A 216,273-nucleotide genomic window follows, 5' to 3' on the forward strand; every position below is an offset into this window, starting at 1 on the left:
CCAGCCAGGACTCCACAGTGCTTGCCTCTCTCCCTTTTCATTCGTGCAGCTTTCATCAGGAAGATGTTGCCTTGCTAAAATCAGCCCCAGATCTCTCAACAGCCACTGCCTGGGAACCCACTGTTAAGTCTCTACCCAAAACTGAGGTCTTCTTTCTTTCATCACAAGTGGTCAGTCCAAGCTAAGAACTTACCTTCTGGACTGATCTCTCTTTGTTTCCTTCTCATTCCTGTCTCTTTTGGAGCCTGAAGGTGCTTGGGAGGTGTTAACAGTCTGCTAGCGTTGCTGATTGTCCAATCTCGGCTGCTGGGCTTTTGGGAATCAGGAATGTTTTCCCTTGGGCTCTTTGAAGTCTTGTTCCTGGCAAGGTGCAACAGTGGTTGCAAAGTTGAGTGACTGGCCCTCCATTCCAGTTTGCCCGAGATATCTTCAGTACACTTTGTCTCTTGGGTACAGCGCCGAGCAGGCTGCTAACAGGACTGCATAGGCAGCTGTGGGATGCTCTTGAGGAGGAGCATGAGCCTAGGTCCAGCCAGGAGGCAGGGCGAGCAAGCGTTGGCAGTGGGCACTGGGCTGTCTGCATGAGGGAGTCTGAGCAGGGGATGGCAGGTGGGCTGAGTCCTTGGTGTGCACATGTAGCCTGGAAGAGCAGCTGCCAGTGACACTGCTGCATGGAGCGGGTGTACCAGCAAGATCCAAGTGGCTGGGGATCAGCGGGGCTTCGTGCAAAGCAGCCTGTGAAGGGCAGCCTCTTCTCAGCTTTGTTAACAGTGAAGTGCCTGTGCAGTTTGTGATAATTGCATTGATAACTGATGAGCTCCAAGGCAGGGGGGAGGAGGAGGATGGCTGAGGAAGGCTGCTGGTGTGAGTGCAGATACCGCAGCCCTGGCAGGGCTGTTTGGGTGGGTTGTCAGTTTGATGGACTGAAAAGGCTGATGGGGAGGCACCGTGGCCTTTCAGTGTGCTAATTAATCCTCAGTTTGGGAAACATTTTCTACAGTGGCAATCAGTTTCTCTGTCTCTCTTCTTCTCAGTCCGTGACACAGTGAATTTAAATTAAAGGCAGCACGGTCTGTTAGACAAAGCTTGTGTCTGAGGGCATTGGGTGGGTGACCTGGTGTCTCTGAGAGCCACGCATCTCCCAGTGAGGACACAGAGTGGGTGGCTGTGATGCTGGACATCAGCTGTGCCACAGGTAAGGATGACATAGTTGCGGGTACCCGACTGGCTGTTCTACAGGTATGGTGGGACAAACTGGGCAAGCAGGAAATTTGTAGCCAAATGGGGTGTCCAGCCAAATGCACAGCTCGGTGTTGGCTCTGAGGTCTCTGCTTTAGCCGGATCTGTGGATAGAAGAGCTGCCCACAGACTTGGCTTGTGCTTCAGCTTCACTCACAGGCCTGGCTCTAACTCTGACCCCCACTCTACCATTCTTTGCTCCTGGGGTTGCTACTCACAGGCATGGTGCGCTGACTGGGAGATGCTGCTCGGCAGAAGCTTAGTCTAGGCCAACGTTATGAGTGGCTCAGCAGTGCAGAGATCCTAACCAATGTCCCTTTTGAAATAGAGGTCTTTAATGGTTATTTCTGGTCAAGCATCTACCCAAGAGCCTGGATGCTCCCCGCATCTTCCAGGTTAGTTCTCCTTGGGGTGGAGGCAAGAGAGGCAGCCACAAGCAACCTTAGGTCCTAGTGAGGCTTCCAGGAGCTCTTGGAGCACAGACAGAGTTTTCTGCAGTGCCTCTGATGTCAGTGGGATTTCTGGAGGTCCTTGAAGCACAAGCAGCATTCAGCTCTTTCTCCTCTCATCCAAGACCGGTAGACTTTGGACTGGGCTCTTACAAATATTTTATGTGCAACTTTTGGAGTTAGATTAATTTGCTGGTAATTATCAGACTGTGGATGGGGATGGGGTTTGATTTGTATCCCTGCATTTCTAAAATAAACAGACGGATTCTTTTCAGAAATAAAGGAGAAGAAAAGCAGCAGAAGTGCCCTCTGGCCCTGCACTCTCGGTGCTGGGTGACCTGAATGTAGAGGTGGGTTGTGCCACTGCTGTGCAACCTGAGCCCCATGCGATGGCACAGCTGCAAGGACAACTTTGCTGCAGCAATAATCCTCTCCTGACTTGGCACAAGACACATAGCTCGCCTCCTTTTTCCTATGGATGCCCAGTTAGGGATTTCTTGATAGCACAAGCCAGAATTTGTTGTAGGCGACACGCAACCCTTCCAGCATTCACAGCCCCATCTCCGATGGGAGGAAGCAGCCTGCTCGACACACAGCCCTTGCCCTGATGAAATTTTCCTGCATTCCACAGCTGCTGATTTTTAATGGTGTCTCTAATGCCAGGTGTTCACCCTAGATGAGGTTCCTTTGGACTGCACTGCTTCCATAGAGGGATATTAGCAGTCCTCGTGCTTTCTTGTGGTTTTCCATTTTGGACGAGACCAACTCCTCATACTGTAACTATGGAATGTAGCACTTTGTTAAAACATTGGAAAATAAAAAGCTGGCCATCATAGCTGACTTTAAGCGCCTTGTCTCCCTGATCTGTGGTTCATCGCGTGCTCTCTCTCTCAGGTAAAGCTGCAAAGTGACTGCTTGCAGATTCAAATGTTGCATTTCTTCTGTGTTTGGTGCAAGGACAAAAGCTGGGCTTGCAGTGGGATGCACTGAGGAGTTTCAGCCTGGGATGTTTTGGGTCGGATTCACCTGGAGGTAGGTGTTGGCTTTGGGCTATACTGAATAACACCTGGATTCTCCTGGCTAGACTTCCAGGAACTTTAAGGGGACCCAACGCTGACATGCTTATGATGTAGAACTTACTGCCTGAAGCTTCTTTGTCCACACCAGGACATTTTTTTCCCATCTGGTGTGACCCGTGAGCCAGGGCCTGTGCACAAACCTTTCAAGACCTCAGTGATACACCACAGGTGAGCCTGGAGTCTCAGATGTAGCTACTGCAAATGTCTCCTGGCAACAAGGCTGACTGCATGTGAACGCTATCTCATGGACTTCCATGGACTTGTGATCTAAGCAGAAGAACCAGAATGCCCAGAGAAGTCGTGGATGCCCCATCCCTGGAGGTTCTCCAGGCCAGGTTGGATGGGACCATGGGCAGCCTGATCTGGTGCCAATTTAGTGGTTGGCAACCCTTCCTGAGACAGAGGGGTTGGAACTGGATGATCTTTGTGGTCCCTTCCAACCCAAGCCATTCTGTGGTTCTGTGAATGGGCTGAGTGGAGGCATATGGGCTGGGTTTATAGTGACGTCCCCAGCCCTGTCTTCAGGCATCCTTGCACAGCTTGCATCACTGCATTGTACAGGTACGTGTCCTGTAGACACAGTGGGGCACCCGTCCCTTCCTGGGCTCCATCTCATTAAGAGAACCAGCAAGAACTGTTTGTCCACATGTGCATATCTTCTCTAATGAAAAGCGGTTCGTTCAAAACAAGCAGCTCCCAGGGAAATGGCCACTGAAAGAAGATAAACAATGACATTCCCCCCCCACACACACCTAGAGTTGTATTTCCTAAGGAAGTCACTCTCTGAGCTCACACTGCCTTGCTGTGAGTGTCTGTGAGCCTCTGTCTTCCATTCATTAGGTCTCATCCCAAAGTCCCTGGCTGCTGGCTGAGTCATGGGTCTGAGGAGAGAGATCATATTAAAACTCCCCACAATAAAAGGTATTTAAAGGGGGGCTATAAGAATCAGAGAACCATGGAATCATAGAATGCCTTGGGTTGGAAGGGACCTCAAAGATCATCTTGTTCCAAACCCCATGAAAGAAGTGAACAGACTCTCTAGCAGAGTCTGCTGTGATAGGACAAAGGGAAATGGTTTCGAACTAGGAGAGGGATGTAGATTAGATTTAAGGAAAAGGTTTTTTATGCTAAGGGTGGTGAAGCACTGGCACTGGCTGCCCAGAGAAGTAGTGGGTGCCCTGTCCCTGCAGGCACCCAAGCTCGGGCTGGATGGGGCTCTGAGCACCTGATGGAGCTGTGGGTTTCCCTGCTCATTGCAGGGGGGTTGGACCAGATGGCCCTTAAATGTTCCTTCCAACTCTTAACGATTTGATGATTCTATGAAAACCACATGCAGATCCATTCTGGGGCCACAGGGGCAAGGCTATGCGTGCCCTGATGGAGGGGATGAGCTGGAGCTCCCCAGCATCACTGGGGGACCTGGCTGGTGTGGACTCCCTGGCTGAGCAAAGCCTAAGGTCATGCTGATGTGGGGCTCAGACTGTCATTCACACACTTGTGGTCAGCCATGAGGCTCCAATCCACACAGAGCAGCATGGGCAGCCCAGCTGGGTTTGTTTTAATAAATGGATTTCAGAAGAACAAGCCAAAAAACACTGAGTGCACTGCAGTGAAGCCTCCTGTGTGCTCTGGAGCTGTGTGGTGCTCTCCCAAGGAGCAGGACAGCCCCTGTCTGCAAGGAGAGGGTACAGGTATGAGCTGGCAGCAGGCAGCCAGCAGGGGTGGTGATGGCATTGCATTCAAGAAACATGCAGGTGTTGTGCTGAGGGACGTGGTTTAGTGGGAAATATTGGTGATAGGAGGATGGTTGGACTGGATGATCTTGGGGATCTTTTCCAACCTTGGGGATTCTATGATTCTATGATTTATTGCCCAGCAGAACGGCCAGGACTGCATGCATTTAAAACAACTGGAACTGCAGGGATGGAGCCATTGATGGTCGCTAATGAATTCATTTTCACCTGAAGAAGAGGAAATGGAATTGGGCAACGAGGAAAAGGCTGATATTACCAGAGCTTCAACGCACTTCAGTTTTAATCTTTTTTTCTTTAAGGGAAAACAAATTGGAAATATGGCAGAAAAGAGGAAAGAAAAAAACCTGCAAGAGTGGCCGTGTTCATATAAAAGGGTATTCAGGAATAAGCCAAGAATTTCTGCAGGACAATTCAACTAGCTGCTGTGACTCTAGCAAAGTCTCCATAACAAAATCATTTGTAATTTAGACCAGGGGTTTTGCCGTCAGAGCAGTCAGATCGGGGGCTTTAATCATAACTGAAGCACGGAAGCTGAAAATCCTGACTTTGAATGATTGATTGAGGAGCGATTTTTCCATGTTGAGTTATTTTGGTGGGGCTCCTTCCTGCCGGTCAGCGTGCCCTTCAGAACTCATTGATTTGCCTTTGAAGGTGTCTGCCATGGAGCTGTGCTTTTCGTACTAGAACTTACCCCATGCTTATGTGCACTTAAACAATCTCAGGGCTCCCAGTGTGGTTTTTTTAGATTATTTACATTCTGCATTTTTAATATTTAAAAACAGCAAATAACACCATTCCAACCCATGGGCTGATTGTTTTTCCACTTTGCTCCACTCGGATACAGCCTGAAACTCACCCGAGCTGCCCAGAAATCGGATTTTTGCAGAAGTGGGAGGGAGCTGGACTGCCTGCAGACATCTGGGGACGGCTCACTGTGACAAATCCGTGTTTAGAGGCGCGAGGGGTTGTGGTTTGTGAGGTTATTAACAGCTGAGCAACCTCAGTCCTTGCATCCCATGGAGACTGGCGGTGCCACTGCTGTAGCGTGGTTGGGCAGGGAGAGATGGAGAGAAGCAGATCGATATCAAATTCGAGGCACAGCTGTGGCCAAGGAGAACTAGATGAAAAATACTCTGTTCTAGGGTTTAAAATGAAAAGGAGGGAGGTAGTAAAATGCATCATTGAGGCAGGGCTCCAAAGAGAGAAAGCTGTGCTGGGTACATTAAAGCTTATTTATGGCACGCGGGTCTCTGGGTCCTTCTTGGCACCTCCAGCCAAATCTTTGGGAAATGGCTTTATGGAAGCCAATCCTGTCTATAGGAGGCCAGAGAGGCATGTAGTCAGTGCAGAGCAAAAGCACTTTTAATCTGTGTTGCCAAGAGTAATTGTTTTTGATGTCAAACTTAATCTGAAGGATGATATTTAATCTCCTCCATAGAGGGTGATACACTTTGGTGCTAAATGAGTTTCTGGTTGTGGCTACTTCTCAGCTCCAGGGTGCTGTTAGGGAGCAAAAATTACAGGGATGATGCATCTGTATGCTTTCATGTCTTCTCAACCTGGAGAAGAGAAGGCTCCGGGGAGACCTGAGAGTGGCCTTTCAGTATCTAAAAGATGGGCTGTAAGAAGCAAGGGGACAGACTCTTCTGCAGGGTCTGCTGTGATAGGACAAGGGGAAATGGTTTCTACGTAAGAGAGGGGAGATTTAGATGGGATATAAGGAAAAAGTTTTTTACAATAAGGTTGGTAAAGCACTGGAGCTAGTTGCCTGGAGAAGTGTTGGGTGCTCCATCCCTGGAGACACTCAAGGTCGTCCCTGTTCTGTTCAGTGGAGTTGGACCAGATGGTCTTTAAAGGACCTTTCCAACTCAAATGATTCTACAGCTCTCTGGTTCTATGGAGAGTCTTGGGCTATGTCAGAGGAGAAGGGATGGAGACAGGAGAACCAGCAACACAGGAGACCAGAGAGAACTTCAAGAACAGACCAGGAAGCTGAGGGCACACAGCATCCCAGCACTGACCAAAATGGTTCAAAAATAGTGAACTCAAATAAATACTGTGTCTGGGAGGCAAGTGCTCTGTCCACAGGCAGTTGAACAGGAGGAAGAAGCTGATTACAACCCAGTGCCTCGCTTCACCTGTGCAGAAGCAGAAAGCTGGATCTATCTGTAGCAACGCCCTGGGTTGTGCCATCACACAAGTGTCGCTGTAACGGTCCCTGTAGCCTTGGGGAATCCAGCAGTGATGGGTTGCTGAGGTTTTCCTGTGGGGTAAGGACAAGGGGAAGCGGTGGCCCTGATGCCACGTAGATGGACTCCAGCTCATGTGTGGAGGTAGCATCCTTTGAGCAGCACAGAGCCTGCTACGCTGCGAACTTCTGCTGGTGGTTCAACAAAAGAACAGCTCTTTGCATGTCTAGCTCCAAGTCAAAGGCTGGCAGAAGTAACCCAATGCACCCGTATATCCAGGATAGGGCAGTGAATTGCTAAAGTCTCAACAGGGGTGGATGAGCTGGTAGACACATCCTAGAGAAGAAATTCCTCTAAAACTGAAAGTGAAGAATGTGGTTTAATAGCGTTAAAAACAGAAGGCTAGTAAAGGGATTTGGCTGCACACAAGCAGCACAGCATCTATTAAAAATGAGCATTTAATTAGATATTTGTTTTGCAGCCAGCTTACTTGGCTTAAAAATATATGCTATTGCCCTGAAACACTGACATGATCCCAGTTGGGTGTAGGAAGGAGATGAGGCAGTGGAAGCACTAAGCTAGAAGTAACACATATTTTGGGGTAGCAGAGTGTGGACTTTCAGGAGACAGGAAACAAGCATCTCAATAGTCACCATTTTCACTGCAATAAAGCAGAGTTCTTTGAGCCACACTGGGGTTTATGGATAATGTCCACACATCTGCACATGTTGATGGTTGGACTCGATCTTGCAGGTCTTTTCTGGCTTCATTGATTCTATGATCGTAAATGTGTCAGGGTTTGGGAAATTCATATGGGTTAAGTGCTATTGGAACCTGAGAGTCTGCATAGCAACTCTTTTCTAGCTACCCCAGAGCAAGAGAAAGTTTGAGCTAAAACCTTGGAGAAGATCAGAGTGAGCTGCTTGTGAGCTCCACCGCCACAGCCAATCTCTGCCCAATAGCACTAATGAATTGAAGTTTGGTCCACCAACCATAGGACACTGGAGTGGAGCAGCAGCGTTTTAGGCGGTGATAGATACCTTAGTGTGATCATGAATACATAAGAGCACTGCTGGTGCAGGATGCCTGGAGCCCCAAGCAGTGCAGCCCACTGGCATTGTATGGTCATGTAGGTGTGGTTTAAGCGTGGGAGCTAGCATGGAGGCTGGTGGGAAGTCAAGCCAGCTTGCGCCCGAATTCATTGTATGTTGTTTTAGCAGACTGGAATGATGTGCCTTGGTAGTACAAGTGCCTGACAGCAGTTTGCTCCTTGGCTGAGCATCCTGGCACGTCTTGTTCTGCAACTGGAAGAAGGAACCCCATTGGGAATGGTGAGACGGCAAGGGGATGTCTGCCCTTGGAGGGCAGCAAGGTGTGGAGGACCCAGGCCTGGCTCACTGCAGGCCGCTGCTCACACACTGTGAGACTGCTGGGTGATCCCCTAGCAAATTAATTTCACCAGCCCTGTGCCTCAATTTCCCCCTTTTTAAAAGGGACAGCGGCTCCATTGGAGATCTGCTGCAGGGGAAGGCGCTGTTGCCAAGTGGGAGCAGAGTACCGAAAGACAAAAAGGGTTTTCTCCAAAGTTTGCTTCTTCCTTTCTGAAATATGGAAGAGTCCAACGAACACGCTGAACAGAGATTAATTTTCTTTTTGCCTAAAGCTCAGAACCAGCTTATCAGGAGAGCACGAGGTGCAGAAAGCAGCACGTCCCGCCCCACACCTCCCGCGCAGCCTTTCCTCCTGAGCAGAGCTGGAGAAATAGATGAGACTCGGGCACAGCCAAGCCCGCAATCATTTCTCCAAGTTCCTTTGCCCATCTGGCTCCACTCTGTGGATCATTTAGTGCGAAGAAAGCAATTTTTTTTTCTTGCCTTTGATACTGAAAGCAGCCAGGAGGATAATTGGAGTCTGGAAGGTGCAGCAGCTATCGAGCAATCTCAGCCCTTGCAGACTCTGATGCACTGTACAACTCAAAGGAGAGTTACAATTACTTCCCGGTGACCAGGACAATGATTTATCTTGTAGCCACATGGAAGAAAATCTCTCTGATCTGTTTTGTTGTGATTTTGATCCTTTTTTTGTGGTTTTTTTTTTTTTTTTTTTTTTGGCTTTTTTCCCCCTTCCGCTCCTGATCAGAAAATGCCATATCTCAGATTAAAGGGAGACTTTCTTTTCAGACGCTGTGAGGAAAAGCTGTGATTGACTTTTGGTTATTCCGACCTTTAAAACAATATCCCTGATGAGAAAGAAGGTGTTGGTGTGCTGGGGTCCCCAGCAGCTGGATGCTGAGCGCAGAGTGTCTAATACAACAAAGCCACTCATTTAGTGGATCTTTTTAAGCTCCTTTCACAGGGGGATGATGATTTAGTAGCTGGGGACTGTCCTGGGCCAAACAAACAGGAGCAGACTGCCCAGGGAAACGGTGGAGTCACCGTCACTGCAGGTGTTTAAGGGAAGAGGAGATGGAGTACTTAGAGGCATGGTTTAGTGGGCACTATTGGTGGTAGGTGATGGTTGGACTAGATGATCTTTGAGGTCTTTTCCAGCCTTAGTGATTCTATGGTACTATGAAACCACAGGACCTTAGCTGCTCCTCACACACCTTGCCCTCCAGACCCTTCTGTATCTCTGCAGCCCTCCTTTGGATGCTCTCTAATAGCTTGATGTCCTTCAGATACTGTGGTACCCAAACAAGATGGACTACCTGAGCCAAATGGGGAGGCTTCTTCCTTCCTCAGCCTGGGATCAGCTTTATTTTGGCTCAGATGCCACCTCAAAGAGCTGGCTCCCAAATTCCTGCCTGGGAGCGTGGCAGTAGGCTCCAGAGCATTTCTTCACAGTGTTGAAATGGTATAAATTCACTAGAAAGAGCCAAGGTGTTCTAAAGGACATTTTCTGTTCTTCAGTTGACATTTTCTGTTCTTTTAATAAAATATAACAGCACATCACAGGCTGCATGAGAAAACCTCCTGGCAAGTGGCAGTTCCAGTGATGGGGAGGATCGTGCTTGTGATGTCTCTTTGATGCTCCCCTCTATTAACAGAAGCTTTTCAGGGGAAAAGGGGAGGCTGTACAAAACCCAATCTCCCACTGCTTCAAGGCAAGCCAGGCCCTTTCCTTTACTCAGTGGTGCGTCGGAAGCGAGAGTCAAAGACTTTCTGGGTCTTGTGTGGGGAGCACAGCCCTGCCCTCACTTCCCCACCTTACCACTGGTAGCTCCCAGCAAGGGATCCTATCCCTGCTGGGGAAGTGGCTGCTGTGGGATCCACCACGGTTTTGGGGACATGAAGGAGAGAGCTTAAGAGTCTGGTGGGGGTGGGAAAGAAAAACTGGAGAAATCTTGCCTGAATGATGGGGAAAACCCTTCTGATCTGGCTGCATACATTGGCAGGTAAATCCATCAGACTGGGTGGCTAAATTGAGCCTTGGTTGGCTCAGCTCCTCTATTGAACTGTGCCCCATTTTGGACCCTTTTTCTCCCCCATTTGGAATGGGGAGGATGTCAGCAAACTGCTGTCACAGCTCAGAGCATCCACAAGTGTTGTTCACACTGTCCTTGCAGCACATCTATTCACTGGTCGTGGCTCTTGGTAATGCTGGAGCCTGATTCATTAATTTAATGGTTTATTTAAAAGCACAGTCCTTAAAGAAAAAAAAAAATAATGGCTGCAAGTTGAAAGATCTGCCTGATACTTACAAAAAGCTGCATATGACTGCCCGTAAAGGACACGATGTCCACTAGTAGCTATAGAGTCCATAGATCAAATACTACTGCGACCAGCTCTGCTCTGACAGCTGATCGTTTCCCTAAGACCATGCATGTTAATTTTTTTCAATAAATACACTTGTGCCTTCTCTGAAGGCAATTGGATTTCTGCCATAGACTTTAGCAGAATTAAGACGTGCTCTGCCTGCACCTCCTTGCAGCAAGCTGCCTGGACGGTAGGGGTGATGCTCCTGTGCAAAATGAGCTGTAGCACTGATGCTCTCAGCTAGTTTCCAGGTTTCTGGCATCCTGCAGAACACAAGTCCACCAGCAGCTCAGACCCAACACTTCTGATATCTCTCTTTAGAAAAAAATACAACGTTCACCGTAATTAAGTCTCCTCGACTACCTTCACACTTTGTTAACAAGCACAGCTTCATCAGCTGGAATGGAGCTGATGCAATTCACACCAGCAGAGATCCAGCTGGGTGTAATTGTCCCATGTGCTTTACGGGCAGGTTGTTCTGCCCTCAGCAGTGGCTGGGTGAGCAAGAAGGTGCTTTAAGGAGTGTAGGGCCTCCTGATATACAGCCAGTTCTTGTCCTTTACCAAGAAGAGCTACAGCTGATCTCTTGGTTTCCAGGTGGAATGGTGGATTTTACAAGTTCCCTTTTCTAAACCTGTGGTAAGCTCTTAGAAACCAATCTCTTAAGCTCAATCTGACAAAGAATAAATGTAGCTCTTCTCTGTCTTGTTTGCAGAGCTGGTCTGTGATTGAAAGTGAAAAAATGAGAAAGGAGCAAGGGCAGCTGTGCCCTGTGAAAAGCTGACCTAGAGGTGACTGCTGCACTCTGCCTGCAGGATGGGCTGTAATGGGAGCTTGCATTTGTACTGCCTCATGTAAATCCTGTGTTTTCAGATAACTTCTGGTGCTGGGATCCCACACTGGCTCAAAGCATGTGGCTATTGCTTTGCAATGAGGCAGGCGCTTGCCAACACGAGGTCCAGTTCCTTATCTGAGGGGCTCCTGGAGGTCACTGGCAAGGTGTTACTGGTGTGGTTGTGGCATGGCAGCACTGCTAAGTATCACAGATAGCTCTCTGCTGTCAAAACTATGACTCCTTGTCAAAATTTAATATCCTCCGACTTGTCAAGATCCGTGTATGCATGCACTGGCACAGAGATTTGAATAAAATAACTAGCTTAACTGACTGCATTAGGGGATGATCCAAAGCCAGATTCAGGCAGTGCAATGCCCTCTCCTGTGTGTATGCAAATTGTCTCTGCTGGCACTTTCAGGTGGTCTTTGGCTCAAGCTTTTATGACCAGCAGCAAAAGGAAGGGCATCTTTAAATCTCTGTATCTCAGCTCATGCCATTCACATCAGAATGCCTCACGTGCGAGGCCCAGGGGCTCCTCAGTGGTTAACCTTCTGTTTCTATTACACATGAGAGGCTGTTCTGCTCGAATACCTCACCTGAGCCCCCCTCTAAAGATCAGTCCCAGCTTATGAACTTCTCTGTTGCAGAGTCTAAGTAGGCTCGGCGTTGTTAGTCAGCCTCTTGCCTTTATTGTAATGAGGAAAACTAATCCCTGTTTTCTGATGGTAGCAGTGTATTTCATACAGGCTTCCCTTGGCGGTGATTAACCCACAGTGAACACCTCCAGCCCATCAGTGGCCAAAGGGGTCAAGGAGGATCTGTTGTGCTTGGGGATTTTCAGTCCTCTTTAATCCAGGGAAGGGACCGGGGCATGAGCAGCCCCTGGGCCCTGTGGTATAATGGTAGCTCTCTATTTTGCACTGAGAGCTGATTCAATGTGTATATTTTCAAAGTTTTCCATACCCTGTGTAACATTTGGATTGTCTCTCTGGAAGAATAACCGGTGCAGGCTTTTTATTTCTTTTTCCTCTGAATGAAGTGTTATGATACCTATGGCTGCTGGGCTCAGGTGGTTTTTGTCTGGGTGATTGCTGAATAGTTCTAGAGGTGAAAACATGGGGAGTTTGGGGAGGTGCACCTACAGGCAATATTTCTGAAGGAAAAGCAGTCCTGGAATCAAGATGTTTGGAGCAAATGCTTTCACTTCAGCTCCTCAAATTCTCAACATGTGGTTCTCAAAGGTTACCCTGTCCTGCGCAGTGATTAGCAGCTCCTCTTGCAATTGCCTTGTGTGGAGACTGAGTTTTAAATGTTCCCACAGTGGGAATATCAGCATTAGTCCTTTACCTGAGTTATGAATGGGGGTGAGCGTGACAGGAGCCTGAACCCACAAGCCTTGCTGGGCAGGTTGTGTGGCTGGGCTCACCCTGGCCTCCGTATCTTTGGCCTCAGTGTCCTCATCTTCCTCATCCTCTCTTTCCCTGAGGGGCAGCCAGAGGCAACTTTTACAGCAGGGCTGGCTCCATGCATTTCACTGGCAGTGTTCCTGTGTTTTCGAGTGTGTGCTCTTTCCTTCTCCCTCTCTCTGCAAGTCTGAAGGTCCTAGGTCCTTCCAAGTCCTCCCCCAGTGAAGTGAGCTCCTCAGAGCTATGGTTTCTCTGAGTTTCCTCTGGTAGCCAGCATGCACCAGGGCTGTCCACTTCAGAAATACAAGATGGTCTTATGAGTGTCTTGAAATTTCCACTTAAAGACACTTTTGACTAACTGGGGTAATGTGATCTTGAGCAGAGAAAGAAAGGATTATATTTCCCATGGAAAATCTGTGTGTCTTCAGAAGACAGTTGTGGTGTGCACAGCCTCTACACAGGAGCTCTACCCCTTGGTTAAAAGCCTTACAGAAGAGGAGACTGGTTGGCTTAAGGGTCCTTTCTGTGGCAGTGTTTTTTCTATCTCTGATGGAGAAGGGAGGCTGAAAATAATGACATTTTGTTGAGTGGATGCATGGGAATTTCAAATCACCGCTGCAGAGCCTATGCACGATCCTCATAGCAATACAGGGTAGGCAGCAATTTGTTACACTGGATTGTTTCCTCTAAGCCACAACAATATTCCTGGTGTTTTTCTCTTTAGAATGATTGGAGTCGCTCATGCTGGGGTTTTACCACAATGACTTCAATGAGTTCATGGCATTACTCACGATTGCTTTAGGTTAAGTGAAAGGAAACTTGGCTGCAGCACTACCAAGGTGTTTCTATTAAGCAGCCTTAAGGCTCCACTCCATTCTTAATGGAAAGGAATGGCATTATCCACATCTCATAGATGGAGAAAACGAGTCATGTTTGGGTGGGAATCTGATTACAAATCACTTGGCAGAGGCAGTAACAGTTCAGTGCTCTAGCTGTAGACTGCAATAGTTAACGTGAGTATAAAGATAGAGAAAATGAAAATGGTAGACGTGAAGTAGCATTTCTGTACTGAAGTCCAAGCAGCCATAGCAGTTAAAATCAGGCAAAGATTGCCTTTATTCAAATGTAGAGTAACCGGGACAGACATAAAATTGCAAACGGGTTTTCAGAAATGGTGTCCAGAGGTGGTTACGTGCTGTGATGATTGATGGATTGAATTCTTAATGCTCCCTTTGGGTTTACTATAAGCTGCTCACACTTATTATAGATCTCCTATATTTAATTTTGTTATCAAGTTAATTGTATTTTCCCTAAGAGCTGTAGCAGCCTGCTGTGTATTACTATGTCTTTGCCAATGAACTGCTCCACTTATTGGCTAATAACTGGCTGTACGAATTTTTCTTTACAAATGCAATCTCCCTAAATGTTTCAGATAACATGGTCTGCATAAGTATTCTTTTGGCTTCTTATTCAGCTTACCTTACTCTGAGCACTGCGATATTTTGAGTTACCTAAAGGTTTAGTGCCCCTTTTTCACACTTACTATCAGTGTCTAAACTCTAAATATAAAAACTTCTGGTTTGTGGAAGTCAGTGTAATTGCTCCCATTTGTTCACCATTTGTGTGAACAAATCTTGAACCCAAGGCTGAGGAAGATGGGCTTGGTCAAGCTGTGCCATGCAGGTAGAGAAGAAGTGTGAAACTTTTTTTTTTTTTTGGCTTCTGATGGAGTTCTGGTAATGTTTTTTTGGGCACTTCCAAATGTTTGACCTTATTATTCACACGTCAGTGATTATACCAGCTGCTCCTGATGCAGACAACAGCACTCGTGCTGTGAGTGGCCAGTCTGGAGTGATGCGCACACACAGCACTCGCTTGCCTAGAAAAATGTGCGTGGTTGCTGGGTAGGAAGAGCACAACAGGCTCCCGTTTGAGGTGCCCAGCCTGCTGCCTTAAACATCTCAGCTGTGACTAATTTGTTCAGTCGAATTTCATTTTCCTGTGCTAGTAAAAATTCTGATGCTGATTGGAGAGATACCATAAACTCCCTCTGCGTGTATTGCTATAATACAGCTCTTTCCTTTCTTATTACTTATGTGTTCCATCATTCCCCAGCCAGTGCTGGGATGTGCTAAATGCTTTAAATCTGCACAGACGGTCTCTGTGGAGGATTTCATTTGGCGGAGTCACTGCTGGAGAGGCAAAAGGAGCAATAAGCCGGTGATGGCCAACGTCTGTGTGGGATTATTTTTCCCTTCCTTTAAAAGAAGTAGTTGTCATTTTTATGTCTATCCACAGATAATCTGTAGACAAAGCCATTCAGTTCACATCTGACACAATCAATTCGGAGCGTAGCTATCGCAAATCACTCTGACTTCAACTGAAGCTACTGAGATTTGCAGAAGACTTTCAGAGTCTCCACCTGAATTTGTTTATCTATCTTCTTACATTTTGACTTCAAATATCAGCTGAGGTAAAGAGCTAATTGTTCTGATCAACCGATACATTCCCCATGGAAAGGAAAGAGCCCAGTTTGCCACTGGTGTACTTTCTTTTCCTGGGTGGATGAAGGTCTGAACCCACACTGCTGCTGAATGTCCAATCTTCTGTTAGAGAGCATACTTCTCTCTTTTTTTTCTTTCTTTTCTATGATCCAGTGAATGTTTTCTTATTAGTACAGAGCAGCTCCCAGAGAGGGGACCAGCCATGCTTTGTATCACTGTCCTTGTGGCTGTGAGGATCTGATTTGGACATGGGTTGTGGGTGTACAAATCCCCACACTACACCAAGAAGATTATTTATGTGTCCAAGCCCAGCTAACTAGCCTGTTGTCCACTCTTGGTATGGAGTTTATTGTATGTTAAGAGCAATAGATTAATCCTAGACAGAAAAAAAGGCCATGCCCTAATACCCTACATGGAGCTTTTCTGTGTGAGCAGCATGCATAGAAGTCAGGTGCTGGTGTATTTTTGAGGATTCAGCCCGGAGTCCATGGAGATCCTGGGTTTCATTTCTGCTACAGCAACAGGTGGTAGCAAAGAAAACCATCTCCTGGTGGTGTCCCATCTTTCTGGGTGCCAGTTTTTGGCATGATGCTGTGATCTCCCCTATTCTTGACTTTCCACGTTGCCAAGGAGGTTGTGGATGCCCCGTCCCTGGAAGCATTCAAGGCCAGGCTGGACGTGGCTCTGGGCAGCCTGGTCTAGTGGTTGGCAACACTGCACCCAGCAGAGGGGTTGAAAATCGATGATCTTTGAGGTCCTTTTCAACCCAAGCCATTCCATGATTCTATGATAAACTAAAAACGTTAACAAGTTTTAAGGAACCAGAATTCTTCTTAAAACCACAAATAATGCAAACCAAAGGAAAACACCCCAAAAGCTCTTGCCGAAGAGCCTTCTGACGACTCTCATTTATTCATGATACTGTTGCATCATATGCCAGGAGGACTGGTGACTGTGAGTCAAGGACACACAATAACAGCCACAGCTTCAAGATCACAGTGCGTGCTTGGAAGATCTTGATGGATGTCCTTGAAGGCTCCTGGCAGTCTGTGCCTTCTGGCAGACAGAAGTAAAATGCTTCTGAATGCAGTGGGATTGAGAGTTTGCCTCCCTTTGTTATAGGGCTAAGCTGTGATCTGAGAGCTTGCATACTCAGATGATGGGATAACTCCTGATAAGGCTATGGATAAGAAATATTGGAGATGTTTAAAGAGGAAATATGGGTTTTATTTTAAAGGTAGCTAGCAGTGATGCTTTGCACCTGTCATATGCTGGTGATCAGACTGGAGGGGTATTTGCCTTCAGGGAAAGCTGATTAACTTGATGTGCAGAATCTACAGATCTACAACCTACCTACGAAGGGAAATAAACTTTTAAGGCAGTTTAATAAGCTGAGGCTTATTTCTCCATCAGGAGAAATCTTAGGGAGACAGGGCTGATGGTGCACATGGCTGGGGGAAGCTTCCTGACCTCTGCGGTGCTTTATGGATGCATCTTTGTTTTCCAGCCATGGAAGCCTGAAGCAAGAGGAGTTGAAATTTGGCCTGAAGTGTCAGCCAGGCGTTTCCTCTGAAACAAGTCATGGAAACTGTTGTGTTTATTTCAGAGACTTTTGGAAAGGTTTTTGTCTGATCTTCTTTCAAGTGCCTATTGGGCTCTGATCCTAAAAGGTAGGGATGTGTTTATGGCTGTGTCACTGAAGCGCCTTTTCAGAGTGAGAAAAACGCAAAGCAAGCACAAATGATAGATAAAGGGTCTTCAGACACTGAGTTGGTAAAACGTTAGATGACATTCAAAGATGGTAAATACAGAGCAATATGTTGTTACAAAACATTCACAAGGTTAGCTGCAACCATGCAGAAGGAGATCTTCAAACAGTGGCAACACCTTTGAAACACTTCCAGCCTCAGCAGCACTCAACAAGGAGAGCAGCATGGGAATGATCATTAGGAATAAGTAAATCAGAAAATATCTGGTGGCTTTTCTGCAATGCACAATATGTTTGCTTTTTGCGTTGTGTGCAGCGTTGCTCCCCTGCCTTGGAAAAGACAGGCAGAGCTTGGGAAAGACAGAGTGAAGGACAGCAGAGGTGAATGAATATACAGGACAAGATATGTACTAGGAAAAATGGCAAGAGAAAAAGAGAGGTTATGACTATGATGGCAGTTTCTAAAAGCATCAGTAGTGTGGGCATGAGCAGTTAAAGCCTTTCTTGTGACATAGGCTTGTGGGAAGAGAAATTCTTTCGGGTACAAGGCAATGAGCCCAGCTATAATCAAACAAATAAGCAAGAAGCCATTTTCTCTGGCTTAACGGTGGAACAGCACAGGGACAGCAGCTGGTGCCCTGAAGAGATGCAGAGCAGCCCCAGGGATGGCTCCAGTGCCGGAGGGAGGTGGCCCAGAGCTTTGGTGCACAATGGGCAAAGCCTCAGTGTCAATCAGTATTTTTGTTAGCATTTCATTGCAAGGTGTGCCACGGCAAGGCAAGCAGAGCAGAAGGAATGATGGAGAAATCTCTTATGGGATAGTCTAGGCTGGAAGGGACCTGAAAGCACATCCAATCCAATACCTTTGGTGGGCAGGGACACCTCCCACTAGACCAGGCTGCCCAGGGCCCCATCCAGCCTGGTCATGAGCACCTCCAGGGATGGGGCATGCACAGCTTCTCTGGGCAACCTTTCAACAGCTGGACCCTGGCCTCTGCACCTGCTTCCCTGAGTGTAAAAGGAGGGCAGCAATGCCTTTTGACGTCAGCAGTGTGTTGCGAAGATCAAGTGGAAGAAGCGAAGATCAAGAAGAAGTGACTTTTGCACTTTATGGAATTCCCAGTTTCTCCTGTGATAAGTGTCCTAGGAAAGTCCTGCAAGGAATTATTCACATTCTGTTCAGTGCAGAGGTTTGATGCTGTGCAGAAAATAGGGTCGCAGCTCTTATACAGACTGTGTGGAAAAAGACTTGCTCCTGCTAATATCAGCACCTCCAGGAGGTAAGAGACTTGCAAGAGAGGTGCAGTACAGTTCTGCCATGGGATATGAACATGGAGCCAGGGGGATAATTAAAGGCTGGCTCTGAGACAGTGCTTTTTGCCAAGTTCTGAGAATGTGTACGGTAGGACCAGGAATGGGGACAACTCTGAGTCCATGTCAAGGCACATGGTGAGGATGAAGAGGAAGAACAAATAATACAGCCTCTCTACAACTCCCTGAAAGGAGGGAATTGGCCTCTTCTGCCAGGTAACAGCGATAGCATGAGAGGGAATGGCCTCAAGTTGCACCAGGGGAGGTTCAGGTTGGATATTAGGAAACATTTCTTCTCCAAAAGAGTGGCCATGCACTGGCACAGGCTGCCAAGGGAGTGGTGGAGTCACTGTCCCTGGAGGTGTTCCAGAACCATGGAGATATGGCACTGAAGGACGAGGTCAGTGGGCACAGAGGGGGTAGGTTGTTGGTTGGACTAGATGACCGTAGTGGTCTTTTCTAAATGTAATGATTCTAATGCTTAGCATAAATAACATAGGTTTTGGAAGTAGGGCAACTGCACAGGGGATTTGCCAGAGCCATTTTTTAACAGCTGGTTTGGGGTGTGTTTTGAATAGGTGGATAAAATACAAACCTGATGGCACCGACAACACCTAGTCTGGCATTTCTGAACTTTTCCAGTGCTTCACTTTGTGACCTCAACAGTAATGAACTGGATTCTCAATGTAATAAATTGAAAGGTAGCAACAGAAGTTTCAGAGACACAAAACATCCCCTTGAAATGGAAACGTTTGATTTATACCGCAATGAAATAGCTAGCAGGGAGGTAATTTATTACAAACAAAGCAAAGTGACTGGAAGGCCTTATCCTTCCAGCAGAATGCTGGGAAATACTTATTACTGTTCTAGCTTTCAATACCGTGATAGTCAAAGCCCTGGGATTAGCAAGCTTATTTCTTTTTGGAGATTAGGTTAACAAATGTGTCAGTTCCACATTACGCTTCAAGCAGAAAGCCAGCACAGCACTGACTGCAACAGGAGAAGTTTTCCTGCCCTGCGGTGTGACCTCTGCCCAACACCATAGCTCTATCAGACAACAGAAGCCCTTCTGTGGGGCTGGGAACTCTTTCAAGGAGATCTCAGTGCCGTACCAAGAACTTTTTTTTTTTTGTCTTAAAATACTGATGCTTTTTTTTTTTTTTTAAGTAAATAAACATACTGGGATCTCATAAAGAAAAAGACTCAAATACTGTGAGAGGGAGCAGAAGAAAATTAATCACCAGCAGGCACTCAAAAATGTTCATGGCAAGTTGCAGTGCTTTAGGAAACAGGAAAAAGCACTACAATTTAAAAACAATTTATTTAGCTAAAGACAGGAACAGCTGGCTCTGTTCCTGATGGAAGATTTAGTCATTTCTGTGATGAACAGCAAATATTTTTGATGTTATCCAGGTCAGTATTTCAGTATGATAGCTTGTTCTGGCTGCAGAGTATGTTGGTTGATGCTGAGATTTGACAAGCCCTGTTAGTTATACATGCCAGACTGATCATGTCAACATCAAAGACCATATTTAAAAGGCTCCAATACTGTATGTAGGATTGTTAAGGGAATAAACAGACTGCTGCTTTCCTTCTGGTCCTGTGGGTCACATTTGATTATAGCTCATACAATAAAACAGAACTAGCTGGAGCTAGGGTTGACTATTGTGAAATAAGTGAAAGTAAATGATTTTCTTTTTATCATCACAGCATTTAGGACCATTTCCCTGTTGTTTTGGGGTTGGATGGACTCTATTGTGGGAGTCTTTAGGTACAGAATGACTACAGACAGCTGATTGCCCAACCTGTGTGGGAGACTTGATGCAATGACCTTGATGCTGATTCAGGTGCAGCTTTCAGTGGCTTTAGGATATGGGAGCTGGGGACCCTTGGAGTTCTTGAGGACTGGGGCCCTGGATCAGGTCAGTCCTGAATTCATTGGCACTGCCTCTAGGCAGAAAGTACCCAGGGCTCTCAGATATCTCTGCCTCTGCTTGTTGGTACTGGGAAACTTAGTTCAATTTCTACTGTATTCTGTGCAGATATGTACTGTTTGACCAACACAGGCTGAGGGGCTTTGTTATAAATAAGGATATTTAAGGAGGTGTTCAAGAAACATTTAGATATAGTGTTGAGAGACATGGTTTAGTGGGGTTATCGGTGGTAGGTGGATGGTTGGACTGGATGATCTGGTAGGTCTTTTCCAACCTAGATAATTCTATGATTCTATATCAGGCTGAAAGGATTCCCAGTTCTTGTTACCAGTCTGAAAAGTTCTTTAAATGCAGTGTCACTGAGAAGAGAATGAGGCATGTACACTAGGGTCCTAACTCTAACAACTGAAGCGCTCAAATGAAGAAAGCTGCAGGTTATGTGACCTTGAAGGAAGAAATATGAACATTGAAATGCTCATGGAAGCAGGAAAAAATACCTGCAGAACAGTTAGGGCAGCAACGGGTGTCTCTTTGGACAGAAATAAATCTCCAAATAGCAGAGCTCAAGAAGAAAGTAGAAAGGCAGCCATAAAACATGCAGTGCCAAGTGCGACAGCCTGGATGCAATTAGAAAACTCTTGGCAGAAGAGATCTGCTGTTTCTCCCAAGTTTTCTCCTTGCATGAGGTGACAGATCTCCAAACAGCAGAGCCATGGTTGGTGTTGGAAAACAGAGCCCTGGGCCAGCTTCCTTTTTGGTATGAAGGAATGGCTGAAAAATTGTACCACCAGAGGGAGTGGGACACCAGATTTCTTCCTTACAGATGCATCCAACCCAAGGAGTTACCAGAGGGAAAGCAAACGTGAAAAGCCATACCTTAACCTCTGATCATTCAGAGAAACCATTACTTGGTGTAACTTTTCTCCCACAGCTGTGAAGCAGCTGCAAAGTGTGAAACTGAAGTCTGAAAATCTGTATTGCAGTGACTACTGTGGGGGGGAAAAAAAAACCCTCAATATTTTTAGGGTACTGGTCAGCCCCTTCCAGGTGTCATTTCAATCTCTTTTCATGAGTGATTTTAGATTTGGGGTACAGGAGAGAAATGCCGTGGAATACTCTGGGAAGGGGCTGCACTGTGGGACAGGAGTTGGGAAGGGGGCTGAGCAAAGCTGGTCACACACTGGGGAGTGTGTTGGGCTCCTCTGCAGGTTCTTTCGCTGTGATACAGCAGATGAAATCCTGCACTTCTGCTTATGGGGCACAAGAGAGGTCATGGGGTTGGGCTGCAAATGCAGCAGGTATGAGCCAGAAGAGGGGTGTGGAGCTTCTATCAGATCTGGCACATGTTAAAGGTGACAAAAACCATGACAGCCCCAACTGGAGGAAAGGCAGGGGGTAAGAATCTGTTCTTCTGGAGAAGGGTCAGGGATGATTGTTAATATGCCAAAGTGTGCTGATGCTGGGCAGCGAAGACCAATTGCAATCTGCTCAACTTAGCATGGTATGGTGAACAGATGGAAAGAATAGCATAAAAATCAGTTCACCTTCACAGGCAGTTCACAGTAACAACAACAACAAAAACCCACGAAAAACCCAAACCTCTCATTTTAAAAAGTGTAAAGGTTAGCTTGCAACTGAACCCCTCCAAGAGTGATGTATCCAGCCGCCTGAGGCCAGCAGGGAAAGCAGAGAAAAGCTGAGGGGACTGTCCCAAGCCTGGGACAGCTTGCTTTCTCCATGTGATTTATCGTTAAGTGGCAAGCATATTTTCAAGGGGGATATGCACGCTCACTCAGCTAATCTGAGTGCTCACCATTGGCCTCTGAGTAGTGCTGCTCTGTAGACTCCCAGGTGCAATTCAGATAATTCAAGGCATGCAGTCAGCAAATCCGTCAAACGTGGGACAATGCAACAGGCTGTTCTTCTGGCTCCTGGAAGTACATATGACTTGGGATGATGTATCCTTGCCTTTAGAGGCATCAGGATGGCTCTTAATTTTTTTCACATTAAATTGTACGTGGACCGGTTACACGATGGTGTAATTGAGGGCTTGATTCATGCAAGACTTCAGAGATATTTGGGTTGTGCTAGGGTACACAGTGTGGTCTCCAGCTGCCAGCATAGGAATGTATCTATCTGTCAAACCTGCCAGCAATCTGCAGTTTTCACAGACAGCACCAGATTATGATGTTCAGGACAATGGATTGAGCCCTGATTCGTATTAAGTAAGGGCTTTTGCCTTCTGGAGAGAAAGTGCAAGTGATGGGGGACTGATCATGAAAGCCCCTTGGGGAGAAGCTGCAAGCTCTTGTCTGAGCACTGGGACTGCAGAGCCTTGCGGACATGCACAGATGTGTTACCCAGCTGCTCACTGCAGAGCAGGACATGATCAGTAAGGCAGCTTCTCTCTTTAAGCACCAGGCACAGATTAAGTCTTGGACATCCAGAGGAGATGAGGCTCTATTATTCTATAGGGTGCTGATTTAAAGGACTTCAGAAACCCAAGGGACAGGACTAACGTTACAGCTGGGACAAAGTAACATTGCTTGTTTTAATCTCTGTGCCTTTGGGAGAGAGTCTGGATAGACCGAAAGGAAAGAGGTAGAGGACGAGATCTTTGTTTCTGGCTCCGGTGAGCAGAGCAAGGAGCCTAAAGGAATGGACTTGGCATAGTCAGGGAGAGGTGTGGGAAGGAAGAGCCGAGGACAGGCTGACAGCTGCTGCTCAGGTACTGCATTGTGTATCATTGGGAGTTTTTAGGGGTTATTGAGCTGATCTGAAGACACTGAAGTCTGTACAGCTATGCCATGTGAATAGCTCATTCCATTAGCTTCTTTGCTGTGCATACAGAGAACAAATCTCTGCCACCAGGAGGTAGTAGAGATTTTTAAGTTTTCACAAGTACCTTTTCATGAACTCTCCTATCTCCTCAAAACAGTATCTAGGAGACTTTATGGGTGCAGGTGTATTGAAAGGACCAGGACTTCATCTGCAAAAAAGCTCTCTTGTAAGACAACCCAGTGTTGCAGATTTCTTTTGTGCATTACACAGACTGTTGCTCATTGTGGGTCCTGCTGTGCTTCCTGCTGGTGTCAAAAGCAATTGAAAAACTGGCACAAAAGATCACAGGAGAGAGATTTCTGACAGAGAGGTATGAAGTCAGTATTGTCCTGGCTGCCAGCCCTCAGGACTCTCCATGTCATCGCATCAGTGTGCTCACTTCCCAATGGCACCAGCCACCAATTCAAGGGAAAGGGAGAGGTACCCAAATCTTACCAGATGCTCAATAAATCAGAGCATGTCTTATCACAGCTGATTTCTGAGTCATACTGTAGAATTCAAATTCCTTCGTGCATCCCAAATGCTGCAGATTGTTCAGAGACTGAATCATAGAATCATTAAGGTTGGAAAAGACCACTAAGATCATCAAGTCCAACCACCAGCCCATCACTACCGTGCTCCCTAAACCATGTCCTTGATTGCCACATCTACCCTTTTCTTGCAAGCCTCCAGGTGCAGTGACTCCACTACCTCCCTGGGCAGCTGCAGTTGACCTGGAATCTGAAAGTCCAGCTGTACATTACCCACCTACCTCCCACTGTCCTCAGCGAAGTTCTTCCGTGGGTCTAAATGTTAATAGCTCCGTTATGAACAGTAGAAGCACCTGGTTGTGGCCACTGGTAAGAGACACTGATCGCTCTCAGACCTTGCAGCAATGGGATTTGAAAATGTAGAGCAATGGGTATAAATCAATCCATTGGCTCCTGTTAAATGAGCTGTAATGTTCTATGATGAGCTGAGCTATCAGAGAAGGAAGGCAGAAGTCATGATGAGTGTTAGGTCAAAATGCCAAAAAAGGATTCATTTTTGCATACATGCCATGATGTAGAACACAGGACTCGTGCTATTGGTATGGAATTCTGTAATGTTTGTGTGTATGGGTATATCTATATACATATATGTATGTACACTTATATTTATCATTAAGAATGAACAGAGATGACTTGGATGATCCTCAGGCAGTAAATACCTGCAATAACCAGCACAGTTTGGACAGCTGCCCCATGCTGTGGGTCACCCACCAGGAAAGCAGCTCTGCTGAAAGGAGCTGGGGGTCCTGTTGGACCCTGCATTGAACGGGAGCCAGCAGTGTGCCTTTGCTGCTAAGTATACGGCATTAGACAAAGTATTGCCAGCAGATCAAGGGAGGTAGCCTTCCCCTCTGCTCAGTGCTGGTGAAGCCACACCTGGAGTGCTGTGTCCAGTTCTGACCCCCACCCCAGAACAAGAGAGACCTGGGCATGCTGGAAATAATCCAATGTAGGGCCATGAGCAGCTCTGCTATGAGGAGAGGCTGAGAGAGCTGGGGCTATTCAGCCTGGAGCAGGGGAGATCTCATCCATGTCCACAAATACCTGAAGGGAGATGTAGAGAAGATGGAGAGATTCTCGTTAGTGGTGCCCAGTGCCAGGACAAGAGGCAATGGGCACAAAGTGAAACTCAGGAGGTTCCCTCTGACCATCAGGAAACACTTCTTTACTTTTATTGAACAACTGCTGGCACAGGCTGCCCAGGGGCTGCGGAGTCTCTTCCTTGGAGATCTCCAACAACTACCGGGACGTGGGCCTGAGCATCTTGCCCTTGACGTCCCTGCTGGAGCAGGGGTTGGACCACATGGCCCCAAAGATGCTGCCAACCTCACTGAGAGGCTCTTCCCTGTTTCCCCTCTCCTTGAAACAGACATCAATACATTGGCAGTGTTACTGCTAAATAAATGCTTCCAGGAAATGATTGATAACATGGGTCAGAAGAGTAATTACCTCCCTTCGTTATTTGGAAACAAAAGCAATGAGCAGTGTGAAAGCTCATTTCTTGCTAGCTCTACTTATAATAATTGGCCAGAGCTGAGGACTTGCATTTTTATACATCTTGGGAGCAAATGCCAACTATCCCTCTGTCTCTTAGTGCCCCAAGTGGATCACAGCATGCACATTCATACAAATTGCTTTGGAGCACAGGGATGGGAAGCTAACCACAGAATGAGAGCGCTCAGCCTCATGGTGCATTTTCTGCCCCTGCTCTGCTCTAAGGGCTGGGTGTAAGCTTGTCACCCTCCAGGAGTGGAAACCACAGCTAAGTTCGGGACCAGGAAGGCATTCTTTTCTATTGTCACTGTTTCAATGCTTGCACAGACACATCTCACTTGCTGGCCTCAAAAAATTCCTGTTTCTTTCAGTTCTTTTATTTCCCACACGCTTCCACTTCTCTTCCTTGTTCTTCTGCTTTCCTTTCGTTATTTTTCCTGCAGCTTTCTCCTCCATCCCTAATGCCATCTTGGTGTCTTATTTTCACAAAGGGTTGATTGTTTCTTGTTCTGCTTCCCTTCAATAAAATCAACTGGCATTAAAAAAAAAAAACCAAAACTGCCTCACTCATGGTCAAATCAAAACCTTTTAATATTTGGTGGTGCTCTGAAATATTTTGGAACTGGCCCACAAATTTAGTTCCAAGATGGAAGGTCCCCAGCTTTCAATCAGAGGGGAAGAGCTCTTAAAACCAAGCTGCCAGCTTGAAGCGTATTTACACTAAATGGTTTCATATTGTCAGTGAGTCCTTTTTGACCTTGATGTCAGCACAGAGACCAGTCCATTCTTCATCCCTTGTGGGTGTGAGGCAGAGTGAGAAAGAGCTGGATATGCTCCAGTGACAATTAGAGGACCTGTGTTGTAGACTTTCTGTTCCCGACATGCGGGTCCACCTTGTTCCCATTTTTTCTAGTTTTACACAAGCACAACTTCAAGACTTGTTGAAGAGGAGCACAGGGCTTGTAACTTGCAAAGTAATTTTATTGCAATGACATGGAGTGACGTTATATTTGCCGTGACTTTTTGAAGATATGTGTCGAGTTGCAGTCCAAGCTGAACTGACGAGTCCTTTTGGAAGAGCCGGTGGAATACTGGAAAGAAAACAGTTAATTTGGAACAATTAACTTGTCATTACTTTTTCATTTGAAAGAGTCATTTTCCTTCAAGCATTCCTCACTGTGTTGCAGTTTTTTTTTTTCTTTTTATTTTCCAAGTGTTCTCAGGTTTGTAGGTAAGCTTCCCTTAGAAAGTAATGGGCACTAATAGACCAAGGCTGCCTCTGTATTTTAGAGCTCGCTGCTGAGAAGACCTTTGGTCAGAACCTCCTCAAACAGATAATACAGCAGGATTGATACTAACCCCTATTCATGGATAGAGATTGCCCCTATTTCTTGCTTCATGTGGACTGGGGAGATACGTGGAGAAAGAAGAAGTGGTGAAGGACGGGGATTTGGCTTGGGAAGCAGCAGAGCTGGATAGTAATCCCCTAAGCCTGTTGTTGATCTTCTTTAGGCAGATCACTTCAGCTGTAAGCATAATTGCTGCCCCTCTTGCACCTTGTCTTTCTCTAAATTCATTGGGCTGTGCCCAGTGTGAGGACATACTAAATTTGGTCATTGTTTGGTCTTTAGAGCATCTTGCAACATAAGTAAGGATCTGAAAAGTAGGCAGTGATGGTTCTCCTCTCATGGAGAAAAAAATAAAACCCAAAAGGTCCAAAAAAAGGTAGATAAGGGAAGGTCTGCTTCTTCAGACTGTACTTGTGTGAGGATACTCGCTCTTTCAAGAGTCTTTACAGTTCCAGCATCATCCCGTGGGATTTGAAAGACAGCTGTGAAATATACCCAGAACCTTGTTCCTTTCTATTTGAAGCTGTCTGGGAAAGCTGCGAGCAGCAAAAAAGACACCAGAACTGTCTGTCTGCAGAATCAGCAAGATGGTCAGGAGATATCTACATTGTTCTCTGACTTGAGAGGTTATTTTTGCAAACATATGGCCTGGAGTTAAACATGTTTTTTTTTTTTTTTTTTGGAAAAACTATGGTTGAATTCTGTGTCCATCAATGGTGTCTCTTTTTTTCTTTAGAGAAATATTTCTATCTGTACAGAAAGGGGGATGTTCAAACTGCACAACGACAAACTTCACATTAAATTGCTGCTTTTAAAGTTCTTTTTCAGGACGAACCCTCAGATTTTAGTCTCAAAGTGGTAAAAATACAGACCTCCCTGCAAAATCACTTCAGCATATTTCTGCAGCTAGCAACTTTGATGGGCCTGTTAATGTGGAAAGATGAAACAAATAAGTCCCCATGTGCCCTTCATCATTTTAGTGTCTTTTTTCTTGGTAATAAATGGTAGTTCATACATCTTACTCAGCTGGGCTTCTCTGCACTCCTTTAACTGTAACTCGAAAAAAGCCTAATTGCAAAAAAAAGCAATCTGCTTCATTTTTCTTAAAAGAAAAATTGTCAGCGTAGTAGGAATTCAGAAACAATACAAAGCTGCAATTCATTGTAAGCTTTCAAAAAGACAGAGGGTACTGCTGTGCATCCATCGCACATAGTGATTTTGGAAAGGAACCGCTCATGAGTAATTTCAAGAATGGCTTTTCTTATATTATCATCTAGTGATGTTTAGGCATGCAGAGTGTGTCCTTGAAAGACTAAGGATAAGAGGAAGGGAGGAGATGAAAAATTAAGCCAGAACTAAGGGATTTGGAAAGAATTTGAAGCTTAGAGTAGTATCCAGGCGTATTCATTTAACCTTCAAATGAACCAGTCATATTTTTCCTTCTCAGCAAAGCAACACTTTTAAGTCCCGAAATATGACTTTGAGGCTGAGATCAATGCTGGTAATGTTCTCATCACACCAACTCCCACTGGAGGTGAAACAGGGAAGGAGGGGACTTGCGGTTTATTCAGAGATTCCACACAACACACCAGGCAAGTGATTTTGCATGAACTGTGCTTCCCTATCTAGGACAGAGAATTTTGTGGAAGGCGTTAGAGGCTTACCAGCTCCTACAGACCCTGCACCTCCCAAAGCCAGCATAGGGCTCTCAGCCATTTCTGTCCCACGGTCTGTGAAATTCTGGAGAGGCGCAAGCTACTTCTAACAATTTACAGATCAGAAGTAAAAGGAAAATGCCTGTTGTCAGTAGGTGTAAATTTGCCAAGCGGGAGTCTGTGCTCATGTTGGACAAATAAGAAAAAAAAATCCATAAACTGAAAATCATTAAAAGTCATTAATCTTGATTCATGTAACTAGCCTGAAAGGGCGTGAAAGAACTGTGAAATGAGCTATGTCTTGAAGCCCTGAGTTATAGGTGTTTGATTTTTCACTGATTTGTAACTGCCCTTAGTATTATATAGCAGCGCAGCAGGAGACGAGAAATCATGATCAAAAGACTGTTTAATACCTTAAGTGCGTTTATTATATCTGCATTCATACACATGAAAATGTTGGTCTTCAAAGCATTGTATGAACAGTAACCAGCTAACGACTCCCCATGCAAAGTCACCATGACGGCTATTTTTAATACATTTATTATTTGTTTGTGCTCATGAAGGGCTGTTTTGTGCTATGAGCTTATTTAGCCAAGCACGGAAGGGAGAATAATTAATGTGAAGAGAGAAGGAAGCAGCGGGTGTGAAATGGCTTGACCAGGTTCCCTGTACAGCAGTTAATAGAAATGGCTGGACAGAAAAGGAGCAGGTGAAGATGAAGTTTGAGAGCCACAAAACAATGCAAGGGATGGAAAATACTGAGTTGATTATGAGATATATTTATATCTTGTGGGGGAAAAGAGCTGGGTACTAATGGTCTTCTCAGTCTAGCAGAGAAAAGCGTAACAAGGACCAGTAGCAGGTAAAGTCAAATAATTAAAAGCCTGATTTTTACCAATGAGAGGATTAACATTTGGAATGAGTCACAAAACCAAATGACAAACTTCTCAGTTTTTTTTTTTTTTTTTTTTTTTTTTCCAAATGCAGGAAAAGATTTAGAGGATGTGCTATGAAAGGAACCTACTGCAGGTGTACAACCTGCTTGAGTGGCCTCCTGCTCTTCATGGGCATGGGGCAGATACCCACCCTCTGAACCTTCCTGGAGCACTGCAGAGCACAGCTGCTGCTTCTGCTTTAATAGGATGAGAGGGGATTGTTTTCAGTTGCGCCAGGAGAGGTTCAGGTTGGATATTAGGAAACATTTCATCTCTGAAAGGGTGGTGATGGGGTTACCATCCCTGGAGGTGTTCATGAACTGTGGAGATGTGGCACTGAGGGACATGGTCATTGGGCAATATCGGTGGTAGGTGGTCAGTTGGACTAGATCTCACAGGACTTTTCCAACCTTAATAATTCTTTGATTCTGAGGCGGTGTGGCTCTGAGTGAACGCCTGTGGGCAGAAGAAAAGGTTGAGACAACCTGCAGATGGTATTCATCCCTCTGCAGCTGGAGAGACCCATGGTTTTGTGGTTTGCAGACACCAGTTCAGGTTGTCTTTCTCAGTGACATTAAGGCTGGAGCTACCAGCACACGGGGCCTTCCTGGAGTAATCCCTCAGCCCTGCGCACAGCGGTGGCCTTTGTTTCCCGAGCTTTGCAGGTGGGCCCTTTCCAGGACACAGGCTGTGGTGGCTCTCCATCCCAAATGGAGAGACATGGAGTGTATGCAGAGGAGGGTCACAAAAACGGTCCCAGGGCTGGAACACCTCCCTGGATGGGAATGGGCTGAGCTTGGGCTGTGCAGCCTGGGGAAGAGAAGGCTGCAGGGAGAGCTGAGAGCGGCCCTTTAGTATCTAACGGGGGGGGGGCTGTAAGTAAAAAGGGGACAGATTCTTTATCGGGGGCTGTCGTGATAGCACAAGGGGAAACAGGACTGTGTTGAGACCCCTCAGTGTGCCGGGGACGCCGTCACTTTTTGCTCCCCACCATTTCACCGCCACGACGCGGCCCACCCCACCGCAAGCTCCCTTCAGCACAGCGCCGCGCGCCGGGGCTGGGCGGGTACGGGCTGAGCTTGTTGGGGGGGGGGGGAGCGGCCGCGCTGGGCGCTGCGGAGCCCGTCCTGCACCAGGCGGCGGAGTCAGGCAGCCCCGCCACGAGCTGCGGCGGCCGCGCCTCCTCCTCCTCTTCATCCTCCTCCTCCTCCTCCTTCCTCCTCCTCAGCGCCCGGCTCGGCTCCGCGTCCCGCCCGGCCGCCCCGCGCGCGGCTCCCGCCCTCTATGGATGGGAAAGCAGCACCCAACGGCGTGGCCACCATCGAGGACAGGATCTTACGGATCACGGGCTACTATGGATATTACCCGGGCTACTCCAGCCAGAAAAGTAAGGCTCCCCACCGTGCCTCTGCCTTCGGGGTGGGCTTCGCCCCGTCAGGTGCCGAGCCGGGGATGGAGGGGGGGGGGAGCACAGCCATCCTGCAGCGGTGCTCGGGTGGGGTGCGGGGATTTGGTCCTTTTTTTGGTGGTTTTATTTTTTTATTTAAATTCCCTCCCAGCTCAGCGCTGCTCCGGGAAACTTTGGGTGGCGGTGGGGGTCCTCGGAGCCTCAGCACCCCACGATGATTCCTTTTCCTCGCCAAAGTGATCAGATTTTTCCAGAAAGGTGGGGAGCGATTGGGAGATCCGGCTTCGTGTCGGTTTAACCGGGTGAAGGTTTCTGTGGGGTTGGGGATGTCCCAGCGGTCTGTGGAGCTGTTCCGCGGTGAAAGTTCCTCCAACGAAAGAAATGACTCTTTTTTATGTTACCACGGGGGGAAACTGATAACGTTCTGTGGTCTAATAGTCACTTTGCCGTAGCTTAGGAAAAGGAAATGGAGGCAGAGGGGAGAAAAAAGAGGAGAAGGCAGAATATAAACGCCCCAAGAACTAGAACAGAAAACCCCGAGCAGCCGGTGAGGTGAGGTGAGCGCTGGGGAGCGGACTTGCCTCTGCGTGCGTGAACTCCCCTTGGAATCAAAGGAGGTGAGCTGCTTCCAGAACAGCGCAGTGCTCTCCAGCTGTAGTACAGCAGGAAACAGAAGCACAGCTGAGCTGCTCGTGTCAGATGGGCACCTCGGAGGGCTTGTTATAAAAGGGGGAGGAAAGCCGTGTATTTTTGTCTTTTTTTTTAAATAATAAAATTGCTTTGCGCGTCGGTTAGCTGATAAAGCGGGCGGTGGAGCCAGCGGGTTTTGCTCGGCTGTTCAGCAGCACGGTGGGTGTGAGGGTCCTTTGGTGAGGTCAGTTGTCTGTCTGTAGTTGGGAAGGAGCTGAGAGCAATCTGCAGGAATGGATGCACGGGAGTCTGAGCCAGGTGGGACTGTGTCCTGCATTCTGCAGCAGCCTGACAGATGAACCAGAGGAAGGCGAGGGCACCGGCTTTGTACTTAGTCACAAGTTTGCTTTGGTTGCAGAATGCAGTTCTTCAGCTTGCAGCAACACTCCCACTCTCTGTCAAAATGCAGACCCGAATTCAGTGTTGGCAGTGTGACTGTCTCTGCAAAGGTGCATCAGAAGGCTGACTGCCCAGGTATAGGAGCTTTCTCAGTCCAGGAGCAGGTTCTGCAGATGCTACAAGCTGCATCTACTTGGAATTAAACAGTCTGGAGAGGAAAGCTCACAAAACTGCTGACTCTTGAGATTTCATTGCAAATCTGCTGGCCTTTTGTACCTCTGTGGAAGTCTAGGTGCTGACAGGGGTTTTGCTTGAGGGGAAATATTAGTATCTCAGGTTTTGCTGTTTGAAGAAAACAAGCAGGATTTGTGGTCACCGTGCTTGAAGAGAAAGCCTGCAAGTGTGAAGTGTCCTCAGGCGAATGAAATGTGTTCCTTCTAAACTGGGAGCACTTCTTCAAGAAGTCTCTTAAGTTTTGTAAACATCATTGTAATTCTTTGGAGTGTTGCAGTTGGCAAATGACTTAACTTTTCCTCATGGCTGTAATTTTTTGGGTTTATAAAGTGGTCTAATGTCTTAAGGTTTTCACAAAGATGTTCTGCCTTACCTGGGGCATCTTTTGTGAGCGTCAGGCCTCTTGCAGGCTCTTGGCACTGAAACAGTGAGAGTAGCTTGTCCTCTGGTAGGTCCTGGCTTGGAGATTTTACTTCATTCCTGTGTCTAGGCTGAAGTGTAGCCTTCAGGAGCAGCTGCTTCCAAGTGCTTTTGACAGTTCTCTCAGCTAATTGTTTCGTGCAGCTGCAGCTCTGTCAAAGTGTAAGCATTCAAATGGGAAGTTTGTGCCACTAATTCGTAAGGTGCATGAGCTCTCGTTTTATTTCTGAGGGCATAATTATGTCATTGCTATCCAAATACAGTTTTAGTGCAACTGAACCATGCCCATGCCTTTTGCTGGAGAGCTGCAGTGTGGTGTGCAGTGTGCACCAACTTTCAGGTAGGTTGCATCTAAATCCACTCCCAGTGACAGAAGAACTGTCGTTCTGCCACATGTCCAAATGTGTAGCACATGGAGTTAGTCTCCTTACTCTGTCACCTTGCTCCTGCCCAGGTCTGAAGCGTGCTTGGGAAGAGGACAGCTGAGGATGAGCTGTTGTCCCCAGGAGGGCTTTACTCTGTCTGCTTTTCGTCTGCTTCTCTGATAGCCCTCAGGTCTGATCTGGGAGCTGGCCAGGCACCAGGTGGGGATGTTATTTGGATGATGATGTCCTGCTGCTGCTTACCACCTTCCTTGAGGCTCTCTTTGTCCACAGCCTGCTGTGTCCAGCTAGGGACAGGGAGACTCTTGGTGTAGAGAAAAGGGGAAGGCTGGTGTGGGTAGCAGTTGTCCTGCTGCCTCTTGTGATGTGGATCCTGGAAAAATGACCAAGGAGAGCCCAAGGCTCTACGAATTCTGCAGGTGATTTACATCTCTCCCTTATCGAATTGGCATTTATTGTGTAGTTCAACAGGAGAGCATGCCTAGGGTTCTGTGTGAAAGCTAAGGACTAATCACAAATGGTCAGGAAATCTAACATCAGATGTCAGTAGTGCTGACTGGCTGTTTTTAAGGGGAACTGGAGTATTTCTAGAGACTTTGCTTCTTCTGTATTTTTGTGCACTAACCTACTTTAGAGTGTGCATATGATTCTGTTAATTACAAGTCAAGCACTTTTATCATTTTATTTATCCTTTAAAAAGCTGTTAGAGAAGGGAAGCAGCTTCTTTACTTCAATGAGCCATCTGATTAAGCAGAAAGCATAGGTTTTGATCTGGTGTTTGCATCCATGTATATAGCAAAAAAACATATCCTGCATAAAAAAACATTGGCATCGGAGCAAGACATGATGTTTTGTGCTTTTTTTTTTTTTTTTCTTTTTCCCACCACTTCCACAGATCAAAAGGACTGTTCCTGATCACAGTTACCCTCTGTCTTTGGATACATGGCTTGGTCCCTCGGTTCCTGCATTAATAATATACCAAGTATGTATGTATGCGGTCTCTCGCTTCTGTGGGAAGAGTTTATGGAGTAACTTTGAGGAAGTTCTGTAACAGCTTGTATCTCTTCCACTGAATTTCTTCAAAGTTTTTCCTTAATTTCCCAGGGCATAAATGTCGATTCTGTGCTGGCATAGAACAGAGGCACCATACTTTGTCCCCGTTCCCTCTCCTTTGCCATAATTTCTCATTTTTCTTTTTGCGGGTAATACAACCATATTTAGTGCCTCCATTCTTAAGAGCATATGTTGGCTTTTTTTCCCCCCCTTTGATTCTTTCCAAATGCTACCCCATCTGACTTTCATCTCTGAACGTATTCTCAGTTTTATGACACAAAGTTCCTCTCCTTCCAGTCTATACTAACAGTCTTCCTGTGCCTGCCTCTGAATTAAAATTGCTCCAGCCGAACTTTCTTATCTCTAAACTCCATTAACTTCACTAAGTCCACCTCCAAGTCAAGCAGTTTCTAGCTGTGCAATATCTTATTGATAAAGCTCTTTTTGCCATCCACAACGTTTGGTACTGTCCTGGCTGTTAGCATTGCAGAGCTGGCTTTTTGGAGCACCATTTTCTCTGGCTTAAACAACCACAGCGTAATGGTTCTGAAACTACAGTTGGCTCACTTGTTCTCCTAGTTCTTCAGAGGAGCCATCACCTTATCTTTCTTACCTGGGGAGCTTGTCTCAAAGATTATTTCCACCCTTCTCTCTGCTCTTGTTTGGGTCTGGAGGTCTGCTTATCACCCCAGCAGGCTCTGAATACCAGCCTCCAATGGGGACTTAGTTTTAACATTCCCCCATGCTGCTTCAAGCCCCCTTCTTCTCCAGCCCGGCCTCCATACACTGGACTTGTGCACGCTGCTGGAAGCAGAGGCTGCTGTCAATGACTGGTGATGATGGGACACGCAGCGTGGCCCTGGCTGAGCACCCCTGCTGCAGCCACATCATTACTGCATCTGCTGCAGGGCTGGGGTGCTGTCACAGCTCTGTCCTTAGCAGGGCTTGGTGCTGGGAGAAATGCTGAACCTGCCCCTCACGTTAGCATGCTTGCTGTAGGGGATAAGCTTTTGGTTTCCTTACTCCACTAGAGCAGCTCAAGTGAGGTTTTGTGGTTTCATTTGACAAGTTAAGCCTCAAGTCAGCAATGAACTTAAGCATCTGCTTAAGTCTGAACTTCTGCTAAGCCACTGGGCTTTGACAATGTGTTTAAAGTTAAGTCCATGCTTAATTGCTTTGCTTAATAAAACTGGGATTACAGGCACGATGAGCAAGCATCAGAGGCTTGACAATTCTGCTTTCCTGCTCCCTGAACAAAGCAGAAGGCCGTAGAGGTGAAATCCAACTCCAAAACATCAGAGGGAATTTTTCCTGGTTACTACAGCAGCTGTGCCAGCAGCTCTGCTGCAGTACGAATCACATGGCAAGCCGAGATCATCTCCGTGCTTGCTGAACACTGTGCCCTCCTGGTGGCTTGTCACTTCGGTGACAGGAACAAAGTCTTAGGCTGTTTACTGGAGGCACCCTCCTGCTTCTCCAGCAGCTCACAGAGCCCTCAGTTTCTCCACACAGAGCACACACAATGGGACAGACTGGAAAGTGGCAGTCAAGGAAAGGGGCTTTGAAGTTTTTCGTTTCTTTGAGCTGTGTTTGATGGGGAGTCTGGAAAGGAGACAATGGTGCCTGAACCAGCTTCTGTGTGAGTTAAAGAGGTCTGAGGGCTATTTCAGCTTATACTAGCTGCAACAGCAGCCCCTGTGCCAGCTGATAGTGTTTGGGCTGCGGGAACTTGTGATGCATGCCTAGCTGGATAAAGTTTATTTCAGAGCCCTTTGCTTTCATTCTGGGCAGGGATTTTCCATGTAGGAATGATTCCCAGTTGCAACCTGGAGATTTAGCTCTTTTTTTTTTTTTCTTCTTCCTTCCCTGCTGGTTCTGAGGGCACAAAATGGATGTCATGGTGGAAGATGCAGTCCTATTGTATTCGCTTCTTCCTTGCAGACTTGTCCATGCAAAAAATAAAATAAGGCTGTGTGTCAGCACCAGTAGTAATAACTCATAATTCATTTCAGCAAAAAGGATGTTGAAGAATGTTGTAAATATTTCTTTGCCCACTAATTTTGGCGAGATCAAATATTTCTTTTTGATTGAATTAGAACCAGACTGTGCATGGATTTTTATTTGTGGTGGGATGGATAATATGGCAGCCTTGCTCTAGTGGCTGGAGCATGGTATACCCACTTGAGGGTCTCAGCACGATCTGGAGGAGTGTTTTGGTTTACTCCATCCACTCCTTGCCTTCGCTTACAGATGCAGTTCTGAACAACTGCGGGCAAAAAAGATGAATTTGAATTGGAAAGGACAGTATCATAGAATTTGCATAGAATTGTTTGAGTTGGAAGGGACCCTTAAAGGCCGTCTGGGCCAGCTTCCCTGCAATGAGCAGGGACAAGCACAGCTCCGTCAGGGTCTCAGAGCCCGTCCAGCCTGACCTTGGGTGTCTGCAGGGACAGGGCAGCCACCATCTCTCTGGGCAACCTGTGCCAGTGCTTCACCACCCTTAGTGTAAAACACTTTTTCTGTGTATCCACTTGTCATGGTTTTATGATTTTCGGTTATTGGTACTCCACATCATAACATCATGTAGTGAATGTACCTGGTCCTCAGAAGAGAAGGACTACTACAGTCCCCACGGTACTTTGCTCCTCTGTTACCATTTTCCAGCCGGAGGGAAAAGATAAAAGCTCGCAGTATAAAAACTTGCAGATCACGAGACCTCATCCCTTTTTCCGCCGTCTCTCGTCTTGGCAGCACCTCGCTCCCCAGCCGTCTTATCGTCGGTAGTAGAGTAAGGCCTACCTTGATTTTGGGACATTCTCTCTCTCTGTATTGGATTTATCAGCTTAAATTGTAATTATATTGTATTATACTGTATTGTTTTGCATTCCGATATTTTATTTAGTAAATTAGTTTGGTTTCTCCTCAGATTGTTGCCGCTGTTCTTTGCTCTCAGGGCCATCTCCCTACCCTTTTCCCCTTTCCCCTTTTCCCGGGACGTGGGCCCTTGGGTCCCCCGTCCCCTTCGTCACGGAATCGGGCCTAGCGCCCGTAAACCGTTGACACCACTCTAAATCTCCCCTGTTGTGACTGGGGCTATGAAGAGCATATCTTGCAAGAGGGGACTGATGGAGCTTGGTTTGTTTGGGCCAGCCAAGGTGGGAACGTGGCCACTGCTGCAAATACATCTTGGGAGGATGAACAGGGAGATGTAGGAAAGAAGAGTTATTTAAACTGAAACAGCGTGTTGGCACATGAACAAATGGGTATGAACGGTCCATGAATAAATTAAGGCTGAGAATTAGCAGAAGGCTGGAATTAATGGCCAAAAATGCTCTCCCAGACTTATGTATCTAAACAGGAATTAGTTCCCAAGCTGTAAAGATGTCTCATAAATAAGTTTGCCAGAACTTAGAGAAAAAATACTCCTATTTGGCAGGGGAATCTGAGATGGTTGGGTAAGGGAGAGAGATGTTAATTTGGCAGAGATTGCACAGAACAAGACATAACGTTTGATGGAGCAATCTCTTCCTGTGCTGGTGACTACACAGCAGGCCTTGTGCTGAACCTGGCCTGCCCCTATGGTTGCTTAGAGGTGCTTTTCAGCTTTCCAGTATTCTTTTGGAGTGCACAGAAGATGCAGCCCTTATTTTGACTGGCCTAACTCTCTTTCCCTTAAATTATCTTCCCTTAGGTTGCCTTCTCCATCCACTTAGACAGGTGCAGCTCTGACCTTGGTTAAATGTGGTAAAATAATATTACAGAGTCCAAATAGTTCTGAGCAAGCTGTTGTCTTCCTCAAGCTTACGCTCTTTTTTTATTAGGTATTTTAGAAAGTTTGCAATAAATTCTTCTACGCATTTGGAAGTTGATGGACTTTTGCTCAACTACCTGTGTAGTCATTCATCCATGAAAGTGAATTCGTGGCTTGCTGGTTGTTGAACAACGGGTGGCAGGAATTTTTTCTCACAAACCTGCTGCTGGCTGATCACCATAATGAATACTGAAAATGCCTGGGGGAAAAAAAAAAAAACCACTGTCTCTGTGACACTGTGGCAAATGTGCAAAGAGGGTGGGGAGAAGAAAAGTGAAGTGTTTAACTGGCCGCTTAAATTACTTACAAACAGAAAGTGGACCACCTCTACGAAGTAAGAAGGAAAATCTTGTTTTTTCCTGCAGTAAGGAGCAGTGGGACTCCCTGGTGGCCTGTGTTTTGGGCCTGCCACAGGGCAAGGATGAGATCTGTAATGCTGTGCTTAGCCCATAGCCAGGGTACTGCTTGCACAGCAATGGCAGAGCTCTAAGTGGGAGCATCCCTGGCACTTTGAGTGACAAGAGTGAATTTATTCAAAGGCATGCAGTATGTGTTCAAGCCACAGGCTCTCAGTATATCTGCCATGCAAAGACGACCTTTCTGTTACTACTTTAGAAACACTGATTCTTCGCAGACTTCGCTTGCAAATATTGTTGGTAAAATAGACTTGCCCTTTCCTACTTTCAGTATCTGGATCAGGTGTAGCAGGGTGAGGTAGTGAGAAATGCATCCGTTGTCCCTTTGTAAAGGCACGGAGAAGCTGCTTTGTTCCTTTCTGATTCACTTACGAGCTAAGGTTAGGGAGCAGGGTTCAGCCCTAGGGTGGGAGATGTTTCCTGGTGCTTCTGGTGATCTCAGAGCTCTTCCTTGTCTTGGAGGTGTCCCATCTATTTTGTCTGGTGCAGGCTGCCATGCCTGTTTAAGTTTACTTTAATTTCTAGTTTCACTCTTTGCAGGGGAGAGGGGAGGCAAGCACTGTCACTGCATCTCATGGGTAAGCATGACTCCACCAAACCCACTGCTAGACCAGCCATAAGCCTGGCAATGATCTCTCCATCCACAATGAGAAGGAAGGTGTAGGATGAGGCCAACCTCATGACTCCTCCAGGTTTTATTCTATTTCTTCCCGTTTCACGTGCTTTGTGCTGGTGTTACGACTACCTTTGTGCCTGGGAAGCGGCTGTTTATGGGACTGAAGCAGGGTTGCTTGAGCAGCTGCCTGCTGAAGCAAGATACAGCAAAGCTATCTCTCTTCCTGCAGAGACCCAGTCTTCTGAGGGACGTTTTTGGTAAGGACTAACACACACCTTTATTATTAATGGGTTACTTGGAGATGCTGTGCACCTCACTGAGAAACAGTTTCCTACTGGGGACTGATTTTTCACATGATTCACAGGGACATGACTATGCAGGTCCACTACTGCTAGTGGGCATCATATACCTGGGTGTCTGAGGACAATACTGAAATCCTGTGCTGTGTAAGATAAGCAAGAAACAGGGCTAGAACACATGTTCTCTGTCAGTGTGTTCGGAGACAGAAAAGCGATTGCATTAGTTTACATGGTGTGATTTATGTTCAGCATCTTGAAGTAAAAGGGCATCTTCTAGTGCAGTTGTTGTGTCCCTTTTCCTTCATATGTCTAAAACCTGAGGCTTTATAATTTCTTACACAAAGCTTACCGTGTGGAATCTGCAGCCCTGGAGCTGTGTGGGTGCAGATTGGGGTTTTTCTTTGCAGTGCCAGAAATAACTTGTTGTATGGTTTGTTACAGGGGCTAGAATTTGTAGCAGCTTGCGTGCAAGTGGGATGCATCCCAGTGGAAATTCTTCAGTGCAAACAGCATGGATGGTAGGAAGGTGAACTCTGTGTGGTGTTTCTGTAGCATGGCTTGCACTTCTAATTGAGGAGGATTGGTTCTGCATATGGCAAAACACTTACTCAGTTCTCCATACCAGATGAAGCTGGTAACATAAAGACTAGGTTGAACATGATTGAAATCAGTGTTTACTGGGAAGATGGAAAAGAAGAACCAGTTTCCTGGTTCTCTATCACTTCTTACTACTTTCCAGAGCAGGATGTGCTGGAGAAAAAGCTGTGTGTCCTGTCGAGGTGACTTGTCCAGTACCAGGCCTACCTTCTGCCACTCCTCTTGGGGGGACCCTTGGACAGTGGGCATGGGTTTGTCTGGAGTCGGGTTTTCCAGCGCAGCCTGTTTATTTCCACACGTTCAGCGTTGGAAAGGAGGTTAATTTGATGAAATTAGGACAACTTTATTTGTAGGTAGAGTCTGTGCGGCGCCTTTGTGCACATCTGCTTTGAAGCCAGTTCGGAGCAACTGAATCCTTGTGAAGGCAGGCATCCTCAGCTGTGGGCTCAGAGAATTCAGCTGGAAGAAGAAAGAAGGCTCTAGAGAATGTGCTTAAACTTGGTGATTCACACTGTACACACATGCAGCAGTGGCTGTTGGAGGGCCAAAGTTTGTAAGGCAGGCACCTGGAAATGCTGCTGTGGGGAGTGCTTGCATTTTAGCTGCAGTGCTCTCACGTTTTGTGGATATAACTTTTAGAGTTGCTTCTTTGCAAATGTGCCCCTTGATTATTATGGTTGTAAAATATTTATAGAGCAAAGTGAAGTTTCATAGCGCTTTGCAGAGGTAAGATGTTTGTTGGAGCTTACTGGTTTAAGGTGGTGAGGTAAACAAAATGGGGAGTACAGCTCTCGGATTTATCTAGTGTAAGGGAATGGAGGGTGGAAGAAATCCATCACTATCACTTGGCACACTGCTAACAGCTGTTGGTTTTGGACTCCTACCTGAGCTGTGGTCTCAGGTTTGCCATGCAAGTAATAGTAAAGCACAGACCTCGGTTGTCTGGGTTCATATTTACTTTAATGCAAAAGCTGCTCCCAGAAAGGGGCTGTTCACAACTGAGGATACTCTTGGTTTAGCTGTAGGCTTTTTCGTTTTTTCCTATGTTTTTTTCTTTATTCCTTTCTGTTCTTTTTCTGTCTGTTTCTCTTTCTTTTTGGTATTTTCTAAAGGGTGCAGCTCTGGAGAACAGCATCTGATATTTCCTCTGCTTTTTGTTTTCTGTTTTTTTTTTTTTCCCCTGGGATAAAAGTGATCCTGACGCTGTGTTACTTGGCAAGATAACAGTACAGCAGGAAAATCATCTGGCTGTTTAATGACTGCCCTTCACGTCCTCCCTGCGAGTGGTAGACAGTGTGTGGCTGTGTCAAACAAGTCATTCTGTTTTGTTTGTGCTCCCAAATATTTTTGTATTCCTCTGTGGGAGGAGGGCAGGTACTGTAGTTTAGAGCTAGCAGTGAGTTGTTTGAATTACCAAATATCCTTTATGCTCACGAGGAAGACGTTCGTATGTCTTCATTTGAGGGTCGTAGTCATTATCTCCTGCACCATTCAGGCATTCAGGAACAAGCCTCTGGAAGCCAGAAGGACAAATGCAGTGCAGTTTCAACACAGTACGTACATACTGGGTCTTCTGCAGCATTTACTCTTTGTATTTCAGTGGCTTAAGCTACTCTACTTGGTCCTGACGTTCCCTTTTCATCCTGTCAGCCTCCCTTCTCTCCCTGTGTCTGAGCATCAAATTGGGCTGGTCGAAGAGAAGATCTAAATGAAATATATTTGGTGCCTTTGATGTGCAGAGTTTTTTCTTATAGGCTGTGAACAGAAATTGTCTGTGTATTCCCAAACTGAAGAATACATGATTACTGTTCCCAGCCTCCCTCTGAGAGCAGGCTTTGACATCATTCATACTCTATAATTTATGGTATTTTTGTAGCAGGCTGTTAAGGTCTGGAAGAGAGTAAAAGGGTTGGTTTTAAAAAGGAAAGAATAGCCCTGTGTCTTGTGGTAGTTCTGTGAGAGAGCAGGCTCCTGCTTTTGGAGTTGCTGCTGGGTCTCTTCTTATCATGGAAGCATTTTTTAAAGATGATGCTGTTTTGCCTAATGTAAGCACTTGCTCCTTGTCAAACACATCCGCGTATGCCCTGTTAGGACTTTGCACCTCATTCCAGGGTGTTTTAAAAGCAGATTACAGAACGTCTTGTAACTCTTCATCTGTGGATTTTAACCTGGTTTCTTAAGGAAACAAGGCTTATGTGAACATGATGTCTCTGTCCCTATCCCCTCTCTCTGTCACTTTTGAGTTTATTGACCGAATTTGAGTAACTTCAACAGGAGAGCATGAAAGACAGGGTAGCTTGACGGACCTTGTGAAAATAGGAAACCAGCTGGAGAAAGGTAGGCCTCTTGGTCCTCCCACAGTAGGAAAGCAGTAGGGTTAACTTGCTCTTGAAGAAGAATAACAATTTTGGGGTCTTAATGGAAGTGCATCTAGTTCACATCCAGCTTCAGACAGAGGTCAACTGGAGACGTGCGGAGTAGTGTACAACACTAGAATCATAGAATTGTTTGAGTTGGAAGGGACCCTTAAAGGCCATCTCGTTCCATTCCCCTGCAATGAACAGGGACACCCACAGCTCCATCAGGTGCTCAGGGCCCCATCCAGCCTGACCTTGGGTGTCTGCAGGGATGGGGCATCCACCGCCTCTCTGGGCAACCTGTGCCAGTGCCTCACTGCTCTAATTGTAAATGACTTTTTCCTTATATCCAATCTAAATCTCCCCTCTTTTAGTTTGAAACCATTTCCCCTTGTCCTGTCACAACAGATCCTGCTAAAGTGCCCGTTCCCTTCTTTCTCACAGCCCCCCTTTAGATACTGACAAGTCACTCTCAGGTCTCCCCAGGGCCTTCTCTTCTCCATGCTGCACAGCCCCAGCTCTCAGCCTGTCCTCGTAGGGAGGTGTTCCATCCTCTGGATGTGCTCTAACAGGTCTATGTCTCTCCTGTACTGAGCACTCCCCATAATGCAGTTTCCTGGTATGTTTTCATCTTTCATTGATCTGTGCCTTGGGAAGTTTTTGCTCTGTGTGTATTTTAGTACCCTTTGATGGATATTTCTTCCATGACTTTGTCTAATTGCTTTCAAAGCATCTGGTCAGAAGATCAAAATCTGTAGGAAAGCACCAGTCCATTTCATTGCAGTTTTCTGCTGCTGGTGATTCTTCAACTGAGGGTAACACCCATGACATCTTGGAGCCTTACACTTTCCCCAAATATGTATGGAGACAGAGGGAGAGAAGGAAAAAGGAAGTATTGGCCTGTTAAAGGTAAATAAGCATACTCTGAAGCTAACACATTCTTTACTCCATAATTCATTCCAGCACGTGGATGAGATACTGAGGAGAGACATACAGTCTGTACTGTTTGCCTATTTTTCCTGAATGAACTGGGATGCCAGGAGTCATAGGGCAGCATACCTCCCTTTGTTTGGATCTTTGTGATGATGCAGTAGAAACAATAAAACATTTCTACAGGACACTCTCAGGTTTTCATCTGAAATTCGATGAATAAAATATTAATTTCCAGAGCCACGCTATTGGTAATGGCCTGTAGAGCCTCCTGGATGATGGCTGTGAACGCTTTTCAGTTTTAAAAAATGGAGAGAATGTAGTTGTTTTATTAAGGCTACAGAAAATGTTATAAAATATTCATAATGATCATCTCTTCTTATTTGAAATAATAAATCCAGGGTTAATTTTGTACTTGCAGAAAACTGGTGGCTGACTACTGGGCCTCTATATCTTTGCTGATATAATGTAGAGATAATGCAGAATATTTTATCTGCTTTGCAAGGATGTTATTAGGCTCACAAATATGCCGTGGTGCCTGGAGAATGAAAAGTAGGCTTTCCCCCTCTTTCCTGCAGGTTAGGGAAATAGAGGGCTCTGCAGTCATTTTCAGATATTTTGGTTCTTTAAGAGCCCAGGCATTGCTGTGCAAAAGGAATCATAGCAAGCAAGAAAGCATTCAGTTGGTTATTACAGCACGTTTAATACTCACTGTAACTCTTACATTGAGAAAACAAATTAAACAACCAACCAACCAAAAACAAGGGAGAATTGCCACCAGTTCTGTTTATTTAAAAGCTCAGTTCCTAGAAATTATTTTTGTCACCCACGCCATGCATCCAGTTGCCAGCTACGACGTTTCTGACCTGCGTTGAAAATTAGACTTTGACATTGTGTTGACCGCAGTGAACAAGGAAAAATGCCTCAGGGTTTTCTAAATAGGATTTAAAACAAATTTCCCTTGGTTGCGTTTTATTACTGTGCTCTCTGCTTTTTTTCCCAAAGAAATGAGCGCCGGTTTTTAATATTGCCATGTAGCGACAACATGAAGCCTTTTTAGTTGCTGCTGCACAAAGTATTGGAAAGTCTGACATCCCTTTGAAGAACTGCTCTTAGCCACTGCTGCTATTTTTATTTTTGAGTTGTTCTCTGCTAGAATATTTTTTTTGTCCTCACATGCCCCGAATTTTTGAAACGCTTTCAGGTCAGCTTACAACAAATCAATGAAAATCTTTCTCCTTCTGTTTTTTCCTCGTTCTTATTAACTTTTACTGGACACTGCTTTCAAAAATCCTGTTGAAGAATGCCTTTTTTTTTCCTCCCCTTGAACTTGCAGCATGGTCTTCAGAGAAATATCTGCCAGAAGCACTGACCTACAAAATCTATTAGCTGTCCCCACTGGTGTGAAGCTCATTTATGTAACACTGTTGGACTGGATGACTGCTCTGCTTTGGAGGTAAAATGTGGAGGTCTTGTTTCATAAGCCTAAGTGCAAAGGAGTGGCAGATAATGAGATGATGTTTGCGTATCTATGGCAGGTGGCTCACAAAGTTACCTCCTGATTTTGTGTTACAGGTTTGGAGAGATTCCTGGCGGGCAGAGACCATGTGAGCAGCTTTACAATCAGGTGCTGCCAGCTGGGTTCTCTGGGTTGGCCCTTGACCTCCCTCAGCACAAAGGAAAAACTAGGCAGGGAGTCCTGATAAGAAAGCCCCGAGAAAAGGAGATTGTAAAAGTCATGGCTGATGCTAACTTAGTTATCCTCTGTTATATTCTGTGCTGCTTAAACCCTCCCAGTGTAGCAAGGGCAAGTCAGGGCTGCTGTGTGTAGCTGCGCCGAGCCCTAGCAGTGCGACTTCTCTGCACTGCTTGCATTCTTTGCAGTGCCTGGAAAGGGCTGGGTTAGAGCTGTCTATATCGGCTCTATCAAGTGGTGAAGCAGGGCTGATGGACCCTGGAAAGTAAGTGTTGCAGCTGGTCAACAAATTAGAGCTGGCTTTCTCTGCTTCGACAGAGGGTGCGGAGAGGCCTAAATAGCCTGAGAGCAGCAGTAGTCCGGGGCACTTCTGAATCGCTTTGTCTTCTGTTGTTTTCTGGCCCCAGCATCAGAAACAGATACTGGAGCAGAGTTTGCGGTGGAAGTTTTAGGGGTGGTAATTGATGCACAGGTGCAGCACGAGCAATTAATGAGTTTCCATTGTCGGCAGAGTTCTAGACTGACTTGGCTTTAATTTCTCGCCTGGATGTTTGGTCTTTGGGTAGACGTGAATTTGCTCTGCTCATGCTCTGAGCTTTGTGGATGTAAGACAACTCCCAGTTAGAAAATACGGTGCTTTGGCAGCTCTGTGCAGTGCTAGCCCTCATAAGTCCTGTGGCTTTCACAGTTTCGAATTAGAATGCGGTATGCTGTGAATGAGGCTGCAACTTGCCGATATCTGTCTGCAAAAGGCTGTGGGCAATCATGGAATGGCTCAGGTTGGAAGGGACCTTAAAGCTCCCTCCTGCCACACACCCTGCTCTGAGCTGGTTGCCCCTCCGCCAGATCAGGCTGCCCAGGGCCCATCCAGCCTGGCCTTGGGCACCTCCAGGGTTGGGGCACCCACAGCTCTGGGGGAAGCGTGTTCTTGTTACCAGCAGAAGGAAAAAAAATCATAGGTTAACTGTAATTGTACATAGGTCAGTCTGAAAGCAATGCTTCCTGTTTATTTTTATGGAAACTACAGCAGCTACAAAGAACACAATAACACTTACTTCATGGAACAAATCCTCAGCTACAAAACACTGTTTTTCAGCACAGTTGCCACCACCTGCTGTTTATTTTTGCCAGCAGTGAACAAGAGCCTGCGTGCCGTGCTGGCACACATCTGCAGCAGCGGTGATGACCCACTGTTGCCACTGCTGAAACGCATCACCCACTGCCTCACCGTGTTCACATCCATTGTTTGGTCTTCGTAAATGTCCAGCAAGTGTTGATGAATGTCAAGGGGTACAGTTTTTTCCATATGAGGAATTCAGTGGCACACCTTTGCTTTATACTCATGTCCATGTCAGACACCACTCTGTCAGACTGCCCCTGTGCTGCCAGCTGTCACATGGCAACAAAATATGATGGAATATTGGTGGGAAGGTTCAACCTTTGCTGCCATACCAGCAACCAGGAGGAGGGAAATTCATTGGCAGGGCATGCCCAGAGAGTATTTCTTCCCTGTGTTTCTAAACAGACTAAGAATTCAACGTAAGGGCAATCATGATGATTAGACTTATTGTGAAGACATACAAACAAGTGATTGGAAGCACATCAGCAAGTGACTTGATGGATTTAAAGACATTATTTGGTGATCTTCTGATTTTGCTTGTTAAGAATATAATTAGTAACTTATTCACGGAATATTTTTCATAAACGTGTCCTTAATGTAAAGTGTGGCTCAGCATCAGGTGCTCCTTGTCCTCTGGGCAATCTGCTAGCAGTGGAGATGCAGAGGCATCTATATCTTCTCCATTGGAGCACAGTAGTACAAGAAGCAGGGGAAATAAAATGTTGTGCGTTGAGTGGATCAAACAAAAAGGGGAACCAGCCCATAAATCTGAACCAGCCCTTGCTTGGGATGGGTGCGTGTGATAAGCAGAGAATGAAGTTTTGAATTCCTCTCTCAACCCCTGTTTTGGGGATTTTGGCCCTGGTGTTGGTTCATTCAGGCCTTTGTGCCCTGCTGGATGAGTAGAATTAAAGCACAGCAGCATTTATAATCTTTGCTACATACAGTTAGGAAGTGGCTACTGTGCTATCCAGCTGCTTTGCAGTGTTGATCAAAGTGAGCAAGGAGTTGCTTGGAACTGGCTTAATTGGAGATGCAGTCTTTGGTGCAAATCTGGACAAAGACTTGACTTTGCCTCTCTGGATGGAGGAAAAGATACCTTAATCTTTCTGCCACAGCACTTGTTCTTACAGTGATGTGTGCCCAGAGTTCACTGTGGGGGAAAACGTTTCCAGTTTCCTTTGACTTCTTTGCAAGCCATCATCGTTACCTTTTTGTAGGCAGATCTGACAGCTGTGAGTCCTTTCTGTGCCATCCCCTGAAGAGTACTGGTATTTCTGAAGTGGGCTGGTTGACCTGTCCCAGACACATTAATAAAGCTCCGCATCATGAACTATTAGAAGGAGCTAACAGAACGTGTTATGCCTGCTCTTTCTCTGACCTTCCATAATTGCCTCTGATTATTCCATTACAGCAGAACATTTTAAAGTAATTGTGGAGATCGTATGCAAGTGTAGAACCATAAAGGTAGTCCTAAAACTTGACAAAATCACGGACACGCATCCAAATTATGACTCAGTCTGCTATGGTCTTCTTTTTCAAGTGGGGTGCTACCCAGATTGAATAAGGTTTTGCTCTCCGATGAAGTTACATGATGAAGAGTGGCAGAACTTGATGTGGTCTTTGACATTGTTGTCGTTGATCCAGGTTCCAGGCTCAGGAGAAGTTTTGTCTGACTAAAACCTCAGAACTGGAATAGCTATGGAGAAATAGTTGGTGCATCTGGCCTGATGAGCAGGCTCATCTGTTATTCTTCATGGATACTTATCTAATCCTTTTTAAAAGCGTCAGTGGTGGAGATGGATTGTCCTTCCAGGTAGCCTGTTCTAGTGCTTTGTTTACACTTCATTTCCTCATGGCTAAATGTTGTTTGGTTGTTTTTTTTTTTTCTTTGCATAGTTCTATGGTTTGCATACTTGTCCTTGTTACTTTTTACTTGGAGAACACTGATCTCTTCCTCTGCAGCAATATACAATAGATCTAACTACCTTTGTCTTGTTTTCCTTTGTCTGTACTGCACAAACCCAATTCACAGAATCATAGAATGGCCTTGGTTGAAAAGGATCTCAAAGATCATCCTTCAACTCATTCTGTGTAGAGCCATGCTTTATAGAATTTTGCCTATCTTCTCTTTCTTCTGGACTCTCCCTAGTGAGCATACACTCTTCTTAAAATGGGGTTCTTCAAACTGGACTCGGGTCATCAGTTAAGGTCTCACCAGCACAGCCTTGCAGAGAAGAACGGCTTCGTTTCTGTGGTGTGCTATGGATTATCCATCTAATTTCTACATCTGAATTTTTGGCAACAGTAGGTGGGGCAGCTTTACCTTGGCGATTCCTCTCAACTCCTAGTCCTCTTTTAGAAAACTGTGGCTGTTCCCTGATCTGATTCTCTGGTCCTCTGCTCTAGGTGGGAATAGCCTTTCACTTTCATTAAGAATGTATTGTTTTCCAGGCGATTTCTCTAGGTTATTAACATCACTGCTTTTTGTTTCCAACATACTTCTAGCTTCCCTGTTTCATATAATTTAGACACTGTGATCAATTATTATGAAAATAACAAATGGTGAAAGAACCCTCGCTGGCCATCTTGCTGTTTAACATTGAGTCACTGCTAGCAACTCCAGGTTTGGTTCACGAACGCTTTTCCACTCAGTGAAATACTTCCCCTGTCTTGTCACACTGGGCGGTGTCAGCAGCCTTACTGGCATCAAGATCTGTAATTGTCCTGTCCTTCTCTATTCACAAACCCGTTACTCTGCCATAGAAAGAAACAACATTAGTCTGATGTGATGAACCCTGATGATCATCCTCCTTGTTTTCTTTTGTGTAGCCCTTTTTACTGTTTGGCCTGTTATTTTTATGGGAACTGTGGACAGCCTGCCTGTTATTTCCAGCTGCTCATATGTATTTTTTCAACTCAAATTTGCTTTTCTGCTCTTTCAGAATTTCTTGTACCTTCCTAGAATTGTCAAAAATTCTTGTATCAGTGTTAACTGCCTGCATAACTGACAGCAAACTGACATCAGTGCTTTTTTCCTGGGTATATCAGACCAAATTTCTATACTAAAAGAACTGGGGCTGTTTAGTCTGGGGAAGAGGAGGCTGAGGGGAGACCTTATTACTCTCTTCAAATACCTGAAAGGTGATTGCAGTGAGAGCGGGGCTGGTCTCTTCTCAGTGGTGACAGGTGACAGGACAAGGGGAAATGGCCTCAAGTTGCGCCAGGGGAGGTCTAGCTTGGATATCAGGAAAAACTTCTTTACAGAAAGGGTTGTTAAGCACTGGAACAGGCTCCCCAGGGAGGTGGTGGAGTCACCATCCCTGAATGTGTTTAAAAACCTTCTGGATGTGGTGCTCAGGGACAGGATTTAGCGGTGGGTTGTTAGAGTTTGGGTAGTGTGGTTAGGCTGAGGTTGGACATGATGATTTTGAAGGTCTTTTCCAACCTGAGCAATTCTATGATTCTATACTAAATTGTTGTTATGAAATTTATCCCTCTAGATACAGAAATTCCAAACAAGCCTTTGTTCAGTGGCATCTTGTTATTCATCAGAATATATTGTTCCACAGAGCAGTGGACAAAATACTGTATTTCTTTACTAAGAACATGAAACTTATATTAAGATAAATTTCTAATTTTTGCCTATATGAGAGATTATCAAGGGCAGAACTGAGCAGATAACGAGGAAAAAAGTGTTGGCAAACTTGGCAGTGACTTTGAAATGATCCTTGTAACTTGTTTTGTGATACTTCTCTCCAGTATTTTGCCAGCATTTTGCAAGTGAAGTCATTTCAGCATATTGCTCACAGATGGTGACATTCTTAGATGTGGTGCATGGCAAGCAAAGGCTCAGGTACCATTTGGAGTTAGACTTGAGTGCTCTATAGAGATGGCCCTGATCTTTTACAGATTGAAAAATTAACCTACATAGCAAATTACAGGAGGCCAAATAAATAGTGCAGTGGAAACTGGTTAAATACCACAAGAATAGTATTTCACAGTCTCATTAAGCTAATAAATTAAAGAATACGAAGGCGATTGCATGAAATTCTCCAATCCAGGCCATCTGGACTTCTGCCTTCTGTGCTGTGGCCTTGAGAAGCCAAGAATAGTCTTTAAAACAACAGATGGGTCCACCAGCCAAACATCTCCTTCATTTCACTGCATGTAAATGCTCTCTAGTCGGACCAAGAGTTGCAGCTGTGTCCATGTGGGGCCTGAAGGGTGCTGGGGCTGAGATTCAAAACTGACATCAATTCATGTCTGAAGAAGCGGAATAGCTGTAAGTAGATGCTAAAGGACATGTGAGTGAGGATGAGCGATGGGATAAAGTTGGAGCAGACTGCTGGCTGAAATGGCTTAATGTGTATTAATTAATTACCTTGTGTAAGAGAATCTCCTTTCCAGCACACTAGAAATCTAGAAATGGTAGCAGGAGTGTGGCTTTTATTCTTAGTTATTTTTTCCCCCTCGTTTTTCTCCCTTTAGCCATCTTGGGGAAAGGGTCAAAGAAGCTGAACTCTTCAACACTTGCTTCATACCAAGCCCCATCTTTGTAAGCCACGATCATATTGATTTCTCAACACTTCTGAAAATCACTTTTTGAGCTCATAAACAGCAGTGCGTCTCTTGCTAATATATTAAAGATTTTTCTTCTAGTGCTTTGTACTCATCCCGTGAAGGGTTGTACTCCTAGAGGCCAAACTTTGGTTTAAATGTCAAACTCTTCATAAAACTCCAAAGGGTATAGCAACTTGGTTATCTTAAAACTGCTGTTCCTGTCTCTTCAGAGACTGTAGCAGTGTGTGCTTTATGTGATAACTGTTTGATCAAACTGTTAGCTTTTTTTTTTTTTTTTTTTAATAATTTTAGAAGCTAGAAGTTAATGTTTTGGAGCTAACAGCCTGATGTAGCTGTGGGGCTCCTGGAACTGGTATCGGTACTGACCACAGAATCTTCAGCCAGAAGCCTGTTTAGCACAGGATCCTCATTTAGCAGAGCTGGTAGGAGATGCTGTAAGGAAACAAAACAGGACACGAACCAAGCGGCCTTTTTCTGTCACCCTCTCCCAACGATAGGCTATCAAGCACTTTTGAAACATTGAACTGTTTTAAAAAAACATTTTTAGCCTCTATGAAAACCTCTGGCAATGAGTGCCACAATCCCATTTTGCATAGTGTGGAAATGCTGCTGTAAGTCAACTGTCCGTTGACTGTCTTCTTGAGAACCATCTAGTTTTTGTGTTAGCGTGAGCCCCCCAGGTGCAGTTTTTGATGCTGGTGACAAACACTTTGTGACTTTCCCATCACTTGAAGCTGCTGGGCACAGAGCATTCACTGTGTCATGTGGAATGGAGAAGAAGCTTATGAAAGAAAAAATCTTGCTCTCTGTTACATAGCGAGAGAGAGAGGTACTGATTTGCTGACAGTTGTTTGTGGGTTGATTATTCAGCTGCAATTAAGGTTCCAGAGCTGGAGTCCTGACTCCAGCAAAACCACTGAAATTAATGGGGAGTTTTGCCTTGAGTCAGGTCTACAGAATTGAGCCATTGATCACTTTTTCTTCTCTTTGCATTTTGTCTCACGTGTATCTGCTTGCAGATAGACAGCACTTGCTGGTGCATATAGTGAGTTAATTTTGATCTTGGCTTGTATGTACTTGGGGGCACTTCATCAGCACAGTGCCTGTAGTTGTTGCCTTTGCCTTGTTCAGTGGTGATTTCTGCAGATTCTGGACTTGCAGAGCAGAAAGAGAGAGCAGCAGATCATAGAGATGTGTTCAGGTTTTCTGTGCCCTATTGCAGAGCTTGTCTGCTTGTTTAAGGTTTTCTCTTCTGAGGGAAAAAAAAGCAATCAACTGACTAATAACTTTGAAGTTTATATACTATTTCACAGCGGTAGTAGCACTGTTAATTCAGGGATCACATGCAGACAGCGCTGTTGTGTGAAATTAGAGAAGATTGCTTCTTTGTTATCTTCTTTTGTCTGCAAAAGCAGGATAGCCTGCTCTATTGGTTTTATCTAGAGCAGCAATATGTTCCCATCTTAAACGTGCCATGTAACATTAATTATTAATCACAAGGATTAAAAATAGGCATAACTATAGGGTAGTAATCTTGTGCCTAGATAAATCCCGACTCTCTCCATCAAAAAAAAAAAACCCATGGCTTTCCAGCACTGTGTACCTTGTGTGAGTGAGCTCAAAATCAGATCACTGAATATTTAGGTGCTCTGTCTGTGTTTGACGATTCTTATGTCTGGATGCTTTTCAGAAGACTGCTGGAGTCTATTTATAGTACAGCTTTTGAGCATCTGACCCATAAGCTCCTGTGGACAGTCAGGGTTTTTTTGTTTTTTTTTTTTCTTTTAAAGGCAGAATATAGAGAGTTTGCTCAAGTTGAAAACACTTTCTTTTTAATATTTCCTTGTTACCTGTCACCTTCACCTTCGTGCTTTGAAATGTGGCCCATTTGTGAGCTTGGCTTCAGCCTGAATTGACTGCTTACAAGCAACTCCTTTACAGCATAGGCTTTGATTTCAGGTTTATGCTGATGTAATGAGGATCAAAGTACTGCCCAGGGTCTTGCGTAACGTACTTGAGCATTATGTGTAAGTTAGAATAGCTCTTACCATTCCTCTGGGACATCCAACTCTGTCTGGAAAGCACGGGGGAAGGGAGGGTTTTGATAACCCCGAAATGAACAAGTAGTGGGGCCTCCCAGATATCACTGATCCTCTGGGATCTTGTTGAGATGCGAAATTTTGAAGTGCCTGTGGTGTCAACTCTGCTCAGCCTCTACCACTTCTGGTGCTTGGCATCATGGTACCGTCAGAGAATGCCAATCTTTCTGAGACTGGAAATCTCCCGGTAAAGAAGCTATCCAGCCAGAAACACGGGCTGAGAAGGACTTCTGAAATTGCTGAGTTTCACCTATTAGAATCGCAAGCAATCATGTCCAGAGCTTCCTTTGGAGTCAATCTGGAAGCTGTGAATCGTGATGTCTGCTTGTCTGTGACGCTGGTGGCGTTTGTAGAGTTTGGGGATGCCTGGACCATTGAGCTGCTTGGATGCTTTCCCTTGGCTGAGTTTGCCTGGCAGTGTGATCAACTGGTTCTGTTCATGTGCTCCTGGTGCTTGTGATGCACAGCCATCAATAAGGCCAGAAGGGACATTTAAAATTACCTAATCTGACCTCTGTTATTCCTACATTACATTATGTACAATTGTATGTTGTTGTATATTACAACATTTAATACATAAAAACATGACCCGTGTGGAATATGATTGTAATGTCTGTGTTAAAACCACTGGATAGTAGTCAGCTACTTTCTCTTTAAGCTATGACAAATCCTTGGAGAATCAGAGTAACTTCGACCTGGAGCTGGACTTGGGGTTCCCTGGCTTTTTGGAAGGGAACATGAAGATTTATACTTCAAACTTGAATGTGGACATAGTGCCAAGCTCCTGGAAGCCTGCGTGGGAACATGGAGCCCTGTGGACACAAGTTGGTCAATTCCTGCTTAGGGAAAATCGCTTCAGGCTCAGAGTGGATATCTATAGATATTGATCAAGTAGAAAGGGAATACAATTATTTTTAGTCATGTGAACAATCACAAACCTTTCTTACAGCATACAGACTCATTCTGCTCATTCTACCTCCTTGTCCTTGGTGTATGTCCTAACTCCAGCTTGTGTCAGCTGAGGCTGCCCATATGACATCTGCTTTTAGCGATTAGATGAGAGCATAATTATGTGCTGTAGTTGACAGACTGTGCTTCTGAAAGAAGCTTTTATTTTCATATTCTCAACATGAAAGGCGTCAGCCTTTATGAGAAATTCTGGTTACCTCTACTAGTGTAATGCAAGAATAACAGCGGAAATCAGGAGATTTCCAACTGTTTTACCTCACTGGAAAGCCACAGAGTTTACTGGAATTGTTGGAGATTTATCCTGGTGCATTTAAGAAGAAAATTTGGCCCATGTGTTTTTTTTCCCCTCCTTTTTTCCAAACACATCCTATGTGTTTCAGTCAGTGCATCATAGCCCAGAGCATGAAATCATTAAAACAGAAAGAAATGTGAAATCCTAGAAAACCATGTGGATTGGTTGATCTTCCTTTGCGATTCCGCTGACCTTGACCAATACGTGTTCTGCCATCTCAGTCATTTAGCTTTTCCTACTCTTCATCCCTCTGGTGTTCACAGGAGGGATGCTTGTGTGTGTGCTGGCCATCGTGTCCGGTCACAATGAAAAAAGCCTGAGGAAATCTCTCAAGTTTTTCTCTGACTGTTCTGCCTTTGATCAGTGCAAGTCTAGGCTTGGAAGAGTATTTTATCGTGTTTTACCAGTTTTGCATACTGCATCCCACATCCATCCAGGATAAGAATAACTCACGAATAACTCTAGGCTGTTTGTTTGTAGTAGAAATTGTTGTGCAATACTGAACTGATTTTTAATGCAGAAGAGTCTGTTTTAAGGAAACAGTTGGAACAGAAGGACAGAGTGCTGACAAAGAAGTTAGCTGCTGTGTTGATAAACTACAATAAATTAGAAAAAGACTTAACTATGTTTCAGAGTGTTTTTCAGCTTTTTTCAGCACTGGCAATGTGAATTGTTTAGGAGTTTATAAATAAAGAGAACTGTGCTTAATTCATGCTGTCTGATGAGAAATTTTGGACTTCCATACGTTTCAACTTGGTGCGTTTGCCAAGTGCTCTTATTACTTCAATCAATTTAAATTTGCAAGACTGATGATCCTGACAGAAGCTATTGGCACATCATGTGATGCTGGGAGCTAAAAATACCATTCTCTACGGGGCTTACTTATTTCATGCTTCAAAGCCTAAGAAGTGTTTGCTTAAAAAAATAAAATGAATTTGTGCTTTGTGTGATACCAGTAGCTTACTGAAGGAAAAATCCCTGGTACTTTTCATATAGTCTTCAGGATGTTTTGGTGCCCAGTAATGGATTGTTACTGGTTTTATAGAAGTGTCTCCAGATGCCAGGTGAAATGAGGCCTCATCCTCCTATGTTTTCATATCCATGGTGCAGAACAGCTGCTTTTGATAAATAAATGATCAGTGAGAAGTGTTTAATTAGCGACCACCACTGTGAGTTTCTAGCAGTGCTTTTTGTTGGGAGATCTTGTGTATGGGTGGTGGTGTTTTGCTTTGGGTTTGTTACTAATCCTTTGCTTTCCCCTTTCTGCCTCTTTCAGAAGGAGCTAGGCAGTAAAGCAGAAGAGATGCTACTGTATCAAGAGTATATTCCATATATTCCATGAGTTGTGTAAGATGGGAAAGCCTGCACGATGGAAGAACTGTTTGTTTTGCTAGCATGAGAGTTCCCTTAACAGCACTAAATGCCCCAGCATCTTAACTTAGTGCTCTGTTCTGGTAGAGTCCTGTCACTTCCATCAGCAGCAGCATCCTTCTGGAATCCCTGGGGGAAGGGTTGCCTTCTTGCTGCTATTGCCTCTCTGCAGAGACTGAAGCACTAAGTAAACCTAGTCTCTTTCATCTTCAGTGGCAACAGTAAAGCTTTTTTATGAACAGTTGAAAATATGACAACTTTTTGTCGCTTCTGTGGCCTGATGGGTGTTTTCATTTTGTCTGTTGGGATGATGATGTAATATGTAAGTGCCAATCCCTGATGGAGCTGGGATGGCTTAAGGCTGATGTGATGAAAGTGAGAAATTTGGAGGTGAAGTCTGATGCGAGGAGGTGGAGGGTTAATTAGAGAATTATCTTGTATAGTGAAGCATTTGACTGAGAGTTGTTGTCCTGGCAGGGACATAATAGTATAGTTTGCAAGTGGTAAAGAGTTCTCTAATGGGATGAACAGACACTTGGATGAAGAACTGAGTAACAGCTTATGCTTTGGGCTTGAGCAGGTGTTCTCAGTTCTGCTGTCTTTTCTCATAGAGGATTTTATGTGCAGACAGCATCTCTGGGTTGCTATAAAATCTGGAGATAGCTTGCTTTTTGCATGTAAATGTATTCTCTTACAAACAGCACGGCAGTGAAGAAGGAAAAAGGAATTTTTTAGCTGGCCTAAGGAAAATCTTCCGTGCAGAGTCCAATAAGGATCAAATTAAAGCAAATTAGATTTGATTAGCTCCAGAAAGGCCAGCTTCATAGAAGTAATCTTTGGCTTTTTTTTTTTTTTTTTTTTGTCTCTTCAACTACTTAGTCATCAGCCTAGGGTAGGATTACTTTCGTCTGCCAGAGGCAGGAAACAAATGAACCGATGTATTGAGCAGAATATTGTAATCCTTCCTTCCATATTCAACGTTGGTATGGAGCCAAAGAAGTTAAAACCTGGTAACATTCATTTAGGTATGGTCCTTGATGATGAAGAGTCCCACTATGTGCTAATTAAATCAAATATCCATCCTCCAGTGAAGCTTATTCACTCTCCATTTAACCCCTGGTTACACCTGTACTTTGAGCTAAATACCAGCTTGAGATTGTCTGGAGATCAAGTCTGCTCTCTGTACTGGTAGCGTGCAAGCTCCTTTTCCCATCAGTCTGCATTTTGACTATTTTATCTATAAGAAGTCTTTGGTGAAAGGAGTGTAAGTAATCCATTCATAGTGCTAGCAGCAGAGCCTGCTCCTTCCTTCCTAACCAAGGCACAGGAAATTGATAAGAAAGCCTGATACAAATGTATGGGCTCGTTTAACTTTCTGGCAATTTGAAACAGGTGAAGTTTGTATTAAATTTATATTGTCCCCTGGAAGATAATCTTGGTGAGACATGCCCTTCAGGGGATGTTGCTCTAAGCATGAATAAAACATGCACTTTTCCCAAGGAAGGCAAAGGAAGGAATGAGAATTGAAAGATTCAGCAGTAAATTAAGACTGTTTCTTTGGTTTCCTGTGGTGCTTTGCTCCATAACAGAGCTGCTGTCAGTTTTGGTTGATGTAGGCAAAGGTTCTGGTTTTGAACTCCTCCCAGCTAACTTCTCTGGATTTTGCTTTATATTGTTGTGAAATGGTTTGGGGTGTACTATGTAAATTTTTCTTTCACGTCCTATTATTTAAATAAGATTGTGTGAGGTTTCAAGAAAGAAAGGCTCACATTTAGGATCAGATTGTCAGGTAGTTGTAATAACTTGTGTTGTAATACTGCAGCTGCTAAATTTCTGGCTTTCAAACATCCTGACTGTAGAGGAAAAATATGTAAGGCAGAAATCAGTGCTGCTTTGAAGTCCTTCCTCAGTGAGGTTCTTATGTTTTTGCTGGAACATTAATAAAATGCTTGTTCCCGGGGAAGGTGAATTCTTTCTTTCTTTAGGAAGATTCTTTCACTACTGGATGCAGATAATCTCCTGCAGACTATAAAACAGGTATTAAGACCGACACAAACCTTGGTGATTTGCCCAGCTAAGCCTGTAAAACCAAGCACATTAGCTATAAAGTTAAGTGAATTTGGAGGACTTGTCCTTGCCTTGCAATTAAATGAAAGAAAAAGCATTATAGAAGTATTGCAGGGCTTTAACCTGCTTCTAGTGGTGTCAGTGGGAATTTTATGGTTATCTTCAGAAGAAGCTCACGCTCAGGTCTGCAGTGATGTAAAATGATCCAAGAAGATCACAACCCTCCGAGTGTGTTTTTGTACTGTGCACTTCTTGAGTGGAAAGAAGAGACTATCAGAAGCAAACAGTGATTAAGGTATTCCTACATAGCCTGGGACTGACCTCAGACTTCTTTGCTCAGAACTGTGGCACCATTGTGGTTGACCTGGTGTGGCCAGATGGATCTCTAGGGATCTGCACTCATTTCTGGACAGTGGGAATGGTTGGGAGTGGTCAGGCATCAAAGGTGATGGGAACTTGCCAGCCAGTGCTTCCCAGTTGTTTATAAAGAAATATACAGCAGCATCAAGCCTTTTGCAGAACTGCGTGTCTAAATCATGGGTGCCTTGTGAAATGGGTTGCTTAATGGAACGAGCGCCGCTGTAATACTAAGTAATCACCAATATGTTGGGATCCCAGGGGAGGAGAAAAAAAAAAAAAAAGAATCTGTGAAATCATTTTTTGTTAAAGCAGTAATGGAGTAGATTGCCTGGTGCGTGCTTCCCTGGGTTAGTTGCAGCGGGTGAGAGAAGAAGCCATTATTTTTGACTGAACTGTTTCATTTCAATAAACAGCAAAATTATCTCCGTGTTTGATTTCTTGAAGGTGTAGTAATGGGGCAGGTGAGCGCACAGTCTTCTTTTTACTGGAAATAAGGGTATGTTTTCTGATACTTTCTATCTCCACCTTGTTGACACAACACAACGGCCCAATAATCCAAGGTCTTTATGGAATACATAGTGCTTTTGATCCTTAGATAATTCCACTATGTGTTTCACTGAAGTGTGGATAAATATAGCTGTTGTTCAGTGATCTCTTCAGCACTTTTTGCTCTGGTCCTGTCACTCTGAGTGTGACTTGGCAGTTCCCTGATTTTTGACTGATGATAAGACAAATTCCCATGCCATTCTGCTTGTCCATAGAATCCTGTTGTTATTGCACGATGGTGGAAGGACACAGTGCTGCTACCCGTGGAATGCGGGGTGTGCTGTTATGGAAGGTCTGAAGGAGATGGATGCACTCAGGAATGTCTCAGATGATTTAAGAGCAATTCCCATGCCTGGGAGAACATCTGGGTCTTAGATACCTCTTCCCCTTCAGACCTGACACTTCTGCACCAGCTCTGATCTACTTTCCTGCAGTAGCCTGATCTTGCCTCTCTTGTCTTGACTACTCCCTTTTTAGTGGAAGCTTTCATACACCTGGGAAACCCCAATGAAATAGTGCAAGTGCTAAACACTACTGAAGAGGCAAGTGCAGTTGATTAGGACTCTTCACCCCACAGCTATGGCAATCCAGAACATTGTTTGGTGGTGGTTGTATTCTCCCAAATATTGCAGTTCTGCCATTGCAAGGGGTTTGGCATCTGTCTGCATTTCTTAGTTATCTCAGTGCTCAAACAGAGTCAGCCCAGGGGAATTCAGGAACAGTTGTGCTTTTGCTGTGCTTGTTGTTCTGAAACCACCTAAACACTTCAGATTTCTTCATCTGGTCTTGTAAGTGAAATACTTCACTTCTAGAATGTGGACAATTTGTTATGTTTGGAAAATGCAGGATGCTAGCCACAGAATTACAACTCCTATTTTTGCTGTGCAGCATGAGTATATCCTCACTGTACCATGGCAAAAAGAGGGAGATGGGAGTCAGGGAAGTAAGGCAATCTAAGCCCTGCTTTCCAGTGTGTTTTGTTCTTCTGCCACATTGCTGAGGTATCTTCATTCTGCACACATGGCTGTTGCTTGGTATGACTGGCATGGAAATGGTAAAGATATATTAATGTGCAAAGCAGCATATCCATCAGAGATTTGGATTTGCCATCTTAACTCTAAAGTAAATATGCTTGCTTTGTATCTGGTGCTGTAATAAGGAGGAATATACTGTAAATACTGCCCTGAAGCAGATGGAGGATCATGCTATAGGTTTGTTGTTCATAGTGATCACATGCTTTTAGGTGGCAAAAATATGTTAAAGCTTTACCATCTTCTACTTTAGCCTTAATTGTTGGTGTGCATGCTCCGAGGGGCTTCTGCCTTTATAGCACAAAGCCCAAGGTGGGAGTGGACAGGAGACAGAGCCACAAACAGCATTTGCTGTGGCACTTTGCTATTTCTGTGGGTCTGCTGGTATTTGTATAACAAGGAGGTGAGCTTGGTTGTGAGTCTGTTCTTCCTCCTCACTGAAATGGTGCAGACCAAAGCTGTGTATGGCCTTGTCTCGCCTCTAGCATTGAGGACCACAACTGCACTGTTTGTATCTCTCAGTCTCCAGGTTTGCAGCCATCTAGGTGGAGTTAGCATGGTCCTGCCATCCTCCAGGAAGCCGGTGTTGGGCACGAGGTCATCCGTCACCACGAGACAGCCTGACATCTCCTGAGGCTGCGCAGTTGGGAGAGATGTGGACGGAAGAACAAGTTGTTCTGCTTCAAGTCACTGAAGCAAATTTATAATGCTGGCAGCAAAGCCGGCTCTGTCCTGAAATGATTCTGCTGCTTTGCAAAAAGCAAAGGTGTTGGGGCTGTGCTCTGCCATAGGGAAATCCGGAATGGGTGCATTCATCGTCTGCACTCGGCAGTGCTTTATCCAGGTGACCTCTGCAGCTACGAGGTCCTGTCCCTTTTCCTGCTGATGTACTCCACTTGCAGCAGCACTTCAGTAATTTCAGTATCCTGTCTGAGGAGTTTTCTTGCTGATATTTTCCCTTATTTGCCTTTGTATTGTCTGCCCCCACCTCTCTTCTTGTGGGTGAAGTCAAGAGAAGTTGTTTTTCTCCCTCTCTTGCAGTTGATGCTGATGCTTCTTCAGGAGCCCAAAGGATGCTGAGAAAAATGATTAAAGCTACAAAAAAAAGCACGTTTATGTAATGTATCTCCATGCTGGGTGGAGATCTCTAGTGCCCCTGATCTGAGGGGAAGAGGTTATCCGTGCTCTGCTCAGTGATGCTCTCTTCCCCTTTCCATTGCTCTCTGTTCAGCACGTTCCTGGTGGGGGATGCCGACTTGTCATGAGTCACCATTTTACTACAGGGATCTATGTACATCTCATAAATGAAATGTGTTAGCAGAAAGCAGCCAATACTTTCCATTGAACGTTGTGTGATTTTCTTCTTTTATCTCCAAAGCCTTTAAGTTCGCAAATGCTGGCCCCTGTAGCCGATTTGTAGATAAGCAGCTCCAGGTTTTCTAGGCTGATCTCTTTGAGGTACAGCACTCAGGGAAGAGTATTTGTATGAAAGAGAACCTCTTCTCTGTTGTGCTGCCTGATTTATGGTAGTCTTTGCGAGCCAAATTCTACTTAGGTTAGAGGGGCATGCGGAGAAAATTAATGAAGAAAGCAGCCTTTTGGGACAAGTTAGAAATGAATATTTCTGATAGATGTTAAAGTTTATTCCTACCTTAACTGTGAAACGGGCGTGATTGCCCCATAATTTAGAGAAAATGAAATTAAATAGGTTTATAAAGGGACATATGTGTACCATAGACTTTGCTCGCAGCTGCAGCAGGCAGTGAGGGATCTTTGCAGACCATGGTTCAATCCTTTAGGCCCAACCAGCTCTGTCTGAAAGTGGCTGCGGTCAGATCCATCAAAGCACCTTGCAGGAAACCCCGCAATAATTCCTGCCTCAAAGGAATAATAATTCTCTCAGCCTCCCCTTCTGCTTAGAGGCTGGTTTGCATTATGGGGCATCAGCAGGTACAAGGAACACTGTGTATTTAAACTATCTTTGATCTCTCACATTGATCTCAGTTTAAATCGGTGTAGTGACAGAAAGAAGAGAGACCGTTGTGTGGGTTTTTGGTTTGGGTTTTTTTTTTTAAGGTTTTTTTTTTTAATGCTCTTTGTGAGTTGTTTGGTAATGGGGGCATAGGCCAGTTGGCCAAAAAAAACAGTAGTAGCAGAGCTGACAAATCAATTTATTGCTATTTGGAGTGGCATTATGGCTCTGAATACTGAAAGGCAGCTCTCTGAATCACTGTCAGGTTGCTGCAGTAGAGTAGCTACTTACTAGGGCAAAACAGTAGTTCATTGTAGTGCTTGGAAAGGCTGTAATTTAGAGACCTGAGAGTCTCATTCCATGTACAGCAACATTTCAAGGGGTAAAAAGACTACCTTTATGTTGCTATTTTATTAAAATTTATGCTGGCATTGCAGTGCTGGAGCTCCGGTGGAAGCTGAGTTAGCTCTTTCATTCAAAGTCACGGTTAAGGCCGCTCATAATTTAGTAAAAAATTACCTGCGAAGAAGAGGTTTCTTGTTCTGGATCTCAGCCTGCCAGGGAGTTTGTTCTTTTAAGTGCTTCAGAACTGCTCTGTGCCACCGTGAGTTTTCAGGAGATGAAAGAAAGTGTTTTCCTGGCGAGGCTTTCCTGTATTTAAGGTTTGATCCTATTTTATTTTCATTAGCTATTGCAGAGATTTGGGCTGGGGCTTCTATTCCCCCTGTAGAAAAGAGGGACTCACTACCCAGGAAGGGCAGGGAGGCGGACAGGCATGCTATACTTCTGCTATCCAGCAGCAGGGCTGGAGGACAGATATGCTCCAGGCACTGCTCCATGTCTCAGATCACACTTCAGCCTCAGGTAATTAGTCCCAGCCCCACGGATCTAGTGGGGAAGGGATGAAGTCCTCCCAGATAGTTATAGGCCCAACTTGGCCTCGTGCTTTTGTACTTGCAATATGCAAGGTTCATATCAAAATGGGAGATTGTTTCACTTCTGTCCCACGCTGCTAATAAAAAGTGAAAATAATAATAAAAAAAACACTTAGAGTTGGAAATAAAGATGACCTCCTTTTGTTTAAATGGTATGCAGCCCCGATTGAATTGCGTCTGAAGTGTGCTTGCTTGCCATTAATGATCTGTGTTTTTATAGCCTCTTTGCTCAGGGGACTGTGTGATTTGAATTTATTGTTGCAAGTGCCTCTTTGAGGAACTACTGATACTGTTTTATTGGTTGAGAAGAAGTTAGTTTCTTTTTTCTCCTTCCTTGTTTTGTCATGTTTCCATCTGTTTGGTCAACGTGATCCCCACGCTCCTCACTGAGATGACTTTGCTCATGCTGGGCTGGGTGACACCAAGGGATGGCTGATGGAGATGGCCTCAGAGATGTGAGCCAGCTGCCTTCACTCTGTTCTCTCCGTGCTTGAGTCTGGCAAATCCCTGCCAGGCTGGCTTTGAAATTCTGGCCCACTGCTGCTTTGAAAACCCTGCTGCATGCATTCCCAATTGGAAATGCCATAGCTTGAAGGGCTTCCCAACATCTGATCCCAGACCACAGTCTGGAGGATCTGGGAAAGAAATGGCCCTCATGGATGCTGAAGCTTCAGCAGTTTGCTTTCCTGTCCTATGACTGCCCCATGTGATTTCATTTCCATCTTAATGAATACATAAGTTACCCCTGAAATCCTTATCACATAATATTCCTTGCTAGACAGTTACAAGCTTCCTGCGTGAAGGCCTCCTGTATTTTCATCTGTGTAAGTTGTCCTCTGCTTTGCATCTTAAATTGTCCTTATCTTAGCTGGCCCTAAGCATATGGCTTGCCTCACCTCACAAGCATTGAGGTGTGGGTGAGCAATCCCCTGTTCAGAAGTGCCACAGGAGTTGCTAGGATCACATGCTTTGCTGACACCTGTAGAATGGAAGAGCCAGTCAGTGGGGCAGGAGGTACAATGTGTATGGGGTGGAAGCCTCATGGAGCTCCTGAAGGGTAAGAGCTGCTTTAGTTCTTGCCTTTCTGTGACAGCTACAGTATGGGTGTCCTTATTTTTTTTTACTCATGGCTATGTCATCCAGGATATAGACAGACTGAAATGAGCAAATTACCCTCTCTCTCTGCCCCAGTAAACCACCATCAGAATTACAGCACCAGACTACAGAATGTCTGGCTCCTTCACTTCTACTCTCTTCTTAATGAGCAGAAAGAGGGGCTCTTTTAGAGTGTGTTTAAGGCACTGATGGCTTACGTGGAAGCAGGTTGGCAGGGCTCATGCACCATGCTTTTGTTCCTGTGCTTTTGCCTGCATTGCTATGATGGTATCATTCTCTGCAGTGTTTTTAGGGTTTGAATGTGTCAAGGCAGTTATGTTTGGATTCTGTCTTGTCTGAGTGTGCATGCAAAGACACACTTAGCTTTTCAGGATGCTATGGGAGCTGTAGATGCCGTTCCCTTCCCACCTCCATTATTTAGTGCTTGCTACAGCAAAGCTCTCAAGCCTGTGCTTTATTCTGAGCCTGCAGATGATTTCACCGAAAGCAAGAGTTTAGGTCTCCGTCACGATTTTTGCTGTCATTATTTGAATGATTATCACAGAGACTAATTATGACAGGTAGATACATCTAGAACCACAGACATGAGCCTAGATTTAATTGCTTGCATCTCTGCAGTGGGGAAGCCAATGGAAAGATCCTGTGAGTGATGCAAACACAAAGCAGATGTTCCAGATGGACTGGTTCCAGGTGTCTGTGAGAAATACATGCCTTAGATCTCACTGACGTCTGGAGGGGGGCTGGTCCCACAGAGGGAAGATGTTGCTAATGACAGGCCCCCAAATGGCCCCGCCAAGGAGCAGCTCCTTCTGCCAGTCATCCAGCTCATTCTCTGATGCTAATCAAGACTGTGGCTTTAGGCCAGGCTTGTTGTGATGACTAAGCTGTTAACAAATATGAGGCAGAGAAACACTGAGAAATTTTCTGTTCTGGGAGAAAATACTGTTGCGCAGTTGATTTGAGAGCCAATTTCTGGCACCAGGTCAAAGGCAGTTGCTTTCTCTACTTCCCAGTTAAAGTCTTATTTATGGGTAGATGAGATGAGGAAGTAAAGAATCTCAGCTTGCTTTTCCTCCTGGAAGGGCTGTCTTGTTATCCAAGTGATCATGTCTCTTCCTTCTGATTAGGTCTTCCTTTATCATAGGAGCATGCTCGTACCAGCAATCATCGTGGCTGTTTTGATGCTGCAGAGATGCCATCTATCAAAACTCTGTGGCTTTGGTGACTCATTGTCCTTCTGGGCAGTTCCGGGATATGCTGTGGAGCAACCTCTGATGTTCTGACCTTACAGATGAGGAATTGCACCTTGGATAGATGAAGTAATTTGTCTAAGGTTACGCAGGCAATCTGTGTCAGGGCAAGGATTCAAACTCGTCTATGAGTGCCTGCCTTTCGGATCATTCTTCCTCCCACTGGCGGTACCTCCTATGGCCGAAGTGTAACAATTCATGCAGGAGAAATGTCTCTTCCTTGTACTTTCTGTCTGACTTTGAGGTGGTGCTGTCATGTATAGCGTGTTTTGTTTACATGATGGAGTTTCAGCAGAGCTGGAGGCCATCACAGGATTGCTATGGAAGAACCAGCAGGAACAGGTGGTAGGTAGGGACCTCTCCTGGTAGCAGTCACAGTGCCTAGCTTGGAGAGTTCAAAAATGCACCTGAGTGCACAGGTCAAGCCGGGGATCTCACAAGCGCATTGCACTAGGATGTAAGGCTTCCAGAAAATAGGAGAAGGGCTGGCAGCAGTGCGGGGAGCAGGATTTGCCTTCCTGCCCTTTGGAGAGCTGTTGGGTGAGGGTGGGAGGCGTGATTCATCTTGGAGCTGGCCACCCGCTGCCTTGCCATAAATCCTTTGGAATCAGCAGAGCTGCCAGTCTGGGACAAGGGAGGAACACATCTTTGCTGCACTCAGCTTGGGACAGTGCCATCATCATCTCATTCTCTCTGTGGCTGAGGTTTTACAGCAGAAAAATGAAATAAAAATAAAAATCCCTGACTGTCTGGGAAGAGGTCCTGGGGGAGGGCCGAGCTGTTTCTCTATGCAAATGTGCTGTTAGCCCTTCTGTGCTCACCATCACCTTCCTCTTATTCAGATAGGATAACATTGCCCCATCTCAGCTGAATATTTTTAGTACTTCATGCTTGTACCCTGCCAGGCAAAGGACTTCTGTGGTTAGCTAACAAGATAAAGCTGCCAGCCTCAGTGTTCAGCAGGCGACCTCTGCTCTTAATCTTCTTCACTGAAAAGAGCTGGTTGCTGCATGAAATATTGCGGAGAAAATGCTTCTGAGAAAATGCACGGTGTTTTTGATAATTCCTGGCTTCAGACTGATTAAAAATATTGTGGGAATTTCTTTCCTTGCTATATTTTAACATAGTTTCCCTGGTGATGATTGAGATTGTGTGCAAGTGTAGTTCTTTTTGTTCTTAGTAACTCTTCTACTCTATTGCCTCTTTGCAAGCAAGTTAGATCCAGATCTTGTTACTAGATTGTTATGTTATTAGATCTTCCAAATTAGTATTAAGGTCCTAGAAGTTCCATGAGTAGTTAGTTGTTAAGCAAAGAGAGGAAGCCCTGCTTGATGCCTGTGCTGCAGGAAAGGCCCCGTTCCACGTGGGATGTCAGAGATCTGTTACAAGAGGCCAGCGTGGAGTGGGAACTTCACGTGGGACTTCTGATCAGGTATTGATAATGAAGCTGAGTTGATAGAGCAAGTTCCCAATTTTTATCATGATTAGACGATGAAGACATAGCCAAATTTCCCAAATGTGGCTGGGCCAGCAGAGGCTTCACCTGAATCCCTGTGATTTTTTTGATAATTTTAGTTGCCTTTCCCTAGCAATGGGCCAATTTGGGGTTATAGGCAGGGGCCATCTGCGGATGCAACTTCATCTCATGTGCGCGTGGGGCAGAGACATCATTCAGACAGACACACACAGATGCCTGAACAGCTGGTGTGCAGCAGAATGGAGGTTAGAGGGAGGAAATGGGGGCTCACAGCGAGACCTTTGAAAAGGCTGTGATTAGTTGTGTTGGAGACGCTGACAAGCTCTGAGCCCTTTCCCAGAAGCAGAGGAAGCAGACAGTTGTGGAACACTGTCCCAAGAGAAAAAGAGTTCTTTTTTTTTTTTTTTTTAACAGCTACAGCACCTCCTCAGTTAGGAAAACTATGAAAAGTCAGTGACACTGCTGCAGTAGCAGCCCAGCTTGCTCCACATCCAGGTAATAACTTAAGTTATGCCAGTTTACGGCCTCAGCATTATGTCCTCTATGTTTTACTCACCCACTTCTCCTTCCTACAATCCTTGCCTAAGAGGGACTTGTGACCATGATGGTAATTATATCTGTCTCTATATATGTCTTCACGTTCTCCTCCTTAAAGTGCCTGAAAGCTTCCACTTCAATGTGATTCTGCTCACCAGAATACATTATACTTTCCCAAAGTGTGTACTTGTGCTTGTTATAATTATTGCAGAAGTGCTGAGCGTTTTCAAGTGCATTTCATCATCCCTAAATGTGGAAGTAGATGACTTGGCACTTTCTTTTTACTACCAGCTGCTAAACAGGCCAGTTCTGGATTAGTGGAGCACAGGCAGATCTGTTGCAAAGGAAGAATATGTAGTAGTTGTGCAGGTTTGAGGACCACGGCCATGTAATGCTGGAGCTTGTGGTTCCTCTTCTTCGTTGTGTGCAGGCTGTAAGCCAAATACCTGACATTTCTTAGCAGCCACAGGCAGAATCGGTCCTTTCAAAAGGATTCCTCTCCTTCTTGAGCTGTCAGACTTTTCAGTTACCCAGTCATGGCCACACTGCCTGTAGTGATTAGAATGGCTGCTGAGAAGTCCTGAGTACTTCCAAAAATCTAACCTTTACTTAGCTGGTTAAACGATACTTGGTTTTTGTTTTATTTATGCTCTTGTTCAGCTATGAGTGCAGAAGACTTTGAGTTTGACTTTTTAAGGATTAATATGCTGTCTTGGGCTTTTTCTCTCTAACTTGCAGGGGAGAGCTGCTGGAAGATAATTCAGCTCAGGCAGGCTCCAATGGCTCCGATTAATCTTACTGATAAATTACTCTGCATGGGAAGCAGTTAGGAGCGTGGGGGAACTGCAGTTCTGTTGTTGCCCTGTCAGTGCCACCCTGTGCTCTCCCCTCCTGCCCCAGTGTGTCTGTGAAGATGTCTGAACACCCACAGAAACATGACTGTGCTGGGAACTGCTTCAGACAGCTGAGGAAACTTCAGGGGTCTTGATCTCTTCTCCAGTGGGAGATGTAGATGAAAAACCTCTGAGCTTCAGTTATTCCTTAGGAAAAGGGAGGATGAGAGGTAAAGACCTCAAGTTGCACCAGGGAGGTTCAGGTTGGATTTTAGGAAACATTTCTTCTCAATGAGAGTGGTAATGCATTGGCACAGGCTGCCCAAGGAGTGGTGGGGTCACCATCCATAGAGATGTTCAAGAACGGTGGGGATGTGGCACTGAGGGACATGGTCAGTGGGCATGGTGGGGTGGGATTGGACTTGGGGATCCTAATGATGAGTTTCTGTCCCCAGAATGCAGCTTCTCTCTTCAAGTGCTAACAAAAGCACATTTACTTGCAATAATAATAATAATCTGTGTATTTCACATCCCCAGTGAGAATTCTCAAGAGAATACAGGTCCCCAGGCAGCTTAATTCCATTTGTTGGCCTTACAAAGAAGGCATACAACTTATTAATTTAGGGAATGGGGCGTATACTTCAAGCTGCACAAACGTATTATGAACATGATAAAGGCTGAAAATTCTTTGCATGGAATTAAAAAAAATATATATTGCTAAGCCTTTAGTAAAATAATTCATCACTAAGGTCAATACTTGGAAAGACAGGAACTTCTTCAGTCCAACTTGCTCTTTGCAGTGAGCTGCTTTACCTGAAGACATTAGTGGTTTGCTGGAGAAACTTCTGGTTAATGATACTTTTTAAAAATATCCCTGACCCTCAGTAGCTGCAAGTGCTCAAGTGTCAGATTTAATGACTGTGTATCCATTTGTCTAATGACAGGCAGGACCTCTTCTGGTGTGGTTTATCCCTGGCAGGCAGCTCAGCACCATCCAGCTGCTCCCTCACTCCCCCATGGTGGGATGGGGGTGAGGGCCAGAATAAAGGTAAAAGTAACTCGTGGGCTGAGCTGGAGACAGTTGGCCAGGTAGAGCAGAATCTATGCACTCAAGCAAAGAGAAACAGAATTCATCCACAACTTCCCATTGGCAGGTAGGTGTTCAGCCATTCCCAGGGAAGCTGGGCTCATCGTGTGTAGCAGTTTCTTGGGAAGACAAATGCCATCACTCTTAATGTCCTCCCCTTCATCCATCCTTGCCTCAGCTTTAATTGCTGGTGGTATGAGATATCCCTTTGGGCAGTGTGGGTCAGCTCTCCTGGCTGTGTCCCCTCCCAACTCCCTGTTCAATCCCAGCCTGCTTGCTGGCACTGCAGCACGAGAAGCAGGAAAGTCCTTTAAGCACTCCTCAGCAATAACTGAAAATGTAGGTATGTTATCACCACTATTCTCATCAAAAATCCCAAGCAAAGCAGCATATGAGTTTCTATGAAGAAAATTATCCTAGCCCAAACGAGGACACTCTCCCTAAAAAGTTTGCTTGCAGATGGTTTGTAGCTTACTAAAAAATGAACTTATCTCAAATGAGGAGAGTTGCTGAATGAGTTTGACATTGCTTGATGCTTTGGGATTCTCCAGGGGACAGAAAACCCTGTTTTCCTTGACAGCTTCAACTTGTTTCCCGAGTCTAATGAATACTTTTACTGTAAGACCAGTAATGTTGCATCCATAATGTCTGTCCCTTTCTCTCTGCTTTTTTACTGCTGGTGAGATGATAAGAAAATGGAGGCCAATTTTGACACATCCCTCCAAGGATTATAGATGGTGGAAGCTGCGTGATGCTGGTTCACACAAGCTCGTGCTGTTATTAGCAGGTGCTGTTTTGGCCTTTACTAAACTCCTTTCTACTGGATGCCTTCAGAATCTTGTTCTGTACATTGTTGGCTGCTCGTTTGAGGTCTTCAAACACTTGTTGCAATAGTTCTTTCAAACTCATTTTCCTGGAAGATAAAAAACTCATTTTGCTGTAACTGTGTGTGTATATCACTAGCCTCCTCTCCTGAATTTTGAATGTCTTGAAGCATTCCAGTTGAACTCAGACTGAAATGCAAAGAGATTGTCTTTTTCTCTGCCATCTTGAAAGCCCTGAGAATTATCTGCTCCAATGAAGGGCACGATGCTGTCTTTTATGTTCACTGCACAAGTTGTGATTTCACTGGTAGGTGTGGTTAACAGAGATGATGATTGGTCTTCTGGAAGTGAAATAGGATGCTTGGGGACAGTGGTAGTTCTCTGCAACAAGAACGTAGGTCTAGAAGAAATGGGTTTGATGCCAGAGCTGTAGCTTGGTGTACACTGCTTCGTGTGAGGCTAAGTGAAACTGGAACCTGGGTTTGTTCTAGGTCCTAGGAGCAAGTTAAATGCCACGCCAGAAGAAACCGTCACGGCTATTTATTTTGTGCCTTTGAGTTGCATTCATCTGTGGGGTTTGCTAAGGAAGAATTTGGTGTGTAACAGAGCTCTGAATACACGAAGGAACCATATGCTGTGCTTCTTTTGAATGGTTGACATCAAGCAATTTAAATTATAATTCATGTTACAAAGCTGCATCCCAAAGCTGTGCTCAGCACAACAGCGGTAGGTGATGTTTTCCAGCCTCCCACCTCCCCTGCGTGGGGATCTACTTTGTATCCTACAGGATTCAGCGCGCTCTTTAGAGGACTTGAGATATTCCAGTACTTTGTGCTGCTTAAGGGTTCCCCTTTTCTCCTTGTTCTTGCTGAGAAGGTGGCATGAAGTTCTCTCTGCATTCTTTGTGCAGGATGTAACAACTCCAAACTGCCTGATTAGTTCCATGTCGCACTTTGTTTATAGCACTATGAAGGCTGGGTTGGGATTTTGTCTTTAAAGTAATTGCTGTAAATCCCCAAGCCTCAGAGTGATGATGCTGGAAGGAATTCCACTACACCTGGCTCTGGTCTTGCATTTTCTTCTGGGCATTGCTATTGGCCATTGTTGGAGATGGGTTCCCTACCTCAGTGGATCTCTGGCCCACATGGACCATGATCCACATGGTAGGATTGTTCTTTTATGAATGTTCACTTGCCCCAGGACTATGTTAATTCCTGCTATGAAAAGGGTTTTAAATTTTCTGGAGTTTTACTTGTCACCTTGTTCAAAGATCCCTTCCAATTCAAACAATTCTAAGATTCTGTTTTTTTTTTTTGCTGCATGTGATTAGTGATACTGCCAGAGAACAGGCCAAACAGAAGTGGTTGTTGGTAAAACTGTTTATTTTGTGTTGGAAGGATAACTTTATGGCATTTATTTGAACTCTGAAGATGTTAGGCTCTGGAGATGAAGTGGGGCATGTCCTGGTAGGCTTTTCTGCTTTTGGAAAGGTTTAGCCATGGAAGCAGAAATATTTTATGGGAACAGCTGTTTGACTTTCCACAAGGCTGGTGTTTCCCTGGCCTCATAGTGACTGTCCTTTGCAGGCTTTTTGGGTTTCTGTTTTTTTTTTTTCTTCGTTTCAGTTTTTGGCTGGTCGTTTCTCCATCCTGGTGCAGACTGGGAAAAAGTCCAACAAGCAGGGAATTTGCTTCTCGCACAGCCATTAGCCCATTTCATCAGGTCAGTGTCTATTGCAAGGAATTTCCTCATTCTGTCTGTAGCATAGTTACATTTTCCCTGTAACGTTAGCTTTCCCAGGAATTCTGGTAATGTCTGGTAGTTCAGCCTTTGATTCTCCATCTGCAGTGCTTTCTCATCATAAGGAAAGCCTGTGACTGCAGAGAATTCTCACTTCAGGAGGACTGTGCATCACCAGGGTGCTTTAATGAGTTACGAATGCTTTTCTCTTCAGCTACATTTTACTCTTTCATGATGGCTTATGGCTAACTGGATGCAAGTAGCCTTGTCAAACTGTCCCTAGTGTGGGAGTCAGACCTCTGCAGCCTCATGGGCTTGATGTGGACAAGAGATCCACAGCTGCAATGGCTCGTCCTGACTGTCCCTTGACTGCGTCCCAGTGCAGTCACTGCTGCAGCAAGCCAAGAGCTCAGCTGAGCTAAGCAACCCCAAACTGACTGTGGTAGAGCGAGTTGCAACAGCTTGTGGATGCTCACAGCAGGTAGTTTGGTTTATATATAATTTATTGTTTGTAGACAGGGAGCGGCTCCGTGCTGGGAGCTTGAGCTTAAAAGATGGGTTTTAAATGCTCTAAATGTGCTGCTTGTGCCCTGAATCTGGATGAATTTCCTGAGCCTCTGGGTCTGTTACCCATGGCTTGCAAAATTTGTCATATTTATGTGGGATAAAAGCGCTCTGGTGAATCTGAGAGAAGGTAAATGCTGGTTTGTGAGAGCGTGGGTGACAGTGCTAAATACAAAGCACTGGGGAATCAAATCTGCTTCTTCTCAGAAGATGAACGCACAGGTATGACACACAGGAGTGAGTTCAGTGCATCTGCTCAGCTTTGTCTGCATTTAAGCACACAGTTCAGCTCAGTGCTTGCTCACCTGCTCTGTGCTGGCCTAGTCAGGCTGGGACTCATGATCTGAAGTGCATGGTGTGTCACTTCTAGAAGAGCGATGCAGCTCCCTGGATGCTCAAGGTTTCAGGTTTTACCATGGGATTGGACAAATGAGAATAATGTGTATTAAGAATTGTCTGACCTCTTATTGCTGCCCGATTTCCTTCTGGGCAGTCCAGCTTCAGATGCTCAGATGGTCCCCACTGGTGCTTGCCCAGGGGCATTGGGTACAGCTGTGTCTTTTCAGCATCCTAGGAGCTGGTGGTGCTGGTCTGAGCCAGCTTCTGCAAGGTATCTCTGCTGAACACAGGCTGCTCAGAAGCCCCAGCTTAATCAAATAATCTTCAGAATATCTGGCGTGGTTGTCCGTATCTGACTATTTATAGCCTGATACCGCGTGTGTCAGGCACGTGTCCCAGATTGTGTCTGAGGCTATGACTGGTAATAGATTTACAACTGTGGGAAAGGAGTGTGGCGACAGGTGCAGAATTTAGATAGCTCTCTGCTGTTGCTCTTTCCCAAGTTGTAGCATTTCTTCATATTTCTTGAAGATGTTGCAGAAATGCAGGGGTGCTGCTGCAGCAGGGTGACAGCTGTATCTGGGAACTTTAACATATGTGCTTGTGTGATGGCCCCATCTGTGATCCAGTCCTGGACTGGAACTGTGCAGCAGACAAGCAGATGTTTAAGAGATGCGTGTAATGCAGTGCCTGATTTGGGGGGAAAATCCTCCTCCTCCTCGCAGGCAAATGCCCGAGTGCTCGTTGCATCTGAATTAAGAAAAGGAAGATCAACCTAAAGAGAAAGAACAAACGATACGGAGATGAATTGTTTCCCTCACTGCTTTCTTGTTTTCAGTCACAGGTGGAAAGCTTCAGTTGTAGCTGGTGTATGAACACTTGAAATTCCAGCTTGAAATGGCTGTAAGTGAGTTTTATAAGGTGATTCACAGAAGATAGTTTTTCCAGAATTTCATGGGGAGATAGAACCGTGGCAAAAGCAGAAGCAGGTTCTCTGCACTGGTGTAGAAGAGGGATAAATCTGTAGGAGAACAAGGCATCATGTGTTCTGTTGCTCTGAGAACAGCTTGTTTTCTCAGAGATCTGTTCCTTCATGTGGGAGAGCTTTATAAACACAAAAAAGGGGGAAAAAAAAAATAAATTCCTCCCTAACCTACAATTCCCATTGGTCCTAAATAAAATGAGATGTAAGCACCTCTCTGACTTCAAATAGCACACGGGTAATCAGTCCTCAGAGTCTGGCGATAGCATCAGTACCACTCACTGGACTGAGGGAATTAAACAAAAGGACCAAATCTGTGCTGCCTTCCACTGCATTCCAGTGGCTGAGGAAAAAATCGATACTTGTTAGCTAAACAGGGACAATATTGCCAGCGCTGAAAGTTATTTTCCATTCTTTACACTCTTTCTATTTAAAGCTTGCAAATGATCTTGGACCTGTTCAGATGAGCTTTACAGAGGAGTCAAAGGATCATCTTGGGGCTGAGACTGGATGTGGATCTGTGAGGCTCGGTTTCAGTTCCTTGCTGTTCCACAAGCACCTCTTGTGACCTTGGGAATGTTCTAAAGCTTTCTGGAAAGCTTAGGCAAATTGTCGGTCTTCCATTTGTGGCACCCATTTAGATGGGGAGTGATTGTGGGTAGATAAGTCTCTGTTCATGACCAAGTTCATTAAGTCTATCTCCTTTTATTTCCAGTATCCGTAAAAGGTTTGGATCTTAGACTTGGTTTGGTGATGGTGTTGCATCTTTCAATGCTTGGAACTGCTCTATGGGTTGGCCACTATCTACTCCCATCAGTTAAGATGGGAAATCAGGGGCTTCTAAAGCTCATACTGACTCTGGCTGGTCATGGCCAGGAGACCCTGGCTTTTCCTTTCTGTAAATTTTCAAAGTAAACTCCAAACTTCCCTGCTGGCAGCCAGGAAAAGGCTTTCTGCTGTTAACTGGCTGAACGCTTTCCAGTGATTTATAATTAATGGAGACACTTCCAAGGGTTTGTGGCTTTTTATTCACTTGTTTCCTGCTTATGTTGACAGTGACCTTATCTGCGTTTAACTTTGCCTTCTGGATTCGTGAAGAGAAGCGTGGATTTAAGCAGCCCAGAAGGAAGATTAAAGCCATCCTTCTAGCTAATCTGCATGCAGAGAAGACTGCCTGCTTTCCCTATCTTAGGTTTGAGAAATTCTATTACGCTACAGCATATCTCCAAGGAAGGATTTGAGTGATGTTGTTAGCATACTTCCTTACACTAATTTTTACTGTGAATTGCATGTGGTAAGCCTGCTGTCAGCCCATGTAGCATTTTCTTCTTGAAAAAGGAGTCCTATCATTTGTTGTGCTGCAGCATGAAAGTGTTTTGCAGCTTTGGCTCTGAGGACTTGTAACTATCAGTGTCTACTGATAGTTAGTGATTATTTCCACATTGAACCCAATACACACCTAAGCTATGGTTGTTGTCAGAAGGTTCACAGGAACTTTACAGTTCCAGTCATCCCCAGGGCCTTCTTGCAGTGTATCAGCTAGAGCTGTGGGGGCACTGATCCACCAGTTAGTTCTTCGGGCCATGACTTTGGTTCTGCAATTTGTCCTTTCTTATGAAGCCTCCTGCCAAAATAACTCTCTTAAAAGGCCCCTGAGGTCTCAAAAGCTTTCAAACTGTAGTATTTTGGTTAGCCTGCTACCTGCAAGGTAGCCTTGAGTATTTCCCAAAAGGCAGTCACAGTTGATCTCCTCAGAGACCTCATTAGAGGGAGCAAAGATCTGCTGTGGATGGGGCCCCATACCCTGGGAGCAGGAGTGTCACCATTAGCTGTCATTCCTCCTTCTGCTCTGCCCTGGGGATTTTCTCCCTCTGCTCTGAGAAACCCATGGAGATCTCTGGGGACACCTGAACCAGGGTAACCTGGAGTACAAGATGTTGTCAGAACAGCCTCCTGTGTCAGCACCTCTTCACAGCTTTTTCTCTTGAGAACTGGAGCAATGAGTGTTTCAGCTGTTGTGAAAACAAAAAACCTGGCAGTGAAACATCACCTCCTCTCCGACAGGGAACTTTGGCCTTTGCCTAATGCCAGATGACTGCAAACTGAAAAGAAAAAAGTGTGACATTTCTGAGAATTTGAAGCCAAGAGGCACAAATGTGTCTCTTTAATACTTAATTTCCCAATGGGATAAATATTGAAGGAGCGCTGGGGCTTCACTGCTAAGATACTGCTGTCTCACAGGCTTTTTATGCTTGGGCTATTGCTGAGGTGTGCATGTGATGGGGCAGTCTGCCTTTGAAGTTCTCCATAGATCGAGTGGCATTTAGACTTCACTTTGAGAGTCGTTGTTAGTGTGACCAAAATCAGTGCTTTTGCTCTGTCCTTCTCTGAATACCCCTTAGGAAACTTTCAGCTAGGTATCGAGTAGGAAATGTTTTTGTTCCATCCGTCTGAACACTTATTTTGGTGTGCTGCTAGACAACATGAGAAAACTGGGTGTGGTACTGATGCATTACATTGCACTTGTGAGAGATAGAGGGATGACCATAAGGAGAATGTCTCAAAAGGCCAAGCATAGCTTATGGGGTTTGGAGCCAAACAGGCATCTGCCTGGAAGCTGATGGCTGGGATCCCCATTAGAATCCCCAAATCCACTCTCCAGGACAGTGCAGGGAGCTGCTGGCCTTATGTCTAGTGGTGCTTTGGAGGATTTATGTATAGCCCAGGGCAGGACGTGGCTTTCCCATCTTTGTGAGGACACAACGTCCTTGCATGTTATGCCCAAATAGTCGGAGTGGTGTAAGACATGTTGAGTTCTCCTGTTACATACTAGGAGAGCTAGTTGAACTCTGGGCCAGCTGCTCTGGTGCAAGAAGATTTTGCACTCAGCAAGGGAGGTGATCTTTGGGTGTTGCGTGATGCTTTGCAACGTGAAGTAGTGGCTGGGGACTGAATGCTGCTTTCTCCCTGTGAGCTGAGATTGGGAAGAGGGAGAGCAGAGTGAGAGCCTCAAGAAAAGCTCTTGCTTTTTATCTGAAAGAAGCTGGATCACTGAACTGCTTGCATCTTCTGAGGTGCACCAGGAGCCAGGAAAGCCTTTCCCTGAATTTACTGGCCTTGTGGAGGAAGGAGGCTTAAAAACTTGGCTTTCTTTAGAGGAACGGTGGCCTCAGGACCATTGTGAAATCTATACAGTGCAGTGTGTGGCTGTAGCAAATACTGTTCTTGAAGGAGATCTCTGACAGCATCATCTTGGGGTGTACAATATCTGCCTGCAGCATCACCCTGGAATGAATTTATAGTAGCATATATATGGGGCAGAGACAAGGCAGTGTTTTGAAGCTCTGTGGGACTGCTGCTTGCTGTGCTGTGCTGGGGGACTTGGGAGAGCACCCGCTGTTGTAGCTGGCCCCAGATAACTTCTGCCTTGCTGGTTCCAGTATTCTGTCTCTAATCTTTACAGGCAAAATCACTGCAGATTCTCCTGCTGAAATAGACTCACTCTTGGAGCTCTTGCTTTTCAAGATTATCATTCAGTATTTCTTCTCCTTTCCATTTCCCTCTTCTTCCTTTGAGCTCATCTTTCATGCCAAGTCCCACTATTTCTCAGTTGCCTTTTAGTGAGTTTTTGTGGCATCTCTGCTTTTGTCCTCTTGCATCCTCCTCCATCTCCTTCTGACCTAAGTAATACATGTCCTGTGTGCTAACTTCTGCAGTCACATCCTGAACTATGTTTACAGCCATTTTGGTGGAGTTTGTAGAGCTGTCTTTTGTATTCTTTAATGTTTTATTTTGTTTTCAGAGTTGTTCCTGGACCTATTATCTGTCATAGGGTACATTTAAAACCTCTGGTTTTAAAAATCATTTTAAGAAAGCCAAGGAGCATCTGCTTTGCTTTTACAAACAGGATGTCAGCAAACTGCTCCGTTGGCCAAAGTCATGTGGTCATTGAATCACTGTGATGTTTTCCATTGTCAGGTTGAAACTCTACCACTTGAGCCTAAAAATAAAGTGCTGTCAGTTCTGTTATGTGCAGGCAAACCATCACTTTATGTTAAATGGATTGATTAAATGTTGTGCTTAAGTGTGTTCAGTGAAGAAAGTGCTAGCAAAACTGGATCATCCCTGAAACTGAAGGGTGCTTAAACTTCCTTTTCATTCATAAGACTTATTTTAAGAAAGTTGGAGGGCCTATTTGAGCTCAGTCTTGGGCATTCAAGTTGAAAGAGCCACTGGCTATCCAGTATTGCATAAATTCAGTACTGGCATCAGGTACATGGTAAAGCCTGAGCAGCAAGTCAATGCTCTGCCCTTGACAGCTTGAGATTCCCGCTGATGCCAATAGAGTCTTATTTGTGAGTGAAACAAGAATTCAGCTGTTGTCTCCACGTTGGCTGGAGAGATCACTCACAGTTGCGCGTCATGAGGGTTGACAACTTCCCTGGTAGCCTGCGCTGCCTCAAAGCTTCAATTTTAATTGTCTTCTTAGAAATTGCACTCTTGAATTTAAACCTTTCTTCAGGCAAAGATGGAAGCAGGTGCAGACAATTGCTCCCTGCACTGTTGCTGATGGGATTGGGAGCCACACCAGTGAGTCAAGGTGGGCAATCACACCAATGTCAATGGAGTGCTTTAACCAGGTATTGAAACTGCTGAACCATCCTGGTCAGAAAAATGTGGTTAGAAGACACAGCTCGAGCCTTTACTTCTTTTATCCTTGTCTTGAAGCTCTGACTGGTTTCTTAACACTGCAACAGATGCAGTTTCTAGGAGGTGTGTTACTGCCTTCCTCGTTTTTGCTGCTTTTGGTAAAACAGATGGATTTCAATATCTGCTTGGTATAGCATTTGCTCTAGTTTTTCTCCCTGACCCCCACCCCCACACACTTTCCCAGGTCCTTTTCCATGCAGAGGATCAATGAAAGGTGTCTGGAAGACCCTGGTCATCTTGCACAGCCCCTACAAAGAACTCCTGGGCACTTGGCTTGTCCTCGGGGCAGAGGTTCTGATATGTATGACTTCCAATGAAGGATCCCTATTAACTGTGTATGCACAATCATTTTACAGCCAAATGAGCTGCTCTTTGTTGAAGAGGGACACTTTCTTCTGTTATTCAAGGGTAGATTTTAAAATGAACTTGGTTGACATGTGGGCACCTGAGTGGAAAGGTGCCTCTTTCAAACTGAAGGGCTTTGAAGACATTCTTACTCTGCTATTTTCAGTGGCATGCAGACAATTTAGGCTGTCCTGATGTTGTTGTGCTGTTTTTCCTATTGGTTGAATATGTCTCACACTCTTTATCAATTTAAGTTTAGCAAAAGAATGGAAACACCCAGATGATTCTTTGCCTTGCAAGCTCAGGACCTTCAAGTCCCACTGGACTTTCCTACAATCCTCCTCACTGATATAATGGGAGACCTGGCCAGGACAGTGCTTTGACAACTGAATGGCTCTGGGCACCATCTGGCCAACACTCCTAGGTGTGTTTCTCACAAAGCAGTGACACTGAGGGACGTGGTCAGTGGGCATGGTGGGGATGGGTTCAGGTTGGACTGGGTGATCTTAGAGGTCTTTTCCCATCTAAATGATTCTAAGCTGAATGTCAGCTATGGTGTCACAGCCATAAGCGCTTCAAACTGAGTTCCTGGAATCATTTCTATCTTGTGTACACAGAGGCTTTGTACATCACTGGGCTTTGTGCCTGACAACTGCAAGGATGTTAATTATTATGCTGTAATTAATCACTTGAAGTATCTTGCTGCACTGTTGTGAAGCCAAATTCTGAGGCCTTTGCTGGGTCATTAAGCCATAAGTAAGTAAAGACTAATTTAATCCATTATTAATCAATGACATAAATATATCATGTAGTCCTGGTTTAAGGAGCCATGGGTGAAAAGTGAATAAATTAAGTAAAAATCTCTAAAAAAGAAAAACAAATAGTTTTTAACCATAAATTTAAATAATTTTGGGAAATAATTATTTCTTCAGAGTCCAGACCAGTTCCAAATTTAAGGAGCTGCTCAGCTCACTAGAAGCAGTGAAGAATGTGCTGGAATTTTCCCAAGGGCAGGAAGCCCTGTGGTCCTGCAGTGGGGCTGACCAGGGGCGGGCTGGCTTCAGGCATGACCTCAGCCCACTGCTGTGGCTGCAGCAGTGTCACCCTGGAACCAGTGCCTTCCTGCAGGAAGCATTTCTCAGCATCCAGGTCAGGTCCCAGCCTGCATCCCCAGCTCCTGCACCAAGCCTGGCCCTGGGCTATCGCTGTCAGCAGTGATGTTTTCAGCTGCCAGGGCCGTCCTTAGGTTTTGAGTGCATTTTGGGAGTGCTAACTTGATGGCTTCCCACAGGGACAGGAGATCAGCTATCATCTGGGCGGCCTGTGAGGTTTTCAGTTTTTTGACCTGCTTTTACAGCGATATCTGACAAGCTTAAATCCCATGGTACCGAAAGCTTACAGCAGATATTTGCTTTTCTTTCTACTGCAGTAGCACCTGGAAGGCTGGTTGTGAGGTGTGTTGTGCTGAAACCACGCTCACACGTTTGACTTTTAGGCACGAATCCTTCCCAGGAGCATCCAGCTCAAGTGGACAAGGCAGTTGCAGAGAGGTGAATGTATTATGACAAAGTCAAGAGGGCATTTGTAGCAGAGATAGATATTAAAATCCTTACAAGCTCTCTACCACTGCAGAGCATCTCAGAAGCAAGCTGCCTTCTCATCTGGCTGGGATGAGAGGGAGACATTCTGTTGTACATCTGCCATCGCTCCGTTACATGAAGGAAAGTTGGAGAATGCTTTTGGTGCCTTGTTTCTTTGCATTGCTTAAGTATGTAAGCTGTTTGGATCATTAGAGCAAACTTCTCCCCGTATTTCAAAGCCGGTTGCTTGTTTTGACATTTGCAGTCTCGCTCTTCGCTTGTGTTTTTGTGGTTGTTGTATTGAAACAAGCAGCCTGTATTCTCTCATTCTGTTGATGTGACTTGAAATGAGACATTCAATGGGAATCTAATAGATGCCCGAGAGACAAGTGCTGAAATGTGAGCTGGATACCATTTCGTGCAGCTCTCCTAATATTAATACTTAAGTGATTTAAAGAATATAAAGTAATGAAATTTTTTGAGTGAAAAACACATTCCTGCATGTTCTTATTGCCATGGGACAGCTGAGCAGGGAAGTACCAGTGGAATAATGGAGAGCTGCAGAAGAGATAGAGCAGGGTGCTGAAGGCAGCTGCCTGTTACCAGAGGCAGTTTCTCTTCTGCTGGAGTGTCTATTTCTGGCTCATGCATATTATGGCGCAGATATTTCCCAGAAGATAATGTGGATTTCATCTGAAGCCAGATCTTTCCACTGACGAGGTGAAAAAACTGGATATTTGAGTTATGGGCTTATCTGTGTAATTCACTTTCAGTGTGGCAGGGTAAAGAGGTCCAGTTCTGCTCTGGATTTATGGAAGGCTGAATCCTGCAGTTAGCACGGGCAGCCTGTGGCTTGGAGCCACGTGTGGCTTAAGCAGTGGAGTGGCTGCATGCAGCTGGAGGTGGATGAGAGCTGGAGCAGGTGCTGCAGGATGAAGCAAGGTGCTGGGGTCAGGGTGCTGCTGAGCAGGGTGCCAGCAGCAAGGCCAGCCAGGCAGCGTGGGGAGCACTGACTTTTTTTGGGTTTGCAGACCCCTGCTTAGGGATCCCTTTGTCTTTTGCTTTCTGAAGAACATAACAGCTGTGTCTCAGGTAGGTGGAGGCTTGCAGGATGCTGCCCTCACCACTTGTCCCACTGTGGCAACTCCTTGCTGCTTAATCACAGTGTTGGCTTTAGGAAGCCAGGCGAGCAGGTGCTGTTGGCCAAATCTAGACTTATCCCAGGGATGCTGCTGATCTCTTTTAGCTGTGGGGAGGACGGGAAGGCTGGGGCACTGCTGATTCCTTAGGTGGCGAGCAGGGAGCTGTGTGCTGCAGATACGTCGCTTTGGGGCTGTCAGCTGTCTGGGGGCTGTGCTGATGTGCTCTCAGGATACCACGTCTGCCACTCCGTGGCTGTTCTGTGCCAGCAGAGATGCACAAAGCAGCCGGAGACAGGGTCAGAGGCTGTGCAGGGGCTCTGCACTGCAGTTTAGGAGTTGTCACTATTTATCTCCCCAGATGTGCAGATGGAGACCAGAGCAAGCTCTAGCTGCTGTATGGACAACAAAGCACACTGTAATTGTGATTTTTTTCTTTAGCTGGGTTCAACTTCAGATTAGCCAGAGAAGAAATTGTGGAAACCAGTAGCAAGGTGCCAGGTCTGTTGGTATTTTGATTGACATGAACCAGTAAGCTGAGGGAAACGAGGAAACACAGACGTGAAGGAGCCTGGTTCTGCCAATGCAAGCAGCGCTTTGGAAGAAGAACGAACAGCACGGAACATGGTTAACCTTGGCCGTGAATGAAGTGTCTGGAGCTGAAATCCATCACTGTTAGAGCTCTGTGAGTGGAAAGATACCTGGAGAGATCTGCATGAATAACAAAACTCAGTTGCAGCAGCTGAAATGTATGTGAGCCTTGACAAATCTGTGTGAGTGCCTATCCCCCTTTGCCCCATCTGTGCCCTTCCAAACATTGCTGTAGGTGCATTATCCTGGAATGGTGCAGCCACAGTGTCTTTGTTCTTTGTACCTCCTTTCTTTTCCCCTGCCTCAGACATAAATTATGTGCCTGCCTTTGTAAGGGCTCTGCTGACCTGGCTGCGTCCTGTCTGCGATCTCCTGGCTGTCTTTGCTCTGCAGAGCTGCTCTTTATTACCCTTTTAAAACAACTTCTCACAAAGTAACCTCACCCTTTCACCTCTGCTGCCCTTTGTACAAGGCAGGCATCCTCTAACAGCCCCGTCTCTTCTGCTCATTCTCAGATCTCTGCTTAAAAATCTCATCTCCTGTTGTGCCTGCTCACTTCCAGAGCAGGTCCTGTAGCCCGTCACCTAATAATACTCAAAGGCAAACTCATTGGACTATTTCTCCGGACTGAGCAGATGCTCTGCTTTGTGTCTCTGTTCTTACTGCCTACAGGAGCAGAAGCACTAAGCTGGGTAATTTCCACAGCAAGTGGTTGTGTTTTGTTTTGTTTTTTTAAAAAAAGAAAACCGAAAGGGAAATAGTCACTTTCCCAAAATGTTATCATTTTATTAGCAGAAGTGATCTGAAAATCCTGCTTGGAATCAGAAGAATTGTGGATGCCCCATCCCTGGAGGCATTCAAGGCCAGGCTGGACGTGGCTCTGGGCAGCCTGGTCTAGTGGTTGGCAACCCTGCACTCAGCAGGGGGGTTGAACCTCGATGATCTTTGAGGTCCTTTTCAACCCAAGCCATTCTATGATTCTATGTTTCCAGCTAGGCTTTTTGGACCATGGCTAGCATGATGGAGTCTGCCTTGTAAGACAGGTAAATATAATATACGCTCATGCACTCTGTCTGAGCCTCCCTGTTTTGAGTTTGGAGTTCATCCAGAGCACAACAACAGTCACATCCTGCAATGTTGTTGAACCATACTGTACTTGGAAGGTGTTGAAGCAAAGACCTGGTTGTTCTGGTCAGTTGTAACGGTGCGTACAGACTTGAATGGGATTCTTGGCCATAAGGGAAAAATAATAATAAGATCCTCCAGCAAGAAAGCAACAGTTCTCTATTCTTGAGGTGAAACTGTATTCTTCGCCCACTGGCTGCACAACACCAGTGCTGGTATTATATAATGACACTTGAATAGGACTAAAAAAGTTCTAAGCCTTGCTAAGCACAGACACATCTCTGCAGCTGGATTGCAAGATCCTGTGGTTTGGCAGTGGCACAGGTTGCCCAGAGAGGTGCTGGTGCCCTGTCCCTGCAGATAGGCAAGGTCAGGCTGAATGGGGCTCTGAGCACCTGCTGGAGCTGTGGGTGTCCCTGCTCATTGCAGGGGGTTGGATCAGATGGCCTTGAAGGGTCCCTTCCAACTCAAATAATTCTATGACTCTGTGATCCTGAGTATGCTGGTACCTATCTCCAGCATACTCACCTTAGAGTCTTCTTCCTTCTAACTGCTTAAGTAAACATTACAGTAGGTCACTTGAGTGTCAAATTGCGGTGAGGAGGAAACTTTGACAAAGGCAGCAGAGACAGAGAGGGGAGGAGAAGAGGAAGGCCGAGAAATGAGCTCTGACTGCAAAGCAAAGCGTGGCTCGCATGTGGCTATTGTGGGACTTCTGCAGCACCACTCCTGCCAGTCACATCTCTGGCTCCAGCTGTTTCCTGAGCATTTTCAGATTTCTCCCTGCCCCTCCTCCCTGGGAGCATCAAAACCTCAATTCCTCCTGTGCTTCCCTGTCAGCTGTTGTTCTCGTCAACTTGCAGTAGTGGCGAATAGCAGAAAATGAAGCTCTCCCTTCTGGTGAGCGTCCGCAGTCCCTGCTCCCTGGCATGAAGAGTCAAAACAGTGTGTGTGATGTGCTGCTCAGGCTGTTGGATCAGCTCAGCAGGCACTAGCTATTACCAAGCTAAGCACTGAAATGAATAGACAAGAAAGATTGAAACGACACCCTCCTCACAGTTGCTGTGATTTTTCTCACTGAAGCAGTGATCCATGAGGTTTTGAGCCAAGCATTGGGTAAGCTGATCGAAAAATGCACCCAGCTCTGGCTACAGGCACCTTGCAGGCTGGGGCCTGAGATGAATAGGGAACAGCTCTCAGAGGTTGGTGCTGTTCCTCCTGCTTTGGGCGCTGCTGGTGCTATGCTCGTGAGTGCAAACATCTCTTCCCTATACCCGCTGCTCCAGTAGGTTCCTGGCTGAAAGCTGCTGACCCTAAAGGTGTCATAACTTCTCCCTTGAAGCTGTCGCCCCAACCCCACAGCCCCACTCCTGGATGCCTCCACAGTGCTGCCATGTAGATCTCTGTGGGAAGGGACAGATGCATGGCTGTGCTTAGCAGCTGCTTGCAGTTGGTACCTGGGGCTGGGGCACAGAGGGGTCCCATTTCCCCATGGTCACGGGACTGCAATGTGCTCATATAGTGCTTTGCAGATAGCAGAGGATGTGAATGTGCACAGAAATTTGAACTGCCTGGTGATTTGGGAGTTCTGGTTTTGTCCCGTCTTCATCCTTGTCAGGGGTGCAGGGACTCTGCAAAACTACATGGTATCTCGGCTGATGAGAATGAAGTACGTGGTTATCTCTGGGAGGGCACAATACTTTAATGTCAGACTATGTTCTCTCTGATGTGAAGATAGTTATCCCTCTGTTATCTCCTGCTTTAAGTGTTTCTCTTGTATCTCTTTGCACACAGCTTGTCCGGGCTGGCAACCAGCTCTTCTTGCTATACTTGCAGTGCCAAGTACTGTCATGGTTCAGTACAAGCAGTGACAAAGTGGAGCTTTGTGGATCTTTTGTACAAATAAAAGCTTGGCTTTGACATACCTTGCCTTAAAGCACTTTGCTCTTTGTGATTTCTAAGAAGGTCAGAAAAGAGACGGGTGAGCTCAAGCCCTGTTGGTACTGCCTGTATCGTAGGTGAGTGAGTTGCTGCACTCAGGTGGGCTTGTGGGGCAGAGCTGTGCTACCCTCATGGCCTTGGAGGCGTCTTCAAAGCAAGCACTTCAGGGACAAAGCCCTCACGATGCCCTGGCTCTTGTAGTGAGCACCCTGGGACAGCTTGGCTGTTGTTTTGACTGATGTGTGGGTTGCAGTGCAGCACTTCTGTCCTTCCTCCTCTCAAAGTTTGGTGAAAAACAGAATCAAAGAACAAGTTGTGTTTTGACTGGCAGCATCTTGCTTGCTGCGATACACTAGCTGGCAGAAAAAAAAGATATTGAAAAAAAGATATCTAGGGTCAAAGTCCTAAGTGCAGCAAGGTGAATGCTAGACATTTAGAAATTCCATCAACTCATCAACCTGGGGGGGGCAGAGGCTTTCCTTTTTTCCTTCAATGTTTTGGAGTAGGGAACAAAACCTAAATGACTGAAAATAACCGAGATCGGAGTCTCATTCTCTTTTCCCTGATAGTTGTTATATGTGACACCTGTTCCAGAAACATGTAAAACATTGCACTTTTCTATCCTGGCAACCATTTCATGCACTTCTGATGCATACTTTGCATGAGATGAGTGGAGCGAATGAATCCAGAAGCTGAAGGGCTTTGAACCAGACCCCTGGAGGGGAGAAGGTCAGCAGTGCTGGAGAAGATGGCTTTTAGAGGGCCTGTAAGCACCTGTGCTTCTTGCTTTGGAAAACTGGAAGGAAAACAGTGCAGCTCTTAAAACACCAGCAAAGCCAGCAAGAAATTGCTAAGGTTGTTCAAAGCAATGGTAAATACTGAGACATTACTCACACAGTCAACTGATAAATGTGGATAATATGAGTCATTAGTTGCACATTCAAGGATCACGACTGTGATGCTTTACAACTGTATTAGTACCTTGATCTACGTAAACCTACAGATGTTCCATTCCTTCCAAAACTGTCTGTGCTAATGCTTGACTGTTTTTCTGACTCTCTGCTTGTAGATTTCAATGTGGTTCTTGGGAATTTGTTGGTTTTTCCTACACGCATAGGGGGCAGATAAATAGCATACACCCATCTGTCAGCTGAATTGTCCCAGTTCACGCACACTGACTTGAGGTCTCACATAGGCTGCTTACAACAGATACTGAATTTAGGTGTTGTGACTATCAAGTGTCTGTGGTTGAGATGGTAATGAGTAGCTTGAACCACTTTCTTCCCAGGGATCTGGCTTCCTATCTGGTCAGGTTTCCTACCTAGAAAAGCTGTGGATACCCATCCCTGGAGGTGCTCAAGGCCAGGCTGGATGGGGCTCTGGGCAGCCTGATCTAGTGGGTGGCAACCAGCCCATGGCAGAGGCTTGGAATTAGATGGTCTAAAATCATTCCATGATTCCATGAGGACAGAGAATTGGTCAGGGCCTTCACCAGCCAAGCTTGGTGCAACCCAGCGTGTAATGTTTCTTGCTGGAGCCAGACACCCGTGTCCATGCAGCAGCGACAGCACAGAGGCTGTTCAGACATTAATGATGAGAAGCAAAATGAAGAGCCACCCTCCAGTAACATGCAGAGTGCAGCACTTTGATGCTTTCTTTGAAGTCAGGCGGGAAGTTGTGATGCCTCATGGGATTTATTTGCTAAACTCATGAGCATTAAGCTGGGTAGGAGGTTGGTGGGAAATGTTAGGATGGGCTTACTGCTTTGTGAGAAGCATACTGGTAAGGAAATGGGATGTCCCTGGGGCATGGCAGCTCCCGTGCTCCGCTGTGCCAGCTGTAATCAGATGGCAGAGAGTTGATGGGAAATGCAGCAACCCTTCTTCCTTCAAAAACTAATAGTTCTCCCTGTTAATAACCGTGCAGGCACTTGGATGAAATTTATAAAGCACCTTTTCACTCAGTATGTGGGACATGTATAGAGCTGGTAGAGCAGTGTCTTTAGGAGAATGGCTTGGAGGTTGCGCTGCAGTCATTGCTCTCTTCTCAGAGACTTGCTCTGACTCTTGCATGGGTTTGCAGCAGGGACAAGTTTTAGGGGCAAAGAACTGCATGGTGTGACAGCTGCAGACCCGTTTAGTTTTGTCCTCTCAGCAGTGGTGGCACAGCTTGGGGTATGTCCTAGAAAGCTAGAAGGAGCTGGCAGAGGCAGGGTAAAATGTGTAAGAGACTAGTATGACTCTGAAGCAGAAGACACGAGATCAGTCAAACTAATACTACCGGTATTGAATAACTTCGCGTTAGTGAGATTATACTTTGGAGTTCTAGCCCCAACATCTAGACTCAGCTGCCCAAATTCACCTGCCATATAGACTTGCACGAGCCATCACACTCATTATTTCCTGAAGGCTCCCAGTGAAGCCTGGGCAGAGCTGGTGCTGCTCTGGGTGTATCGTAGTGTTTGTGCTTTGTCCTTGGGGTGCAAATCAGTGCTGCCTTCATGCTCTGGGTCACGCTGTCTGTGTCTGTCCAGCTTTGGTGCCGGGCAATTTCCATGCAGTATTTTTAGTGGATAAATGGCTAATAGGGAGTCCTAAAGCTGAAAGTAACCCACCTTTTATAATTTAGTTTTCAATTTCTGCTAAATACTCAAAGAGGATTTAATGCGGTGTGTGGGTAATTAACACTAGCTATCAGTTTACAGTGGCTCTCTTGCTACGACTCAAAGCACTGTGCAAACAAAGTAAAATAAAGTCACCCTTTACAATTTCCTAAAGGGAAAAGGGAAGGTAAATAATTACCCAATCTCCTGGGATTCTCCTAAAGTTAGAATCTTCCTTTTAAATGACTGAAGAAAAAAAAAAAGAAAAAGCCAACTGTTTCTAAAGTAATTTAAGATTTTTAATTGCAGCAAAGTTGGGGGATTCAGTGAAGATTCCCAGGGCAAACAGTAGCTCTGTCCCTCTGCTTGCACATACCTATAGCTGTTCATTTTAAAGGCAGTGACCCAAAATGCTGTGTGTGTACACAGAAGGTTCAAGGGTAAGTAGAGGTAAAATTGAGTATAAAAGCTAGAAGTCACATGCAGCTTTCCTGGAGGAGTAACCATCTTTTCCCATTCTCCAGTATTTTTCACTGAAAATCCCATCCGGGCATTCAGACATCTGTGACAGGCTTCCTTTAAAGCCAAACACAGAGGTGGTTTCGCATTCAGCGTGTGATCAGAAGTGCTTTGTATGCTGATTATCATAGGGAACGCAGCAAACAGGTTATGCCTACCCCCGTCTCTGTTCTTACAGCTTGTGCTCTTTGTTAGCGGTGTGGGTCTCGCCAGAGGGTCTGTCCCCCACTGCATGAGTCCCTGGGTGGGTACAGTGTCCCTCCCACAGTCCCACTGCCCAGGTGGCATTGTATTGGGACGCAGCAGCGTGGCTCTTCCTGGCTCTGAGGGCACGGTGTCCTAGCAGAGACCAAAGGCAGGAAGCCGCTGCTGGCTTGCCAGCTCTGATTCTTTCAGATGAATTTGGCACCGTGATCCCTGCTTATTCTTGTGGCTCTAATGGGGTCACCTTGAAGAGTAGTTCCTGCTGCAGAGTTCATTACCTGCGTGGCCATGTGATTCCATTAGGTTCATTTGATGGTGACTAATATCTGGTAACATCCATCAGAAGCAAGCTGCTTAGCAGAGAACAGCACAGTGTATAAATCCCTTTTCCTTCTGTCGCTGCCTCTCAACAACAAGCTAATTCCATTTAATACACGGCGGTACTACTTAATTGGTGATATAAACCGAGGGGAAATGGGAAAAAATGGATACAAATGCATCTTGGCTCTGTTTCAGCTGGTCCTTCATTTCCTCCGAATCTGAAGAGGGATGTTAGAAAGGGACAGCGTGTGAAAAGCAGCAAGGGGAGAACGATGGTGAAAATATACTGCATTAAGGTAGCTGCGGTCAGGCCCTCCGACAGCTCTCTGGTGCAAGAAGTGGGATGCTGAACATAAGATAAGCATGTTTTGAGGCATCTTTATTTGATTTCTTTATCTCTGAATTTGTTCCAAACTCAGGAAAAAAAAAAAAAAGGCTCCTTTCTTTGGAATAATGAATGATTTAGGCTCCTAAAATGTCAGAGATGCTGTTCTCTGATTGGCTTAAAATGCTCTTTTTGAAACCTCCAAGCCAGCAGCTTCGTCAGGGGCAGCATTACAGCAGTATGTCACTGCAGACTGCTCTGCTCTTCCTGCATATACACCCAGATACAGCGCCTGCCCCACAGCATGCCGTGGGAAGCTGACTTTATCTGTTCACTCTGCTCTAATCAATGCTGCCTTGAGATACTGATCTTCGACCTTGCAGCCTGGAAAGAGCCATGTGCAGGCAGGAAAAGCTTCGTGGGGGTCACATGAATTTGTGGTGCCAGCAGAGTGAGTTTGTGCTTGAAGGTGAGGTGTCGAGATGCAAAGGTGGATGGAGGTGCTTGATGCAAGTGCCAGCGGTGCTGTGGCGACACAAGAGGGAGCTATGGATTCTCTTGAGATGCTGCAGGGTTCACCCAGGCCAAAATGCACACAGAGTGGATAGAGGAGTAAATTCTGGAGCACAGCAGCCTCTGGAAAGACAGACGAGGAGCTGGTGTGCTTGTACTTTGGGGCTGTTTGGGTGCTAGTTAACTGTGAGTGTGCTGGAGAAGAAGATGGAAAGGAACACTTCTTCCTTAGAGATTACAGGCAGAAAAAAAACAGAGATGGTTGTTCTTTTGTCTGGTGCTATTGTGGGCCTGCAAGTGAAATGCGGGGAATTGCAGTTTTTACCCAAATGTTAAGCTTCTCTGCTTGTAGACTCTCTGTTTTAAATTACACCTGATCCTAATTCCACACAATAAGCGATAAGTTCTTTTAAAATTTGGTTTTGTGTGAAGTAACGGCCTTAAGTTGCACCAGATGAGTTTCACGTTGGATATTAGGAAACATTTCTCCTCAGAAGGAGTCGTAATGCACTGGCACAGGCTGCCCAGGGAGTGGAGGGGTCACCGTCCCTGGAGGTGTTAAGAACTGTGGAGATGTGGCACTGAGGGACGTGGTCAGTGGGGATGGTGGGGGTGGGTTTGGGTTGTACTTGATGATCTTATAGTGGTCCTTTCCAACCTTAATGATGCTGTTATTTTAAGTATTTCTTCCAGCTTGTTTTGCACGGGAACGGGTGGCCCAGAGGGCAACGTGTTGGTCTTGGGAACAGGAATTAACCTGCTCATTCATGTGGGCTGTGTAAGCTTGTGTTCCTCAGGCCTAGACCTAGAATTGAGATTTATGTGAGGAATTTAGGATGTGAGAGTCGTGCAGGGGTTCCCCCAAACCCTTGCTTCGTTCCATAAGGACCAGTTTCACGAGTAGAGATTCCCAGTGGCTTCAGATTGCTGCTGTGCGAGTCCAGGGCCTTTACATTGCTTGGCATTCTGCAGTCTCTTTTCTAGGGCCAGCCGTGGGCAGGGGCACAGCTGCTTATCTCACAGTAGGTGCTTTACACACAGCACAACACTTGGCTACAAAATCATGTCAAGGAGAAGCAGTGCACGCACCTGTATTGTATCCTCACAATTAACACTTACCAGGATGTGAGAGATCCAGCTCAGTGTCTTCCTCCGAGGTGACCGCTGAATACATAAGGCTTCAGTGGGCATTATGAAGGTATTTATATATCTGTATTTATTTCTCCTTCCTTTAAGGCCAAATTTTGGAAAAAAATATATATATTAGTTATTCTGGAATTGCAGGATTTGGGATATTTGTTTATAGATCTGCAAGAAGGCCTCCATTTTTTACATGCACAGCTCAAAATCTGCATTTTGGATAACAGCACTGCTTGGTTACCCGGCGGCCTGTAGCGCTGAGCACTGCCAGCAGCCCCTCTCACTGCTCTGTGGCCCTGCCCTGTGTGATGCACTGTTCCTCTTCTCAAATATCCAGTGTAATTCTGCTTGAAGAAAACGACTGCTTTCCTTCCCCCCCCTCCTTTCAAACCTTTCGCATTCCTCTTGCATTTTTTGTCCTCATTCCTGCCTTTCACCCCAGTTCCTGGGTGGATACTACGTGCTATACTTGATACAGTCTGAGCTATAAATAAGAAGCAGTTTGTTGGAAAGTAAAATTAGCAGGCCAGATTTTCAAACTCGCTTCTAAATGTGTGCCTAGCCACCTCGAAGTGTACATGGCCTCATTCTCAGACTTGCTGAATCTTGTTGTTATCCTTGATTTCAATGGGAATCTGTGGTGCTCAGGACTCCTGGAAATCAGGTCACTTTTCTGTTTGAGACTTGGGCATGGATCGAAGAGCCTGACCTCCAGGGCTGTGTTATGGGTGGAGAGACCAGAACACATAGAAAGGTTGTCAGCTGCTCTGGGTCAGTCATTTGCTCAGGGTGAAATGAGGGTTTGGGGAGGGTCCCTTCTGTTTTTAAGGGACAGGAGATTCTCAGTGGGTGACCACAGACACTCTTATGTGCCCATGGTGAGGCATCTCAAGTCCTTGGCTTTGCATTTTTCGTCTACTTTGTCTTGCATGTGAATCTAGACATTTGTCAAATGCTGGAGCTGTTGACCTGACCATTGCTGAGGGAGTTGGTGTGCACTTCTGTCACGTTGGGGTGAGTTATGGTGAGTTTTGCTCAGAGATGCAGTGGGATGCTCTGTCCTCAGAAACACTCAAGCTCAGGCTGGGCGGGGCTCTGAGCACCTGGTGGAGCTGTGGATGTCCCCATTCATTGCAGGGGAATTGGACTAGATGACCCTTAAAGGTCCCTTCCAACTCAAATGATTCTGTGCAGCTGCTGCATGGCCAAGAGGAAACAGATTGGGACTCTGCCCACTGCTTGCAGCACATGTTGACCTGTAACCAGAGGATATATTGCTTAGCAGCTCTGTACCTGGCTGAGCTTTCATGCTTACAAGCCCTGCTGACCCAGGCAAGTATTGGAAGTTGGCAGAGAAACAATCTTTTCGAGCTTCTGGAGAGCTGTGAGCTCTGTAGGGAAGACCCTAAGGAGGTGAAGCCTGTGGCTACCTTACATGTGCCACAGGAGCTTGTTTCCTTGCTCCTGGCCACGCTGGAAGAGTTGGCCTGGGAAATGGGCTCTGCAAGTGGAAGGAGCAGCCAGATCTCATTGCAGGCATCACTTTTGTCTTCTAATTTGTGTTGTGCTTTAGGAAGAATCTCAACAGTGTTGATTGCCTGCAACTGGAGCAACAAAGGGAAGGAGTGACAGAAGAGGGGACACTTTGGTAGATGCTTCTTGACTCAGAAAAGAGAGAGAGTTGCTTCACCTGCCACCAGGAAAATAGTTTTGGGCTTTTGACTGTGTTTTTGGCATCTGTGCTTAGCACAGCTTTTGTAATTAAATGGAGCCTCTGGTTAGGAAGGCACAGGTAGATGGTGATAAAAGCTGCAGAGCATGTGGTTGCCAGATTTCTCATTTCTACAGCTGTGTAACCCAAGGCTCTGCTCTAGAAAACCGAAACATAGATAGACTATCCGGTAGAAAGGTGTTTGCTTGCAAAGCATTCAAAATAATTTTTCTTTGTTAGCTCCAAAGCCTCCAGCTTCTCTCTCCAAAGCCTGCTGTGTGCTCGCATGCCAAGACAAGGTTTTGGCATCCTGCTCTGCTGCACAGAGCTGTGCTGGGGAGAGAGCAGCTGCTTCACTCTGCGTTTTCCATGTGCTTTTCCCTCTTCGGTGAGAGTGTTTAAATAGCTATCTTAAACCAGCTGGGATTACAGAAGAGGAGATCAAAGCTGAATTTGACTTATTTGACTTCCCAAAGGTTTATCTTGGAGAGCTGCTCTCCTATCTGCGCTGCGTTCCCTGCCATGCTAAGTGTGTAGCAAGCTTCTAGCAGAGGGCTTGGCTCGGGAAGGCATGGCTGAAATGCTGCTTTAAGACCATGCAGCCCCCTCCCACCCTTTTTCATTAGCTAGAGCAGTACTCCACTTTAATGACCAGCTTGGTAACATGCAGAGAACCCCTGTCTCCAGTGGGCTGTTCCGTGCCTCTGTTCTTCCACGTGTTTCTTATTGCTTTGGGCATTCAGGTGAGAATCAGGCTAAACAAAGTCCAACAGCGGAAAGAGCAGAGGGCAGGGGAATGTATGGAAAAGAGAAGGGAGAGATGAAAGAACAATGAATGAAGCCCTCTGCAGTGTCATTTTGAAGGAATTAGTTAGGTTCATGATGAGTTTTTCTTTCTTTACAAACCACAGGAGGTGATAGCTGGCAAAGCTCTGCCGGAGTAGAGTTCCTGAGAGCAGAGAAAGGCATCCTGGGTGATGTACTGCAGTAAAACTGACAGTCTTCTGAAGAGTTCAAAATGCCATTTTGTCTGCCATTTCAAAAAAGTTATGGGACAGCCCCTGAAGGAAGAGCTTCCGTTTAAGTAAGAGCACGGCAGAGGTCAGGGGAGCTCAGATAAGAGCCTCGTGGAAGGGAGCTGGCATGACACAGGAGGGCATGCATTTCCCCAGGGTGAGTGCATGGAGACTGCATCGTTAGAGCAGGCTGTGTGTGCAGTGCGTGCAGATCGCTGGGTGAGCCGCTGTAGTGCAAGCCTGCAGACTGGAAAGGCTTGGGGGCTGAGCACGACACATAGGAGTCTTTTTTCCTTTTTTTTTTTTTTTCTTTTTCTTTTTTTTTCCTTCGGGCACTTGAAGTTTTGATGGAGAGGAGAAGAAAGGTTCTTAGAGTGAGCTCTCCCAGCGAGCTGCATCTGTACTGAGCTCCCGCAGAGTGAAGCCTGCAGGCATTTTGTGTGCATGAAAAACTGATGCAAAAATTCTTGCTGCCAAGATGCATCTGTAAGAGGCAGAGAAGTCTGTGCGCTTGTCAGGGCCTCTGCACCATGGTATTGCATTCCTATTATCCACGGAGCAGTGCTCCCAAAGGGCCCTTCTTGCCATATCCCACACTGCAAAGAGACCCCTGTAGAAAAGCTGGCAGCGTTGTTGCTGCTCTGTGTTATGGATGACTCTGCCAAGTGCCCACTGCTCCTGAGGAAGCCGTACCACACCTAGCAGTGGGGTTTTGCTCTTTCCTAACCACTGCCTGGTTAGGAAAAGTCCTGTTAAGTCCTAACCTGAGGCTTGAAAGCTCACCACAAAGTATGCTGTTGCGTACCCAAATTTTGTGGCTTTTTGATCTCCTGCTGAGGAGAGTGGTTTCTTCTTGAGGTCAGTTTCCTCACCACGTGCAGCTGCCTGGTTTTAACCTCCACATTTTTAACCTCCACATTTTTAACCTCCACATTTATCAGTTTAGTGGCAGACATGCTGGGCCTGCTCTTGCCCAGGGAAGGTTCACGTTGGATATTAGGAAAAATTCCTTCTCCAAAAGAATGGTCAGGGTCACCATCCCTGGAGGTTTTCGAGAACCACGGAGATGTGGCACTGAGGGACATGGTTAATGGGCATGGTGGAGGTAGCCTGGCAGTAGATCTGGATGAACTTGGAGGTCTTTTCCGGCCTCACTGGTTCTATGATCATATGATTCTGTGACCAGACCTGTCAGCTTCTACCCCTTGACAAGCTGGTGAGTAATGCTCACGCATAGTTTGTTGTAAAAGAGATGCTGTCCTCAGCTCGAAGATGTCATTAGCTGGCAGAGGATATACGTGAACACTTGGTGCCAAGTTACTTGTATTGTGAATGTAATGGTGATTGCACAGTGTTTTCCCTAACGAGGAGATGGGTCTTCCAATAACTTAATAGAATCCTGCTGCGGGCCCTGATTTACCTCTGACAAGTTAAACCATTGCCAGATCAATACTGTGCTCTGTTGCAGTAAATAGGCTTGATTTTAAGTATTCAGTAAGAATGTATTTTGGATTAAGGGCCAATTTTTCAAGGAGAGAGCCTGCTGTAGGGCATAGATGCATGTAGCTGCTCTCCCCACAGGCTGCAGATCTCAGCTTCCCATGCTTGGGGAGCTGCTGGAAGCAGCGGCACGTCTTCCCTGGCAGAGATCACAGCAGGGACCTTGATCTGAGCAATTCCACTTCCAACCACTTTGTTTAGTACCAGCAATGAATGCTGTGAGTGGAATGAGATCCTGAGAATAATTCTCATACGAGTGACTGCCAGACAAAATGGGTTTGTGTGGGACTGAACCTCAAAATCTGTCTCTGTGGTTCTGTGTGTGCTTCCCCTGCTGGAGATGTGTGTTGGGAGGGTGAGCTCCAGAAGGACCTCTGGAAGAGGTACACTGTGTGTGGGAAGGAGACCTTTCAGGTAATAGTGCCTCATTACTGAAAGTGTCTCATCATCCTAAAGAAACGCGAAGCTCTGCTGTCTAGAAAGAACCTATTAACTTTTACTATCCGTTTTTTTGGTATACGTGCACTCAGCCTTTCATGTGTGTTAAGAACAGGATCCTTATCCCTCTTCTTACCTTGGAGAACTGGCCCCAAGTCATGAGTTGTTGGCTGGGACCTGCTACCATGGGTCCCCAGAGGACACTCCTGAGGCTTGGGTAACTGAACCAGTGAGAGTGTTAAAAGCAGAGTACTTATGGTGAATACACAGCTTCCACATTTTCATTGTGTCACTACTGTTTAATCCTTCCTTAATCCCCTTATGCTGCTCGGTAGAGGTTTCTTGTGTTATTTTCATTGTCTTGCTAATAAGATGCTGCACATAGTAGAGATTTACACTGAAAGGCATTAGGGAGGATTATATGAAGATTAGACAAGAAGTACTCACAAAAGGTAGGAGATTTTATTACCAATTTTTTAAATTTCTATTGCAAAGGAATTGTACTTTAAAAAAATTGTAGAAAATTTCTACTGTAGAACTGAAAAATTTTCTACTGTTCAAAAGGCTTATCTTGAATTTCTGCACTGGCTACTTTTCAGACCCATACTAATGGAACTGGAACCATCTGATTTTTCTGCGTTTTTTTTTTTTAAGTTATCCCAAATTCTGGGGAAAAAAAAAAGAATTAAGCTCCTTCTTCTGCTGGACCAGGGATACATGAACATCCCTTGTGGTACCCCTCATGAAGAGTATGGATGGACTTTGGCACCCAGCAGAGACCTCTGATTTCAGAAGGGCTCTGCAGGTGGTGGAAAACTTTTTGTGCTGAGTGTTTATGACAGTTAGCTAATTGCAAGTGCTGGCTGCAGTGGACTAAGACTGATATCTTGCAGATGAGATTCTGATCTGTTGTTTCATCATCACTAAATAAGTGTAGCTGGAATTTTGCAGAGACAAAGCAGCAGATCAGCAATGAAAATGGAAAATAAAAATGCTTTTAAATAAAAGAGCGGAAAACAGGAGGTAGCAGATTTTATGTCTAACCATCAGAGCTCCATGAAATTAATATAGTATAGGGCCTAAACTAGAATTGAATTTGAATATATTGCTAATTAAATCAGGACTTGCTTTGTCTCCTTAGAACACTACGACACGGTGCTCAACATCAGCTCCCAAAGCCAAGCCCTGGGGCAGAGCATCTTACTCGGGTCCCTTCCATAAGAAACCCTGACTCTCTGCTGTAGGAATCTTTGCAGGCTTTCACATCTGCCTGGGGAATTTCCTGAAGTTATGTGCCAGGTGCTAGTGAGTGACAAACTGTTTTGATTTTCACATAGCTAAGTTCCTTCCAAAGGTGGCACAGAATCCTAAATAGTAAGTGAGGCTTGCTGGCACAGTGTTTGCTTTTCTTTTTAGCATTTTTGTTTGTCCTTAACAGTGATCCTGAGCTGCCTGTGCTACACAGGTTGGAAAACACCGCTTTAAATGACTTGCACGCAATAAGGGGATGCTTAGCTGGGAATTCTGCAGAGCGTCCTCGTTCTGAGACCCATTCTGAGCAAGCAGTGGATTTCCTTCACCCTAGGTTTTATTATTAGCTCAGCTAATTATAGCTAGTTTTATTATTAGCACCTTTTTGTTATTAACGCAGTGTTGTTTGCTGAATATAAACTCAGTGAATGAATGGGATAAGGAAAATGAAATCCAAGACCTGCACAGCCAAGAGGATATAAGTACCTAAATGTAGCCTCTTTGAAGGACTCCAGTTTCTAAATGCATGTTTAGCTGGAGCTGTGGTCTTCACTGGGGGGTAAAATCGTTTCTCACAATCATCTTATGATAGAAAGTGGACATACTCTGTCCTTGTGCTCGGAGGCAAAGTCAGCTCCACTTGAAACATGCCAGACAGCTTTGAAAACTCTCCTGCAACGGCAATTCTGTACCTAGTGTCATCTCATTTAGTAGTTCACTGTTCTCCTTGTTAAACAGTTCAGCTGCTGACAGAACTTTTCATTAATACAATTAAAGTCTCTCGCTCCTGGCCCTGTCAACACAGTTGTCCATAATTAATCCTTTCTTTTGTGCAGGGACCTCTTACACACGTGAAGACTGCTTTGCTGTTTCCCCTGTCTTTGTTAAGTGCTTGACCTCAGTTCTTTCCATCTTCACACACACACTGTTATTTCAACCTCTGATCCCTCTATCCTTTTTCAGTTCCGAAGCTTCAGATTTTGCTTCAAAATCTCTGTGAATGCTGCTCTCAGCCCTTAAAATTAGAGGGGCTGTGAAATATAAAATTAGAAATGTAGTGCGGCAGCACCACCGAGAAAACAAACGCTATCTCTTTGTGTTATATTTGTTCTAAAAATTGGTTGTTTTTCCTTCCCCTTTGGTGCTGGAACTAGATGATCTTTGAGATCCCTTGTAATCCAAGCTATCCTATGGTTCTAAGTAATACTGAGTTCCTCCACCCAAGGAACTTTTTGCTGTCATCTGGATGGTGGGGATTGCAGTGTTGAGTGGTGCAAGCACCTGCTCCCATAGCAGAACTTGCAGTGCTGGTGGTGGCATCTTGGGACTAGCCAGCCCTGACTTGTTAGCCTGCTGCTCTGTTGTGATAGTGGTATTGCAAAAAGCCTAAAGAAATCTTGTTCACTGCTGGCTACGCAAAATATGGCAAATAGAAGTGATTTACTTTGCCATTGACATGCACCACAGTCATGATGACAAACACAAAATGAAAATTGTCTCAGCTCAAATGCTCTCCTGTGGTACGGAAGAGGCATTTCATAATTGTGGAATTAGGAAATGTAGACAGCTTATTTCATTTGTGGCAGTTTTGTTAATAATGCATGGGAAAGGCAAGTAATAATCTGGCATGCAATTACGTCTAAACTGTTTTCATGGAGTGAAAAGAAACAACACCAACAAACACCAAAAAGCTACAAAAAACCAATAAGTGTTGGGCTTCTGACTTTATTATTCTGTCTGTGTTGGAAATTTGAATTGATACCAGACATACTCTTTGCTATGGCTGCAGGCTGTGAGCTGGAGGTCTCCCCATGCTGTTTTACTCCAGCAGGTTTCAGTGGCCAAGCTGAAGTGGGAGCCTTTCTTCTCATCTCTTAAACTTGCAGAGTTTGAAATTCCGGTGACTTTTGATGAGGGATGCTCAGACTCACTCAGACAATGCTTCAGAAACTCACAGCGTGATCTCGTAGGCTCACAATTTTGCCAGCGCTGCTTCTCAATCAGGGAGGCTGGATTGCAGGGAATGCTGAGATTTCATCCTTCCGATGAGGTCCGTGCATGCAACAAATGAAATCTGTGCGTGTTTCGTAAGATTCTTGCTCTTTTCTGTGCCTGGATCTCAGTAAAGCCTGTGAACTGCAATTTATGATGCAGTGCTAAACGAACTTTGCCTTGCTGATTCAAGATTAGGACGGCAGGATCAATTCAACCTGACGGAGGCTCTGATGCCACTGGCATAGTGTCCACGGTCCCACTGAAGTAAGATTCCTCTCAAATCATTCTCTAGTTTTACATCGAGCACCTTCTTATTGTTCTGCAAATATGAATGAGAGTGAATTCCTAACGTTGGAGGTAACATCTAATAATTTTGTCAGCCTGAAATTTCAGTCCTGTTTCCAGTGATGCCAAAATGCTGAGGGTACATCTAAGCTGATGTATATTCACTGCTCCCAGTAAACACCGAGTGACCCATTTTAAAAAGAAAGGTTACCCATGCTCACAATTGATGTTTCTTCTTAATTACTTTAGCAGATTATTATTTCATGATCTTTTCATCGCACAACAGAACAAAACACCTAAAAAGTCTCCTTGCCCTGCCTGCAGCAGGGAGGTTGGAACTAGATGATCTTTCAGGTCCCTTCCAACCCAAGCCATTCTGTGGTTCTCTGATTGCCAGTTCTGGAGACTTCAATGCCTATCTCATGATCATTATAGAGGAAGGCTTTTCTGTTCTAAAAGTCATGTGGCTAAGGAAAATCTGAAGTTTACTTTATTAAATGAAATTTTCAATTCCTGTTATTCCCAGGGAAAGCTTGGAAACGCTAGTCGTTAGGTCTATGAAATCCTGTAGTGAGTAAAAAGCTTTCCAAAAGCACTGCTACATATGTTAGTACTTCCAAGTCATAGAATCATAGAATGGATTGGGTCGGAAGAGACATTAAAGATCACCTAGTTCCAACCCTGTTGAACCCTGCAGGGTTGCCACTCACTAGATCAGGATGCCCAGGGCCCCCTCCAGCCTGCCATTGAGTGCCTCCAGGGATGGGACAGATCACCTGCTTTGAGAATTGTAGAATCACTGTGTTCTTCTGGTGGGAGGTGCTGGGTTTGGGGCAGCCATCAGATAATTTGGGTTTGGTAATAAGCAGCACAGCACTGTGTGATGTGTAACATCAAATTACAGAAGCTGGCCTCTTGCAGACAGGGCACAGCTGTCCATCCATGATCTGAGCATTTTAACTCCTGGTGTCATGGTGCTGTCAGAGCCAGCAACCCGGGGTCTGGCTGCCATCTGCTTACCTACACCTCTTTGGGATTTGGTAGAAAAGCGGTGGCTTGAGGCCGCAGGGAGAAGCTTTCCTGCTCTGTGTGACAGCAAACTGCAAATCTTCCTATCGTCATCTCTGAGTAGATGCTTAGCCAGTGCCATTAATCTTATTTCTGTAAACTGCCTGCTTGGGAAGCCCAAAAATAGAACATATTCCTTTTTTTTTTTTTTTTTTTTTCCCCCACTAGAAAACAGGGTGGGTAGTAAAGAGTGAATTCCTGGGCTGATTTGTTGAAAATAGCAACCCGTGTTAACACGAGCCTCTGGAGATCAGTGTATAAACACTCAGCCCTCAAGGGAATTAAAATCTCTTCAAATTCTGTAGTATTGCTTGTGGTGATTAGGTGATATTTTAGCAGGAAATGAGTCCTCTGCTTCTAGGTATTTGCAGAACACCAGAAAAGCTGGATAAAGTTGTATGTCTGTGTCAGTGAGCATAATATATGAGACTTCGGTGTGTCTTCGGTATGAATGTTCTCAAATAGAATATGTTGATGCTAGAGAAGTCAGGGGTAAGGCAGTCTTTCTGCCACAAGCCAAGGAATGGCTGGGAGCAGCAGCTCCCAGGCTGGAATGCCATTGCAGAATCACTCATCAGGCTCTGGCCCGAAGGGGGTGGAAGATTTGGAGAAGACAGTCAGGAACTCACCAGTGCTGATTTTTATTCCATTCATCAGGAAGGCACTTGAGAATACAATTGCTTTAAACAAGTGAATAGGACCTTCAAAGCACTTCAGTATTTCTCTGAGTCAGAGCTGCTCTGCTTCTCCTGAGCGCATATGAGGCTGGTATCCACCACGTGAGCATGGGGAACAATGAACTGCCACATCTGTGTTGGAAGAGGCAGGTGTTTGGTCAAGCAGCCACTGGATGTGCGCAGAAGCACTTGTTGCTCCTGCAGCAAGCACAGAGGGAAAAGTTTTGCACTCTCTTGTCCACATATGTTATGTGAACATGCACTGATGGGGGCCAAAGGATCATGTCTTAGGTTTTTATGGGTTCCTGTCAGAATTGGGTTGATATTCTGAGACACAACAGTATTTAAGCCTGTGAGAATTTTGTCTTGGTTAAGACAAAGCAAGGAATTCAGGATATGATTCTTTGTAATCCATGTGATACGACTTGGCACAACAGAGAGATTTACAATTCCTTTTTTCTGCGTGCCTTGGAAGCTGTTTTGGACTGAGTTTGCTGTTTGAATCAAGTAACACTTGCTGCTTGCTTCTGGTAAATGTTCAAACTAAAGCCTTGAATTCTCTTTTACATGGAAATGCTTTTTGTGGGATCTATCCGTTTTTATCTCAGTTTGGCTGTTTATCTCTTCAGTGTCTTGCATCTAATTTATATTCTAGCAAGGTAAAATGAACTTGATAACAGCCCTTTAGCTTGTTGTCTTAAAACACACGCTCAGCCTGCAAGAGCCAATAAAGTCATGTTTATGAGGGTATTATGGTCTAGTAATTAGGAACAGACTGACCTGTTGGCTGCGGGGCCTATGAAAACTGGGTTGCATACAGATCTTGTAACTAGCTTTGTTCAAAACAGTGACTGCAGTTTTGGATCTGAACCCTGTTCTAGAGCCAATTAGAGGCAAAGAAAGTCTTTTCATATCGTTAGCAAGCATTAACAGTGTTTCCCACTGAAAGCATCTGCCCTAACTTAATATCTAAAATGCCCAGGGGCGAGCAAGTCACATCACAGGATGGAAATGTATGCCTTCAGTGTGTTCCTAATTTCAGATTGCAACAGACATGTAAGGGAGACCAGACAAGCTGTCTTCTAGAGATACTAGTTTCTCACCATTCACCTTGAAAATATTTTGGTATAGCTATTTCAGACCTTGATGTTCAAAGCCAGGGGAGATGAATCCCATCATCAGTGTGGAAATTCAGTGCTCTGTGTAACTCTGCAGCTATTTTCCGTTAGCTGAGATAATTCTGTCTCCCTGGGGCAATAGCGTGCTTGTCATCTTCTTTGGGATCAGATATTCCATCACTTCTCATTGGAATTATATTAATACTGCGATTCTGGTTGTCAGTTGTTTCCCAAATGGAGAAAAAGAAGCCCTCCAAACCAAACCTGGCATAGCTTGATTAGTTTATTGGTTATGTTCTCTGTAGTCCTAGTGAACTAGAAACAGGGAGTGGTGGAGTGTCCTTACGGGGACCTTATTACTTGTATCTTACACCAAGATACACCTCAAAATGGTTTATTATCTCTTGCCAACTTTGTCAGCAGAAACCAAGTACATCTGTGGCTGGAGCGCAGCTTGTAAGCAGTCTGTCTGTGTGGGACTGACACCTCAGATAAACCTGGGGTTACCTGAAGTTCCGCTACAGCTTTGAACGTCGGTTGCAATTTTAGTGAAGAAGAGTAATTAGTCTTTATTCTTAGAGTAGGTCCCTTAAATATGCATAACTAGCTACTGTTGCAAGCCAAGAGGATGGTCGATGTTTTGACAGCATCGGTCCCGTTCTGATACGAGTGTGGAACCCTCGCTAGCAAATGTGATTCAGCACTCCCCAGTTCCGACTGCTTGCAGCCCTGGTTTGCTATCAGGTTCATGAGTCAGCAGCCTTGCAGCTTCTCCATGTGCTCGACTGCATTAATATTTACTGAGGGACAGAGACTGTGGTGGGCAGCATGCACTGGGCCTGTGCCGGGCGAGAGGCGGTTCCGAGGCCTCAACAATATCCTTAGGCCGCAGGGCTCTTGGCCGTGGGATTGAGGGAGCTGAACTGAGGCACGCTAATTCAGTGGTTTCCATCTACATTAAAACCACAGAAAGGGTATTTCACCTGGCTTTAGAGCTTCAGTTAGGGTCTTACCAATGTTTGCCTTAAGCAGGAACAGATGTGTAGCTTGCTGGCCTGCAGTTTGGGTTATAATTTATGCTGTGTATACTTAACTACTTTACCCTTGATTTTTGGGAAGACAAGCCATGTTTTTCCCACTGTAGTACCATGCATAAATGTAAGTATCCACAGATTTCATGTTGACTTGCAATCTGTGGAGTAACTGTCATGCCAGCCTGGTAAATTTGGACATGAAATACCACATGTGGATGGATTTGTGTCTGATGTACTACAGGAGAAAGAGTCTGCTTGCTTCTCTCCCTTCTACTCCATATTAATTTATTCCTCTCTTTGGCATGATTAGAGAGGAGATGGGGGGTATACAGGCAGGATCAGAGCACCTGCATCAATAGCATAACCTACATCAATGCAATCAGCTGTTCGTACTAGGAGCTGAAATAGGTGGCCAAAGCACAGACCTGTATAACCAGACAAGCCGATACTTTTCATGCTGCAGTCTTCAGTCGGATGTACAGGTACCAGTCACACATTTCTGAAGCAGTTTTATGTCTGCTTCTTTTCTCTTCTAAATGTTGTACAAAGCAGAGATTGCTGGGGTGGATACTCAAAAGGCTTTTTTCTGGGTTTGAATATGTTTTCTGAGTTACTTCATTAAAACAATGGCTGATCTTCCTTCGAAAAAAAATGCAGCTATTTTTCGATGCAACCACATTCTGCCGGTAACGTTGAAATTATCTGAAAGAAACGTCTCAAATTGCTTGACATCATCTCATGCATTTCACCCTCACCATTGTTAAGGTTTGTTAATGATTCCATTACAAACTCTTATTTGCAGAAATGGTTTTCTAAAAACCATCTGCGTTGGATTGTTTATGTTATATAAACGCTCAAGGACTAGACATGTATTAATAGATAGCCCTGTGATTGTGGAGCCAGCAATTACTTAACTTGTGATTACTTTATCACAAAGTCTGCTGACTCTCAGCACTTTGGAGAGGAGAATAAAATTCCTTCTGCAAATTGGGAAGATAATTTTCTTTGGAATAGCGCTTGTTACATAGAGTGGGAAATCTCCTGAATGCAAATAAGCAGTAAAAGCTGGTTAGCTTTATGTGATGCGTTGTGATGCTTTGGGAAAAACTGTGAGGGTGGTGAGCCTTATCAGTCCCAGGGGATGTAGTAAAGGTCCTAGAGCAGAGCTACAAGCATTCCAGGAGAGGACGTGCTGCGTAGAAAAACAGGTGATTGTAATCTTTATTTTCCCTGGACTTTTTATCTAGCACGTCCCAGTGCTGTTGTTCTCTGCACTGGGACAGAAAGCCTTGAGCTCTCATTCTCTTCCATAGTGTTAGCCACTGATTCTTACTGTGTCACCACTCCCTAATGATAAAGAGTGCAGACCACACACACAGGAGTAACAAATGTGCGGAACAAGATCGTGCATTTAAGATAATATCCTAGACTGCTGGCTTCTTTGCCCTGAAGGCTTTGGAGCCACTTCCTACCTCCTGTGGGTGTGGTGATGTCACGGATTGATACCTTTCAGTACTCAGGAGAGGAATTGCAGTTGCTCATGTCCTCTGCAGTAACCATTTTGTGCCCAGAAAGAGGCTCTTGTTGCAGTGTAAAGCATTTGAGATTCATGCTGACTGCCTTTAGGAAGCCCAGCATGTGATACTCTGGGTTGGAGATTCTTTATCTTTCTCAAATCGCTTTATTGCCTTCCTGCTAGCCTATAACTTCTCCTGTTTGGCTCTGTAGGAAGAGATAGAGGACCAAGCTCCAGTTGCTAGCAAAGGCACAAAGCAAAATTTTTTGACGTTGGAAATACGGAATTATGGAATTGTTTGAGTTGGAAGGGACCCTTAAAGGCCATCTGGTCCAACTCTCTGCAATGAACAGAACACCTACAGCTTGATCAGGAGCTCAGAGCCCCGTCCCCTGACCGTGGGTGTCTGCAGGGATGGGGCACCCACCACCTCTCTGGGCAACCTGTTCCAAATTTGTTTTTCATAAATGCTGTAATAAATAGGTTGAATGTAAATGGAATGGTTTGCTCAATGAAACTTTCTTGTTGCTCTGGGCGAACAACATCTGATAGTAGAAATAAAAATAATAAACAAAGAGGTAGAAGAAAGGATTTAGAAGAAAGAGGGTTAAAATGTCCTGGGTGCCTCAGGGGAAGAATCTAGACCACTGTGGCCTATATATATTTCCTAGTTGTGACAGTTTTTGTACGACGTTGAAAGAGGAGAGACTCTTGCAATACCACTGCTTTGTCATCTGATGAAGAGCTTGATGTTACCGGCTCTTTTGCCCAATGCATTCCTGGTTTAGTGGCTTTACAGGAGTTGCACTATTCAAAGTTTCTTTAAAACAACTACTGTAATCATACATACATTGTCACAGTGTAAGGAACCAGAAAATTACATTGCATAATTCCCTTGCAGTTGTCTGTGAAATCTCCCGTCTGCTCTGCTAACACAGGGCAGAGATCTGATGTGAAATCATTCTTTTCCTACAAAGGGACTGCAGTGCTTTCAAGTTAGAGAAGAGCAAGAGCAAATATGTTTATATTTTATCTGCTATACTTAACAATTGAATGAAAGGAAAGTGTTAGCGGAGGTCAAGCATTGTTTGAGTGTGTTGCAAATGGTTTCCCAGGGAAACAGCAAATCAGTACTCGTAGCCTACTGCAGCATCTCCAGAACAACATCCAGCCACCAGCCCCAGCCGTGTTTACTGTAGTACTCGGGACCAAAAGTGATGCAGACCAAAGGCAAGCGAGTGTGTGAGTAGGAGCATTTCCAAAGGATGAAGAAACATTCGGCAAGAGTGGCACCATTACCGTCCTACAGTGTTTCTGAATTAAATTCGCCTGTGTCAGACGGTAAATGCTTTTTTTCCTTTATATTTAAGGCTAGGCAGGAATTTACTTTGCATGCTGCTCCTGCTCTGTTCCATGCAAAGTGGCGTGAGAGTGTGTGTATAGATGTATTTGTACGTTTTTTAAGTAACTAATGCTTTGATAGCATTTTTGACACTTTAATATCATCTACGATAAGTGCAGTTAAATTTCTCCTTTATGTGTTCAGTTGCTGTGTGAGTGATTTCTGATGAAGAAACTAATGTTGAAAGAAGGACAACCGAAAAAAAAGTTCTTGTACTTCCATTCTGGCTTTTCAAAAAGCTGGGAAATTAGCTCTGTACGATGCTATTGATTTTACGGTAGTATTTTAATAATGTGCCCCAGATCTATCGTTGTTTTAAAGGCAGAGGCACCAACTTTTTGTGCCTGCTGTCCCTCAGCTCGAAATGCCAGTTGTTCCCTTGCACTGCTTTCCCCCCTTATTTTCAGAGGTGTCAGCTCTGAAGCCATTCCTTAATACAGAAACCACAAGACAGAAACTGTGAAGCCCGTGGTGTGCTCTCACTGACATGACAGCCGAGCACAAAGTGCAGAAACGCGGCTCGTTCCCTGCAGAGTGCACGCCAACTTCACAGCACACCTCAGTGTCAGCTGGAAATCTGGTGATGTCCAGCGAGAGAGATCGCCGCACTTAGGATGGTGATGCAGAGGATGTACAGCAGGGATATGTGTAGTATAAATCAAAAGCTGAAAGGAAAACTTTCTAAAAATATTCCTAATGTTCAGGTTCAAGGTGGTGGTGTTTTAGTGTCTGTAGAAATCTCGGGCTTTAACTGTGCTGTTGCAAGTTTATTACATTCAATGTCAGACGTTTCAGAGCACTGAGTGCTGCTTTCTGGAGTTGCTAGTTCTGCCCCAAATGAATTCTTTTCCTGCCAGGTGTGGTGTGTTCTTAAGGAATACTTGAGCTGGAAAACTGCAAGGTGCATGCTGTCTCTGTTTTTGTTATTCCAACCAGCAGCAAAATTGCGATGCCTTTTTCTGTGAATTAAATTCAGCACTACATAAAAGCAAAGCAAGAGGCACTGCACAGCAGAGCAGGACTTTCAGCTCTTCAATCCACCTGGATCACACTGGCTTAAATTACAAACAGGGCTGGGTTTGGGTACAGCAGGCAACTGTCATTTTTCTTGGGAGCATGTGCGCGATATGGAGTCTTCTGCAGTCTGAACGCTTAGCTGGTGTTTCTTTCTTGTGGGAAAAAGGCCCTAAAGAAAGTTGGAGGAGCAGATGGAGCTGACTGCTTATGTTGGTGCATTGCTGTTAGGTTTTAGGAAGTGTGAAATAGTAATGCCTGCCCTCACCGACTTCTCGAGGAGCAGTGTTGTGGTGGGGTGAGCTGGTTAACAAGGTGATTTGCTGCTGCTGAGCCAGTGTCTAGCTACAGCCTAGCCCCATCCAGCTGCTTGGGAGTCTTAACCCACTCCCCATGCTCAAAAATGGCACCATCTGTTTCCTTAGGGAAGGAAATCCAGTCATCAAAGGAAGAAAGGGCAATAGACTGGAAGTGACTGCATGACAGCATGTATAGCCGACAGGCTGAAAATGGAAAGGTCCTTGCTGGGGATGAGGCTGGCCAGGCAGAGCTAATACTAAGCCCCTGCTAACCTAGACATGAAATGTGTGTGCAGCTGGTTTTACAGAGCAGCAAAGATTTTAGTGGGGATTTCCAGTGAATCCCAATGGGATAGGGCAGCTGCCAGCTTCCCAAAAGTGCTGCAGCTGTCCCTGCTTCCTTCTCAGGCATCAGGAGATGCCTCTCAACATGGAGAGGATGCTACTGGGACTCGGGCCCTGAGCCTTTGTGCTGGGACGAGAGCAGGAGCAGTGCGCCATGTTCTTTTACTCCACTCTTCCTCAAAAGTGTTTAAATAGGCTCTAAGGCAGGCAAGGAAACTGAAGCACCTGCTTAATGCATAGCAGGTACCGAAGAGCTGCCACAAGCCCGAGGCAGACAGATTTGGAGTCATCCCGCTGCATCTCAATGTAAGCCTCTGGAAGTACTGAGAAAGTTGTTTGAGCTTCCTGGAGTCAACAGAAGAGATGGATGCCTCTGAAAGGTGATTCATCTCCTCAGATCGGTACGGCTGGGAGCTGGAATGAATCACTCTCTAGAGGCACCCATCAGACAGGAGAGGCAATAGCTGGTGTAGGAGATGAATATAAGCAATTTGATATTGAGTTGTGTGTCAGCGTGCTGACTGCTTTTTCACTCGAATCTTAGGAGACCTGTGAACCAGCCTGGATTTATTGCAGTGTTTCCTGAAAGTAGAAGCTATCTCATAATTAGTTGATAATGAGATGCATACGAGTGATTTCAGGAGTGTCTTGGGTCTGAGCTCCTTGTACAATGACTTTATGTCAAAGCAGCCTCGTGGCTTTTGTTGAAGCTACTGTCGATGTGCTGCAGTGAAAGTAAAATGAGAGTTTAACTCATAATGTCTGTTGCTTTTTGGAAATGTCACTACATTTTAGCAATGACAAGATTCATTGGCATTTCAAAGGATTCTCTTCTTTCTTGGTGAGATTCATAACTTTTTATTTCAGAGTAGAATGTATAAATCTGTGAAAGTAATGGAGGCACATCTAGTGTAATTTATTACAAAGTTTGTAAGAGACATTTTCTGTAATGGAATGATATGCGATTTCAAATGAAATGATTTATGCTTATCTGCTGCTCAGTCAGTGCTGGAGCGACGAAAAATAGGTCTTCTCTCAGGCCCAAGAATCCTTTGACTCATTTTGGTTGGTGCTGGGTCAGGCATATCTGGGGAAAAGCGAGCCTCATAGATGTGTCACAGCAAAGGATGTTCCTTTTGGTTGTGTTAAAGGGACTCTGGCAGAAGCTGCTGTTGAGGTAATCTCATAGAGACTATTTATGTAAGCAAAAGCTTAAAATGAAGTCCTTGCCCTGAAGCTGAACTAGGGGCACCAAGGCTTGCAAGTCCCCATGGGGTGACTCTCTCTGAATGATGCACGTTGGCTTCTGAGTAGCAGTGAGGGACATGGCTTAGTGCGTGGGCATGGTGGTGATGGGTTGATGGTTGGACTACATGATCACTGTGGTCTTTTCCAACCTTAATGATGCTATGACTCAGAGGGAGATCACCAGAACAAAACCCTCTGACCTCCAGCTTCCTGCTCCTCACGCAGCAGCCTTGTGTTTTTAGAGCACGTGGGGGTGCCAGCAATGTTTGCTGACAGCAGAATTAAATCCAAAATATTCCACTCCCAGTAGTTGTTTTATGTTATTTTTTGTAAATGCGTACAGGTAATTTTCTATGGAAGTTGTAGAAGTTTCACTTTCAACATACAGAAGTCACTAGCATCGCTTTTTCTGCCTTCCAAAATTGTTGTCCATCCTTGAGTGAAATGTAACAGTTGAGCTTTAATATCAACTCTTTCCAGCACAAATGCAAATGATAGACCATCTGATTCGGTTTCTACATTTGTATATCCAGAGTAAGCCTAATTCTGGAGTTGCTGTATTGCTCTTTCCAATTTTTGTTCAGTTTAGTGCCCCGTGTCGACGTGAGTTAGAGCCATGGAAGAGTCCTTTAAGCTCTAAATACGCTGTGTTATGACCAGTAACTTTAATATATACGTAGCTGTTACATTTCAGACTGCATCACTGCTCTCCCTAGCTGCCATCTCTGCTTCAGATGCTTTCAAATAAACTTATTTCCAGAATTAGTTCTGACACCCGCACACTGGTGCTGATATATTAATTTTGATGTCAAATCAATGGGATTCATTGTCTGTGCTGAATCAGAGACAGTGATATTTGAGTTATGTTGGAATGAGAATGGGTAAAAAAAAATTATCTGATAAAGTGGGTAAGGAAGGGAAAAAAAAAACAGGAAAGAGCAGAGCAATGCACATAGTGGCTTTTTACTTCAGTAAGGAGCAAATTCTGAAGTCCTCCAGAGATGGCTATCCCTTATGCTCATGCATCAGAGCTCCCCAAAAAGCATTCTGCAGGTTGTTTACATCCAGCAAAGCTTTTATTTGATCCTGCAAAGGCCTCGTTTTTCTTTTTTTATGGTTGCAGCTGTTGAACGTAACGATGTTGCAGCCTGAATCCATTTTGTACTGCAGTCCCCAGTTGGAGGTTTTAGGACACAGCAGATGCAGACCATGCAGGCCGTATTCCCAGGTTTGCCAAAAAGCATGCATCTCAGAGCAGCTTTTCCATGCAGCTGATGTACAGAAGGATGGACGTACAGACCTTGCAGGTGTGTTTATCAGACTGGCATGCAGAAGCCAAGGCAGTTATACAGCTTTTGATATGGGAATGCTAGTCAAAGGGATCAGCAGCCAGCTATGAGGATCTGGGGAGATGAAAATCAAGCACTGCATGAGTAGTTACCTCTGTGCAGCTTGCTTAGTGACTATTTCTAACTTTCAATATTTGCAAAAGATGAGTAACAATATATATCCACTCATATTGCCTGGCTTCATTGAGCTTAAATGGAAGTTCCTGAACTTTGATGCACATCAAGTGCGTTAAGTCTCAACGCTATTCACACTGTTGCTGCTTCTAACAATAGCACGTACATCTGGACATACATTGTGTGCACATCTCATGCCTTTTCCATCCCAAGCGCAGTCAGGGTGTGCAGATGCTACACCTTGCCTTGCTAGGTGGCTTTCACAGACTTTGCCATTTATGTGAGCAGATGTCACAGATGAAATCTGCAGTCCGACCATATCAGGTGCTGGGACAGGAGCATGACATAGCTTCTACACTGGCAGTGCAGCCCCAAACGATCTCTGCAGCAATCAGAAGAGCTGGAAGGAAACGCATACCGCAGGTGCAAGGATGGAGTGGAATCCCAGATTGTTTTCACAACTGGCTTGTGCTATGCGAAGATACTCCTGCCCGGTTCTGATTGTTTGCCTTCCATTCTGGATGCCTCATTTGCTGCATCTCACAGTGGTAGGTGCAGATGCTCTCATTGTACTTTTTGCTCAAAGCGAACCTCCAGTATTGTAGTTGGCAGAGCTAAACACATCTTTTTGGTTTAGAGATGCATCCTCAGTCTGTAGTTATATTATGAGTTAGTATGTTTATATATTGTTTTAGTTTATGCTTTTTTTTTTCGCCGATTTTCCTTGCAAGTCTAATCAAGATCCATGGCCATAGTGTTCAGCAGCCTGTATCTTAAATCAGGAGCATTAGGCATGCTGGGCCTAGCTCCCAACGCTGTTATCATCACAAAGCCAAGGAGATGCAGGGCTGGATGGCGACTTCAAGAAGTTCTTCGTGTCCTCTCTTCTCTAAGGCAGAGCAAGATAGATTTTCATCGTCCCTGATGGGTATCTCTCTCATTTGTCTCCGCTGAGAGCCCATTTTTCAGGCACTTAATGACCGCCATAGTGAGAGTTTTCCCTCTTTTAAGGCTGACACGTCCCTCATCGGGCACTGCGTTATTTATGGGATGATGAAATTGAAGTTATTTGCTCCCTCTTTGTTCTCTTTATAGCAAGGATAGGAGGGCATGTTGAAATTATGGAGATTTCTAATTGCGAGGGAAGTTTCTGTCGATTCAAAATGAACGGCTGTGTGCAGACACTGAAGAGATAATTGGCAGGAATTGCAGATGGATGTCACTGTTAAACTACAACAGAAATGTCGGTTCTTTTGCTTTCTGCTCTTGACAGTAGTTAATCATAGTACAGGAGAAATGCTGTACACCATCACTGAGTCATTTGTTTTTCATTAAGATCTGAAAATCTTGTTTTTCCCAGGGCAAAAAAAAAACTGTCATAACCTTCTCATCGCCTTCAGACATAAAAACTTCCCAAACTAGCAAATAGTGAATAAACAGGGCATTACTCTGCCTGGGCATACGTGTATGACTCTGATACACAGACACTCCGTGTCTCTGAAGGTTGTTGTTAAATGAAGAACATTGCTGAGGTCTGAGACAGGTGAAATAACCTACCTTCGCTGAGCTAACTGAGAGGTGCTTGTTGCTGAAGCCTGCGTAACACACTGTCTGTAAAGATGCTCCTTCTAGAGTTGGTCTGCTTGGTTTTCGTAAGTGTAATGATGGCTTCATGTCCTGAGTTGAACTGCTAGTTCTGAACTCTTTCAAACTGGAGAGAGTTTGCCCTTGGGTTTTAACTTCACATTAATAGATGTGGTATCTTCAGGTGCGTGGCGTATCTCCAGAGCAGCCTTGCTGGTTATACTGAGTTGCTGTGGGTCTATACCAATGTCATGAAGGGCAGGATTTGATTTTACATTGCGTCCCTTTGGCTGAAATAGAACAAACTATGGACCTGACTCCACTAGGTAGCCCTACCCGCAGCTGTGTGATAGCAGTGGCAAACAATCCAATTAAAGCCATAGCTAATGCTCTTTAATGGGGTTTTCTTGTTACAAAATGAACAGAAAAAGCAGTCCTCTATACCAATAGCACTGCAACTCAGTCCCTGTTTCTTTTGAGAAGCGTTCATCCGATGTTTCCCTGGCCACAAATTTTACATCTTCTCCTCACTGCACAACGTTAAGACCAGAATTTCATTGCAAGAATTGCAAGGGCTGTGCACTGACTGTTATCAACATGAGCATGTGCACACGGGCTGCTGGAAGCGGTGGGCTGGCGATGTGTGAGCGCGTCCTTCATGACGGCGGATGCTCACCAGCAGGTAAGGCTGCAGCACAAAGGAAGCATTGTCAATTCCTTCACTGGTGCCCAATTTAGCAGGAACATTCGATTGACGCACTTTCCGCATAACACCAGACTGGCTTCTACCTCCATCCATCTGTCAACACTCAGCGATTGTTTCCGCAGCAGTGGCGTGAAGGCATCATGTTGTCAGTGCAAAAACAATGACATATTAGGAGCTGAGATTTTGGGGACACAGTAGGGTAAACATATTTTAATACTGTTTGAGTAAAAGGAAAACTGTAAATGCCTTGAGTGACTTCTTGGCAAAGCTCATGTGCTGCCTGACTGCAGCGATAGCTATGGATGATCCCTCCCTTCTTTGCAGGGATGTGAAAACAAAATAGAAAGAAACTTTCCAGCTTACACGCATGTCACCTATTTAGCCATCAATTTAGTTGTGTAATCAAAAAAAAAAAACAACGGCAAACCAACAAAGCACATGATTTGGCACACACCAGCAAGGCAGATGTTGCTGTCTCCAAATTAGCAAACGCTTTGTAACGTGGACACGCAGAGGTTATGAAAAGGAATTCAATTTTCTGTTTGAGAGGTTTTTCATTTCCATTGGGGCAGTTGTTTAGGAGAGAAAAGAAAAAAAAAATCACTTCTCTGACGATGAGGCCATTAAAGTTACTCCCAGGGCTACATTTTTATAATGAATTCATTATTTTACTGCTAGTCCATTCCGTTCATTTTTAGCAGGAACGTTGAGACCGTAAAAGATGAAAAGGTGTTCACTGCAGAATGGCATCTTTTTTGGTATTCTGAGCACTCTTGTCACTCGATAAATATGTTCTGCATACACAAAAATAATCTGAAAATCATTGTTCTTGAATCTCAAAGCAAAATCCCTTCTCTCCTAGCCCCCTGCATAATAACAGTGATTTGTCCAGCCTGAAGCCGCAGAGGGGCAAATATTCTCACTGTGTGAACTGCGCGTGGAAGTCTGCATGTAAATGGAAAGCCGCAAGTCTTGCATCTCATGCAGGTTATAGATGGGTGGTGAAAGTGGCACTTGGGACACAAGGCACGTGCTGCTGGCTCCTGGTTGGAGCCAAGACATCCACAGCAGCTCCTGGTGGCTCACCTCCAGCAGCCTGAGCTCAGAGCAGTGTTCAAGAGTGTGAAAAGGCACGGACTTCAGTGATATCTGCTTATGTTTAGGTTAGTCACAAGCATAATTACCTTGCTAAATTGATCTACACAGGAATAAGTATATAGTAATGAACACAAGACATGGACAGACTCTGATAGAAGCATGCAAAAGCCATGGGTTTTCCTTGCTGGTCTTCCTTTGGTCTGCTTTACTTCCTAAACTATGAAGTGTCTGCATTTCTAGGGCAGGGAAGAAAAGTCTTAAGTGAAGTAGAATAAAAATAATAATCTTAAAAAATGGGGTAGAGCAGGGGGTAGCTTTTATCCAGTAATGAAAAGTCACCCAGATGGATTTGATTCATTAAGTGCTTGTTACAATCTTGTGTGGCCCTTTCCTGTTTTCCATCCCCTCCTTTGTCAAGTGTATGGGCTGACTGTTACTTTGACACTCAATTATAAGCTCCAAGCAGTCAAGGAACACTTCTAGCTGCAAGATCCAGCACTCTGACAAGATTTCTTCTTGTTTGCTAGGTTTTTACCAATCTCTTTCAGTAAAAAAAGATCAGATAAATAGTGGAGTAACTAGTCTGACCCAGCGTGAATATTTCTACTGAGGGTAGTTGTTCTTCCTTATATCAGCCACTCAGTGGATCCCTTCTTGAGGCCATTAATTGTTGTGTTTGTCAGAGAGTGGCAATTACACAACATTCAGTTTTCCTTTCCTCTAACGTGGGGTCAGAGGCACACGTGCAAGGTTTTGCTGGAGTGCTGTGTAAGTGGTGATTTGTTGTCCTTGCTGCTGATGCTGAGGTTGGATAAATTAGCCCAGCATATATCTCTTCACCTTCCCTGTCAAAGTGTCTCCTTAAAATACGGTCAGATTCAGTAGCATTAGATGGCCCAAGCTTTCTAGCTGTAACGAGGAAATTTTGATAAATCGCCGTGCTATCTGATTGCTTTCAAATACAAAAGGAGATCTCACTAACTCAAGCAGTGACTTTCGATTAAATGCAATCTCCTGAATTGCAGTTTTGGTCTCAGCTGCTGAGTTTCTCAATGTACGGGAAAAGATTGATGTTCCTTTATTGTACCAGATATAAATAACTCAGAGCTCCATTTGCATATGAGAAAAATAGGCATCCTTGAAATTTTGGCTGCAGATCATCTGCTAGACTTCTGCTGAGTATAATGTGAATCTTCAGCTTGCTCTAAATTACGTGAACGGAGATGCAGCATGTGTCTTTTAACGTCACGAAATCTCTTTAAATGATGCGTATCAAAGTGAGCAGTGATTTGGGTCGATGCACCTTGGTGGTGGAGGACAGGCAGTCAGTGAATGCTTCCTGAAAATAAAGCTCCCTAAAGTTAAGGACTGGAAGATTTGGAAGTGCCTTTTTGGATATTTAGGCCAGAAAGTGCTGATGGTCTTAACCGCGCGGAGATGGGAAGTAACTTTCAGTTGTCAAATAAAGGCGTTATGCTGCTTCTTGTGGGGTGACAAGTGGGAAGAGCAAGGCTTGGACTTGTGAAATGAGTAGAACAAGGTCATGGGAAGAGTTGTGTGGCTATTAGATCAATATTTTCTCCATTAAAAAGTAAACGTATGAAGATGAAAAGCTTTTTAAAGGTTTGAAAATACCTTGTAGGCTCTAAAAAGCTCTGTCGAGATTGATGCTCACCAAAAAAAGAGGAGAAACAGTGTAGTGCCTAGACACCATACAGATGTTCGTCCTTGAAAGTCAGCTTCAGTGCTTACACTATCATAGACTGTATTCTATCCATCTCCTTTGTGGTCTTTGTAGTTAGAGCAGGTGAATCAAACACAGCTCAAAGTTCATGTGTGGTTCTATGAACCGTAGCCTCCTCTAGCAAAAGAGTGTTGACTTGATTCATCTGGTATCCTGACTACAATCCCAGCTTTAGGAAATGCTTTCATGTTGTCATTTGGTGTGGAGTTACTTGCTCCAAGTGCACTGAAGTGGCTCGTGTTGTAACAAAGAACATTGCCTTCCAAGGGGTCGTTGCTGTATTTGTTGCATACTTGGCACCTTACACGTGGGTTTTATGGCAGTTTTTCTATGCTTTTCAAAGTGAGGTAAATGTTTGTCGTATTAAAGCCTCCAAGTCTTGGCAAAGTCAGTGGCTGCTCTGAGTATACGTGACTTCTGTCAGTCTGGGTGAAGTGGTCACCTACTGAAGTTGCAGCTTCAAAAGAAAAGGTGGGTGATCTCAACAGACCATGAACACACGTGCTTATCAAAAACGGCTTGTCATCTTGGCTTTGTGACTCAGAAGAAGACTCTGATGTGCTGCTCACGTGCTGACCCCTTCAACAGATGCCTTCAGTAAGTTTGGGAGTATGTACCAGATGGCCAGGCTCACCCTGCCAGATTCCAGCACTGTTCTCTGTTCCGTTACTTGCTGGTTCTCAGTCCAAGCCTTCAAGCACTTATTTGTAAAATGCTGCGTCCTTCTCACCGGCAAACTTCTCATCTGGTGCTGCTGGTGTTTCTGGCACCTGGGGCTCATCCACTGCTTTGTGCCTTTGTAAATTCTCCCTGCGACACGCAGTGTCTTGGGGGTGGCTGCATCTCGCAGCAGAAGAAAAAGCAACTTCCATGAAGATGTGGAGATTCTGATGCGGTGCACCTTAAGTCTTCAAACTGACCTCTTCTGTGAGTTAGCAAAAGCCTACGACCTAAAGACCCATCAGTGACCAAGGCTTCATCCGATGCAAGAGTCTCAAGTGTGGTTCTGAAGGATGGAAGAGGAAGCCCTCCCCTTGAGAGGCTCTCAGCACCAACCCCAGTCGTTCCTCAGCCCTTCATTCTGTCCCATGGGGAATGGTGACCTCTCTTTTTGCCTGAGTCAGTGTCAGTGCTCAGGAGGGGCCCACGTGAGTACAAATTCCTTTGACTGTTCACACCCTGTGGATGAAGCTGCATGGCTGAGAATATGCTACAATATAGGGCTCTCATTTCTTCAGGGAAAGACTGGTTTTCATACAGCAGCATTTGTCTAAAGGGGGGAGAGAGTTAAGTATTTATTTACTTATTTACTTTATTCTGACCGCAGCTGAAACCTTGATTTTTGCAGTGTGCTTCTTTTCTTCCACTGACTCGTTTATGTGCATTTTGCTGACAGTGTTTGAAAGCCCCGCTTTCCTCCAGGGAGTTTACAGCCAAACTGATGCGAACTCTTTCTTCTCAGGTGCCTCACGATCATCTGTCATCCAATGCAAGCCAGGAGGCAACTGCCCCAGCAGACACAGAGGCATGACTAGGCAGCTCTCCCCTCTATCTGTGGCTGAAGATTCTGCTGCTCCCATTCTTGAGCTGCAGAATCGAAGTCCCTCGGGAATCTGTCGGCACAGCAGAGTCGAGAGGCAGAGCAGATCAGGTAGGCATAACGGCCGCATTGCCGGTGTCGCAGGATGCCTGCGAGAGGCCTCTCCCGTCTGGTTTGCTGAAAGATGGTGCAGAGTCCGAACGTGCTGACGCTGGGTTTCGGTGCTGCAAACTGCATGGCCTTGTGAAAGTCCTTCCTGTACCTGTGCGCAGGCTGGGGTTAGGCAAGAAGGAAGCAAGGATGGGAGAGGAAGTTCTGGGCCTCGGTAGGAACATAGAACATGTTGTCCGAGAATCCTGTTGGCACGGAAGATGTTGAAAGGATGATTAACATTAGCGCACCAGTTAGTCTTACAAGGTGGTTGTGTTTCCTCAGCTTCAGCCTAGCCAAAGACCAGGACCCTTAAAAGCCAGCCATTTACCTTCTCAAAGACAATGACAATCTCAGCTCATGCCACGGACAGTCTGATGAAGAGAAAGAGAAGGAGCGACAGGTGGAAGGATATCTAGGAAAGACCATCACAGTTCAGATCATCGAGCAGCTGCACATCAGGGCGTCCGTCAGGAATGTGTCACACTCCTTACTGCAGAAGTTTAGCTCAAATGAACCCATAGGTATGGTGAATGCTGGCTTCTTCACCATGGTGTCTATCCATCATCAACAGGGGTGGTATGGGAGCAGTTACAGTACGCAGCCAGAGACCTTTGAGTGTGCTGAATTGTACTGTTGACGAAAGAGCAGTTAAATAATTGAACTGTCCCATATACTTTGGAAAACAGTACACGTAGATACTGTAAGAAAAAAGGGGTGGAAGAGCAGGTTGCATCTAACTTGCACGGTGGAACTGTGGGAGATGAACCTTTATCTTGTCACTTCATCACTGATGGCAGCAAGAGTCAGCCGTTTTCTGCCTTGAGTTGGATGGAAAATAGAGGAATCTTGTACTCTGGGAGTACTCTTTTGATGGATGCCCTCAGAAAGACATTAAAGGTGATGACTGCAGCAAGGAGTGGGTGATACAGCATCTTGCAGTAAAGATCATACCCATGATACCAGAAAACCAATCATCTGCTCTCATTTTTTGCAGATATCAGGCTGAGTAACTCCATATTTGCTTGCACAAGGGTACATACATCCAAATCAAAATATGTCTTTTGTTAAGAAAGGACTTTTAGTCCAATTGAGAAAGGAAAAGTACCACGACATCATACTCATCCAAGTGTTTATTTTGCAATTTTTATAGTTCTCTTTTTATCCAGATCTTCCCTTCCTCATCAGTGAGGTCCAAGTATGTCTGACCTGACAGTAGGTGAGCAACTATAAAGAATATTTTCTAGGATGTAGTTAAGAAATAGTTAAGAGTTCAGAAGAAAAGCGGTAGGTTCTCATTTTCTTGATCTCGTTCTTTTGAAAACAAAAGCAAAAGATTTTTCCTCTTGTCATGGAGACATCACATGCAGAAGTTACGTTACTGACAGACAGACTGTGCAGGGATATTTCTGCTCGTTGACTTTCAACACAGTTTGCCATTGACCAGCATCATCTGCATGTGTCACCTGTGGTGTCATCTGCATCCTTTCCCTGTCTTCTCTCAGATTGTTTCCATGCTCTTGACAGGTTAAGTCAGTTGTTCTGTTTCAAACTGAAGTAAGTCACCAAGGATTTATACAACCTTGCTAACTGTAAAATGCTATCTGCCCACCACTTTGGGTCATGAATTTATTTTCTTCTCGTTAGCATATCATTCAGTATCTGGACTCAAATTCTAATTTCTGGCTCAATTCAGACCCAACCTCATGACTTGGAAGTTCTCCAGGCTTTTTAGTGTGAGTTGTGTGTCTGCTTTCCATATGTCCCTACCCTCTTTGAGTTCAAGCCCTGGGATTCTTTCAAAAATATTTCTTATCTCTCCCCTGTGGATCTTTGACCAAGTTTTAGGTATGCACATCTCGTGGATTTCAAAAGCAATTGTCAAGCTACTGTGCCACTTTGCCTGGGGCTTTCACTTTAAATGTAGATATCTAGTCTAGGGGGAGATAAGGGCCTCCATTGGGTCATACATCCCACCTCCCTTAGGTACATGAGGATGAGATCAGCCACCTTCTCAACGTGTCTGTCCATTATCACCAAGTATAGAGGGAGCCTAGACAACACTTTTAGCCTGAAAAACAATTGCTAACTACGTTACACGGGGTGAATCCTGTCAATTAAGTGCTTACAAAAACTCCCCGCTGTACGTTTAATTAGGCTAAATCTCACATAGGTCTTTTAAATCGAGCTAAGACTCGTAAAAAGTGTATATTTCTGTGCCTTTTCCCAACATTCAGTCCTGTAACAACCAAGTCAAATGCTAACGATAATGTCATGCATAGTAATGGCAATTACAGTGTTATTTGGTAATTGGAAAATGTAATGTGTGGATAAAGGTGCGTTAGCGTTCCATCATTGTGTGATTGCTTTAACTGTTAGCTGAAGAAGGACTAATTGCGTGGTAGTTCTGCTTAGCAGGAGAACCTGTAAGAGGATGTTATGAAATATATTCTTTGTAAACCGTTCTAACTTGCAAATAAACTGTAATTTACTTTTTAATAGAAGATAGCAGTCATTATTAGTGCTATAAATACACCTACATTCTCTCAATAGCTGACGATAATGCTACAATGATGCTTTTCTATTCAGAGTTATGCCTGATTATCTTCTGCATGTTTTAAATGAACCTGTAATTTTATTTAAATTCTTGATTCACCACTAAACAATGGAGCAGCTAAATACTTGTTATTTTTAGGGGAAAAAAAATGCACCCGACGTTGGCAATTACAAAAAGCTTCATGTCCCAATTAGGAAAATTCTTGACTGCAAATTTACTCTGTTACGATGAATCAGTTTCAGAATGTAACGTTGGTCTAATTTAATAGCTTGGAACTTCACTTTTACATTTCTGTATGGCTGTAGCAGAACCAGTAGTATAGAAGGAAAGTCAAAACTGAGTTTATGTTGAGCATAGAAGAGTGTGTGGGTGCACTCACTGCATTCAATCTGTAGCTCCTCTTAGCATCAGCAGCTTTGTAGTTTCTTACACCGTATCACATTGCGTTGATGCAGCTAGTAATAGTTGAGAATAGCTGCAGGTCATGGTTTTCAGAAGGAACTCCTGTTCCTTGTATCAAACTGATGTGATCTAACATGGTAGATGCCGGAGCTCACTGATGCCGTGTGAGCTCATGGGCCTAAATAAAGCCAGAGAGTTGCTGCTACAGTCGGATCCATTGTTTTTGGCTGGGATCTGTGAAATCAAAATCAGGTTCGTGGGCTGTCTCTGATCGGTAAATCCGGAGAGCCAGTCATCAGTCAGTGAGATGCAGTGCTCTGCAGTCCTAGTTCCAGTGAGCAGAAGATTAGGTCTGAAAAGTACCGTACACAAATGGAACATGACAACTTTCTGATTCCTTCTTGCTTATCTTTAGAGGTTTATTTCCAGGCATGCCAAGCTTCAGTTTTGTTTGGTTTCCTTTTTTAACTTCAAAAGTGTAAATACACAAACTTGACTGAAAAAATCCATGTCTCTGCTTTGGAATATCGAACCACCAGACTGTTTCTTTCTCACCTCTCAAATAAAACAGTGATTTTTGAGTTAAAATCTTCAATAATAAGAGCTTGTTTCTGGCTCCAGATGTATAGGCTCAGATAGCTTTTATGCTACAAATATGGAGAGTAATTGACTTTATAGTGTAGACAGTTCCAAGAGATGTAGCTGTGTTCTGGAGGTTTGGCTGACAGAAGGAAAGAAGGGCTGATAAAACAAACAGCTTAACCAGAATGCTGTTACCTCGGGCTTCTGTTGTGTTTATCTTTTGTTCCTATTCTCTTGAAGATAGTATTATTGAAGTATTTCTGAGTGGGATTTTGGCGTTTGTGGGACATGGCAGGAATTAAAGAGCAGGGAATGGTCTGTGGCTGGATCACAAAGAGAGATTTTGCTAAGAATTGATTTGAACGCGTTAATGATGCGTGCAACTCTTCTCTTTTTCTGTATTGTTTTTATCCAGGAGAAGAAGGAACACAAACGCACACGGAGAGCAGCAGCCAGGAAGCCGAGGGACAGACACGATGCCAGTCTTGCACATCCACATTTCTTAAGCTTATTTGGAGATTTCTGATCATTTTGTCCGTCTCTTCCTCCTGGGTCGGGACAACGCAGTTTGTCAAAATCACCTATGAGACATTTGACTGTCCTTTTTTCATGACTTGGTTCTCAACAAACTGGAACATTATGGTATTTCCCATTTATTATTCTGGGCACCTTGCAACTGCACAGGAGAAGCAGTCTCCAATCAAAAAATTCAGGTAGGCTTTGTCGTGGCAGTATCACTTTAAGCAGCCTGATTTCTGTGGACTGAAATCACTGCACTTCTCAGTTTGACCCCTGGTGTTGGAAGACAGAACGAAGGTCGTGCTGCAGAGAATCTCATTCATAAATAATTTTTTTAAAGGATAACAGATGAGTGACATGTGCTTGAATGAATGTATAATTGATCATTAGAGGTTTTTTTTTTCACTGAGTTGAAAAGGTCAATAATTTGCTTATATTGTGTGTTCTTGCCTGGATCAGGTTTCCACTGACCATTAATCTGTCCTGACAGAATGGTAGTGTAAGGTGCAATCAAAACAACTAAAAGCTGTAGAGAATAAAAGATGCTTCAGGCTGAGGAGATGGCTTGCTCCCTGTGCTGATTTGCAGCATGAAAATTGTCTTTTCCTCCTCCTGCTGGATCACAGCTGGGAGGATGAGCACTTCTGGAGCCTTCCCTGCTCTTTTGCGTGGGATAGGAATTACAGAAGGTTGCAGGCTCTTGCCTGTAACTCTGAGGAGTAAGTTGGCATAGCTGAGTGGTGATCGTGCTGGAGAAAGAATGTTTGCAGAAGGTTTTATCCTCCTGTAAAGCTCTGTATGGAAATAACTGTTCATCTCTCTTGTAAAAGCGTGGGGAGAATGACTCTTACCTTAGGCTTATGCCATGTGGCTGCAAGTTGCAATTGAGCTCCCAGCCTCAAGTGCAAAGACTGCAGGAATGCATAGTGTTTGCTATAATATTAGTCTGCATTGGTGCGGGTGTAGAAATTCCCATTCTTTTTTGGTAGCCAGTCTGAAAGCACAGGAATTCAAGATTGGAGGGGGACCCAAAGATGTCATCCAGTCCAACCACTAGGACTGCAGAGGGACCAGACTGGCTCAGTTCCAGCCTGGCTGGTACTTAAAGCCACATCTGAGGGCTTGGAATTACTCCCTCTTTCTGGGGCAATTAAATTGGTTGCTCCTCCTCCACTTCCATTATTTTACCCATCCAACAGTGAAGTAGAAGCTGTTTTAAAGGATGGAGGTAAATTCTCATTGCCACAGTATAGCAGACCTTGCCTGTGAAGGGAGGGTATTCACAGGGTAATTTGGAGCTGGGACCCTAGTCTGTTACTCTGGTGTAGAGCTGCATTGAAAACACTGTTACTGACTGCAGCAGAGTGGTCTGTTTGCCAGATATTTACACTGTGTGGCCCATACCTTGTTCCCTCTGATGGAGAGTTCAGCACAGCTGTCACTGAGGAATTCAATTTGTGACTGTCAGGGCTGGAGTGTAGCAGGGCCAGAGTCTTCCCTTGGCTGCTTTTTCCAGGATCTGAGATATAATTTGGCCCTAAGTTTATCATTTCTGTCAAATCAGCGTGACTGAAATCAAATGGTTGCACTTAATTAACTGCTTCTCTGAAAACCTGGTGCTTTGTATGTTAATGATGCCTTCATTCAGATTCTTTTTGGAGTATTGGTGAGAACATCAACAGCGTCAGCTTGGCTTCTGGGTATGGGGTAAAGTAATAATAAATGCAGTGTAAATAAGGAAAGAGGTGAGAATAAATATCCCTGCAGATAGAGCCTCTGCGTTTAGTTGATTGGCATCCACCAGAGCCAAGTTTTGAGCAAAACATTTGTGGCAGTAATAAAAGCATGCTCCAACAGTAGATATATTTCCCAAGCTGCTGATAAAGTTCAGCCTGTAAGGCTGAGGACATGTGTACATGCCCAGGGGAACTTCTACATGCAGATGTGAAGCTAGGTTTGTGAAGTGTGCAAAGAGGACACTGGTGCAAGAGCTGATGGAAAGGCACGTTCCAGAGTGTTTCCTATTCCAGAGGTATTGAGAATTCAGATCCCAGGGAGGAGGTGACTGCTGGCCAACGCTGACTTTGTGGTGGGCACCAGTCTGCTTGGTCTGTGCTGCATAACGACTGGACAAGCTCCTTCTGCTGGGATTTGGGAATGGAAATCTCTTCAGGATGAGCGCTTGGTTTTCTGATGACTTAAAGAATTGAAAAGCACTGTTTGGAGTTTTTAAATACAGAGCTATAGAAAGGTTTAGTTTGGAAGGGATCTTTGGAGGTCATGCAGTCCAGCCTCCTGCCCACAGCAGGGTTAATTTCCAAGCTGCTCAGCTGCTTGCTTAACCACGTTTTGTGTCCTTGATACTGTTCTCATGACTATTTTTTTTTTAATTGCATTTTCTAAGGTTTCTTTTTGCTTCATTGGATGGTTTTATTTCTGTGGAGTAATTCTTGTCAGTAAACTCTGTTGTATAACGGTTCCAGGCCTGCCTGAGCTCCAGAAGAGATTGTGTTTCTGGAGGATGTAGTCCCTCACTTACAGGCTTTAAAGACAAAGGACATTTTGTCCCGCACAGTCCTGGTGGGTCAGAACAAACAGTGTTGATGATATCTTGGCATAGACGAGCGATGGTGCCAGTGACTGGCAGAGTGCTGCCCCAGGCTGGTAAAGCTCTGTAGAGCCACTGTTCCTTCTTACCTCTTAAAAAAATAAATTCCTTCCAAATTGGAAGGATAAAAGTCTCAGTCTTCAACTTGACGCTGACTGTAAATTGTGTATTTCTTACCTTTCACGCTTTACCTTAGGGATTAAATTTTGAGGTCTCAGAGGCTAACTCACGGTTATTAGCTCCCCGCTGGATTTCAGCCAAGCATCTCAGTTGTCTTGAGGTGGAAGGCGCAGCTCTTTGTGTCTTCCCAGTACTGTAGACATCAGGTGTGTTCCACCCGATAAAGACTTTGAAATGTGCGAGTCTTTGCAGTGGCTGTGAACAAAATGTTCTGAAGCTCAGTAAGCTCTGCAAAGGGAAATCTAACCCTGCTGATAGCAGAGAGCACTCCACAGACGTGGCGTAGGATCCTGTTAGGGTTGTGGCTCGGGTTAGGTGGAAGGGAGCTACCAACCTGTCAGACTCTTCAGCAGGGTCTGTTGTGACTGGACAAGGGGAAATGGTTTCCAACTAAAAGAGGGGAGGTTTAGACTGGATGTAAGAAAAAAAGCTTTTTACCATAAGGGTGGTGAGGCACTGGTTGCCCAGAGAGGCAGGTGATGCCCCCATCCCTGCAGACACCCAGAGTCAAGGGACAGGGCTCTGAGCTGATTCTCAAGCTGTGGGTGTCCCTGTGCATTGCAGGGAGTGGGACCAGGTGGCCTTTAAGGGTCCCTTCCAACTCAAATGATTCTATAATTCTGTATTTCCAATGTAAAAAAAAAAAAATTGCTTTCCTGCCTGCTGTCTTGGCTCCTCAAGGACAAGCACTGTAGTGTTCAGCAGCTTTCTGCCAGAATACTCCCATGCTATAACAGCAGGTGCTCTGCAGCCTTAGGGCACTGCTAGGATCAGGGTTGGTAGGTGTGGGCTTAAGGAAAGGTGAACATGTTGTGAAGAGTTAGTTGTCTAGCAAGGACAAGATGCGAGCATCACTTTCAAATAGATAGAGCCCGAAGTAGCTGATATTTGCTGTCTTCTGTCATCAGCAACTTTGTCGCCTACAAGTCTCTCCATCTACGTTGCAGCAGTCACTCATCCCAGCCATTTCTAGAATAGCACTGCAAACCTAGATCTTCATGGCAAAGCTCTTTCCAGAGGAGAAATGGGGATCTGCGTTTCCTGGAGCTGCTCTTACCCAGCATGGTGCAGTGGCAGGGAGGAAGAGCAGCAGCACAAAACCAGGGCTTCCTTCAGTCCATGCTTCTTGGAGACAACATCCCTATGGTTCTGCCCCTGCGCCAGGCACTGCTTATGTGAGAGGCTCACAAAACTCTGGGCTCTTTCTTTATGCTTAGACAGGACACAAAATGAGAACTCGGTCAGTCCTGGGAAACAATTCACTGTTCGCTTAGCTGCCACTGCTACATTTGGTGTCCATCTCCTGAAATGGAGCTAGAAGACATTTTAGTGCAGCAGGTGACAGCGTTTGGGTAGAAGGACCAAGTGACATTAACAGCTTGTGCTGACAAAAGGTCTCATGGTTCTTCGTGCTGCCCTAATGTCACTGGTGGCTTTGCCAAGCATTAATCTGGGCGATGGCATTACAGTCACCGTATTCATGTTACCCCAGGTAGTGTCTGTTAGCTGCTTTTCTGGAAGCTGCTTTAAAACCAACTGCTGCATTACGCTCCAGAGGCTGCTGTGTGTCAGGGGTGAGCAAACCTATTCTTCTGCAGGGAATCAGAATTCTGGCATCCAAATAACCGAGAGGGATGCAGTCTGTTTAGTGTGAGCTGGAGGTAAAGCTCCATAACTGCCCGAGGTGCTGCAATTCCTGAGAGCGTGGCACACTGCCCAGAGCTGAGGGCTACCTGCAAATAAAAAGAGCTATTTGTATTAGAGGGCAGGTTTTAAATAGACTTCTTGTGCATTTGGAAATAGTTTGTGTCGTCGTTTCAGGGTCAGCTGCCCTTAGGTATGTCTCTAAGTCAACAGCCTGCAGATATCTGTATCGGGGAGGATCCACCGGAGCCTCTCCCCTGAGCACGGGGTTTTAATCACTGTCATGTCCTGATGACTTCTGCAGGTTTAATTTTAGTTGCATGCCAAAGAGGCCGAGTTAACCACTGAGCAGCCAGCCCTCACAGAGCCCGAGGCAATTACTCTAGACATGGCTGGAAAGAGAAGGCATTCCTTCTAGCTTCTCACTGAGCATTATTCATCAGGAACACGGGGCTCTCCTAGGCACAGAAGTGAATTCAGCAGGTCTGTGTCTTGCTCAGCACAACCCTGTCACAATTTTTTTTCTTCTTTTTTTTTTTAACGGGGAGATGATGAAGCACTGGCCTCTGTTTCGCCTGGTCCTTGTCTCCTCCTGCGTGTGATGACCGCTCTTCCACGCACTTAAGCAGCCCATTGCCTGGGGCATGTGAAGCCGAATTTTCAGATTTCTTTTGCTGGTTGTGAATCTGTCTACATCCCTCCCACTGTTTCTGGGAACTCTGAGTTTAAGTGACATTTTTGGTGGTCCCTCCGAGACTTTGGCCAGCCCATAGAGCCCATCCCAGAACAACACAAATCTTGCTGAGGCTTCCTCCTTCCATTAACTCCTAGTTGGGCCACTTTGGACCCCATCCTCCTGCCTCTGCTCTGCATTTGTCTGGGTGCAAATATCCTGGAGATCTATAGGACAACAAAACCTGACCCATTCATTTTTCAAGGCCAGACTGGATGGGGCTGTGAGCAACCTGCTCTAGAGGGAGTTATCCCTGCCTATAGCAGGGGGTTGGAACTAGATGATCTTAAAGGTCCCTTCCAACCCAAACCATTCTATGATTCTGTGATTCTGACATTTCCCCTTTTTGGCTTTGGAAGCCCCCTCCCCTCCCTGTGGACAGATGGGCAGAAGTGCTGGGCGTATTCCCAACACCTCCTGCATCTCTCAGGTCCAGCTGTTCTCCAGCTGTGCTGCTGCTCCGTTTTATCTGCCTGCTCTCTGTGCCTTGCCTTGCCAGGCACAGGGGTGATGGGGGTATGATTTTCCATGGCATGTTTGTAGGATTTTTTCCTGCTGCCTTGCCAACTCTGACACGGTGATGCACTTGGATGATTTTGCTGTTTGTATGCTATTGGCATAGCACTGGGATAGTTACCCATGCCCTGCATTATTGTGAGCAGCCCAAGCACCAATCTCTCTCATTTTAATATAGCACAAGCTTGTTCCCTCTAAGACAGATTCTGACAGCGTCTGAGACAGGTTGGATTTAGAACCGTGTAACAATCCAAATTGTGCATCTCAGTGGAGCGCAGAATTCCCACCGGTTTGGACGTCAGGATCCACGCAGGTCTACAGTTCACAGTTCAGATCTGTTCTTGACAAGACAGGGCAGACCGGCTCTGGCACCTCGTAATGCTAACACAGGTTTGGTGCATCCAGGTCAGCGACACCTGCCTGAAGTGAGGCACAGTCTGAGCTTAGAATCATCCCTGCATCCACTGTGTCTCACGGGGAGAAAAACATCTTTTAAGTGTCAACTGCTGGATCTGCAAGCCAACAAGCACTCAGGTTTCTGCTGCCAGCAAGGCCATTCCCAAATAAGGAAATTCATCACATTTAACTCCTGTTTCTTTATTTTACAGTGCCCTCTTTGCAGTTACTAGTTAGTTCCAGGCAATTGGTATTTTAGGAACTGTCCAAAGCTATGAAGGCTCTGGGCACCCTAGACCTCGTGGAATTTAGGTTAGTCCCTTAGTGTTGTCATGCAATGAGGTGTTGCAGTTTGGTGGCACCTTGGTTTGCTCCGTCGCCGTTTTAGTTTTGTGATGCATTCGTGCTTTTCGCTCTCTCCTAAAATACAGCTGCTAAATACCCTGCCCTTTCCTCTCCTTCTCTTGTTGCATTGGCTCAGCTTCACGTGCTGCTGGGTATCTTTCAGGCGATTCCTAAAGCTTCCTTGGCCATACGCTAGACTGTATTTCAGTAGAAATAAAAAGAGGTATCAGAGCAAAGCAAGAGAAAAATTGTCAAGCTACAGGGAGAAACTGCAGCTGTAATCACCTTTTCCGTGGCCTTGAAGGCAGAAGCTGAGAGCTGTCAGTGTTTTGTAGATGACCTTCATTTACGTGTGCACCTCTGGGATTATTGTTGCGTAGAGTGTGATTATTCCAGGTAAGCTGCTGCTTCTCTACTTGTGAAACTGCTGTTTTGAGAAAAATGTTGGTTATTTTCTCTATGTGAATTGAACAATGCTTTCTTATGGGCGTGCAGAGTAGTTAAGAAAAGCACTTAATTGCATGTGATAAAAGTCTAATGAATGTTTGCCGTGCTGGAGTGCATGCTAAGCAGAATCCTAGCTGAGTTTTAAACTCTTTTTTCTTTTCTTAGGGAATGCAGTCGGATTTTTGGTGAAGATGGTCTGACGCTGAAACTCTTTCTTAAAAGGACTGCTCCCTTTTCTATTCTGTGGACTTTGACTAACTACTTGTATTTACTGGCTTTAAAGAAGCTGACAGCCACAGACGTCTCCGCTCTGTTCTGCTGTAACAAAGCTTTTGTCTTCTTGCTTTCTTGGATTGTGCTGAAAGACAGGTTCATGGGAGCAAGGGTAATGGCATGCCTGGTTTTCACCTCTCTTGTTTTCATACTTACCTCAAACCATAAGCTATTACACTGCCATAGTCCTGCTGCATTCTGGTATGTATATACCATGAAACCATTTCTCATTTAGCTTTGTGATGCAAACGTGAGCCTGAAGATAAGTTAGAGGTGTCACACTCCAGAGGTAATACGAACTTAGCTGCTACAGCTAGCTGTAATTTGTTGAATTACAGCAGGACTTCCAATTTTGTATCAACCTTTTCTGTCTGTTGGGTTACAGTGCTACGTACAGTCAGTTAATTTCATTTTAAACCTTGTGATAAATGCTTAGGTTCCAACCAAAGCAATTTTATTCCTTGTTTGAGTAGGCAGCTGTTTTCAATGTGTAAAATACATACATACACCACACATACACGTGCATAAACCACCAGCCTCACATACACTACATGATGTTATGATGTGGAATACCAATAACAGAAAATCACAAAACCATGACAGTGATCCTTCTGGGCCTGTCCAGGGCCTTGAGCCCCACCAAGTGACAGTGTGGGGCCAGGCTGGTGCCTAGGACCAGGAGGGACAATAGAATGGAAGTCCTGTGGAAAGCTGGAAGGATCAGGATGCTCGCCCAAGTGGACTGCTTTTATAAAAAATGATGAAGACAACGGCTCGTTTTTAATTAGCAGTGTGATAGAACTGGTTCAGAAATGAAAGGAAAAGGCACCCTGACTCACAGGCGATTGGAGCAGACAGCAGCACGTTGCCCAGAGCGCTGTGCTTGGCTTTGGGGGACAGGAGAGGGAATCATTGAAGGTAAAACAGTTCTGGGGTTTTGTGGATGGACAGGACTGGCTGGGCAGTCGGTAATGACACGGAGCATTGGGCACCCACGTGTTGTCCCATGAGAAGCTCTTCTTTAGGTAGGGGCTGTTGCTGAATGGGTTCAGCCAAAGGTCCGTGCCATACTTCCCTTGAAGATAAGGGCACAGGCACCTCACCTTGCAGAACTAAAGCCAGACATCCATGTATCCATTTCATATATAATTAAAAATGTAAAAACTCAGATATCTGAGCGTGCCCTACCCCCATTGAGCTGGTGGCAGGGCTTGAAATCCTCAGTTCTTCTGCACAGCAATTAACGGGAGCGGTGACTTCTGAGGCTGTTTCCCCTCCCTCAGCCCCTTGATCATCTCGGCTTCCTGCTGTTATTCCTCACTTGTGTAAGGTGATGCTGAGCCCAGCTGAAAAAATAGGAAATTTGGGAAATTTAAGATTTTTTTTTTTGCATTTCCCTAGCCTGCTTTCTTAAAGAAAGCAGGTGAAAAATGCTAAAGCTATTCTCAGATATTAGCTATTTTTCACTGACTGATATAAAGCTGCTATAAATATGCATTAGCATTAATGCTGTAAACACCGTGAGGCTTGTACAAGGAAAAGCTGGCAGAAGAAGCAAACAGCAAATCCTGCACATGAAAGAAACTGCTTTTGCTGCTAAGCGGCAGATTCTGCATGCACTGTGCTGGGAGGGGTAATTAGCAGCGTTTTCCAGCAGCCCTCCTGCCAGAGTAACACTTAATGATGTTAATAACCACGCAGGAGAGTGTTTGAGAACTAAAACACAGCAAAGCAGCGTGGACTCGAGCCTTTGGTATTTTGAATGCATCTCAGACAGCAGGCGTGATTTGGTTATTTGGGCATGGAGGGGATGAAAAGAAAAAGGGTAATTGCATAAACTGTGCAAAAGCACGCAGCAGCCTGGAGCCCAGCCAGTGTTTTCGAGCTCAGCTCCTTGTTCTATCATCACACAGCATCACACAAACCCCTACTATGCCATAACCTGGTTTGCTTGGACACTTATGAATGCCTTACAGATGGATAAGATGCACCCTGCGCCCATGTTATGCAGGGATTTGTGGAAGGCTGGACAGCTCTGGCTCAGGGCGAGCACAAATGCGTGAAGGACTTGCCACGTTTGAATAGTTCTGTGGGTTTATGATGCTTAGATGTAGCCACATGCTTAAACGTTTCCAAGTTTCAGCCTGTGGTTGTATTCATTCTATGAAGTTGGCAGCTGAATTAATGCTTTTTGGGTAGGTGCAGAGTGCTTTGGGGGCATTATTTTCCCCCCCAAAAAAGGTTGGCTGTAGGGTAGACTCAGATTTCCTTACTACAGCACCCCATTTTGCCATGTGCTCCACACAGAAGGGCAATTGTTCCTAACTGTTAGTTGGCCTAGCTGTCATCCAGGAAAAAGGCAAGCTTATTTCATTCCTTACCTACGAGGCTCCAAGAGAAAGTTCCTCCACTCTTCCATTAATTAAAAGCCTTAATTAACGAGCCATCAGCTGCAGCAACCAGCCTTGCCTGGCCGTGACCTTGCTGCTCCTTGTCTGCAGGATGCGTGCTCAGGTTTCTAAGGCAAACACACGAGGCCAGCTGTGCTCATGCAGTGGTGTGTCACTTTGCAGGAGGAGCTTTGGACACGAAGTTGAAATAACGTTCTCTCCGCTTTCCCATATCAGGTCATATGTATCTGAAGTCTTACGAGACGATGCCCCATGTCTGTCTGTTGTTGTGGTCGTTGCAGGGATAAAGGTGCTTGGCTTTCTAAATTGTTGATTAAATTAGGAAAGTGTCTCTCAGAATTGGGTGCAGTCAGGCTGGAAAGGTGATTTTCCAACAGGAAGGTCCTTTCTGTGGGGATGATGGATCTACTGGTCACCAGGGCCAGGAAAGGCTTCACTTACTGGGTCCAAGCGTAGAGTTTAATCTTGACCCTTTCCATCTGAAGAAGGGGATAACTGCATCAGATTCCCCTGTTTTACCTTATGGGAGATACTGCTTGAAATGCTGTGGCTGAAGGATTCCAGCTGGCAGCTGAAATGCTGCATTGGAATTTATGCACGAGGAGGGATGTGCCATGCAGCCTCAGATGAAACCAGACGTGCAGCACAGCAGGGCAAGGGGGGTCTCTGCAGACTAACAGGAGGTGTCATGCTGATTTCAGACAAGTGCTGAGTATAACTCCACATTGCTTCAAGCCTGGGCTGTTGTGCTACTGGTATGCTAGGATAAACCATAAGGAGGAGCAGCAGTTTTAGGCAATTATTACATAATTTGACAGGGAGTACAGTGACAGGATAAGGAGTAATGAGTTTAAACAAATAGAGGGGAGATTTAGATTAGATATAAAGAAGAAATTCTCTATGAGGTGGTGAGGTGCTGGCACTGATGCCCAGAGAAGCTGTGGGTGCCCCATCCCTGGAGGTGCCCAAGGCCAACCTGGATGGGGCGTGGGGAACCTGAGCTGGTAGGGGGTGTCCCTGCCCATGATAAGGACTGGGACTTGATGGGATTTTAAAAGGTCCCTTCCAGCCATTGGGATTTAGGAGTGCTAACATTTTAGCTGCAATCTCAGAGGTTTGGCTTCACCATGGGAGTTGACTGTTGATTCCCAGGGATGTCCCATGCATGGACACATTTACATGTGTCCTCGTCTTGGCTTTGCTCTTCTGGCTGGTGCAGCTGAAGTTGTTTTATGAAGCTTGTGTGTTTATTGCCTCAGTGTAACTCACATCTGCTTGGTACAAGTACCAGTTGGTTTGTGGGACTCTTGGTGAACCTTTGTGAGATCTGGAAGTCAGGCTGCTCTGCAGTAGGGCAGATGGTTTTATGGACAAATCTCTGCCTGTGTGGGAGGAGCACGTGAAGCTCAAGTTCATCCGGTAGTAAACATTTGTTATGTGCAGCTAAGTGAGGTTTCTAGGAAGAACTCCTAACCCAATGCCCACCTCTTGGTGGTGTTGGTCTGGGGTTGTACCAGGGACAAGGAGGCAGAAAGCCCTGCCTGCCAAGCAGGCTGCTGAGGAGCTGACTGCAACACAGCGTGCTACTGAACATAACCATATTTGTTCTAGCTTGTATGGATGGAGGGGGCCCTCCTTGTCCTGCTCGCTGGGGAGTTGTGTGATTTAATGGGTATCTGATAAGAGAAAAGCATCCGAACCTTGTGTATTGCTGATGACTTTGTAACAGCCAAATTTAGGGATCTGCATTTGTGCATCTTCTGCTCTACGCCGAGCTCTCGCACCCAAGCAATCTTTTTTATAATGGCAAGGTGTTTAGTGCTGTAGTAATTCTTTTTTAAATCCATATAAAAACCCATCTTTCAGAAATGGAGCTGTAATGTTCCCCAGGTCTGAGGAGACATTTCCCTCTGAAGTCCATGGCAGCTAGGTAGTCACTGTCTTTGAAAGCAAAAAAGGTAAAGACACCGAATTTACCTGCTTAGGGCAGGTAGGTAGAGAGAAGGGCTTTTTCAAAGGATAAAGCATGGAGTGATCCCTGGCACTTCATGAAGCTTCCTGGAGTCAGGACCTAGGATTTTATATGCATCATAGGTATATATTTCTGTTCTTTTTCCTTTGAGTTTCTTAGGAGCTCTGTCTGGGATTCTCAAATGAGGCAAAAAAAAGCCAACAACCCTACAAGCCCTAAGCACAAAGGTAAAGGATTCTTACAGGCATCTGGCCACATCTGTCTCAGAAAGCTGGCGCTGCTGCTGGGAAACGTAGATGGCTCCCAGTTGTGTACAGCTGCTCCCCAGCACGAGGGTCATTCTCCTGGGCTGAGCTCCAGGAAGGCTGCCCATCAAAATGTTTGCATTTCAGGTCCAAGTGGTGGCTTCGATGAGTATTCACCCCCTTGCATGGCAAAATGTCTTAGAAATGTCTCGCTCTTGGAGTCACATCTTTAAAGTGGGACTTTAGCTTGTAGCATACGTAATGATGGACGTTATGTGAGTAGTACCCAGGAGAATTTGCAGTTGCTATAGATCCATATCACTCTCAGTGCATACACTTTCATTATGTTTTACATCTCTCCCAACAGTATATAACCACCTCTTTAAGGGAAGTCGGGAAGGTTTCAAGTCAGGGAACGTAGCTAGTGACACTCATTAAAGCCCCCCCCCAGTGATAATCTCTTTCTTTCTAATGAAACCGCGCTGAGCTTCGTATTGCTTTGCTTTGTCTGTGCAGATAGTCGCAGCAATAATGGCAATCACAGGAATCGTAATGATGGCATATGCAGATGGTTTCCAGGGTGATTCAATTATCGGCGTAGCATATGCTGTTGGGTCAGCCTCTACGTCTGCATTGTATAAGGTAGGTCAGAACTGGTTGTTAAGATTTTCATTCCTTTAACATTAGATGTTTAAAACGTGAACGTACAGAGCGGATCGCGATGAATTAAGTGCTTCATTCATGTGTCATTCACGTTGTGACCAGGCAATGTCACAGTGTCAGAAATTCTACTACGAGGCTAATTAGTCTGTAGCTGCCAAATATTCAGAATGCCTTTGCTTTACGAGCCCTTAATGAAATCTCTGCTATTGTCCTGCTGCAAGGACCTTAGGATCGTGTTTTAACCGTTTCTTGCCACTGCCATTTATTGACACTGTTTCAAGTGGGCCACGTGCAGCAGGACAGCACTGCGTCCCTTCTGCAGGGACAGACGTCTCGTCCCTGGTCTGCAGTGCAGAGCTCTTGTGTATTCTGCTCTTGTGCCGGGCTCGGAGCCCCTGGTTGCCTGGTGCAGGCTGTGTGTTAGAGGCAGCAGGGCTCTGAGTCCTGCTTGAAAGAAGCAGCTGCTCTTGGAGGTGAGAGATGAAGAAGGGAGGGACATGGCTGACCTAGAAAGACATAGCCCACCTCGAGGTTGGGCTCAAGGTGGCTGTATTTACTCCTGTAACTTTCCTTACATGGACTGCTGTGTCTTTGGGTTCTTAGTTACGCTCCTCTTGGCATTTTGTGATAAGCATCATGACATGTCACCCGTGTGGACTTACACAAGGCCTTTGGCATGGTTCCACACTACATCCTCATCTTTAGATAGAGATGGGTTTGAAGGCTGGACTGTTGGGTGGATAAAGAACTAGCTGGGATGTCGCAGCCAGAGGGCTGTGATCAATGGATCTGTGTGCAGGTGGAGGCCAGGCACGAGTGGTGTCCCACATGGGTCCGTCTTAGGTCTGGTGCTCTTCAACACCTTTATCAACAGCACAGACAGTGGCATTGAGTCCACCCTCAGCACATTTGCTGATGACACCAAGCTGATAGATGCAGCTGATAGAACAGAAGGAAGGGATTCCACCCAGAGGGACCTGCACAAGCTCGAAAGGTGGGCCCATGTAATGGGGCTAATGGGGTTCAACAAAGCCAAATGCAAGGTGCTGCACTTTGGTTGGGGCAGTCCCAGCCGTGTGCACAGACTGGGAGAAGAACTCATTGAGGGCACCTCTGCTAAGAAGGAACTGGGGATCCTTAGTAGATGTGACACCCTGTACTGGTGTACCCATTCTCCCCAAGGGAATGGAGGATGCTGTGCAGGAGGACTTTGCTTTCCACAACATCCACGAGTCTAAAACTCTCCTCTTTCCTTCCCAGGTTTTGTTCAAAATGTTTCTTGGCAGTGCGAACTTCGGGGAGGCTGCTCACTTTGTTTCTACCTTGGGCTTCTTCAATTTCATTTTCATCTCTGTTACCCCGATCATACTGTACTTTACCAAGGTGGAGTACTGGTCGCCCTTCTCTGCTGTGCCATGGGGCTACCTGTGTGGAGTAGCTGGCCTCTGGTTAGGTACGTGATGAAACAGGTGCTCCTTTTTCTGTCCCTTCCCTCTGCCCCCAGTACAAAGTTAGCCTCAGACAGACATTTCCTCCCCCCGCTTAAGCAGCAAAGCTCTCACAGATGGAGTCTGACCTCAGTGCACACTGGTACTCCTTGAGGAATGATTAACGCTTTCCATTGGAGGCCTTAACACTAATATTAGTAGAAGAGGACAAACACGGAGCGGTCATACTAATTGTTCACTTTTCATCTTTGCATTCCTACAGCGGTCTTATTGATGCTTCGCTTTCTCTGTCCCAGATGGGTTGCTAAAAATGGAATTTCAAAGGGCTGCGCGTAGCTGAGCAGCTCCTGGCAGGCTCTGCAGGGCACACGGCCCTGACATGGAGACCCACTGATGCAGGGCACATTTCTGGGGTGCTGCAGGCTCTGGGCAGAGGTTGCGTGGCTTTTTGGGGGTCTGTGAAGGCTGGTGCTGTCTGTGTCATTTCCTGCAGCCTTCTCGTCCCCTCCTCTCTCCCCTAACACCTCTTCTTCCCGAGCTGCAGTTGCTGTCCTCTAGCCAGGCAGAAAAGCTATTGGATTCAGCCCAGGGGTGTTTTAATTTGCAGGTATAAAAACATCCTTTCCTTTGCTAAAGTCTCAATTATTTCATAATTGTAGAGGTTTGTCTCCACTACAAGTATATTACACAGAAACAAAGAGGATGTCGTTGCCAGTACACAGCCCATCGGTGCAGCCGTGCTGCGACACAGCGGGTCTGACAGCTGAGCTGCTGAGAGCTAAGCCCTTGCCATTCCTTGGAGCTGCTCTAAGCTGAACGGCAGCTTCTCTGTGAGCATCAAAGGGACAAAAAGTAGGGATACCTTACCACCCAGAGTTCTGCTGTCCAGGACTGCTGATATTAAAAAAAAATAAAAATCCCATAAATCCATGTTGAGCGTTTGTACTGCATCCAGCACTGCAGCAAGACTGTGGTCTAACTACAGCCTGCTTAGCTGGCTTCATAGGCTAATTGCATGAGTGCCCCGTAGTACCGAGGGACATGGGCAGTGGGCACTGCTGGCGGTAGGTGGATGGTTGGACTAGATGATCTTAGAGGTCTTTTCCTACCTTAATGGCTCTGTGGTTAGAGTTCCCATCCCACTTCTGGGGTCAGAGTGGAGGAGAAGAGTCTCGTTCTGGTGCTTTTCCGCATAATCTTGTATTGCTTTCTCTGTTTTCCCCAGCTTTCAACATTCTGGTTAACGTTGGCGTCGTGCTTACCTACCCCATTCTGATCTCCATTGGCACAGTGCTCAGCGTCCCCGGGAACGCAGGTACGAGTGGCGTGCTCGTTGGCTGGAAGACAAGCAGCGTGCAGACAGCAGCAGCAGTTCTTTGTCTAAATGGCCAAAATGTGCTGCCCCATGTTTCAGAAGTGATTCGATGCCGCTTGGCTCCCGCACGTGCTCCTGATGGCGGTGGGATTTTCGGCAGCCGGAGCCATTTCTTTCATCTTCCTTTCCCTGGAAGTGGTGGCTGTGCCCACACTGAGCATGGAGGAGGGCAGGCAGCGGCCCCAGGGCTGGTGACTGATGAGGGCAGCCCATCCACGTGGAGCTTTACTCCAAACTCCTTTCTTCTTCTTCCGTAGCCGCTGTCTCTGCTCTTCTAATTTCCTCCTCCAGCCCCCTGGCCTTGCAGCTCCAGGTGTTTGGGCACATTTCCAAAGAAACATCTCTGTTTTAAGGAGGATGCAGGTCAGAGATGCGCAGTGCGATTGGCAGCCCTGTAAGGGCTGGGACGTGCTGTTATTATGTTCGTGGAGCTGGGAGGCTGGGCCTGGAGGAATCACCTCCAGCTCACTGCCCTCCCTGTCGCTAATCCACGTGGCACAAGGACATGACCTGATAGCAGCCTTTCAATTGCTAAAGGGGAGCTGCAGGAAAGGAGGGGACAGACTCTTGAGCAGGGTCTGTGGTGATAGAACAAGGGGAAATGGTTTTGAGCTTCAAGAGGGTAGATTTAGGTTAGATATAAGGAGAAGTCTTTACCGGGTGACATGGCCTTGCAGGATGCACATCACGGAGATAGGCCAGGCTGCTCTGATCCACAGTCCTTTTCCTGCCGCAGTTTTGATGGCGGTGTTGTTTCTCCTTCGCAGCTGTGGATCTGCTGAAGCACAAAATGATCTTCAGCGTGGTGAGGCTGGGAGCCACCATCATCATTTGCATTGGGTTCCTGCTGATGCTGCTCCCCGAAGAGTGGGACGAGATAACCCTGAGGTTCATCAACAGCTTAAAGGAGAAGAAGAGCGAGGATCACGCCGACGACATCACAGACTCCAGCGTACACACGAGGAGCAGAAGTAGAGCCAATGGCACAGTGTCTATACCACTAGCTTAGGGCTGGTGGACTGTACTGCACGCAGATGTATATTCTGTGAATATAGCTTAAATTTCCTCACTCCTTGTATGCTTAAAAATGCCATTTACTCTGAACTGGGTATGAATTGTAAGATAAGAGAACTAGATCTATAATAAATGTTTACATTTATACACTTACCGAGGAAAGGGTGTAAATAACCACAATAATAAAATGTTTTCTAATTAAAAAAAAAGAATCGAAGCTCTTGTGTTACTGAACCCGACGGCGCTGAGCACCACGAGCCCAGTACCTCCTCTTCTTGCACAAAAGCTGCCTTCCCAGCTGCACAGCAGCCTTCTCACGAGAGATGAACACCCCGAACCACCAGCACCCTTGGGGAATGGCAGATCCCATTCCCTAGAACATTTCATTTGAGCCAAACAAATGCTTTTCTCATCCACCATGGTGAAAAACCTTTCAAAAGCCAAAGCAGACCAACCAGGCCACTGCTTCCCTCCCTGTCACCGTGTAACGCAGGGGAGCTGTGACCCAGCATTCCTGGGCTTGTGGCTGAATGGGCACCACCCCAGGTTGGCTTAGGGGTAGATCCATTCATTTCCACTAACAGACAGCTGCAGAGATGTCTTTTACTGACGTTCTAGCTCCTGCCAAACCAAACACACGGGGAAAACGAGCGTTCCCTTTCAGCATGCACTGACGAGCGCGTTTTGGCACGCGGCCTGGTGGCAGTTGTCTTCAGGCCCAGAACTGGGTCCTTCAAGGAACCTCATTAAGTATTTGGCAAGGAAGGTGATGTGAAATCTGGGGCTGTTGTGCACAGCTGTGCTGCTGATCCATCAGAGGGATACAAACTGAGAATTCCGCCCGCCCGGTGCCTGCTCTGACGCAGCATTCTGCAGCAGTGCCCTCAGCCAAGCCACTCCGCCTGCCCCACGCCCCCGATGAGGATCTGACCCCGCTGGGCTTTTCCCCACCTCTTCCTTAAGATGAGGTCATTTGAGCACCCGGAGACCGATGATTTCATGTAGAATGCAATAAATTGGCTGCAAAATCCTGTTTCAATGGGGTCGGTGTGATTTACAGGTTCTTGCTGAACTTGGTGGAGGCTTGCAGACAACAAGTGAAAGCAGAGAGGGGTGTCAAGAGTTTCCAGGTCTCCTGGGAGGAGCTGCTGATGTGCATAGCAGCCAAGCACCATCCGGCTTCATGCAGATGCTGTGGCACACCCACACTGCCAGCATCTGGGGAAGGCACCAGGTGTGATTTGGCCACAGCGGCTGCAAGTGATGTTGTTCAACAGCCGCTTCCGTCACCTCCTGGGCTGCAGCTCAGCACAAACTTGCCTTTGGTTTGCTGCACAGAGTCACAGAATCATTCAGGTTGGAAAAGCCCTCCCAGATCTCCAACCCCAGCCCACCCCCACCATGCCCACGTCCCTCAGTGCCACATCCCCATGGCTCTGCAGCACCCCCAGGGACGGTGACCCCACCACTCCCTGGGCAGCCTGTGCCAGTGCATCCTGCTCTACTGGAGAAGAAATGTTCCCTAATATCCAACCTGAATCTTGGTGTTGACTTTGATGTTTTAAGTGGGTTTGTGATAAACCTGGTTTTGCCTCCAGCAATGCCACTACAAGAGCTAAAGCAAGGGTGAGGGGTGCTTTTCACACACCTGGGCAGGCTCTGGAGATGCCGTGACCCTTTGGGCACTCCGAGCATCACGTTTCCTTCCAAAGACTGAAGATTTAACGAAAGAACCGCTTGTAGAAATGCCTCCAGCTCAACCAGCTGAGGCAGCGCTGCTGGAAGTCATGTGCAGTTAAAAACAAAGCAGTGGCCAGGGCCGGGTCAATGTTTAACCCTGCTGGGGAGGGCACAGGAGTGCAGTTGGTGGTGGGATCCAGCTCGGCAGGCAGCCCAGAGCTCTGCATTAGAGCACTGCTTTCAAGAGGGGGAGCTTTTCCTTCTTCCCAAGCCTTACACAATGGGCCTCAGCTCTTCCAAGGCGCACCCCAGGGTGACCCGGGTGGCACCGATGCTCAGCGCTGAGGAGGTGCTGGGGGAGCCCGGCCTGCACCCAACAGCCACAATGGAGCACGGACATCCCATAACCCACAGGCAGCTCCCACCCCTCCGCCAGACCGGGTACGGGAGAGCCTCCGCAGGTATGGGGCGAGGGGGGAGGCTGCTCCTCGGGACCCCGTTGCTCTGGGTGCTGGCAGAAGGCAGCGTGCTGTAAGGCTGAGCTGCACGAGCAGCTTTCGGCCTTTCCCAGCCACTGTTTCCCTCTCCAGAGCCTTTTTGGGTGGTCTCAGAGCCCGGCTCGCAGCCCTGCTCTCACAGCATCCCCACGGTGCCGGACACGGCATTCACACTGCAACCCCGTAACGTGCACCGCTGGGCGCAACCGTATCATCGCCTTAATTGGAGTTAGACTTTAATTAGGTGTGAAATTCGGCGTTAAAATAAATCAGAGCCCCATGGTACCGGGCTGACCCCACTTGCAAGAGGTAGAGGAAGGTGAGTCCCACTGCAATGTGCTGTGCCCCCGGTGCCCCATACCCAAACCCAGAGGGGAAGGGGAAGGTTTGCGCCCGGCTGGAGCAGGACACAAGGACACGGAGGGACAGCAGGGTGCTGTGACAGCACACAAAGCTTCGGTGTGACAGCAGTCTGGGGTGAGCACAGATGGGGTCTGGGGGTTCTGCAGCTCCCATCAGGGGACCTCCCAGTTTGTGCAGCTATTAAATGTGGATTTTACACCAACACAATGCCCCTTTACCCCCCCCGACACCCCCCGTGCCATTCCCCAGCCCTTTATCCCCACGTACCCTCCCAGGAGGCCACGATGTGGGAGCTCAATGACTCACATGGAATGGCATTCAGACACCACAGGGCAGGTTTGGGGAGGATAGAGAAGCTGTAAAAGAAACAGTCACCGCCTGTGTTTAATTGTGCAAGCAATAACAGGGCACTGTGCACCCAGAAGAAACAGAACAGCACACAGCTGAGGTCAGGCTGAGCTCATTTGAAGCACTGCCTTAATAAGTAACAGGTGCTGGGGGGTGGCAATCAGCCTGCAGCAGGGGCTGGGCCTGGGTAATCTTTAAGGTCCCTTCTGACCCAAACCACTCTGTAGTTCTGTGAGCGAGCAGCAAGGAGAGGCTCAGCTTTTTGCCTGTTCCCTGCTTCAAGACGGGAAGCAGTGGGGTGGCTGCAGAGCTCACCCATTCCTTGGCCAGGTGCTGGGCATAGGAGAGGCCCCAGGGAGGCTACAGAGACACAGAGGTTGGTCACTGTCATGGATAGACTGCGTGAGGGACTGTAAAGGAAGGCAAGCGGTATGTGGCACAGAAATTTCTTAGGTGCAAATACAAACGTGCGTTATTTCTGCAGCTAACAATAATTTATACCTTCTGTTACTGGGGTACTATCACAGAATCTTTTGAGTTGGAACGGACCCTTAAAGGCCACCTGGTCCCACTCCCCTGCAATGAGCAGGGACACCCACAGCTCCATCAGGTGCTCAGAGCCCCTCCAGCCTGAGCTTGGGTGTCTGCAGGGATGGGGCACCAGCACCTCTCTGGGCAGAATGCTGGGACTGATGGGTGTGGGACACGCCAAGTACAAAGCAGGGCAGAAAGCTGTAGCTGAGTATAGCCCAGGAGCAGACACCCAAAAGTGACTGCACCCCCATCTTCTCCTTTTCTGATCCCTTAGGTCCTCTGGAGTTCAACACCGTGCCGGAGAATGGAGCCAGCAGCATCATCAAGCTGCACCCACCTCGGCGACCGCAGGTAGGGTGAGTGTATGAAGATTGACACGGGGCTGTTCTGCTTGGCCTGGGGGCAGGGGAGCAAACATCCTGCAGAGCAGCACGGCCCTTCAGAGGGCGGTGAGGCCCTGGCACTGCTGCCCAGAGCTGTGGGTGCCCCATCGCTGGAGGTGCTCAAGGCCATGGATGGGGCCTAAGCTGGGGAGCACCCAGCCCACTGCCTGATTCAGGGCAGCCAGAATCCTCAGGTGAGCATCTCCCTGTGCTGCTCCAAGAGCCCTGAGTCCCATTAAGCCTGATCTCTTCCAAAAGATCCCCGAAATGCAGTGAGCAGACCTCTGCACGCACAACACAGGCTAGCAGAAGCAGGGATGCTGCGCTGCGTCACCGTCCCTGGAGGATTTTGAGAACCACGGAGATGTGACACTGAGGGATGTGGGCGTGGGCTGGGGTCGGGCTTGGGGATCTTGGAGGTCTCTTCCAACCTGAACGTTTCTGGGATTCTCTGACTGTTTCTAAAGGCAGCACAGAGTGCGATGGCATGGACTTTGCAAGGACTTTCATAGGAGCTCAGGCAGAGACTATTTGCAGAGAAAGCCCTGTTAGATTCACGGGGATGAAAGGAAAGAACTGCTTTCCCAGCCCGTGGCACAACCTGAGCAGAAAGCCCAAAGCTCCGCTTCCTACGGGATGTGGTTTGGAGAGAGGCACGGTCCGGGCTGCAGCTTGTGGTGTCACATGCTGCCATCTAGTGCTACGTGTTTCAGCTTCATCGTCAGATGTGTGCACGCATAACTTGACCACGAGCCACGTACCAGGGCTGGGAAGTGGAATGGAAAGAAAGCACACGTTATGGAGAGCTCTGTAGAGGAGGCATGGTGGGAAATGGGGGTGCCGTAGGCAGAGCTGAAGTATATAGGAAGCCACAGGGAAACTTTCCATTAACTCTAGGGAGCTATTTTGCCTTTACCAGTTGTGTTGGGTTGAAGTGGGATTCCTCGCCAGCACTCCTTCGCTGCTGCCTTTAATCTCCTGTATGGATACACTGACAGCTGGACCTTAATGATTCTATGGTTACCATGATTTATTTACAGGATCCTTGAAGATTACAGCCCAGACTTTGGCAGCAGCTCGGTGCAGCCAGCCAAAGTCACGTCACCGTACAGAAGTCACTCTTGTTCACGTTCAAGAGGTTAATGATGTCCCATATAAAGTGCAGGACAGGTCTTCCTGATAGAGTCCTTGATGCAAATGGCCTTGAGTTGCGCCAGGGAGGAATCATAGAATCATTAAGGAATCATAGAATCATTAAGGCTGGAGAAGACTTCCAAGATCCCCAACCCCAGCCCACCATGCCCACTGCCCATGTCCCTCAGTGCCACATCTCTGCGGTTCTGGCACACCCCCAGGGATGGTGACCCCACAGCACTGCTCTTTCAGAGAAGAAATGTTTCCTCATATCCCACCTGTGTTTCTTCACGGAGCGTGTGGTCAGGCATTGGCACAGGCTGCCCATTGGAGTCCCCATCCTTGGAGATATTTAAGAAATATATGGATGTGGCACTGTGGGACATGTTTTATTGGTGGACTTGGTAGTGTTAGGTTGATAGTTGGACTTGATGATCTTAGGGCTCTTTTCCCAACTAGATAAGACTAGGATTGTATGATGTTCCTCTTAATTTTTATGGAAGCCAGGCTGAGCTCCCATCATAGGTGGGGAAATGAGGCTAGAAATGAGCCAGTATTATCTGGGAGGTTGAAGGAGATATATTAGCTGTTTGAGATGGAAATCCATACTCAGAGCAGCCTATAAAGCTCCATATCACGTGCAGTCCTGCGGAGTAAGGTCTTAGCCACCAAAAGAGTCTGGCTGGATGGAGGGGATGGTTCTTAGGGCCAGGTAACCACGTTCTGGCCTTGGATGACCTGCCAGGAGACTCTGCATTCAATTATGATACCGATGAGTGTTGAGCATTTGCTGAATGTGCCCAGCTCCTTGTATTCCAAGCAACCGGGCCAGAACGGGAGCTGGAAAAAAGCCAAGGTAGCTTCATATCAGGTTGGGTGTTAGCGTGGAAGGGAGGAACACTGAGCACTGTAAATATTGCGCTTGCAGAGGCTTGAACCTGCTCGCACTCCGCAGGGGATTACTGCTGCAAAGCCCTGGAGCCAGCAAGAGGCGGATGGAGCCCCAAAAGCCACGGTGAGCACACAGCAAAGGGCCAAGAGCTGTGCAACAGGCACGGTCTTGCCAGCTCCTGGGCAGCTCCTGATGTCAACTTGAACAATGCACGGCAGCAGCACCTTGGGGGCAGGAGCACGTATACATGACTTTAATGAGGAGTTTTCACTGTGCCTCAGAGCTGTGAGATAAGCTGTGAGTGCTTTGAAAACCTACACTACATTTTGCTGCAAGTTGGCCAGACAGGAAAACGCTCGCTGCCTTCATCCGGGCAGCACCTGAGGGATCGGGTGTGGGTTGGCAAGCGGGAGTTTCTTTTCATTTCAGCCAACGCAGGTGTCTTTACTGATGCTTTTAATACCTCGCAGACTCTGGAGAAGAGGGGGCAGAACCTGAGAGCCCTCCCTGGCAGGCGGCAGCACTTGCACAAGATGCAGATGCTGGACTTGACGCGCCGGCGCCGAGAGGTAACACAGGGATGGCTCTGGGGAGAGGCTGAGGCTTGGAAGGGTTTTCACATCTCCGTGTCTCCCCCATGGGTGAGGAGGTTCCCACAAGGTCACTTTCTGTCTTGTGCTCATTTTGGCAAATACGATTCGCCCTGCTTGAGCTACCAGGCTGTGTGATTACTTCCAGCGCCGGCTCTGTAATGATGTGCTGCGTCGGGCTGTTAAAACGCGTTTGCTCCTCTGCTGCTTGTGCTGATGGCTTGTTTGCAAACCCAGGCGGAGCTGATGCGGGATCTCCACAGGGAGGCAAAAATCAATAAACAAAAAATCAAGGAACTGGGCTCGGAGATGGTCCTTGATGCTCTTCAGAGAAGCGACAGCGCCAGAAGCCGAGACCTCGTTCCCGCCGAGCACAATCAGCATTTTAATGGAGACCCTGGTAAGCAGAATCATATTCCAAGGAGATGTAAAACTTCCCAGCATCCTCAATGTGCCGCGTGAACCCGGTGAGTTTCAACAAAGCCAAGTGTAAGGTCTTGCACTCGGGTCAGGGCAATCCCCAGCTCTGTGTACAACTGGGAGAGCTCCTTGAGAGCAGTGCTGCAAGGAGGACTGTGAGCTTTGTAGGAGAACACCTATTCTGAAAAGTCCTCTTTCTCATGCTAATGAACCCAAAACAAGCTCTCTGTGGTCAAAATAAACAGGAGGGACACAGATGTAGTAGTAGGGCAATGGGGAATGGCTTTAAATTAAAATGGGAGATTTAGGTTAGAGGTTAGGAGGAAACTGTTAGAAGGTGGTGAGGCCCTGGCACTGCTGCCCAGAGCTGTGGGTGCCCCATTGCTGGAGGTGCCCAAGGCCATGGATGGGGCCCTGGGCAGCCTGAGCTGGGGGGGGGGCATCCAGCCCACAGCAGGGGGTTGGAACTGGGTGATCTTCAAGTCCCTACCAACCCAACCAGTCTGTGATTCTATGATTCGAAGTCACTTTCCCTATGAAAGCAAGGGAATAGCCACAGGGGCACACAACCAAAGACCCCAGGGTCGGGAGCAGATTTCCACCAGCAGAAGATCAGACAGGGCCACGTGAAGGCACTGGAGATGGTGCTCGCCTACTCACACACATTCAGAGTCTTTAAGCATCTCAGGTAGGATGCTCCCTGGGACAAAACATGGGATTCCCACCACCCCTTCTTATGGGTCAGTGCCAAACCAGCTGCCTCATGCCAGAGTTTATTAATTCACCCAACAGAATGAATCATAGAATGGTGTGGGTTGGAAGGGACTTTAAAGCCTGTCCAGTTCCAAGATTATCACAGAACCATAGAATTGCTCAGGTTGGAAAAGACCTTCAAGATCATCAAGTCCGACCGCAACCCATACTCCCCTAACTCTAACAACTTCATTTCTGAATAGACTGTGCCAGGTCTGCCCAGCCCTAGGCACGTGCTCTGATCTTGCAGGGATTTCTCAGGATCTTCTTCATAGGGATTACCAACTGAACCCAACAGGATGGGCATGCCACTGAGTAAAACTACAATTATTGTTATTTTCTGCCCCAGGAAACAGAGGGCATGGAGGACTCGCAGGGCAGCACGCCGGGGCTGGGCTTCCCCCAGGCAGCAGCAGCAAGGTCGGGCTGTGGTTCTGCAGGGAGCCGAGCACCAGGGACCTGCTCTGGGACACTTCCAGCACTGACTCTGAGGACTGGGAGAGGGAAGAGAAAAAGCTTTACCGTAGACCTCCGCTGGTGAGAACCAGGACAGAGAGGGTTTCACTCTTCGATGACTTCTTTGATAAAGAGTTTTAGCAGCGTGGCTTGGGATGTGCTGAAGGAACAAGCCATGATCTCTGCTCTGCTCTGGATAAGACCCATGGCACAGACATGATGTTTGCAATGTGCAGCATTTCTGAACGCAGAGACTAGCAGAGAGGAGCACTGGAGATGAGGAGGCTGATGTGCGGCCAGAAAGGACAAGTCTGGGTAGGTGACAGAATATATGGGGAGAAAGTGGTGTGGACTGAGCAACAATAACATGGGGGCAGAGGGAGAAGGAAGAGGCTGGCACAACCAACAAGCAGAAGCTGGAGAATATTTTGGGTTAACCCCAATATTAAGTTCCAACTGAAATAAAGTGTTTCACTTGCCTGAAGGTCACTTAACCTTTCCGCTTGTTTTTAACCCTACTTCCTTTTCTAAGCCAAGGAACATCCATTCCAGTTGAAAGGCACAACGATTGGGTTAGAAGTCTTCAAATAAACATTCTGGTATTTCTAAAGTTCCTTTTTATTTGAATTTCCTCTATCCCAGGTGGAGAAATGTATGACTTCAGTATGAACCTCCAGCTTTATAGGTAATCTGCTGCAAAACACTTAGGTTTTGTTCACTTGACTATGAGAAGAGAGGTGGGTCTGTTCTTCGTCCCATCACCCTCATGGCTGCTCATTTCCTTCTGCTGGAAATCTTATGCCCCTTAATTTTCCAAGCCAGGCATCCTGAATAACTGGATCTGGGGTCAGCTGTCAGGAGGAGGCACACTTTTACGTGTGCTTAGGGGAATCAGACACCCAACCCATGTCCAACTCAGTCTCAGCAGTATTTAGCTATTTAGCCTGACCTTGCTGGACATGGCCCTGGGCAGCCTGGTCTAGTGGTTGGCAACCCTGCCCATGGCAAGGGGGTTGAAACGAGATGATCTTTGAGGTCCTTTTCAACCCAGGCCATTCTATGATTTGTCTCTCCCAGGCTTTATTGAAAATCCCAGGGAAAGCAGGATTTGGAAATCAGAGCCAAAGCCCCAACTGAAAGCCAGAGCCTCCATCCAGCGCTGATTTCCATCACGCCTTCACCCTCCTCTCTCCTTGCAGCCTCTCTAGTTGTACAGCCCACCACAGCAAGTCTGCGTGCTTTGGGGAGAAAGCTGCTCCTTGGAGCCACGTGCGAGTGCATGGAATAGCCAAGAAAACAAACCCCACCATGGAAAAGTAAGAAAACTGCTTTTAATGAGAAAGAAGACCCGCTAATGAGTCTGTGTTTTAAAAGCATCCCTGTCTGCTTTTCTCGTAAACACGGTCATCGTGTGTGAGCTGGAAGGATCCTGAGAGCCCTGAATTCAGCACTGAGGGTAGGCCGGAAAGGTCAACGGTTTAATGGGCTGGAACAATTAATCTGGCACTTTTCTATACACCTGTCCTCTTAATGATTCGACGCATCTCCCTTCTGTGTTCCCATCTGTCAACAATTAAGCTGTAATTGGTGGAAATGCAATTTATCTCGGATAGAGCTGATTCGTTTCCCGATAATCGCGTTGCCAGCACTTGGGAAGAGCGCTGCCCACGGAGAGGGTGTGCAGAACAGTCAATCCACAGCACAGACTGCACGGAGACGCCGAGTGTTAATTTGTCAACTCGCAGTGTGCAAAATTTTCTCTTCTGGAGGCAATAAAGCCAGGAAACCCGCTTTCTGCTTCTCGGGCTCAGAATCGTTTGCCTGTACTGCTTTCAATAGTGTTAACTCATCATGACCTGGAGAGAGGCAGATGGCAACTCATCCTGCTCTCACGTTTCCTAACGTCCTTCCAGGGGCTAGAAATGAAAGCATTTTCTCTATTACTAAAGGGGAAACTTAGACCTCTCTGCAAATTCCAGAAGATTAAAAAAAAAACAAACCACCACAATGCCGAGGCTGTTTTCCTCTGGAAAAACTCCCGATTCCAAACGCTTGATACCATCTCATCATCTGAAGGATGAATCACTACAGCCAGCTATGCAGAGGATGAGATTTGCTGCTCAGAACCGCGCTCACGTGGTGCTCATGAAGTCACGCATGACGGAAAGAAACTCCTGGCTCGAGGTTGCCTCTGCAGCAAGGAGAGGCTGGAGTGATCCTGCTGGCTGCCAGGGATGGATATGGGATGAGTTTTGAAGGATAACGATGACAGCTCATGAGCAGGGGTTGACTTTGGTGGTGCCAAGAGGCAAGGCTCCACAATGTGGAAGTGAAGTGGGGTAGGTCTGTTCTCATTCACTGGAGGGCAGTTGAACAAGAAAACATTTAAAGGTCCCTTCCAGCAGTTCTAGGAGATGTAGGTCAGATAGATCTCTGCCCCAAAGCACAAGGGCTTTGGATTCTCCCTCTCAAAGGGCTGTAGGATGGGTGTGGTGGTGTTGGTGAGATGGTGTAGTGAAAATGCTAAGTTGGGCCTCAACCAGTGATGGAACACCTGGTGGGAAGGCAGGGCCAACCCAGGAGAGCTCAGGTGCATGCAATGCACCTGAGTGACTGGAAGGGGGGGAGCCGGGAGATCCCTGCATACCCAAGGCCTTCTGAAGGTAAGCACATTCTTTCCTTTGTTTCTGTGTCCATGGCTGTTGCATTTGAGTAAGTCCTCGCTTGCTGAAAGGACTTGAAATGCTGTCATTGCTGTGCTTTCCATCGCATTACAGATGGCCAGAGCAGGACAAGTTTCTCTTGCTCAGGATTAACCAAACTGATTTTGCTGCAATGTTCGAACAAAACAACAGTGCTTGGCCACAGGCAGGCAGCTGAGCCAGGGACAGTCAACACCAATGGTTAATATCTGGCTAAATCATTAGCAATTAAATGTGCCACTTGAAAGAGGAAATCTTGAAGAACCTTTCCTCTGTATTACACTTATACTTAGCTAAGAGAAGCAGCGGGTAAGGAAAACTGAACAAAGCTCGGTGCTGTGCTGTAATTGGCCCTCACCACACAGTCTGTGTTTATGCCAGTTTCTCATCTTCTCATGTTCTGTCCCCCCATGCTCAGAGCTTTAGATGTCCTCAGGAACGTGGGTGTTCAGCATCAAGCAGTATCCTCCCAACACCTGCCCACATTCAAAAGCAGAAAAAAAAAAAACCCACCATCAATGGCTCTAGAATGTTTCTCCAACCTCATTAATCCCTTATCTCCCTGCCTCCCTGGGAGGTGTGAGAGGCAGCTCGGATTGTTTCAGTCTCCTTACCCAAAGTAAGCTCCATTTCAAGCTGTACACAAAGATTACAGTGTAATCATCAGCTTGGTTTGTCTAACCAGGTAACCTCAGATGATGCTGCAGTAGCACAGCCCCAAGCCTGTTGTTTCCCAGCTTTGGAAGTACTGATTAATCCCTCTGGGTTCCCAGCTTTTCTGAACAGGCTGATGGTTGGACTAGAAGATCATAGCTGTCTTTTCCAACCTTAATGATTGTAAAAATCCTCTAAATTACTCGAGGAAGGTTGAGTGGTGGCACAGGGGGACCCTGAGGAACAAGGAGGGGTGGGTATGGAAGGATGGTGCCCTTTCTGGGATGTCACATGCTGCTGGTGGTGCTGGGCAGCTGGCCAGGAGGCACACAATCGCTGATGGGATGGAGCTGCCCACAGCTCCCTCCTGTTCTGCAAGAGAACAAGCATTTATTCCTCGCCTAGCAATAGGATTGTAGCTTTTTGCCACCTACTGACATGTTGTGGGAATGGCTCATCCTGCAACTCCCTGCACAAAGGCTGATAGTGCAGCCAGCATCTGCTGAACGGTCTGCAAGAATATAAGTGAGTGAGATACCCCCCCTTGGCACACTGACAGGAGAGCAGCATGCATTTGATCAGTTGTTCCTTGCTATATAGGAGCTGAAAATCCCAGTGGGTCCCTTCCACCTCAGGACAGTGTGTGATTCCAGAATAATTCCCTCCTTGTCCCATGCCTTGAGCACCTCTTACTGCATCCTTCCAGACAGCAGTGCCACGGGAGAAATCTGGCATTCCACCTGCAAAACAGCCTCTTGGCTTCTTTTCCTTTTACCTCTTCCCCAGTTCTTCTATCTTTTTTTCCCCTTCCACCTCCTCCTAAAGCCCCTGCTGGCTTTAGCCCTTGCCCAAGGCACCTTCCATCTTCTTACTGGTGAACAGAAGCTCTCTGCAGGATCCTGAGCATTGCTTAACCTTCACTTAAATCCTCTTCTGATGCTCTAAGCAATGCACAGTGCTAAGAGTGCTAACTCATCGCTCAAAGTCAATTTCAAAACCTGTGAGAGAGCCAGGAGTACTTTTTGTTGTCTCTTTCTGGGGATGCTGGATGATGTGTCATTGCTGTGGGCACTTCTGTTGTGGCTCTTGTCCTCTGGTGCAGTTTGACAAAGCTCAGCTCAGCTGAGTCTTCTCTGTGCTTATTGAGCACGGACACCCCTGGCCTCCCAGTGACTCTTAGTGGAAGTGTGAGCCCTCAGAATTAAGAAATACCTGTGGTGGTTCTGGGAAGCCCTACATCTGACGAATGCTTCATCTGCTCAGAGCTTCTCTCATTTTGGTTCATTCAGCTTTCATTCTTCTTCACTTCCATCAGCACTATGGTTTGCTAATGTGCATCCGAAGTCAGAGGGTAGACTAAATCTGCCATGTTGCTGATCCAGCCTTGAATTCCCTGCTCCTATAAAGTCACCCCGAGACACAGAGTCTCCTGTGCTGATATTTATTAGCTGGTAGTCCAACTAACGACCCTTTTAATCAAATCAGGCTTTGTGCAGCACATGATCTTGTTGATAACAACCAAACACACTGCATTAACTCAGAACTTTCTCAAAAGAAAGCTGGTTCACAACTGTTCTGGGAGAAAAGCAAAGCAGGGCACTGTTAGTTCTGTAGTCTCACTGAACTTCTGTGGCCAGCTACCAGCCTCTATCTGGTCCTTGCTTGGTCCCTGTTGCAGCCACCGCCCCAGAATAATCAATGTGGCTTGCAACTGATTTCTGCACTGCAAAAACACTGAGTTTCAAAGCCAGGCGCCCCTTCTGTTTACCACACAAACCACCTCCTTCAGCTTGGCCAAGCTGACCTAAAAATACAGCCTTTTGCCACACAGAGCCTCCCTTGTGAGGCAGATTTTCCTTACAGTGCTCTTCTGTCTTTAAAACCCCCCCTTAGCACAGTTCCCCATCCTTCAATGCACGTGGACACTGGGGCTAAGTGACCAACACCTCACGTCACAGCCATACTGAGGCCTTGTGTGTGCCCCAGAGCAGCTTTCCACTCCTTGTCCTTTTCCCTGGGGTTGCTCTAGGCTTGAAATTCCAGGCAAACCTAAGTGCTTTGGGTTGAGGTTTCTCCTCCGGTTTTGTTATTGAAATCCCAATTTTTAGGAACAGCGAGTTATTGACACCACTTTGGTAAAGCTAATTTGTAACAAGGACTTAGCTCAGCGTTACTGAAAGTAATCAGCAGTGATCTCGTCCACATCTTTGTGAAGTTAGAGCAGAAAAAAAGGCAAAAAAAAAAACAACAATGGGTCTCTTCGATCTCTAAGAACCATCTTACCAGAAGCACTGCCTTCAAACTTCATTCCTTCCTTCCCCCCTTCCCTCCTCCTTGCATGCTCCAAGACTGGATGCTTCCTGCACTCAACCATCCACAAGGTGCACTTCCAAGGGCTGACCAGGAAAGATGACATTTCTTTGAAAGACAACCAAAAGATCCCGGAGAGAAACGTCAAGCAAAGAACCACCAACAATGTTTTGTACGGATCCTTTTTCTCACAGCACAGAAAGCACTGCCACCTTCCTGCTTCACCGAGAGGTTTTGCTTCAGTGAGCAGGCAAATACACACGAAGCTCCTAACTTTGAAGACAAACATCTCTGCTTCCAGAGTGCAGCCAGGAACCCAGCACCTGGAGAAGCAAGAACATTACCCACACAATCAAATCTGTCAAAACTCAGGCTTTCCTTGTGGACAGAGATCTTGGGCTAAATGTGCTGGAAGATCAAAGAGTGGACCTGGTCTGAAGGCACCACACTAGGCTGTGGGCACTTTTTGTTGTCCCCCCCCCATCGAGGTGACATTGGTTTCGGTTATTTGTTTCTCTCAGGACTACACAGGTGTAGCACCTCTTGCTGCAGCATCACATTTTCTAACAGCTTAGCAGCTGAAGGTCCTTGCTCATTTATAGCCAAAGAACTTTTCCTAAGGTGGTTTTCCAGAGGCCCACAGGCTTCTGCTCAAGGTCCCTTCAAGTGGCCTCACAGAATCATTAAGGTTGGAAAGGCAACTAAGATCCCCAAGACCAACCCCCTCCATTGTGCCCACTGACCACATCCCTCAGTGCCACATCTCCAGGGCTCTTGAACACCTCCAGGGATGGTGACTCCACCAGTCCCAAGGCAGCCTGTGCCAGTGCCTGATTGCTCTTTCAGAGAAGAAATGTTTCCTAATATCTAACGTGAACCTCCTCTGGTGCAACTTAAGGCCATTACTTCACACAAAACTAAATTTCAAAAGAACTTATCGCTTATTGTGTGGAATTAGGATCAGATGTAATTAAGTTTTACTAGAAGCAAACAAACGGGTTTTCAAAGAAAAAAGTAGAGCATATAATTTCGGGTTTCCTTCATAAATGGTTTCAGTTGGTGGGAACGCTGACAGATCACCCAGTCCAACCTTGGCTTTAAGGTTTGCAAAGCCCACACCTGACTTGGAGCACCTCCTGGGATGGGGCACCCACAGGCCCCTGGGCTGCAGTGCCAGGGCCTCACTGCCTCATAGCAAAGAATTTCTTCTGTACATCCAATATAAATCCATCCTCTTTCAGCTGAAAACCGTTGTCGCTTGCCCTGTCACTACAGGCCCTGGTAAATAATACTCTCTGTAACTTTCCTTTGTGCCCTGTTAGGTTCTGGCAAGCCTAACAGGAGAGGTGCTCCAGCCTCCTGAGCATCTTTGTGGCCTCCTCCGGCCCTGCTCCAACAGCTCCACAACAGCCTTACACAGGGCTCCAGAGCTGGGTGCAGCCCCCCAGGTGGAGTCTTAGAGCCTAATGCTTTTTACCAAGAAGGATTTGTCAGCTGTGATTAACTCCCTGCTCTTCAACACAGTAACATCTATCTGTCTGCTTAAGCCACCTGAGGGGACCGCAGCAGGCCGCGGCCTTCGGCACAGGCTGTGGTAGGCATCAAAACCCATGAAATCCCTTCTTGTGGAGTCCCCAGTGCCTGAAAATAAAGTATTTCTGGATCTTTGCCCCATGCTTCATCCATTGGCACAGACAGCTGTGAGCTAACTCAGATATACAGAGCCTTTCACAAGGAGTAAAGGTTGAGCCATGGTGAATTTTGCCTTTATAAAGTGCCCGGATTTAACATGAGGCAAAGTCTGCTGCTCTTCTGCAGAAACGGTCTTTTGGAAGGACAAATTCTTTGCATGGGATCCATGCATCATTTTTTGTGAGAACTCTGGGAATTCAGAGCAAACACCTGAGAGAAGCTGTGGGTGCCCCATCCCTGGAGGTGCCCAAGGCCATGGATAAGGCCCTGGGCAGCATGATCTGGTGGGGGGCACCCAGCCCACAGCAGGGGGTTGGAACTGGATGGTCTTTAAGCTCCCTTCCAACCTAAGCCATTCTATGAGGGGGTTCACTCGCTTCCACGTCTGCTGAGAGCCAAGTGGCCACACATCAGTGAGAAAACTTTGCGCAGCGAGCACACTGTGCTGTTTCTGCAAGCTTCAGCTTTCCCTTAGCCTCCAAAAAAAAAAAAAAAAAAAAAAATCTATTCATTCCTAAGCAAGTTGGGCTGGTCTGGGGAAAAGTGGGCTGCAGACAGTATTTAAATCATGCATCGCCTCAGGTTTACAGGAGGCGCTTCTGGCTTTTATTCACTGCTTAAATCCACATGTGCACACAGAGGAGCAGGGCTAGGCTAGAGCAGCATGGAGATGTGCAGATTCTGGGGACGAAAGTCAGCTTGCCAAACGTGGTAGGAAACTGGCAGATTTCTACATGAGAGCTGACTTCTGATTAAGAGCATCTGCAGATTTATCTACACTTTATATAAACACAGACAGTGGGGACAAAAAAAAAAAAAAACACACCAAAATCTCCATTTTTTCCTCCCCACTGCTTTCCATTTTCCTGTTGCCCTTCGAAACCAGTTCTATTCCCCACCTCCACCAGTGCCCTCACCACACATCTGTGGGCATACTATAACTTACTGCAGCTCACCGTTTCCTCATGAAGCACTAATTTTAAAGGAGGATTTGGTTTCTGTTTAGCGTAGTGAGGCAGTCCACCCCTCAAGCCAGAGAAGGCAGAAGCCCTTTCCTCTGTGTCAGAACCAGATTAGAAGATTAATCCCCGCTCCTGCAGGAAGTCCACAGCAAAACCAGCCTTAGGGCAAGTCCACGAGATCATGCTCCTGTAATAACCAAGCACAGATACAGGGTAGCTTACAAACTGCTGTTCTTATACATTTCCTCCACCAGCATATGATCTCAGGTTGGGCATTAGGGAAAGGCTCTGCCCCAGAGGGTGGCGGGCACGGAACAGGCTGCCCAGGGCAGTGGGCATGGTCCTGAGCTGCCAGAGCTCAAGGAGGGTTTGGACACTGCTCTCAGACATTGGGTTGGGTTAGGGTGGTGCTGCGTGGAGCCAGGGCTTGGGCTTGGTGACTCTCACGTGTCCCTTGCAACTCAGGACATTCTGTGATTCTATGACCTTGCACTCCAAGCAGGGTAATGCTAGGGAAAGCCTTTCTTTGCTGCACAGAGGATGAAAATTGCACATGTCCTAAGGCTGCACACCCATCGCACATCACAACTCCCAGCCTGCATGAAAGCTAAAAAACCCATGTGCAGCAGCACATGATGACAGCACAAGACTCTTTTCATGGGGTTCATGTTGGGTCACTGCCTCATCTCTGTCAGCACTGCCCTTCTGCAGGGAGGGCTTCCAAAAACACCATGAGATAACAGGGGAATGCCTTAGGAGTGTATCTGTAAAACAGCCCTGCTAGATACCCACCGCAGAAGATACTTCTGAGGCTAGAAATAATTAGAAAGAAACCTCAAAAATAAGCTTTTAATTTTAAGGATCAGAAGCTCACAGCCTGAAGGAATTTGAAGTTCCCTGGGAATTGCTTGCCAAAGAAAACTTTCTTACAGCGACTCATTCCTTCAGTGCTAGGACAGGTTGAATACAAAAGGTTTGCAAAGCTCAAACAGTAGTGGAAGAAGGATGGAGTGGAGAAAAGAGGTTTTAAAAGGCTTTTTAAAATACATTCCCAAACCTGTGATGCAAGTTGTATTTCCATGCTTGCGATTACTTACTGAACTCTTCAGCTGCTGAGCAACATCCACAAGGAGCCACTTCCAAGAAGGAAAATGGGTTCTTTCTGTAGGCCTCTGTAGGGATTATGACACCGGAAACATTTCCAGAGAGCTCTTCTTCCAAAGAAAACACAGTTTGCTGCAAAACTATCTCAAAACAGTGACAGAATTTCCATTGAGAGATGCACATGGAAGAAGCTATAACACTGATATTTCGTGTTTCATAGGATCACAGAATCATTTGAGTTGGAAGGGGTCCACTGAGGTCATCTATAGTCTGACTGCCCTGCAATGAACGGGGGAATTTCAATAACCATATTTTTGGTATATTTCAGTATTCAGGTATTTAGGATTGAGCATATAGCAGCCATCGATGCAGTCTCTTAAGAGGGAGCACAACACAAAGTAACATATTTATGCAGATACATTCTATATGTTCCATTTATTAACTTACACATGAAAACGCTCAGGCCGTTGTTGGCTGACAGTCCGGAGATTGCCAGCTTTTCAATTTTCACTTCAATAAAACAAAAAACGCCCAAGGAGAACACTTTCTCTTTTTAATCATAGCCAGCCCTGCTTTCTGTAATGAAGAACTTCTTTTCCAGCCCCAAGAGAGCAATTCTTTGAATGTCACTTTCAGACAGCACGATAGAAATCTCTGCAATTTGCAGAGCAGGACTCGGCCATTTGCAGCTTGGATCACTTTCCAATGTACGAGGGCTGCTCTGAAAGTAATGCCTCCTATTTTGTTATGTTGGCCCATGATTTCAGAGGCGGATGTTGGTGGGATGGCAGTAGAGGTTGAACATTCCCACCAACATCCCATTACATTGTTGCTGAGAATTTGGTCTATCCAATAGTGTATTGTGCTCTCTGTAGCTGTTGTCATTCCCACGGAAATAAACAGGAGGCATTACTTACGGAGTGACCTCTGTATTTACTTTTTGGAGGTGGTTTGCATTTGCATACTGGCCCAGGTCTCTTGTTCTCAACAACACTGCAGAAACACGCTGTGTGCCAGCCCTGAGGAAGACTTCAGACCTAAGGCAACCTAAAGGCTTCAGGCTCAACTTTGCCAAAAACAGGAAGATGCATTTTCTGGCAAACTCTGTCATTAAACAACAGCGTTAACCATGAGTGGTGCAGGCTTTAATTAGGCAAAGGCAGCTTTACACACCTGAGTGTGCCATTCATTCCTGAGAAAGCTGCAGGATCCGCAGCTGAGTGGAGAAGGAAGGGCACCCTTAATTTGGCTGAAGAGCAGCTGGTTTTCTTCTCACTCTAATTAGCTCCTCCAGCAGGCCCTTATGCTTCGACTCAATGAGGCTGAAGCACACTCGGCTCAATTCAGAAATGGCACATCAACCATTGTCATCAAACGCATCAAACTCAGGGGGGTTCATTTGTTTGTTCTTTCCAATATTAAAGACTAATCCTGATTTAGACTAAGAGCCTTCCCCAGTGCACCCACCCCTAGGGAGGGAGCCGTGGCAACGTGAGAGCATTCAATTAGTCGCCTGCTGCAAATTACTCATGGAGAGGAGCAGATTCACGTGGACAGACTGTGTGTTTTTTAAGACCCACAAGGGAGGGGCTGCAGGGCTAACAGAGATTTGGTCCCCTCCTTCATAATACCAGTGGTAACGTGAGCTTTGCAGCTTTCTTACCTTGGCAAAGCTGTTCCACCACTTACTTTTCAACCTTCACTTTTACTGCTCTTTCACTCCTGGCGGTTCCTACGGAGCTCATCTGCTGCTTCCTTCATGGTTCACTCCTTACTACAGACCGAAATAAGGAAGCAGGAATCTGTCACTATTAAGCTGCCATGCTAAACACACACACGCACACACACAAGGAAAAAAAGTCTACCAGAAAGTTTAAAAAAAAATTTTGTACAGTAATATCAATTGCCTTTTGATTGTTGGAACACTTCCTAGGTCCTGGATAGAACTTCTTGTCAGTGCAGAGGTGGAATTTAAACCCACATCTCCAAATTACACGTTCCAGCAACCTGCAAGGCAATGGCTAAAAACTCAGAGAACACCCCTCCATCCATGCTTAAAATGAACCAACTCCACAAAATCTGAGAGGCTGGGATTTTTGTGGTCGTTGTTTTTTGTTTTTATCCCTTAGGAATCTTAAAATATTAAAAAAAAAGCAAACATTAATTACAACTTTTCAGTACATTCTTGTTTTTACTCAGGTCTTTTCAGACCAGGAAAATCTCTTATTTCTTACTCATAATTACCTGGTATCAAAGCCCTGTGGGCCTAAGGTAACAGAAATAGCTATAAGAAAAGCATGCAGTGAATTGCTCTCAAGCTTTGGCAGAGGACTGCGAAGAGTACAAATCATAACTTGGATTTGACCTTCTTCCTACCATATGTAGCTGAAGAAAGATCAATAGGAATTGCTGGCAGTGAGACAGAGGGGACATTTCGTCTCCTTAGCTGTGTTTTCTAAGTAATAGCAGATGTGAGTGAAAGAGGAAAACACTTGTACTTCAGCAACACATCGTCACAAGAGCAATCCTAGCAAGGTGTAAGAACTGGTCATCATCTAATGAGGCATCATCTAAAGAAGCCTCCCTTGAACACACCGAAGCTGCCAGCATCTGCAAGTTCCTGTGAAGAGGGTTCAGGCAGGCTCTGCTGAAGGAGGACTGTCCTGCAGGGGACAGCGAGTTGAAAAGATCAATACCTCGTCTATTCTAAACCCCTTTGAATTATTGCTCGTTTTTACTTTACCCTTGAGCCTCGCAATGAAGAGCAATAATCAGGAGTAAGATGTAGTCACAGCTCTGCCTCCCCCACGGGGAGTCAGATATCAATAGGAAGAGGAAAGCTTCAGCACCCTCACCACAAACATGCACGCACTGAGAAGCATTCCCCTTTTCCCTGTATGAATCATAGTTCAGGATCCCTCTGCACTCTGTTTTTAAAGAAATCAAAGATTTTCAGAGCGTCCATGAGTGGGCAATGCATAAAACATTCCTTCCTAAAAATATCACCCAGCCAGCCCTGCCTCGAATGCCTGTTAAAGTATTTCTTATATTTTCACATAAACTAATAGATGTACCAGGTCTATATATACACTGCAGTGCAAGACACGGGAAAATAATCTAACCTGCTTCTTGCACAGAGCAAGAAATGGAAAAGTAGTAAAATATCTGTGAAAGCATAGCTCCATAACAAGCTCTTGTAATCAGGCAGCCTAGCTGTAAGGAGTCAGGAAAGCAGCTGAAAGAACAGACTTGGAGCTGCTGCCAGGCGAGCAGCAACTTCCAGCACAGGCCAAACACGTGCAACACTTGCTGCTGAGTTCCTGACAAGTTTTAGGAGCCTCAATGCAACTGTGGAGGGAATAAAGCAGAGAGGGTTTTCAAAACCCACGGGTTCCCCCATGCACTTCTAAGACAGCTTGCTTTCATCTTTGCAAGGGCTGCAAGCAGTTCCCAACTCCTTGTTATAACTAAAATAATAATGAAACCACTCGGAGCTCCCAGGAAAAGTCCAGTGACGTTCACCATAACTTGCATGCATGGAAAAGGCTCAATCTCAGTTCAGCTATGAAACTGGAGCTCATATAAACACTATTCAAGATGCTTCCAGCTTAGGCATGAAAATTAAAAATAGCGATACGAAAAACAGTGTTTACAGCTTTTTTGTAGTAATTTTTCAACCATTTCCCTCTTAGGAATAAGTGTGCATTCACTGTTCTGTAGACAGAGCAAAACAATCATTAGAACATTTCCATCCAAAAGGAAATAGATAAACAACTTAACCATTTATTTGACTGCATTGTATTTAGACAGCTTGTACATTTCATAACCCCACTGTTTTTGTTCTCATCGAAAAGGATAAAGGGACAGAAGAATAGAACCCACTCAAAACAGCAGTCCAGTATTTTGAGATACACTTGGTATTTTCATAGACGCCCGTCTGAAACCTGAACTCCAATACAGGTTGCAATGCTTATACAAGACCCGAACATTTTTAACAAAGCACTCGGTTTTAGCAATGTCTTGTGGTGCCCTGAAAAAGTTTGTGATGCACTATGCAACGCCAATTAGACTATGCCTGCTTTTCTTGTAGGTGATGAACCTGATCATTTCCTTAATTAAAAAAAAAAAACAACGTAACGCAAACATCCATACCTGACATGTCAGCCAATAGCAGTGTTTGGGCAAATCCAAACCAAAATGATCAACTCCTTAATTAGACTTGTCAATGCAGAAGGTGAGGGGGGAGCAGACTGTGTTTTAAACAGCAGACATGAGAAATAACCAACTCCTCTTTGCTAGATTTGTTTTGAAAATCTGTTTTCATCGCTCTGCAACTTGTGACTTCCCACTTGATGCCCAATTCCAAGCAACACAAAGAACAAATCTGTTCCATTTAATACAAGCCAACGCATACAGCTTCAGTATCTTCTGTAGTGAACTGTGTGTTACACAGCAGTGATATCAGAACCTTTCAGGCAACGTGCTCTTTGAAAAGAAACGCACCTATTTTGCGCAGCGTTTTCCAAAATGGCATGGCGAGAACGAATTACTTCCTACCATAAACAAACAGAATTGTATTTGAAGTTTGCTCAGGATTGATGGTCTTTTTCGCCAGCGCCTTCACAACAAAGCGAGGTAGGCTAAGTTTCAAGCCTGCTCTCAAAACTCAAGACACCCACAGCTTAAAGATTAACCTCCAGAAAACTTGCTTGTCTGGCTTTTCAGTTTTTAAACATCAGCAGACACACAAGATAGCCTACTCTGCAGTTTGCAGCCCAACAGCTGCTAACGAGGCACGAAGCTTCTCTTATCTGTCTCCTTAGTTCAAGCAAGCCAGAGCAGGAGTTACTTCCCAGACAACTTGAATACATCTGGGAAAAGCCTGTTTCCATCAGTTTAGCATTCCCAACACTTAAGCCTTCACCTCCTGAAGAACTGCTCTAAATAACCGGCAAACCAGAGGGGTTGGGGAAATCGGAACAGAAGGCTTTGCTCTGAACTCTGAGAACAAGATTCCTGTTCATAGCACTGATTCAGGCACCATTTTAAGTGAGATTTCCTCAACGAGGGGAAACAAGCCCTCTCAGAAACACAAACTGTGTTTCCAGGGAGAAAACTTCAGAAAGGCCAAATTCTATTAAAAGTCTTCATTTTCAAATCCAACTCATAATTTGTACATGGTAAGAAACGCCCATCACCACGTGCGATTGGTCTGCGCAAAAATAAGGCTTTCCTTTAAATCCAGTTTTCCTGCACAGGGATCTTTTCCAAATGTTAACGGAGGTAGGGGTTTTATTGTTTGTTTTTTTAAATGTACAGTAATTCATAAAAACAAAACAACAACAAAAAAAAAAGATTCAAACCAAACCCTTAAAAAAAACAAAACAACTGTAGTAAGGCAAATCTGAAGAGTACGCTCAACTACCGAAGAGCAGATTCACTGAGAGTTCATCCTTTCTTTTCCCCCCCACAGATTCTTCCAGAAGTCAACTAATACTTTTTTCAAACTGGGGGAAAAATAAAAAATAAAAATAAAAATAAAAATCCCAACCAACTGATTCATAGGACTGAGCTATATAATCACGCTGAACAAGAAAGCCTAGACACTGTAATTACTGAACAAATTGATGGGTATTTGGTAAAACCTACGTAAGCCCAATTGAGAAAGTGTGAGAAAGAAGGAGAAGGGGGAAGAGAAAGAGAAATCCCTTCCCCATCACTTTGATTTTGGAAGGAAAAAAAAAAAAATCCCCCAATAATTTAGCTCATGTAAGTTTAGAGAAAATGAGAGCAGCTAAAAATGGATACAATACACCTTGAAATTTATTTCCAAGACCAAGAACCAAAGATTGAAGCATTTTAGAACACTGAAGCAAAGCAATCTGAATCTGAAAAAAAAAAATAAATTGTTCAAACTATTTTAAAATAGCTGTTTTTCAGAGCTTCTAGTGATAATTTTGATTAAATAAAATCATACCAATTTACATTAATTTTCTATATCTTCTTTTAAAAGTCCCTCACTCTTTTAAAGAAAAAAGTGCATCCAAAACCAGCAGAGATTTACTGGCAACATCAGGTTCTCTTTTAGCAGCTACTCAAGGTTTTCAAAATAGCTTACACTTCCTGCTATAACAAAAGAAGGGCCTTCCAAACCCTCGTTGGGGAGAAGTATCCAAATTATAAAAATCTGAAATAATTTATTATCAAATCCAGAATTTAAATAAAAGCAGATTTTTTTCTTGCAGAGACAATTGAAGAAAGTAAAAGAATAAAAGCATGCACTCCAAACTTAGAGGTGAAGACAAATATACTTATCTATACAGGCACTGGCAGACGCAATTTAATTGTTACTGTTACTCATTGTAACACACACCCCACCCTACAATACATTTTTTCATTCACTAATCACTGAGGTACCAATATTTAAGAATGGAAAATTCAATATTGAAAAATAAAACCTAAAATTGAAGCCTTTTTCCAGAAAACTATGGCAATTTTTGTATGAAATGTTAGTATACTTATAGAATTTTACAATCTACATTGGCTTTTTTCTGGAACCAAAAGTCGCGTTCCACATACAGGTTCTTCAACAAAACGTTCACTGTGTATGTCATACAGTCAGTAGACTTGCAAATGAATGAACCTATCTTGGCTATCAACTGGCACATCTTGCTGGTACCAAAAGAACTCGAAGTTTGAAACAATCGGCTTTAATTCGGAACAAATGCGCCATGCCAAAGTGCAACAAACATGTGCGACACTCAAATGAGACACTGACAGATAAGAGCTGCATGGAAAGTTACTAAGTCCACCTGCAAAGCAATTTTGTACAAATTGCATTGCATGCAAAGGACAACTCTGCGCTGTTGGGACGTCAGTTGCTTGATGTGATGGTTTCTTTTAACGCAGCCATAGTTTAAGACGCAGTGCATCAACTCCATTTAAATAGTATCTGAACAGCCTCTTGTCTCGCACAAACCCAAGGTTTTCATAAAGTTTCAGAGCAGACTTATTTGTGATTTCTGTTTCCAATACAACCTTTAAGAAAAAAAAAAAAAGAGAGAAAGCATATGTGAGAAAGCGGTTACAACTGAACAAATTCCAAAGTTGTTATTTAAAGGCACACCTAAGAGCAATTACTGGAATCAGTTTTTTAATGCCCTCGTTTACACAAACAACTCCCCCTCGATCCTCACATTTAAAAGGAAATAGCAATTAACAATAGCAGCGGTAAGCAAGTTTCATTCATCTCAAGATTTTGTTTGCTGTGAACAGTGTTTCAAACCATTACCTAATAGCTATGGTAGTAAAAAGTTTAAAAAAAAAAGTCAGAATATCAACTGATATTGAACAGCTCAGGGTCCAAACCACAGAATCCCCAAGGTTGGAAAAGACCTCTAAGGTCACCCAGTCCAACTGGACACCTATCACCAACATCTCCTGCTAAGCCACGTCCCTCAGCACAATATCTACACGTTTCTTGAACACAAACACATACCTTGAATGAAGAACTTAACTTCTACACATCATAAGAGCTTGATATGCACTGAGTTATATTTCATCCCTGAGTATCTTCCACCTCTGATTTGAAGGATTTAGACCTGGATACAAACTCCTTCATTCTATGCTCTGCCGTCAGAGCCCATGTTTGTAATACATATCTGTGCTCAGCACAAGGACCCCAGACTCAACCCAGAGTGCACAAATCCCAGATCCCAGGTTCACAAGGTCCTGTTCAGGGCTTCTTGGATGGTCTATACCAAAATTTCTCATATGCCAACGGGCACATGAAAGGTTACAGAGAACAAAGCCATTGTAAGAGAGGGCTGGGCTGGAAGTAGCTGATTATAGTGAGCAAGTAAAAGGCATATAATTAAATTTTAAGTAATGCGTCGGTTTCAGAAGATTAAAACTTCTTGGTCATTTATTGTTCCGAACCAGCCTGGCAAGGAAGAAAGAGCAGTCCTCTCCTTTTTATTTTTATTTATTTATTTATTGCCCTCTACGTTGACAACACCACAGATGCAGGAAGAGCTGTCACCAATAGCTTGCATCAAACCCAAGCGTAGTCCATGGAAAGCAAAGACTGAAAACTGCCCCAGGAGCCTCAAGTAATGGCCAAAAACTACTCTGGCATTAACAAGAAGCTAAACTGCTGAAGCATGTCCCTCTGAATTACTTTTGCTAGTTCTCTCCAAACGCAATGAACAGAGCTATGGCACACCTCACCCATTGCAAACATTAAGAATGCGTTCTGCCTCCTCACTGTTGTCCACCTCAGTTATTCAGAGATTCTGCTGTTAAGGATGGGCCACAGTTGCTCAAGAACACTGGCTGAAATAATAAACTGACAAGACCGCAAACAATCCCACAGCCACCAACCTTCACATATTAAACAAGAGCTGATGGACACTGCAGAAGGACACGCCAAGGAATTTATGCAGCGAGCCAGTGATCAGTGCTGGTACAAGACCACTAATGGCTACATCTAAACCAGCATCTGATACCCACCACTCTACACAAAAAATCCCAGTCAAATAAAAAGAAGTAATCTACTCTATCTCAGAGCCCAGACTCCCTTAAGCCTCCTCCATTTGGAAGATTTTTTTTTTAAATTAATAATGCTAGCCTATATTTGTAGAGCAGTTTAAGCTAACCTACCTTGAAGGCTGCTGGCCCCACTGCCTTCAGGTATGCATTTCCACTCCCCCTCAGCTCTTCTGCCAGCTCACCAGGTTCACCAACAAGCTACTCCATAAAGCAAACTATCAGAAAAACTATTCCATTTTCTCTCCATCATATTTGCTTTTTGCAGTCTGAGGTTGCTAGCAATTAGACCGGTCTCCTTCAAAAAGGTTTAAAAATCCACTCGTTTATGAATTTGAGCATTACTTAAGTTTCAAGCCACTCAGGCCACATTCCAGTGGATAATTCCCCTGTGCTTTTCAACGTGTGAATGTTGTAAGAACTGTAAAGCTGGAGCTAACAATCCAGTGAACATCTTACACTGGAGGAAAATAAGACTTGGAAGAAGTTTGTTTTTCTAGAACAAACATTAAAATATTAATAGCCATAGTTCTTAAATTACAGGACAGACCATTGTACCTGTACTCTTAAGACAAACAAATTCAATTCTTAGTCTTATGGGAAGAACTAGAGATTGAATTTCTCTTGCTGGCACCTCATGCAATAGTACTATCAGGCCTTATGACTTGATCCATTGCTCTTACCAACTTTAATCTATTAAAATGGCTAACTTTCAAGTTATCACCAATTATGAAAATGCAAGAGTTCACCTGAAGAGTTCCTCTTTTCTACATGAGTATGCACGCTGTACAACTTCTTAGTTCAAATTAAAACACAAAGCATTATGCCAAACAGGAAACCTGAACCATGTAAATCCACAATGCAGGAAACTTGTATTTGAACTCCAGCTACAAATGACATTCACTTGCACTAAAGTTCTTTAACCTGGCAGAGTGATATAACATGCCTGCATTCAGCTGCAAGCTTGCACACCTTGCAGTGCTAGAAGACTTCCAACAGTGCAGATCACTGCATTGAAGGGAGTGGTTAAATGCTGAAATTCAGGTTTGCTGGAATCCCAGCACCCGAGCAAATGCTCACCTTGAAAGCAAATGCAACAGATTTGTTCTGGTATTTCTAAGAAAGACTTAGCACAATGAAAAATAATTCCCTGATTTCAACATACTGTCTTGATCTTGCAGAGGGCTACAGATTCACACCTGGATCTAGAAAGAAAACAACTGTGCTTTATACAGGTTTCATTAGCCTGATTCTGTGAAGGGTTATTCTCTTCAATCAAAATCAAAATCTTCAATCATTACCTTTATTTCTGGTCTATTTTATTCTGCAAATGCACCTGTTAAATCTTCTAATAATGCAACACCATTTGCTCCTGTAGATCAGTAAGGTCTGACTAGGTTTAAACAAGATTTTCTGCACACGATGCAACCTTCTGTAGGCCATTATTTTCTCTTAGGCCCAAATTATCAAAAACTTACCATTATCATCTCAACTCTGTTCAATTCTAACTGGTTTTAGAAAAAAAAAAGGAATCTCTTATAAGAATGGAATACAGTGTTTGTTGTTGTTACCTTCTCATACCTGGTTTACTCCTGAACTGAAGGAAAAAGGAGAGGTCAAGCTTTCTTGCTTTTTCAGCTCAAATCCTGAATGCACTCAAGGTTCAAAACCAAATCACAGAATACAGCCAAGTCAAATAAACTAATAAAGAAATACTCTTCTGTGAGTGAGAAGCACTCACAGAAGAGGCCGGTATTCTTACAAATAAGCTTGGCATATTACGAGACTCAAGTTATGGGTGCTTGTCCAGCATCCTTCATCAGATTGACTGCCTTAACCATTTAAAGACAGGCAATACCCCAAATATAAAACTCATACAAAATGATCTGTAGATTAAGAGAAGCTAAAGATGTCAATAGTTTGATAATTTCAAATAGGATTACATAAAGATCCATACTTCTTAGAAGCATGATACTGAATTAGAAAGACACACCTAGCGGTGAAGTCTTTAACACTTTAAAATTCCATAGGAATTCTCACAAGAGGTCACAATTCCTTTCCACACTTTGCCAAAACAGCTCTGAAGAGCTCCACTTATTCAAGACTTATTTTGATTAGTTAGTAGTTACATGGTGCTGAAATAATGCACCAAGGTGAGTAATCGTATGCAGATTACTTACAGTCATTTGTTACAGATGGAGAGTCTACGTATGAACAAACAATTCTTCCTTTCCTTATTTTGATTAAGGGATGGAGCAGCTCCATATGACAATCTTAAGTGGAATAACTTAAGAGAAGTGCTCATCAGTCAAGACCAAACGAATGAACAAAAGGCAGCCAGATGCCCTACTTGCTGAAGTTGGCACACACATCTCTCGCAACACTCAGTGTCGATACCCCAAAAGTCTAAAATCTATGATACTTTGTGATCATACCAAACTAAGCACTTATCAGATTATATGTCACAAGTTATTAAAGACGTCTATTTCATAAATTCTGTAATGAGATTGAAGGGGAGAGTTTCCAAGCAGCTTTTGGAAAATTTGAATGACAATCATAGGTCCACGTTCCTGTTTTTAATGATTTTCTAAGTGAGTTTCAAAAGAGTATTTTTGAATTGCAGCCCATCCTGTATCAAGTAACAGCATCTTCATATTTCCAACATGCTTTTGATTTTATTAAGGGAGGCAGAAGAACACATTAAGGGCAGCAGAGAGAAACTATTTACACACCTCCCAAAGAGAAGTCACTGTCATGCCCTGCTTCATCAGCCAGGCATCAATCAGATGGACAGAAACTGTTCCCCCCCCCCAGCAACTGCTGTAATAAATGGTGAGGTAAGTTTCTCAGTTCTGTCAGAGAGCTTTAAATAGCAGCTGGCTAACTGGATCTTTCAAATCCTGGTTGTGACTGACAATTTCTCAGCAATCTACCACGTGCAACAAGTAAACATCGTTACTGTTGTACCACATACCTGGAAGAAACCTACACTTGCTGCCAAGGAAAAGGAATACATTTCGTATTTGGTTATACATTACCTGTATGTTAAGCATAAACATATTGTATTACTCTGGGCATGCCTCTGCCAACTGGTGGAGTAGGAAGTCAGAAATATACTCTGCTTGTGCTCCTCATTGCCTGGACACGAGTTCCCATTTCAAAATTTTGTACCAGTGTAAAACTAAGCTGATGCAAAAGCCCCCAAGAAGCATGGCATAATTAGTTTGGAATCATCATCCCACAAACACTGTTACATGGTTTCCAAACTGGGAATGAAACATGCCTGCACCCACCCAGCACACACTTTAAGGAGCTTGCACTGAAGCACATCTGATTAAATAGGGACAGTGAAAAGTCTGAAGATGACCTACAATTTTATTACGAGCATTTATACAATGCTAAAGATGAAAATCTATGACTAAGGCTTAACGAGGTCTTACTGCAGAGTAGCCTGCAATCCATACCATGTTTATTTTAAATAATGGTAAGAAAGACTCTTGGATAATTATTAAAGCAAGGGGAAAAAAAAGAAAGACGCAGGAGAGCTCATTATGTCCAGTATAAAAACAAAGCTATGGGAGAAGGAGTACACACACTCATACATAATACAGGGAGTATTGCAACTCTGGTGGCCTGGGTAGAAACACACAGTTCTGCTATTGACTCTCTAACAACAGCAGGCTTCAAGTCCCTGCATCTCATCTCTCCCAGTGTGATGAGAGCACTGAGATACTTCCCCCCACCCTGTTCCTCAAATCTCAGATACGTAGCAGTTGCAAATGAATTCAAAACCACAGTAGAAAGCAATGGAAAAGATAAGTTCAAGGCAGCAAGAAGAAAAATAGATCGGAGTAAAGCATATTACACATGATAAGAGCATCAAGACAAAACCAAGAACTTCACAAACAATTACAGAACTACGTGCAAAAAGTTTTTAAACAGAAATTTTGTATTAAAAGCTTCACCCCACCACAAGTGGACAACGGAGGGAACGGTGTGAGATGAGGTAACAAAGGATCATTAACTATGACACACTGAAATGACACAGTGTTCAGATGCCAGGAATAAGCTCACAACTGCGCTGTAGCAAGCAGATGAAAGTTAAAGAATCAGATAACTGGATTAAGGAGAATGGATTTAAAGAGTTCATCACAAGTTAAGACAGGGAACATAAAGATAGTTGCTTCATATATCAGAAAGGAAAAAAATCAGGACTGCAATCTGGTCAAAGAAAAGACTGACAACATATAGGCCAGAGAAAAAGTCTGACAGTGATTCAGTCCCTCTCCTTCACTGCTGTGCTAAATCATCAGAACTTAGTGCAAAGTAACATGGCTTAAGCATTGTCAGAGCAACCTGACTACTTGCTGCAATAAAACTAGACTCTGCAATATTACAGCATGTACTGTTCCAATACCTCCGTGCATTCTGAAAGCATGGAACTATTACAACAACACGCAAGTTACACTGGTCAACTGAACCTAGGCTTGACTCCTGAGAAGAAAACGTGTCAGCAACTGAAGGCTGAGGCAGCTTTGCAAAGTAAAACAGAACCTGCCACACACCACTTCAATATTTATGACAAATTTAGAACGTTATTCTATTTATGCCATGTTTTTGAGGCTTCTTTTCCTTCTATTATAAAAGAAAGAGCACATTGCTAAGCCACCTCCCACCTAAAACGCATTCCTGTGAAATTAAAAGAAAAACCTGTGAAATGAATTCACACGTGGGAGAATCACAACACAAATCACAAACAACACAAAAGTTTTCAATTATGAGAGCTTACCTCATCACAATCTCCTTCGACCATAGCATAAATAGCTTTCTTAACCAAGTTTGTACCTGAAACACAGATTTCAGTAAGTATTAATCAGAACTGTGGTGTGAGAGCTGTCAGTTTGTAACTAATGCGTGCTACCTACATGCCATGACACCAGGGGAAATTAGGGAGGAAAAAAAGGTAACAGTCAAGATGTAGCCTCAAGTTTGAATATTGAAATCATCCCTGAAGTTACCCAGAGACTCAGCTCGAATGCAAAAATCTTCTAACGCAAGGATATTGGAAACAGGCTTCTATGTTTAACGTGGTGTTATATATAGCCTTCCAAGATGTGATTCATTCCCTTTTGCTGCATTTAAAGGCAAAATCTGCTGGCATGTACTTGAAGGGCATTCATCTTCCAGGGGAATTTCCTCTTACTAAAACAAATACTTCTACTAGCAACAGAACTTATGAAACCACTTTTCTTGTGGCTCACTCCCCATTTGGATTTGCTAGCAACTAATAATACGGTCGAAGCCCATCCCTTCCCTTCAGTCAAGCATTAGTTTAATTATTTATCATTATTTTTCAGCTATTTCACAACAGTTCTACAAATGCAATATCCCTACCTGTCTGTAGAATTGGGGTGAAATTGAAAGTTGATTTCAAAGTTATTACTGGAAAAAACTGCTGTTCAATGACATTGCATAAATGTCACTTCCATAAGAAGGCTAAGGAAAAGGAAAAAAAAACCCCAAGGAATCTAGAGATTGTTCTCAAGTATTCTCAGAACTTTAATCAATTAAGATTTTCACTGCACATATGACAAAACCGTACTGCATATAGAACACCTTCAGATTAACAGCATACTTTATGAGAAACAGCAAGATGACAAATGTAGGATAAATGTTAGCATTTACATAATACTAAAGTAAGCAAAATGTTAAATATAACGTTTATTTATGTAACTCTAAAATAATGATCTGACTAAAGCAAAGGAATAATCTTGTAGAGCTCTTAAGAGCGGCATTAGTTCTTATTTACTTTTGAATCCAAGCACCTGCAACTAAAACACAGCAGGCTCCTTCATGACTCAGCTAAAAGGAAAAGAGAGAACGATTTCTCACTGTCCTCTTCCTTCTGCTCCACTACAGAAGCCAGTAACAGCTTCTGAACTGCATCAAAATAAAATCATCCCATATGCCAAAAGAGTCAGGAGAATTTTCAAGTTAGGGATGTTACAAGATGTAATTTCGCAATAACCAACTCAAAGTTCCCTAAGAACAATTCTAACACCAGGTTTGCTAGTTGGCTTGATTAAAGGAGGAAAATCCCTTCCAACAGGGCAAAAAGGGATCAGTGAGGGAGGGCAAGCTCCCCACCAAGAGCTGTTTCTTTCATCATGCAACTTCCCATCAAAGTGGAGCTCCATTTTGGTCATTCAGGTAGTGATACACAACTATTTTTCAAGCATTAATGCTGCAATGAGCTACATACATTCTCCCCAATGGGCAACGTATACATAATTCATAGGGGAAAGCCAGGGGATATATTCACTGGGAAAAAAAAAATATATAAATACACACACACACTGAACACAACGAAGAAATAAAGTTATGAAAGCACATAAAAATAAAAAGCAATTCCTGCAGTTGTTATTTGACAGTGGTAATTTGCAGAGGTAAGTGGCTGCTGAATGCCTTTCGTTTTAGCTTCATAACCCAGATGCAAAACTTGTGTGGAATGGGCACTTTGGGTTACTTCAACCGAATGGAAAAAGATACTGGGGAGTTCGTGTAGATGAGCAAGGCAGGGATGGCAGCAAACCACTGCATCTACAAGTGCAGCTCTGTTTCAATCTCCATGCACCTATGTCGAACCCCAACAAGCCAGGATGTAAGTAAGAAATAACAGCAACAAAAAAGCTAATTCTTACCAATTCCTTTTCTTCTGTATTTGGAATCCACTGCTAACATGGCTATATAACCTCTGCGGAACATCTTTTTGTGCATATCCAGCTTGCAGACGATGGCACCTACACACTCTTCCCCTACCATGGCCTTAAAGACAAACATATAGGTATGCATTCTCAGTTTGTGATCTGCAGTGCTACCAGCATTAGTAAACCAGTACATTTAAAATGAAATGGCCGTACAAATTTTGCTCGTATACAACAACCAAGTCAGTTTTGAAAACACTTCCAGAACTACAAACAAGATTAAAGGTCTCTTATTTCTCTGTCATAGACAAATAAAGTTACAGTCCATCAACAGCCAATGCACTGTCCAGGAGAGAATCACAGTATTACTCTATGAAGTCGACCAATATGAACATCTGGGACAGGAAAGGGTAGGAAAGAGATAAAGAGCAGGTTAAGGCATAGATCCTGCCATACGGGCTGCCACAAAGTAAAAAGCTCTTTATTGTGATCAGAAGTTTTGTGTGCCAGGGCAGCGGTAGATAATGTATTTTTAGGTTTTTATCTGGCGTTCACGCCAAGGCCAAAACGCATCAGAGAAAAATGTCTTTGCATTTCATGTTTAGAAACAGACATTTGCAGTCACGGAACGTCCCAGGAACCAACAAAAAGAAGTATACAGTTAATTTCACCCATTTTCACTGTTCCGAGATTTTATTTACTAAGAGCTATGCGCTGACAGTTAGATCCAGTGGGATCGTCACAAAGGGCGTGGGTAAGGAGACGTTCTGAAATAGGAACAAGATAAAGAAACCCAAAGATCCTAACCCCTCCCCAAACGCTTATCAAACCACTCACACAGCCACCGTGTTCACACACACAAACAACCTACCACGAAATACATGACAGCGTAAGAATAACTAAGTCATATGTGAGCTGAAGGATTAGGCAGCATGAGAGACTAATGACATTATAACCTGCAGCAGTAAGGTGAATAATGCTACAGAGTAGGACGGCATCCAAAGGGAGTTTGAACGATTACTGTTTATTCAGAGAAAGACTGACAGATTAAAATGAGGCTGAAAATTGCATGCATGGGTGTGTAAGTGGATCCACAGAACTTTGAGACCTGTATCTGCAGGGAGAACCAGCCTTCTGCTCAAGGGTGCCTCCTAAACCAGGCCTACAGCACATGATTGGCACAAGCATGTGCTAGCACAACAGCTTCTGGATAATCCAAATTCACAGCACTAAGAGACATCAAACGAAAAAGACCTGCCTGAGCCAGTATTACCAGGCCTCCAGTGCTCGCCTCCCCAAAGTCTCTGGTAGGGACTCTGCAGCCTGAATATTTTTCTGTGCAGCTTGTACGGTAAGAACCTATAGGCAGAAGGTTCTTAGGGAGAGATCACACTGCAGGCACCAATCTGCAGGTTTTTTTGCCTGAAGTACGATGCCTTCCAGCTCTCCATTGGGATGGTGGGTTATTAACCAAGCCAGCTGTCAGCCAGAAGCCCATTACCAGGTGACAGGGAGCAGCCCGAAATGAATGAGCTGCAGTTCCAAAACACTGTGATGCAGCATGAGCCTAACACCACGTCTAATACTGTTCCAGCTTGTCAGGCAAACATAATTACAAACATAGCTAAGTTTTCATTTGGCAAAAATATACGTTTTTCTAACAGTATCCAAGAACAACCCCCAACAATCTAAAGCAGTGGCTTTTAAAACAACAAACGAAACACGATCTAAGTGGACTGAAATACACAGCCTCCAAGCAGTCTTTTGTTTGTTCTAAAACACAACTTCATTTCACAGAAAAGAAAAGCTGTACTTATACAAAAACTGCATGCAAAGTATCAGCTCAAGGCAAATCTTCTCCCTCAGCTCAGACCTGAGAAAAGCAGGGAGTTGAAGAGTATCATCAGACAGACTGTTCATAACACTGCTATAATTATGCTGAGTACCTAGATGTAATCTTATACCTTGCTTAAAAAAAAAAAAAGACACCACAAACTGGCACTAGATTTTTTTTCCTCCTCACCATTCAAGAGCAGCACCACCTCAGACACAGAAGATCTGTGTTCTTTCTCCTTAGAACTCCTTTCCAAAAAAGCCTGCCTTCCTTAAACGTGTACTTTAAACACTAAATGAACAGCAAATAATTTTGTTGCAGCAATCAAAGGAAATACCCACTGCTGTTGCCACAAAGTTGCATAAAGTATCACTGTGTTACCACTTCCTAGACCGCTTCAATCTGTCTTTCTGTCTTTAAGCAGGTGAGTCCGCCCCTTAACCTCGGCTCCTTCCACTTCCATGCTGAGCACTGCATTTCTACCACAAGCTGAGTTTTTCTGTTGCCTTTCCTCTCCTTCCTCCTTCTCTCCAACGTTATCTAAAGCTGGAAACAAACTTAAAATGTGAAGTAAACTTGGTCTATTTTTTTTTCCCCCTCTGGGAAACGTTTAACTGTGTAAATAGAGGGGAAAAGGGGGAAAAAAAAGAAAGAAAGTTGGGGAGAAGAAGGAGAAAAAGTAGTTCCCATACAACATCATGTACAAGAAGACTATCACAGGACAAATACTCTTTTCAAGAGTATGAGAATACTTCTAAGCATACAGGTTTCCACAAACAGGATTCAGCCCAAGCTACTATTATATATCATAAGCCCCATGGAGTACTGTAAGATTTACTTCAATCCTAAATTCTTAGCAACATTAACACAGATACATTCAAATCTAATATTTGCCTCAACTTTGTTCTTACTAAAAGTTTAAATCAAACTAGATTTTAAAGTCTTTGTATTGCAACCACACATGACCAGAGTTAACACAGATGTTTATAAATCAGCAAGAACACTGCCTCTCTCAAAATTAAGCAATTGGCATCAATTTCATTGACAAAGGTGGCATTAAATCTGTCAGCCACAGCCTGAGTGTGCCTTTTGGACCCAGAGTTCCCATTTAAAGATGACTAAACCAACCTCCTTGCCCCTGAAAGAGAAATACTTTGTGATTCAAATGCAGCAGAACCTGCACTACTGCGGGTTCCCTTTCCATGCAGGCGCTAAAATCCATCCCAGGGTATCACAGGAACAGCTCAGTACGAATCTTTGGCTTACATTTAAGGATCATGTTACTGAATGCCATTAAGGAATACATTTAGGCTAATGGTTTTAACCTGGAGTCTGGCAGTTGGGTCGGAGCTCTCTACAGCGCCGGGCAAATCACTAAGTCACTCTCCCCGTTTCCACTCTATGAAACTGGACACGAGTAATTCCTTCCTGTGCAACTCAGTGCCAGAATAGCTCCTCTAGCTGATGTTAAATACACACATGCTACAAAGACTGAAGCCTTCACCAAGCCTGTTGCAGGAAGAAGCAGCACAGCAAGTGTCTCAAACCACAATCATTCCTAAGAGGGAACTGGAATACAGAGGAGTTGCGGCAGTTTGCAAATTGGGAGCGGATATGGATATTACAGAATGCCTTCCTAGGTCTGCCACGAGGCTGGTAAGACTCCCCATGCAGTTCCCTAACTTTTCTGGTTCTTCTTTCATCCCCCAAGCTCTCTGCAACTGAAAAAAAAACAGAGACGACTTATTACAAGTCTTTAATTTCAACGTGAAGCATAGAAACTTGTAAATGAAATCCAATAAGACAAAAAAGTAAAGTAGAAGTAGAAAAATGGATCTTAACCGTGGCCGTTTAGGATTTACAGCCCATCTAAATCCATGTACACGGAATTAATTGCTTATTTTAAAATTGCTAAAGTTTAAGTTATAATTGCTGCTATAGCTAGTGGTGAAGTTCAGAACCCAATAAAAGCATGCATTTTCCAGATTTCTCTTAAAAGGCAGCTGAGCAGTGCAGTGACTCTGCAGTGATGAATAAAGCAGAGATTACAACGCTGTCAGAACTCTGCTGTTGTTATACCCTCTCTTATCCAAACTTTGGAACAGAGCAAGGTTTCCCAAGCTCACCTCTCCCACGCTACAGCATTTGGAAAACAATTTTTTTTTCCCCAATATTTAATTTATCAGTTCTAAACAGCAGGAGTTTGAACACTTCCTAGAATCTGCCAAAGCACTTGAAAAACGTAGCTACAACTTCAAAAATGCATTTACAATCCATGCGGGGACAAAGCTCTAGCTCCTGGCAACAAATAAAACCCAAATGTTTGCAGGGCACCCACACCTAGCACACCCACACCTGCTCTACCAAAGACAGGAGGAATCTAAGCTTGAGCATTCAGTCACAACTTATGGAGGAGAAGGCTATTACCTTGCTACAGCTCAGCCAGATAATGCAGCAGCATCACATACCAGAGCTATTTATCAAGTATTCTCAACGTGTTACCTCAAAAGCCAGGAATATGGTTACACGGATTCATTTGATGTTAAATGATGGGGTTTGATGGTTTTCCAGTCCCTTTGAAAGCGGAATGCGAACTTGTTTTTGAGTGTATAGTTAGGAAATGGTTTGATACAGCAAAACCATGCTAATGACTGCTGAGGGTTGGTCCCAGGCCTTCCCTCCAGCTGTATATTCTCACCTCTCTGCTTGAACCAACACCAGTGCTTGTGTCACACTGCTGTGAGTACGTTTAGAGAGCTAAATCAGCTGAAACCTAACTCTATGACACTTATAATCATTCAAACACACATGCATGCGTAAGTGCGTGGTTGGGAGCTGGGGCTAGCTTAACTTCACAAAACAGAAAAGCTAAAGGTTTGCACAGGTGAGGACAAGATGCAGGAGCCAGAAGAAGAAGGAAGCAGCCCTTTGAGTGGCACTACCCGTTAAGTCACGTCACCGTGGGAAGGCCAAGCCAAAGCTCAGCAAGCTTCAAACCCATGAGGTCGTCATCCAGAGGAATAATGTTATTAATTCCCCTGGAAAAGTTTTGCATTGTCAGGTATCCGAGATGCCGCACAGCAGAATTATGGCATTTAAGATTGTTTACGGAATACATCAGCAAGGGAGAACTGCTGATCATTTAAGGAAAAGAGATATCCTGTCCATTTGAATGGAGTTAGTTCTTCTCCCTCACGCTGTTGAGGAAGGGAGCCCATCACAGCACAATGAAGACCACAGAGTATGCACAGGGAGGCTTCAGGAAGAGTAATGATGGTGAAATTTAGTAAGTAACCTGACAGAAATACTACAGAGCTTTTCCTCTCAACTACAAGCAAGTTACAGTCTAAGCCCTCTTCCCAAGAAGAATCAAAACCAAAGCAAAACCTGAAACCGGAATGGTATGAGGCTATGAGGCATTAAAGGCAAATGATTCAGTGGGATCAGGCGCTATCCTTCCGAGCACCAACCTGACATTGTTCTTGCTAATTGGAATATGCAGTTCCTGCTGAAGATAAATATTTTAAAGAGTTATTAGATAGAAGTAGTTCAAGAATCCATTAACTGCAGGAACAAATTCAATTTTATAGAACAGAAAGTCTTCGAGACAACCACTAAACAAGCCTTAAAAATACCAAAAATCAGTCACAGAAATGCATCAAATGACTCAAGATCCTGGAAGAGCTTCAAATTATTATGTATGCGAAACTATCTGCTAACAGCTTTAGACATCTTCTCCTCTAGAGTTTTACACGCTTTCTATCTTCAAATAATTGGCAAATCTGAGCAAAATGACAGAGTTCAAATAAAGTTTTGTTGATTGTTCAAGACTATTAAAAGAAGCTGTTGCTACAAAACAGACTTAGGATGCTTTCCTTTCCTTGAGTGAAACCTTGCTCCTTGAATGCATTCAAAAAAATCTATTAGAAATAATCCGTTTTAGTGCTACCAAACGATTTGCCACTGTTCTCTTTGGGAGAAATTCTCAAATTACTCCTTGACAAATAAAAAAAAAAAGATCTTAAGTCTAAAGAGATGCAGGATGATCTAATAGTATCCAACACCGTGCTGGCATTGCTGGCAGCACACCTGATGCTGCAAGTACAGATATTACTAGTTTGACAAGCATTTCTTTTCAAGATGAGGCAAATCAGTCACACACATAGCTAGGTGCAGGTGCAACGCTTGAAAAATTACCACTCTACTCTGATCAGCATGATTAGATATTGAAGAATGTTTTCAAATATTTTCTTATTTTTATGTTGTTCCAGATGGTAACGCTCTGGTCAACCTCCTGTAATCAATCCTACTGTATTGCCTCTTCAGGACTGTAAGAGGCATATTTCTGAAAACCCTCCTATAAATTGTGTAAATCCCACTATAAATTACACCAGACCCTAAACCAAGAACATTTAGTAAGTTTAAGGCCAGATGGATTCCATTAGCTTCACCTTCTGGACTCATATCCAATTAAAATTTTACAGAGATACCCTCGAATCAAAGGGTGTCTTGGCTCTGGCTACATCATATCTTTCAGAGTGGTGTCCTGCCTTGACTGAAATATCAGGAGAAAAGAATTCAGCATTTACTTGAGCGAGGAAGTGCCACAAGCTCCCCCAAACACTCTGTTTTACAGTGAAGCTTTCCAATGAGTAAATCAAACACAGAATCAGCCCCCCACGTGCATACATACCCCTCAGGCCAATTTATGCTCAGTTTCATATACCTGTGCATGGATCACTATCCTGACAGCATGCTTGTCAGCTGAGACGCATGTTCCAAAATTGTCTGGCTGTTCTCTTTCAACATGGAAGTGCTAAATATTTAGGAAGTCTGGGTAACAACTAAAACAATCTTTTTTGATAGCGCAGTAGGAAAAATACAACAGTAAGGGTACCATTAGTACTGCAAGACAACCTGAACAAAATGAGGATTTCTGTATGCTGCATGCACTACCATACCTGAAAAGCAATACAGTTGTACTTGAGTTCAAGGCACACAAACAGATCAAAAAGTCTACAAAACCTTCAATAGTGCCCCTACACACGTCAACATTCATATGCCAGTCATGCTGAAGCCAGTTTGAAAATCATTGTGCAAGAATTACTAAGCGCTCACAAGACACCCGTGGACTAAGTACTTTCTTTTTTAAATACAAACCTAGGAACTGAAGCAGAATGACAAAACGAGCTACCAAAGGTCACAGAAGTCAATGTCAACACCAAGATTAGAAGCCTTGAATTCCTGGATCCCAGCCCTGTGTTCAAACCCTTTCCCCACCACTGAAAAGGTGTACTAATGAACGTAAGAACTTCAGGCATAAGCTTTGCTTATAGAGGCTCAGGTGAGAAGGAGAATTCATTAGTCCTACATACTTTCCAAAAAGCTTGGCCTTCCCTCAGCCATAAAAAGAACATTTGAAGTATTTCCACATGTCAGCCCTTTAATCATGCCTCCACCCCAGCCTCAAACCACTCCCAATTCTTGCCCTCCCCCCCGCCCCCCAGCACTTACCAAAAAGCAAAGTTGTGGCCAGTTGTGGATAAAATACCTATACGTGTAAATGGAGTAGGGTTCAGACAGATCTTTGGTGATCAGTCTCATGATATCGGGCATCTGCAGCTCTGACTCGTATCGGACGTATCGTATCGTTAGGTCCTCCTCGGGCTGAGAGTCCGTTCCCGAGCCTTTCAAACTGCAGCCTGCTGCTAAGGACCTAGAGAGCAGCAGCAGGGACTCCTCCTCCTCCCCACCTTCATCCCCCTCCTCCTGCTCTTCCTCCTCCAAGCCAGTCCCTCCTGCCAGCCCATTGCGGGCTGCAGTCTTAGCAGCAGTCGTAGTTGTGGCAGCAGGCTGGCTCCTGTCCCCTGTTGCTGCTGCTGCTGCGGGAGAAGGAGGAGGAGAGGGTGCAGTCCTTCCCTGGGGAGGGAGGTGGTTGGGAAGGGGGGACGAGCACGGTGCTGCGGCCGGGGGCGACGGCTGCTGCTGCTGTCCGGAGCCCATTGTTTTGCTGGCTCGCTTGTTCTCCAGCCCCTCGGGGGCTGCCCCTGCCTCCGAGCCCAGGATCTTGCTCTTGAGGGAGGCCCGCAGGTGCCGCAGCTCGGGGCTGATGAGGCCGTTGAGCTGGTGGTTGTGGTGCGGGGGGTGATGGTGGTGGTGGTGGAGGCGGTGCTGCTGCTGCGGCCCCCCCTTGCCGCCGTCGCTGCTTCCTCCTCCTCCTCGCTGCAGCTCCCGTCCGCCCGCGGGTCCCTCCTCTTCCTCCTCCTCCTCTTCGGCCTCCTCGTCCTGGGCCCCGGTGCAGGCTGCGGCGGCGGCGGAGGAGGTGGAACAGGAGGAGGAGGAGGAAGCAGGCCCCCCCCCTCCTCCTCCGGGGAAGGGGGAGAGCGTGTCCCCCTGCGGGGAGAGGACGCTGCTAGGCCCCGGCGGTACCTCGGCCATATCCTACGGGAGAGACCGACACAAACCCACCGAGGAAGAGGGCGTCAGACCGGACGGGGGGAGAGGCCGAGGCGGCGGCCTCACGGGCCGCGGCCGAGGGGGGGTGGGGGGGCCACGAACAAAGGCACGGACGGTGCCCGGGCCCCGCCTCGCCGCCCCGCCGCCGCCTCTTCCTGCTGTCCCGCTCCCCACGCCGCCGCCGCCGCCGGGGCCCTTCCCCGGTCCCTCGCGGGCCCCGGGCGGCCGCCGCGGCCCCCCCGCCCGCCAACGCCGCCGCCGCTCACCCCGCGTCTCCTCAGCGCCGCGGCTCCCACTCCCCGCTCATCCAGCGGCCGCCAAGCGCGGCCGCCGCTGTCGTAACGCGCGGCCAAGTTTCCTGTCAGCTTTTGCGACGCTTCCTCCCTTGGCGGTGGAGCTTAGCGACGGCGGGGCGGGCTTCACCACGGGCCTGGGCGGGACCGCGCAGGCCGAGCCCGCGGGTCAGCCTGGGTTTGGGGGGGTAAGCGCTGAGCCATGCGTTTGTGGGTGTTCCTTAAAGCGCTCCTGTTGCCACCCATCGCCTTACCTCCCGTTCCAGCAGAGCTCGCGTTACTCTGCGCTCTTTAATCAGCCCTGCCAGATCTCACCGCAACAGAAAAGCCCTTTAAATGGGAAAGTTTTGTGTGAAACGCACGCGCAGCCCTCGAAATGCAGAGCAAGGCTGGATTCTGCCTTTTCTCACCAGGAGGTTTGCAGGGCTGCTGGAAGGCTTGCTCGTTCTCCTTTGCTGCAGTTATTTTTCAAGGAAGTGACAGGCCTGGGCTTAAAAGGGAAATCCAGCAATTTCTCTGCATGTCCTAACAGGGTTCTGTAATTAGGAAGAAAACTGGCTGCGGAGTTTCAGTCTTCTGTTTATGAATTGCTGAGTTCTGAAGTGAAGCAGGAAAAAGAAAAACACCACCTGGTTGAAAGTGAATGAGTTATAAAACTTTGGTCTGAAACAACTGATGATGGAAATGCCCAAATTTTGAGAATGAAATTGGTCTCTGTATCCTCAGATTTGTTTCTTCTTTTCTGATTCATGCATGTTATCTCTATTCACATTGCCTTTATGCGTTCTGCAGTTGCTCTGCAGATCAATTTTTAGGCTGCTCTGCAGAGGTGTTCATACACATAGTTTCATTTAAGGGTGTAGTGTTTTTTTGTGTGTTTTCAGGCATCAGAGCGCCTTTGTGGACCTGATCTGAAGTGCTCTGGCACACTGATGTTGCAGTGAGGTTCACTGTCCTTGGGTATTTTAAACAGAAAAAGCAAACAAATGCCAGTGTAGTAATGGCCTAAATTCAGTTCTCCTTTGCCATGTTACAGTGGTAAAAGCATCTGAGCCACATGTTGTGGTGGTATCCATGTTAGGAAGATGATCCAGCAAAAAACTGTGGGATGGGGTGACAAGGATCTAACTGTTATCATGAAAACATACTGTGTTGTCTGAGCTGAGGTTACAATACCATGGAAAGAACCTCCCATGTGTGCTCTCTTTGTTCCATTTCCAGACTCGAAAGGTTCCTTGTTCTGATGTTGATCTTAACAGTTCATTGTCCACAGCTAGGATCCATCTGACCAAAGGTACACATGGCTAGGGCAGGCTCCTCTGAGCTGGTGCCTTTGATTCCCCTTAATGCTAACGGAGAGGAAAAAGTTGGTAGAATTCAGCTCGTCCTAAATCCTTTAGATTTCTAAAGCAGGGCAAGTGAATCTTGCTTTGGTGGTGCCATCGCCCCATTATATAAAGGGATCTTTGCATAACTGGCTCATCTCAGATACCCCTGCTATCAGTGTCTGAAGTTAGATGAAAGGTGTCCTAAAACTGCTGCTGATGTGTTCTTGGTCTGAGTGCTTACTTGGCCTTCAAGTTTGTCTTATTTCTTGTAAGTATTATGTTGACAATTGCTTTTAAAGTGAACTTTCTGAACCAAAATTGACAATTCTGTTTTGTTTAAATGGCTTCAGATGTATTTTATTCCTCAGATTTCTCTCACTGCTTTTTGAACCTCTAGCAACCCTGTGCACCCTCCTGTCATTGCAAGCCACTCCTTTTTCTGAAGGAGGGATGGAGCTTGAACACAAGTCTCATTGTTTCCAGTCCATTGTTCAGTAACTCTGTCACCTGTTTCTGTGGCTGATTTATTTGTTAATAAGAGGGCACACACTCAGGAAACTCTTCCTGTATAGTTCTGTTACAAACATTGTTGCCCTTCTTTTTCTTTGAAGTATTTAAGGGAATCTATGCACAGACCACATTAGATATCAAGGGAACCATGGGGGAAAATTGACATCTAAACATACTCTGTTTCTTGTCAAAGTAAAGATGTCATCCCAGATGCACCAAAATGTTGCAGACAGAATGTTGAGTTGCACTTAATTCGAGCAACAAACAGTAAGAGCAGCCAATGCTTAATGAAGAAACATTCTTTTTTTTTTTTTTTTTTTTTTTCTCAGAGAAGAGGGAGGAGTTTGACATGAGCATTTGACATAGAAGTAGGATTCCTTCCAAATGAAATGTTCTCCATTGTTCTTCAGTTACCAGCAATGATTCTTAAAACAGTTACCCCGCACATAACAGTGATCACATTACTCAAACACCTGAGTGTTTGCTGACGAACATTACACCAGCAAAACAATAATAAAACAATGACTCTCTTTCTTTTCCACTTGTCAAGGTCCAATATAGATGAGATATTTTGCAGTCTGATTTCTCAGGCATGTGCAGTTTTCTGTGGGCCTTGTTAGTGCTATGGCCCTGAGTGCATCTCCCTTCCTGGGGGTCTGGCTGCTTGGGCTCAGGGACAGATCTGAGACAGTGCAACTGGTGGCTGCCAGCACAGCCATCCCTAGTTGCCCTTCCTTTTGCCCCATCACAATGGGTCCTTCACTCATGCAGCTGTACTGGGGGAAAAGGTGAATTAGTATCTCCCCAGCACTGCATCAGCTGCTCCAGCTGAGCTGCGATCTCTGCAGAGCCTAGCCATGAACTGCATGGGCAAAGATGCTGCCATTCAGTTATAGCATCCTGGCCTTGGTCATCTGCACCTCAGATAAATGCGAGATGATGGCAAACATGCACAAGCAAGTCTGGAATTTCTGCACTGTACTCTGCATTTTGAGGGGAGGTGCAACATGTGCTGGCAGAGGTGGGACTATCAGGTCTGTCCAAGTTCCTGAAGCAGCAGATACAGAATCATAAATAGGAAAAAAAGAATTCAGTGAAAACAAAATGTAAGTGCACATATCAAATAGTATTGCTTGGTTCCCACTGAGGAAACCGGCTGTGTAGTGGTAGGATTCGTGCTGCTGAGACACGGAATGTTTCATGCCAAATGATCGCTCCGGAAAAAAAACTGCGCTTTAGCGTGTTGTTAGCAAGAGAAATCGCAAGGGGGTAGTGTTGTACAGCACAGCGACGACTCTGTGCCGCAAACCAAGTGCATGATGCTGAAAGATTCAAGAGTCACTGCCTGCATCTCTTCTGGCAGCAGTCCTGAGAGGGTGACTTCTGTCTCTGTGCAAGACTGGGTCTTGCTGTGTCAAGATCAGTGCAGCAGCAAAATTGCTGTCTACAGCTTTGCAGATATACTCAAACCAAGTGTGAAATGACAGTGAGGGTGATCGACAGAGATGGAAATAAAAAATAAAATAAAACAGGGGCCTGTGCAGGATGATCTAACCATGAAGACATTTACTCACTTTCTTAGTCTTGTTTTTTTTTTTTATTACTACAGGAGAAATCACATGAGACCCTGATAATGAACTGCAGCTGGCTTCTCTTTCTAGTGCCTGGTCTCTTTGGGAGGAAAAAAAATCATGGCTCAGCAGGAGTAAAAAGTGTGTCACTAGCCTCATTCAAGAGCACTCCTTCTAATAGGGAGCTCTGGAGCCTTTCAGGAAGAGTTTCTGCTTTTGCTACCCTGCTGTGATTCTGCTCATGTCTCCCAGTCTCAAGGGGACACTGCAGTGGGAGAATTAGCAGAGAGAGCAAAGGGAATCTCCCTGCCTTTCTCTTACACCAGGGCTTGACGAGTGCTTAGAAATCCAATGAAAATGTATGTAAGAGCAGAGATGCTTATTTAGAGATGATTTCGTGGAAGAGGATTGATTCCACCATGCCTGGCACGTGGCCTGTGGAGCTGATGTAAAATGATGTGCTTCATTATGAACAGCCAGAGACAACTCTTCTCTTCCAAACTCATTATAAAAAAGGCATAGAGAAGGAAGGGTTTGGGAGAAGCTACAGATCTGAGGTGTGAGAAAACTATACTCGTGTATAGTATATGAGAAATATACTACTGCAGAGCTAAAGCTGGTAGCTGAGATCTCATCTGGTGTCTGCAGGCCCAGCTCTGCTGAGAGCAGCCTCTGGCACAGGGGAAAAAGTGCTATGAGAATTACACACCTTTAGCTTTCTCATCAATTACTTGTTCAATCATCGTTCGGAGCTCTATGTATTGCACAAGGAGATATTTGAACTTGAGCAAGTCAATATGTTGATCTTCTTGCATGGACTTCTCACCCACGCACTCTGCCCCATCCCACATTATGGTGCAAAAGGAAATTCAGGCACACTTCCTCACAATAGTTTCTTCCCATGGTTTCAGGGTCACTTTGACCACTTCAGCTGGGTCTGTTTTACATCTGTCAAGCAAAAAGAAAATGTAGTTATTGTATATTTGAAAATCATGTGACTCTGTAACCTTTCAAGTTTGCCGACGGCTATACAATAGGCACCGCATTCAACATTTACCATGTCAATGTAATCTTCACATCTCTACAGTAAGGGAAATAAATTTTCAAAATCTGTGAGCTTCCACTGGAACCAATGTGAAATCTGTTACTTGTTTCAGTGAGAACAGAGTGAGGCTAACGCTACAGTCCTTTGAAATACCCAGTAATAATCTAACTAAAACTGCTTAAAATATGATTTATCATATTTGGTCATCAAAGAATGGTCATTTTTTTAGAAGGCCTTCTGCCAACTGCTGTTGTATATTTGCTGATGAGCTCTCTGTGGTAGGAAATATTTAGAGGAGTAACAACCTCCAAAACTGTTGAAAATGAAGAAGATGGGAGTGGAAACTTATTAAAAATGGGAAGGGTTGGAAGGAGGAGTTAGGGAATTCTAGGCACATCAGCTTTCTTTCAGTTTCCTGAAACATCCTGGAACAAATAATCAAACAATTTGTAAGCATGTAAGAGAAAACAAAATGATTAGGGGCCAGTCAGTATGGATTTGTCAAGAATAAATCAAGTTAAACCAATCTAATTTCCTTACGTGACAGTGTAACAGACAAAGGAGAAACAGTTCAACTCACGAGCCTTGACATTAGTTAGACTTTTGACAGGCCAATCTCATAAGCAAGCCAAGGAAACATGGTAAATATGAAATTATGAAGGGCCGCATGCAAGGTGTTTCGGAGAATGATTCTCAGTATCTCACCAGTAAAGGGCAGAGGGCTTGAAAACAGCACCCATGATGGGAAGGTGAGCACGCTGGGGTTCTTACAAAAGGGTTCATTAACATGGGTCACAGTCATGTTTTTGTTCATGTTCACGGTGCGCAGGACTAGAACTCTGATTAAGAATTCTGATTAAGCTGCTGAGAAATATGTGAACTGTGAAGATAGTGAAATCTTGCAACAAGCTCCTGAAGAAGCTTACGACACAAAGCTTTTAAGAACCGAAAACAAAGGTGGATGAATAAATTAGAAAGGATTCTTGAGTCTCTTCCTACCATGCTTCTACTCAAAATTCTGCAGTATATTCGATTGTCAGAAGTGGATTTTAAGTCACAGATGAATGTGTGAAACAGGAAGATAATGCCACATCACTCAATTTATTGACTTCAGTGGCCGGGCACTGGGAACAGAACTAGCAAATTCCCCCTCCAGTGGAACTCCCTTGGGGAGCAGACAGGGAGAAGTCTGGCCTGAGAAGTGGGACTCCTGCGTGCTCCTCACTGCACTGCTGGTCTTGTCAGTCTCATGGTGTTGATATTTAAGATAACTGCAAACAGAAACTCCAACATCCTGCAGGAATTAGGCAACTTAAAACATCATCATTCTTACTGTGGCACTATTTGCGCTGGAACAGGTTGCCCAAGGAGGTTGTGGATGCCCCGTCCCTGGGGGCATTCAAGGCCAGGCTGGACGTGGCTCTGAGCAGCCTGGTCCAGTGGTTGGAGACCCTGCACTCAGCAGGGGGGTTGAAACTTGATGATCTTTGAGGTCCTTTTCAACCCAGACCATTCTATGATTCTGTGATTCTATGTAATGCTAAACATGCATGAATCCATTTGTATTCCCTTAAGACCAGTACATACGGTACTTGTATGTGATTTGGGACTCTTCATGGCCCTAAGCTTGGATGTGAGTTTAAGCATACTGCTGGCTGGGATCTCATAGCCATGCCTTGATTTTTCTCCCATTCATTCTGAATCAAATCCTGATGCTGATGAACAATAACTCAGCTCTGATTTTCCTAGGGCAAGAATTCAACTGGTACTGCCTATTCTACACTGAGGCTTGGTTGGCTCAGGCAGGACCAGATATATTTTGCTTTTTGTGCGGAAATAAAAGTTTCCAGATTCCTTTGTGAAGCAGATGAGTGCTGCCTGCAGAGCTCTCACAAAAGTTCAAGGGAATTTTTTTAATGCTTTCAAAAATATCCTCCAAGTGAGTGTTGGCAGTGTCTCGTGCACCTCCTGTTACTGCTACTCAGGAAAGTGGGGCTGGCTGGAGGAGGATGGCAGGAGAAGCTGCCAAGACATCTGACCTCTGGGCTTGTTCTGGTGGTCAGCACAACCAAAACTGAGATTAATATTCAATTTTTCTTGGCTATGTGTTTTCACTGAGAGTAAAATAACGGGACCTTTGGTGCTCTGAATGCTATTCCTCTGTTCTTTCACTGATGCACTTTCATTACTCTGAACAAAAGTTTTATAATTATGATCTTGATCTGAAATCTGTGCACTGGAAAAAAATGACTGGCTGCTACACCATTTGTAACAGCAAATATTTAATAGTAAGGCTGTCAACATGCAAATGGACTTGTCTAGTGGAAGCCTCTTTATCCACAACGTGACTTCTGTTTTTAATCTTCCTGCCTTTATATCTGCCCTCCTTTAAAATGCAGAGGGTAGGTAGCATCTTCATTCTTCAAGTCATTTTGAACATATATCCCATCTTGCTTAAGCACTGAGTGAGCTTTGTGAGCCAAACCATGGCCATGGGCACCTCAGGGGCAGACCCTGAAAACAGGTTGGGTACACAGTGGAGGAGAGCATAGGTCATTTTCACCCCTGCTAACAATCTATCTAGCCCTGTGTTTGCACAGAAAACATCCACCTGCTGTTCTCTGCTACGGTGTGCATTATGTCCTATAACTTGACAGCCGAAAGTCTGGTTGGATGAGTGTTTTATTGAAAAGCTTCAGGACAGAGGGTGCTCTGTTGATCTCTGGCATCCTCTTTGACCTCTGGATACAGGCTCTGTTACATGCATGCACAAAGTACCTGTCTAGCACACCTAGTGCAACGCCTCTCCCAAGACATCAGACCTAAGAAGCATGTACACAGGCTGATCAGGATCGTCATTCAAGAAAGAGGGCTCTCCTGAGTCACTCCTAAATCTCTTCTATAATTGTTCTGCGCCAGAGGGTGGTCAGGCATGGAACAGACTCCCCAGGTTGCTGGCCATGACCCTGAGCTGCCAGCGTCCAAGGAGCATTTGGACAATGCTCGCAGACGTAGGGTTGGATTTTGGGTGGGAATATGTGGAGCCAGGAGTTGGACTCAGTGATCCTCGTAGATCCCTTTCAACTTGGATTACTCTGTGATTCTACTTAAGACAGACAAACAAGCAAAAAAAACCACAATTGCATCTGATTTGATTTGTACATCATTTTCACATTTTCAGGTAATGGCTGAATGTGGATGTGCATTATGGTAACAGGATCTCTTGCTCCTTTGTGCAGGAGGAAGTCATCCCACAGCAGACAGCAGAAAAAGGGGTTATATATCCTGGAACAACACCTAGGAAGCCCGTTGCCAAGTCCTGTTCAAACCTCTGGGAGAGCGTGGTGGGGAGCCTTAGGGCACCACGTGCTGGCATCGTGGTGGGGCAGCTCCAGCATGAGTACTGGCTGCTCCCAGCCAGGCTGACTGGAGGGAGGCTTCAGAAGGGAGCAGGCTCACATCCTGAGAGCCCTCATCCATCTGCCATGACACTGTAATGATGAGGATAACCGATGGATATTCAGACTGGACCTTTCTGGAGGACACAGCTTCCTGCAAACAAAACCCTGCAGGGCTCAGCCTGTGGGGTAGGCTGGAAGCAGAGCTTGCAGGAGCCATCCACATTAGACTTCAGGGCATGGTCTGTATCCTGTATAATCACTGAGACTAAGATGCAATACAGGACACATTTTGCCTGTGTATATGTGAAAACTCTAGTCACCCTACAAGGCAGTGGCCTATCTGGATTAGGCCAAGTATTTGGCACAGAGAAAGAGACACCTGGGTGTGTTTTGAAGTGAGATCAGGAGTGGTAATTCCCTGACTCATATCGAGTGGCTGGGTGGTTGGACACATCAATGCCATGAGAGAGCATCAGGTGCTGGAGGCATTGGCCCCAGCTGTGCAGGAGCTCCCAGATCCCACGTCTGCAGTCTCACCACCGCAAATCCTTGATTATTGCCTAATTTGAGCCTTGGGGATCAGCCATAACGAGTTGGTGATTGAACGAATCATGCCTTGCTTTCTCTTCCCCAACACAGCAATTCACCCACATTTGTTCATTACTCAGACTTGTTTGCCAAATAATGTATGCACATAATTTCTGGTCTGTAATTCATTCCTATGCAGCCCGGGTGAGTATTTAGCAATTGAAATGAGAAAGTCAGAGATGTTTTATTTGGGCTCACAAGTTTTTGCTTCTTGATTAAACTCTCAAAAGGCATGTTGTGGGGGTGAATGCTCATGTCAGTGAATTGAAAATAATTTCTGCATTTATCCTCTAATAGGCACGTATATTCATTGATGTCTTCAGTTGGTAGTAAGCATACTGATTACAAAGTCTGTGAAAATGAGCACAAGAGGAGCCTAAATTAAGCTAATTATTTAAAGCAGTAAAACAGAAGAAAAACTAACCTGTTGTGTGATCTTCTAATTGCACATGAAAGAAAAAAGGCTACACTGAAATCTGTCCAAAAAATAAAGTGATAAAATGAGTCTTGGATATTTTCCAGCATCTTCTGAACCACCCAGGATAGAAAAACATGTGAAATTTCCAAATATGAGTTTTATAAAAGGAAGCTAAGCATCAGAAATTTAACCAAAAGATAGTATGAGCACAGTGGTACTTGGCAGAGGAATGAAAAGCAGTGAAAGGGACACCACTTTTTAAATATTTTTGTGCCATAGAGGGATCGCAAAAGGCTATAGATAAAGTGAAACTGTGAATGAGAACAGCTTACATGGGTTCAAGAGGCCAGAGAGAAGCATTCATCGAGGATTACTAAAGATCTGCAAACATCTTTGGCTCATCAAGTTCCTGAGAGGCAAATTGTTGGAGATGGAGATAGCATCAGAGGAAACACTGCTCTATGCTCGTCCTTTAATTTTCCTACATGTTCACTTTGACCAGTGCTGGAGATGAGATAAAAAAACAAGTGTTGGTTGAGTCAGTGCAACTCAGTGTGGCTACGATGTTCGGTGTTGTAAGGGGATACTCTGGGAACCACGGACTGGCAGTGTTGTTTCTAACAGGCAAAGTGCCAAAATGGATCACGTAATTCCTACCCTGGGATACCTGGAAATCTTGGAGGCTGGGAAACATCAAGTCACTTTTAGCAATTTTATTGTGGTAAATTCTTTCAGAAATGGCATTAACACTGGGTAAGAGAGAAGACCCTCTCATGTGTTACCAATTGTTTAAGAGAGGAAGGAGAATATAGAAATAAAGGCTCACTGAAATAATAATAATAATAAAAAACCTGCTGAATGAACGTGAAAAAAGCTGTTCACAATAAGCTTATTTGAGAAGCCGTGTAAATGGAGTGCCAGGAAACCACCGCTGATGAAATAGTCAGGTAGCTCCCAAAATGTCCTCAGCTCAAACATTCCCATTTATTATGCTCTCCCTCCTCCCTCCTGTATGCATGAGAAAAGGTGGTGTTACGACCACTGAACACACAGGCCAGGCCACAGGTCCCATTTTGGAAGAGTTAGACAGTGGATGAGGAGGAACCCTGTCCTTCAGCTGAGCAATGTGTCATTTTGCTCCTGCGTGGCAAGGAGGTATCCAACAGCAAGAGGGAATGGCCACATCAGTTTGTTTTTCCCTAAAAGAATCACTCAGGGGACAGCTTACTCCAAAGTATCAAACAAATGCATCTCAAATCCTGACATTGAAGGTGATATCTACTGACAAGAACCAATGTCTACAGGCACAGACACCTACAGAAGGGCTCCCTTTACATGGGTTGGAGCATGCTGCAGCCACCAGCTGAAGCCGTCCAAGTGGATATTACCTCAAAAATCTCTATTTTTTTGACTGCTTAAAAGGACCTGGGTATCCAGCTCAGCTGAAATTAACAGTTTAATGACCCCTCAAAGGTCAGTGAGAAGAATCCCGCCCTGAAGATGCATGGACTCATAGGCAGAGCTTACAGCTTTACAGAACATCTAGCCCAGTGCTATATGCCTGGAGATATAAAAATGTCTTTGGGACAGAAAGCCTCGATTCAGGCAGTCCCCACTCCATGCTCTTGCTTCTCTCCAAGCCTACACTGCAGTTGGTCCTTGGATGGAAGGAGGAGAGTTGTAGCAGCCTTTAGCAAAATGCTAACGTTTTCCCAAATCTGTGATCCAAGCACACTCTTGTGGTTGAAGGCAGCTAGTGCACACTCAAGCTCAGCAGCAGAGAGGAGCTGGGGTGGCCCTGGGGCTCGTCCTCCTGCTCAGGGCTGGCACCAGCTCATGAATTACAGCCAGCAGACTCATAATGACCCAAGCTGTTGCAGTAGGCCCAGAAATGCTTAAAAGCTTGCATGAGGGCTTCTATCCGGCTTCAGCTCAGAGCTGTGCTGTGTGCCCAGAGAAGGTTAATTATTTAGCACTGCAGCTATTAACTTGTCTGCAGGAAAGAGCTTGCTTCTGGGAAAAGGAACACTTGAGCTGCTGGATGGTGGGGTGGGGTTTTGGGGTCCCAACTCAGCAGCGTGCCCTTGCTGCTAAGAAGGCTGATGCTATTTTTGGCTGTGCTAGGCAATGTATCACCAGCAGGTTTAGGCAGGAAAGCCTTTAACCCCTGCTCAGCTCTGGTGAGGCTGCACCTGTAGCGCTGGGTCCAGTTCTAGGCCCACAGTACCAGGGAGAGCTGGGCGTGCTGCAGAGAGTCCAGTGTAGGCCACCAAGGGCCTGGAGCAGCTCTGCTGTGAGGAGAGACAGGGGCTGCTCAGCCTGGAGCAGAGGAGGTTCAGGGGGAGCTCATCCACGTCCATAAATGCCTGAAGGGAGATGCAGAGTGGATGGAGCTGGGCTCTGTTCAGCGGTGCTCAGTGCTGAAACAAGAGGCAGTGGATGCAAACTGGAGCACAGGAGGTTCCCTCTGACCATCAGGCAGCACTTCTGTGCTGTGAGGGTGACTGAACATTGGCACAGGTTGCTCAGGGAAGCAGTGGGGTCTCCTCCTTGGAGATCTTTAACATGTGGGCCTGGAGCAGGGGTTGGGCCAGGTGGACCCAGAGGTGCTGCCAACCTCAGCCGTTCTGTAGTTCCACTGTTCTTTAAACTCAATTAAGAAGGATGGGATTTGTGTCACCTGGCATGCGGTATCCTGGATGGCTTTTTTGTCCTCTCCATCTTGCATCCCACAGCCTCAGCAGCTGGCCTCGCTGTGCTGAGCCTCCTCCACCCCTGCTTCTTGTGGTTTTGCTGAAGGAGGCTGCCTCTTCACAGGGACAAAGCCCCTCAGACCTGCTGGCGCCTGAGTAATGAGAAAGGTGTTGGTACTTGGCTGTGGAAAACAGAAAGTCCTTCCTTTTCCCCTACTTCCTGGGAGTGTCCAGGGCCTTAAGTTCTCTGCTTGGCTGTTCCCTTCCATCCTGCCTGCCACATCCACTGTTGTCTGAAAAACATCTGGCTGTGGCCCTGCCATACTGATTTATGGGCTGCCCTGCTCATCTGGGCTTCCTGCTTCCAAAAATCCATCTTGGCATAGATCTGGTCTGTGGCTTTTTGGAGGAGCCGATGTAAGGACGGGAATCCCTGTGAAATCAATGAGGAAAGCTGTCTCATGCTTCCACTCTGAGCTATGCACGTGTGAGTGTATGACTTCACGACGTCAAAATGCCTTTCTGCCCGATTCCTGCAGCTTGGCATGGCGCAGTTCATTGCAATCAGTGGCACTGATTAGAGGGGAAGATCCTGCACCACATCTCCAGCAGCAGGAGGAACGACAAATCCACCAAATCCCCTTGTCCCCTGCTGCTGGGCTGAGATGCAGACGTGCCAAAGTTGCCATAAAAGCCCCCAAACACCCCCAGTCCAGCCTGAGATGGGCCATAGAATTCTGGAGACCCTCCATTTCCTTCAAAATATTAATTTTTTATTTTCTTGCCAATGGAAAACATGGCATATTTGCATTTTTGAGCCTGAATAGTTTTAATTCAGTTTTTTATTGTACAAGCTCAAGAGGAACATTTACTTTGTTTTCAGTGATTAGTTATACAATTATTCCTTTCAGATACCACATGAACCATGAACCATAATATTGTATTCTTTGCTAATACATTTTGGAAGCGGTATTTACATGAAAACACAATACATAAATGTAATGAATTTTTCAAATGAACACAGCGGTAATATAAAGTAATCATAATTTATTATTTTTTTTTTTCGTACAACAAAAATTCATTAAACTTTTCCCAATTAGCAAACTGACTTTTCTAAATAAGCTGCTGATTGAGCAGGAGCCAGCCAGGCAAACCAGCAGGGTTTGATAACGGTGGTGGTGCAGGTCGCTGGGGAGCACACAGAGGGAGGTTATCTCTGGGCTGGAGGCAGAGGACTTCTGCAGGACCTAGATGGAAAAAAGGGCTTTTGCTGGGTCGAGGATCCTGCAGAATTGTTACGTATGTATTTTTCCAGGTTTGAGTCTGAAATGCACCATCATGTAGCTTTACTTGGCTCTGTGAGGCTGGATCTGCTGGAGCAGCCGTGGTCCCGCTCAGTGGTGACAGGAACGGTGGCACTTTGGGGAAATAAACTCATCCTCCTGCTGAAGTCATAGAACCATAGAATCATTAAGGTTGGAAAAGACCTGTAAGATCATCTAGCCCAAATGTCCACCTGGCACTAATACTGCCCACCGAGCACGTCCCTCAGTGCCACATCTCCGCAGTTATGGAGCACCTCTAGGGACGGTGACCCCACCCTTCCCTGGGCAGCCTGTGCCAGTGCATCACTGCCCTTTCAGAAAAGAAATGCTTCCAAATATCCAAGCTGAACCTCCCCTCACACAACTTGAGGCCATTGCCTCTCATCCTATCACTGTCACCTGGGAGAAGAGGCCGACCCCCACCTCGCCACAACCTCCTTTCAGATCATCTGTAGATAGTTGTCACTGCACTCCAGATTTCTCTGCAGACTTCTTTATTTACTCATTCATTTATCTTTCTTTCTTTCTTTTTCTTTCCCCCCACGCTTTCCAGAGAGAGAATATTTCCTTTTGCGGACCAATTGAAATAGTTCCTGTTGAAATCAGTGGATGATGCTGCAGTCTTGGTCTCACTGAAGTGAATGGGGAGTTTGCTGCCCCTCAGCTCTATTGGGATGATTTGGCTCTGGCCGAGCGTTTTGTATAAAGAGGAATAAATCTCTCAGGAGTGAGGTGTCTCAGCATAATGAACAGCTCCCAGGGCCCTTTACACAGATTTTGCTCTTACAGCATGTGCCTGACCTACTTTGTTATAATAAGCTGATCTGTGTGCAGCAAAAGATAAGCAAAACCTCTCTTCTGACTCTGAAAATCCATTCTGTCCATCGATACCTGTGTGCTAGTGTTTGTGGGCTGATCCTGTGCTGATAAGGGCAGTATTTACTTCTCGGGCAAACAAAGCTAGCAGCAGCACCCAGCAGGGCTCAGACTGGGAGGCTTGGGATCTGTTACAGCATCAGCTCCAGAGCACGAGCATGGGTCAGGAACAGTGTGGGGAGATGGCAGGATTTAAGGAATATGCAAGGGTGGTCCCTGTGTTGAGGCACGAAAGGTTCACAGGGGTTAGAAATCTCATACTTGGAAAGCACGGTGTGTGGCCGGGAGGCTGAGTGCCTGTTCCCTCTTTGATTTCGTAGATTCACAGGATGGTTGGGTTGGAGGGGACCTTAGAAACCCCAAGGAACCACCCCCTGCCATGGGCTCATTGCCCCCCACCAGCTCAGGCTGCCCAGGGCCCCATCCAGCCTGGCCTTGGGCACCTCCAGGGATGGGACACCCACAGCTCTCTGGGCAGCAGTACCAGTGCAAAGCTCATTACCTGGTCACGTTCTGGTGTGTGGCTGGCAAACACCTGCATGAGAGGGTATCCTGCCTGCTAAGATACACCCTTGGCCAGCTACAGACCTGCTTTTTCCAGACACAAAACATCCGGGAGCACAAATAGATCTGGCTGGGCAGTGTGAAGGTGAGCAGGACCCTTGCTGTAGGGGTTAATGCAAAAGCAGATAGCAAACATCTTGTTTCTTCACCTTTTATTTTTGCTTTGCCACTGAACCTAGGTCAGCATTTTTTTTTCCTTCCCTCTTTTTTTTTTTTTTTTCCCTTTTTCTTTTTATGCTTTCCTTTGCTCTTTTGAAAAGCAGACACCCAAGCTCAGGCTGGACGGGGCTCTGAGCACCTGATGGAGCTGTGGGTGTCCCTGTTCATCACAGGGGTTTGGACCAGGTGGCCTATTAGCATCCCTTCCAACTCCAACGATTCTGTCATTCTATGATTATTTATATGCTCCACCATAGGTGGTGGTGGAGTAGCCCCATACCACAGCTGCTGTAGCACAGTCCAACCTTGTGGTCCAGGGCTTGATCCTGGATGCTAAACCAGTGTGTCCCCAAAGGTTGGCTTTACTCCTGGCAATGACACCTACGGATCTGTGGGGTCAGCAACACCATTGTTTGCAGTTCCTGAAGTTGGTCTTTGGTCCCGTGGGACATCTCAGGTTCGTGTTCTTTCTGTTAATAACAGCCTTTGCGTAGTCTTCTCTTTGCTGGGGGGAAAGGCTAATGCAACACTCACTGCGCTGCAGCTGCTGGCTGGGAATTGTCAATAGGGCATAAATAAATCTACCACCGCACAGGAAAGACAATGAGATTATACATACTCCTACTACTGCCAATTACAGTAAGAGCAACAATTATAAGGTAGCACTCCTACAGCTACCCTAGGGAGAAAATGAGAGGAAAATGTTCCATTAGCCTAATGAAGAGAGTGTGGTAGAGCTGCAGTCAAATTTTCTCACTATTAGCCCCGACTGCGCGCCACTAACACACAAGGGAAGCAGGAGTCATAGGGTAACAATTAAAGTTCCTGACAATTAACCCCTATGATGTACATGCCTCTAACCTGATGAGAAAATTAAAAAGAGTCATGCTTGCATTTGCTTGCCATTAGTTCCCAGAAAGTACAATGTGGCATTTGCCGGTGACAATGGGAGTTTCTCACCACTGGGACCTATGAAATGCCATGTGTGGTGGGGATTTGGTGTTAAATGGAGTGCTGGGGTGACGGAAAGGCGTGCAGAGATGGCTTAACCCCCTCTCTTTTAATGCAGGGGAAGGAGTTACTGGAGCACTGCTTCATTAGCTGGAGCAGAGGACAGAGTGGCTAGGAGCAATTTTCTGGTGTCCAGCCCCTGTGGTGTCCCCAGAGAATAAAGAAGAAACACCAGCTTTGGAAACAGCAAGAGGAAACATAGGAGATGTCTTGACGGATTCATGTATTTTGCTTGTGGTTCAAGGGGACGATTTGAGCCGTGGGTTATAATGGGAACTGCTCTCTGAAGGAGATGCTGCTTTTTGTGCGGGATGGGACACTCAGTGGAGGACATAGGTCCTTGTACAGCTTTAGATCGTCCTCCCTCAAGCTGCCCAGAAACACAGTTTTTCTAACTTGCTGCTAAGCAAACGGGCAAGCAAGTTTTTGCAGCATTATCCTTTCTCTTTGCCATGCCTACAAAGACAAAAAGAAGGCTCTCCATCCCTTTCTTTCCCTTTCTTTCCTGTTTTAAGCTCTCTGCCTTCCTAAAAATCCATCTTTACTGTAGATGTACTGTATATTCAGTAACTGTTCTGAGGCTAAAAGAGAAAATTGCATCTGTGTTTGCACGATGAGCCTCTGGATGGGACTTTCCAAGCCAGCCGAGAGGCTTGGAAGCACAAGGGAATGATAGCTAAATCCTATGGCTGATTTCAGATTACCTGATCAGAGAGCACGTCCTGGCTCATCTCCTGGGTGACTGGCTACCTAAGCAAGATCTGCCTGGGCACAGTCGCTTTGAGTCTTAATTTTGATGGAAAAAAGGTGCAAATCTGTATGTTCTTACAAGAAAACCCCATTTATTGACAAAGACAGTCGTGCCAGGATGGGAAGCTGGTTCTGGAGCTGGAGGAGGAAGATGATGGCTACGAGACCATGCTGATCTCCAGAGAATCCTTTTCTCACTTTCGATGAATTAGAGATGGTGTGGCTACTAACTTCTCTGGTCTAATTGATTCGTGCAGTAATTTCAGAGCTGACAATCACTCCATGGCAAATGTGAATTCCACTTTTAGCCCCGTTAAGAGATAAGGAATAATGATTATTATAATTACGATGTGGTTACTTTATTGGTTAAATTAACATTTCGTTGTTGGGGTTGCTGTGCAATATACAATATTATTTTACCTACTGTGCCTTCAAAGTCATCTTGTCACAGCAACAGCATGGCAGCATGGAAAAAGCCTTTTAACAAGTAGGTAAATACATGTCTTTGGGAAAGTCAGTGATAATTATGTCAGCTTCAATATATTTGCTGGTGAAAGAACGGCTAAAAATAAGTTGAAACAATGACAGAAAGTATGGAATGCTTTAAATAAGGTCACTGGAATTACAAGGGTGCAAAGGATTTTGGACTACATGACCTTTAAAGGTCCTTTCCAACTCTAAGGATTCTATGATTCCATGATTTAATATAGCGATCTTGTTCTTTGGACCAGGTGCCAGTAGTCCCATTATTCACAGGGCTAGGAAAGCCTTGTAAGTAAAGTGTTATGGCTATTCCCAGCTCAAAGGAATGGAACAGCACCTTGCATCCGTGATCATGCAAAAGAAATGCAGTGCACATCTCTCCTTTCCACCCTTCCTTAGTGTATGGTCACGCTCCAAGTTTTGGTGCAGAATGCACCAAACAGAATCTGGCTACATGGGAACAGCTGTGGAATTTCATCTTGAGCAAACTGTTTATGTTGTTTTGGATGAAAATTGATTGTAGCACTGTGCAAGGCACAAAGCAAAGATGGTCCTTGCCTTGGGGCAAGGACATCACTCAGACACAAGGGGGAAGAGGGAACACTGGAGGGAAGTGACAGAAAGGGTGTTTGGGACCAGTTTGGGGCCATCAGAAGGAAGATGAAGCAACACCTCCTTGTAGGTACCCAAGCCTTGAAGCAGCAGCTTTGCTGGCCAGGGTGGTCTTATTGCAGCTCAATCTGGTTTAGCTTTGGAGATGAAGATGGACCTTGGCCTTCATCCCAGATCTTAGGGCTGGCTGGGAGTTACATCAAACCTCCAGCACAAGTTGGTGTTACTAAGGCTTGTTCTGGCCTTTGAGGTTTAGGAAGAGCCAGAGGGCAGTCTGATACAGATGTGGACTGGACACATGCAGAGAAGAAGTGCATTGGAGGTCACTACCTGGGCCTGAGCATGCAAGTCATGTTGGCCAAGAGCACCCAACGTGCAGATCCTGCCCCTTGAGATGGTGCTGAGGCTGGGACTGGGGCCAGCACTCACCTGGACCAAGAGTTGCCACCCTCCATGGACTTTCCTTCTCACTCTGCCACCAGATGTGAAGGAGAAGAGATAGAAACCACAGAAAAGCTGAAGAGCATCTCTCTGTGAGCAAGTGCTCCCTCGGCTCTCAGATATGGGCCAGCAGACATGAGCTGCAGAAAAGCATAAATTTATTTGGAGCTTAGCTTTCCCACATAACTGACAAGGACAGAGCTTGGTTTGAGGCTGTTTCTGCAAAACCCACCAGCACTGGGTCTGCTTTCTGCTGTGAATCCATCACACAAGAGCCAAGGAAGAGGGTGGCAATGGGTGTTGCTTCTCTATAGCAGCAGTCCCCAGGCTTGTGGGGTCAGGGTCCTGGCAGCGGTGCCCCCCATTTGGATATCTAAAGTCCAAAATCACGAGTTCTGCACCAAAGCCAGCACTGCCATGAGGGAGAGAAACTACTGTGCTTAATCGCTGTAATTATTCTTCCAGCTGAAACCATTCAGTTCGGCTCTAACTGGTATGGTTTCCCTATTTTTCCCCCCAAAATTTCATTCTTCAGATGCATTGATGCTTTATTATCTCTAAAGTAAAATCTGGGACATAGATCTGAAGCAGGATGCTTCAAGACGTGCATACAACTTAGTTCTTGTCTCTGCTCCCCCAGCTCTGCTTCCCCTCCCTTTCCCTCTCCGCTGCTTATTTAAAGTCAAAAGGTTCAGTGGAAATTGCAGCTATGAACATGCAATTATTCTTTTTACAGGCTAACGAATATCCCATGCATATTTGATCACTATATTCAATTACACAACCACTTAAACAATACCCACACACTGGTTTGCATCTGTATAAGGCTTTGATTGGACACTTTGAACTGATTGTTCGCTGCGTACCCCGGACTCCACGTAGGAAATCAGCGGGACTGTTGCATAGAGCACATGTCAAGTCAGCCATATGCACAAAATGACATTATTTTCAAGAGAACTTGATTTGGAATGTGGAAAAATCCCCCGCACGGCGCTTTTCCTAAAAAGAACCGGACCGGGGGGAAGAAAGCTTTCTCCTGAGTGCAGTCCTCAAGAACTGAATTTCCTTTCATTGAGCTGACAGTGGGAAATACACGTTTTCCCCCACAATAAACTGCTTGTTTCCGCTTGTCTTCCCCCAAAACGGGGCAGTCCGGCCCGAGCGGTTGAAGACGAGGCTAATCTATCTCCAGCGCTTCAATAAATAAAATGTAAATGTTTGTCATAATAATGCCTCCTTTGTTAGCCCCAAACCGGGATTTTTCAACCTCTGACTCCCGGCCATGACCGGCTGAGTGGCAACGGCAGAGTGCTGAAAGAATTTTTCAACAGCAATTTGCTTGTTCCAATTTGCTTTTCAGGGCTGCTGATCAGGATTGTGGGCGAGCCTGTAAAAGGATCTCGCTCTATTAATTTGGCCCAGCCCCTCCTGTTGTTCTCCTCATATTTAGTTTCTCCGGTAGTTCCACTGACTAAGTTAATTGAATTAAGAAGTGCCACCAGGAGCTTGCCTGCGCATCTACGGTTTCATGTAGAAAAACCCGCTCCCTTCGGCTGCAGAAACAGATACGTGCACCTGTTGAGAAGGTGAAGAAATGTTTGGAGGTGACTTATTCCCCTGATGATAGCCCCCGATTCGCTTCTCGGTTTGGTCTGACGATGGAACTCCCCCAGGCGGGCTCCAGCAGCCCTCCTCCAGCCTGGGGCTTGGGATGGAGGATCACAATCACGGAGCTGGGAAAAGGATTGAAGGTGAAGTGATTCGGAAGGTGATTCTGTAGGAATGGGCTGACGGTGCTTCGTGCTGCTTGTGTCTGTGACTTGAGGCCAAATGTGCCCGTTTTAGCAACGCAAAGTGCTGTTTTTCTGGATCCTGACCTTGTTGGGACCAGGTGATCTTTGAGGTCCCTTCCAACACAATCCGTTCTCTGATTCTGTGATTCTTGTGCTGCAGCAAAGCCTGCTGGCTGGATAGTGTCCATTATGGACAATCTTCCATCGGTAAATAGGTAAATCAATCAATCAATCAATAGAATAATTAAGGTTGGAAAACTCCTCCAAGATCCTCAAGCCTAACCCCAGCCTATCCCACCATGCCCACTGCCCACATTGCTCAGTGCCACATCTCCATGGCTCTTGAACACTCCAAGGGATGGTGACCCCACCACTCCCTGGGCAGCTGTGCCAGCGCATCACTGCTCTTCCTGAGAAGAAATGTTTCCTAATATCCAACCTGAACCTGCCCTGGTACAACTTGAGGCCATTCCATCTCATTCTTATCGCCATTACCTGGCAGAAGAGGCCGATCCCCACCTCAGTGCTACCTCCTTTCAGGGAGTTGTAGAGAGCGATATGGTTTCCCCTGAGCGTCCTCATCTCCGCACTAATGGAAAGAAAACCATAGTTCATGTTTGCTACTGCATTTCCAGTGGGGTTTAGGGGTTTCCTGCAGGAGTGGAATCTGCAATCTGAAAGAAACGTTAAAGAAAACCTGCAAGTGGTAGAGTCATTTCATAGCAATGTGAGAATGAAACCCTGAGTCCATTTCTAAAGTGCCCCTGTTCACCTGCACCATGAACCACTGAGGCCTGAACCGGTGATGTGCCAGAGAGGGCTGGGGCTGCCGCAGTGTGGGGCTGAGATGGAACTGTGGTGTTTGCAGTGGCCAAGCTATGGTCACAAAGTCATTCCCAAGCCAACATCTAGACAGAGGAGTAACATTCGAAAGAGTAAAATAAAAGGGGTAAGAATGGGATGGGACAGCTGAACCCAAGGCAACAAAGCAATGAGTTTTGCAGTGCTTATGAAATACAAAGGTGCAGCAACACAGATGCACCCGTAAACCGATGGCCTACGGGGCAGCCAGCACAGCAGATAGAAACCACAGCATAACTAAGCCCGGATCCCTTCTTGCAAGGCGTTTTTTTGCAGCTGGAGCAGTAGTTTGGTGTCACCACCGGAGGGCAGAAAAGGCCTTTGTAGAATGCGAGCCTTTCCCATCAGGGCTGCAGCGCTTCTCAAGTAACACAAGTTCTCCTTTTCGTGTGTTCCTACCCTTATTGAAATTAAGGGGTTGCCCTACTGTGCACAAGGCGCTGTGAGCAGAGCTCTGTGCAGTGAAGGTGGTTTAAGGTCTCCGTGCTCTAGAAACGCTCTGTAGGGCTGAGAAGGGAGCAGCACAGTCAGAATAGGGAATGCATCTTCTGTTTTGTGGGCAAGTGCTGTTTATTAGGGAATTAAGAAACAGAATGCAGCAATTAATTAGGAAATGGCCTTTCATGTAATCAGAACAAAATACTGTCCTGTACCATATATGCTGTCTCATCTGATGAAAGTTTGTTGTTGCTCAGCTCGGGAAAAACAGTGAATGAAACTGATCAGTGCCCTCCAGATACCTTGTCAGATATTCCTCATCATCTTTCTACTTTGCATTTCCATATTTATATACTTATATAGGTATACACTGTATTCACATGTACACATACACACTGCGAAGAAATACCATCCCGCCCAAATTTTTCTTCCTGCTTTTTGGATGGACAATTTATGGACCCCGTGTTGTGTTGTGTTGTGTTGTAATGCTGGGCAAATGTTTTGGCTCGTTGTTAGATCTCAGTTTTCTCCCACTCGGTGTTTTTGTGGAGCTCATCCCGTCATGGTGGTAAATATATACAACATCCTAAAATCCTCCCTTTTGATTTTCACTGAATCACGAGGACTTGCAACATTATGTTTACCAGAAAGACCCTAAATGTTCCCTACACACTGTTGTGTTACTCCAGATTTTGGCATTTCTTAAAAAGGATTTCTTTCTTAAGCCCACGGCGCTGCAATGGCTCTTAAGAAGCTGTTACTGTCAAGGGTGTAAATCCCTCTTAGTTTGTGTATCACTGACCCGATGAAGTGCGATGGGGCTGCTGATGAGTCGGGGGGGATTGTGCTGCGAGCAAGGCGTCGTGCTTGGAAATGTGTAGGAGATGGGAGGAAAAAAGGAGGGGATGAAGTCAGGGGTGGGGGAAACCCTTATAAGAGGTGCTCACGTTTTAAGAACTTCATGTGTTTAACGTAAGGGAATAAACACACACACAGTGCATCTGGTGAATGGCTTAAAGGCTGCCTGCAGAATGCAGAAATCCCAAGTACAGACTCAGCTCTGCAACGATGTATATACATAGCTTAGCTTTAGGAGGTTGATTTTATTAGGGAATACTTGGAGGTAACTGCCTAACATCTAAAGATGGGCAAGATCCTGGAAGTGGAAAAAAATTATTCTTCTCCCCCTCTCGGGCACAGAATCAGCATTTACATACAACCAACCTCCCTACAATGAGGCGGCTCAGGGCGAAAATCCTGGCAGCCGCTTTCACCAACTGAAAAATCCCACAGATGATATTGTTCCTGCCTTCCACCTGCAGGAAGGACACGCAGCGCTGTGCATGGCCACGCTGACCCAGCCAAGCTCGGACCAGGACCTATTTGCTGCCAGGGCTCAGTGCAACGTGTTGCAGCTTCTGCAAAATAATGCAATAATTCGGCAAAAAGACAGCGTGTTGGCGAGGGGAAAAGCAAAGAAAAACACGTCTTGCTTCGGATGCTGGACGGCCTGAAATCTTTGATTTTAGTGAATGATTTTTATAATCTCTCGCGATGCGTTTTCCTTCCTGAGGAGGTTGTAGCACGAAGTGCTGCGCTGCGCCCGTTCTCGTAGGGCTGCAACTGGAAAAGGAGAAAAGGGATTTTTAGCCAAAAAAAAAAAAAAGCCAAAAAAAAAAAAAAAAAGCAAAGTGAATCCTAAGGAACAATATTTGAACAGATTAAACGGGGAAATGTTGTGCCTCATCGGATTTTCAGAAAGGAAAGATCGTTTACATGCGCCGTGTACTAATCTGAAATAAAGCAGCAGCTTTGTACCAGCAAGGAAAAGCCCGGCTGCAAAGCACGGCCCCGGATGGGTCAAGCAGCAAAAATTCCAGCTGGCTGGAATAGGAATATCGCCTTTCTGCAGCCGGCATCCCGAATCCTTATTGCCAAAGAGCAAGGGGAGCCGCCAGCCCCGTTACGTAAGAAACAAACCCTATTTGGCATTCAGTTGACTTTCTAACTCGGCAGACAGGACTTCACATCTTCAAATACTGAAAATAGATTGCATTCTTGGCCCTCGCTTTGAAAGGTTGGGGAGAATAAGCGCACACCCTGGTCGTGTTCTAGTGATCTCGCTAATCTCAGTTGCACTTTGTCAGAACGAGGTAACTGGTCGTTAAGTGAAATACCTTAGATCAAAGGGGGATTAATCGCCAACTGAATCCGTGCTGAATAAACCTGTCATTCAAGAAAATTATTTCCACTGAACTTAGCAGAGGATTGAAGGTATTTGCATAACAGGGACCCGCGTACTTCAGCCAGGTTAAAAGGTTCGGAATTCATCCAGTGTTTAGCTTTTTGGCTCCTTTGCCTTTCAGCGGCCCTGTACAATGGTTTTTAATCTGATAATGCAGCTAACTATCTAAATGATGTCAGAACAGGAAAGTATTGCAAAGTTTGGTTGAGGGATGGATCAATTTCACTTTCAGTAACTCCTAAATCTGATTTGTTGGAATTTAAGATGTAATCCTTAAAAAAAGTCCCTTAAACCGGAGGGCTGTTTATTAACATCCTTTTTTTATTTGACCTTTGTCTTAGAAACAACGCATCTTGCCTGCTGCCTTCCCCGGGGCTCTCCGTGATCATTCAGCAGAGGTTTATCCGCAGGGCTATGGGCGATGCCCGCGTAGCTGTGTGCCCATCTCACGTATACATCTGCACAAACAAATGCACACAAACAGATTTTCATGGACTTTTTTTTTCCCCAGCCTGTCTTTCTGAGGTCCCAATGCAGTAAAATGTAAGGGAGATGGGCATAATAATTATATAACCAGTGGGCTTCCATCCATGTTTGGTTCTTGTTGTGCAGTTGCGTCAACATTTTTAAGCCAAATGAATTACTCATATTTTATTATGACTCTTTATTATTTTTTTGTGGAAAATCCATTCGCATTGGAAAGGAGAGGAAGGGCTCTTCCATGGCTGTAAGGCAATGGCTTTATAATCTGTGCTATAAAAATTGGAGAAAGCGGTTGAAAATGTAGATTTCTGGAAGATGCTTTCTTGTTGCCTCCCGAGGGCTCATTTGCAAGCCCTTCCACCTCTCTTACCTTTTGGGAGTATGGGAGGATGTCAAGCTACATGGCAGACATCAGATTTCATAATCAGATTTTGGCAATAAATGGAATTTAGCCACTTCTGCATCCAGAATGTGCCTGACACCATTCATTCTTTCAGTGGGCGCAGTTCATATTCATCGCAAACTCAAAGCATCTTTCAAGTTAAAAAAAAATTGCAAAGAATGGTTATCAAAGAAAATGAATAAAATCCATATTGAGATAATTTTTTAGAAAATGATTGAAGTTTTAACCCAAGAAAGGACTCTTAGAGTTTCTTATAGCTTAGAATAAGAACATGTCAATCACGATTAAGCTTCTGGAATTGGAATCCCTTTGAAATGCAGCTGTTTCTTCTTTAATTGTGGCAGCGGACTCAAAAGAAAAGAAAGGTCCAGCCTTAAAGATGAGTAAGGAATACAAAATAGCTCGGGATTAGTTGTGGAGTTCAAAGGTCGCTAATTACACTAAGGAGTTCCCAGACACAGGGAAAACATTAAACAGGTCACCTACCAAACGGGAAACAGACTTTGACTTCAAAAAAAAATAAAAAAATCCCGAAGAGATAGGTTTCTAGAGAAAATCAAAAGTACCGCAGTGCCACCAGCTGATCTCAATGGGGAGAAAAGGGGCTGGGTTTGGTTCTCTGCTGCTACGTGTTGCCACGGATGGCTCTGGGCTTTAAATCTATATATATATGTACAGAGCTCAGCCAGGTTTCTAGGAGGCTCCATGAAGGGAAAGAGGCAAGGTCCTTGCCCTAAAATATGGGGTTTTCAGTCGTACTGGGGGATGTGAGTCCCTGAAAGGTAACTCCATTGGGATTCAGCCTTCCCCATCTGCACTCGGCCTGATTTGCTGAGGGTGATCCAAGGAGCAGGTGCAGCTTGGGCGGGAAGTCCCTGTGTGGGGCAGCAAGGGGAGGTTTGGGAAGCGGCTGCCCCTCCCTGGTAAGGCTCAGCACTCCTGCTGCAAGGATGCTTACATCTCCCAAAAACCTTCTGGGGACACACTGCTGTGTGCTCTGTCTCGTGGAAGGAGCCGAACCCTTGGTCCTGTGGGTACAGGGGAGAGAGACGGCGCCTTTACCGCCCGTCTGTTCACAGGGGAAAGAATTCGTATTTATAGAAAAACAAAGCCTTCTTTTTTTATCTCATATCCTGCTCCCCTGCGTGAATCAACATTCTATTCCTGTGCACGCTGATGTACAAACTGGGATCCAATGGCTCATTCGGGTCTGAAGGCTGCAGGGATTGCATGGTGCTCTCAGGACAGACACAATCTCAGATGGGCTCTCCTCCTTATCATAGAATCCTTTGAGTTGGAAGGGACACTTCAAGGCCATCTAGTCCCACTCCCTGCAATGCACAAGGACACCCACAGCTCCATCAGGTGCTCAGAGCCCCATCCAGCCTGACCTTGGGTGTCTGCAGGGATGGGGCACCACCAGCTCTCTGGGCAACCTGAGAGGTGGTGTTGGCAATACACAGAATTCTGTGCATGTTGACAACTCAGTAAGTTCTAGCTGGAGGTACAACATGGCCCAGGTCCCCATCTGTGGAACAAGGACCCAAGGGACAGCAGAAGGTGATGTGGGAGGTGGTGACAGTAAAAATAAAGCTTGGTGAACTCCAGGCATGGGAAAGAGAGGACCAAACAGCAGTGGGAGGCTATGCACAGTAGTTCAAACAGGCTGCCCAGAGGAATGGGGTTTTCTAAAGCAATAGGGAGGTAGTGTTGAAGGAGACAGCAAATGAGGTGAAGGACAAACATGGGCTTACCCACAAGCTGTGTTATGACTTGAAACTCAGCAGGGCTTGTACAAATAGGACAAAGTGTGGCAAATTTCTAGGCAAGTGTGGGCAAATAGAGGAAAGCTGCTGTTCAGTGTTTAATGCTTTGTTGTTTCGGTGTTTACTCGTTAACAAATGGCCAAAGTAGTTAACGCCACTGGGAAAAAAAAATAGAAAAAAGAAAAGAAAAGCCAAAATGAAACAGAATTAAAATGCAGAGGAGGGAATAAAGAAGACATGCAGAAAATGTAGCTGCTTACATCTTATCTGAAGTAATGGGATTTACCCAAAAGTACTTCAGGAACTGGCAGCGGTCATCTTGTTGGTATCACCAAATACCTTGCTACTTGGTGGGAGGAAAGGAAAACAGAAAAGCAACAAATTACGTTTAAGATGAGCAGTGACAAGTAGCAGCCAGCACAGATTTGACATCCTTGGACCATGTGAGGTAGACTAATTCCTTTCTGTGGTAATAGGAATGAGCCCGATGCAATCTGGGGTGGGGGGACAGTTGGTGTCTGACAGAGATGCTGGTGATGCTTTCACTTGCCATGACTGACACGATCATGAGCTGAGGAGATGTGGTTGAGGTGACTGGAGTTAGGGTGTTCCCATGGCCTGGGTAGTTACTGCTTCTCAGCACTTGCACCCTCTGCAAACTTCATCGATGCAAACTCTGTTTCTTTGCACACCTTCCACAAAGTGATCAATAACGCAGTTGGGATACAAAACATGTTTGATGAAGGCTCCCCAACACCATTGCGTTTGGAAATGTCAACCAGGTTTTGCTGTCCTCAATACATAACACACAAACTTTGCATTATTTTAATTTCTTAGAGTTCTGTTGCACCAATTCTATTCTCTTTACCATATAAATATGAATTTTCATCTGAAAAGTTTGGTGATATTTAGCATTATAGAATCATTAAGGCTGGAAGACACCACTGAGATCATCTGGTCCAACCATCAATCCACCACCACTATGAGTTAATGTTGATTGGCACTCGCTGCATTACCCCCAGCTTTTTATGAGATGTAGTGAGTTCATTTTACTAAAGTTCTATATTTTTTTCTTATTTATACCCATTTATTATTATTTTTAATTTGGGAACAATGTTGGGTTTACATCCCTCTATTCATTCTTTTCAAATATTTGCGTGTTAGTTTTCTTCCAGTCCTCTGAAATGCAATATTATGCCTGGAGAACTCCTTGGCCAGGTCTTGAAGATCTTTTCATGCAGATCTATCTGTATAGATCTCACATAGCCCACACCTGTGATGAAATTATAAACACTTCAAGAGAGTTAGAGACTAAGAGAAGCAGAGCATAGCAGTGGGAACATACTAGAGCTGTAACTCAGAGGCTTATGGAACAAAACCTTAATCAAAATGGCTTCCATCAAGTTATATAAAACTGTTCAGGGCTAGAAGAGAAACGTCACCCATGCTTCCTGTGTACCAACTTGCACTGCTTGGTGTGTGCAAAGCAGTGTAAAGTGTATAAAGCAACAGCCCTCCATTCCTGAGTACTGCAACTGTCCGAAATTTGGGAGTTAGAAACATGGACGAGAGGAAAACCAAATGGAACATGATTTGTTAAGTGCAAGGGGATCCTCCTCTTCTAATGCACAGTGAATTCTGACAGCCCCATTATTTCATAGCAAGTCTTGGGGAGTTCTCTTTGGACACCTGTGAGGAAGAAAAGCCATTCCTCCATGGTGCTGCAGTGCTGAATAGAAAGATCCAGGAATATCTTCTTGCCTTCCAGTATTCAACAGGAGCTCATAAACAGGAGGGAGACTGACTTTTTACAGGGACTGATAGGGATAGGAGAAGGGGAAATGATTTTAAGTTAAAAGAGGGGAGATTTAAGGTAGAAGTTGGGAGGAAATCCTGGTGCTGAGGCCCTGGCACTGCTGCCCAGAGCTGTGGGTGCCCCATTCCTGGAGGTGCCCAAGGCCATGGATGGGGCCATGGTGGGGGTGCCCCCGCTCACAGCAGGCGTTAGGATGGGATGGCCTTTAAGGTGCCTTCCAACCCAAGCCAGTCTGCAATTCTATGACTTTTCCCATGGGTAGTTTAAAAGCCAAAACCATACACTGAAATTCTGCACTGAATCATGGAGAACATGACCTAGACCCCTTCAGAGACGTCTTTCCCCACTCATTGAGGCGTTGTGTGCTGTAATGGGTGGGGGCTGGATTCTGAGCAAACGCATTAACTTGCTTTTTGCCTGCTAATCCAAATGCACACGTCATCTTCGTGAAATAGGTCATAGCATAGCACTATGCTGTCAGTTTGCATAACAGTTTCAGCCGAATGTCATCTTTCACATGAATTAATCCACCCTTTAGAACATTTCACCAACCAATTAGATCACTATCTCAATCAAAGCATTTTTTAAATTATAGCTTAAAACTTTCCTCCTTACATAGTCATCAATCTTATTTATCTTGCAGCATACAGTTAAACAAGAGGTATGGCAACAGCAGCCAGCATGTTCAGCTATTAAGATGGCATTTTTCCCTTCCTTTGTGCTGCTCTCCAGGTTCTCTCAGTTTTTCACCACCCTCTCAGAATTTGTTCATTTCCTGATAACTCTCTTAAAGTCCATTTCCTGTGTTCCTGCAGATACCAATTTTCTTCTCAAAATTAGAAGTCAGCCTCTATAAGCCCAGACCTTCTCTTTTATGCCTATTTCTCTAAGGAAAATGTCTCAGTGATGTTTTTTGGAACCTCCAGCAAACTCATCGGTTCTGTGCCTACTTTGAACTAGTCTTACGACTTGAAAAATGGATTTATATCCCCAGATCCTGACTAATACTAATCTTAAGAACAGTGCAGTGTAGTTTGCACGTATGCATGAAAAGGAACTCACCACTTCTGCTGCCAGGGGGCATAAAGATTCCTGCATTGTCTCCACTTTTAGAAGCACTGCTTGTGTCATACTTCCTCTCATAAAATTCTTGTCAATTACTGACTCATGTGTATTCTCTACACACCTGTGCACAAAAGGTCTCAGGTCTCCTGGGGGCCTTCTCCTCTCCAGGCTGCACAGCTCCAGCTCTCTCAGCCTATCCCCACAGGGAGGTGTTCCATCTCTTGGGTCATTGACTATTATCAGTCAGACCACTCCGTACTTTCTGTGCCCCTAGGTACTTATTTTGTACCAGTTAGTGTTAGAAAGGAGAGTAAAAATGTCCAGAACAAACCCATTTCAAACTATCTTCCCTAAGTTGTTATCCAGGAATAAACGATTTAAAACCAACATATACATTTAAGAGAAATGACTTATTTGTTTCTCTAATGAGATAGATACATTTTTAAACAAGCATACGAGTGCAGGAATAAATTTATTTTCACCGCATTGTGGCATTACTTTCATTTGCTATTTTGGTTAAATACAAAAATCAATCACAGTCACATCAGTAATATAAGCTTTTGTACATGGTAGGTGCTGATGCTTTGGAATTCCAGATGTAATAATCGGATGAAATCAGCTCCCGGGCTAAAAAAAATAAAACAGACAAGAAAAATAAGCATTACAGGGTGCCTTACAATCAGCCATTCCTTCATCCAAGTCAAGAGACTACTAATCCATCCTTACTAGTTTACAGAAAAGGCATAATGGCCTCTTTAAACTCTAAGGCTCTTACTATTATTTGAAAATTATTTCTGATAAAAATACATTTAAAGTCTCAGCTTCAATTACCTTTACTAATGTATCAGTCATGAGCTTAAAATTCAAACAGAGGTTAAGTCAAAAGCAGGTGGATGGCTTGGATTTTGTTCAATGAATATAAATTACATACTTGGCATAAAACATACAGTATTGGAAATGATGCTTTTTTGTGTGACAATTTAGGACTGACTGTGACCTGTCACAAAATTAATAGTGTAGATCACAGATTTCAAAAGGCATTTACAGACTTCTGCTAACATGACTAACAGAAGTTGCAAAATCAGAGAGCAACAAATAGAAGTGCTTCTATCAGACAGCAGTCGTCAGATTTTATCGGTGCCTACAGTGTTCTCAGTGTATTTTTGGTGCAGACTTGCAACGTTAACTCAAGAATAGGCAGATTCTGCTCCACATCCACCAGCAGATGTTGGTATGATGACACTAACAGACAGCAACAGCCTCAGCCTGCATGCAGGAGCTGCACTGTGTGCCTGCAGCCTGCATTTCCAGTCCACGTACATCTCCAAATTAAAGCATCCTAAGCAGGAGGGCAGACTATGGAAAAGTGTTCTCCGTCCCCCAGGTCAAGTCCTGTCATTAGGTAGAACATCGTAAAACATCATAGGTAATTTAGCACTGAGAGCTTTCATCTAAAAGGGTGATGGCAATCCTGATTCCAAAGGAATGAATGTGCATTAAGCATTGCAAGAAAAAAAAAATACAAAGCAGAAAGGAAATGGGGAAAAAGATTTGTATAATTTTAGTCACATAATTTGAGTAATTGACATCCAATGTGTAACTTAAATATGCTGTTTCATTCAATTAATTGACATTTTTAGCAACTCACATGCAGTAATTTTGGGTTTTCCTGGCACAAAGATCTGAACAGAATGCTGGTCCACGTAACATCCAGTAAGTGTGAAGTCTGGGATCCTAAAATACATCTATAGAACGAAAGGAAATACACAATCAGGTGCATAATGTCACGGTTGTTGTGCAAATACTGGCAACCTGCATTACATGCTCTTGGGGTGCAAGCACACTCCAAAATGACAGGATTTCAATTCATGTAAGTAAAAAAAAGACGATTCTCCAGTGAGAAAAAAAAAGAGGTTAATAATTAAGTCTGATTAATGTCTTTGTAGTCGGTTTAAGGCAATAAACATATGACTGCTAAAGCATCTTTTTACAGAGGCTAGGACTTACTTTTACATAAGCTGTGTTGCCAGTGCAAACATAATCAGTTGGGTGCTCTTCAACTGTATCACCGAAAGTCACAGTTCCAGTAAGAGAAACTTCTGAAGATTTAGGGAACTTCTGTCCTAAAGCCAGAAACAGCATCTATTAAGGAATTATACAGCTGTGCTTCCACTACAGAAAACCAGGCCGGGGAAGAAGGATTAGTGCACAAGGATGTTGTACTTACCAATGACCCAAACCAGAAGGCTCTTCTCTCGTGACAAATCCAGCTGGCCATAACTAACTTTGTACTCTAAATGAGCAATTGGGCCCCTGCAGTATGAAAAAAGGGCAATAAGGCCAGTTAATTGTTATCAATCATTTTGTTAAAAAAAAGCAACAAATGCTGAAATACTTACGTGCGTACGGACAAATCATATATATCTAAGCACACTGTTAATTTATGGAAAGAAATTACAGAGCAGGAGGAAATCACTGCGGTTTCAACCTAGTAATCATCAGAGTTGTTGGTATTTTACTGTCTTCAGCTCACTCACAGCATTTTCCTAATGCTATGATCAGCATCGCCAACTTCATATCATTCCATCTTTAAATTTTCATTACTGTTATGTGACAGTGTAGTCCGGCAGTTGTCTGGAAGGCTTAAATAAAAACTATCCTTTTAATTTTAAACGTCTGTATTTTTGATAAGCTGATCTGTAGCTAAGATTAGCAGCCTTAAGGAACAGGTAACCCCAGGCTAGAAGCGATCTCAACACTTAATCCACCTGTAGGATTGTGGCAGTGTTTCACATGACAAAATACCATGGGGAAACATGATACGCAGTCGAGGTATTGAAAACGTTACCAAATATTCTGGTCAGAAGTCACAAGAATTCCAAGGTTTCCTAACATTACCAAGGTTGATGTCCAGTGTTAGTACTTTGATGGAGCACAATCCGTTACACTGACTCCCAGGAAGTTCATACTGGGAAGACCACACAGAAAAGGAGGAAATGTATTCAGGATTTCTTTACTCTTACCTGTTGAAAAAGGGTATACGAGCTTCACAGTACTCAAAAGAATTCTTTATGCTTTCATGAAGCTTCAAATTGACTGTTATTTTTAACTGTGATCCCTCTTCAATGAGTTGATAACATCCCAAAATCGGTGGAACTGGCACCTGGAGAAAACCACATTCGTTCTCAAGACGTATCAGTAATACCATTGTAAGATCAGCTACATACTGTTTTAATTGCTGAAGTACTTCAGAGAATAACAAACTTATTAATTGCTGATTGGTTTTGAACAGTATCTGTCAAACCCTTCAGGCTGCTCACAACACATAGATTTGTTACATACACTCCTGACATCTCAGCCTGGATTCACTTTGTCTAATTCAGGCATTGGGTGGTTCACTTCAAGTAAGAACAGTAATGCCAAGTAGTCAAAGGCATTGTCATGTTATGAAAATGACTCACATGACTGAAGTCCTGAAGTGCCTCCCAAGCAATTTACTATATAAAGAGTATTCTATCTCCTTGTATTGGACTGAAAGACATTTATCATAGAATCGTAGAATTATTAAGGTGGGAAAAGACCACTCAGATCAAGTTCTACCATTGAGCCATCACCACCATGCCCACTAAACCATGCCCCTGGATGCACTCAGCATCACAGGTAATTTTATTCCTGTTTGAGGGCTGGAAAACAGCAAGGGTCAGGGATGGCATTACCTGGGAAGTGTAGTAACACAAGTTGAATGACTCTGAAGGAGGAATGAAAGGAAATTTGTAAGGCCCACTATACACAGAATCATCCAGTGGATTGACACTGCTGGACATGAGCATGGCAGGGTCGACAGATGTCACACAATGATGGACGAGGATATCTTGGAGTGGAGAGCCATTAGTTGGGAGATTCAAAGTGAGGGTTACATTCGGCGCAGATCCCTCTATATCACACTTGAAAAAATGAAGATGAAAAGTTATTCTACAATATTTCCTTCAAGTCAGCATTAGATGTGCAAAAATCAAACACAAACATTATACCATCACACTAAAAAATTTCAGCTGGCTTCAAACACTCGTACTGACAAACACTTTCAAAACAAAGTCCCTTTCTCCTTTCTGTACAGCTAGCGATGAAGCCTTAGCTAGCTGTTTCTTAATTGACAAGTGTGCCTTAGCAAGTAATCAGCCCACATGCAAGCCAAGGACTTACTGCTATAGCTAAATCATTACATAAACACACTTGGTGACAATCCAATTAATTCAGTTACTTTTACAACATTCACTTAATGGATTCAAGCATGCTATTAATGGCCACTGAGGTACCGTGCCAGCTTTCTCACAGCAACCACGTGCAGAACAATCATGGTCCCGTCCCCTTGTGTGCCAGCTCAGCAGTGCACAAGTCCACCAGAGCTTTCTTTTTATGTAAGGCCATCCACTCTGCAAGATGACCTAGAAACTTGTCCCTCTGAGAACAGGAAGCTGTTCACACATGTAGTCCCTACCAGCATGGCTGGTACAAAATAACTCAGTCTCCAGAAGTGCAGTACTTACATTGGCTTCCTTTGGAGATGACTATCCCACCTCTTACTAATTACATTAGCACGATCCATTTCAGAATCACAGAACGGCTTGAGTTGGAAGGGACCCCAAGGATCACCAAGTTCCAACCCCCTGCTGAAGGGCTACTCTCAAGGACTACTTATCCCACTCTGAACACATGGGATTACCCTGACCCACCTCACTAGGCTCACATGGATCCACCTTTCGAGTTTATCAAGGTCCCTCTGGACAGCATCCCTTCCGTCTGCCCTATCAATTGCCCCGCTCAGCTTGGTGTCATCAGCAAACTTGCTGAGAGTGCACTCGATGCCACTGTCTGTGTCATTGATAAAGATGTTGAAGAGCACCAATCCCAAGGTGGACCCCTGGGGGACACCCTCATGATCAGCCTCTACCTGAACACAGGGCTATTGACCACAGCCCTCTGGCAGCAACAACCTGACCAATTCCTTATCCACCAAACAGTCCACTCTTCAAACCCATATCTCTCCAATTTAGAGATATGGACGTGGTGGGGGACTATGTCACAGGCTATGCAGAAGTCCAGGTAGATGACATCAGCAGCCTTCCTTTTGTCTACCGATGCCCTCACTCCATCACATAAGGCCACCAGATTGGTCAGGCACAACCTTCCCTTGGTGAAGCCACCATGCCGGCTGTCTTGGATCACCCGCTCATCCCTCATGTGCCTTAACACATCCTCCAGGAGGATCTGTTCCATGATATCCCAGGCACAGAGGTGATGCTCACCAGCCTGTTGTTTCCCTGGTCCTCCTTCTTCCCTTTCTTAAAAATGGGAGTGATTTGTCCCTTTTTCCAGTCAGTCTCTCTACTCTTAAAACAATGGCAGTTACAAATACATTGTACGGAGATAATTTATGAAGCACAGTCTGGAAGAAGGAATGTTAAATATAGCAGTAGTAGAAAATACAAATATTAATGTATTTTTAATCGTTTCTAATCTATTTAGTCAACATTCCCCCAAATTTTAGTATCAAACAATGAAAACCATTGCTATATATAAAAACATTCAAAATCATTATGCAATCAGTTTCTTTGCACAGATTCTGTACCAACAGTTCTTACATCAGTCCAACAAACAGCATTTGTGGATTCAAAATTTTGTTGTTATAGAATGAAGGAGGATAGATGATTACATTTTCATGTGGTAGGAGGATTAATTAAAAATGCTCAAGTACGGACACTTGTAGAAGACTCAGAAATAGCTTCTAATTATTTATTAGATAGGTGGAAATGAACTAAGTGTTAGCACTACCATTTCTAAGCCTTTATATGCAAAGACCGTAGGGAATGACTTTTTTATATATTTCATTTAAAATAAAATTTAAAAAAAGGGAAAATACATGCAGTGCAGCTACTGCTGGAAATTGAAGGCCCAGAAATAGTTACTGATAAATGTGTGAAGGATGCAGGAAGAAACAGTAAAGATCAAAATAAAAAAAACACTACTAGCACCTGAGTCTAATATGTAATAGCTTGCTGCTCTTTCAAATTTGGCAGTGTTAGAAATTCACTGAGTGAAAGGAAATGCGCATTTGCTTTCCCCGTGTGCTCACATGAAAAACACTTTGGTTAGACTGGCACAGCAAATGCGCTCACCTTGCAATTCACAGCTCCATACACCTGCCACATGTCCACAATGTCTCTCTTGTCGTACTGCATACACTTGACTTTTTCAGTGATGCAGACGTTGACCTGAGGTTTGCCTTTATACGTGTTGGATCTCCAGGCCGGCTGCTTCACATCCGTAGGAACAACCTGAATGTCATCAAACGAGCTGTTCAAGCTGCTGATGTTTGTGTTCAAGGGGGTGCCAAGCGGACAGGCCTGTATGATCAAACTTCGAAGCTGGCCTGCTTTTGCACTCAACTCCGCTTCATTTTTCCGACTGGGAGAAATGTAGTCCAGGATGCCCAACAAAAGAGCGAGTCCCTGCGAGAGCCCAGGGATGCTGAGGAGGGGCGGCCGAGGCTCCAAGGCCTGCTCAACCAGCGGCAGGCAGGCGTAGATCAACCCGCTCTTCTGGAAAGCCACCACAGGCCAGAGGTCCCCTCCCTCGACGCGAACCGAGCGGACTGACGAGTGATCAATTCGAGTACACGTATCTCGGTGCTCCACAAAACTCTGGTCATCCGTGAGCCTGAGTTCGAAAAGCATGGCCTTGAGGAAATCGCTGTCAGGCGGCACAGCCACGTGCGTTGATCCGTTGAAGGCCTCGGCACGTGCCTCAACAGTGGGGTAACGCCTGCAACACAGAAACAAGAGCGTCTCAGTGGTACTCCTCTTTTCCCACCCAAAATATCATACCTACAGGACTCCTACAAGCAGAGGCACATTGTCCCTTTCCTTGCTGCCACAGAATGCAAAATGCAAGAGAACCACACGCGAAATATCAGGCATGGTCAATAAAACTACTTCACATGTAATTAGGAATCATACTAACAAGCAGATTTGTACTGGAAACTTTGAGCAAATACATTCACTTTCTTTTTCTTTTGAACAAAATGTGTATGTCTATCTGTCTGCCATCTACAGTCCTATCTGTCTGTCCTGTTGCACAATGGTATAGAATATTTCATGACACTAGTGAACCCAACATGACTCACCAATGCAACAAAACTTCAATGGCAAAATACTTCTAAGAGGTGAGATCACACTAAACATGACTTCTCACACACTTAAGAAATTGGATGTCATACATGATCAAATTCTACTTTTCCAGCTTTTCTGCCTACAAATGGTGTGCTACTGTTGTAGCTCTGCTACTCCACTAAATATATATAAATTTCAGTATCACTGAAATTACCTATATACATGGTTTGCATTGCTGTTCTGAGTTTGTACCACTGATCTGCAGAAGTTTTTCAACTAATAAGAAAGATGAATTAAAAATCTTTACAATACTGTAAATCCAAAAAGATCTCAGTGTGCTAAAGTCCAAGTGTTCCAGCAACAGCAGCATGGTTTTTGTAGGAGAGCAAAGTGGATTCTACAGTGCAGGTACAATATGTGTTACTTGAGTGCTGTTATGACTGTTCCTTCACTTTTTTTTTTTTTTACTTTGGAGTATTTAAGATGTAACCTTAACATTACAGAGACAAGGTTTTGTATATTCTAAAATTGCAGTGCTGCATCAGTGTATATACTCTACCCCACTTCAAATGTTCTACAGATAATGCTTGAGAAAAAGCACACCATTTTCCTCTGAAACAGTATCATTTTTTAAAAGGAAAGAGGGGTGAACTTCTTCTCAAGCTAACCTAAACCTATCAAGAAGAATTGAAGAGTTGCCTTTTAATAAATGGCAGAGAAAAGAAACATTGGTTTTCATCCTTTCTTTTTTGAATTACAGACTCCCTCAAGCCTCACTTAAATTAAGTCTCATGACAGGCTAACTTTTCAATATTCTTTTTTGTGGATTCCTATAGCAGTTACTCATGGAACCTCAAATTCATATCACAAGCTGCACGCCAGAGAACAAGAAGAATCACTTTATGAATCACCTTGTAGCCAATCTGTACTCAGGCCATGTGTTTGTGCTCAGGTCCACGCTTATAAACGAATGCAGAGAAAAAAAATACCCAGATATATCAACACCTCCACTTATTCCCCTTTTAATACAATTTTTTTAAAATACATTGACAGCCTGTTTCTAAAATTGCCATGGACCTTGTAATCCTAGCAACGTGGTACTTTATTTTATCTATGACCTCCACAAGTAACGTTCCTGAGCACTTGCTTGGTTCTTATCCTACAGCCCCCAAGTCCCACTTGCACCATATCTGCTAATCTGCAAGAGCAGCAGCCCCTTGCTGGAGGCAGCCATGCTTCCCCATGCTTATTTTCGTGACTGTGCTTTTTTGTTTGATTCTTAATCAGGCATCAAGAGCACTTTTTTTTTTTTTCTTTTTTTCTTTTTTCCAGTAAGGAGAAGGTAAGCATAAGCAGAGAGAAGCCAGAGCTATGGGATTTGTAAACAGGATACAGATGACAGCGAAACACCTCCCTCCAGTCTCATGTCTGTTCTGAACAACAAGGAAACAGAGTGTTTTTGCTGCTCAAAAATTGACAAGGACTTCCTGTGCAAGGCTGCTGATAAGAGGCCGCATGTAACCTTGGTGAGCATCTCTCATTTTTGGCTGATGTTCCCAAAACAAAGGCAGAGGAGATATTTCAGCCTAGTTTTCTCCATCCCAGCCTGCTGGCTGAATTTGCTGGAGCTGTCCCCACATCACAATCACCTTCTCCTCCTCCTCCCTCTGCATCTTCCCAGCTTTAGCTGAGTCATTAGACAATTAGTTAGCCCTTCTGATCTCAGTTTTTCAGTATTCCCTTCTAGGAAGCGATGAAAACTTAAAAAGATGAAAGTTTCCCGGGCTGAATGAGCCTTGGTGATTCAAGAGAGCGACCACGCTTGTTGCCTGAATTAAGTTATGATCAGCTCAAAAAAGTGGAATGCTTTGATGTCCCAGATGTCTTCTCTGAGGTTAAAGATCAGGGCTCACATATCTCCAGCTGAGTGCATAAGTCCCGAAACCAACAGCTTCCATGTGATCTGGCATTCTTTATATTGTCTGTGCGCTTTGTTGAATTTAAGGTCAGTTAGGAGGATAAACTTGGGGTTTCCACAGTCCTATTATTTCCTCTGGGAACTTGAAAGATCTAAGTCTGGAAATCACTTGAAGTATCAAGTCGAGTTTGCCCTTTTCAAAGGAGTGATTCTCGCTGACTGTGTGACAAGTTACTTCACAGATCCTTGTCACCAGCACTCGGCCTCCATGGTGATTACACTCACCGGCTTTGGGACACGGCTTTCTCTTTCTCTGCGTTTGTAGATGGGAGGCCTCATCTCTCAACTTGTAGGTAATACAAGGACTATAATACTAATCCTAAAACAATCAGAGTGGAGCCCAGCGTGGAGAGCTGGCTGCACCCAAAGATGGATGATATTCCACACACTCATTTTTTTTTTCATCCTTCCAGCTTCTCTCCTCAGTTTTACAAAATTCAGCTGAAGACTGTATGTTGCTCCATACTTTTTTTCTTTCCCCATCCCACAGTTATTTTTCCTCTTCTTCCTCTCACAAAAGAGACAGGTGCAATGTTTCCCAAACCAACACCAGCCTGCCTAGCCAAAAGTCTTACTTAAAACTCTGCAAGAGTTCTGAATACAAAAAGCCCTTCTTTGGGTCAACTTCTCTCTGTATGCAAAGATTAAAACCAAATTGTAAGTTACATTTCTGTACCCCCAATGCAATTACAGCATGATGCTAATGAACAGAAGTGAAGCGGACGTGTTTGTCTCTGCATGCGCATCTGGTAGCATTTCCCAGTTGCTGCCTTCTCCTCTGCCACGTGATGACAGAGTGGAGAGATAAAATGTTTGCAACAAAAGAGAAGCCAAGACAGAAAGAGGAACGGGGAAAGAGAAACAAGTACAAAATGCAAAAATTGTAACAAGAAAAAAAAAAGAAAAAAGTAAAAGGAGAAAAAAAGAAAGAAAGAATGAGAAAGGAAGGAGGGAGGAAGGAGGAAAAAGAGAAAAGAAAGAGAAAAGAGAAAGAGAAAGAGAAAAGAAAGAAACGAAAAGGAAAGAAAAAGAAATAAAAAAGAAAAAGGAAAAAAGAGAAAAAAGAAATAAGAAAAAAATAAAAAGGATTTTAAAAGACAAGAGAAAAATAGATGAGAAAGACGAAGAAAAAAGGAAAAAAAGAAAAAGGAAAAAAGAAAAAGAAAGAAGAGCAAGAAAGAAGAAAAAAGAAAGAAGGGAAAGAAGGGAAAAGAAAAAAAAGAGAAAAAAGAAAAAAAAGAGAAAAAAGAAAAAAAAGAGAAAAAAGAAAAAAAA

At 45.1% G+C, this 216,273-nt stretch overlaps 4 protein-coding genes and 1 long non-coding RNA gene across 15 annotated transcripts in view; 3 read left to right on the forward strand and 2 right to left on the reverse strand.

Annotated features, from left to right (window-relative positions):
* Window positions 11,016-11,923, forward strand: LOC110402023. The gene is made up of 3 exons (XR_002440827.1): window positions 11,016-11,104; window positions 11,181-11,256; window positions 11,339-11,923. It is a non-coding gene; the product is annotated as an uncharacterized LOC110402023 (long non-coding RNA).
* On the forward strand, window positions 30,065-136,106 carry SLC35F4 (solute carrier family 35 member F4). 7 transcript variants are annotated; one of them, XM_021400906.1, is made up of 8 exons: window positions 30,065-30,354; window positions 115,341-115,529; window positions 119,525-119,822; window positions 126,663-126,882; window positions 131,915-132,040; window positions 133,322-133,514; window positions 134,735-134,824; window positions 135,652-136,106. In XM_021400906.1, the coding sequence occupies exons 1-8, from the start codon at window positions 30,252-30,254 to the stop codon at window positions 135,891-135,893; spliced, it is 1,461 nt and encodes a 486-aa protein (XP_021256581.1). In that variant the 5' UTR covers window positions 30,065-30,251; the 3' UTR covers window positions 135,894-136,106. The 7 variants fall into 7 exon arrangements, with proteins under 7 accessions (XP_021256581.1, XP_021256578.1, XP_021256583.1 ...); XM_021400903.1 differs by having other exon boundaries at window positions 134,735-135,792; XM_021400910.1 differs by lacking the exon at window positions 115,341-115,529 and adding an exon at window positions 33,337-33,423 and having other exon boundaries at window positions 30,222-30,354; window positions 134,735-135,792.
* C6H14orf105 (chromosome 6 C14orf105 homolog) lies at window positions 137,404-151,282 on the forward strand. 4 transcript variants are annotated; one of them, XR_002440051.1, is made up of 7 exons: window positions 137,444-138,039; window positions 139,595-139,671; window positions 141,766-141,852; window positions 142,200-142,298; window positions 142,557-142,719; window positions 143,842-144,263; window positions 145,148-151,282. XR_002440051.1 is itself a non-coding variant. In XM_021400915.1 (6 exons), the coding sequence occupies exons 1-6, from the start codon at window positions 137,859-137,861 to the stop codon at window positions 145,234-145,236; spliced, it is 696 nt and encodes a 231-aa protein (XP_021256590.1). In that variant the 5' UTR covers window positions 137,404-137,858; the 3' UTR covers window positions 145,237-151,282. The 4 variants fall into 4 exon arrangements, 2 of the variants coding, with proteins under 2 accessions (XP_021256590.1, XP_021256588.1); XR_002440050.1 differs by having other exon boundaries at window positions 145,026-145,163; XM_021400915.1 differs by lacking the exon at window positions 143,842-144,263 and having other exon boundaries at window positions 137,404-138,039.
* On the reverse strand, window positions 157,136-177,396 carry NAA30 (N(alpha)-acetyltransferase 30, NatC catalytic subunit). 2 transcript variants are annotated; one of them, XM_021400911.1, is made up of 5 exons: window positions 177,180-177,396; window positions 175,972-176,898; window positions 168,621-168,744; window positions 166,709-166,764; window positions 160,273-160,410 (listed from the first exon to the last, which is right to left on the reverse strand). In XM_021400911.1, exons 2-5 carry the CDS (start codon window positions 176,893-176,895, stop codon window positions 160,273-160,275), a joined length of 1,242 nt encoding a protein of 413 aa, XP_021256586.1. In that variant the 5' UTR covers window positions 176,896-176,898; window positions 177,180-177,396. The 2 variants fall into 2 exon arrangements, with proteins under 2 accessions (XP_021256587.1, XP_021256586.1); XM_021400912.1 differs by lacking the exon at window positions 177,180-177,396 and having other exon boundaries at window positions 157,136-160,410; window positions 175,972-176,895.
* AP5M1 (adaptor related protein complex 5 mu 1 subunit) overlaps window positions 206,305-216,273 on the reverse strand; it is a 10,582-nt gene continuing 613 nt past the window's right edge. Inside the window, exons 2-8 of the mRNA XM_021401953.1 lie at window positions 212,028-212,673; window positions 209,568-209,795; window positions 208,875-209,014; window positions 208,079-208,164; window positions 207,859-207,974; window positions 207,500-207,596; window positions 206,305-206,478 (exon numbers count right to left, since the gene is read on the reverse strand). Coding sequence (XP_021257628.1) covers window positions 206,396-206,478; window positions 207,500-207,596; window positions 207,859-207,974; window positions 208,079-208,164; window positions 208,875-209,014; window positions 209,568-209,795; window positions 212,028-212,673 — 1,396 coding nt within the window. The 3' untranslated portion in view covers window positions 206,305-206,395. The remainder of the gene's footprint in view (window positions 206,479-207,499; window positions 207,597-207,858; window positions 207,975-208,078; window positions 208,165-208,874; window positions 209,015-209,567; window positions 209,796-212,027; window positions 212,674-216,273) is intronic.

The sequence above is a fragment of the Numida meleagris genome, chromosome 6 (assembly GCF_002078875.1).
Source record: "Numida meleagris isolate 19003 breed g44 Domestic line chromosome 6, NumMel1.0, whole genome shotgun sequence".
NCBI lineage: Eukaryota > Metazoa > Chordata > Aves > Galliformes > Numididae > Numida > Numida meleagris.

What these genes read in the sequence shown, in the direction of transcription:
- SLC35F4 (XM_021400903.1), top strand. Translation starts at nt 30,252, where the DNA reads ATGGATGGGAAAGCAGCACCCAACGGCGTGGCCACCATCGAGGACAGG. An exon ending in GGGCTACTCCAGCCAGAAAA is followed by an intron (nt 30,355 to 115,340) that starts GTAAGGCTCCCC and finishes CTTTCTTCTCAG; the next exon opens with GTGCCTCACGATCATCTGTC. An exon ending in CTACGTCTGCATTGTATAAG is followed by an intron (nt 132,041 to 133,321) that starts GTAGGTCAGAAC and finishes TTTCCTTCCCAG; the next exon opens with GTTTTGTTCAAAATGTTTCT.
- C6H14orf105 (XM_021400913.1), top strand. Translation starts at nt 137,859, where the DNA reads ATGGGCCTCAGCTCTTCCAAGGCGCACCCCAGGGTGACCCGGGTGGCA. An exon ending in ACCCACCTCGGCGACCGCAG is followed by an intron (nt 139,672 to 141,765) that starts GTAGGGTGAGTG and finishes TTGCGCTTGCAG; the next exon opens with AGGCTTGAACCTGCTCGCAC. An exon ending in ATGGAGCCCCAAAAGCCACG is followed by an intron (nt 141,853 to 142,199) that starts GTGAGCACACAG and finishes AATACCTCGCAG; the next exon opens with ACTCTGGAGAAGAGGGGGCA.
- NAA30 (XM_021400912.1), bottom strand. Translation starts at nt 176,895, where the DNA reads ATGGCCGAGGTACCGCCGGGGCCTAGCAGCGTCCTCTCCCCGCAGGGG. An exon ending in ATACAGAAGAAAAGGAATTG is followed by an intron (nt 166,765 to 168,620) that starts GTAAGAATTAGC and finishes TCTGTGTTTCAG; the next exon opens with GTACAAACTTGGTTAAGAAA. An exon ending in TCGAAGGAGATTGTGATGAG is followed by an intron (nt 160,411 to 166,708) that starts GTAAGCTCTCAT and finishes TTTTTCTTAAAG; the next exon opens with GTTGTATTGGAAACAGAAAT.